General features: G+C 40.9%; 1 protein-coding gene and 1 long non-coding RNA gene across 2 annotated transcripts; one reads left to right on the top strand and one right to left on the bottom strand.

Moving 5' to 3' along the window:
• Nucleotides 1-85,312: 85,312 nt before the first annotated feature.
• PARM1 (prostate androgen-regulated mucin-like protein 1) lies at nt 85,313-185,724 on the top strand. The gene is made up of 4 exons (XM_036853070.1): nt 85,313-85,587; nt 152,081-152,785; nt 172,722-172,800; nt 185,406-185,724. The coding sequence occupies exons 1-4, from the start codon at nt 85,545-85,547 to the stop codon at nt 185,488-185,490; spliced, it is 912 nt and encodes a 303-aa protein (XP_036708965.1). The 5' UTR covers nt 85,313-85,544; the 3' UTR covers nt 185,491-185,724.
• Nucleotides 185,725-189,935: 4,211 nt separating this feature from the next.
• On the bottom strand, nt 189,936-192,992 carry LOC118895669. The gene is made up of 3 exons (XR_005019995.1): nt 192,751-192,992; nt 192,545-192,643; nt 189,936-190,035 (listed from the first exon to the last, which is right to left on the bottom strand). It is a non-coding gene; the product is annotated as an uncharacterized LOC118895669 (long non-coding RNA).
• Nucleotides 192,993-266,449: the final 73,457 nt, after the last annotated feature.

The following is a 266,449-nucleotide window of genomic DNA, read 5'->3' as shown; positions in this document are numbered from 1 at the left end:
ATACCTTCTTCTTCAGTCCTTCAGGTATCCATTTTTTATACATATGCCTCAATCTGTTTGACTTGCTATCTTTTTTCAATGGCAGCTTTATATTGATAGAAGTTTAGTAAATCTCAAATATAATCATCTATGTGATATCTATCAGTTTCAGCTCTCTGTTATGACCTTTTCCTGTGACCATATTCATACATAGTTGATAAAGATACTTCTGATTTTTTAAAAAATCTGGGCTTTCATGCAGGCCCTAGTTGTGGACTAAGTAGGCAAGCACTTAAGTGGCATAAATTTAATGTTGTAATACGGCCAGGCCCTAGACATGCCTCCCTAACACACCTGGCACAGTGGCTTCATCCCTTCCTACATGGTCATAGTTTCCCATCAGTGTCGACACTCCTCCATGTGGGACCACAGAGTACTATACTATGTACAATTGGTTCTGGAGTTTTTTTAGTCTGTTCAAATTGGACTTTGTCACTGAATGCCTGGATCACAAATTACTCATCTGTCTGAGCCTCAGTTTTCTCATCTATAAAATGTGATGGTAATGATTGGCACAGTTTTTAGGATTCACAATGATATATATCTCTAAGGCAAAAATCTGGCATATTAGAAATTATTCAGTGTATTATGGTTATTATATTATTTTACAATCTATTTATAGGTTACATAAGGGAAAAGAGTAAGGACTAGCTTCCTTGATTAACCCTCTCTTACTAATATTCCCAGTGGAGGGAAGGAAAGAGCACAGAGCAAATCTCTGATGGGAGGGCTTTCCCGGTGGCACATTGGTTAAGAATCCGCCTACCAATGCAGGCGACACGGGTTTGAGCCCTGGTCCGGGAAGATCCCACATGCCGCGGAGCAACTAAGCCCATGCGGCACAACTACTGAGTCTGCGCTCTAGAGCCTGCAAGCCACAACTACTGAGCCCTCGTGCCACAACTACTGAAGCCCACGCGCCTAGAGCCTGTGCTCCACAGCAAGAGAAGCCACCACAATGAGAAGCCTGCGCACCACAACGAAGAGTAGCCCCCACTCGCCGCAACTAGAGAAAGCCCGCGCGCAGCAATGAAGACCTAACGCAGCCAAAAATCAATAAATAAAATAATAAATTTATTTTTTAAAAAATCTCTTATGGGAAAGTAACAGTGAGCCTAAAATACCATGAATTTGGGCACTGTCTGTGCCTCTGGCAATCCCTTAGATCCCTCTGACCTTCTTTCATCTGGTGGCTTCAAACTTATCCCAGGATTTGGTGCAACTGTAGCAATCATTGGAACAGAACATCAGAAAGAAGCAGAGTTGTTGGAAGAGGAGGTGGCAACACCTCTGAGGGAATCTCAGGTCCTGAGGGCAGACCTTAGGAAGCATAGTAGAAAGCATTAGGGGTGAAAAAAGGAAGGGGGATAGAGAAATAGAAGTAATGTTATTACTGGAAAACTTGCAAACAACTTGCCAGAGAGAGAATATTCTCCTAACCCATAAAATGGCAAAACTGTCACCCACGCAAATTTTTTCTGCTCTTGTCCCTGTATTCTAGTTCATCAAACGTACTGAATACCTACCTTGCACCGTGCATTGTATTAGGAGGTGCTGGTATTACCCAAATGAACACATCTGAGATGAGAACATTTTGCCTGTAGCATCTTTCACCTCACTGTGGACACACTTATTGCAGACAAAGTGAGTGTTCCTGTCCCCTCCCCACTCTCCCATAAGTCCCCCTCACAGGTAGGGGAGGAATTTTTTCAGTTAAATTTACATGAGTTCCTCAATCCACTGCCAGAATAATAGTAACAATGAACACTTATTGATGCTTATTGTGTAGCAGGCACCGTTCTCAGCACTTACGTACACTAACTGTTTAAATGCTCACCAAATATAATGTGAATTATGTATCATTGTTATTCTCATTTCACAATGAGGACATTGAAACACGGAAGGAAGTTAAATAAGTTGCCCAAAGTCACGTAGTTGATATATGGCGGAGCTATGCTGTGTATGCTCAAGTTCTGAATCCTGGGCACACTCTTCAAATCCAATGACCTAGTAGTAAATCGTTGCCATTGACTTTGTGCAGCTCAAATAGTCATAGCGAGTGTAGTCAATCCTCTGGCCACCTGCTGGAAGTCTCATTTGGAAACAACAGTGCATCTAATGAGTTTTTCACTTGACTTCCTGAAAAATTGCTTCTCTTCAAAATATAGAGGAAGAGATGAGGGGATTGCTGCATTGGACTGTAATTCTAACTCACAAGGTGAGATTGGCTGTAAAGTTAAAAACAAAATAAAACATAGGAGATAAATGACTATGCAACCCTAGAATTAGTTCTGGCCACGTAGGGGGAAGACTGGAATCAGCTACGCGGCATCAGCTGAAAGAAGGCTTCACAGAGAAAAACAGACATGCTAAGAGGGCTTGAGAAGCTGAAAAGTGTGAATTCTCAACAGAGTTTAAAACTCTCAAAAAAAACGTGATTCCTATTATGTAATTATTAACAATTTCAGTTAAAAACTATCTAAAATCTGAAGAGGGAGTCACATATTCATGTGCAGACAAGAGTGACTATCACAGACCTGTGAAAAAAGCCTCTGAAGAGGTTGAGATGTCCGAAAATGACTTGGGACCACAGAGCTCTAATTATGTTCATAATGAAAATATCAAAATGGGACATGGCCAATTGCTCTGTGCCAATGGTGCAACAAACATGAATCACACACACACACACACACACGTTTTTTTCACTTTTATTGTGATTTAATTTTTTTCTCCCAAGCAGAACAAAAGAGAAAAAAAGAGCATCTGAGGAGGTATCAAAACCCAAGATGAGTGCAGAATTTCCTTGTTTGTTAAGGCTGACCAGTATTTCATTGTATATACACACCACATCCTCTTTATCCATTCATTTGTCTATGGATATTTAGGTTGTTCCCATATCTTGGCTATTGTGAATAGTTACACAGTAGGAGTGCTAATATCTCTTCAAGATCCTGATTTCAATTCTTTGGCATACATACCTAGAAGCGGGATTGCTGGATCATATGGTAGTTCCATTTTTAACTTTTTGCAGAAACTTTGTACTGTTTCCCATAGTGGCAGCACCATTTTACATTCCCATCTCCGGTGTGCAGGGGTTCTAATTTCTCCTCATCCTCACTAACAACTGTTGTCTTTGTTTTATAATAACCATCTAGCAAGTGAATTCTGCAATATGTGACAACATGGATGAATCTTGAGGACATTATAATAAATGAAATAAGCCAGTCCCAGAAAGAAAAATATTGCATGATTCCATTTATATGAGATATCTAAAATAGTCAGATTCATAGACTCAAAGAGTGGAGAAGTGGTTTCCAGGGGCTGGGCAGACAGAGAAAAGAGAAATTACTAATCAACTGGCATAAAGTTTCAGTTAAGCAAGATGAATAAGCTCTAAAGATCTGTTGTCCATTGCACTCATAGTCAACAATAATGTCATGGACACTAACAATTTTGTTAGGAGGGTAGATCTCACGTGTTTTATTCTTACCACAATAAAACAAAATGTAAAAATAAAAAACCCAAGAAGAATGTAGACATCTTACGAGAGTTTGCAAATCCTTTGATGAATTCAAGTGTTTTGATTCATGTGAGTTATATTCCAAGACACTGGGGAGGAGGTGGAGTTACTAGTAATCTATGTGAAATCAATCCCAAAAGACTGAAGATAAGGAAATATATTTTTAGTGTTCCCCAAAGGGAAGAACGTATAGCTCCTAAATGATAAGTTGCTAAACTTAACCAGACTGGTAAGGGTTCTTGCCTCTGTTTCACAAAATAACAGTTCTTTCTGGGTTGTTTAGCCTTAAGCAGAGAGCACAGAGGCAAGGAGCGGGGGAAGGAAGGTGGCTTGCATGATAGATTTCTTCAAATATTTGAAGGGTTGTCACATGGAAAATTAATTATATTCAAACCGCTCAGTCCCAGTGGTTGCAACAAGGACCTAAGGGTTAGAGGCAGATGCATTTGGATTCAATATCTGTCTAAAATTTTAATGAGAGAATAGATTCCCTGGGGAAATAATACATTCCCTGGCACTGGAAATGCACATGCTATGTACTGTAAAGGCAATTCCAATAATTTCATCTCATTCCTAACCTGGAGATGCTGAGATTCCAAGGCTAGATGACTTTAAACAGCCTTTTTCAACCATAAAATGCTAATACAACACTGCAAGTTTTCTTCCTTCAATACTGTTTTAAAGTAACCAGAAGATCACTGAGAAACAATTTCTGCTCAAATCTGCCATGAAACTAGACATTTAAAAAATAATTTTGAAAACTAATGAACATACAAATGGCTAGGAATTCTCCATATTCTAAACTATCTTCAAATTGCAACTTAATTCAAAATTTAATTTACAACCAGTACTTTTAGTTTATGTTCCATAATATTTATGTGCTCACCGGCTCCCATAGAAATGAAAAATAAGTAATAAAATGTACTTATTATAAATCATGGTCTATTGGTCTCACAAATGATACAGTTTAACCATTTCTGCATTTTTAGCCTATCAACAAGATTATGTCAATTATCAAATCATTTAAATGTGAGTTGCATAAGGTTAAATTTTGACACAGCTCAAATCACAAACTTTAAGCTATCTAGATTATATTTTTTAATGTATTCCTGAGAGCACAAAATGGAGATTTAACTTAGGGGTATGGACATAAATTGCATTTAAACAGAGTAAATATTCCCATGAACAAAGAAATTCCCATGAACAAAGTTAAAAAGAAGGATTCTTTTTAACTACAGTTGATGCCCCAAAAGATGAAGGCTGAGACTTGCAATGTAGTCTAGACTGAAAAGCTGTTATTGAGACTTCCAGCTGTGATGACAAATGACGTTTGTAAATCTTAATGACTTCTAACTGCTGTATCCCTTTCTTTGGGCAAACTGTCAAAATGGTAAATTCAACAGAAAAAATCCCTAGAGTGAGTAAATAACCTTAACCTTCTCCCTATAAATGTTCATAGTTTGAGATTTTAGTTTTTCATGATGTTCTTTTCGTTTGTACTTTCTTCATCCTTAAAAAGCCTTGGAAGCATCCATTCTTATGGCTATCTCTTATTGTCTTTGTTTTATAAATAAGGCAAAAAGAAGTTTTATAACACAAGTCTCAGCATTAGAACTAGAATCAAGGATTTTTACAACTGAATCCAATACATAATCTAGCACACTATATCCTTCTGCCACCCTAGTGCGGACAACTTCATTAATAAAACCCATTTCAGGTCATTCCAGACCTGCAAATTGTCATTGCCTGTCATCCCACAGGTAAGATCGAAATTATGTCCCTCCTTTAGAAATTTACTTAGCAGAAGAGGGTGTGGTAAAGAAATTAAAACATTTATTATACAAACCTTCCCTCAACCCTCTCAATTTTTATATTTCCACCATCTCTCTCCGTTTAAGGATATATTTACACTGCAGTTATTTTCAACTATCTCCTTTATTATCATCTGAAATACTTTTCCCCATGAATCAAAATGATAGCTCTGCAAACAATCAATGTCTCTCATTGCTTTACAAAGAAAATGTTTCCAAAAGCACTTCTACCCGAAGAGATGCAAGCCGCCTGCACCATCTTAATGGCCACTTATGCAATGCCCTGCTCAGAAAGAAGGAAATAAAATAGCTAAAGACGGAAAATACTATCTTTTCCCTGCCACTTCACCACCTGCTTTCCTGCTTCATTTCCAATGCTACTGCATTAACTCAGACCCTTATTATCTGGTACCTGGAATGATCTGATTTCCCCAACTCCAATATTATTTCTCTGCTTCAGTTCCCTCATATGTAAAGTGGAGAATAATAATGAGTCCTCTTTCACTGGATGGTTGTGGAAAATAAATGAGTGGATACATAGAAAATGTTCAGACTAGTATCTGGCACATAGTAAGCACTGAATAAACGTTAAGTAAAATTTTACCCTTTGCACTGCAAGACTGGTAATTCCACAATGAAAATCGGAATATATCCAGAATCTACCCTTTCTTGTCTCTTCCACTGCTACCATCTTAGTGCAAACCACCATCAGTTCTTGCTTAGATTATTATAAGAGCCTCCTTACCGGCCTTTCTGCTTCTGCTCTGGACTCTCTGTGCTTAGCTCAGTAGCTGAAAAATCCTTTTGATTTGTTTTTTTTTTTTTTTTTACATCTTTATTAGAGTATAATTGCTTTACAATGGTGTGTCAGTTTCTGCTTTATAACAAAGTGAATCAGTTATACATATACATATGTCCCCATATCTCTTCCCTCTTGCATCTCCCTCCCTCCCACCCTCCCTATCCCACCCCTCTAGGTGGTCACAAAGCACCGAGCTGAACTCCCTGTGCTATGCGGCTGCTTCCCACTAGCTATCTATTTTACATTTGGTAGTGTATATATGTCCATGCCACTCTCTCACTTTGTCCCAGCTTACACTTCCCCCTCCCCGTGTCCTCAAGTCCATTCTCTAGTACGTCTGCATCTTTATTCCCATCTTGCCCATAGGTTCTTCTGACCATTTTTTTCTTTCTTTTTTTTTTAAATTCCATATACATGTGTTAGCATATGGTATTTGTTTTTCTCTTTCTGACTTACTTCACTCTGTATGACAGTCTCTAGGTCCACCAACCTCACTACAAATAACTCAGTTTCGTTCCTTTTTATGGCTGAGTAATATTCCATTGTATATATGTGCCACATCTTCTTTATCCATGCATCTGTTGATGGACACTTAGGTTGCTTCCATGTCCTGGCTATTGTAAATAGAGCTGCAATGAACATTTTGGTACATGACTCTTTTTGAATTATGGTTTTCTCAGGGTATATGCCCAGTAGTGGGATTACTGGGTCATATGGTGGTTCTATTCTTAGTTTTTTAAGGAACCTCCATACTGCTCTCCATAGTGGATGTATCAATTTACATTCCCACCAACAGTGCAAGAGGGTTCCCTTTTCTCCACACCCTCTCCAGCATTTATTGTTTGTAGATTTTTTGATGATGGTCATTCTGACCGGTGTGAGATGATATCTCATTTTAGTTTTGATTTGCATTTCTCTAATGATTAATGATGTTGAGCATTCTTTCATGTGTTTGTTGGCAATCTGTATATCTTCTTTGGAGAAATGTCTATTCAGGTCTTCTGCCCATATTTGGATTGGGTTGTTTTTTTGATATTGAGCTGCATGAATTGCTTGTATGTTTTGGAGATTAATCCTTTGTCAGTGGCTTCATTTGCAAATATTTTTTCCCATTCTGAGGGTTGTCTTTTCATCTTGTTTATGGTTTCCTTTGCTGTGCAAAAGCTTTTAAGTTTCATTAGGTCCCATTTGTTTATTTTTGTTTTTATTTCCATTTCTCTAGGAGGTGGGTCAGAAAGGATCTTGCTGTGATTTATGTCATAGAGTGTTCTGCCTATGTTTTCCTCTAAGAGTTTGATGGTGTCTGGCCTTACATTTAGGTCTTTAATCCATTATGAGTTTATTTTTGTGTATGGTCTTAGGGAGTGTTCTAATTTCATTCTTTTACATGTAGCTGTTCAGATTTCCCAGCACCACTTATTGAAGAGGCTGTCTTTTCTCCACTGTATATTCTTGCCTCCTTTATCAAAGATAAGGTGACCATATGTGCATCGGTTTATCTCTGGGCTTTCTATCCTGTTCCACTGATCTATATTTCTGTTTCTGTGCCAGTACCATACTGTCTTGATTACTGTAGCTTTGTAGTATAGTCTGAAGTCAGGGAGCCTGATTCCTCCAGCTCCATTTTTCTTTCTCAAGATTGCTTTGGCTATTCGGGGTCTTTTGTGTTTCCATACAAATTGTGAAATTTTTGGTTCTAGTTGTGTGAAAAATTCCATTGGTAGTTTGATAGGGATTGCACTGAACCTGTAGATTGCTTTGGGTAGTATAGTCATTTTCACAATGTTGATTCCTCCAATCCAAGAACATGGTATATCTCTCCATCTATTTGTATCATCTTTAATTTCTTTCATCAGTTTCTTATAATTTTCTGCATACAGGTCTTTTGTCTCCTTAGGTAGGTTTATTCCTAGATATTTTATTCTTTTTGTTGCAATGGTAAATGGGAGTGTTTTCTTAATTTCACTTTCAAATTTTTCATCATTACTGTATGGGAATGCAAGAGATTTCTGTGCATTAATTTTGTATCCTGCTACTTTACCAAATTCATTGATTAGCTCTGGTAGTTTCCTGGTAGCATCTTTAGGATTCTCTATGTATAGTATCATGTCATCTGCAAACAGTGACAGCTTTACTTCTTATTTTCTGATTTAAATTCCTTTTTATTCTCTGATTGCCATGGCTAAAATTTCCAAAACTGTGTTGAATAATAGTGGTGAGAGTGGGCACTCTTCTCTTGTTCCTGATCTTAGAGGAAATGGTTTCAGTTTTTCACCATTAAGAATGATGTTGGTTGTGGGTTTGTCATATATGGCCTTTATTATGTTGACGTAGGTTCCCTCTATGCCCACTTTCTTGAGAGTTTTTATCATAAATGGGTGTTGAATTTTGTCTAAAGCTTTTTCTGCATCTATTGAGATGATCATATGGATTTTCTCCTTCAATTTGTTAATATGGTGTATCACATTGATTGATTAGTGTATATTGAAAAATCCTTGCATTCCTGGGATAAATCCCACTTGACCATATTGTATGATCCTTTTAATGTGCTGTTGGATTTTGTTTGCTAGTATTTTGTTGAGGATTTTTGCATCTATGTTCATCAGTGATACTGGCCTGTAGTTTTCTTTCTTTGTGACATCTTTGTCTGGTTTTGGTATCAGGGTGATGGTGGCCTCGTAGAATGAGTTTGGGAGTGTTCCTCCCTCTGCTATATTTTGGAAGAGTTTGAGAAGGATAGGTGTTAGCTCTTCTCTAAATGTTTGATAGAATTCTCCTGTGAAGCCAGCTGGTCCTTGGCTTTTGTTTGTTGGAAGATTTTTAATCACAGTTTCAACTTCAGTGCTTGTGATTGGTCTGTTCATATTTTCTATTTCTTCCTGGTTCAGTCTCAGCAGGTTGTGCATTTCTAAGAATTTGTCCATTTCTTCCAGGTTGTCCATTTTATTGACATATAGCTGCTTGTAGTAATCTCTCATGATCCTTTCTTTTTCCGCAGTGTCAGTTGTTACTTCTCCTTTTTCATTTCTAATTCTATTGATTTGAGTCTTCTCCCTTTTTTTCTTGATAAGTCTGGCTAATGGTTTATCAATTTTGTTTATCTTCTCAAAGAACCAGCTTTTAGTTCTATTGATCTTTGCTATCGTTTCCTTCATTTCTTTTTCATTTATTTCTGATCTGATCTTTATGATTTCTTTCCTTCTGCTAACTTCAGGCGGTTTTTTGTTCTTCTTTCTCTAATTGCTTTAGGTGTAAGGTTAGGTTGTATATTTGAGATGTTTCTTGTTTCTTGAGGTAGGGTTATACTGCTATAAACTTCCCTCTTAGAACTGCTTTTGCTGCTTCCCGTTGGTTTTGGGTCATTGTGTTTTCGTTGTCACTTGTTTCTAGGTATTTTTTGATTTTCTCTTTGATCTCTTCAGTGATCCCTTGGTTGTTTAGTAGTGTATTGTTTAGCCTCCATGTGTTTGTATTTTTTACAGATTTTTTTCCTGTAATTGATATCTAGTTTCATAGTGTTGTGGTCGGAAAAGATACTTGATACGATTTCAATTATCTTAAATTTACCAAGGCTTGATTTGTGACCCAAGATATGATCTATCCTGGAGAACGTTCCATGAGCAGTTGAGAAGAATGTGTATTCTGTTGTTTTTGGGTGGAATGTCCTATAAATATCAATTAAGTCCATCTTGTTTAATGTATCATTTAAAGCTTGTGTTTCCTTATTTATTTTCATTTTGGATGATCTGTCCATTGGTGAAAGTGGGGTGTTAAAGTCCCCTACTATGATTGTGTTACTGTCGATTTCCCCTTTTATGGCTGTTAGTATTTGCCTTATGTATTGAGGTGCTCCTATGTTGGGTGCATAAATATTTACGATTGTTATATCTTCTTCTTGGATTGATCCCTTGATCATTATGTAGTGTCCTTCTTTGTATCTTGTAATAGTCTTTGTTTTAAAGTCTATTTTGTCTGATATGAGAATTGCTACTCCAGCTTTCTTTTGATTTCCACTTGCATGGAATAACTTTTTCCATCCCCTCACTTTCAGTCTATATGTGTCCCTAGGTCTGAAGTGGGTCTCTTGTAGACAGCATATATACGGGTCTTGTTTTTGTATCCATTCAGCCAGTCTCTGTCTTTGGTTGGAGCATTTAATCCATTTACATTTAAGGTAATTATCGATATGTATGTTCCTATTACCCTTTTCTTAATTGTTTTGGGTTTATTATTGTAGGTCTTTTCGTTCGCTTGTGTTTCTTGCCTAGAGAAGTTCCTTTAGCATTTGTTGTAAAGCTGGTTTGGTCGTGCTGAATTCTCTTAGATTTGCTTGTCTGTAGAGCTTTTAATTTCTCTGTCAAATCTGAATGAGATCCTTGCTGGGTAGAGTAATCTTGGTTGTAAGTTTTTCTCTTTCATCACTTTTAATATGTCCTGCCACTCCCTTCTGGCTTGCAGAGTTTCTGCTGAAAGATCAGCTGTTAACCTTATGGGGATTCCCTTATGTTTTACTTGTTGTTTTTCCCTTGCTGCTTTTAATATTTGTTCTTTGTATTTAATTTTTGATAGTTTGATTAATATGTTTATTGGTGTGTTTCTCCTTGGATTTATCCTGCATGGGACTCTCTGTGCTTCCTGGACTTGATTAACCATTTCCTTTCCCATATTAGAGAAGTTTTCAACTATAATCTCTTCAAATATTTTCTCAGTCCCTTTCTTTTTCTCTTCTTCTTCTGGGACCCCTATAATTCGAATGTTGGTGCGTTTAATGTTGTCCCAGAGGTCTCTTAGACTGTCCTCAATTCTTTTCATTCTTTCTTCTTTATTCTGCTTTGCAGTAGTTATTTCCACTATTTTATCTTCCAGGTCACTTATCCGTTCTTCTGCCTCAGTTATTCTGCTACTGATCCCTTCTAGAGAATTTTTAATTTCATTTATTGTGTTGTTCATCATTGTTTGTTTGCTCTTTAGTTCTTCTAGGTCCTTGTTAAACGTTTCTTGTATTTTCTCCATTCTATTTCCAGGATTTTGAATCATCTTTACTATCATTATTCTAAATTCTTTTTCAAGTAGACTGCCTATTTCCTCTTCATTTGTTAGGTCTGGTGGGTTTTTGCCTTGCTCCTTCATCTGCTGTGTGTTTCTCTGTCTTCTCATTTTGCTTAACTTACTGTGTTTGGGGTCTCCTTTTCGCAGGCTGCAAGTTTGTAGTTTCCATTGTTTTTGGTGTCTGTCCCCAGTGGCTAAGGTTGGTTCAGTGGGTTGTGTAGGCTTCCTGGTGGAGGGGACTAGTGCCTGTGTTCTGGTGGATGAGGCTGGATCTTGTCTTTCTGGTGGGCAGGTCCACGTCTGGTGGTGTGTTTTGGGGTGTCTGTGGCCTTATTATGATTTTAGGCAGCCTCTGTGTTAATGGATGGGGTTGTGTTCCTGTCTTGCTAGTTGTTTGGCATAGGGTGTCCTGCACTGTAGCTTGCTGGTCGTTGAGTGGAGCTGGGTCTTGGTGTTGAGATGGAGATCTCTGGGAGATTTTTGCCGTTTGATATTATGTGAAGCTGGGAGGTCTCTTGCAGACCAGTGTCCTGGACTTGGCTCTCCCACCTCAGCGGCACAGCCCTGACACGTGGCTGGAGCACCAAGATCATGTCCTCCACACGGCTCACAATAAAAGGGAGGAAAAAAAGAAAGAAAGAAGATAAAATAAAATAAAGTAAAATAAAATAAAATAAAGTTATTAAAATAAAAAATAAAAAATAATTATTAAGAAAAAAATTTTTAAGTAATAAAAAAAAAAAAACAGACGGACAGAATCCTAGGACAAATGGTAAAAGTAACGCTATGCAGACAAAATCACACACAGATGCATACACATACACACTCACAAAAAGAGAAAAAGGGAAAAATATATATATATCATTGCTCCCAAAGTCCACCTCCTCAATTTGGGATGATTTGTTGTCTATTCAGGTATTCCACAGATGCAGGGTACAACAAGTTGATTGTGGAGATTTAATCCTCTGCTCCTGAGGCTGCTGGGAGAGATTTCCCTTTCTCTGCTTTGTTCGCACAGCTCCCGGGGTTCAGCTTTGGATTTGGCCCCGCCTCTGCGTGTAGGTCGCCTGAGGGCGTCTGTTCTTCGCTTACACAGGACGGGGTTAAAGGAGCAGCTGCTTCGGGGGCTCTGGCTCACTCAGGCCGCGGGGAGGGAGGGGTACGGAGGAGGCGGGGCGAGCCTGCGGCGTCAGAGGCCGGCGTGACGTTGCAGCAGCCTGAGGCGCGCAGTGCGTTCTCCCGGGGAAGTTGTCCCCGGATCACGGGACCCTGGCAGTGGCGGGCTGCACAGGCTCCCGGGAGGGGCGGTGTGGAGAGTGACCTGTGCTCGCACACAGGCTTCTTGGTGGCGGCAGCAGCAGCCTTAGCGTCTCATGCCCGTCTCTGGGGTCCGCGCTGATAGCCGCGGCTCATGCCCGTCTCTGGGGTCCGAGCTGATAACCGCGGCTCGCTTCCATCTCTGGAGCTCCTTTAAGCGGCGCTCTGAATCCCCTCTCCTCGCGCACCAGGAAACAAAGAGGCAAGAAAAAGTCTCTTGCCTCTTCAGCAGCTGCAGACCTTTTCCCGGACTCCCTCCCGGCTAGCCGTGGCGCACTAGCCCCTTCAGAATGTGTTCACGCCACCAACCCCAGTCCTCTCCCTGCGATCCAACCTCCGAAGCCCGAGCCTCAGCTCCCAGCCCCCGCCCGCCCCGCCGGGTGAGCAGACAAGCCTCTCGGGCTGGTGAGTGCTGCTCGGCGCCGATCCTCTGTGCAGGAATCTCTCCGCTTTGCCCTCCGCACCCCTGTTGCTGCGCTCTCCTCCGTGGCTCTGAAGCTTCCCCCCTCCGCCACCTGCAGTCTCCACCCGCGAAGGGGCTTCCTAGTGTGTGGAAACCTTTCCTCCTTCACGGCTCCCTCCCACTGGTGCAGGTCCTGTCCCTATTCTTTTGTCTCTGTTTTTTCTTTTTTCTTTTGCCCTACCCAGGTACATGGGGAGTTTCTTGCCTTTTGGGAGGTCTGAGGTCTTCTGCCAGCGTTCAGTGGGTGTTCTGTAGGAGTTGTTCCACATGTAGATGTATTTCTGATGTATTTGTGGTGAGGAAGGTGATCTCCACGTCTCACTCTTCCACAATCTTAAAGCTCCTCCCGATCCTTTTGATTTTTAAAATGATGTGTTGGATCTATTACTCCTCTTCTTCTCTCTCTATCTCTTTCTCTTTCTCTCCCTAATGGCTGTTCATCTCAGTACAAATATAAACCAAAATCCTTAAAGGGTCTGTAGGGCCCTGCACAGCCCATAGCCCCCTTTCCATTACTTCCCTGACTCCATCCGCTCCTCCTACTTGACTTAACTCCAGCCCTTAGGCTTCTTCAAGATTCTGCATACTGGCCAGGCCCGCTCCCACCTTAGGGCCTTTGGACCAGAGCTTCTTCCTGCCTGTGACATCTCCCTTCTCCCCTCATGCTGCATCATTCACCCTTGGCTCCTTCAAATCTCTGATCACCCTCTTTCAAACTGTACTCTTCCCCTCCCAGGGCCGTTGATCCACCTTAACCTGCACTGTTTTCACATGGCACATATACCTATTAAAATACTATATAATTGATAATATATATTGTTTCCCACCAGTAGAAAAAAAACCCCACAGGGGCAGATATTGTTATCTGTTAGTACATTGATGTGGCCCTAATGCCTGGAAGCATGTCTGGCATGAAATACCTTATTCTCTAAAACACTGAATGAATAAATGTGTTGCCACCCTGCAGAATACCCTTCAATACTTCCCCATGGCCGGAGGTCAGACTCCTCGGCCAGCATATAAAAGCTCTGACCATCTGGCCTCTTCCAGTTCCTTCAACCCTGCTCTCTGACCGATGCCTCCCCACACTGCAGTCCCAATGAACTATTTGAACTATATACAGTTTCCTGGCCATAAGCTGAACATCTTCTGCTGACCCGAATGCCTGTGCTCTCTTGTTTACCTGGAAAATACTTCTCACTTTTCAGCATATCACCTTGACTGTGAAGCTCTTCTTGACCTTCCGGTTCCTGGTAGAATATATTCGCCTCTCTTTTGTGACCCTAGTGTAACCTGAAGAGAGTTCTAACTCAGCAAGAAAGTCACCACAATGGCCTCCTTTGTTTCCACACCTGTCCTCCTTGACCACATCATAGGCCACATGAGGGCAGAGACCTTATTCAGACACCCAGCATCTTACACAGTGCAAACCGGGTCATAGAGGTCACAGATAATCAATATATATTGTTGTATATTCGTAGGAATGAGTGAAAGATGTCAAGTGCATTCTGCTAGTTCCGATTCTGTCTAACAGCAGTGGCTAGGTTAGAAAGTGAAACTCCTCCAGGTCCAAGATTCTGCCTGTGTCATTCAAAAGAACTCAAGACACGCGCTAAGAGAGAGAGAGGTGAAGCAGAGACTACTGAATGTGGAGAAAGGGCAGAAGTCAGACCAGCGGCACACAGAGGTCTGGGCCTCCGTCTTCACACCTATTGGAGGCATGGCCGTCAAGGGAGAGTCCTATCCAGACCACCTGGATCTCCGGATCTTTGCTGAATTACATTAACTCCAAGGGAGACTCTCTCGAGGTGTGGAGGGCAGGGGAAGGACAACCACATACGGAAGGATGACTCAAGGAGCTTCCAATAGTGGAAGCTGGATAAAATGTTGAGGCAGGAATAAGTAGAGAAACCAGAGAGAAAAAGGAGAAGAAGAAGGAGAAAAGGAAGAAGGGAAGGAAAAGAAAGGAAAGGAAAGGAAAGGAAAGGAACTGCTCCTTTTTTCTCTACCAAAATTGCCCTTGCAATGTCCGGCTTGTCATTAGCCCAAATTTCAGCCCACATCCTTTCCATGGGGACAGTCCCTGAGTACTAGTCCCATAAAGCTCTTTTCTATCACTGCCCTTTAAGCATGGCTTTCAAGTATCTTCCCCTTTTTCCGTTGATCATAAACCCTCTTCTTGATCCAGGCATTTTTCCTTGTTTTGTTATCTGTTCTTTGGGCCAGGGTCACATAACATGCTGACTAAAGTTAATTACCTCATTAATTCCTCCACTTTCCTGATGAGTATTATTTTATCACCTTCTGTTCAAAAATGAGTTGAATTCATTACTAGGATTTTGTGCGTGAAGGTCAGTTAAACTTCAAATTGTAGGCCAAGAGACAAGGAATTTAAAAAAAGCCCACAGTGCTACTGCTGAAAATTGTCTCCCAAATGTACCAACTGTGCCCTCAGGTTGTCTTGCTGGGAATATCATGACACATCCTGGGCCTCAGCTCTGTTTCCCCCACTTCAACCTTTCCAGCAAGATACACATCTGTAGCATAAAGAGGCCAGAGAGTCTCCTGCCCTTTCTTCCCAAGGTGCCTCTTTCACACTCACATTCCTTCAATTAATTCACTCAATAACCAGGGGAAAAGCACCCCCTCTGTGTCAGGTACCTTGCAAGCCTCCGGGCACATCAGATTAAATAAGACTAGTCTCTGCTCTCAGAATGTGCAGTGCAATTAAAGAACAGAAAACCTGGGCTTCCCTGGTGGCGCAGTGGTTGAGAATCTGCCTGCCAATGCAGGGGACACGGGTTCGAGCCCTGGTCTGGGAAGATCCCACATGCCGCGGAGCAACTAGGCCTGTGAGCCACAACTACTGAGCCTGCGCATCTGGAGCCTGTGCTCCCCAACAAGAGAGGCCACGATAGTGAGAGGCCCGCGCACCGCGATGAAGAGTGGCCCCCGCTTGCCGCAACTGGAGAAAGCCCTTGCACAGAAACGAAGACCCAACACAGCCATAAATAAATAAATAAATAAATAAATAAATAAAAATTTAAAAAAAAAAAAAAAAGAACAGAAAACCAAATCAAAGGTTGTTGCAAAGTATGATAAATAGAATAATAATAACAATAATAGTAATAATAATTGCTGAACTTTATTGAATTTGTACTATGTGCCAGCCGCACATTACTTTTCATGTATTAACTCCTGTATTTAACTCATTCATGTATTTAGTCAAACAACCCTATGAAGGCAGATAATTTTATTATTCTCTATTTTGCAGGTGAGAAAAATGAAACACAGAGAGATTAAGTGATTTGTCCAGCTGGCTGATAAAGGGCCAAGCCCTGACTGGACCGCAGATACGTACTCTGAAGCATTTAAATCAGACCACGTGACCCAAGACCCCATACCTACCTGTAATCTCTGTTCCTGACTTGTCATCACTGTTCCTGTGGAGACACTCCCATGTGCTAGCATCTGCATACTTGATGTGCTAACCAAGGACATACATATGCCAAGGAAATACAGGGAAAAGGTGATCAGAATAATACTGTAATTGTCTGGGTTCTCCAGAGAAACAGAACCAGTAGTATTTATTATAAGGAATTGGCTCACATGATTACGTAATTGTTCAAATTCCAAATTAGGTTAAGATGTTGAACCAGCCTTCTACACTGGCAGCTGGCTCATTCAGTGACACACTAAGAGAGCAAGCTTCTGTTTTACAGAGATTTTCTGAGTTTGCCCTGGTATTCTTCAGTGTTACTTCACTTCCCATCAGTCAATACACAAGTTAAGAAAATAGATAAAAGAAAATTATGCTCTTAGCTGTCTTCTAAGCCAGTAATTCTCAAACTTCATTGTGTATATGAACCTCCTGTGAAAAAAAAAAAAATTTTTTTTAACGCATATCCCCAGGCCCTAATCTCAGAGCTTCTGCTTCAGTAAATCTCAGTTGAGGCCCAGGAGTCAAGGATATGACAAAACAACCAGGTGATTCTAATATGAGTGTTTGATTTTCAGATCGTATTAGGAGAAAAAAAATCTCAGTTCACTCTCACATCTTCTCCTTTCCTAGGCAGGAACTGCAAATTATGATCTGATTATGGTTTACAGCATAATCATCGCATTACGTTTCCTCCAGACCCAGGAATGGTGTCCCCTGGTAAACTAATTGGCTCTCACTGGAGTCACAACCACTAGGGGGACAATGTAATGAAGCTTCTCCAGCCACCTGCTTTGTAGTTTGTCTCTTGATTCTGTTTTTCTCCTGAACTCTTTTTCTCACCTTACTTTATCTCCCTTCTCCCTATTTCTTCTTATGAAGCAAACTGGAACTATAAACTATTAAGGAGAGAGTGTAGGGATTTCCTTTCATTATTAACTGCCTTTAATTCCTATTGATACATTTCTGAACCCCCATTGCCCAGAACTGCCTGTTAGGTTTTCGTTATCAAAGGACATTTGGACTCATGAGGCAATAGCTAACTTGGCCAACTGACTGAGAGGCTTTCACCTCATAGGGAAGCTTAGCCTGAAGTAGACAAAGGAGACGGCCAAATGAGGTCAGAGTTTCATAAAGCAGTGTAAAACCCTCCTAAGGAATCTGACTAGGCTTTGGCTAAAAAACAAGTAAAATTCTGATTTGTCCATTAAAGATAATTGGTTCACATTTGCCCTGTAAGCTAGAGAAGCTATGACTCTGAATATCTGCAGTTCTCAAAGTGTGCTTCCCATGACTACTGATGAAGAGATGGTTCTCTTTTCGATTATCCTCAGGACCTTATGCTCACCATCATTTGTCTCTTTTTGAAATTTTAAGACCAAGACCCATCAGTTATCAGTTTGTACACATGTTCATCTTATTTCCACTTATTCCTTCAAAATATCTCCTCCTCTTCATTTCCCTTTCTTTATTCCTACCATTTTTTCCATGCTCATCCCCATCTCAACGCAGACATGTGCACACACACGCACACACACACATACACACAGTGGCCCTAACAAAATCCTCTTGGGCCTCGGCCCTTTGAGATGAAGCCTTGCAACTCTGCAGCAGGCAGCAGTGCTCAGAGGGCAAGCGTCACCTGACACAGGAGTGTGGGAAGCTGCCAGAGGTAGGAGAAATAGACCCAGTGCTAGACTTGTCAAAATGGCTTCCTGCTGTCAGATAACCAGAAGGTGCTAATAGGAATACAGGGAGATGGAAAGGGAAGAGCTGACACGTATTTGGAGAAACATAAGTGTTGAAACCAGGGATTCTCTAGAGATGGGAATAGGCTCCAGCTCTGTTGCCCAAGACAACTGTGATGTCTAGGGCAAGAGTAGAAATGGAGGCCTGTATAGCACATGGCTAAATACTGTAAAATATACCCCAAGCTAAAAGCCAATAGGGTATCTTTATCCTCCCTTCTTAATAAATATGCATTCATAACAACAAAATAAAAATGTGTGTGAAGCTATGCTTTGTATCTGACTGAGGATGACTGAATCAAATTGTTATTGCACAAGTCTAGGTGTTCTGTTCATAGTGTTCCAGTCTGGTGGCCTTGTGATGGGAATTTGAGTAATAAAATAAAGACATATATAATTTATAAGTTATTAATATCTATTCTTTAAGATTATTTTTCCTTGTTGGCCTTCATTGCAGCAAAACCACTAATAATGTTGTTACTATAAAAAGTATCCACATAATTTAATGGAAAACTATATGGAGCTTCCTCAAGAAATTAAAAAGCTCTACCACATGATCCAGCAATTTCACCTTTGGGTATATACCCAAAGGAAATGAAAACAGAATTTTGAAGAAATATATGCCCTCCCATGTTTATTGAAGCATTATTCACAACAGCCCAGATATGGAAACAGCCTAATTGTCCATCAACAGATGAATGGACCTTCTGAAATATATACAATGGAATATTATTCAGCCATGAGAAAGGAGGACATCCTGCCATTTGCAACAAAATGGATGGACGTTGAAAACATTATGCTAAGTAAGATAAGTCAGAGAAAGTCCAGTACTGTATGATATTTTATATGTGGAATCTGAAAAAGAAAAACTCATAAAAACAGAGAGTAGAATGGTGGTTACCAGGGGATGGAGGTGGGAGAACTGGACACATGTTGTTTAATGAACTGTATAGTGAATATAGACAACGATATTGTACTATAATCATCAAACTTGCTAAGAAACTAGAACTTTTATTACAACCAATAAAAAGAAATGATAATTATGTAACATGATAGAGGTGCTAATTATCATTACAGTGGCAATCATATTAAAATATATAAATGTACCAAATTAACATATTGTATACATTATATTTAAAGAATGGTATATGTCAAATATATTTTAATTTAAAAAAAGGTTATCCACACAGTTTGGGTTCTATTGACAGTGATGATCTAAAGGCTTAAAAAGTAAAACATAATTGTAAAAAGGCCAGGGATTGGACTTCTACTGACTTGACTTTAGTCCCATGTTTACCCTGAAGCTATCACAGTAGCCCAAGGGATGGAATGTTCTGGTTGGTCAGTTCTGTTTCATTTCAACAATCATAGAACCAATGAGAATGTCTGCGCTCCCTTTACCCTTTGCCCTTCCCCCTTCAATCTCACACACACAAACTACATAGACTCAAGGAAGAATTACCATAGAAGATAATCATAGTTAAAAACATGCAGCATTGCTTTTGCTCTTTTTCTTCCAATTTACACTTAATGGAAGCATCAGAAGGGGAAATTTTTGGAAATGAGGTGTCTTTGAAGTATTCTTTTTAAAATTATATCTGTGGCAACATTCTGAAATGGGACATGTAATCATAGTAAATAGCCAAAGAAAATCTTGCTTTCTATTTATATATAGTTCAAAAAGTGCAAAACTAAAAATGTATGACTTTAGGTTATATACATATGTGGTAAAATCTATAAAGAAAAGCAAGAAGATGGAAAAGAACACAAAAATCCAGCCAGTGGGTACTTTTAGGGAGAGCATGGGCAGGGATAGGATCAGAAAAGGCACAGAAGAAGTGCTGTTAATATTCCATTTCTCAAGCTGGGGTCAAGTATACGGGTGTTCACTTTATTATTATTCTTTATTTCTCATATATGTTATAAATATTATCTTATGTGTAGTTAACATTTAGTTTTAATTTTAAAAAAAGAAAATCTAACCTAAGTTTAATTTGAGACTTTTTTAAGTAGCAGTTACAGGGATTGTGGTTTGTCCAGAATAATTATATCATTTGTAGGAGGTATCTGAGAGGCCTTTCTTTACCTTTTGCCTTCTATGTAGCTGCTAGAACCTGCCCTGATTCCGTGAATAAAGCTGGAATTGAGTTAGACTGTGATGCCATCACCTCCTGCCCAGCAGTCGTATCACCGTCCATGGCAGTATGACTGCTATGAAATACGAAAGGCCCCCACTAAACCAGGCACAGCTCCAGGGTCTGTGGAACTGTGCAGTTTCTTTGAACTTAGGAACAAGAAAGCTCAGAGTGCATTCTCTTCTGCAGGCTTCTTGCCAATGTCCCTAAGTGTAAAACAGTCCACAATCCCAGATGTTTCATCAGAGATGAGACTATGCACTATGCACTGAATGTTTGGGTCCCCCCCCCCCAATTTATATGTTGAAACCCTAACCTGCACTGTGAGAGTATTTGGAGATGGAGCCTTTGGGGGTAATTAAGGTTAGATGAAATAGATCATGAGGGTAACCACTAGTGATGGGTGGTTACCCATACACAACTATACTCCAATAAAATTTCTTTAGTGAGATGGTATTTCTACTCTCACTCCCTCCTAACTCACTCCCAACCTCAAATAAAAATCAGGTAATTTTGACATATTGGTAAAACCAGTAGGCAGACATCTAAATATTATATGAAATAAGGTGCACAGAAATCCCACTTATAGATTAACTTCGAGAAAATGGTTATATTCACAATATAGATTGTCTAATCCATGAACATGGTTTTTCTCCACATTTTATTTCCTAAGGATTTTCTAGGGATGTTTTAAAATAGCTATGTTAAACTGTTACAGTGCCTACTGTTATATTAAAGAGAAATACACTAGTGTAAATGAAATGCTTTTTGGGAAAGATACAAACAAAAATTGGTCTGTGTAAATTGTAAGGGGGAATTGTGCCTGTCTGTGGCTTAGAGGTCATAGAGGTGGTGAAATATAGTCTTCTCTCACCCCCAGAGTGGGAAAATAAAATTTATTTTGGTCTTAAAAGAAACCAAAGACTGATGTCTCTCCTTCCTTGTCTGGCCCTGAACACAAATGACCATGATTTGAACCAGACATGTGTAATATACAAATACAGAAGTCCCTTTCGTCTCCACCACAGAGAGAAGTCTCTGAGTATGCCATAGTCTTAATCATACATGTAATCATATTCCATGGGTCATGTACATTTCAGGTATCCTTTATCACTTTGTTCTGTTTAATTCTTGCATGTATTTTTCAAGTCACAATTATATATTCATATCAGTTTATGCATTTGTGTCTCCCTCCTCCACTAGCCTATTAGCTCATAAAAAAGGGGACTCAAATCGTTTCATTCATCATACTATACCCAGGACCTGCACCCTGCCCAGAGCATATATTCAATAAATGTGGGTTGAATGAATGAATGAGTTTTTTGATTGATTATCTATGTCTAAGAACCAATTTATTGTCGACCAGATAAAGAATTTTCTTCATTTGCAGACCTTATAAATTGACTTACCTTGTTTCTGCATATCCACATTACTAAATCAGACCCTTTGTTTTTTTAAGGTAGAGATTTTTAATGGTGAAACTGTACCAGGAAACACTAGATACCACAGCTTCAGTCGAAATTAATTCTTCTCCTCTCATACCATTTTTTCATAAACAAGATCTAACCAGAAAGTAAAACTTTATACACAGAATGGGTATTCAGTAATTCTTGTTAAACAAGTCAATTAAATTATTATTAAAGTTTAGACACAAAGTCAAAATTGTTGCAAAGGAGTAACAGCAGAGCATAAAGAGAAAGCACTTTGGACTTCTGGTAACTAACTGTATACCGAGGAAACTGCTATGATTTTAGGAAATGTAGATAAGATAGGATGCATGGGTTGTGTTCCGCCTTGTGAGACATTAATACAAATATAAAATTTTCGTCACATTTTCATAACACACACACATACACATATGTGTACACACCTACAAAAGCTCTCCCATTAAAGTTCACATGGTTGTTGCATGTGCATACCAGGGGACAAGATTTTTAGAGATCTTAATCGGTACAACTTGTATTCAACAGCCTGGGAATGCCAGGTTACAAGGGCCTGGTGAGAGGAACTGCAGAGTTCCCCTGGGAACCCCTAAATTCCCACACCCTCTGAGTTATGGAGGTCACCATAGCAACATCTGTGTACATCACTGCTTCAGTGTGGATGGGCCACAGCTGTTAAGCCCTACTGGAGATCCATCACACCCTGTCTGGCTGCATATTAAGTCACTGTCTTATTCCAAGATTTCTGAGATTCTCTGAGCCCTTGAGCTCATCCCAAGAGAAATAATTAAAGTCACACTGACTTGAGTAGCATATGGGTTAGCAGTATGCAATTAGCTATTTAATGGTTCTAGGATGACAGTCATTTCAGAAGACAGCTGACTGCACCTGAGAGGTGTGGCCCTTCCGAGTGGTTCAGAGAAAAATGCACTCAGCAATGATGTCCCAGACTAAGTTATCTCAGCCAAGGGGGCTGGCCAAAGACCCATGGTGCCAGGTCCCTAACCACAGTTTTTGTTAGGGGTGATAAGCCTTTTCTGATTGCTACGACTTCCATTAAGAAATGCAGACCATTCCGCAGGTGCTGAGGTAAATGCATCTGGGATTGTTGAATGTGTTGAACAGGTTGAAAAACCAGCCACTGCTTCCAGTACTATGTTTAGTGTGTACTGCACAATTATGCCACAACTAAGGGGCCTCTGTTCACATTATGTACACATATTTACATTTGAGAGCATGTAGGCCAATGTAGAGATCCAGCCAATCAAGACCCCTCTACACAAACCCACACCGGAAACCATGGTCATGCACACACTTGGAAGAGCTTGTGTTACCGAGTCCGAGCTCGTACTACTCACTGCACAACAGGCCAATAAATTGAGAGATGAGTTGTTGGGGCAAGAAATGTCGACTTTACTCAGAAAGCCAGCAGACCGAGAAGATGGTGAACTAGTGTCCGAAAGAACCATCTTGCCCAGGTTTGTATGCTAGTTTCTTTTATAGAACAAAGAAGGGGAGGTGGGGAGGTAAAGTAAAAAGGGATATAAATTGTTGCAAATGTTTCCGGGTTCTAGCCAGACTCCGGAGGGGATGTGTTAATTTCTTCTTTCCTGCCGCAGTTCACATGTGGGCCTGGTCAGGATGTTTCCTGTGAGCTAAACAAAGGTATTTTAGTTTAACACTCAGCCATGGGAGGCAGGTTTCCCAGAGATGGGCCATTATGTATACTTTAAGCTACAGGCAATATCCCTTTAGTATTAACTTGTAACGAAAGCAATAGAATACAAAGGTTAAAGTAAAAGAAGCAGATCCAATATGGAGTCAGATTTGTTCTTCCCTATTACACTTGCATGTACACATTCATCAGCACACATATATGTGTCCAGCTGTGACCTATCATGAGCTCACGTTGGGTATTCCTTGAAGTCACCTCTCTTGTCCCTCTTGCCCACTACACTCAGACCCCTCATTCCCTACCCAACACCATCCCAACCTGACCTGTAGAGAAGAGGAAGTATGCAAACTGCTGGTGTCTACCAGTGTCCAAAACACATGAGCCATCCAGAGAGTGGGAAAGTGTGCATGAAGCCAGGACTGCAGGATGCTGGGGTTCTAGAGGGCACATATCAACAAGGTCCAAAAAATTAAAGAAATGAACAGAGACCAGATATTCTAGAGTGTAGCATCAGAAAGGAAATTCTAAAAAATGCTGCTCTAAGCATTTAATTACAAAGTATCCTTATGAAGAAAGAATGGGAAGGCTTGGTAAGAAAGCCATGTGACTCTGACAGCATGTCAGTGAGCCTGGATTTAAAGAGAGAAGAAGTGTGATGGGTGCTCAGGATGGGGGAGAATATGAAACAAGAGCAAGAGCTTGTACCAACAGTGTCAGGAATGCAGGCTGAGGCTGGTAAAGATCAGGAAAGGGAACAAGGAAAGGATGACCCACTGAGGAGTATAAAGGTAAGTTACTTGCCTAAGATCTCATCGACACAGGTAGTAAGTGGCAGAGCCAGGATTTGAACCCAGGTCCATGATACACTTCCTCGATACTGCTGTTCACATGCAGGCAGCTGGCAAGTTCTCCTGATGGTGTGATCTCTGCTCTCGCTCAGACTCTCAACCAGATAATTGCAATTTCTCCCAACCCATCTCTGCTCATCTTACTCTATTGGAATTCACTCCCCAGGATTCTCCTAGATTAAAGCCATCTTCCTAAAATCTGACCATGTCATTCTTCCTCCAAAACACTTCCAGGGCTTTCCTTTCACTCCTGAAATGGCATGCATGGCTCTCCTTGATTTGACCCCTACAGCCTCTGGAGCCCCATCTCATTACCCCTCTCCACAACAGAAGGGAAACACTAATACTGAACATGTAAAAGTTCTTCAAACTCTTTCATGTTTTCTGGCCTTTGTTCACATTGTTGCTGCTGCCAGGAATATCCTGTCTCCCACCTCCCATGACAATGTCCTTCAGACCTTAGCAAATGCTCCACCTCCCACCCCAGGACCCTTCTCCGACTTCCCAGACTCGGCAAGCCCTGCTCTGAGTGCCCGTGGTACCTTGTACTCTCACCACACTTATACTGTATGGAACCTTCCTCTGCTATTTATGAGACTGTCCCCACCCCTAGATTTTGAGCTTCTTATAGCAGGGGACATGCCTGACACATTTTTTTTCTCCCCAACATCTATACACTGCCTGCTCCAGGTATATCTACTGAACTCTAAATTACATCAAGTATAAATTCTTCAGATGGCTTATAGGGCTTTCTGTTATTTGGCCGTCAAATCCATGCAAGCCTTCTTGCTCTTCCCAGAACACACAAAGCACATTCACACCACAGGGCTTCTGTTATCTCTGTTCCCTCTGCCTGGAATACCCTTTCCCCAGAGAGCTGCAGTACTAACTCCCTCTACCCCTTCAAGTTTTTCCTAAACTATCTCCTTCTCAGTGAGTCCTGCATTGACCTCTCTGTTTAAAACAGCAACTATCCACAGCACCCCCATGTCTTCCTCCATCACCTGCTTTATTATTCTCCATAGCATTATCACAATCTGACATTCTATGCATTCAATCTTTTATTCCATTTATTTTCCACCTTTGCTCAAAATATGTCAATGAAGACAGAGACTTTATTTTGTTCACTGATAAGAACAGTGCTTAGCACAAAGTAGGGGTACAATAAATACTCGTTGCCTGGATGAATGAATACATGAGTGAATGAACAACCCCACTCCCCAAGAATTCAAGTTAGGAAAATCTGTCACATAGCAGAGGGTGGCCCTGACCAAGGCCTGCCTGCAGATGGAGACCCCAGTGAGAGGTATGCAGAACTGCCAGGAGGGAGGGGTGAGACTGGCCTCTTGATCCAGCATCAACGTAAGACCCCAAGGCTTTGTGGGAGAAACTGATTCCAGCACAGTGTGTGGCTGGATCTAGATACCTCTCCAGATCAGGCTCTCTAGCTTTCCCGACAAGGTACTGTAACATAAGGAACCCTAGCCAACTACGTGAGTGTGGACAGAGCCCTATAGAACAAGTATGGGCAAGACCACAGGCTGAACATGCCCTGGGTCAACAAGAGCTCGGCCACAGGATGGATGCCTGCACAAGGGACCATTCAGGACCTGTATTCAACAAAATAGGCACCATGGGGTTGGAACAAAAACAAGGCTTGGCAATTTTCCCTTTCTGCTTGGCCTATGAGAATAGCACTGGCCTTTTTTAAACTCAATAAGCCCTCAGGATTCTGGAACAATTTTAAGGGGTGGTAGGCTATGGGGATGGAGAGTCAAAGGATCAAAAGTGAGCTTCCTGATGCCTGGGTGCTCCGGTGATTAATTTGGAAAGCAAAAAAGAGATTTGACTCATTATTTCTACGAAGCTGGTGGAACAGACCATACTGGCTAAAGTACTGAGGATTTAATGCAATAATGACGAATATTACCTGTCCTTTAGACTCTGATTATTCATTATCAAGCACCTGGCAGCCTCCAGCACACTTAAGTGCTCAAAAAATGGGTACTAGTGCCATTACTGGAGAAGTAGTAAGGCACCCAAAAAACTGGTTATATTTGAAAGTCCATGCCGCTGAAAATTAGGTCAGTACAATTTTCTCAGTTACTCCTCAGTGGCAAATTTAAAAGTTGGACATCTTCCATCTAGGCACCGAAGCTATGACACTAGCATTATATAGGGGAAAGGTTACATCAGCTTCAAGGAAATTAATATTCGTCACTTAATTGCTTTGCCTTGCAAAATAATATAGGCTTTTATCCCAGGGACTTTTTAGCTACCTTTCTCCCATTTTGATTTCAATTCCCTCCCCTGTAAAAAAGAAGTAATGCCGACCTCACAAGCGTTTTATGAGGATCAAATGAGATCATGTTTGTCAGCAACATATAACTGTAAGGCTTTGTCATTATTGTCATTGTCACCCATTCCCTTCTGAGCACACACTCACTTTGTGCTTTGAAAAGATACGCTTTCCACAGTCCATGAAAAATGTGCTTAGGAGCCTGTAAGGGGAGAGCTTAAGCCAGACATATATGCTCCCCTTCTGACTCCTTGGACCCTCTGCCATGTGCAAAATGGAAATGATTTATGTGAATGTTCCATTCATAAGACTCTGGAAAAGATTTAATATGAAAGACGCTGTGTGATGGCATTAGGACATTTTACTTATTCTACTTATTCTTGGAATTCCTGGGAGGCATTACTAAATCTAAGTTGATTGTACAAGGCAAATGACCACACTGACAATGTAACCACCAATATTTCCACAGTATGCTACTCAGATGTATAGTAACAACATTTGCTATGTATGTAATTCAATAGGATGAATATGAAGTCTTTGATGGATAATCAAATAATCTTGGGCTCTCTGAGGCTGGAATTTTTGTGATAGATTCGTATGGGGTTTTTTGTTAGTGTGTTTGCTTTTTGTTTTTTATGAATTCTTCAAGGGTTTCCTTCCTGCTCTTGCCTTCCAGGTAGAGTTGCCAGATTTGACAAACAAAAAATATAGGACACACATGGTTAAATTTGAACTTCAGATAAATAGTAAACAATTTTTAAGCTTTTTTGAAGTGTTGATCACTGGTTTTTGTTTTAATCCAAAGCAAATAATTCTCTAAAGTCATTTTGGTGAAAGAGGAATGACATATTTTAAAGCAGCAAGAAAACTAGATTTTCTACTTAGATTTTTTTCTTAATATAGCCTGCAACTAGAAGAAACTGAATGTTTTTAAACATAGGAGTCAGGTAATCAGAACTTCACTTTAGGACAAGAGTCCTAGCACGTAGTATGTACAACAGACGTGGGTCAGCAAAACCATTCAAGATCTCGTTGTTCAGGGAAGGAGAGAGGACTGAAACTCAGAGACGGAAATACAAATAGAAAAGGAGGAAACTGCGTGGGAGACACTGGGGTGACGCGTCTTCACAGCGAGGTATTAATTAAATGGGGAGGAAAAGAGAAAATTAAATGCCAAACATAATTCTAGAGTTCTAAGTATAGAAGAATAGGTCTCACTCAAGGAAAATAGGGAAATCAAGAGAAAAGGCTGATTTTGAGGACAAAGATTGTAAAATATCTTTAGGACTTGTAGAATTGTACATGTTCTATTAATTAGAACATTAGAGCTAAGGCATATCTAGAGCTAAGGCATCTAAGTCTATATGGGAATATAGAATGCACTAAAGTAACCTTCCAATAAAATCAGAAAACAAGTGCATGCTCACATGCACACACACACACACACACACACAGCCTCAAACATAACAAAAAAATTATATAATCTTCCTGGTGTGACAAGTTCTGATTGTAATTTTACCCATTCAATTACTCTTTCTTCTAAGAAAAGAAAAGCAGTCATTAGTATTATGTAATTTGCTTAATCTAACCACTACCTATCAAGTACTGACAGGTCAGTACTGGTTCACTTACTGGTGATACAGACATGGAGCTCGACGAGGCTCCTGACACCACGGAAAAGGGCAGGTACACAGGTAGATCGGTAGATAATACGGTAGATGGTTCAGGGGGAGGTGAGCGCTAAGAATGAAAATAGAGCAGGATAAGTATTAGAGAGTGACTGGGTTTCTGGGTTTCTATCTCAGGGGAGATCAAAGAAGGTCCCTCTGGTGAGGTAACATTTGAACAAAGACCTGGATAAAGTGAAGAAATGAAATCTGGTGGAAAAGTAGCCCAGACAGAAGTTGCAGCAGCAGCAAAGTCCCTGAGGCCAACAGGTAGAGAGTTTTATGTGTTACACGTCTCCTTCCCTGCCCAGCCATGCCATGGCCTTGCGCAGTTTCTCCCCTCACCGACCTCAGGCTCTGGTGTGTGTAGTGCTTTGGGCCCAATGGTATGGGAGTGGATGTCATAAAATCACATCCATCCAAAAGTTTTGAGTGTCCTTGTGTGGTTTTGCTTGGTCTCCAGTGTCCCTGCCATCTGTCATCTGAAGCACATGCAGCGGTGGCCACTGCTTCCAGGATGAAAGACCAGTGGGGCACACCTGACCCTGACCCCAGCCTGAAGCAGAACTGTCTCAACACTGCACACAGCCATGAGCAAGAGAAAAGTTTTCATTTTAAGCCACTAAGATCTGGGGAGGTGAGGGATTACACAGCATAATTGCAGCAGAAATGTGACTGATGCCATGCAACAGAAAGGAACTTGAATGTTGGTGGAATAAGTAAAAGCAAGAATCGCTAGAGCAGAATAGGTGGCAGGGAGAATACCTGGACACACGGTGAGAAAAATGTTAAATTATAGAAGCCCCTTGGGGCCCTCCCTGTCCCTCCAGGACCTCTTGTTGATACTAACATTCCCTGTTTTCAAAAAAAAAAATGTTTTTAACTTTGAGAAGAGGCCACTCAAAGTGATTCAAGTTTGAAATGTCTTCTAAGTGTGATAGATAGGATTTTAAGGTTTATGTTTTTAAAACATCCTTCTGGAAGCTGTGTGAAGAATAGAATTAAAGGTGACAAGGGTGGAGAGGGTGACCCTCCAAAAATCTCGAAAGAGATTTTTCGAGTAGTCTAGGCAAGAGACAGTGGTGGTTAGACCCTGAGTGCAGCAGTGCAGAGGGGAGATGGGATTCTACTTGCCATGTCTTTGAAGGATGAGCTGGCCGGACTTGCCGTGTTTTGGAGGTGGCGTTGCCTGTCCAGAGACATGGAGGGGGATTCCCTAGAGTTTGGGCTTGAGTAACTCCCTAGAATATACCCAGCACCTGCCATGTGCTCTATGGGAGGCAAGAAGCATAAGACACACTTTCCATCTACTGAAACCTTACAAAACAACACATAGATTTTGAATTAAAATAGTCTTTGCTTAAGAACAAAAGAAAATTTGAATCATAATAAATATTGAAGATTTCAAGGAACATGTTGCATAAGAAATAGCACTGCTTATATATACAGTGCCTACACAGATTGTATGCCTGTATTCATACCCCGCACACACACAGGAATTTAACCATGATTTATAATTAGCTGAAGGGGTACAGACACTCTGAGTCCTGTATGAATTGCCAGTGACATTCTAATTTGAATTAGGACGTGTAGTAGCAGGAGCTAACAGGAAAGGACAGGTGGGAAAGAGTTTACAGGCAATTTGCTGATGTATTCAGGCGAGCAGGAAGTTAAGCACGGCTTTAAGGTTTGAAGTAAGGCTGCCGGGGAAAAGATGCACTCTAAGGAAAAGAGAGAGAGAGAGAAGCCAGTTGGTGGAGGGAGGTAAAGCTGGGCTTTATAAGTGTCATGTTCAAGGTGACAGCAGTGAGCTGGAAATGAGCAGCAGTGCCTGAGAGAAAAGACTGGAATAATAATAGTAATCACCCACTAACACTTTCGGAGCACTTACTTGTTGCTTGGCACTGTCTAAGCACTTTACATGTATTATCTTATTTGACCCACATAAAACCCTTAAAAGCCAGATTCCAGTGAGGAAACTGGCTGGGAGAGTCACTCAGCTTCCCAGGTAGCAGAGCCAGGCTGTGGAGCCAGCCAATCTGGTTCCACAGCAGAGCCTGTGCTGTGGAGGCCAGAGGGAGGGGACAGGTGTAGAGAGCTTTATGAATTAAATATATCCCCGGCATCTCCTTGAGTCACACTCAGACTGGTTTTCAGTAGCACTGCTGCAGGATATCTGCTTCAGGTTTGTCTTTCCTCCCCATCCAGGTTTTTAAACTCCTGGAGAAACCCCATGGTCTTGTTCCTTCCCTTCACTGATTAGTGCAGTGTTGGATATCTTCATTCTTTCATTCATGCAACAAATTTTCATTGGGCATCAGTGATGGACAGGCACTGTGCTAGGAGAGGGGGCAGATCCAAAGGACCACCAGGATCTTTACCCTTGAAGAGACACCCCCTAGTAGAAAAGAGAGAGATGTGAGCTTGTCATTATAGTGCAGCGTGATGACAACTGTAATCCAGGTGAAGTGCTGTGGCCTCCATTAGGTACTCAGAAAAGCAAGAGATGCTTTTGTTCTCTTTGACCAGATACTAGAAGAGTCATTAATTTCTGAGGACTGTCATCATGAATTACCACAGATGGGTGGCTTAAAACCACACGAATTCATTCTCTCACATTCAGGAGGCCAGAAGTCTGAAATCAAGGTGTCAGCAGGGCCTCCAAAGGCTCTAAGCAGATCCTTCCTTGCTTCTTCCAGCTTCTGGTAGCTTCTGAATTCCCTTGGCTTGTGGTAGCATCAATCCAATCTCTGCCTCCATCTTCACATGGCCTTCTCTGTGTGTCCTCCAAGGAGAGGACGTTTTATAAGGACATCAGTCACTGGATTTAGGGTCCACTCAAAATCCTGGATGGTTTCTTCTTCAGGTCTTAACTAATTACATTTGTAAAGACCCTATTTCCAAACAAGTTCACATCCCAGAAAAGACAGTCTCTTTGATAAGTGGTGCTGGGAAAACTGGAAAGCTACATGTAAAAGAATGAAATTAGAACACTCCCTAACACCATACACAAAAATAAACTCAAAATGAATTAGAGACCTGAATGGAAGACCAGACACTATAAAACTCTTAGAGGAAAACCTAGGAAGAACACTATTTGACATAAATCACAGCAAGATATTTTTTGATCCACCTCTTAGAGTAACGGAAATAAAAACAAAAATAAACAAATGGGACCTAGCGAAACTTAAAAGCTTTTGCAAAGCAAACTACAAACAAGACGAAAAGACAACCCTCAGAATGGGAGAAAATATTTGCAAACAAATCAATGGACAAAGGATTAATCTCCAAAATATAAAAACAGCTCATGCAGCTCAATATTAAAAAAACAAACAACCCAATCCAAAAATGGGCAGAAGACCTAAATAGACATTTCTCCATAGAAGACATACAGATGGCCAAGAAGCACATGAAAAGCTGCACGGCATCACTAATTATTAGAGAAATGCAAATCAAAACTACAACGAGGTATCACCTCACAACAGTTAGAATGGGCATCATCAGAAAATCTACAAACAACAAATGCTGGAGAGGGTGTGGAGAAAAGGGAACCCTCTTGCACTGTCAGTGGGAATGTAAACTGATACAGCCACTATGGAGAACACTATGGAGGTTCCTTAAAAAACTAAAAATAGAGCTACCATATGACCCAGCAATCCCACTACTGGGCATATTCCCAGAGAAAATCGTAATTCAAAAAGACACATGCACCCCAATGTTCATTGCAGCACTATTTACAATAGCCAGGTCATGGAAGCAACCTAAATGCCCATCGACAGACGAATGGATAAAGAAGATGTGGTACATATATACAATGGAATATTACTCAGCCATAAAAAGGAACAAAATTGGGTCATTTGGTGAGTCGTGGATGGATCTAGAGACTGTCATACAGAGTGAAGTAAGTCAGAAAGAGCAAAACAAATATCGTATATTAACGCATATATGTGGAACCTAGAAAAATGGTACAGATGAACCGGTTTGCAGGGCAGAGACAGAGACACAGATGTAGAGAACAAACGTATGGACACCAAGGGGGGAAAGTGGCGGGGGTGGGGGTGGTGGTGTGATGAATTGGGAGATTGGAATTGACATGTATACACTGATGTGTATAAAATGGATAACTAATAAGAACCTGCTGTATAAAAAAATAAATAAAATTTAAAAAAAAGGTCACATCCCAAAGTTCCAAGGTTTATATTCAGAGAAAAATGACTATTCTTTCCAGCCAAAAAAACTCTAGCTACGACCCCATTTGAGCTAACCTGGGCAAAAGGGGAAAATCAGGGCTCACACAAGCAGAAAAGGCAGGAGTATGAAGCAGGGGTCCCAAACTGCAAGCTTGTTTCTCCCTCTTTGTTACAGATTTTTTCTGGTACCTCTATGCCAGCTTCATTCTTTACACCTCTTTGTAAGGCTGGAGACCTATGGACCGCTGACAGCACCCCCTCTCATATCCTTATATCTTCATGGTCAGAAAAGAAAGAGAGGCATGTTGCCCAGCTCCAGAACTGAAAATCCCAGGGCACAACCAGTTATGTTGGTTTTTCCCAGAAACAGAGATCTGTGCTGTATGAATTATGAAAAAAAGAAAAAAATATGTTCTCCTCGGATGGCCAAAAAGGAACATAAAAGGCTGAGGCCATCACCAATCTAAATCTAATTGTAAAAATGACTGCCATTCTTCTGATAAAATAGCAATTGAATGCTTTTTAAAGCACTAATTAAAAGCAAAAGGAACGATTAATTTCACTCATGGGAAAATATAAGAGCGTTATCCACCTTGAAGAGAAGGGTGGAGTAGAACCTTTCTTTGGTCACTAAAGATTATCACAAGGATCCCTATTTTAACTTTCTGTGAATAATACAGGAGTTGGCAAAGTTTTACTGTAACGGGCCAGATAGCAGATATTTTAGGCTTTCCACCAAGAGGCAAAATTGAGTAGATTATGTAGGTACTTATATAATCCTTGAAAATATAATTGTTGGAGATCATAAAAAAACCTTTCTCAGCTCACATATCGTACAAAAACAGGTGGCAATCCGAATTTGTTCTTCAACCTGCAGCTTGCTAACCCCTTGTGTAGGTTTTCAGGCAGAAAACCTTCAACGTCTACCATTTCAGTTCAATATTGGTTTTCTTTAAACTCATAATCAAATACCCATAGAGGGTGTTAGGATGATAGCACTCAGCTAGTTTGATTTTTCCATTTACCCATAAGGAAATGCCCAGAACTACAAAACAACCTGCTCACGCCTTCAACTCCAGTCTGTAGTAGAACCCGAATGAGAACCCAGCTCTTTAACCTCCTAATCTGGGACCTTTTCCTCTAAACCAAGGTGCCTCTTACAGACTCATTCTTCTCAAATAGCCAACAACAAAGGACTCAAGTTTAAATACTCAAGCATCTCTTCCTAAGCTAGGCCTAATCACATATTTGGTCCCAATTCGAAGATTCATGGGAATGACATGGCCAACTTGAGCAAAGAAGCGGGACAGCTATGGGGAGAGGGTTGTCCCATTTGAGAAGGGCACTTTGTCAAGTCCCCAAGGGATCAGGTGCTACAGCCCAGGCCACCAACATCCCAACACGTCCATAAATGGCAACAGCAAAAACCATGAATGATGACAATTATTAACATTGTTGAATATTTACTCTAAACCAAATACTTTTGTTAGATTTTAGAAGCATTCCTTCATTGTTTTAAGATTCCAAACAGGGAGATAAAATCACCTTTGGAGGTGATTTTATCAGGAGACAGACACAGTCTGAACATGGTAATAATGCACATTACATGACCCAATTCGTTTGTCATTATTGAGGCCGGTTTTTAAAGCTCATGACTTATGGCTCTTCCGTGCCACTATAAATTAAAACAGGGTGGGTGTCCAATATAGCTCACAGGAATGACATTCCACCCATGAAGCACAAATTCTCCAAGGCCGAAAGCAGCCAGAGTTACATGTTACAACCTTATGTATGATAACTCCGTGTGTTCCTTGGCAGGCCACACACTTAGTTCTCAACACAGATACCTGCCCCCCCCACCCCCTCCAGTGGGTAATTCACGCTCTTCTGCTGTGAATTTTCACAGCATTGCATCAGGAACCCACACCTGGTACCAGAGAGGCTAATAGTGAGACCACCATGGAAAAGGAAAGCACAGCTAAACAAATTTTGAAAATTGGAGTCTGTTTACTGCCAGAAAGCAGGAGAACAGAAAAAGTTATTTTTAAACAATGAATGCAGAAAAGGACAGTTTAAAGTATCTAAAGAAACAAACAAAAGTATTCTAGTGATAATAAAGTAAGCATACAAGGTCCTAAAACTGCCTCTCCAGCCTTACCCTTCAGTCAATCCAAACTATTTTCTATTCTCCTTAGGCCCCTTGCATCCCCAGACTTTGTTTCTCTCTCCAAGCTCGTCTCACCACCTAGAACTCCCTTGCCCTATCTAATCTCTCAATCAGTGGTTCTCAGGTTTTTCTATACAGACACAACTAAGGGCCTCAACCCCCTCCTCGTGGATGACGATGGCCCCCAATAACTGTGTGAAGCAATGGAGGCATGTCTCCAAATCACCTTTTGCCATTTGAAAACATTCCTCAGATGAAAGGAAGGGGCATGCAAACTCCCAACTGAGAATCATTAGTCTATGTCATTGGTTCTCAGCTTTGGCTGCCCAGTAGTAAAACCTAGAAAGTTAAAAAAAATCTGATGCTCAGGCCCAAACCCAGATCAATTGAATCGGAATCTCTGGATGTAGCACCAGAGTACTGCTAGGTTTTAAAAGCTCCACAGGTGATTCTATCAGTTTTGAGAACCACTGGTCTAAATTCTAAATTCTACCATAGCCCCCAAGACCTCAGCTTTCTTAAATCCTCAAGTGGAACATCAATAAATACTGCTCTACAATATCTTCCCTGAAGCCCTGGGGTCAGATGTGTTTCACAATTCACAACTGTTTTTGGATACCCTGTGTATGTGTGTGTGCATGTGTGCGTGTGCAGCAGTGTATTAAAATACGCAATGCCCTCAGGTGAGTCTAGGGCAGCACCCCATAATCAAACACATTAACATTCTGCAGTGAAACAAATAAACATCCATAAAGAGACTATAAATAGACAATCTTCGCTGAGGTCAGATTTTGTTCCCAAACGAGTTAAGAAACATTTTTCCATTTGCAGAGCTTTGACATTTTGGAATCACAGGTAATAAATTGTAGACCTGGGTTAATCAAGTAGCTCCCTTTCCCAAAGTGCATACATTAATCACAAAGAAGAGCAGGACTCCGATCCCTCCCTTGACAAGCTTGCCATCTAACTGGGGGAATGGGGTAAGAGGCAGAAAAACTACCAATTCTAGTCAGGCCAGCTTTTCTCAAAGCATGCTTAGCACAGTGGCTCTCAATCCTGCCTGCACACAGAAGTCACCCAGGAGTTTGTGATTAATGTCACGGCCACACTTCAGAAAAAATTAAATCGAAATTGGGGGTATATACCTATTTTAAGTGTGAGTAGTAAGTTTAAAAATAATCACGAAGAAAAAGATACATTAGAAGAAAGTAGCTTGGTTTTCTGTTGCTGAATGTAAGTAAAAGTGATTTTGAAACGTGCTCTTTGGGGTTTGGACAGTTGGGAAAAGACCCAGGGTGCAGGAGGAGGCCGTGGAGAGACGCAGAGCAGTGATGAGTCTTGGAGTCTTGATTCAAAAGGAGTAATTTGACTTTGCTAAGAAAAGGAAAAAAAAGACTTGATGTTCTCTTCTTTCAAGCAGAGCTTCTCAGGCTGGAGAAGATGACAGGGAGATGGAGAGTTTGGAAGACGCTTCTCAGCTTATTCTCACCCTCTGTCTCCAGCCCCCATCCCAACTCCAGGTGAAAACAACTTCTCCAAATCTTCTGCTCTCGTGTGATTCATTATACAGTAGTCTGTGACATATCATCAATTTTCTGAGCTGTAATTTAAGTCTTTTGTTATAAATTAGGTTTTTACATGTTTGTGCCTATCTTCCTAACCAGATTGTAAGCTAGAAAACAGAGGTTATTTCTTATAATTTCTTACATTTTCTCACAATAGCTATTACTATGCCTTACATAATTTAGGTTTTCAATCATTTGATTTTATTTTGCACCCAAACCTTGGGCCTACCCTGAGGCTGACAGAACTGGAAACAATATAAATCAAAGTGAGAAATATATGAATGATGTTTTTTCCTGGTCTAAAATTACGAATGTTCACCCTTGACCTAAAAAAGTCCTATAAATCACTAAGAAAAGAGAGAATAACAGGTAGATGGATGAGTTTTTTAATCCTTACTCTGAGTCTACATGACCTATGTTATTCAGTGGTTGCAAAAGTAACTGCCTTACTCAAGCAAGAGAGGGGAAACTTTAAGTTATTAACAGAAAACCTTAAGTAGACTAACTGCTAACAAAAAGGGGAATGATCACTGTCAGCTCAGCAAACAAATCTGAGAAACAGAAGTCTAGCTTCATATCAATAAAATGACACTTCAAGAGAGATGGCATAAGCAGTCTGAGCCTCCATTCTTTTTTCTAAATCACATGGAAGCACCTGGCACAGTGAGACACATGTTGGGTGTGATCTGTGATGTCTAGGTACATGCACAGAAAAAATCTAGGTCATGGCACAGCCTTAGCAACAGTGGGTATCTCTGGAGGAAAGCCTAGGATGGGTGTCAAGGAATTGGTCAGGGCTCAATCACAGAAGCAGACCACTAGAAAAAAAAAAAAAAAGAAAGAAAAAACATACATAAAACTATATATGAATATTCTTCATATATAATATTATGTATGTATATTCTCCATATATATATATAATTATGTGCATATATTCTCCATATATGTAATTATATACACATGCACACATGGATTGGTCACGAATGTTTAACTTGGCTGTCGGAATGGAAGATGGACGTAAGATGGGGAAAAGCAAGAACAAGCTGGAATCCACGAGCACAAGCTGGACAGACTGAAACCCTTTACCGCTGACCTTTGTGCAAAGGTGTCCTACAGAGCTCGGAGCCTTTTGTCACTCATTTAAACACACACACCTATATGTGTTTGTATACCTAGCCCAAAAGTCTGAAGAGCCGTTGGAGGGTTGGAGGATGGGGGAGCGGTTACAGACCCGGTGCTACTCCCACCAAGGATGTGTGTCCGCAGATCAGCAACACTGTATATGAGCTGAAAACAGCCGGGGCTTTCTTCTGCCCTCCGTGCCTCACACAGGAATCTCTGCTGGGGCTGCCCTCAACGCAGCATGAAGGAAAGCAAATTGTGGAAAATGCATTTCAGCCTAGTCAAGCTGACAGGTTAGAAAGCCACCAAAGGTCTTCAATGTACTTGGTTTTAAAAAAAAAAAATTTTTTTTTTGGCAAGGGGCAGGGAGAGAGGGAAGGAGAAGGTACTTTATTAAAAATAATTATTTTTATTTTTAAAAGAAATCAAATCTAAGCCATTAAACTATGTCATATGAAACAGAAATCATTTTTTTCTTCCTGATATATTGAGCTATAAATTATATACAGCACTATATAAGTTTAAGGTGTTCAGCATAATGATTTGACTTGCATTCATCATGAAACGATTACCACAAGTTCAGGGAACATCTACCATCTTATACAGATACAAAATAAAGGAAAAAAATTGTTTTCTTTTGATGAAAACGCTAAGGATTTACTCTCTTAACTACTCTCATGTATAACATAGAGCAGTGTTAGTTATATTTATCATGTTGTGGCTTACAGCCCTAGTATTTATTTATTCTATAACTGGAAGTTGGTACCTTTTGACCACAATTTAAGGCTGTCATGACACTGATAATATTCAAGCCAACGATTTAGGTAAGCAATCAAAAAAGCAGAAAAGATATAAAGGTTGGATATTTGAAAATATCTGAAGGATCAAGTAATTTCCTCCGCTGAGGGACTGGTATAAAAATGACACATCCTTTATAGTTTTTCCACGCTCTTACATACTCAGAGGTGGGGTTCTGTGATCTTCCACAGATGCAGAAGTTCTAAAGTTCAATGTCTGACATAACATATCTTTTCCCTTATTCACCACAAAGACTTTTGTCTCCAGCAAATTGCTCATCACATTTTTACATGATTCCTTTCCAATTACTTCTGTCCTTTTAAGTCATGAACCGCCTGAAATAAATGCGAGTGAAAAATGGTACTCATCAAAAAGAATAGACCCTATGTCTCCACCAACCATTTTTTACAAAGAATCAGCCTTTTGTAGAACTTGAAATAAAATATTGGCACTTCTGGAAAGCCTCCCTAAGTTCTGACCTTGATAATATGTGTTGTGGTTGCTGTTATTTTTCTGCAGCCCAAATAAGTATGAAGACTGCATCAAGGTGGGGCAGTCAGAAATAACAGGTCCAATTTCTCCAAAGAAGACATACAGATGGCCAAGAAGCACATGAAAAGCTGCTCAACCTCACTAATTATTAGAGAAATGGAAATCAAAACTACAATGAGGTATCACCTCACACCAGTTAGAATGGGCATCATCAGAAAATGTACAAACAACAAATGCTGGAGAGGGTGTGGAGAAAAGGGAACCCTCTTGTACTGTTGGTGGGAATGTAAATTGATAGAGTCACTATGGAGAACAGTACGGAGGTTCCTTAAAAAACTAAAAATAGAACTACCATATGACCCAGCAATTCCACTTCTGGGCATATACCCAGAGAAAACCATAATTCAAAAAGACACATGCACCCCAATGTTCATTGCAGCACTATTTACAATAGCTAGGACATGGAAGCAACCTAAATGCCCATCAACAGACGAATGGATAAAGAAGATGTGGTACATATATACAATGGAATATTACTCAGCCATAAAAAGGAATGAAATTGGGTCATTTGTAGAGACATGGATGGATCTAGAGACCGTCAAACAGAGTGAAATAAGTCAGAAAGAGAAAAACAAATATCGTATATTAACGCATATATGTGGAATCTAGAAAAATGGCACAGATGAACTGGTTTGCAGGGCAGTAATAGAGACACAGATGTAGAGAACAAACGTATGGACACCAAGGGGGGAAGCAGAGGGGGGTGGGGGTGCGGTGGGGGTGTGCTGAATTGGGAGATTGGGATTGACACGTATACACTGATGTGTATAAAATGGATAACTAATAAGAACCTGTTATATAAAAAAATAAATAAAAAATAAAATTAAGCCTTCTAAAAAAAAAAAAAGAAATAACAGGTCCAATTATGAGAGGAAGTTACATGCTTAGCAGTCAGAAGTATCTGATACATTTTTATGGCACTGGCATGTTGGCCTGAAGAACTTTGAAAATCAGGTTTTCCAAGCCATGGATCAACATAAGTGTTGGCTTTTAGCCAAAGTCTCAAATGTTGGTCTAGTCCTTTACATTTAAGCCAGTCCACCCAATGGCCAATAGCCAATGAAATCAGGCTGCAAGCCCTTCATTTACAGAGCCTGAACCTTGTAACAAGCAGCAAAGGGCTAAGCACATCTTATACACTGTTTAATTTCACCTTCACAGCAAACTAATGAGGTAGTTAGTATCTCTATCCTACTAATGAAGAGAAGGCTTGAATAACTTGTCCAAGACCTGCCTGATTCCAAAGCACAAGGATAACTACATATTATAGCATTCTACCCTCATCTAGCTCTGTTCATGATTACAACTCAGGACCTTTCTTGACTTAATCATTCAACAGCCCATATTTACAGAGCACCAACCTGTAGCAGATGTGGGTCTAAACGATTTATGGCATTGTAATCACTTAATCCTCACAGTCGCCCCATGAGAAGACTACCATTATCAGCATTATATACAAAAGGAAGTTCCTTTAGTGAGAAAAAGAGAAAGGATATGAACCCTATTGTGCCAATAGGAGGAAGAATTTGAATTCTGGGGTTGGTTCCAATTCCAATATTGCCACCTTCTGTATCCTTATTTCAGGTTAAAATAAGACACCTCAAGCCCACGTACTTACCCGATGAGCTTCAAGCTTCTTTATTTCTAACCATGCTCTCATGACATTGAATTGCTTCACGCTTTTGGTTTTCTCCAGTTTGGGGGTCTGATCTTACCTTTGACCTTATCAAATTTTCCTGGTTTTCCTTGCTTGACCCATCACACACTTTAAGAACTTTGACAGGCATCCTCCAGTTGTAAAGACATTCCTGATGATTTGGGACAATATACTCCACTTTAGAACCCAAGGACCCCAAGCCTGGTCTGGTCCCTGCTGCCTCATAAGGGGGATTAGGACATAGGCCAGGCCAAGCCTCTCTCTCCTAATCTCCCCCAAGTGCCCTCATGCTGCCTCCTTGGCATCCCAGGCCCCCACTGGGAAATGTCACCAAGGCTTGTTCCCTCTTATCAGTACTTGCTAGTCAATTTCCTCTGACTCTCAGTCCAAATAGACTCATTTTGGTTTGAAGAGTCACGCTCCCTGAAAAGAGAAAGCTAGCCAGAATACTAATCTGGTTTGCTGAATTCTGAGGTGTTAAAGGGCTAATGTAGTTTCTTAAATGTATTTAACTATAAGGCACTTTAAAACTTTCAATGTATTTACAAAACACCAAAAGGAGTTTGTAAGATATAATGTACACTTAGATTAAAAAGACTGGCAAAAAACAGTCAAAGATTTCATTTTTTCCCTCAGGAAATGAGTAAAATTAGTTCATTTGCATTTCTTTATACTTTGGAACAGCATAAGAAAACAACAATAAAATATAGTGAGTGATATTGATTCTCTTAACAAAAAAGACAGCAGCACATGTCAGGTTAAAACATCATTACTTTTACATTTTGTCATCTTTTTAAATGAAAATAGTATTTTGTGTTGGTTATTGCTTAATATTAAGAGCGCTGTTGCTACATCAGAGTGTGTTTCAGACCTAGTCTTAAGTCTGTCCATTTACTTTGTTTCCTTACAACATCCTGTGAAGGTGTATGGTTGCTAAGATAAGAACATAAAACTGATGCTTCCCAGTATTCAGGTAGTCTTACATTTGGCCACCGAAAAAGTCTCTATTTCATCTTGAAAAGCACGCTTCTTGTTTTTTAAGAAAGCGGAGGCTACAATGGTTCACTTTCTTTGGAAGAGTTGACTTGTTTATTTAAATAAGTTTGAACGCTCTTTATTTAAAGCTTCTCTCTTCCAGACACAGACACATAGAAATACATTTGTAGAGTACGAGTGTTTAACAAAAAATAAACAAGATAATATCACAAAAGTGTCATTGTAAGTTTACCACGTCAGACAACACAGACGGCAGTAGTACGCTGACAGCCTACGGGTTACCCTGAAGATCATTTGTAATAAGTCGTTAGTGTGTATCATTGGGCAGGCCAGCCTCTGGGGTTCCTACATGTAGCTTCTTAGGAATTTTGACTACATTTTTCTTAAGCAGATTATCTCAAAACAATAAGTGCAGTTGAGAAAATGTATTTTATTTATCTCTCACATATATATTGTAAAGACATTTTAGGAAAAACACATTTCCAGAACCTTTTCCCCCATATAGTAGAGCAATTAATAACACCTCAAAGACTGTCAGAATTCTTAAGTGGTATGAACAGTCTGGGAAATTGGAGATTAAAATATTATCCCTCAGTTGTAAAATATATACTTCTGGGACAGTGCCTTAACCCACATGCCTGAAAGTTTCCCGGCCGGAATACCAACAACCAAAACACATCATGGACCACTCAGCTTTTTGTGTTAGTTCAACCAAAACAGTTTCCATGCCTGGGGCTTGTCTCTCAGGAGGCTGAAGTGAAGCCATGATTGGCCAACTGGTAAAAGGGAAGGATTCTGAGGTTGAGTCAGATAGTCCAGAATTCAAAAACCTGCCACCTTTCACAAGGTATGTTCCCTCTTTACTCCTGATCATCTGTAGAGCGTGCATAATAATAACATCCTTGAATATTTTTGATAAATAAGTTGAGTACCTACCACATACCATACACTGTTCTCGGTAATAAAGATACAGCTGAGTAAGAGGTAGCCTAGGTCTCTCAGGGAGCTTACAACCTAGTGAAGAGACGATAGACAACTAGCAAGGAAATAAATGAAGTTGAAAAGGTAATTGCAGTTCGTGCTCAGTACTATGAGGATAATAAATCCAGTTATGGACTGGACCTGTGCTATCAGGTACAGTAACCACATGTGGCTAGTTCAGTTGAAATTGATTAAAATTAAATAAAACTAAAAATTCAGTTTCTTGATCACAGCAACCACATTTCAAGTCCTCCAAAGTCCCATGAAGCTAGTGGCTACCATATTGGACAGCTCAGATATAGAATTTCAACATCATCACAGAAAACTCTACTGAATAGCACTGTTACCTAGAGTGATAAGGAGAAGTTGGGGCAAGGGACTACTTGAGCTGCTATTAATATATATAAACAACCATGCTAGAGATGTGGAAGGACCTAGAGACTGGCATACAGAGTGAAGTAAGTCAGAAAGAGAAAAACAAATATCGTATAGCAGCACATATATGTGAAATCTAGAAAAATGGTACAGAAGAACCAGTTTGCAAGGCAGAAATAGAGACACAGATGTAGAGAACAAATGTATGGACACAAAGGGGGGAAAGCGGGGGTGGGGGATGAATTGGGAGATTGGGATTGACATATATACACAATACGTATAAAATAGATAACTAATAAGAACCTGCTGTATAAAAAATAAATAAATAAAATTCAAAAAATATATATATATATATAAACAACCATGCGATGAGAAAAACAAACTGCAACAGGGACTCTATAAAGTAGAACTAATATTATGTTAACATATTTTATGAGTTTGTATCTTTGTCTTCTCTCACTTTATTCCTCAATTTATAAAGCCTAGGAATAGACTCATTGAAATATAGTTTGTTCTTGACTTCTAAATCATGGACTTCTAATATCTGAAATTCTAGGCTAACAATTTAGGCTCAGCACATTGAAGTAAAAGATCATTTTTTTTCAGCATAGTTTCCTTGATCAAAAAAAGAAGGGAAGATTTTCCCTGAAGTTTTGATGAGTGATAAACTTCAGAAAGTAGCCCAGTGTATTAAGCAGAAGGAAGAGTGGGAACACTTTCTTAAAGGTTAAATTTTTATTTGAAGTTAGAACACTGCAGAAAGGTCTAACTTTGAAAAGCAAATTCTCTGTCCTTGATTTTCTGTAACTCCGGCTCTAAATACTCCATCCACCACATCTTAAAGATCTTTATGACAATAGAACATGACCTTGCGTTATACACAAAAGGGTACGTTGAAAGCGAATATTTCTGCACTGAGTCCTATCTCCCAGTGAATGTTATTTTGAGAATGTTTTACTTAGACAATAGCACCAATACATAAAAACAGCCAATGAGTATTTATTGAATTCCGTCCTAAAACATGACTGACAGAAGAGGAAGAACTGCTTAATAACTAAAAAAAATGTAATATTCACTTAACCATAGTCCGCTATGCACATTCGTATTTAAAGTCAGATAAGGTAATAGTCAGATGAATAAGTCAGTTTGTCTTTGTACATGTGTTTAAGAAGCACACACACACAGGTTAATATATGCCAGTCAGATTTCATTTCTATTTCTCTGAAAATGACTAAGTAGCAATGTTCGTTATGACCCAGCCAGGAATTTAGCCGAATTAATGGGGTAAAAGATCCATAAGGGGATATATTTCCAACTAGAGCTGGAGGATTAGTTAAGTTCCTGTTTGTCAATCTAAGAGCAATGGCGTTAATACTTGTATGAGTGAAAATCATAAACAACTCCTGTAAGAGCCATCAAAGTTTTGTTGACCAATTGGTTAAATGAGAAAAGAGGTTAACCATCTCATTAAGAGAACTGAAAAGCGTTGATTGAGCCAGCAGGGAGCTCTGAAAACGATTTTCCTCTTCTTGGAGCTGCCACCTGGTGCCCTGAGAATAGACAAAAGTGGCACATTAACCATGTATGTGGAAATTGTGTCCAAATATATTAAGCAAACATCCGTGAAATGTAAAGCCCCATGAGAGGGACACCTAGGTGGTTTGGGCTCACCACACAGCTGCTCTCAGGACCCAAGGGCAGCTGCTCCTAGCTCCATCCTGTGAGATCCCTTTAGCCTTCTCTTTCTGGGCAAATCACCCAATGAAGCAAGCAAAGCAGTCTATTTATACCTGTTCAGTGTACAAAGAAAAAATCTCAAAGCTACGTCTTAAAAATGCTTTAAGAAATGGACTGTGTCCAATTATAAAATAGAACCCTGGTTATGGCACATAGTGCACAGAGATTTAAATTGTATCTTCTTCCACAGCCCCACCACCAACTCTTAGAAGCAAAATATAAGCCTTAGAACAAATTAATGAGTCTATAGGGTCATGCAAGAAATATCATGCTTTTTGTCTCGGCCACAAGACCCGTTAGCAAACTTGGAGTGGCAGCTGCGTGCTCAAGCTTCCTGGATTATTACTTATCCCAAGAACAGTGAAACAATTGTTCATGACCTTTTGCACCAGTATTCTATAGGAACATGTTTACTGGACAAAGTTTCAGGAGAGATATCTTAAAGGACTTGTTACTTTGAAAAAAGTTGGATACTCTACTATGCATGTAACCATACTTATATAATATTTATGATGTTGGGGGTTTTTTGCCTTCTGCTTCCAAAGTATTACATGTTCATGCCTTTGAAAGGAGGAAATATACAGAAAACCAAAACCAGGATCATGGAGCTTTACTTGTTTTCTAATTGGTTTTGTTCACTTCGTAAGACATCATAAACATTTTCCCATGTCATTAAATGTTCCTCTAAAGTATGAGCACACCATGGAATGCAACATTCTAATTTTAACAATCCTTGTTTTTGAATATTTGGGTTAGTTCCAAATTTGCCATTATAAATTACACTTTGAGGAACATGCTTATACATAAATCTGTCTGCATGTCTTTATTTGAGATATATTCTTTAAAGTGGTGGTCAAAACACTGTAAGTATTTTTAAAGACTTAGATAAGTGTGGTCAAATTCAGACAGCCCCTCTGATTTATGTACAAGAGCAAGTGAAAATAAATAATCCTGTGGAGTATTTCCTGGCAATAGCTGACCACAAAATGGCCACGCCTTTGCTTTGATAGCATTCTTCACTGCAAGGGCAGTTGGTTGATCCTTCTTGACCACCAGATGTCAGTCTAAAACAGAGCAAACTAAACTAGCCTAAGGAGGGGAAAGGGGAATCCACTCTTAGGCTTAAATACTTGGTACCATGCTAAAGAGACTGGGCTTTATCAAATAAACAAACAAAAACAATGAATATCATTCATTAGATCAAGCAAAAAGACATTGGAGAACCAGGTGTCTTTCAATGGACCTCAGGTTTAGGACCTCTAATCTGCTTTGCTTTGTATTTCCCTAAAACCCTCTTCACATGCTGGCCTCACAGCTGAATCTTTCCAGAAGTATTAGTTTCCTTGGAAGCAGTAAAATGTTTCATGTCAATGCATGAACTTATTCACTAGCTCACAATGAGACACATCTCCTGGGGTAAAATGAAATGCTTTAATGAGATGTTTTTGAGGTTTTTTATTTAGTAGCTAAACAGGGAGTATCGCCAAGCACGGTAGAGTGGCCACTATGAGATGGCCCTCCATGTGGACTCTGGACATCCATTTCAGTGGACGCTTCCTGATTTCCTTTTCCTGTCTCTGAGAAAAGGACGTGCCACACTAATGCATTTGGAGTTTCCAAAGATACCGTAGAGCTGTTCTCAAGCGCTATAACTGACACTGCGATGACACCGCCTGCACCAGCCAAATGCAGTAGGAAATTCTAGTTTGATGGGCGAGTGCAACTACATGAGCAAAAGATACATAAAAAGGAAAACAAATGCAAGGGTACCTCACAGTGTGCCAACACTATGAAAGTGAACCGAGGCTTTAGTCTAAATTATGTGAAGGAAATTAAAAGGATTTTTTATTGAGATCGGTGCTTTTACATAAAAAATATGCACGAAGATGGGATTTCCCTGGCGGTCCAGTGGTTAGGACTGGGCACTTTCACTGCCGTGGCCCTAGTTCAATCCCTGGTGGGGAAGTAAGATCCCGCAAGCCACGCAGTGCGGCCAAAAAAAAAGAAAAACAAAGAATAGATGGCCCACTATTTGAGGATAAGAACACTAACATCTGTTGAATAATAATAATAAACCCTTCATACAAGCAAAAGAGATGTTTAAAAAAAAAGCAAAGATAAAGGAAAAGTCCAGAATCTGTATTCAAATAACTAAATTGTACAAAATGAGATGTGCATTAAGCCCAAGTATTTTAGATGACACTTAGGTAATGCAGCTAGCAGGAAAAAAATAAATGCACCTTCTCTTAGCCTACGTTCATAGAAATGCAGTGAATGTGCTGTTAAAGGAAACGTCTACCTCACTAACCAGAATACACATGGAGTGTTTTGCTCAGGTCAGAGGGTAGATAACAAACTGGACTCCATCTTCAGGCGAGAGAATAGAATCAGAGTCTCAAAACCATGTCCTTTCAACAAAGAATGAAAGTTTCCCTGAAGAGAAGTCTTAGGTGACAGTGTGATAGCTCTCTCAAATACTGAATGTCTGTCATTTTTAAAAGGCAGTGGAATTTATCTCATCCTCTCAAGTTCACAGAACTAAAATCAATGAGTGAAAGTCACAGGGAGATTGATTTGGAGACACAGCCAGAGCTTACAGCTCTACAGTCTGGGCACTGCAAATGCATGTTGATTGAGAGGATGACGTGTGGCCATCGTCTCACTCAGTGCACCTTTATCTTCACACAATGATGCCAACAGGGCAGCAAGCCCTGCGTCCACCATATGAACTGCCCAGAAGGGACATCCTGATAACAGTGCCTCAAGTGGGTGCCTCTAGCCGCTGTACTATCCCGAGCCTCACTGCTTCTAGCCTGGACTATAGTAACAGCATCCTTATAAAATGTGTCCATAAAGTCTTCACATCTCTCCCTTCAAAAGATGGAACCTGATTCCCCTGCCTTCCAATGTAGACGGGACTCAGTGACAGTCTCATTTCAAAAACAGAGGAGGTGACGATGTGTGACCAGGTCATTAAGTCATCATTACTCTTTAGTAATGATATCTTCTAGATGCCTGGCTCTAGAGGAGGTCAGTCGCCATGTCATGGAAACCCTCAAGCTGACGCTATGGATTGGTCTAAGAGACATGGAACCGACGCCTCTGGTAAGCAGTTGGCAAGGACCTGAAACCTCCCGACAGAGACCACACGAGTCTTCTTAAAATAGATCCTCCAGCCCCAGTCAACATCTTGACTGCAACCTCATGAGAGACTCTGAACTAGACCCACCCCGCTAAGCTGCTCAGGAGTTTCTGACCCACAAAAACCATAAGATAATAAATGTTTGCTGTTTTAAGTTACAGCAAGTTTTGGTGGTAATTTGCTGTGAGCAATAAGTGTCTAACACAAGATCTATCTCCCTCTCACACCTCAAGCTCACCCTTTTTTCTAGGTCAAACCACAATCTCCACCAAGGTAGCAGTAAGCCCATCCCCCAATTGGTCTCATCATATATTTATCCCCTCTATCCAGTCCATTAATGCCTAAGTGATCATTTTAAAGTAGAACTCTGATCCGACTAATTCCGTATTTACACTGAAAGTGGCCCCCCATTCCTTGTAATATACAGTTTACAATGTCTAACAAGGGCCCTTAAGACCCGGCTCTTACCTTCTCCAGCTGCTCAGTTATCACTCTCCAACCACACGTGATACCAGGCGTGTCCTACTTCCTGGCTATATTAGCTTACTAGGGCTGCTATAACAAAGTACCACAGACAGCATGATTTAAACAGCAGGAATTTATTTGCTCACAGTTCTGGAGGCTAGAAGTCCAAGATTAAGGTGTTGACAAGGTTGGTTTGTCCTGAGGCCTCTCTCCTTGGCTGACAGACGGCCATCTTCTCCCTGTGTCCTCACACAGTCTTCTTGGTGCCTTCATGTCACTGGCGTCTCTCTGTTTGTCCAAATTTTCTCTTCTTATAAAGACTCCCGTGACTGGATTAGGACTTACCCTAAGGGCCTCATTTTAACTCAGTTCCTCTTTAAATACCTTATCTCCAAATACAGTCACATTCTGAGGTACTGGAGGTTAGGGCTTCAACATATGAATTTGGGGGGACACAATTCAACTCATAACAATGACTTTCACTCTGTCTCCTCTGTCGGAAATGGCTTTGCTATGGGGGGCAGTGAATACGGATACGAGTACTCATTGAGGGAAGAGGATGTGTAGGGCAAATTAGGAGAGGAAACACCGACAGTAGGAGACATGGAGATTAATAGACCTCAGGTAAATACTGCCTACCTCACAAATTTGCTAAAAAGAATTTATTCAAGCATGGATAGTTTCTACCTTCAATTGCAGAAAAGGGTTTGATATCACAATCTCAAGGGCAAATGAAACAATAGAACATAAAACATGCAGGGAAGCAGCTTCTCCTACCAGGACGGGATTACAGCACAGAGGTCAGAATGTTAGGCCATAAGCCTGAGAAATGAAACACGAAATACCACACAAAATATATAAATACATACTTTCATGGTCAGTGTCAAATTCAAATTGGCTTTGATGAAGTAAGTCTGCTGAAATGACTTAAGAAGACAGAAAGGAGAATTTTGCACACTTCCAAAGAGAAAATCAAAATGTAAGTAGATGTTAACTATTAACAAACAGACAAACAAATAAATGTAATTTAGTGTTTCAGGGGTATTTCTCACCTCTTTTAATCAATTGATAGTCTGGAAAGAAAACTAATTCAAATATGCCTGCCTGCTCAGGCATAAACAAAAACAAGTCCTTATATTTATTAACCCTGAATCACAAACACTACTCAACTAATGAAAATAAATGCATGTCATTATTCTCACTAATAGCAAATGCATGTTGCTGCCCAAAAGTTACTCATCAGCGCTCTTATTTTCATCAATGTTTGCTAATATCTAAGCATTGATCACAGCAATTATACTACACCTGACACTGGAATAAATCTTAACAGCCTACAAGGTGCTTTCACATACATTATGTCTGTAAAAGCTCACAATAGATGGGAAAAACCCTGTGGCTTAAATGCACACATTAGCACAAGATAAGAGCTCAAAAATATTCATATAAAACTGGGAGTCAGAAAGTTTAAATAACTTGCCCAAAGTCACACGGATGTTTATCAGTGGAACCAATACTTGAGCCTCACGTTTTAAATTTTAAACTCGGTGTGATTTTCTACTCCTCTAAACAGGAGTTCATTCATACATTCCTACAACTGCATGCCAGGCTTTGTAGGTGCTGTGGACACACAGATGCACAAGGGTCAGTCCCTGTCCTCCATCTCATTAGAATCTAGAAGGGAAAGGCAGACATGTAAATAAGAAAATGTAACCAAGTGTCAAGAAGCTTTGACATAAGGATACCGGAGGAGCACAAAAGAGAGTAGACATTTCTCCCTGAAGAATGGTGAAGGGGTGAGGAATGTCTTCATAAAAGGAGAGTTTCAGATGAGTAGATAACCATCAAATGATGACAGAGGATATATTACCAAACACATATATATGTGTGAAACAGATTGACTATTCACTGAACACTGCAAGTAATTTGATACACCTAGAGCATAGGGTATGCAGAGATGGGAGGGACAGCAAGATATAAGGCCTGAGAAGGAGGCAAGGACTTGGTTATGTGGAGCCTTCACAGCAAAGCAAAAATTGTAGTCTGTGTCCTGTTGACAGGCATTATTTCAAGCATGGGCATAATTTGTATTGATAGGTACTGTAACCGTGATTTAGAGGTTGGAGGATGGATAACTGGGCTGTAAGACAGGAGGAAGGTACATCAGTTAGGCCTATTTCTCTAGAGAAGGCAAAAGATAATGATCTAAACAAAGGGAGCAGTGGAAAAAAAGGAAGGAAATTCAGCTGTAAGAACTCCTTAAAATGTGGTGATCATTCAGTGGCGAGAATAAAAAGAAAAATAGCTAGGATGATACAGGACCCATTTTCACCAAGGTAGAAAAGTAAGGAGGAAAAGCAGATGATAAATTTAACTTTGAACAAGTTGAGTTTAAGATGCCTGTGGAATGCTAGTAATCAATTTCTGGTAGGCAGTTTAACATAATAAGAAGAACTTAAGGGAGAGATGGGTAAAGATTTGAGTCACGCTGAAAATGTGGGAGTAGATGAGATTGCCCAGAGACGATGTAGAGAACCAGCAGAAAAGGAGGCTAAGAACAAAACTCCAGGGAGATGCAACATGCAAAATACATGTAAAGATAGCGGCACTATTTACATAGCCAAGGCATGGAAGCAACCTAAGTGTCCATCAACAGATGAATGGATACAGAAGATGTGGTATGTATCTATATCTATATCTATTGATATATATACAAATAGATATAGATATAGAATAGATATATATAGTGGAATATTAGCCATAAAAAGAATGAAATAATGCCATTTGCAGCAACACAGATGGACCTAGAGATTATCATGCCAAGTGAAGTAAGTTAGACAGAGAAAGACAAACTGTTATATGTTATCACTTACATGTGGAATCTAAGATATGATATAAATGAACTTATTTACAAAACAGGAACAGACTCACAGGCATAGAAAACAGACTTGTGGTTACCAAACGGGAAGGGGGTGAGGGAGATAAACTGGGAGTATGGTATTAACAGATACACACTACCATATACAAAATAGATGAACAACAGGATTTACTGTAGAGCACAGGGAACTATATTCAATATCTTGTAATAAACTATAATGGAAATGAATGTTTTAAAAAAGAATATAGATATATGCATACATATGTATAACCGAATTATTTTGCTGTACACCTGAAAGTAGTACAATATTGTAAATCAGCTATACTTCAATTTAGAAATATTGTCACAGGGTGCCAGGCATGACCCAAAGGATGACCTTGGAGAAGGGGGTTCTGAGCTGCGCTAGTTCTAAACTACTTGCAAACTGACTTTGGAAAGATCTTATAACATTTTATTAAAAAATTATAATTATTCAAAAAATAAAAATAAAACCATACTTCAATTAAAAAAACTGAACAAAATACATGTAAGGAAGAGAAGTAAAGGGCAGAAAGAAAAAAAATCAGAGAGGAGGAGAGTCAAGAGAGACACATCTCAGAAGCCATGGGATTAGAAAATGTCTATGTCAAATGCCTGAAATAAGATGGGACCTTTAAAAAGTAGGTTGGACTCGGCACTTAGGAGGTCACTAGAAATTACCACAGCAATCTTAGTAGATGTTCAGGGTGCTGACTTTAATAAGTTTAAGAGTGATTAAAAGGAGAAGAGATGAAGACAAGTAAAGGCTATTCCTCCAAGAAGTTTATCATGAAAATAAGAAGACAGAGAAGAGTGGTAGCTGGAGAAGAATGTGTGTGTGCAGGAAATGATGGATTTATTTACTTTTCAGTGGAAGAGACTTGAACATGTTTATAGCTAAAAAAGAAGATAATAGCGAGGGAAAGGGTGAAAATTGGACAACAGAGGGAGTAATCGAAGCAGCAGAGTCTGGGGGAGGCTAGAGGAAATAAGATAAAGAGCCTGTATTAAGGAATCAACTTTGAACAAGCCAAAGGGGACTAGGGAACTCGAAGGAAAGTCGAGACCAGTAGAGTAAGCAGAAAGAAAACTGAGGCTATTCACAATAATAACCACAGTTTTCCTAGGGACAGAGAGTGGGTGGCAGGAGAGTAAATGAAGAAAACCATAGTAGTTTGGAATTTCAATGACGAACAGAAGAGGGAGCTGATCAGACATGTGCACAAGTATTTCTAAATAATCCTAGAGACTCCTTTGGTTGGAGGCCATGAATTAGCAGTGGTTCCAGTTTAGAGGATGAGAGGTTTCCTCCAGGAGCTCCCGCCAGGCCTGGATGTTGTTAACAGAGAAGGCAGGTGATGGGATCATCCAAGGTTGGAGATTAGCAAAGCAGATGCCACAGACACATATATGCTGAGGCTATTAGAGGGTTGGTAAGAAAATGGCTAAAGCTGCTGTGGTGGACAATACAGGGGGGTTCACTCAACACCCATTCCCAGCCTTCTTCTCCCTTGTCTTCCTCTCCTAGTGAGACTGGAAAGCTAAATACTTTATTTCCCAGTTTTTATTTCAGCTGAAGTTGACCTCATGATCCAGTTCTGACCTCATAATCCGGTTCTGCCTCATGATAAAAACCAAAGGCAGCTCTTGCTTTCTTGATAAAAAGGACCAGATGTGGACAGTGTGGCCCTTTTTCACTTCCTTCCACTTCCTGCCCTGAACGTGGAGCAGTCCTAGAGGTACAGCAGCTATCTGTTAAGTGTGAGGCAACACACACGAGAATCAAAGCCAACAAGCTAAGGGTGGTGGGGAGGAAAGAAGGAAAGTGCCTGGACCCATGATGACATTACAGGTTGTTATAGGTTGAATTGTGTCCCACAAAATTCACCTTATTGAAGTCCTAATTCCCAGTACCTCACAAAGTGACTTTATTTAAAGATAGGGATTTTACAGAGGTAAGTCAAAACGAGATCAGTAGGGTGAGTCTTAATCCAAAATGCCTGGTGTTCTCATCAAAAGAGAAACAGCATATGAAGATGAAAGGCGAAACCAGGAGATGCTTCTACAAGTCAAAGAATGCCAAAGATTGCCAGCAAACCACCAGAAGATAGGAGAGAGACATGGAACAGATTCTTCCTCACGAACCTCAGGAAAAACCCACCCTGCTGTCACCTTGATCTTGGATTTCTGGCCTCATGAAGTGTTAGTCAATAAATTTCTATTAAGTCACTCAGTTTGTGGTACTTTGTTATGGCAGCCCTAGAAAATGAATACAGAGTGCCTAAAATCCCTGTGGTAACCTTCTACCTCTAAATTCTCTATTGCGTGAGAAAAGTAAGCACCTACTTATTTAAACTAAACCACTGGTTGAATTTTCTATTTCCTATAGTGGAATGCAATCTTAACTAAGAAATGTAGAAGGGGAGAGACCACAAAGAAAGACCAGCTGTTGAGTAGACGTGAACGACACCAAGGAAGGTGATAAAATCTGAAGATAGGAGCTTCAGGAGAGGGAAAGATTTTGCTCAAAGGATGAAAAGCAATGGTTTAGAAGGAGTTATGATAGTCTGATAATTGGTAGAATTCTAACACCATCTCCAAGCTCCATGGTAGATGAAATATGGGAAATAGAATCCATCCAGCACAAGAAAGCTACAAATGAAATATAAGTTTGAACTTGAATGATACATATACCTTAACATGTTGTCACCTGAATTAGCCAAATAATTAATGCCAAATAAAATTTAAGAGCTTAAATTATCTGAGAAAGTGAGTTTCAAATTTGGAAGTGGTTTTATAGGTGTTTAGTTCAATCTCATACCAGTGAAAGGGTCCTCGTCCTTGAATTTCATCTCAAGTTGAAGGTGTATCCGTGGCCTCAGAGTTTTCCTTGATTATGTGCCTGTATGTGAGGAAATAGAGAGAAAGAATATTTAATGACACATTGTTCCAAATATGTTGATTCAGCAGATTATTTTTAAATACACCCCATTTAAACTCTTTTTTTCCTTCAGATTCCAGTACAAAGGGGCCTTTTTCCAAAGAAAGAACGCTTGTAACTATAAATATACACTGACAAATTGCATACAGAAAGCCTCAGAAAATATGTTAGAATATCAGAGTGCTAGCATTCCACAATTTGCAAAAGACAGTAATAAATATGTTAACTGCACTCAATTTTTCAAAATCATTTCACTCAATTTTTTGAACTACTACCATCGTCCCTCAGGAGAAAAATAAAGAAAAAAATTACACCTCCAAAGTGAGGCATATTTCCTTGATGTACTTTTTCTCTGGTCTTCCAGAAATCTACCAGACCCAGAGCTGTAAAAAGAATAACATTCTCTTTGCATGGGGGAAAGCTATAGACTTATAACTAAATCAGTCTGAGCAAAGTACATTACTATTTTTTCTCCCCTCTCCCTCTTCTATTAAAAACAAGGGGGGAAAAAAACTTAAAAGCAAAATGATCTGAAAAGTACTTACTGATGGGAGGAGAGGCCTGTCTGGATTTAGCAATTTGTCAGGCTGACATTTACTGCCTGATGCATACCAGCTCACGAAATTTTGTGGAGAGCTAGACTGTGTGCGACAGACCCCCCTGGCTATTAGTTGGAGAGCTTGTAAACACAGGTATGCATTTGGATTGGGTTTGTGAAGAATGAAAAATAAGTACTGATTAAGTGATGCAAATTATATGGTGGAGAAGCATAGCATACCCGAGGCTGTAAATGTTCCATGTTTAATAAATGAGAAATGCTCACTGTAAAGGACTCCCAGGAATAACTAAGTTTGCGAAGCCCCCCTGACTCCCCTTGAAGTATAGAGAGTTACTGTGAGAAGGCAAATAGCTCTCTGTACACAGACAGTAATCAGCCTCTACAAAAAGTACGTTTTATTTTTCTGGGGTCGAAAAAATTAAATTATCCTAGAGGTGATATTTTTCAGAAATACGTGGCTCTTAAACGAAATAAAGCTGCTGAGATATACAAAGCCACACAACTTTCTTTACTTTTTCATACTTGCCCTTGGCTTACCAGTCCCAATTTTCATTGCAAATAGAACTGCTTGATGGTACTATTTCAACTTAATTCTTGGGGTTTACTACTCAGGCTCTTTGGGTTCATTTCTCTTCAATTCAGGGTTTACTCCCTCCCTTACTCCCAGCTGGCGTCTGGATTTAGGGAAATTGCTGTAGCATCCCTGCACTAGCTGATGGGTGGGTGGGACACATTGAGTCTGTGTGCTGGCCTCTGTTCTATTTAAAAAAAAACAAAACAAACTGATTCTGACACTTGTTAAAATGGTAAGGAAGATTTTATTCGACTGTTGAAGTAGGGGCTTGCAATAGGGAAGAGAAATTGGAGTCTACTGCCAATACAGCCAGGACAAGTGGAGATTTATAGCCAAGGAGCAGAATGAAGGGGTCAGTGGATAGAAAATTACTCAGAGAAGATATCAAGAGGAGGGGAATTCTTGCTAAACTGACCTAACAAGATTCTTGCTAAGGGTGGGCCAAGGACTTACACATAAAGGTAGGGGATGAGGAACTTGATCAGATGTCATAGGTGGGAGATGACTTAGCAGGACTCTTTGCTAAGACTCGGCCGGGCAAGCCAAAGACAGGACAGGACCAAGGTCAAGGTCAACTTGGCGGGCTTGGAGAAGCCTGACTAAATTGTGAGTTGTGTTGAAACTGAGGTTTGTTATTCTTGGCACAGTTTTCTGCTTGAAGGTCTTATAAGAAGAGGTTAAAGATAGGAAAGCAGATTAGTAAAGCTACCTGCATAAAGATCATTGTGAAGCTATGAAACTGAATGAAATTTGTCCTCAAAGAGAGAATAAAAGAAAAACTTTGTGGGACACTTTTATTTAAGGAGTAAATGGCAAAAGACAAGTTAGAAAGAGAATAAAAAGCAGCAGTGAGGTAAAGATCACAGTAGCTATAGAAACCAGTGGAGAAAAAAAAAAAAAAAAAAAAAGAAACCAGTGGAGAAGATAGTTCGGAGAGAGAAGACCACATTGTAACTGTCCTTATAGTTCATTTCCTATCTTCTTAGGGACAGAGAAGATGAAATCAGGTCATTCGCTGAAATTGAGAGATAGCGTTGCTATGGACATCTAGGGGGGAAAAGTTTAAAAAAGGAAAATAGAGGAATGAAAAAATTGCTAGACTGTAGGGAGGATAGAGCAGAAATTAGAGCATGAAGCTACAGGACATCAAATGAGAATGCTTCTTGTTGACTCCCCTAAAGATCACCAGGAAAAGGTCTTTATCAAGCAAAGCTAAGTTTATTATTAGACTTAATAAGAGAGAAGAGCACCCTGATAGAGCATTAGTAGCATCTTGGAAGAGGGATGTCAAGTCAGAGAAGGATGCTTGTAGGATTATAACCTGACTGAATGATTTTTAGGCAGATCTTGCCAACCACGAAGCTGGTTGGGCTTATGCAGAGTTATGACGTCATAACTTTAGAGTAATGTGCACAGGGAGGCAAGGGTCTTGAAGGGAATCTTGATGATCAACTTGTCAGTCACGTTTCTCAGGAGAAATAGTTTCCTGGAGCAAGAAGTTAAGTTATTTTGTGCTTGCTCTCAGTATTATTTAACATAGGGACAGGAGAGTCTACCCAGTTATAATTTAGCACAGAGACAGGACATCGTTTTAGTTTCAGCTCTCATTTCCTAATTTTCTCTGGAGATAGCAAGCAAGGAGACAGAGTAAAAGGGGAAATGCGGGATTATCCAGACCTGAGAACTGACAAGTTGTGTAAGGTCCTGGTGAGGGCGGTGACATAGTCAAGCCTGTTAAAGAGAACATAGTCGAAATAGCAGATCACAGAGTAAGAAGGCAGGTCAAGACAGAAGAGGGTCCAAAGACTAGAAGAGGGAAAGGAGCAGAGGTTGAAATACACAGTGGGTGCAATGAGACTGAGGATTTGAGAAGGTTAAATGATAAGAGGGTGAACTGAGAAAGAATAACCACCTAGTTTAAATATGAGGGGTGAAAAAATCACGCTTTTACTAATTACAAGTAATAGGTTTCCCTAATTATACTAATATTTATATAGTAACCTGGAATAAATGGTTCTCTTGTCCTTCTCCCCAGGGTTCTGACTGGTACATACATTCTCATACTTTAAAACCAGTTCAAATCTCTGTGAAGCTTTTCTCCTCTCCCAAGTGTCTCCTCTGGACCATCACACCGCGTTCTGCCTAGGTCTCCGCAGTGATTCCTCTCACAGTATGTTGTTTACACAAGTCAGGGAAGGGAAAACTATCCTGCTTTTTAAAACCAAAACTGCCTGCAGCCACTTCTGCCTCTAAGTCAGTGGCAGATTTTAGCTATAGAGAGTCTTCTATTGAATAAAATATGTACACAGTCCATTGTGGCTGTGACCTCCAGAGTATGATTTGGAATGGTCCAGTGAAACTAAGAGAGAATGAAACTGCTTTGCGTTTAAAATGAGCAGGAATTTGGGGAGGTTGGAGGCAAACAAGGGAAAAATGCAAGGAGACTAGAGAGAGAGCTAAGGAACAAACCACCTCCATAAATAGGTGGCTGGTGGAGCGAAGTTGTCGGGTCCCGGTAGTGAATGTGGCCTAAGAGATTCTAAAAAGGGAGTAGGGTAGCATTCACATTCAATTATCTTCCGTTTGGTCCTCTGTCACTCCATCACCCCAAACCTTTAATAAAGTGCATTGCATGCAAGAACGCCTTATGTTTTGCAGGAAATTAAGGGAAAATGGCTGAACTCCACATCTGGGTCTGTTCATGGCATAGAAAATAGAATAGCCATGGAAGGCAGGACACAAGGAAAATCAAGTCATTGGAGTCTTCAGGAAATTAGAGTGAGGTGACCGTGAGAATATAAGCCCATGGAATCTAAAACAACAACAAAACTTTGCCAGAGGTGATGGGTTTCCTCTGGGATGTGCAGTAAGTGTTTGAATTTTTTCCTAAATATCCAAGGAAAGGGGACCCCAGTTGTCATTTGAGATGCATGCATGATTATATATACATTCTGCTTTTGACACAGAGTAAGCGGTCAATAAGGATTTGTTAAGTACATGGATAAAAATTCATGGATAAAAAACCAATTCTATGTTATTAGGGCAAGAAGATCAGATACTGTCTTGCTGGTGTGAGAAAGCATCAAAAAGTAGGAGAGCATATCTTAAATTACATCTTCAAAGACCGATGACAGGAAAGTGGCTCATATTTACATGTCATGTACTACCCTTAAAAAATATGAATAATAAAGCTGGGAGAGTAACATGCAGTTACTAAGAGAAGGTAAAACGTAAGGGGAAATGAAATCCTTACGAAAGACTATAGGAGTGAGCAAAGATTATCAGAAAGAAATAATGACCAGGTTGACAAGCTTAACCTCAAAAGTACAGTGTGTTATTTATTCTTATGTCAGTAAGGCAGACAACAGCACCACCTATACAAGAGCAAACCAGAGGCACACACACAAAATTGTGCTGGTCTATAACATTCCGCCAGTCAGTGATAGTGTCCAAGCCCAGTTTCCTACTCTAACGCTGACAGTGAGAAAAACCAAGAGTGCAAAGGAAAGACCACTTTTAAAAACTGGAAGATCCTCTGCCAACCTTCCTGTAAGTGTTAAGCCCTGTTTGTATTTCATTTCACTACCTGTCTCTCTGGGGAAAGAACCACACCTGGCACACACCTGCTGTTGTTTTTAACATTAACCTTTTGGACAATTTCACATAACGCTGGAGGCATTCTAGGAAATTAAGAATCACTATAACAGCAGTAAATTGTGATTTAAAAGTAATGTAATAGTGACTTGCATTTCAGACACCTAATCATTTTTTCCATATCATCGTGATAGAGTCTAAAGCAATAAACTGTGCTTCAAAAAATTAGATTTACAGCCACATTTATAATATTAAAGCATTTTTCAGACTAAAGCAGAAAAATGAAGATTAAGGCAAGAGGTTTTTTTTTTTTTTCTTTATTTATAGAATCAAGGCAAGGAGAATAAATTCAAGATGATAGAAATTGTTGTGGATGGAGTTGAGGCGTGAGGATTGTTTCAAGCCATCAAATCACTCCGCATAAATATGTAACTCTAGCGCCAGCTTTCTTTACATAGTAGAGAGAAACAGACTAGATTTCAAAGTCAAAAGCTGTCAATTGTCTTGTTGTGCTGTTAGGAGTTGACCTAGCATACATAATACAGTATATAAAAGCTTGCCGTACAGACTATTTTATGGAATAATCTGGTACTGAAATAATTATTAGAATATTTAATGGCAAAGTACAAAATCTTTATTCTTCTCTCCTGGAAAAATCCACAGTGCTCTCCCTTCTCATTTTTGAAAAAGGATTTCTAATACTTGATACCAGATGACTTTTGCCAAGTGCTTTTAGAATCTGGATAAGGTTGTTCTGAGACACAAAGCACTGAACACTTTTCTTTTTCCCTTTCTTTTCTTATTGTAAAAAATAAGGACTCCATTCAGCCCATCATGTCATTTTACAAAGCCAACCAAATCACTTATTTTATTCCCCTTCCTATTTTCCAGAAGATTTCTAGGCAATTTTTCATAAACCACTTTTCCTTCACTTTAAGAAAAGAATCTTCCTTCACTATCCCTCACGGTTACCTTTCATGTCTGAGACTGACTTTATAATTTTACTATCCTTATGCCCATCATTATAGATATCCTAAAACAAAGCTAAGTCATTGACCAGAAGACTGCTGAAATCAGGACAAACAAGGCTATTTATTCACAGTTTATAATGGCAAGGAAGTCAGCCACCGTCACTTGCATTTAGCAGAGACTCAAAGATGGACAAGGAAGTGAGAAAGCTTGATAGTGGGGGTCAGGGGAAAAGCTTCAAGTATGATCTGATTGGAGGTTGTTGGCATTGAGAAGCTGAAGAAGGGAAAACTAAAAGCAGGGCGTCACCGAGCCCCATAGAGAATTTCAGCCATCACGAACTTCAGTTATCAAGGGATAATATTACAAAAGCCTTATCTGTATTTTACACCACAGGGGAAATTCTATGGACATTGCCATAATTGCTGCTCACATTTTTCAGTCATCACAACAAATAAAATACATGTCCACCATGAAAATGAAATAAAATAAAACAAAAGCAGGGCATCAAATGTAATTGGTTTGGGGAGCATATCTGGCTTTTTCTGGTTGGTCTTGAGCTGGAAGCAAAGGCAAAAAATATGGAAGCTGACAGCGACTGACCACGTCCTGCCCACTGTGGTACACTTGCTGCAGAGGCTGTAGTTTGACTTCCTGCAGTGGTTGCTGCAGGGAGGTTGTGGGTCAGAGTTCTATTGTCATATATGATATGGTCTGGCCGCTGTTGTATATGCAGTCTCTCATCTCCCCTTTTGGTCCGTATCTTACCTGTCAGAAGGTAACCAGTTTATGGAAGGCTAAAGATCCAACTTCCATTTCTCAGAGATTGTTTAGCCATCTTCACAATCAACTGCAGAGCAAGATTGTCTTGACTTTTTTATTATATAATCACGGTGATCATATGATGAGAAAGTGGCTATTGGAGGCAGAATGCAATGGACCGACATAACGAGCATTGTGATAGCAACAAGAATAATTAACAGTTCCTGTAAAATGCTTGAACCAGGAATTCCAATCACTCAACCCAGGCCAAGAACCAATTTCATACACCATGAGAATCAACCTTAGAGAAACCAGTATCTTTTTCATTATGGTGATGTATAACCTGTTCAACCATGTTCTGTCACTGATACGAGTAGAGCAAGAATTAGCAATGGCAAAGACGCCACCATGACTAGTGAACAAGAAATCTAGAGCAATGCAACTGTTCATCACTATTCATGTGAATTTGTTGAGACTAATCTGTATTCCATCTAAAACAGAGGTGGTAGCATTAATTCCTCTGCCAAAGCTAGTGATAAGTTTCTTACAGTCTTTTCCAGTTGTATGATTCCCACAGGTGGGAATCATACTGCTCTGATGGTTTGCATAAACAATGAGTCAGTAATTCCCCCAGGTAGAATACCTGAATAATCAAGGGTGGCATCGTTTTAGAGTTTGTGTCTGAATCAGAATTTCCAGCCTTGAGGATTTATAGAATTAAAGTCTCTTTGTACAGACAAGTCTCAGAGTACTACTCCTAAGGTTTATGAGGTGTTGGTGTGAGGCAAACAGGACCAGGCACTCTGGACACAAAGGAAGCGGTATCTGGTAGAGGTATACGGAAAGCCAGGGAAAAAGGAGTAGTTCATGGCAGAAGGTCAGAACCAAGACTTTACATTAGTTGTGTCACATATTTGTATCTGTTAGTCTCTTACAGGTAGCAAGTATTTGGTCCACCACCCTTCATAGGTTATTAAGTTCAAATTTAGAATCACCTTGGTTATCATCAGTAGATTGTGACTTTGCTGTGCCCCTCTCTTCTAGAAAAAAAGAAAAAATTATTACAGGTTGATTTGTTTAAGGTCATTTGTCCACCCTTTGCCTCTCCTTCTTATGACAAGTAACAGTATTAGATAACGCAAAAAGGAAGCCCAAAGAGAATGGAAAAGGATGAAAAGGAATGGTTTGATTCTACCAAGGATGCCAAACAAGTGGAAACCAATAACAAAACCTGAGTATTAAACTGTGAATAAACAGCCAAGGAATGCAACACAAAGAGAGCATAGTTCAGACCAGGTGCTGACTTTCCATGTCAGCATGAATCTGACAAGCCATGAGCAGCAAACACGAGGGGCCTCTGTGGGTACCACACCAGGTTGAAGGCTGGGGTTCACAGCATTGAGCAGTGCACACTGCATCTTGGTGGGATCTCAAAGAAAACACGAGTAAACAAAGACCACCCAAGTGAGAACCAACATAGGCTATTTGTTCGAAGTTTGCTATAGCAAGGGAGTCAACACCATCACTTGTGTTTGGGAGAGACTGAAAGATGGGCAAGGGAATATGAAAGTTTTATAGTGGGAAAAAAAGGGATGGCTTCAGGTATGATATGTTTGGAAGTTGCTGGATGGGGAAATCGGAAGGAGGCTACCTAGAAGCGAGGCATCTTGTATGGTTGGTTTGGGGAGTGTGTTGGCTTTCTTCGGTTGGTCTTGTGTTGGAAACAAGAGAAAAAAATAGGGAAGTTGACAGTAATTGACCACGTCTTGACCATTCTGGACTGGTTGCTACAGAGGTTGTGGGTCAGAGTTCTGTTGTCATATGTGTTCTGGCCATTGGTCATTGGTACATTCGTTCTCTTGGAACCAAAGTATCCATTTTCCTTTCATAAAAAAATTTATTGTTACACAGTGTCTTTGTCTGTTCAAGCTGTTATAACAGAATACTATAGACTGGTGGTTTATAAACAGCAGAAATCTCTCAGAGTTCTGGAGGCTGGGAAGTTCAAATTAAAGTACCAGCAGACTTGATATCTGGTGAGGGCTTGTGTCCTGGTTCATAGATGGCCATCTTCTCGCTGTGTCCTCACAGGGAAGAAGAGGGGTCCCTCTTATAAGAGCACAAATCCCAAGCATGAGGGCTCCACCCTCATGGCCTAATCACTTCCCAAAGGCTCCACCTCCAAATACCATAACATTAGGCATTAGGATTGAACATATGACATGGGGGGAACACAAACTTGCAGTCTATAACACACAGATATAACATTTAAGGAGAGAGGACATTTTGTTAAGAGCATTAGTTAAAGTGAGAATAAGACAGGATTTTTTAAAGAAAGATCTTCATCTTTGACATGCTCTTTTCTAGTTATTCCAGTGAAAACCAGGCTGGTTGGCCTTTAAGACTATAAGTAATCATGTTCATCTAATATGATATTCATTAAGTTAAGCTCTTGATTTTTAAACCTCTTGTTATGCTTGCCAAAACTTGGGGTAACCAAAGCAAAAATAATTCAAAAATATATAATAAAACCTGATTAATTGATTTCTTCAATTCAGAATGTGTTATACTTCAGATAAGAAAAATACTGAAGTTATTTACTAACAAAGAAGTATTTTGCTAAATAAATTATTATGTATACCTAAAAGTCAAAAATATCTCCTTTTCTTTTCTTTTTTTATATTTGTCCAGTTTTATTGAAATACATAAGTTAAAGGTATACAAAACAATGATTTGATATATGTATATACTGCCAAATGATCACCACAATAAGTTCAGTTAACATCTCTCACCTCACATAGTTACATTTTTCTTTCTTGTGATGAGAACTTTTAGGATCTCCTCTCTTAGCAATTTTCAAATATGCCTACGGTATTATTAACCATAGTCATCATGCTGTACACTACATCCTCTGAACTTACTTATCGTATAACTGGAAGATTTTACCTTTTGACTACCTTTACCCATATTCCCAACCCTTACCCCACATCTGGCAATCACCAATCTGTTCTCTGTTTCTATTAGTTTGAGGTTTTTAGATACCATGTATAGGAGAGACCATATATTATTTGTCTTTCTCTGTCTTACTTATTTCACCTATAATAATGTCCTTAAGGTCCATCCATGCTGTCACAACTGGCAGGATTTCCTTCTTTCTCATGGCTGAATAATATTCGATTATATATTAAATAAATAATATCTAATATATCCATTATTTATATATACCACATTTTTTGAACACTTAGGTTGTTTCCATATCGTGGCTATTATAAATAATGCTGCAGTAAATACAGGGATGTAGATATTTCTTCAATATAGTACTTTTTAAAAAATTAATTAATTTATTTATTTATTTATTTTTGGCTGCGTTGGGTCTTTGTTGCTGCGTGTGGGTTTTTCTCTAGCTGTGGCTAGCGGGGGCTACTCTTCATTGCAGTGTGCAGGCTTCTCATTGCGGTGGCTTCTCTCATTGCAGAGCACGGGATCTAGGCTTGTGGCCTTCAGTAGTTGTGGCATGCAGGTTCAGTAGTCGTGGCTCGTGGGCTCTAGAGCGCAGGCTCAGTAGTTGGGGCGCACAGGCTTAGTTACTCCGCGGCATGTGGGATCTTCTAGGACCAGGGCTCGAACCCATGTCCCTTGCATTGGCAGGCGGATTCTTAACCACTGCGCCACCAGGGAAACCCCAATATAGTACTTTTGTTTTCTTTGGATATATAGCCAGAAGGAGAATTGCTGGAACATGTGGTAGTTCTGTCTTCAATATTTTGAGGAATCTCCACACTATTTTTCACAGTGACTTCCCCAATTTACATTCCCACCAACACTGCACAAGGGTTTCCTTTTCTCCACATCCTACCCAGCATTTATCTTTTGTCATTTTGATGATAGTCATCTTAACAGGTTTGAAATGATATCTCATTGTGATTTTGATTTGCATTTCCCCAATGATGAGTGATGTTGAACACATTTTCATGTACATGTTGGTCATTTATCTTCTGTGGAAAAATGTCTATTCAGGTCTTCTGACCATTTTTTAATTGGATTATTTGATTTTTTTGCTAATGAGTTGTATGAGTTCTTTTTATATTTTGGTTATTAACCTCTAATCAGATATGTGGTTTGCAAACATATTCTCCTATTTCATAGGTTCCCTTTTCATATTGTTGTTTGCTTCTTTTGCTGTGCAGAAGCCTTTTAGTTTGATGTAGTCCCATTTGTTTATCTTTTATTTTGTTGCTTGTGCTTTAGGTGTTATAATCAAAACAATCATTGCCAAAACAAATGTCAAGGAGCTTTGCCCCGAAGTTTTCTTCTACACTACTCAATTTTAATTTGAGGAGTGTAAGATAGGGGTTTAGTTCTATATTTTTACATATGAATATCCAACTTTCCCATCACCATTTAATGCAGAGACTGTCTCCCTTAGTATTCTTGGCTCCTTTGTCAAATATTAGTTGAGTGTATATGCATGGGTTTATTTCTGGGCTCTCAATTCTGTTCCATTGGTCTATGTGTCTGTTTTTATGCCAATACCATACTGTTTTGATTACTATAGCTTTGTGATATAGTTTGAAATCAGGATATGTAATGCCTCCACTTTATTCTTCTTTCTCAAGATGTTGGCTTTTGGGGTCCTTTGTGGTTCCAAACAAATTTTAGGATAGTTTTTTCCTAGTTCTGTAAAAACTGCCATTGGAATCTTGACAGGGATTGCATTAAATCTATAGTTGGCTTTGAGGAGTATAGACATTTTAATAACATTAATTTTTCCAATCCATGAACATGGGTTATTGTTCCATTTACTTGTATCTTCCTCAGATTCTTTCATCAATGTCATAGTTTTCAGTATAGAGGTCTTTCACCTCCCTGGTTAAATTTATTACTAAGTATTTTTGTCTATGATACTATTGTAAATGGGATTGTTTTCTTTATTTCTTTTTCAGATAATTTGTTGTCAGTGTATAGAAATGCTACTGATTTTTAAAAATTTTTTTATTTAATTTTATTTATTTTTTTATACAGCAGGTTCTTATTAGTCATCAATTTTATACACACCAGTGTATACATGTCAATCCCAATTGCCCAATTCATCACACCACCATCCTCACCCCCCTGCGGCTTTCCCCCCTTGGTGTCCATACGTTTGTTCTCTACATCTGTGTCTCAACTTCTGCCCTGCAAACCGGTTCATCTGTACTATTTTTCTAGGTTCCGCATACATGCGTTAATATATGATATTTGTTTCTCTCTTTCTGACTTACTTCACTCTGTATGACAGTCTCTAGATCCATCCACGTCTCTACAGATGACCCAATTTCATTCCTTTTTATGGCTGAGTAATATTCTATCGTATATATATGTACCAAAACTTCTTTATCCATTTGTCTGTCGATGGGCATTTAGGTTGCTTCCATGACCTGGCTATTGTAAACAGTACTGCAATGAACATTGGGGTGCATGTGTCTTTTAGATTTATGGTTTTCTCTGGGTATATGCCCAGTAGTGGGATTGCTGGATCATATGGTAATTCTAATTTTAGTTTTTTAAGGAACCTCCATACTGTTCTCCATAGTGGCTGTATCAATTTAAATTCCCACAAACAGTGCAAGAGGTTCCCCTTTTCTCCACACCCTCACCAGCATTTGCTGTTTGTAGATTTTCTGATGATGCCCCTTCTAACTGGTGTGAAGTGACACCTCATTGTAGTTTTGATTTGCATTTCTCTAATAATTAGTGATGTTGAGCAGCTTTTCATGTGCTTCTTGGCCATCTGTATGTTTTCTTTGGAAAAATGTCTATTTAGGTCTTCTGCCCATTTTTGGATTGGGTCGTTTGTTTCTTTAATAATGAGCTGCATGAGCTGTTTATATATTTTGGAGATTAATCCTTTGTCCATTGATTCGTTTGCAAATATTTTCTCCCATTCTGAGGGTTGTTTTTCGTCTTGTTTATGGTTTCCTTTGCTGTGCAAAAGCTTTGAAGTTTCATTAGGTCCCATTTGTTTATTTCTGTTTGTATTTCCATTACTCTAGGAGGTGGATCAAAAAAGATCTTGCTGTGATTTATGTCAAAGAGTGTTCTTCCTATGTTTTCCTCTAAGAGTTTTATAGCGTTTGGTCTTACATTTAGGTCTTGAATCCATTTTGAATTTATTTTTGTGTATGGTGTTAGGGAGTGTTCTAATTTCATTCTTTCACATGTAGCTGTCCAGTTTTCCCAGCACCACTTATTGAAGAGACTGTCTTTTCTCCATTGTATATGCTTGCCTCTTTTGTCATAGATTAGTTGACCATAGGTGCGTGGGTTTATCTCTGGGCTTTCTATCTTGTTCCATTGATCTATGTTTCTGTTTTTGTGCCAGTACCATATTGTCTTGATTACTGTAGCTTTGTAGTATAGTCTGAAGTCAGGGAGTCAGATTCCTCCCACTCCGTTTTTTTCCCTCAAGACTACTTTGGCTATTCGGGGTCTTTTGTGTCTCCATACAAATTTAAGATTTTTTGTTCTAGTTCCGTAAAAAATGCCATTGGTAATTTGATAGGGATTGCATTGAATCTGTAGATTGCTTTGGGTAGTATAGTCATTTTCAAAATATTGATTCCTCCAATCCAAGAACATGGTATATCTCTCCATCTGTTGGTATCATCTTTAATTTCTTTCATCAGTGTCTTATAGTTTTCTGCATACAGGTCTTTTGTCTCCCTAGGTAGGTTTATTCCTAGGTATTTTATTCTTTTTGTTGCAATGGTAAATGGGAGTGTTTCCATAATTTCTCTTTCAGAGAAAAACTTAGCCTGTAGTTTTCTTTCTTCGTGACACCTTTGTCTGGTGTTGGTATCAGGGTGATGGTGTAGAATGAGTTTGGGAGTGTTCCTCCCTCCACTATATTTTGGAAGAGTTTGAGAAGGATAGGTGTTAGCTCTTCTCTAAATGTTTGATAGAATTCACCTGTCAAGCCATCTGGTCCTGGGCTTTTGTTTGTTGGAAGGTTTTTAATGACAGTTTCAATTTCAGTGCTTGTGATTCGTCTGTTTATATTTTCTATTTCTTCCTGGTTCAGTCTCAGAAGGTTGTGCTTTTCTAAGAATTTGTCCATTTCTTCCAGGTTTTCCATTTTATTGGCATATAATTGCTTTTAGTAATCTCTCATGATCCTTTGTATTTCTGCAGTGTCAGTTGTTACTTCTCCTTTTTCATTTCTAATTCTATTGATTTGAGTCTTCCCCCTTTTTTTCTTGATGAGTCTGGGTAATGGTTTATCAATTTTGTTTATCTTCTCAAAGAACCAGTTTATTGATCTTTGCTATTGTTTCCTTCATTTCTTTTTCATTTATTTCTGATCTGATCTTTATGATTTCTTTCCTTCTGCTGACTTTGGGGCTTTTTTGTTCTTCTTTCTCTAATTGCTTTAGGTGTAAGGTTAGGTTGTTTATTTGAGATGTTTCTTGTTTTTTGATGTAGGATTGTATTGCTATAAACTTCCCTCTCAGAACTTCTTTTGCTGCATCCCATAGGTTTTGGGTCATCGTGTTTTCATTGTCATTTGTTTCTAGGTATTTTTTGATTTCCTCTTTGATTTCTTCAGTGATCTCTTGGTTATTTAGTAGTGTATTGTTTAGCCTCCATGTGTTTGTATTTTTTACAGATTTTTCCTGTAATTGATATCTAGTCTCATAGCATTGTGGTCGGAAAAGATACCTGATACAATTTCAATTTTCATAAATTTACCAAGGCTTGATTTGTGACCCAAGATATGGTCTATCCTGGAGAATGTTCCATGAGCACTTGAGAAGAAAGTCTATTCTGTTGTTTTTGGATGGAATGTCCTCTGAATATCAATTAAGTCCATCTTGTTTAATTTATCATTTAAAGCTTGTGTTTCCTTATTTATTTTCATTTTGGATATAACTGTCTTTTAGAAGGAAGAAAATGAGGAGAAGGAAAAGTGAAGGGGAAAATTAATAAAGTGGGGTCAACATGACCTGACCAATTTTGGTTCTGATTTGGAGGTGCATTTACGTGAAAAAATAATAGGATGAAATATTTAAAACAGATACTGCCATGGAATCAGAGATGCATCATTTCCCACACCAATAAAGGACAGCTACTAAAAGTCTGTTCATAATTAGCTGGCTTATTCCTAGTCTGATACAACAACAGGACAGCTTACAAAAGAAAGACGTAGCCAATCAGGTCATACTAACTATCCTCATTAGCTTCACACTTCAGATAGTACTGAAACCAATGTTCAACCTCAAAGAGCCATCATGTCAAACCACTCTGAAAATGTTAATACTTTGTTTGTCTACTAAAGAATACTATAAATAAAATAATATTTTAGCCATTATCTTCTTTTGGTTACCAAATGCCATATGTTTTTCTTAGTCAAGGGGCTTTCACACATGATGTTGTCTTTGCTTTTTTTTTTTCCATTTCTTTAAGTTTGTATCTATACGAGATGATGGATGTTCACTACACTTACTGTGATGCTCATTTCATTATGTACGTAAGTCAAATCATTATGCTGTAAACCTTTAACTTATACAGTGCTATATGTCAATTATATCTCAATAAAACTGGAAGGAAAAATAAAAAATAAAATAAAATAAAATGTCCCAGTCTGGAAGGGACACAAATCACTTCTGGTCACACTCCGTTCAAAAGGACTGATTATTTGCCACCTCTGAAAGCAAGGAGGAGGTGCCCAGATACCTCCTCCAATTGACAATACCACACAAGAAAAAGAGAGTTCAAATTTTTAGTGGATAGCTAACATATAACCAACCGCAAACATATAATTAGCTAATGCAGATAATTCAAGCTAAAAAAAACCCTCCCTACCAAAGACATAGAAGCCCAAATTCTCTGGTCTGCACCAGACCAGAGAATTTACTAGTTAATTACACAACCAGCTTCATTTCCAATGTGAAATCATGGCCCTCATAAGACCTTCCTCATACTGATGTTTTGAATTATTAAGAGTAAAATCCACAAAGCTCTCTTTAGTTTCCTCAAAGCTATTGTAGCTTTATTGTGTTATTGTTATGGCTTTATTTAATATGTTGACATATAGTAAAAATGACTTACGTGTTTCAATGTTGCCTTTGCTGTCAAAGTTCTCTTCTAATGGTCAAGCCTACCCTTATTTAATTATCAGTATATAACCTAAGGTAGGATGACTGTATGCCCAGAAATAGCTTTGAAATAATATTTTAAAGGATAAATAATTTAAAATATGATGTCACTGGGCTTTAAACTATAACTGGGCATATATATTTTTATTAGCATCAAGGAGAAGAAATAAAACAAGGATCTCTGACTGACTTAATGAACTCTTGCCACAGCTAAGGACAAGAATTACTAATTAATCTCTCTGGATGTTTTATAAGCACAGAAATATTACTTAAATAATAGCAACTGTATACCCAATGTCAAGTGGAATAAACAAAAAAAAATTGCAAGTTATAGTCAAAACAAATTTATTGAAGATCATAGTCTTACTTGGATGTAATATTGGAAAATGGATGCCTATTTTACTGCAAATGCGAATAGAATCATACTTTTACAGTATAATAGTCTTGTGATGTCACACTGAGTTAATAAGAAGAATGTGCCATGCTTACCATCAAAAGTAGGTGATGCTGATTCTATGATGATGGCTACTATATGACTAATTCTTCTTTCCTGAGTAATCAACATGCTCTCATCCAACAGCTGCTGATGCAGTGTAGAAGCAGTTGTTCACTGCACAACTGGTGCAGTGACCACTGGTGACCTATCACACTCTGAATGCCTCAGGGAGTAGACTTATCATGTTTTTCAGCCAAAGGCAATTGGGTTGACCCTATAATTTATGTGGCCTTATTTTCCTTCCAGACAAGTAACTTGTTACTTATGTAAGGATTATGTGATACGAGAGTCAATTTTAGTAGAAAAGTTACACTGCTATAAGTTTGCTTTCTATCATGAGCTCTGTTTAGGATAGCAATAATATCAAAATTGGTTAAATAATGAGATTAGGTTTACAACACTACTGACATTCCAGTGATTACCCAAAGGGTCTATTTTCAGTGGCTTGAAAGGACTCAGAGCCATCCAAATAATTTCTGTCCCCAAAGACTGTAGAGCCATCTTCATTAGCCTTCTCAGTTTTAGTTTGTTTACTTCTCAGACAGTAGCATCTGTTTTCCTGTGGGACTTCCCAGCCCAAAGGTTAGCATTTGACTCATTCACATAAGATTTTTAATCTTGTGTAGAGTCTTAACAACTAAAAATGGATAGAGATTATTCTTCTTGAACCTCCTGGGGGTTGGGTAGAGAAAGAGTTCTTTAGATCCTGTTACTCGGGGGGGGGGTCGCTGATTCTTGAAGCCTGATGTTGACATTTTCCTTTTATTTTGAACTAGCTATATCCTTCAAATAAACTCATTTTTTGCTTAAGTTAGCTAGAATCAATGTCTGTGGCTTGAAACCCAAGAACCTGGAAATAAAAAGACTGAACTGTATGATCAAATAATCACCCAAAGACAATAGATTTCCAGGATTCGACTGGGTGTCATTTTTACAGCTTTAAGAGTTGAAGGGTTCTGGGACTTCCCTGGTGGCGCAGTGGTTAAGAATCCACCTGCCAATGCAAAGTACACAGGTTCAATCCCTGGTCTGGGAAGATCCCACATGCCGCGGAGCAACTAATCCCGTGTGCCACAACTGCTGAGCCTGTGCTCTAGAGCCAGCACCACAACTACTGAGCCCACATGCTGCAACTACTGAAGCCCGCGCACCTAGAGCCCATGCTCCGCAACAAAGAGTAGCCCCCGCTCACCGCAACTAGAGAAAGCCCGCGCATAGCAATGAAGACCCAACACAGCCAAAAATAAATAAATAAATATATTTAAAAAAAAAAAAAAAGAGTTGAAGGGTTCTACCAAACAGACACATATGAAAGAAGGTCTGTCAAGTTCAAAGGATTTACAAACTATGTTAAGAGCCAAAGAAATACCAAATTCAGTCAAGCCACACAGATAGGAATAATGATTTCCATAAGCAGGGCAGGGAAGTGACTACGTGGACTAGGAGAGAAAACTCTTTACATTGTGAAGTCCTTCTAATAATTGGCATTGCAAACAAGAATCCACTCCTCACCTCAGCTAATAACCTGAGCCATTACATATGTGAGAAGTTATCCCTAAAGTGTCTTAGGATTTGATAAATGTTTATGTAGTAGGTAAACCTACCTTAAACCCAGGAAGATTAAGAATTGAGTTTTAAATATTTCAGAGAATTATATCTAAAATAAACCCATGATAATAATAATTGTGGTTTAGGAATCTCTACATATTTTGTATTTTGTGTACTTCTACTATTTTAAAGAACATAACCTATTAGTATAATTCATTTCATAATTCATTTTAAAATGCATAAATATATAATTTAGATTGGTGATTTTAAGTAGAAAATGTCTTAGTTTATGTATTGTCAGAATTATTTAAAGGAACTTAAGAGTCACTGGTATTTGCATATTTAATTTATTAGATTTAAAAGAATATTCAAGAATTCAGAGTGGTTTTGTTCATTAAGCCTGACAACAGAAACACCTAAAAAGAAGTAAAAATATTACATTTATAATTGCCATTTAAAATGTCTTAAGATGTTTAACTTGCTCTGTATAGGAGGCTAAGTATTATCCAAACTTTAAAAATGATATATAAAATTTAATTAATAAATAGAATAAAATTTGTAAGCTGAATATAAAAGTTTCAGCATTTGTAATTTCAATAAATACAATAATATTTTCATACTCAAAACAATCCCCCCCAAAAGCACATTGACAGAATCCATAAGGATGGATGGTAAAGGGAGAGGCATTAGTTTCTAAGCCAGTTTTGTTAGCCATGTTAACAGTAAGTGTTACATACAATGAAAATGTATTATTTACATCCTACATAATACAAATGTATTATTTGATCAAGTTTTTTTTCTCAGCCTTAGAGTTAAACTTCTCCTGTGCTTTCCAAATACGTGATTTTTCCTGTCATCTTATAATGCAGCTAGAGCTTAAATTTATTCTCCTGAGACAACTGGTCTATGATTTCCTCATGAATTACCTATGTGCATGAAGACAGGAGAAATTACATTCAATTAAAGGGTAGAATGAAAAGAGTAGCAAACTAGAAGTTGTTTGAACTGGGTCGAAGTTTCTCTCTGAACAAAATTAACTACAGTTTGGGACATATCATTTAACTTCTCTGTGGTATAGTTTCCTCATCTGTGAAATGAAATGTGAATAATACCTCCAAGGTTTTTGCCCAATCTCAATATAATTATTAATTATATTAATTAATTATATCAAAATTATTATAACTATTTTATTATTCAAAAAGAATTTAGAATAAAGATATGAAATATCACAAATTATGATTAATCTTGGATGGAAGACCTAAATAGACATTTCACCAAAGAAGACATATGGATGGCCAAAAGGCACATGAAAAGATGATCAACATCACTAATTATTAGAGAAATGAAAATCAAAACTACAATGAGGTAACACCTCACATCAGTCAGAATGGCCATCATCAAAAAAATCTATAAACAATAAATGCTGGAGAAGGTGTGGAGAAAAGGGAACCCTCTTGCACTGTTGGTGGGAATTTAAATTGATACAGCCACTATGGAGAACAGTATGTAGGTTCATTAAAAACTAGAAATAGAACTACCATATGACCCAGCAATCCCACTACTGGGCATATACCCTGAGAAAACCATAATTCAAAAGGACACATGTACCCCAACGTTCATTGCAGCACTATTTACAATAGCCAGGACATGGAAACAACCTAAATGTCCAACAATAGATGAATGGATAAAGAAGATGTGGTACATATATACAATGGAATATTACTCAGCTATAAAAAGGAATGAAATTGGGTCATTTGTAGAGATGTGGATGGACCTGGAGTCTGCCATACAGAGTGAAGTAAGCCAGAAAGAGAAAAACAAATATCATATATTAGCACATATATGTGGAATCTAGAAAAATGGTACAGATGAACCTATTTGTAGGGCAGGAATAGAGACATAGACATAGGAAATGGACATGTGGACACAGCGGGGGAAGGGGAGGGTGGGAAGAATTGGGAGATTAGGTTTAACATAAATACACTACCATGCATAAAATAGATAGCTAGTGGGAACCTGCTGTGTAGCACAGGGAGCTCAGTTCGGTGCTCTGTGACACCTAGATGGGTGGGATGGGGGTGGGGTGGGAGGGAGGTCCAAGAGGGAGGGGGTATATGTATACATACAGCTAATTCACTTCATTGTACAGCAGAAACTAACACAACATTGTAAAGCAATTTTACTCCAATAAATAAATAAGTAAATAAATATGTAAAATAAAAAATAAATTATGATTAACCTTTTAAAAAAATTTTAAAAGGAAAAATCATGACTCATCAAATGAATACGTATCAAAGATTTTGACTCCTTAGTAAAATGAGGGAACCAGTAAGATGTTACAACTGAGTCAAAGAATTCAAAATATCATACCTTTTAAGCGAAGAAAAAATGATGAGATGAATTTATAAATGGATGCAAAATTGGCAAAACTGGTCAAAATCCACAAAGTGATACTCAGTTTCACTCCACTGGACAAAATTTGCATTTCTATGGCCTAAAATTATTTATATTATTTGAGTTTTCTATAGGCTTTTACAGTTCTACAAAGCTGTAAAATAGTCAAGACAAACAAAATTGTACATCCTGGGGTTCCTCCAATTAAAGTTTATTCAGTAATCTCTTTTATCCATTGCAAAATAGTCCTCAGTTCAAACATAAACTGAGTTGTCAAGACAACATTGTGGAGGATTAGAAATGGTAGAAGATAGCAGTGAGGGTTAGTTCTTTACATCTTTATTCATTGTCTTATACAATCTGTAACTTCATTAAATAGAATAATATTTTCATATTCAAAACAATCCACCCCCCAAAAATCAGAATCCATAAGGATGGATTCTATATTCAAGTAGAAAAATATATATGAGAAAGTTCTCAAAATTCTTTATTTCTTCAGATTCCCACAGCCCAGTAAATGGGACACCAGGTTGGTCCAGCAGAAATCTGGAAGTTGCACTTGATTCCAGCCTCTTCCTTAACCCCACATCATGATATTAGTTAGTAGCCCTGTTACTTTTATCTCCAAAATGTATCTTACCTCTGTTTTTGTCTTTCCATCTTGACTGTCACTACTCTATTCCAACCACCATCAGCTTTTATCATAACTACTACTATCACCTTTCAAACACATGGCAGGAAAATATTTTAAACTATTAATCTTTTATTATTATTATTGCTGTATTTCTTTCTTCTCCTATCATTCAAACAAATAGTCAATCCAGTTTTCACTGTCAGCTTGGTAGGAAGGGAAGGACTGTGGCAGAGAAAAATCAGAAGTAGCTTTGTAATCTTCCAGGCCTTAGTTTCCAAAGGCCTAATCCCTAAAGCTGGGTGAAGATTAGGGTATACACAAAGCATCCAGGCTGCAATTGTGAAAGGAAAATGATTTCCCTAAAACAAGAATGAAATTCCCAGGACTTTAGGGGATAGGTTGCATAGTGAGAACAAAGAGGTCTGAGGGTCTAAATACAGAGGGGACTTTCTAGGCAAAGCCACTGGAGAAGTGGAAAGACTTCAGTAATGAAATGACTAACTTTGTGGGAATCTGGGCAGCCTTGCAAAAATTCCTACACCCCACCCTGGCAGAGAGCCCCTGGATATGAAAAGCCATGTTGAAGAGAATGACTGATTCTCAGTTGTAACCTGGGATTGAAAATAGATGGACGATTCAAGAACCAGATGTTTTCACCCCACTCCAAACTTTACCATTGCATAAGATTCTGGAACTATGGAAAAAAAAAAATGCAGGAAGTTGGGGTTAAGTCAGAATGACTAGGGTCAAAATTTTTCACCAGCCTAATGAGATGGGAGGCTTAAAATAGAAACTGAGTTATAGAAAGTAAAGGGAAGAAAAAGAGGGAAAAAAGACTAAGAAAATACAAGGAACTTTTACATCTGTAAATATGTAGTTCTAGTTATTCTTAAAAACCACCTCCTGGGGCTTCCCTGGTGGCGCAGTGGTTGAGAATCTGCCTGCCAATGCAGGGGACACGGGTTCGAGCCTTGGTCTGGGAAGATCCCACATGCCGTGGAGCAACTAGGCCCGTGAGCCACAATTACTGAGCCTGCGCGTCTGGAGCCTGTGCTCTGCAACGAGAGAGGCCGCGATAGTGAGAGGCCCGTGCACCGCGATGAAGAGTGACCCCCACTTGCCACAACTAGAGAAAGCCCTCGCACAGAAACGAAGACCCAACACAACCAAAAAATAAATAAATAAATAAAAATAAGCCTACACCTTTAAAAAAATAAAAAATAAAAAAATAAAGGAGGCCAGTCAACCTTTAAAAAAGAAAAAAACCACCTCCTGATGCAAAATAACTTTAAAATGCTGGGTAAACTACTATAAAATTTGTAAATATATAACTGGGTTCACAACAAAGCAAAGAAAATCCCCTGTCACTCTTCCCCACAGAGACAGAGAATGAAGCTGTAATTAGAGTGGTCAGCAGTTCTGAAGGTGTAGCTGCCCCAGGTTTAATGACCACATAGGGAACAAGAGATAAGGGCTTGACTTGCATAAATAGCAGTAATGGGATTAGGTTTTTTTTTGCATAAAGAAAGGGTCCTTGAAGGATGACTACAACCTAAATAAAAAGGTAAGCTAGAAAAAACACATATGTCTGATGGTAAAAGGAGACACAAGATGTGATTTGTCCATCAGGGCCTCAGCTCAGCTCCACAAGAAAAAGGAAAAAAAAAAAAAAAAAAGAAGAAGAAGAATCTCCCTCATAAGTCAGAACTATAGCCCTAACCTCACATGAATATGGAGTTTGAATATACATGACTCAGTTCAGGAAAGCCCAGGTTAATAAGCTGAAATTGATATAGGTTTGAACCAATCCAGGATATCTAGCAGAATCAAATGCAAATCTTCTCTAGAGCAGGGGTTGGCAAACTATGGCCAGGAGGCCAAATTTGTTTTTGTACTGCCTGTGAGCTCAGAATGTTTGAAAAGAATCAAAAGAAGAGTATTTCATGACAAAAATTACATGAAATTCAAATTTCAGTGTCTATAACTAAAGTTTTATTGAAACACAGCTACATGCTACTCTTATTTTTCATATCGCCTACAACTACTTTCACACTACAGCAGCAGTGTGGTGTTGACTAGCTGTGACAGAGGCTGCATGTGGTACTCTCATGGCCTCACACTGTTGCTCAGTGCACTACAAATCACAGTGATGCGGTCATAGCTTGATAGCATTTTGAGTGTCACACATATCACCATACCACCACATTTTTTTTATTGCGTACCCATCATGTCAAAAGAAACAAAGAAGAAAAATGAAAAGAAATGTAGACTCCAAGTATCACACTTTTAAGGCACAATGGAACGTGGATATTTTATCTAAACTGCAAAGAATTATGCTATTGCTATGCTAAGAGAATACAATATAGGTCAATATTACCAAACTAAATAATTGTCACACTCTTGCCAATGCACAATATTCCCAAAACAGTCAGAAAAATTAGAAAATTTAAAACAAATATCTCACTAGATCAGAATTTTTCCACAAAAATTAAAAATCAAAATGAAGCTACAATCAACATAACTTTCTAAGTGGCTCATTTGTTAACTAAACAAGAAAAATGGTTTACCATTGTGAGTTAATTAAATTGTATTCGTTTGCAGTGGCCAAATATAAAGTTTCCAGAGAAAATAAACTTGTTTGGATTATTAGGCTCTCTGTGAGAACAGTTGTTCAAAGAGTTGAGAACATTAGAAGCAACATCAATAGTCAACTTAAAAACAACAACAACAAAAATGATTTCTAATGGTTTTCCTTGCTTCTTAATGAATCAATAGATGTTACCAATACTGTTCTGTTGTAGTTATTTGAGGATTCAATACCAAGTTTGAAATGACTGAAAAAAATCACCCTATGAATATTCTGAGTAAAACTAGAGTCAAGAATATTTTTTTAATTAATTAATTTATTTTTGGCTGCATTGGGTCTTCATTGCTGCGTGCAGGCTTTCTCTAGGTGCAGCAAGCAGGGGCTACTCTTTGTTGCAGTGCACAGGCTTCTCATTGCGGTGGCTTCTCTTGTTGCAGAGCATGGGCTCTAGGCTCGCAGGCTTCAGTAGTTGTGGCACGCGGGCTCAGTAGTTGTGGCTTGTGGGCGCTAGAGTGCAGGCTCAGTAGTTGTGGCGTACGGGCTTAGTTGCTCCGCGGCATGTGGGATCTTCCCGGACAAGGGTTTGAACCCATGTCCCCTGCATTGGTAGGCGGATTCTTAATCACTGTGCCACCAGGGAAGTCCAAGAACATTTTCAAGGAACCTACAAAAACACCAATTCAGTACAACCTGAAATGGAATCTACTAAGATGTGTTACAATTGATGGCGGTAAAAATATGTGTAGAGCATAAAAAAGGCCTTATTGGACAAATTCACAAATATTGTGGAAAAGTAAGGTATTTAAAGCCCAGGTTATTCATTGTATTTTTCATTACAAATATTTGTGGAAATTATCCAAATTTATCATGTATTATTAAACCTTTAGTATCAATGGTGAACCTCACTTGCTTTCATGGGCTTAACCATTTTCATTTACATGAATTTTTTTCAGAAATAGAAGCTGAATATCCTGACTTGCTCTACCACACATCAGTTCAATAACGTAGCGGTGGTATGTTTTTATTATGATTATTTTTAGCCCAGAGCTGATAATTAAATTTTTCTGAATGGGAAGAGCTAGCCTCAGTCACTATTACTGAACACTGAGTGACTTTGGAAATTAGCTTTTGCTACCCTCTGCATTAGCCAATTGCTTTAGGTTGCAGGTGGCAGAAACCCAGTTTGAACTAGCTGGACCAAAAGGGGAAATTCATGAAAATGCTCACAGAGTCGGGGGGGAAAGGGCAAGGATGTGGTTGAACCTTAGAGACAAGTGTGACTAGGGAGTAGAATGCCACTGGGCATCTTTTCTCCCATTTCTACTTCTCTCCAAGAATCAAGTTTCTGTATCCTAATTCAGACCAGTTCCTTCCACATGCTGGAGTGGTCCACCAGAGTACCAGAACCCCATAACTTCATCTCAGAGAGCAACTATTAGTGGTATTTTCTGGTCCCAAGTTTGAAAATCCTGGGGAAGTGCACTGAGTAGGACAAACACAGCCTGATGTCCACCCTATACCAATCACTGTGGAAAAAGAGGCAGGCTCCACAGGAAGATGCAACCACCATTGGAACCACTTGCTTGGAGAAGGGAAAAGAGAATTTCTCTGAAGAAAGGGCTGCTCTGGACAGATAAAACAGTTGATGTGCTCAGCAACCTTCTAAGATGTTTTTGCTAAACCGGAAGTTCTCAAAGTGTGGTCCACAGACTCCTAGGGGTCCCCAAGATCCTTTCAGGTCTGCAAAGTCAAGACTATTTTCATAATAATACTAAGATGCTATTTACCTTTTTTATTTTTTGGTCCTTTTTTTAAAATTTTTGCATTGATGATGCAAAAGCGATTGTGGGAAAATGTCTGGTGCCTCAGCATAAATGAAGCAGTGGCTCCAAATTATATTTGTAGTCATTGTATTCTTCAACACCATGCATGTCTAGTTTAAAGGGGAAAAAAGCATGTTTCACTTAAGAACTCCCTTAAAGAAGAGTAAAAATTATTAACTTTGTTAAATCTTGATTTTGCATATGTATATTTTTTCATATTTTATGTAAATAAATGGGAAGTATGCACAAAGTATGTTTGCTGCATGCCAAAGGGAGGTGATTGTCTCAAGGAAATGCACTTATGTGATTACTTGAGTCACAAACTTTACCACTTTTTTTGTGGAACACAATTTTTATTTAAAAGAACAACTAAAAGACAAACTATGGTTATTCAGACTTGGATATTTGTCAGGCATTTTTTCTGTGATGTTAGATGTCACTTCAAGGAAAGCAACAAAGCTTTCAAGTGAAAATTAGAATTTTGCCAAACTTGTATCTTCTACCACTAACTTGATAGCTTCCCAATATTTAAAGACTTTTTTGATGATATAAGTGGAGATATTAACAAGTATAGTTTTTGATGTTGTATAATGAAATGTGTTAAAATTCGGAAGATCTGCATAACTCAGTGAACCAATATTTTCTATATGATCAACGCATTATGTTACAAAATCACACATGGATAAAAGACACATCCAAAGTGCAAAATAGACCAATGGATTTTAATGTAACAGACTATGAAAATTTTATTGAGATGCTTTCAGATTCCACCTTGCTACTAACTTTTAAGAAACTACTGTTTATTGAGTTTTGTTGCGATATAAAAGAACAAAAACCACAATTACCTGAAAGGGCCCTTAAACAAATAGTTTTCAGAGTTCTAAGTCTAGAAGTGCAAAGGGGTCCTGAGACAAAAATGTTCGATAAATGCTGCTCTAAACTATGTAAAAGTAGACTTCTAGGGACAAGCAATATTGTCAATGCCTCTGAGTGGTACGGAATCGCTGATACTACACTGACAATTGGGAAGATTTTACTATTAATACTCATTTTGTAATCATCATCATAACCATTCTTACCAAATATAACAAGTAAACATTTATTAAGGCTCTGCTCTGTCTAGGGTCTGTTCTAAATGTTTTCCATGCCTTAATTAATTAATTAATAATGTAAGGATTATAAATCCTGACAGTAATCCTCTGAAGTAAGGTGTCATTATTATCATGGTCTTCACTTCATACAGGGGAAAACTGAGATTTAGAGAAGTTAATGAGGGTTAGAGGCAACGCAATCAGCAAGTCTTAGGCTTCCAATTAACTCCACTGTCAGTTAAGAAAGTCCCACCAGCACTGCTCTGTACTTTTACAGAAGATATCCACGAGACAAGGCAAGAGACTGGACCCAGGGCTCTATAGCCATACTGCCCGTTATGATAGCTGCTAGCCATGTTTTGTTACTGAGTACTCAAAATGTGCCTAGTCTGAATTGAGATGTTGTATAAATGTAGAATAAACATTGGATTTTGAAGACTTACAATGAGAAAAAGAATGTAAGATATCCTATTAATATTTTGCTATTCATTACATGCTGAAATGATAAATATTTTAGGTACATCAAGTTAACTAAATCATAGCATTAAAATTAAATTCACTTGCTTCTTTCTCCTTTTTCAAAATATGACTTTTAGAAATTTTAAAATTACATATATGACTTGTATTTTACTTCTCTTGGACAATGCAAATCTACAGTATCAACTCAATCAAGTTTAAAAATAGGTTTCATTATGTGCATCACCTCCAAGAGGCCAGTTTCTTCCTTCCTGAAATATTTTAAGGGTTTCCTCCTTAATTAAAATACAAATTAGTGACATGTGGTTTAGTGTCCTCAAAGAGCTCCAAACAAGTTTATTTAAATCAGGGAAACGATCATGTTTCATCATGCGCTTTTAAAACGGCCTTTGTTCAAACAAATATTTCTTGGCAAAGTTCCAAATTTCCTCTTTTCCTCATATTGCATCACTGCCTTTAATCTTTTTTACCATTAATATTTTTAAAAAGAAATTGGAGTTAAGAGAGAAGCAAAGTTATGTAATTAAGTATATAGCAAAAGCCACGGAGATATTTTTGCAGTGCAACTTGGGAAGAGAAATGAAGCCAAGACAAAATATATCAGGGTCTTGAGACTGCTGCACTCCTGCCTTTGGGGATGAGGGACTGGGGGAGGAGTTGTCAGAGACAGTTTAGAGCTTTCCCCTGCAGCTCAGATGTAGCAGGAGTGGAACTGCCCAGGGGAAAGTCCAAATTTCATAACCTTATATATGAAGAAATAGCTACAGCAGGCATTAATGTTTTCTCCTTGTACTTTAGATCCCCAAATGAGTTTTAAATGTACCTCAAAGTTTCTCCTCTAATAATAGCTAACATTTACTGGCACCTAAAACATGCCAAGCCTTTCACATATGTAATCCATTTAATCTTCCCAATGAAGTCAGGAAGAAACTAAGACATAGAGATACCAAGTAATAAGTCAGTTAGTAGATGGAAGAGGGGGAATTCGAGCCCAGCCTATGGGGACCATGGAATAGACATCAGAACTCAGCCTCTAACCACTGCACAGACTGCCTTACTTACCCAGCTCTTTCAACCGAGTTATTCTGTCTCTCCTAGGCCATGATGGATCCAAGAGTCCTTAGCTAACACTTCCATATTACCTAAAATGTATTACCCGACTTTATCTATAAATTACGATAAATTCAGGATGTCGAAAGCTAAGTCAACCAAGGGCAATTTTTTAAAAAAATTGAACGTCTACAACCCTAGAAATTCATTTAATCAGTGATCAAAAAAAGAGTGGGAGTCAGTAAAAGGCAGGTTTATCTTAGATTTTATCCCAGTGGAGCATTATGAAAGAACCAAGAAATCTCTGAAGAAACTGGCTTTTGCTATAAGGCATGACTAAAAGGTTACATGCAAATTCCATCCCTGACCCCAATGAGGAGTGCAAGTCCCCCTGCCATAATATCTTAGCATCTTTTGGTTTCCTTCATACTCAAACTTTTGTTAAGTATCTCTCAGTCTCTTTATTTGCAAAATTGGGATAAACTTACAGAGTGTAAAGTTTACAGATTACACAAAATGCTTGAAACAATCCCTAACAGAACATAGAGCAGAAGCTCAATACATACATGTTAGTGGGTATTATTATTTATAGCATTTCACATAGTAAAGTATTGCATATATTTTGAACTCTTTTTTATTCAATTTATTTTAACAAACAACTATAAAACAGTTCACCCGTTTCTCCCATCCCCCACCACTTTAACATAATAAATTATTGCATATATTTTTGGGATCATTCAATGTTTGACTCCTCACTACTAGAATATAAGCTTCCTGATGGCAGGGACAATTAACTACTGTGGCATACATCATAACCATGAAGAATGTGCTTCCTTGTTTTCTTGAAGTTAAGCATGGCCACTGACTTCCTTTAACCAGTAAAATATGAGCAGAATCGTCACTTCTGGACTTCCCTGGTGGCACAGTGGTTAAGAATCCGCCTGCCAATGCAGGGGACATGGGTTCAAGCCCTGGTCCAGGAAGAATCCCACATGCTGCGGAGCAACTAAGCCCATGCGCCACAACTACTGAGCCTGCGCTCTAGAGCCCGCGAGCCACAACTACTGAGCCTGAGTGCCACAACTACTGAAGCCCGCGTGCCTAGAGCCCATGCTCCTCAACAAGAGAAGCCACTGCAACGAGAAGCCTGTGCCCTGCAAAGAAGAGTAGCCCCTACTCGACACAACTAGAGAAAGCCCGCGTGTAGTAACAAAGGCCCAACGCAGCCAAAAATAAAATCAATTAATTAATTAATTAATTTTAAAAAGAAAAGAATCGTCACTTCCAGGTGGAAGACATAAATGCTGCGCGTAACTCTCCTCCTCTTTCTTTCCTGAGTATAGAAGCAGTTTCTGATATGGAGTATAACACTGAATCCTGATATAGAAGATATCTACTCTGGGGAGTAGCCTGGATCCAAAGCAGATGATGATAAGCGAGAAGTAAACCTTTATTGCTTAAGCCTCTGAGACTTTGGGGTGGTTATATATTACAGCAGCATAACCCACCTACCTTGACTATTACAACCTGTCTCATTCCCACAGCCTAGTATGAGGTCTGGCACCTAGTAAGTGATCAAATATGTTTTCACTAAATTAATAAATCAAAAGTTTTAATTGTTAATAAAAATGAATGATTTTAGTTAAAGAAATTATTTTCAACTCTATTCTGTATACAGCGAAAAGCTTTGGAGATTTTAACTGATTCATACGTGGGAATCACAATCCTTTGGGTACAAAACTATCATCTTAGATATCAAAGCCTGTCACACATGCTTTACACTACTAAGGAACTCCATTAACGTCTGTTGAATTTCAAGTGAACAATTTTTTTCTGTGAAGTGTTTTTGAAAATCTTTATTTCTGTCATAGGGTCACTTACTTAAATGGCCCTATCTAAAGGCACCAGTGCCTTACAGAACGTGCTTGCAAAATTCCATCTGTGGACTCCATGGCAGTCACCACACAGATGCAGTAATTTTTCATCATCACATAGACTACCCTAGAAACCAGAAGGACCTGAAGGTCAAAAGTATTAAGAGAGTTTGTTTAATAAAATAAATTTGCAGTTTCTTTGGCCAGGGAGGAGGAAAGGGGGTTGGGCATTTGGTTGTAATATCTTTGACTTCTCATTTCAACAAGAATCAATAAATTTACCAAGACAAAAGAGAAAACATGAGCTCAGTTTAATCTGGTTGTGGAAGCGTGACAAGCTCTACAAGTGGTGATGGTGGGGTCAGGAAGAGGAACTGACATCATCACAGATAAAGTCATGAGGCCCGAGGGAGTGAGAAAATACAACTTGAGGCTCTGTCTGGTATATGAGAAAGAAGTCACAGAAAAAGAAAGCTGTTCTATAGAATGGATAAACAACAAGGTCCTACTGTATAGCACAGGGAACTATATTCAATATCCTGTAATAAACCATAATGGAAAAGAATATGAAAATATATAGATAGATATACACACATATATACATATATATATAACTGAATCACTTTGCTGTACAGCAGAAATTAACACAACATTGTAAATCAACTATACTTCAGTAAAATAAATTTAAAAAAAAAAGAAAGAAAGAAAGAAAGAAAGCTGTTCTCCAGCACTGCTAGGTCCTGAGCAAATCAGTTCTTTAGGAAGGCTCCTTAATCCAAGCTCTAGTGACTAGGGGACCACCAGGCTCATAATAACATAGATGTTGGAAGATGATCTAGCATCTTGTCTGATAGAGGTGTAGAAAATAAGCAAGTCTAAGGTGATGGAGAGGATTAAGTGAAAGATCAGCTTCGATCTGTGTGAACACACTGAAACCTTGGGCTTTGAAGAGAGAGTATAGTACAGGGATGACCCCAGGTCCCTAGGCAGGCATCTTATCTGTACCATTAGCTAGTTGTTGACCTTGGGCAAGTACTTAAATCTCTCCGTGCTTTCATTTTCTCCCCTGAAAATGAAGCTATCATAGTGCCCACTTCAGAGAATTGTTCTGAGAACTTGACTTGGTTAATACCTGTACAGCACAGTTGTCTAGCACACAGCAATTCTCAGGAAATGTCAGCCTTTGTTATTATGTCCTGGTACACACTCTTCAGTTACGGGATCCAGCCCTTACCAGCTATGTGACCTTGAGCACATTACCTAACTTCTCTGTGCCTTAGTTTTTTTATCTTTAAAATGAAATAATAATTCTTATGTGGTAGGGTTGTTAGAAGCATCATGATACAACACCCAGTAGGGTGTCTGGCTCATAATTATCGCATGATCACTGTTACCTGACATTAGTACTGTTTCTTCTCCTACGAAGCTGAGTAGGAAGGCAGACATCCTGGCTCAGGCACCAGGAAATGCAGTGGGGTTGAATGTGTGTGAGGGTTTAATGTACACGCAGGAACGTTTGGAGAAATGAAAGAAAAGGAAAAGGTTCTCATACTTGGAAAGAAGTGTACGCTCTCTTACAATAGTGGGGTCTTGGCTCTTCGAGGTGACACCTAAGATGGCACACGGTCACGTGTTTAAAGGTTGTAACTCCTGTAAGAAAAGCTGAGATAAATTCCTGAGGGCAGAAATCTGCTCCCACTTCTCTGCCTCCCCTTAGTTCCCAGCACAGTGCCAGCCGCCCCAAACATTTGCTGAACCGGGTCAAAACTCGGGTCTCGCGCCCTGACTGTCCAGCAGAGGCCGCCCTGGGCCGGGACTCCCGGGACACGAGGGCTGGGAGAGGAAAGGCCAGGGGTGGCCTAGTCATCTCCGCGGGACCCGGGTGGGAGGGGTTTGGCGGCGGCGGAGGCGGCCCGGGCGGCTGGGATGGAGCAGAAGCGCGCCGGACGCCGGAGTACAAGCAGCTGACGGAGACGCGCGGCGCTCGCCTAGCTTCCCCTACCGCCGCCCGAGCCGCCCGCTCGCCCGGCTCCCACCGCAGCCAGCGGACAGAGGAGGAGCTGCCCGCGCTCTGGGCGCTCAGTCAGTCCCGGCAAACTCTCCCGCTGCCCGCGCCGGGTTCGGCACCAAGCCCCAGGGTACCATGGTCTACAAGACTCTCTTCGCTCTCTGCGTCTTCACGGCAGGTATTTTGGGGCGCCGATGTGGCGGAGGGCTGGCCCGGCGACCAGCGCTGGGGGCGGGGGCTGAACCGGGGAGACCGGAAAATAAGTCGCCGCGCGCGGGTGGCCGGAGAGGTGCGAGCCTCCAGCGTTTCGCAAAGCTGCGTGCGCACTTGGATTTAGAGCGATGTGCGTTTTCGGAGGTCCTGGGCCGAGCCGGACCGAGGGGATGGCAGGGTTCTTCCGGCCGCAGCCCGCGCCCGCACAAACTCCGGGCTTTGTGAAACAGGTGGCTGCACGATGCGTTTGAAACCCGGGTTGGCGACACGGACTGAGACTAGAGGCTTCTCGGGTCTCCGAGCACGCCCTGGCAGAGTTGGGCACCAGACAGACCGGTTGACGCGGTTGGACTCGGGGAGGGATAAGAAGGGGATCGCATATGGGAAAGCTTTAAGCCGTGGCCGCGCACCCGGCGGGGCTGGTTTGCGTTCCCCGAGATTCGGTGGTCTCTGGTCTCCGGCGACCCTTCCTAGTTACGCGTGGGGGGTGATGCGGCCTTAACAGCCTCACGGCAGCTGCTCCGACCCGGCTCGAGCTCGTGATCACCCCTGGGGATTTGCAATTCTACCCTGTGGCCCGGAAACTCCCCCAAAATATGTGCCCTGGCAGAAACTGTTAACTTGGCGAGAACTAGCATCCTCCCCATTCCGCCCACTCCCCCTACACACACTCGCCCTCGGGACGGCTTCCCCACGCGCGCATCGCTGGCCTCAGGACCACGGATGGCCGCGGACTACAAGCAGGGCCTGGGGAGAGAGGAGCCGGAGGACTGAGCTCGGCTTGGTGGGCGCAGAGGAGAGACTCAGAACAGCGCTTGAAGTCTGAGAGTGGGGTATCCAGTTTTTCCAGGAAATGTAGGCAGACAAGGGACAACTGACTACGGATGAGGCACTGGTGGAAAAAGCAGCCCGAGTGCGGGGACACCGGCGTGTTTCGATAAGAATGTTCCAAAGCCACATACACAACCATTTACTCACGCTTGTACTCCGTGTGTGTATTTCTTTTCCTCCTGAATTGCTTGGGTTCCTGTAATCGTGGACACAGGTCGTTACAATCCCTTGAAAAGAAGCTAGGGGTTTCCAGGCAGCTCACAAAGGATAATGCAGTTTTGAGGAAAAGTTTCCCAACTTGAGGCTAGAGCGAGTCTTTTTCCTCTACTTGCTGAACGCCTGAGAAAGCTCCCTTTTCTCTCTGGTGTCTGCAAGGTTTGGAGGCGCGTCCGCAGAGGGTTCCCGGTCCCCTGCCGCTTTTGGTTGCTCCAGCCAGGCTGGGAGCGCCTGTATCCTCAAGTGTGACAGACGACTCGCTAGCCCCGGGATTGCCAAGAGACGTTTACGAAATGACAGGAAAGGTGCCTTTCTTTCTCCTCTCTAGAAATCCTTTCATGAGGCTTGAGGCTCAGAAAACCTTCAGTGAGCCAGTAGAGCTGGTAGGTAGGTTTGTTGGCTAATTTTATTTAGTGGCTTGTCTTTAATTTTTATTTTTTTAACAACTCTGGCAGTTGGCAACGCCGGGATTAACCCTAATAAGGCAGTGTATTGCGGGGTTTTTTTCTCCCTAAGGAGCTCAAGATTATATATATATATATATATGTATATATATATATATATATTTTTTTTTTTCTTGGCCAGTTTTAGAGTTTAGCCTTGCTATTGCTGCGGCAAGAATCTTGACCTTGTTCACGGCCCAGACTGAGGAGGCTGGTAGCTGGGGACCCGCTGAGCGGCCTCACTCATCCCTGCACACATGTGTCAAGGTCAGAACCAAGAAGATCACAGCCTCCCAGTTCTGGGGTTCCCCTGACCCCGGAAGACATAATTATGTTTCTGAGTACATCTCCCTAACAGAGTGATGAAGCGTCCTTTCCTCTGAGTTTGTGCCTCAGAAGGAATCTCTTCGCGGGTCAGTGTGTTGTTAGAGATACTTGCAATAAGTTATCGGGAAGATAATATAAAAATAGGCATAAATACCGTACAAGGTTGTTTACATCCCAAAGTAAGGTGTTTTGAGAAACTAAAATATAACTTTTCTAGAAAAAGTTGTAAAGGAGAGAGGGACAACGGTTCTTGAAATGAAAGTGGCATGCGTGTTTCAGTGGACCATCCTGGGGCTCCCTTGGCAAAGCTCTAGTTAGTTTCATCAGGCAGTTGCTTTTTTCCCTCCCCCCTTTATCTTTAGAGGATTCAGGAAATTTTCCATAAAACTCTTGAGGTGATACTTTCTTGAGCCAGGAATGGGGCTTAACAGGGGACTTTTTTAGCTTAATAAATCTACTCAATACATATACATAGTGTTTTCTCCAGCCTGTATAATGGACACTTGTAAATACCTGTGCATTGTCAACAACACAGCAAAAGTAGATCTCTACACTTATTCACTTGTATTTTAAAAAGAAGGAAGAGAGAAACCTTGGGCTGTCTTCAGTTCTCTCAGAGTTGATTGCGGTAGAATACTAGCATGGCTATTTTACAAACTGTTCCCAAACACCTCTAAGGCCAGTACTCTAGGCATACAGGAGTACTGCCTCTAAATTACAAGCCAGAACCTCCAAGGGCAGGCAGCAGAACCAAGAAGGGAGGGAGGGTGGCAGGCCACAGGAAGCTTCCATCTTCATCCCTCTCTCTCTCCTCTCTAGATTCAATTCTTTCATTCCCACCACTGTCGATGCTGTTCTCCAGTGCTCTATGGCTCAATGTATTAAAAAATTTCCTCACTGAGATATCTGAGGTATACTGGAACTTCCCAAAGTCCTTTTCCAAACATTCAAGGAGTTCAAGGGGAAACAAGCATAGGTAAGAGAGGCAAAAAATCCCTTGACCCGGTTTTTCCTGCCTTAGGTTCTGCCCTGTCTGCCCCACCCCAGGGAGAGTACTGCATTCTGCCCCATTACCCAAGCTGACTTATTGGCCCCATGGTGATCAAGACCAGCAGAGCTAGATTCCAATCTGCCACCCAGCTAGAGAGCCTATTTGTGTCCCAGGCCTGTCAGCTAGCTCTTCTCCAAGTGACTAACATCTCGAATGTCCTTATCCTCAAAGGAAGACCCCACCCTACACATTTATGGCTCTGTTCTCAGTATAGGTCTTGATATATGGCAGGGCTTTATCATAAGCATATTAAAGCCATATCATAAATCTTATCATAAACATGTTAAAAATAAACCAAAAAATGCAGACACATTTATGGGAACAGCAAGGTTGCCTATCGTTGGTTGGGAGTGGAGGTGAAGGGTGGCTTGCATGCCTTTAGCCTGGTTACCTCCTATTCCCCTGAAGTCTGTGTCACAAAGTGACACCTCCTTCGCTGTGAAACCTGCCTGAGAAGGTGGAAGTTCTCCATAATTATGGGATAGATTTACTGAGACAGTGTTGCGAAGTGGTGAAGCACGGCTGCAGATTCTGCAGCTAGATTGCCTCAGTACAAAGTGAAGTTTTACTACTTAACTAATTGTATAATTTAGGGCACGTAATCTAACCACTCAAGTTTTCTTATCGACAAAATTGGGGAAATAAAACTTCATCAGACTGTTGAAAGTGGTAAATAACTGAATATATCTATAATGCCTGGGACGTAGTAAGCGCTCAATAAGTATTAGCGATTGTTGTTGCTATTATTCTTATTAATAAAGTTGACTGTGTTCGGCACCAATTAGGTCATCCTCTCCAAAGTTTATGTGTTTGTGCTTGGACTATGTAAATTGAAGATTTAAACTAATATTCCAGCACAATGCCAGGTGTTCTGGCAAACATTCATGTGCAAATTAAGAAAAGATTCAACTGAGCCTACTAAATGCCTAATTTGAAAAGGTTAATAATGTGCCAGCTCAAATTTAGCACAACAGTCCAAAAAACACTCAGTAACAAACAGAAGTAAAGTCTCATGGAAGATGTTATTTCTTCCACAAAGTCTTTTGCAGACCGGTGTGTTTCAAAAGCCCAACTCAGCTAAACCTTAAGGTCAGGTTCCCAGAGCCACAAATTTTGGATAATTCAGATCAAACAACTTAGGAAAAGGCATTTCATGGCGTATGAATGATCCAGAATGGCTCTCTCCAGAATCCAAAAACATCAATAATGGCCAGATCTCTAATCTAACTTGATCATTTGGGCCTGGTCTAGTGGTGCTTTCATTGTGCTTGTGCTTTTATAAGAAAAATATTGGCCAAATATTTACACTGTTTGAGCAGATTTTCTTAAACTACAATTTTTGGGGGGACAGGGGTGGGGCTGGGGGGTACAGCATCCACTGGAAACAACGAAGAGGGACATTTAAAAAATATTTTCAAAGTGGATTGACTGTTTTAACACCCAAATGAAAGGAATCCTGCTGTAACATTTACGATGGTTTTCTCCCTTTTAGAAGTTATCTGTTACTGAAATGGGATACGTTAGTTTAGGAATCAAATATAGTCACCCCTAAGTATCCAGAACCTGGCCCCCATACCAAAATCCTCAGATGCTCAAGTTTCTTATATAAAATGGTATAGTATTTGCATATAACCTACACACATCCTCCTGTATACTCTAAATCATCTCCAGGTTGCTTATAATACCTAACGCAATGTAAATGCTGTGGAAATAGTTGCCAGCATGCGGCAAGTTCAAGTTTTGCTTTTTGGATTCTGGAATTTTTTTCCCAATATTTTCGGCCCAAGGTTGATTGAATCCACAGATGCAGATCCCACAGATACAGAGAGATGAATGTCTTTGCTTTGCTAGCAAGGTATTGAATAAAACAGTTGCCTAGAAAAAATTAATGTTTCATTTAGAAGACAGCAGTGGTTATGAAAAGAGGTAGACAAATAGTGGGTACCTGCCTTATGCAACGATTGCTTTTTAGTTGGAAGTGCAGGGCTGATAGGTTATCATCCAGTTAATGTGCAAGTAGAGTTACTATAAAATAAGACAGATTTGTGTATGTAGTTCATGGCATTACATTTCGTAGTCACAGCTTAAATTATTAAAATGACGGGGATTGATGTAATATCAGATTTTCTGATGTGTGGGTCTTTAAACAGTCTTCATGATCCTTTATAGCAGCGTAGCCCATTTCTTTTACCTGTTTTAATATCGTTTATAAACCTTGAGACTTATGCTATTTTATAAGTAATAGAAACCATTACAACAAAATAGGCGATTATATAATTGTTTTCATCTGTGTTTTTAATTGGTGCAAGGTGGCATAATGTCAATTGAAAATAAGCTGTTTTAATTTTCCTTTGGCTAGTGTTGCCAGATTTAGCAATTAAAAATACAGGTTGCCCAGCCCAATTTGGATTTCAAATAAATAGTGAATTCTAAGTCTATCCCACATAGTACTTGGGACACACTTAAGCTAAATAATTCTTCGTTGTTTATCTTGAATTCAAAGGTAACTGATCATCCTGTATTTCTTCTAGCAACCCTACCTTTGGCCTTCCATGTGTGGTTCATCAGTGCAATGGGTTTGACATAGGATTGGCTTTATTTTGAACCCTGCCCCACCCGGCTTTAGCCACCCCACTCCATTTCATTCATTCATCACAATCTGTTCATGGGAAGACGACTCGGAGATTTCAAAGCAGCTCTGTCTCTCTGAAAGCAACTTACAACGTTAGGATTCAGAGGCAGCTCTCCAATGGAACATTTTGAATTGGATTGCATATCCATTTACTGTGCACTGTTATGTTTTTCTGAACAATCGGTGGGATTTCCGTAGCCTCCCTGAGGCTACATTACTCTACCCTTTTGTGACCTTTCCTTTAAAAAAAAAAAAACAAAAAACAGTATACTATTTGAAATGGTAACAGTGTTCTTGCATAGGAGCTGGAACTAAGGGCCTTCCAGAATCCAGCTGGCAGCTGATTAAAAAAGAAAGTTAATAGAACAGCTTTGGATTTCAATGCTGTCTTCTGTGCCAGGATCTTAACACATCTCACAATTATTATATAAGGTTTGCATAATTCCTACAGGATAGGTCTGTAGGTATCACTTGAAATCTGTGGCTATATGGAGCCTGAGGCAGCATATTAGACAGAATTTCAAGGCAGATTGGGGGAAAAAAATCCTTTCAGCAATTAGACTGTGGTGGAAATTTGCACCTTTATACTTAAGGACAAATCTGTGACTAGGTAACTGTTAAGTGGAAAAAAAAATTGTGGAAAGTTACCAGGTGTGATATTTAGAAAACACGTCTCTTCAATACAAAATAAGATGAATGACAGAATACAGCTTTGATGATAATATCTTCCACTTACAGTCCAAATTCTGACACCTGATTTTCTTTTCCATCAAGGAGGAAATAAGGGCACAGAAACTTTAGGGCAGGTGTTGCACCTGAGAAGAACTGGAGGAGAGAAGGTTTTGTTTGATTGATTTTTCATTTTTTTGGCCATGGTTGTAAACTTAAAGCTATCATTCAAGCTTCTCACTGGATAGAACATATTATACTTCCCTGTATGGGGTTATTAAAATATATGTTACCTTTAAAATTACGATATTCTTGGCAGCTTGTGTAGTCCAGAAGCATAACCTCATTCCTGAGAGAGTTTTTTCACCCACTGTTTTATCCACGATGGGTTGTTTACTGGGGTTGTCTGCCCCTTATAAAATCTTTTCGTTTTCCATTGGAAAAGCTTTTGTGATCCACAGATAGACGGCAGGCAGATACCATTATACTGGCGTTGAACAGTTATTTCATTGTTAAACCCTCCACACTATATGATTCTTGCTTTGTACTGTAATTCAGATTCTTTAGGAAGAGCAGTAACAATTATTGTAAGGATAAAAGGATGTCCTCTTTATTCACCATGCAAAAGCTATATGTGTTTAGGGAAATGTTTAAGACTCTGGTCATCCTATTGCGCTAAGGTAATGTGTCACATTAGGAGAGGACTCAGTACATCTCACAGTTACATGAGGGAGTCTCAAAGCCCATTTGTCCATGAGAAGGTCCTAAAGAAATCTGGTGGACTTGAACACCTCTTTGTTGGTTTAGGAAAAGAGGCAAGTTATTGGTGGATCACACACTCGGCTGGTCATGGAAATTCTTGCTGTTGATGGGTCAGCTGCGTGAGAGGTAACATCAAGCTGAATACGGCCATCACCCAACCAAAGGGAACTCAGCATGTTTGGTCTTAAAAATGACAGCATTGTCAGGGATGGCATTCCAGAGGAGAGAGCCGTGGAATTGTCCGTTTTGAAGAACTGTTCAGACATGTCTGAGCATGAGAAAGAATTATCAGTTTTTGAGGATAAATGATCATTCACCGTTTACCTTCTAGGAAATGTAGGAGGGGAAGGAAGTGTGATATCACATTCCATGTGGAAACTGGATAAGAAATGGACAGAGGGCAGGGGCCATGGCTGTTTCAGAATTTCTGCGTAGGACACGTGGAAGAGTCTAGGAGTGGTCTGTTGCATGAGATGGAGAGAATGTCAGGTGGCTGAACGAGGGGGAAGTGATTGTTGAAATTATTGGGGGCTGCTAAAGACCAAACCACCTCCTTGATGCTGCTACTGGGAATGGAAGATTCATCAAGTTTCATTTTTAGGTGAAGGAGATAAGAGATTCCTCCTCAAATTTATATGCACATCAAGCCTCTTTTAGTACACCTTTCTAGTTTTGTGAAAGGCTGCAAATTGAGCCTTTCAGAGGAAACGATGTGACAGCCCTTAATGGCAGGTAATTCAGGTACCCTCAGCGTTGTGAAAGGGGCAGAAGAATAAGCAAATGCCCTGAAATATCAAGAGGAATTCAGCTGCGTGGTTTGGTTGCATGAAGGAGGGCTGAGTGACCTGGGGTTGCCCGCTTCCAGGCTGGCCTCCTAGACTGCTCTTCACGAAGAGTCCTATTTTGAGCAGATTCCCCGTTCAATGCTTATTTGAAGAGAAACACAACCCTGGTATTTACCCGATGAGGATAGGATTTGTGTTACTTTCTCTGAGAGGCTACGTGGTATGGTGGAAGAGGCTTTGGAGGAAGACAGGCTGGTGTGATGTCAACTCTGGGGTCTCGGTCTCCTCCTTGGAGAGTTATGATAATACACATCAAGTGCCACGTGAGTAAACATTCAACAAAAGTTTATTAATGCATAGAAGATTTATTTTATTTTACTTCATTTGCACATCCGGCTCACACTCCTAGAATATAAGATGCATGAGAATTTTAGCTGTTTTGTCCCAGCTGTGTCCCCAGCATGGAGAACAGAGCAAGACATGTAATGAGTGCCTAGCAAATATTTGTTAAATTAATTTTTTCATAAATTTATTTACTTATTTACTTATTTACTTATTTGGTTGTGTCGGGTCTTAGTTGCGGCCTGCGGGATCTTCATTGTGGCATGTGGGATCTCAGTTCCCCAGCCAGGGATCAAACCCATGTCCACTTCATTGGAAGGCAGATCCTTAGCCACTGGACAACCAGGGAAGTCCCTGTTAAATTAATTTTTAATGGAGAATCTTCATGTGTTGTCTAAGGCTCTGGAGATACAGCAATGAACAAAATAGAGGTCTGCCCTCAGGGAACTCATGTTCTTTGAGGGTGATTAACTTTGACTTGGTCAGAAGAAAATCAGTAGCTGACCATCTCACAGTCATCTCAAACGCAACACATCCAAATATGAACTCTTGGATTTTCTCCCAGAATAGTCCCCAGCAGAAGCTTTCCCCATCCCAATTAATGGCAACTCCAACTTTCCAGTTGCTTAGGCTGAAATCGTGAGTCATCTTTGAGTTTTTCTCTCAACACCCCTCATCCAATGCTTCAAGAAAATCTGTTCACCCTACCTTTAAAATACATAAAATCAGACACTTTCTGCCACCTCCATTGCTGTCTGTGGTGTGAGCCCCCATCCTCTTTCTCCCGGAATCCTGCAGGGGCCTCCTCTCGGGCCTCTCAGCTTTTACGCTTTCCCTCCTAAGGTCTGGTCTCTAGAGAGCAGCTGTCCATCCAGTGGAAATGTATCAGATGGTGACATTGCTCTCTTCACAGCTCTGCAATGGCTTTCTGCTGTGCTCAGAGTGAAATCTCAGCCCAAGTCCTTAAAGCAGCCATCCAGACCCACTTGAGCTGCTCCCCCTTCATCTTGGACCAGGGCTCCTACCTCCCCTCTGCTCCCCTGGCACCAGCCACACTGGTTTCCTTATTGCACGCCATGACTGGTTCCTCTCTCTGGAACATATTTTCTCTAAATATACATGTGGTTATTTCCCTCACCTTCCTAAAACCTTTGCTCATATGTCACCTTCTCAGTGAGACTTACCTTACCAACATTTTTTTTTTTTTTTGTCAGTTACTCTTTTATTTCCCCCACCCTTTGAAATTGTCAAGCATACTTTGAGGAGGCGTTTGATTACTGACTTCAGGCTCTTTGGCTGTAGCGTCCAGTCTGCACTTCTCCTTCTGATCTCTTTCTTTCCTGGCTGCTCTATGATTATTTCTGCATCATTAGATTTCCTTTCCTGTGTTCCCAAAGGATGAACATATTTACAGTCAGTCCTGGAAACCTGATCTTTATCCTGAATTTCTGCTCAAAAGCCACCAGAGGTTAATCATGTGGACAATCTTATTTTATTAAGAAAATGTGTAATACATACTAAAAATAGCAAGCCTTGCTTTGGTCAGTTTCATCAATGCTTCTTAATCTGGACCTCATAGAACATGCATTTTTTGCTCTTTGATTTCTTTTATTCTTCTTGACCAACATTTTTAAATTGCAGTCTGTTCTGCCTGCCAACACCATATTCCCATTGCCCCTCATCTGCCTCTTGCCTCTACTTTTTCCTTTAATGTCTGTCTTCCTTCATCCCTAGTCCCCCCATCCTGGGATTTTTGTCTCTCTTGTTTGTTGTAGTATCCCCAGTGCTGTGTGGCACTAAGGTGGGTACTCAAAATATTTGTTGAACTGAAGGATTAAAATACATTTTTGAGGGCTGGCACAATGAAGACTTAATTTAAATTTCACCTTAGATCCCCCCAAAAGGAGACATTGGCAAACTTGCTTACTATCAAGTGCTTGTGTCTAGTGTTTCCAAATAGCTGTTTTTAAAAAAGAGTCAGTCTTTTCGTTTTCATTGAGGGTTACAAAAGCTAAACTTGAAAATCAGCTTTTTTAAAGCTATGCACATATAAAACACTTCTTTTAAAAATGTAAGCCTTTTATTTTTTACCATGGCTATCACTTGAAAATAGCTGAAACTTCTTAAACTCTCTGGCCAATTAAGAAAATGTCACCTTTGAGCTCAGCTAGAGAAGATAAAGATACTTCTACTATTTGAACATTTTTGAGAATTTTCTGAATAGCTAAAAAGAGCCTGGTGATGAAAGTGATTTAAGTCAAAGGGAGGCATGACTGGCAATGTCCCAGTAACGTCTGAGGAAGTTAAGTCAATTCAAATGCTGAGTGTTGAGGGTGTAAGTTAGTCACAAATAAGCTGAAGGACAGAATAGGAGATTTCCTGGCCTTACAGACTCTTTCTGCCTTCATTGGTGATTCTGAAATATGAATTGTGTTTTAGTCCAAGCGATAAATGGAAGTGATGGGAAGTCCTGACTAAAATCAGACCTGTATCCTGCATGCACTTGTTCCCCACCCTGCAGGGCTGACACCCCTCGGCGTGGCTGGTGTTAAAGTCACCCAGGCTGGCATATCCCCCAGCTTCAGCACCCAACAAAGACTCATGTTACTTTCTGGCTTAAATAAAAACTTCTACTCATTTAGCAGCTGCCAAAAAGAACATGATCTTAAAAAAGAACAACATACTGGTCTTGAAGCCTAATGGATAATAGTAAAATTTAAGATGATATCAACTTGAAGAGCAACCTATAGACCAACCAAAGAAGGGAAAAGATGATTCTTTATATGAAAAGCATGCTCCTTGCTTGTTCAGTGAAGTCACTTGTCCATTCTTGAGGTGGGAAGACGCTCCACCATCCTGAAGAGCAGGACGGACCGTGAACAGAGGAGGGGCAAGGAGGGGAGGCCGGCCCTTGTGCTGCAGGACCGACCGGGAACTGTGTCTGGGGTCGTGAGTGCCACTGGAAGGAAAAGGAACAGACATTGACAAGAGGAGGCTTGTGACACCCAAAATCTCAAAGCCAAGTGTGGCTGCTGAAAGAGCAAAAATTACTGCATCACCGAGGATAGAGTTATCAGGCAGAGGGGAGATGGGGGTTTTGACATTCAGAAATTTACAGCCAAGTCTTTGTTTAAAAAAAGTTGAATGGGGCTTCCCTGGTGGCACAGTGGTTGAGAATCTGCCTGCCAATGCAGGGGACACGGGTTCGAGCCCTGGTCTGGGAAGATCCCACATGCCGCGGAGCAACTGGGCCCGTGAGCCACAATTACTGACCCTGCGCGTCTGGAGCCTGTGCTCCGCAACAAGAGAGGCCGCGATAGTGAGAGGCCCGCGCAGCGCGATGAAGAGTGGCCTCCGCTCGCCGCAACTAGAGAAAGCCCTCGCACAGAAACGAAGACCCAACACAGCCATAAATACAAATAAATAAATAAAAAATAAACCCAAAAGTTTAAAAACAAAAAAAAAAGTTGAATGTCCGTAAGTGACAGTTGTCTCTCGTTTTATAACAGTTTTTCAAAGTTGCACTCAAGCACTGATTTGTTTTTCATTTTTTATTATGGAAACTGTAAACATACACAGAAATTGACAAGAATGTATCCATCCCCTGTCCAGACCCGATTAAGTCTTATTTGTTTGTCTTGGTTAAGAACTTTTTTTTTTTATTAGTTATCCATGTTATACATATTAGTGTATATATGTCAATCCCAAAAGATCTTTTTAAAAATATTAATAAATTGGGAGCAAAGTAAATGTGTAATTATAAGGTACTAGTCAGATCATAATGAACAGTTCCATGTTCATTCAACTGGGCAATATTCAGCAATTGCTTAAAAGAATGAGGTGGCTCATTTACGTACTGACAGGTAGAAATGGTGACAGTATATTGAACTACTATATTGCAACTTTATATTTCACAACATATCGAAAGAGCAAGCGAAGGACTAAAATGGACCTCATGATCAAATAGTTAAAACGTCACGTGTGTGCCTATGGAGAAAAGAGTTTAGAAGTTTGCACCGGTTATTTCCGTCCAATGAGTTTTGGGTCAGTCTCACTTTTTATGCTCATTTGTTCGGCCTGAAGTTTATTTTAATGTTTGTATTGCCTTCACAATTTAAAAAGTAAAGTTGTAATCAGTATTTTAATCCCTCTCTATCAGCAGTCAATGTGGCTCTAGTAAGTGCTAGGTAGCTACTACTGTCCTCAAAATGTTGATTCAAAAATCCTTCCAACAGAGTCCTCAAAAATAAGATCTTAGAAAAACAAATAACTTCAGAAAGGTTTACAGGATATCACTGACTTAATGGGCAAGGAAGGTTCTGGGAAGGAATTGACAAAGTAATATTATATTTTCTAAAGCCAGAGTGCTGCATAAATCATTAATCAGGACAGCCATCTTGGAAAGTATTTTAAGAGGCTCTGAGCTAACTGATCAGTGTTTAAGGTACTTTGTTAGTTGTTAATACCTTCAGTGTTGGTCACTTATGGAAGCAATTTTAAATTAAAACATCACTCTAAGTTTTTCTAAAATGAAATTTGTCAACTTTGATGTCAAATAAGAAAAATAGCCCTCAGAAGAATATACGGTTTATTTTCCTTTTGGCAACATTAAATCTGTTATATCATCTTTTCAATAAAATAATCAATAAAATGTGGTTTAGGTAAATGCTGGGAGATCCATTATTAATACTCCATGGCATTATCAGAGTACAATACTAGAGAGAGGGGGCTGGAGCAGACAGGGCTAGAAGAGGCTTTGGTGTGATCTGGGCCAACCCCCTCATTTTGTAGAAAAATCTAGGCTTGTTGGGAACAGGGGAAATTCACATGTTTAATTTTTAGCTGTCGTAGTTATCACGCTTTATACTATGTTCATTTCATCTGCAACTTCATCTAATCCTCCCAACCACCCCGAGAGATAGGCAGTCTATTCCCATTTTGTAGTTCAGGTTGTTAAGCCTCAGAAATTGAGTAATAAGATGCAGATCTCACAGTCGGTGAGTGACAGAGCTAGGCTTTGAACCCAGGTCTGCTGTCTTTTGCCTTGAACTGCCAAATCAGTTGATAAATCCTCTTGTGTAAATTTAGTCTCTAGAATCTTTCCCAACTCTGATCCTCTTTGCCATCCCCACAGCTACAGCCTTGGTTGAGAACCTTATGATTTCATCCTGAACTGTTACAGTAACTCCAAATGGTCACTTGTCACGCTTTCTCTTCTCACAGTCTCTAGCAGCTCTTGTGGGACTCATTCAAGCCAGGCCAAATGGCTTGCTTCCCTCCAAAGAAGGAGAAGCAGACTCGGATCTGCCTCAGAGTCATCCAGGTGTTCAGATGGTGGTTGCTAAATTTTATTTCCAGTACAAGGAATAAAGGCTCCAGGAGAAATGGCTAACTCCAGGTCGGGGTTAGGAAATGTATAAGATGAGCCTGGAGGATCTTGTTATACCAGACAGCAGGGATGTTATCAAAGACTACGAGCCTCCTGTCAAAAGGACTCAGAACCACTTAATGAGGCTCCCACTGGCCAAAGATAGAACAGCTGGAGCATCCATAAGGATAATTTCAATGGACTGAATCACATTGTTTAAGCTCATGAGTTCATAATGGTACCAAAAGCAAATCAATGATTACACAAGACTTCACTGATCTCCATTAGAGGATGCTAATTAACCAACACATTATTTTGAAAAATAATAGATAAAAGAATTGTTTCAATTGATTGATTGATCTTAAGCATTTATTTTATGAGGTGTACACTGGGTGACCAAATGTTAGATGATGGGATAACTGACTCTCTCCATACAAGTATTCCAGCTAACGAAGACAGCACAGTGGAAATAGAAGATCACCATATTGCCATGCGCTGGCGTGTAGATGAGCATGGAGCCTGAGGGAGTGGCCTAGAGGACAGATAACCTTGAGATAGTGGAAAGTGGCCTAGAAGCTGGGACATCACCTGGATGAGGAGTTGCACAGTGCGAGGCATGGTGAATGCACTGAACACCGAAAGGCCCCCGGGGTAGCACAGAAAGGAGAGGAGATCCAGTTATCCCGCTTCACGCCAGCACACATCAGCACGGGAGATCTGGAAAGGAATGAGAGTCAACTTCCAGACAAGCTTGCTACCTTTGGGGGACCACCCTTACCTGCACGTCTTTATGAAATAAAATTTCACTCTGGCTAAGTGAATCCAGCGAAGATTGTCTTTAAAGGATTCACAGGTAGAGGAATTTAAAAGGTAGTGTAGGGCTTCCCTGGTGACGCAGTGGTTGAGAATCTGCCTGCCAATGCAGGGGACACGGGTTCGAGCCCTGGTCTGGGAAGATCCCACATGCCGCGGAGCAACTAGGCCCGTGAGCCACAACTACTGAGCCTGCGCGTCTGGAGCCTGTGCTCCGCAACAAGAGAAGCCACGATAGTGAGAGGCCCGCGCACCGCGATGAAGAGTGGCCCCCGCTTGCCGCAACTAGAGAAAGCCCTCGCACAGAAACGAAGACCCAACACAGCCAAAATAAATAAATTAATTTAAAAAAAAAAAAAAGGTAGTGTACCTTCCTGGATAGAAAGGGAAACCTTCTCCTGGCTTCTCAGTTACCCAGCAGAGGTTGCCGGTTAGTAAGTGTCTGTCCCCAAACATTACTCGCCCCAGTTTGCTGCGAACTCCTTGCTTCCTTGAACTATGCCAACCTTCCAAGCTTGGGACAAATATAGGTTAGCTATTATCTTCTTAGGGTTGCCATAACAAATGACCACAAACTTGGATGGCTTAAAACAACAGAAATTGATTCTCTCACCGTTTTGGAAACTAGAAGTTTAAAATCAAGGTTTCAGCAGGACCACGCTCCCTTCAAAGCCTCAAGGGGAGGATCCTTCTTTGCTTCTACCAGTTTCTGGTAGCCCCGGGTGTTCGTTGGCTTGTGAAAGTATTAACTCTGATCTCTGCCTCTTCACGTGGCCTTTTTCCCTCTGAGTCTGTTTCAATTCCCTTCTCATAAGGATATTAGTCATTTAGTCTTGATTGGATTAGGGCCCACCCTTACTCGGTATGCCCTCATCTTAACTTGATTACATCTGCCAAGACCGGATTCCCAACTAAGGTCACATTCACAGGTACTAAGTACCCCCTAGTTAGGGGTTCAACATGTCTTTTTGCAGGAACACACTTCAACCCATACCCGCTATATTATTTTCACATCTAAGCCATGTTCATGAAAGACCCTCCTCCACTGATAAAAGGAGCAGTTAATAACCTAATCAATTATGAGTTACTTTTATTCAAGATAGCAGCTGCTGTCACCTCGTATTTTTTATCTACTTGTTTACTTATCTATTTATTTATTTCTCTTGATGGTAGAAGGTTGGTTGAGACTGTTTAAATCAGATATTTCTCAACCAGAGTGCTCTGGGCATTTGGAGGGGATATAACACGTGGAGAGCATCCCTTGGCCTTGAATGCTGAATCACAGTAGTACCTTACAGGAATTGTGACAAGCAAAATAAGAGAAAAATAGAGAAAAAAAAAGAAGGGAAGAAAGGAAGGAGGGAGGAAATGCCTTCACATATTTCTAAACTTATCAGGCTCACTGAAAGCCAAAGGTCTACATTAATGAGATTTTTAATGGCCCTCCTTAGAGACCCACACAGAATGGGTTGTCCTAAGCAATAGCAGTTCTCCTTACTCAGAACTTACTCAGCCAGTCTGCCAACTGTGAGAGGCCTCTAGATGCTTCAGGAACATTCTGATTTGGACATGACTAGTAGCATGTGTACTATTTGGAGGGCACTGTGTCACTTTTTCTCTGCCATGCTTAATACTCTATTGTGTGCAACCTTGGGGATGAGGTAGACTCAGGAAGAGAAAAGAAACAGCAGAAAGTGCCAGGAGATGAAAATAGTTTCTGGTCTTCGGTGGTGGAGCTTATTGCTTATAGATACCATACCTTTCCCCTCTGTGCAGAGACGGTATGATCCACTCCCTAAAAAGTCTCTTTTCCTCAGTTCTGAGTCATGTATTATTGGATGTGGGACACAGGAGGTCACAGGAATCTTTCGTGGAAAAACGTAGAAATTGTGACATTGTAGAACAGTGGATTTCTGTCTGCCAACATGAAAAGTGCGTGGCGGTGTGTGTCTGTGTGTGTATTTGTAGGTAGGATGTGTGTTTCCCTCCTTTCTTACCTGCTTCCTTCCTTACTAAAATATTTAGAAGAATTTTAAAAGGAGGAGACCAAGTAGCCTAGTCTTTTTCAGGGAAAATTGATATTCAGTGGATTCATACTTTTTCTGTAATATGTAAAATTCAACACTTCCTCCCCATAAAATAGCATGTTATCCTACACATGGAACAGCCATAATCATATGCATCCATGTCTTCTGATTAGTAACTAGGATATTAATTAGCACTTATAGGAAATTTAATTACTTAGATAGTTTTGCTTATACAGGCAAGAGAAATATTCTAAGAAAACTGAGAGGTCTACTGAAGCCTTTATTGATTTGGGTTATTCTTAAAAGAATAAAAAAAAAACTTCTAAAGCTCTGACACTATAAACACAGCTCCTTGATGAGAGCTGAGTTCACGCTGAGATAAAAAGTTACAAAGCAAGAGAACAGCCTCATTATATTTTTAAAATCCCAGGGAGAGCCATTGTTTCACCAAAGCAATGTGGTAAGACAGCCTGGGACCCAATGTCAGTGCCCAAGAGACTAGGAGTAAAGAGCTTTAGAAGCTTTGAATTTTTTTCTAAAACAATTAAGATTAAAGGAGTTAATCAGGAAATCTGAGGTTATATAATGGTGAGCAGGTCAGCCAGCTCATGTATCTGGTTTGGGGCACATGCTTGGAATGACCAGACTTTTCCATGGAAGATTGGACTTTAGGATAATTCTTCCAGAATGAAAGAAGTGACAAGAAACATGAAAGTTTGAAAAGTGATCCCCACCGTTACTGACATCTGAGAGCATCCTGGCCTCTCCAGAGACATTTGACTGAGGAAAGCAGATGAGCCAGCTGGGGCTCGAACCCCAAAGGGACCTGACAGGAAGAAGAAGGAAAGTGGGTCACGTCTGGTGAAACATCTTGTTTCCCTTGACAAGTCAAGCTGGCTGATTTGGAGACCACCAACTGTATGGTAGCTGGCCTGGCCACCTCGAAACCTGCTCTCTGAGGGTAGTATGTCTGCTGCTTGAGAATCCATGACACATGAGGCAGAAACCAGGAGTAGACCTGGAATATACCTTGTGAAGTGCTAAGGCTCAATACCCACAATAAATTCTTCTCAAAATCACTGGGAAGAGATCATTCACTATTTAATCAAGAACTACCCAGGAATACTACTCAGCCATAAAAAAAGAATGAAATAATGCCATTTTCAGCAACATGGATGCAACTGGAGATGATCATACTAAGTGAAGTAAGTCAGAAAGAGAAAGACAAATACCATGTGATATCACTTATATGTGGAATCTAAAATATGACACAAGTGAACCTATCTGTGAAACAGAAACAGATTCACAGACATAGAGAACAGACCGGTGGTTGCCAAGGGGGAGGGGATTGGGGGGGATGGAGTCAGAGGCTGGGTTTAGCAGATGTAAGCCATTATATATGGATGAACAACAAGGTCCTACTGTACAGCTCAGGGAACTATATTCAGTATCCTATGATAAATCATAATGGAAAAGAATATAGAAAAAAAGAAAATATATATTTAGATGTATAACTGAATCACTTTGCTGTACAGCAGTAATTAACACAACATTGTAAATCAACTATACTTCAATTAAAAAAAAAAAAAAGCAAGAACTACCCAGGAAAAACGCAAAGCCTTCTGAGATGTTGTATGAAGGGACAGGAATTCTAGGGAAAAGACTCAATTTCCCTTTGACTTAATCAGGGTTGGCTTTCTAGGAAGGCACATAAAACTTGAATTAGAGAGACGGGCTCATTGGCATGTGCCAGTTGTACTTTGTCAGGTCTTCGCTAGCCAAAGTGACATCATTTATCTTCTGTACAGCTGTGCCAAGCCGTACTGATGAAACTTTACCGCTGGATGTGAAAAGGCACCTATGTTCTTTGCTGAGCACTTAACTGCCGGGTGTTTAACAACCCAAATATGACCTTGTTTGACTCAAAATGTCCAACAAAAGAAATGCTGCAGTGTTGTTGCAATTACAATGCGCAATGTGTCGATCGGACCTTGCTGTAAATGCAAGGGTTCTACCTGTCCATTTTATTTTCATTTGTGAGGCTGGTCGTCTGTCCCAACATTGTGTTCTGAAGACACAGCCAACCCCGCTGCACCCGCAAAAGAGCCATTTCCACCGGTTGTGCTGACAGTGAATAAAAAATAGGCACCAAATCCCAATCTGCAATGGGAATGTTGGCCCTCATTACCCAGATTCCTAAATGTGCAAGTTATATTGTTCACGCATTTTCTTGATTTTATTTTTATAAAAAATGCACTTTTCTTAGCATCAGACTTAAGCAACACTTGATTTTTATTTTTGATGAGGAATCTGGCAGAACACAGGCAATTAGCCAGAAGCTGTGTAAATTCAGGAAACCTGATTAGCAGTTAGATCCGAATTCATCTAAGAATTTAGGTTTAAGCCCTAGTGGATAAAGTATCCTTCTAAAAGCATTAGCAGTTTGGCTTTCAATGGGACATTGGATTAATGCAGTCTGTACTTCCTTGCTACACGGCATCATTTCAAGGTATAAATTCAGTTTACGGTATGGAAAATGGATAAGATATGCATAAGCTGGTCTTGATTTAACAGGGATGATGAAGTAAATATTCTGGTACATGAAATAGTCCGAATAACTGAGCTTTCTCTGTCCTCTTATGTGGGTTGCTGATTTTTTAAATTGGAAAAAAAACAGCATATTTAAAACCATATCTAACATTTATGGTAAGGTCACTGATAAGTTGCATGCCTCCATTTGTCATCTCTTAAATAAGAGGATTAAATGAGATGAGCTTTAGCATCTACTCTTTATGATCTAAAACAGATTCTTAACCTGAGACCTACCAAATTTAGACGATCCATAAATGAGCTCCAGGAAATTCACAAAACATCGTATCCAACGTTGCATGAATGAACTTATGTGCCTTTTTTTTCTTGGGAGACGTTCCATAGATTGTATCCAGTACTTGAACTCTGGCTCTCCAATAAATTTAAGAGCGTCTAATATTCATTGGGTGATTCATTTAACCCTTAAAGGATTTACTCTTTCTTTGACAGTTCATAAGGTACCTAGGGGTGGTGTGGGGCTTGAGGGCGCCCTTACACTGCAGTAGTGCTGGCTTATGTTTATTTGGGCTGAGGCTTTCAAAGTACAGATTATTATTACATGCATTCACCTCGCCTTGGGTCACCCACAAAGGTGGAGATTGTCTTTTCAAATTAAGGCTATAGAAGTGGGGAGGGGAAGAGCAAAGAGGCTCAGAGATGTGTCACTGAGGTGGTCAGTGAGAACCTGGGGAGTCAGCCATGGGTGTTTTGACTTCCTGGACTGGTTTTCTTTCCATTACAGTGTGTTATATAGAATGTCATAAAAGCTACATATTCCTGCACGCAGCTCAGTATTTTGGAAGCCACTTGTGTTACTTAAGGTCTCAAAACTCTAGGCCCCCCCGAAAATGATCCAAAGTTAATTGGACTAGTGGCAGGTATGAATTTCAATCTAAAAATGGAAAATACTGCCCTGAGTATACAGTTCGTTAGACTCCTGCTCCTTAAATTCTAATAAAAACATTCACATAGCATCTTATGGTTTCCACAGAGCTTTCCGGCGCACACTGACACTCAGTACTCACAAGCTTTTGGCAGCCAGCCAGCACCCCCATTATATAGATGAGAAAAACCGAGACTCATAGACGTGAGGTGACACAACCCAAAGCCACAGAGAAAAGGGCAGAGTCAGAACTCCAGGCTGATCTCACGACGCCAACTTTGCACCTGTTCGTGGCAGCACAGCTGTCTCTACAGTGTTCTCAGGGCATTGGGGGTAGGCGAGGGGTGCACAGACTGGGAAATATGTTGTCAGGTCAGACCACTTTCACAGACTTGTGCATTGGCGAGAAAGCTGTCTGCAAAATAAATTCTGTGGTAACATAAACAGTGCGTTCCCTGGAGGGTAGATTTGAAGAATTTTCTACAAGTTCAGAATCTTTCCCCATGCCAAGCAAAGGACGAATATATCTCTGACCAGCAAGAAAATACCAAGACTGAACTCCTCCCCAGTTCTAAATGCAGCCTACACCTTTTTTACAAGAACTTTTTTTGTGGACTTCTTTTTTTTTTTTCCAGAAGCATACATAGCGTACTTCAAAGTTGGGGAACTACGAGGAAGATTTAGGACAAAAAAGGCTATTATTTCTTCCTATGTCTTACTGGCTTTTTGCAAATTCCGTAGGAACTGAAACCCAATAATTATTCTATTACCTTTTGCCAACGTTAAACCTTGTTCTTAAGTAGTTATATGACATTAAGTGGCTGGAAGAGATATTTTTGTGATCAGGCTGTGCTGAAAGGGCATGATAATGCACTGGGAGATACATGATTTATTTGTTTTGATTTTAACTTCTGAAAGATTTACATCTGGGCATAGATATATAAGACAATAGAGAGTGTTTTGCCAGTACAAAGGTAAGAATGGCTCAGCCTCAGCTAGTTTGATTCTGTCACCACAGTGGTAGAGGAGCAGCTCAAAATAGTTCTCATTACAGATCTGCAAAGACCTTGGTTTGGGGCCCAAGATCCTGCTTTTGAATTCCAGCTCTGCCATTTAGCAGACAAGCAGGGGGGAAGGGAAATTAACATGAAACCTAGTAAGATGCCCGCCATCGTGTTTAGGCACGTTATAGGCATTTTCTTTTCCGACTCTACAACAGCCCTGGAAGGTTGGTGCTATTGGTTTCTACTTCTGAATGAGAAAACAGAGGCTTGAGGAGGTCCAGTAATTCCTCCAAAGCCACAGAGCTGATGGATTCCAAATTTGAACCCAGATCTCTCGGCCATTAAACCCGTGCTCTTTCAATGATTCAGCACCTCTTTTCTGGACTTCCATGTCTCCATCTGTAAAATGTGATCATTAAAGATATCTTTTAGGGTTGTTGGATTTTAAGAGATTAATTTACCCAGAGCAATCCTGATGTACAGAAGGTCTTCGATAAATAGTATTTCTCTTCCCACACTTTGTTCTGGTAATAATTCTGACTTTGTTTGGTCAATTAATTAGGGTTTTTTTTCTTTTCTTTTCTTTTCCTTTTGTTTTTTTACTTTAGGTTTTGACCTACCTCAGCTCTTTTTAAAATGCAGAAGCAAAAAGATGACTCTAAATAGAGGTACCTGTATGATTTTAGAGGACAGGAAAGGCAGGAATAACTTTTTTTTCCTTCCATCTTCTGTCTGGGGTGAACTACAGAGCAGGGAGTGGGCTGGTGCCGTCTGGTCCCAGAGAGAATGTGTGAGGTGACCAGGTGTCTTTTTAACTGTGCATCAAGACCCTTGCGAGTAATTTTAACATCGCTTTATAAAGCTGCTGCGGTCCTGTTGCTTTGGGGAAGGGTTGAAACAAGACAGCGGCCAAGCTGCACCCTGTTGGCCTGCAGTATTTCTGAATGGCCTCTGTCACTATAAGCAGGTAACCCAGTGCACTGCCGAGGCCTGGTGCGTGGTAGAAAATGTGGGCAAAACTTCACCAGAGTTGGTAGGAAGTGTCAGATTTCCTGGCTTGTAGATGACAGCCTGCTTGCAGAAAGACTCAGGAAGAATTACATGTCTGCAGAATGATTATGTATGTATGTATGTATTTAACTTTGCTCCCTGCCTGAAGGCCCTCTGCTTGCAGATAATGAATGCATCTAAACCGCAAATTCCAGGGAAAGTGGAAAGCATCTAGATAAGCTGGAGTGGTTGGAAAAAGTGGTGACCTACTCTTAGAAGGAGATTTTGACATTTTCATTTAGCAAACATTGACTCAGCATCTTTTTTAAACTGTAAGTACTGGGCACACACTTCACCTTGAATGCACTGTCTAGTGGGAGACCAGACTTGCAAACAGATACTATAATGCAGCCTGGTGGGCTCCAAGTTTGAGGTGTGAATGGAGTGTAATGGAAACCTAAAGCAGACAGGGTAACTATTTTGCCAGATGGAGAAGTAATATTTAGATATTTTAAGAAGATAAATAGGAAGTTCCCAAACAAAGGAAAGGAGGAAAAGGAGGGCATCCTAGACAAAGCACGTACAAAGACCCAATGTCCACAATAGGGGGATTGTGAGGAATCCATGAGGCTTGGCCATGACACAACAAGACCAGAGACCAAACTTGGAGCCAGGGTGAAACACTGGGGGTCTGGATTACAGCAGTCAAAGGGCTCAAGGCCTAGCTCTGCGACTGCTCAGATGTGGCTCTGAACGATGCACATGGTCACTCTGAATCTTGTTTTCCTCATTTATGAAATGCAGAAAACAATGGTACCTATCAGAAGGTTGTTGTGAGGATTAAATCAAAATAGCCTAATTGCTACAATTCCAGCAATAGTAGCGCTCAATAAATGTCAACTCTTAGCAGTGGTATTCGTCATAGCAATCATTAATTTTACAATAAAATCAATAACTGAAAACATGAATGGTGTTCCTATTAGACTTCTCAAGTGTCTTTTATAAGGAAAAACAGGGTTGTCCAATAAAACTTTCTGTGATAACGGAAATGTTCTCTTTCTGCACCAGCCGGTTGACTAGCCGTTAGCTGTATCCGGCTATTGAGCATTTGAAATGTGACCAGTGCAACTGAGAAACTGCACTTTTATCTTATTTAATTTTATTAAATTTAAATGACTACACGTGCCTAATGGCTACTGTATTAGACAGTGGAGGTGTAGAGTCGTGGAATCACAAAATGTTTAGAATACAAGGGACCTTAGAGATTGATGTAAACTTCCCTCATTCTCCCCTCCCCCCATGCACTACCATTTTACAATTGTGGAAATGGAGGCTCAGAGAGGGAAACTGACTTTCCTAGGGTCACATGGATATGATAGACTTAGCACTAGAACCCAGCGGGTCTTTTGGCTTCCTGGCCTGGGCTCTTATTATCCTGAAGTTTGGTTGGATTATCCTCTCTACTTTAGAAAGCATCTTGCCTAAGCTTCATGGTTTCTGTTGTCACTGTGAGCCACCTCTCTTTTCCCTACCATGTACGTTTCTGGTCCTTTTTTTCTAATATAAATGCTGCACCCAGTAAGTCCCCAATAATCCATAACTCACGGACAGATATTTTAGTCCCTGATTTTGACAAATGCTAATGGAAAGCATTATGTATTGGCAACAGCTCATTGAGTACAAAATGCCCAGACACTGTTTTCATAGCTAGTACTCTTTTGTTGTCATTATACTGGAGTATTTTTGTTGTTGTTTTTGTTACTTTGGCTGGTGGTGAAACCAAAGTGTCAACAAAAATACAGACCTTCTTTTACTATTTACAAAATATGAGCCCAAATTCTTTTTTTATTATTATTTTTTTATTTTTATGGCTGTGTTGGGTCTTCGTTTCTGTGTGAGGGCTTCCTCTAGTTGTGGCAAGCGGGGGCCACTATTCATCGCAGTGCGCGGGCTTCTCACTATCGCGGCCTCTCTTATTGCGGAGCACAGGCTCCAGACGCGCAGGCTCAGTAGTTGTGGCTCACGGGCCTAGTTGCTCCGCGGCATGTGGGATCTTCCCAGACCAGGGCTCGAACCCGTGTCCCCTGCATTGGCAGGCAGACTCTCAACCACTGCGCCACCAGGGAAGCCCTGAGCGCAAATTCTTTATCCTTGGACTCTGAGGTGATTGAACGACTCACTTAGCTGAGTCATTCGTTAAGGAGGGATGAGCAGGTGCAGACGCAAGTCTTTGCAACAGCCCGTGTAGTTAGTTATCCTTGAACTCAGAGGCCGATCTGCTGGGAGACTGTTCTGGTACCCGGTCTACAAACATAGCTCTTTCCTTCCTCTGCAAAGAGAAACGTTAGCCCTTCTCTGTAGCAGACCCTGGTTAGGAATGGCACATGGTGTCGCGGAGCTGACCTGCGCGTTTGCCGCCTCGTTCTCCTCCTTCCTGAGCAGTGGGTGGGGCGTGGGAGGGGCAGGGGGCATAGCTGAGGGAGGCATGGGCAGGTCAGCCAGCATTTATTTATTCTCAGTTGTCACCGTGCTCTTCTGTGAAGTAAGCAAGGTACTTAACTCTTGCCCTCCTGAGCACTTGCCTTCGTGCCCTGCATGGACAATGGTGTTCACCATCTTGAACACGGTCTTAACCTGGCCTGGTGTGATTGCTGAGGTCATACGCATCTCTGTGCTCCAGACACACTGTCATCTGCAATTCCTAGAACATTCCTGCAGGCTCTCCTTTCAGCCTGAACTGTGCTTTTCAGTCAGCTTAGCTCATTCTTACTCCATCCCTTAGGTCTCCTGCAAAAGCTAGTCCTCAGATGAGCATTGCCTGACACCCCACTCTCAGAAAAGCAAATCAGCTCCTCCCCACACCCTGCAAATCTCTCTCTCTCTCTCTCACACACACACACACACACACACACACACACACAAAGTAGGTCTCATTGCATCCTTCCTTGATGTTTTCTTTATGATTCTTGTCATAGCTTGAAATGACACATCATGGTTACGATTTTTTGTTTAGTATGTATCTTCTTAGACTATAGATTCCATGAAGGTAGGGATTGTGTCTGTCACTCCTAGGCTCTAGTCCAGTCCTAGATACGATGTAGAAGCTTAGAAAATATCTGTTGAATTAAAACAGAAATAAATGAAAGAACATTGTAAAGCAACCATACTCCAATAAAAATTAATTTAAAAAAATAAATAAATGAAAGAAAAATTGCATTACGGGTGGGCACTAGCTGATTTAGCCACTAAACACAAAGAATAATTGTCTATGTTAGTCTCTCCTTTTCTGGAAGGTTTAGGGGTAGTCTTGCCTCAAAACTAGTTGGCACATAGCCGAGAGTGAGTGACAACGAAGGCAAAGGAATGAGTGAATTTGCGGTCGCCTTGTAAATGTGACTTTGAAGAAAGGCAATAGTGCACGTTTAGGCAAAATAAGCTCCTACTCACTCACTCATCCCATCCCACAGATACCAGGGCCAAGACAATTTGCTCAATTCTCCAGTTCATCTTGCATGAGGGGACATTGTGTTGAAGTCATTTCTTGTCCGATAGAGAGTAGGTAGAAAAGTTTTTTTTAAAAACTTTCTTTTATGTAAAAGAAAAAAAGCTATTTGTGACTGAAAAAATTTTTTCTTATTTACTGTCACCAGGTGCCTTCTGTGCGGATGGGTCTTCAGTAGGGCCTTTGCTGAACAAGATGATGGGTGTAAAGATGCATGAGATGGGAGCTGGAGGGATCTGGGTGTAGATGGGTTGGAGCTGGGGGGGCTTCCAGGCAAGTAGAGGCCACATGGGCTGAACTTTCTGTGCAAAAAGGGGAAACATTGATATTAGTGGGGGTTTTCATTAACTTGTGCTGTGTTATATGCCATACTACTTTCTCCTTACCTTCTCCCATCTTCCACCATGAAAAATCTTCAGTAAAATTCCTCACTGATACCTTGGATCGTGGATTTCCCTTTGGATAGCTGTGGAATGCGAAGAGTCTTGCTTTAAGGTTAACCAGCAAAAGGGGCCACATTTGCAATACTCTGAACAAGCAAAACAATCACAAAAACCTGATCATGTGATGAAAAGGACACTTCTGTGATATTCTTTCCAAAAACTCATAGCCCCAGTCTAATGAGAAAAACATCAGACCAACACAAATTGGGAAATACTCTCCTTGACACCTGATCAATATTCCTCAGGACTGTCAGGGTGATGAAAACAGAGACTGAGAAACTGTCACAGACCAGATGAGACTAGGGAGACAGGAAAACTGAATGCAATGTGGTACCTGGATTGGATCCTGGAACAGAAAGAGGACATGAATGGAAAAATGGATGAAATCCAAATAAAGTCTAATTAATATTGGTTTTAATTAAATTTAAAAGTTCAATTGATAGTAATGTATCAATGACAATTTCTTAGTAGGATATTAACAGTGGGGAAACTGGGTGAAGGGTAAATGGCAATTCTCTGTAACATTTCTGCAACTTTTCTGTGAAGCTAAAATTACTCCAAAATGAACAGTTTATTTAAAGGTAAAGCCTCATAACTAAAATAGCCACTGTTTTCTGTAAATCTAAAATTATTCCAAAATAAGCAGTTTATTTAAAGATAAAGCCTCAAAACTAAAATAGTCAGTATTGGCTCTTTGTTAAACTAGTAGGGGAAGGAAGTAAAATAAATGACTAAAGTTTTAAGAAGAAGTTTACTTAAAGTAATCACAAAAAGGAAAACTCCCTGCTAAGCAGACAGTGACATTTGCTGTCACTGTCACCGTCACCAAAGGTCGAGGTTTCAGCCCCTAATGCAGTACAGTCATCACTGGTAAAGAAAAAAAAATATTCTGACACTTGTTAAAATGGTGAGGAAGACTTTATTTGAGACTATTGAAATAGGAGTCAAGGCTATCGCAGTAGAGGAGACAGATGGAGCTCACCTCTGAACACGACAATTTCAAGTGGGGATCCCCCAAGGAGCAGGGTGAGAGGGGTCAGTGGATGGAAAATCACTAAGAGGAGATATCAAGGGGTGGGTGATTCTGGCTAAACCGACTTAGCAGGAATCTTGCTCGAAGCAGGCCAAGGACTTTTACATCAAAGGTGAGGGACGAGGAACTTGGTCAGGTATCAGAGGTGATCAGAAATCAAAGGTGGGGGGATTCTCACTAAACTGACTTAGGAGCATTCTTGCTCAGACTGGGCTAGGCAGGCCAAAGACAGGATGGGGAGGGGCGTGAGGGGGCCCCAAGGTCGAGGTCTAGACAAGAGGGCGCAGAGGAACTTGACTGAAGTGGAGAAAGGCTTTGTCATCATCAGTCATGCCAATACCATCTGATTCCCATTTGAGTGGCGCCTGTACTACCAGCGTTCACCCTGCTTGACTCCTATCCAGATGATTTGGTTGCAGCCATAGTCTTGGCATGGTGCAGCCCGGGAGCAGATTCTACCTGTGATCTCACATTCAGCATTTGGATCCTGGCCGCTGGCATTACCGGGTTAATGCTATATGAGCCAATTTCCTCCCAAATTGATCGGCTTGTGTGTCTGAAGACAGCAAACTTTGAGGATTTGACATCTAATTTTACGGATGGTTTGGTACCTAGAATCCACTAGGCAGTTCTTTCCCAGAGCAGAAGTCATTTTTCCAGTCAAAAGATCCTTATGCAGATGTAAGAACTTGACTTATAGTGCAAACGCAAATCCCATACATCTGCCAGTTGAGGTCAAGGGATGAACTACAGGAGGGCTTTCTTTCCCTCTGGGCTGGTCCAGCACATTCATTCACATTAACACATCCAGGTCCGCAGGGCTTTGCAAAAATCGATAAGCTCAGTCCCCCTTTGCATTACTCTTGCTGTAAAATGTCATGGTGGTTTGTCATTTGGGCAAGTTTTGAAGCACTGTGTTTCCATGTAAAGCCAAGTGACAAAATGAGGGCAGCCAGGCAATATCAAGCAGAACCAGTTTTGGTTTTTGGCCTGTATTCTGACCTAAAATTATCTTCACATAGCCTCATTTCTCCACCTGGCTTTGGCTGCGGGGCAGCTTAGAGCTCGGTCTGCAGAGAGATAGACTGTGTCATGGGGAGAGCTTGTGGGGAGGGCTGATGGAGGCTGACATGGGCACATGGGCTGAGCTGGTGAAAACTTAAGTTTAAAGTTGTTTGGTTTTTTTTTTTTGGTTTCAGTTCCAAAATAAATTTCATAAGCTAACACATTCTGACTCTCCTAACTCTTAAATTCTGAAAGGAGATGAAAGAAGTTCATAAAATCCAAGCAAATCCATGTCTACCTGTAAGGTCCTCTTGTTCTGCTGTTATTGAACTTGTGGTTTTTTCCTTAGAGGATGTTTTAATATATGGAGAAGGTGAAACAGTGGCTAGAATATTGGCCAAAATGTAACCATTATTAAGCAACACACTGACAGGTTGTCAGGTTTTACTCCAACTTTGGTGGTTACTTAAGTATCACACCAGCACAGTGGATAAAACAGGAAAGTAGGATCCTCATGTCTTGGAAGAGGCTGGCAAGGAAATATAAGAGTTTCATTATTTCTGAAGTCTTTGCAGGGTTTTTTTTCACCCTCCTTTCATTTTCCTTCTTGCAAAGCTCTTTAATTTTAATGCCATCTCTTAGCCAGCTTTCAAAATAAAATTAATATATGTCTATGACTTCATTGCTTTTCAGCAGTTTATAATATTTAAGGACAAGCCAACTATAATTTATTTATAGAATTTGATCCCATTTCTGTTTCTCTATTTTGTCTCCTAGAAAGCAGAGGAAAATAGCTCTAAATAGATCGGAAAAAATTAGACATTGAACTTTACTTTCCCCCAAATACTACATATAAAATTAGAGCATTTGTCTCAAGAAAAATTAAGGAAAAAAACATGGCATCGTTTGGAAATCAGATTACTAAAATATCAGGTCTGGATAATTTAGTTTGTACAGGTCAGGAAATAAGAAAGTCGATTTATTCTGGTTTTATGCCTCATCCTTTGTGTGGGTACTGTATTCTGTAATTATACTTCTGTGTTTCCTGAATTCTATACCACCTCAACTTCAAATGAGTTTTGAAATTCTTACATGGCGTACCCTGATTATTTGTCAGTGTATATGGAAGAAGAAAAGGAGGGGGAAATAATACTGGCACTTAAATTAACTGAAACTAATTAATTGTGGAACCAGCCTCCACCCCCTGCCACGGTCCTGCTGACTACAGAGAGAAAAGGTACTTTAGGGTCAGTTGTCTGCTGTGTTTTCTTTTGCCAATTTTGCATCCAATTTTTTTCCCAGAACAAAAGAAAGAACTTTTCCTTTTGATCACATACTTCTGTCTCCTCATTACTCAAAGGTAGCAAAGTACGTGGTGTAATTTCATTGGAGAGAATTAAACCAAGCTTAAGTTTGGGAAGGTTAAAATCGTATCCTAGAAATACAGGCAATTCTGTAGGATTTTTGGTTTCTGCTCATTCCAAGAGTCGTGGTGTTTTCCTATGTTTAAGAAAGGCTGTGAGGAATCGAGAATGTCTCCAACTGCATGATTAGTGTCTTGAGGTTTGACACTGTGCCATTCCAGTGTCACTGCCCCGCACCAGAGCATTTAACCTGAAACTGGGGATGAGCTTGAACGTTGGTAATTTTGTAACATCACTGTAATGTACAGCTCAGGAGTGAAAACCACAGTTGTAAAAAATATTTCTTTGTAAAAGGAAAGAAAGAAAGAAAGGAAAAAAAGGAGGGAAGGGAGGGAGGGAGGAGAGAGAGAAAGATAGAAAAAGAAAGAAAGAAAGAAAGAGAGAGAGAGAGGAAGGAAGGAAGGAAGAGAAAGGGAGAAAGAAAGAAAGAAAGGCTGTGAAAGGCAATAATAGACTAGGATGAGCTGGTCTGCAAAACTGTTCATGTTCAAAGCTAGAAATAACCTCCCAGACAGAGACCCGGACTCGACTGTGTACGCATATGCAGGAAACTGTGTTTTGCCTGCCCATCTCTCCTTGCAGGTGGATGTTGTCAAGGTCGCCATGGCGTGTGTACATAGGGCTTCTCCTGACGACAAGGACGAGGGTGAGGAGGAGCTGCTGACATTCCCCTGCTGCTCTGTCTCACTTTCAGGAGGGCCCAGAGAAACCAAGCTCACGGGCCCTGGTGGTCGTGTGGGAGGGTCCATGGCGCCTTCCTGGCTGTGTTAGGTCACTTAAAGAGCGTTTGCAGGCATTCAGAGGGAAAGCACAAACCGTAACTCTTGCTTAACATCCATACAAGAAGGAACTCAGAGGCAGGGCGTACAGCCCGGCGCCCAGGAGGCTGTATCGTCCAGGTTGCTGGCAAGCAGACACCAGTGACCACATCTTCTCCAGCACCAACACCCCTGTGTCGCCTTCCAGACCCACACAGTGGTCCTCCAGAGCCAGAAGAGGACAGAGAGGGCAGGCGGCCTCCCGTTTCATCACAAGAGCTAAAGTGCCCATCTTGCTGGTGCAAACAGTGTCTCAAGAGCAGTGATACATTTTCTCAAGCAGCTTGTTTGAAGGCACAGTTCTGAGAGTGTTGCCTTTCTTCACAAGGCAGGGAAAGCAAAGAAGATAAAGGCCAAAAGCCTGGGCGGTGGGGCAGTGGAACCAAGCACCTCCTGAGAAGGCCATACCTTCGTTCCTTCCCCGGCTCCTTCTCTTTGGGGCGCTTCCCAACACCTTGCTACCAGGCTGGCAGCAAGAGTGGCCAGGGAGCCTTGGGGTTTGGTTTCCCACTGTTTTTGAGACCACAGTGCACTGCACCCTCATCTTGAGAAAATCTGTGGGCCGAGCTGGCAGGGCGCCTTACAGGGGCCAAGTGAGTCCGGATGCAACCTTTTTTATTGTCCAAGTCTTTGGAGTACTCAGAATCCAGTATCAGTAAGAATCAAAATCGTGGGAGGGAGGAAGACACAAGAGGGAAGAGATATGGGAACATATGTATATGTATAACTGATTCACTCTGTTATAAAGCAGAAACTAATACACCATTGTAAAGCAATTATACTCCAATAAAGATGTAAAAAAAAAAAAAAAAGAATCAAAATCAAGGCAGTTCACACCAGCCCAGGGACTAGTTTCACCTGTTATCCAGATGTTGGAACACTCTGAGTTAAAGGAAACTTGTCCCCATACGAGAAATCAGAGGCTGTGCCTCCCTAAGCTGAACTTCGAAGTGACAGTGTGTGAACAGGAGGTACACGGTATCCGGGGTTCCTGGGGAGCCAGCCAGGTGAGACATTCCACGTCATTCTCTTCCAAGCCTAATTCGTGCCTTGATGCCAGCCTGGCCAGAGATGACATTGCAGAGGGAGCTGTCCTCTTGTGTGGCCTTGTCCCTCTTCTCAAGTCTGAGGGGGTTCTGGGTCACCTGGGGCTGGAGAGTTCACACGTCAGCCCCTGGAGCATTTAGTGACAAGCAGGGTAAGCTTTCGTCATTTACTCGTGGGCACAGGAGTTGTGGAGGAATCTTAGCACGCTAGCTTTGGGGTGAAGGGAAGGGCTAGGCCTCGGGAAAATAAAATGGTTCTCACCCCTCTCCTGTATTCCAGTAAGACCTAATAAAACATCAACTCTAACTGCCAGAAGTAGCTCTTTCATTGCCAGGCCTGCGGATTATCTACTTCATAGGTTTTCCTGAGCGCATTGTAAATCCAGAGGCGATGTCCTCCCCACTGGCAAATGTCTACTCCGATTGCTCTCAACCTATCTGCATGTGTACAAGGGAGCAGTTTATTAATTTTTATATTATCTTATGCAAAACCTAATCAGGAGACAAATGTTCTGCCGAGGAATTCAGTTTAGTTTTCCAGAGCCAGAGATCCATACCTTGGAGCAAAGGCCACAGAGTCACGGGAGCCATCTTGAAGGAGTTCTGGGTCTAGTTCAAGTCCTGCCTCTCTCCTTATTAGCTCAGTGACTTTGCATAAGTCACTTAACCTCTGAGCTTTCGGTTTTTTGTCCGTGAATGCAACTACAGAGTGTAGTGAAGGAAAAAGAAAAAACCCTAAGGACTGAGCTCTGAGCATCTGGGGGCAAGTGGCTTAGTACATCTCAACCATTCTAAGACACCCACTTGTTTTTCTTTACATTTACCACCTCTGAAACTGGGATGCATCTCACAGTCGACGGCCTATCTTAGTTTATCGGCAGCATTTCACCTCTCTTAATGGTGCATGAAATAATGCACCATTGGCGGCTGAGAATGACTACCTTTGAGCTCGTGTTCCTGAGCTGGGCTTGCTCGTCTGACAATGTAGCAGCTGGGCAAGGTGAGCTCTGAGGCTCCGAGTGCTGCTTTCCTGAATTGTCCTTTCCGGGGCCTTTCTCCACCAGTGAGGTTAATGAGGACCTGGCTTAACTTTTTAATGACCTTCTCCCACCTTCTCCCAGCCGGGTCTAGTCTACTCTTTGCAGGAGAAAGTCCTGAAGGTTTCTGAGACGTCCAAGGTGTAGGGACACGTTCTTCCTGCAGCGCCGATTAGCAGGATGGTACCAGTCCCCACCAGGACCACAAGACAGCCACGAGCATAAGGATTTGATATCAGGGATGCTTCTTCATTCACATACAGCTCCTCGAGGTGACTGGCAGCGGGGGTCTGGCTGGGGCTGTGCACAGGTGAGCCGGGGCACTGATAACATGCGTGTCCCTGGCTCTGAGCGGGACATGGGGTGAAAACCCTGAAGATCCCGAATCACGCCTGGAGGAGCGGCGCTGTCTGCACCAGCTCCCTGAGCATCTCCAGAGATGGAGGGAGGATGAGCTGGAGTCAGGGCTGCATGGCCCTGGAACCTCCCCATCATATGCAAGATCTCATTCCACCATTAGGGAGCCCTGCTCTTTTGCCCTAAACATTAGATTTGTTTTGTTTTGTTTTTTACAATGCAAAAAGTGATTATTTTCAAAGCCTGTGACAACACTTCCTTTCAACCACATTTGCTTACTTGGTTTTGAAACCGCTCTGTGTGTTTCTTTCAGAACGCTCCATTTAGTACGTTTAGTTTCAAGTTGTGTGTGTGTCTGTTTCATAACAACAAGATAACTTCAAAGAGAAACACAAATCTAAGTTAAAACCTTTCTGAAATCTCTGCCTTTGTAAACATGAATCAGCTGAATCTGAACGTTCTCAACATGTTCGTAGCACAGTTTTCTCGTTGCATCGTGTGAGTTCTGATATTCTGCTGTAAATAGGTTCTAGAATCAAGAGTTCCATTTAGGGGACTTGTCTTTTACTTTCACATCCTTGTGAAAACTCTTCTGGTAAATACACAAAGTGGTACTCCGTGATTTCTTATTCTGATGGGCAGAGACCCTAAGAAAGTAACAGATCGATCTGAGCCTATTAACAGCTGACTCTCTGTGTTCTCTGGATTATTTTATTTCCAGTGGGAAGTCCCTAATGATGTCATGTTGATGTTTCCAGGCAGCGAGATGAAATGAAATTTACAGTTTTGGCATAGGAGGGTTGAGGGCGTCTGGAAGCTGGTCCAGTACAGAGGGGAAGGCATGGGTTTTGTTTCAGGCAGGTGGCAGTTGAAAACATCGTCTCTGCCCCTTTTCTGCTATGTGAATTTTATTTATCTGAGCCTCATTTTCCTCATTTGTAAATGAGGAGACAATAATACCCCACAGTGTTATTCTGAAGATTAAACAAAATAATATATGAATGTACCTTCTACAATCCCCATTACGCAGTAGTATTTAAACTTACCTCTTCCTCCCACTTCCCCATTGCTTTTAGAAGCCTTGTTTATGGTTTTGCTGGTTTGAATTTTGATTTTTGTTTTTGTTGTTCAGTCAGCGAAGTGTAAAACCTGGGCGTTTTCAGGATGGTACACGTTGTATGCAGTGTAAACTTGAAAGAGAAAAATTAGCAAAACCTGCCATTTAGATGATGCTGGAAAAATATATGTGAAAGAGAGTAACTTTTTTTCCAATAACTCTGAACAGATTTTAAAGAGTTTAAAAGAATAAATGACCTCAGCATATAAAATACTTCTATTTCCCCCTAAAGATCTCAGCATCTTGAAAACCACCAAGGCACTTCCCCAGTGTTAAATCATCATCCCAGGGTAGAGCTGGGGACGTGATCTCTTCTGGACCACTGGAGAGTCAGGTCTCCTCATCTGCATCTGAGTCCTGGAAGGGAGTAGAAGTTGAAGACCAAATCCTGCCCTGAAGGTCTGGGTAACCTCAGATTCTCCCCCTGGACCCTCTTACAGTGGCACAAGCCTCTAGCTGGCCATTAAGTTAAATATACATTTTTCAGGTGTAAAAAACCTATACTGTCCATACTTTGTAGATTCTAGCTGTCTCTTCCTTCCTGACACAAGTTCCTGAGGTGTTGGCCAAGGGCACTCAGGCCACCTCCCTCAGATTTCAGGACACTGGGACCCACAGCTCCCTCCCGACATAGCACACATACGACGCTGGGAGGATGGGCTACTGGAAATTGTTGAATCACACCAAGAGGACTTGTCCAGATTTTTAGACTTCCATATTTATTTAAGAGGAAGTTGTTATTTTTTCTAAGTTTTCTTGTCTGAATTTTCTAATTTTCTACCATATATATATATATATATCAACTGTAATAATGCAAAGCTGTAAAAAAAAGAAAAAGAAAAAGAAAACTGTACGCAAGTCATTGTGGGAGGGTTCATTACACAGAGTTTGGTGTACAATTTGCTTGCCTCTCCTAATCAGATTAATCTAATTAATACAATGAATGGAGTCAAAAGTGACTCGATACCAGTATTTACAAATGTCCTTGGTCTTTTGTGTGTGTGTGTGCATTTTTAAATGGCATTTATTTTAGCAACAACAACATTCTTACAAAAGGATAATTTTAATAAAGATACCTTTATTATTATTATTATTTACTATTATTATTTTATTATTATCTTTATTATCTTTAAAGATAATAAAGATATATCTAATAAAGATAGCTCTCACATATACAGATTTATGATTCATCTTTGGTGCTCTAGGAGCCTGTAGAAGAGATAACATCATACAGAGAAATGTAGTTAAGTTGAAGCTTGAAAGAGATCACTGGAAAAGCATCTGACTCTCGCTTTAACTTTTCCTAAGTTGACCATAAATAAGCTCTCTGCAGTAGCTGCCCCTAGGATGGGGGACCACAGAAGACCGTCACACGTGATGAACTGGTTTCCAGAGGAGTTCTTTCAATCTGGCTCTGCCCATTCAAGGTCATGAGACATGGAGACATGTAAGTCTTTCATTGGCCATACCTGCCTGCCGGAATATTTGCGTTCCTCATTCTGGTTTATTAGCATAGAATGCGGAAGTGGTCGCAACCACAGTAGAGAAAGGTGAATGTGGAGACAAACATTATTGTGACCGCTTACAATTTGAGGGGACGACTTTCAGGGGCAACATTGGACACTGAAGCCGCCCTGCCTGCCACCCCACTCTACTGTGTCAATCAGACTATGCCCAGCCCTGCCCTGCTCTGAAAGCCGAAGCTACCATTGCATGTTCCTCAAGAGACAGTTTGCACATTTCTCCTCCCTCCCCGCCACCCCCGGCTTTAAATGTCAGTGCAGTCTCTGAACACTAAGACAGGTAGATCATGGCATCCAATTTTTGAAAGATTGCAGCCTCTATTAGATGCGTTAAATTCTGATGTGTCATTGTTTTAAAAACCATCTTTAGCCTAGCTTTAGCGATAAACGAGCTCTTCTTAGACATAACCAGACAGCATAGTTAATGAGCGTTTTGGATTTCCCGGTCATGTTAGGTTGTGATTTTGGTTTTGTTTCTGGAAAACAAAACAAAACAAAACAAAAAACATGGGACATAAACCTCCAACCAGCAGTAGTTTAGTGATCTCCGTGTCCTTGATCCACTTTATGAACTTTGGGATAGTTGAAAGACAGTAGTGTGTCTGTGAATAAGGGAAGGGATATTCCTTACTAGGTTTTGACATTTCCCAGACATTTTACAGGCACCTACATACCAGAGAAGTTTATAAAGCACTGGTATTGCATTACCTTTGACTCCATTCATTGTATTAATTAGATTAATATGATTAGAGAAAGCAAGCAAATTGTACACCAACCTCTATGTAATGGACCCTCCCACAATGGCTTGGATATAGTTTTCTTTTTTTTTTTTAACGAGCTTTGCATTATTACAGTTGTGATATATATGTACTGTAGAAAATTAGAAAATTCCAGCAAGCAAACTTAAAAAAAAAAATAACAACTTTCTCTTCCAGCCATCCAAAGATCACCGCTGGTCACCCTTAGTGCATGAGTGTATTTTTCAAATAAAGTTGCTGATACCTCGGAATAAAGCTTGAAACACGGCCGCTGTTGGTGAATGTGGACCTACTCCAGAGGCAATGGCCCTCCATTTCTGGGACAACTTTCAGAAACACTTCCTTCAGGAACATTTTCTGAGAAGTTCAGTCAAGCTTGAAGAGAAGAAAAATTCTAAAGCAATTTCCCCAATGATATGCCTGAATTAAGTTGCCATTATTCGAAGACACATAGAGTTTTCACTCTAACTCTTTTCATGCAGGCAACCATTATCACCCCTGGGTCCATCAGCTCACTATTCAGCGGATTCTGGTCTCTGACCCTGTAAAACATGCTTGTTAGCCTAATGAATCTTCCCCTACTTTTCCATTAACACTTTAACAGAAAAAAAATCCGATTTTCACCACCCTCTCACCCTCAACATCACACACACACACAGAATTGTTCCAGGCATCAGATACTATCACGTATGTGCAAGGATAGCTCAGAATCTTACACTCAGTCAGAGGGAAAACTAGAGGAATTGAGTACATTCAGGACCAGGAAAGGCTCATTAAGAACGCTGACCTGCACCACCCCTCACACGCTATGAGATTCGTAGTAGGGTGTGGCTTTCCTTCCCGAATATGGTCTGGGGATGATGTTTTACAGAAAACTAATATCTCTATCTTTTTATGGAGGGAGTTTTTGAAATCTTAACTCATGACTATTTTTTGAGGGAAACCTTCCTGAAATGTATACTTTCCTGACTCAGAAAGCAAAGCAGACTGTTCATTATCCTGGCATCTCTGGGTTACTCAAGGTCATTGTTACAGAACTTCCGTGATGCAGTGATGCCATGGGATGCTGGCGTGGTCCAGCCATGAGACACCAGTAGGAATTTATCACCCTGTCCTGAAGCCTGGATGCGCTGGGCGCCATGCCTGGCCCTGATCTGTGTCACCCTGTGAATGTCTCCAGCCCCCTGTGCAGCCTCTGCAGCCCATAGCCCCTTACCTTCGGCTTCCTGCCCTCCTCCCCTCCTGTTCCTTCTTCCTTCCACTACTTTTCCTGTCTTCATTTTTTCTTAGGTTTGGTGTCTAGAGAGTTTGCCTTTTTAACCAGAACCAGTGCCTGGAAATTTGTGGAAACGGTGAACTGTTAGTTCCCTTTGGTTACCCTTTCCCCTTAACCGTTCGCCTTTCAGCCCAGCAAGCCTTCAAGACCTATCTCGTTGTCTTTTTTCTTGATGTCACTGATGTCTTCCTGGCTGGTTTTTGTTCATCTTTCTCCTTAGAGGCTGTCTGGACCATTAAGAGTTAACCAGTTAGTGTGACTTATTTTTATCACTTTGCCAGTTGGAGAGAGCATTCTGCAGTCACCTGGGATTGGTAAAAGGACCCGTGAGCCTCTCCGAGTGCCATGCCTCTTACACTGTGGTTGAAAGAGTGCTCGGAAAATGTAAAACCTCCTTATCTTATACGCCAAAGCCGTACTTTGTGAAACAATAACTTAATGACTTGTAGCAGGGCTTAACAACCTTTGGCAGGCTTTGGAACATATAGAAAATGATAACATTTGCACAGCACATTAGGGTAAACAGAGGAGAGTGCCCAGGGCCAGTTGCCCAGATGCTCTGCAGGTTAAGGGGTTCAGTGTCTACATACACACCTGTAACCTGTTCTTGGTACCACATTGGGAAGCCTGATATAAAGAATTGTCCTGTTACCAAAGAAGCAGAGCTCACTTGTAAGAATGGAAAGAACTAGTAATTGTGCATTATACGTGTAACAAATTTCTCTACTATCTGGGAACATTATTTTGAGTACTAACAGGATTGCCTCAGGTTTAGAGATTAACAAACAGAAAGTATGAGTGTAAGAATAGCTAACGTTTCTTGACTTTTCACTAATCTAGAACATGCTGTGTTAAGTGCTTTGTGTGGATATCAGGGAAGAAGACCAGCCTCGTGAGAGTGGAATTATATCCTGCCCTCAGCCTATTTTTGTTTAACCTGTGAATTACAAATGGTTTTTTACATTTTTAAAAGGTTGTTAAAGACAGAAGTACACAAAGGAAAATACACAGTAGAGATGATCTGTGGCCCCAAAGCCTAAAATATTTACTATCTGGTCCTTACAGAAAGTTTGCCGACTTCTGTCAGAGAGGATGGCAAGGGATAACAAGCCTCCAAAAAAGATCCAAAGGACATGAGTCAGCAAGCAAGAAGACTGGCTCGCCAAAACTCCAAGTGGCTGGGAGTCGACAATGAGACTCAGTGAATAAGAGCAAGACAGTTTTTATTTACACAGCAAATAGCAGGAGCATCGCACGACTGGGCCCATTCCTCTGCCACTGAATCCCACATGGCACAGTGGGCCCAGATGGCGCCAATGCAGGCAATTGTGCTGCAGCTGAGGAATCCAGGACCTAGGGCTCACCTTTTATAGCAAGCAGTGAACAAGCCAAGGAGCCAGTAGTCAGATGGTAGTCACTCTGTGTCACTTTGACCTACTTAATTGGCCAGGTGACTAGCTACAGAAATGGCTCAGTGTCAGATGGCCATGATGGCTTGTAGCTTGGCACACTCAGCAAAGGAATGCACAGGTGTTTGGGCCCTTGGCAGGCTGCTTTCCCAACAATGGATTGTCCCTTTCATCCTCACCGCAATCCTGTGAAGGAGACACAACTCTTATCCCATTTTACAGATGAAGAAACTGAGGCTCAGAGGACAGAAAGTAACAAATTAACTTGCCCAAGGTCAAAAGTAACTTGCCCAGGTTCAAAAGTGACTTGCCCCAGGTTGCATAGCTCATAGGTGGTAAGCAATGACTGAACCCTGATCTGATTTAACCCTGATCTGATTTAACCCAATGATTTAACCCCGATCTGTCTGAATGCAGAGCCCAAATGACATAAAATTGCCTCATTTTATTCGGCAGAAAGCCAAGAACCACGAGGACTAGACTGAAATTACATACCTGATAAAATAATTCATTGTTTTGCCTTCTTCCCTTAATAACAATAATGCTGAAAGTTGGCATTTTTACAATGCATGAGACCTGCAATGCACAACCCATTTGAAGATTTACATATGTTTAGATGCCAGCAAAAGTCTGCCAGAAACTTTCCTGGTAGAAAATGGATTTGGCTAGGTTTTACCTTTCCCAGTTGTTTTGAAAGGTTTCCTTTGCACTATGAAAGACAAAACACAGATTTAATTACCCCTTCTCTCCCTAATGTTCGAACTGCTTAATTACACTAAAAGCATTAATTGCAGGTATTACAAACAGCGACTCACAATAAAATATTCCCTCATAATTTCACCAGGCCCGTCAATTAACCAAAGTGCCAGATACCTTCCTAACCCTTTGCATTATCCTCCCTACATTTCCACAAGCAAGTAACTGATTTGTATGTACAACACAGAAGCAGGTGCAAAGACGTGCTGTGCATGTGTGCCTGAGTGTGGAAAAGGCACACGAACAGCAGAGGAGGCTGCTGGAAATGGGAATGTGAGCATATGCATGTGAAGTTCAATGACAGTGACAACACTGGGTCTGACAATGAGTGTAAACGAAGGGGGCAGAGCTCTAGTACGTGACTTTGGGATTGTAGGTAACTGAAACCTCTGAAATTGTTCAAGCAAAGGGGGAGAACTTAATGAAAGAAATTGGTCTTCCTTATACCCAAAGGCAGACAATTCAGACAAGTCTCAGGCCAGACCAGTAAACCTCTTGATAAGGAAGCCAGCTGGCTCTGCTCTTCGGAGTCCCGAGGTCATTCATCCTACTCTGCTGCTCCAAGGCAGGAGAATGTCACGCTAACCAGCTGCGCTCTGAAGTCAGACTCCTCGATTCACATCCCAGTTCTGCCACTTCCATTCATCCCTCTTCGCCTCAGTTTCCTCAACTGCAAACACCTGAGTTTAGTTAAGTTCTGTAAGAATTAAATAAGATAGTACCTGACACATACTAAATGCTCAGTGTCATTTGTGTTTCTCTTTCATGTTTGCTACATTATTTTTCATCTGCAAAGTGGCTTCCCCTTCTTCTTTATGCACATGGGAAGATGCCCTCCCAATTTAAACAGTAGTTCTGGCAGACTACCTAATGTGTCAGTGTCAAATAGAATTTCCTGGAGGATGGAATCTGATTGGTCTAACTTGAGTCAAGTTGCAACCCCATTGGGTCAGCTGTGATTGGAAAACAGGACCACGGTGTTTGGGTGAGACTGCAGGGACCACTCCTTTGTTAGGTGGGGGCATTCATTCTTAGAAGAGAAGAGACATAGCATTTTCATAACACTTTCACATCCACTATAAATACTGATAGTTATCAATGAAAGACAGTGAATGTTCTAGTAGTCTATCTAAAAACAGTAATTATATTAAGGAAAGGTGTGTAAATCAAACCTTATCTTAAATAGTACATAAGAATATCATGCACTAAAATTATTTGTAAAGACTTTTGTTTTAATTTGAAATAATAGCTACAAGAATATTCATTTTGTATATTAAAAATTAAAATATTTGAGGTGTTATCTAACCAGGTTACATCAAGGCCAGGAGATGAAATGGTAAAGTTTTAAAGTTTGCCATTCAATTAGCTTGATCACCTTTTGAAGACACTGAACTTGACAGATTTTGTGTTGTTTGTGGTTTTCTCTTATGACTGATCAATAAGGACAGACTGTTCCGTTTTGAAAGGAATAAAGTCAAATACAAAGAAGCAAGCCAGCACCTACTTCCTCCTGGGATATTAAATCATCTTTGTCCTCCTTTCAATTACTTGAGACATAAACAGAATGTCAGCATCCCGACTCTTGTATGAGCTGTGTTTATTTTATTAATTCAGAAGAGAATTCATTTCTTTTCAATTCAGCATTTACTGTGTGTCATACAAGGCCCAGCGCTAGGGTGCGTGCATGAAGCCAAGAGGAGTAGGATGTGGTCTGTTCCCTTGGGGATGTCACTGTGGGAGAGACGGCCGTGTGTACAGTGGACACACTCACACCACCTTGAGAGAGATGCTTGTGTGTACAGTGGGCATGTTCACACTGCTGTGGAAGAGACAACCGTTATTCAGTTAGCTCTGTAGCGTGGAACCTTGCACATCCCGGGTGCTCAGTGATTTCTTTTTGAACGAATGAACTAGTCAGTGCATCAAGGCAGGATGATAAAAGTGCTATTGAACAAGTACAAAATGTTACGAAAGTATAAAAGAGAAAGGGTGGTTCACTAATCACATAAATACTTCTTGTGTGCCCACTGTGTGCCAGGCACTATTCTGAGCATAAGCACATTGCTGTTACTTCTGGATAGAAACTTTGAGAAAATGACATGAAGGAGTTGGCATGTGTGCTGAACCTTGAAGTTCACATTCATGGGTTTCAACAGGCATCAATGGGCCTGAGAGAATTCCAAGAGAAGCTACAAGTCCAGTTAAACTGGAGTTGACAGCATTGGGTGGGGGGGAGGCACAATGGCCAAGATTACAAAGGTACTATAAGCCAAAATCACTGAGGAAAGGGCCTTCAGTGCTGGAGGATTAGTTTGGGCTTAGTTTTGTAGACAGTGAAGAGCTGCTGAAACTTGAAAAGGAAATTCACATAAGCAAGCTGTCCTTGAAGGGGATTTACCTGGAAATGCTGTTTTGGATGGATTGGTGATGCTAGAGGCGGGGGCATCAGGGATGAGTGAAAATGGGGATGTATAGAAAACAAATGAATAAGAGACACAGACATACAGGAGACATCATAAATGTAAAACTGTTGGAACTAGAAAACAGGTCAAGTAAAAATATTAAGAGACCAAGATGTCAAAGATGACCCCTGAGCTTAGCAGATTGGAGGCACCATTAATGACGATGGAAACCACAGTGGAAGGATCGGATTAGCAGGGAAGGGTGGATATACTAGGCTTGAGGGGAGAGCAGAGTATCCACATGAAAATGTGTAGCACATCCACTGGTAGGGTTTTTAATACAAGCATGTTAAGGTCTGGAAGTCACTGCAATAGGTCCTTGAGGGAGTGACTTTCACCTATAAGATAGTCATTTCATTGATATCTTCATCTACAAAACCAGTTTTTCCTGTTGGAAGGAGGAAGAATTTTGCAACTGCAGTATAAATAGGGATTAGTGAGCACCTCCGGAATACTGTTGGCCTCAGCACAATACAGATCTAGCCAGAGATGAAACTTAGCTATGCAGGAACAGTACCAGAAACAGCAAATGGACCTCAGGCTCTGTCTGTGATGCAAGAGACAGGAACTTAGGACCATCCAGGGAAAGTCTTGGAAAGTCACAGGTCACTACCAGCTGAGTTAGGCAGACACTGAAAATCACAGCAGAGAGTGTGAGCTTAGGATCAGAAGGTGGGGAGTTGGCCTAAATAACGGGGGTCAACCAAGCATAGTAAGAATAATCAGACTAATTTTGCCAGATGGCAGTTTTTCACCTCTGTTCACCTTTAAAATATTTGGCCCATAAATTCCAGTTTAAAACCCTCCGGTGTTGTAAAGTTGCCACTAAGTATTTGACAAAGATAATAGCTGAAGCCATCAGACTGGGTGACGTTGTGAAGGAGAGCTCCTGTATTTACAGAGTGAAAAGAGGACTAAATATGGAGAAGACAGAAATAAGAGAAGGACCACAAGGATGCACTATTATAAAAGCAAAGGGAAGATACTTCACAGCCAATCCTTCCAAGAGACTATGTAAAGAGAAATATATATTTTCAACACGTGCACAGCACTGTTCATGGTGCAAAAGAAGTCAGGTGATATGGGTTCTGCCCTCCAGGAGCACTTTTTTCATGAGCACAAGGGATATATGAAAATTGGGGCTGGGAGGGTAAACTGTGTTATAGGTTACTAAAGGGTATGAAACAGATTTCTACTTCTGAACATGATGAAGGAACAGAGACCAGATTTTTTGGGCTGGCCAAAAAGTTCATTTGTATTTTCCTTATGCTTGCTCTAGTAGTGCTTAGTTGTCTTTAACTTCATCCAAACAATCTTGTTAGATTGTATTGTGACAACTGTCATATCAGCGTGGATTTTTTTTAAAAAAATTATCAAAATTGGTGAATTTTTGTGTAGTCATTTTAATATTGAAGTTGGATGAAAAAAAGCAACATTTTCAGCATATTATGCTTTATTATTTCAAGAAAGGTAAAACGCAACTGAAATGCAAAAAAAAGATTTGTGCAATATATGAAGAAGGTGCTGTGACTGATTGAACATGTCAAAAGTGGTTTGCAAAGTTTCACGCTGGAGATTTCTTGCTGGACGATGCTCCACGGTCAGGTAGACCAGTTGAAGTTGATAGCAATCAAATCGAGACGTTAATTGAGAACAGTCAACATTATACCACGTGGGAGAGAGCTGACATACTCAAAATATCCAAATCAAGCATTGAAAATCATTTGCACCAGCTTGGTTATGTGAATCGCTTTGATGTTTGGGTTCCACATAAATTAAGCAGGGAAAAAAAACTTTCTTAACCGTATTTCGCATGAAATTCTCTACTTAAGCATAACAAAAACATTCCTTTTTTTAAACAACTTGTGACGGGTGATGAAAAGTGGATACTGTACAATAATGTGAAATGGAAGACATCGTGGGGCAAGGGAAATGAACCAACACCAACCACACCAAAGGCCGGTCTTCATCCAAAGAAGGTGATGTGTATATGGTGGGATTGGAAGGGAGTCCTCTATTATGAGCTCCTTCCGGAAAACCAAATGATTAATTCCAACAAGTACTGCTCCCAATTAGACCAACTGAAAGGAGCACTCGATGAAAAGCGTCTGGAATTAGTCAAAAAAACGCATAATCTTCCATCGGAATAACTCAAGACCGCATGTTTCCTTGATGACCAAGCAAAAACTGTTATAGTTTGGCTGGGAAGTTCTGATTCATCCACTGTATTCACCAGACATTGCACTTTAGGATTTCCATTTATTTCAGTCTTTACAAAAATCTCTTAATGGAAAAAATTTCAATTCCCTGGAAGACTGTAAAAGGCACCTGGAGCAGTTCTCTGCTCAAAAAGATAAAAAGTTTTGGGAAGGTGGAATTATGAAGTTGCCTGAAAAATGGCAGAAGGTAGTGGAACAAAAGGGTGAATACATTGTTCAGTAAAGTTCTTGGTGAAAATGAAAAATGTGTCTTTTATTTTTACTTTTAAAAACGAAAGAACTTTTTGGCCAGCCCAATAAAAAGACAAAATGTCTGTCATCTAAACAAAACTTATCAGGCATATAAAGAAGCAATAAAATACTACTCATAATGAGGAGAAAAATTAATCAATAGATCCAGACCTAGAAATGATACAGGTGATAGAATTAATGGAAAATAACATTAAAATAATTATAATAAATATACTCGATATGTTCAAGAAGATAGAGGAAAAATGAGCATTTTAAGGAGAGATGTGGAAGATTTTTTAAAAGAGCCAAATCAAACCTATAGAAATAGATTGCAATGTCTAGTATGAAAAATACACTGAATGGGACTAACAGAACCTAGACACAGCACAAGAAAAATTAGTAAATTTGAAGACAAAGCAATAGAAATTTTCCAAAATGACAGAGTGAGAAAAAAGATTTTAAAAATAAATGAACAAAGCAGTAATGAGTTGTGGGACAAGTTCAGGTGGCCTAATATACATGTCCTTGAAGGAAATGAGGAGTACAGAAAAAATACTTGAAAACCTAATGGCTGAAATTTCGCCAAATTTGATTAAAACTATACACTTAGAAAACCAAGAGGTTTAACAAACCCCACACAAAAGAAAAATGAAGAAAACTGTATCAAGCCACATCTTAATGAAATGTTTAAGATTAATGAAAAGGAGAATGAATTTAAAGCAGCCAGAAAAAAAGACACAATTAATAAAAAAACAAAGATAAAAATTACAGCAGACTTATCATTGGAAACAACACAAATGAGAAGAAAGTGAAGCAACAGCTTTAAAATACTGAAAGAAAAAAACGGTCAATCTAGAATTCTGTACCCAGCAAAAATAACTTTCAAAAACAAAGCCAAAGTAAAGATTTCTTCAGACACAAAAGCTTAGAGAATGTGCTGTCAAGAGACAAGCAATGTAAGAAATGTTAAAGGAACTCCTTCAGGCAGAAGGAAAATAATGCCAGATGGAAACTGGATCTAAACAAAGGAATGAAGAGCTCCAGGAATTGTCTTTTTGAAACAAAAATGATAGCAGTATGTTGTGCCCTGTATAATATATACCCCCCCCCCCAAAATGTAGTAGTAGTAAGCTTCTATAGTAGTTCCTAATGATCCCCACTTTCTGGTGTAATCTCCCTTCCCTGTGTATGAGATGGACCTAGAGACTGGCTTCTAATGAATGCAATGCAACAAGAGTGTTAGGACATCACTTCCAAGGAGACTGTAAAAGACTGTGACTTCCCTCTTGCTCACACTCTTCCTCTGTTTCTTCTTGCTCCCTCAGATAGTGTAGTCTACCATGCTGTGTGCTACACTATAGAGAGGCCCATGTGGTAAAGAACTGAGGCTGGCCTCTGGCCAACAGTCGTGAAGACGTTGAGGTCTTCAGTCCAAAAGCTCACCAGAATCATGCCAACCAGCAAATGCATGAATGTAGAAGCAGAGCCTTCCCCACTTGAGCCTTGTTTTGACTGAAGCTCTGGACACTTTGTTTGTAGCATTGTGAGGTGACACATTGCACCTGACTAAGCTGCTCCCTAATTTCTGACCCCCAGAAACTGTGAAATAATACATGTTGTTTTAAGCTACTCGGTTTGGGGGGTGGTTTGTTATGCAACGATGTGTAGCTGATACATCAGGAGAGAGGAAGTGGAATATATATGGGGATAAAAATAAAATACTTTTCCCCTTATTTTTTTTACATGTCTTTAGAAGATAATTGAGTGTTTAAGGCAAGAATATCAACAATGGATTTTGATTTTATAACAGATAAAAAAATGAACTGTATGGCAATTTTATATTTTTAGTGGACTGGGGACAAGGCAGGGTATGAAGAAGAGTGGGCTTACAGAAGGGTATGCGGAAACTTTAGGGGGTGATGGATATGTTCATTATCTTAATTTGCAGTGATGGTTTCAGAGGAGTATAAGTATGTCAAATCTCAGTTTTGTACACTCTAAATATAAATTGTTTATTGTACATTAATTATACATTATTTATATACTCAAAAAAGATATAAATAAAAGTATAAAGAACAGACAGTAGAAGTTTAGAGAAGAGAAACATCAATGTGAGTTGTAATTATTACAAGAGACTTTGCAGAGGACAGAGGACCTAGCAATAATCAGGCTTTGGTAAAATGGTACAAGAAAGATGGGGAGGGGCTGAGGCAGAGGGTAGAGTACCAGCAGGGCCAGGAAGCAGGAATTAGTAATGTGTGTGGAGAAGAAGTAAATGCCCAACATTAAGCAGAGTATGACTTTTGAAGAAAACAATCTACCTCTATCTTTCCAGGGTAATTTCTTCCAGAAAACCTCCATAAGGCAAATTCCTATAAAGTCTAAAACATAATTACTGTTAATTTCAAGAGATGTTAATACTTCCTGAGCCCTGAAATTAAGCCACTTATAGTAAAACAACACCAAATCCCCTTAAGATGAACATTCTCACTGCAGTAGATGACACTAGTTGTCAGGGCATGGCCTTCCAAGGCAATTTCCCTTCATTAATTACCCTGTGATAAGGCTGAATGCCTTTATCCAGTTCCTTTATAACTATTCTATACCATACCCTTAAACCTTTACTGTGCTTTTTTAGCCCACAAAAGACAAAATAAGTCAATAAAAGTAATGTAAATGGTGCATAAGATTGTCACTGCTATAGACTTGCAAACCAAAAATACTGGAAATACTCCACCACTGGAAAGATGACTTCATAGGGGCTCTTGTTTCCTGGCTCTCAGCTACTTGAGAGGTGCACATCATCCAAAGCAGTTCTCATAAACGTAAATAAATGCATCATCATAAGCCAGAGCAGATATTACATGAAATCCCTTGCAAATTTAGATTCTCATAAGCCAAAATGGCATACCCTGGAGTATCACTATAATGGGAAATAAGCTTAGAAAAGAATAAATAAGACCAGGATAAGTAAGAGTTTTAAGCATTAGATTAAGGATTTTGGACTTATCTGGGAGGCTTATAAAATCTGGAAAAGGGAATGACATGGTGAAAGATGTCTTGAAGATTAATCTAGGGGGGCTTCCCTGGTGGCGCAGTGGTTGAGAATCTGCCTGCCAATGCAGGGGACACGGGTTCGAGCCCTGGTCTGGGAAGATCCCACATGCCGCGGAGCAACTAGGCCCGTGAGCCACAATTACTGAGCCTGCGCGTCTGGAGCCTGTGCTCCGCAACAAGAGAGGCCGCGACAGTGAGAGGCCCGCGCACCGTGATGAAGAGTGGCCCCCACTCGCCGCAACTAGAGAAAGCCCTCGCACAGAAACGAAGACCCAACACAGCCATAAATAAATAACTAAATCAATCAATCAATAAACCCAAAGTTTAAAAAAAAAAAAAAAAGATTAATCTAGAAGTCATGTACAGAGTAGAATTAGCTAAGGGAAGAATAAGGTGGGAAGGCTATTTTAGATGCCATTTTGGAGTAGACTGGGTAAAGTTTGATGAGATTGTGAATAAAGGAAATGACAATACCAAACACATTAATAATAATGATAATTAATATTTGTTGAGTGCTTCATGTGTTCCTGGCACCGTTCTAAATGCTTACATGTATTAACTTTGCATTTAATGTTTATTTACTATGGAATATACACTATTATTATCCCTATTTTACATTTGAGGCCCCAAGAAGTTAAATAACTTACCCATGGTCACAAAGCTAATGGGGAACAGAGTCAGGGTTTGAACAGAGCCATCGGGCCCCAGATTTCTGTGTATGCTCTGCAGATCTCAAGCACTGACTCTGTGCAGGCCACATGATGGTACTGAGAGTGAGATTAAAGGAACCCAGTCCAAGACACATCCCAAGTCCCTCCCTCCTCTTCGTCCCCATGGCCACTACCCGAGTCCAGGACAGTGGCTCCTCTTCTCTGAAACAGCCTCTGGCTTCTTTCCCTGGCTCCACACTTGCCAGCCTCCAATCAATGCTGTACCCTCACCCGGGTGACCTCCCAAAAGCCCAGAGCTGATCCCATCACGCTTCTGTTCAAAATCACTGGGATAAAGTCCAGAACTACTACGTGCCTTCTGAGACCCAACATAATCTGGTCCCGGATCATTTTGCATTCTAGGTTCCAGACATAAGACTTCATACTCTCTCATTCTGGGATCTTGTAGGTGATGCTCTTTCCCTTTCAAATGTTTCCCATCCTTTCCACCTTCCTCCCTGTTCTTCATGGACTAACTTCTACTCATCCCTCACATCCAATCTGAGTGGTCACTTCGCTCAGAAGTGCTCTAACGCCCTGAACCACATGTGCCTTAAGCCCTCTCTGACGTGCTTGGACATTGCCCTGTACCATCACTCATTGGCTCACTCCACTGAATATTAAGTTCCGTGAGGTCAGTGACCTTGTTCGTTCTTTTCTCCCCAACACTTAGCATGGTATCAAATACATAGTGGACTCCAGATAATTTTTTTAATTGAAGGATAAACAAGGAATGAGTTTGATAGGGTGTTAAAAATCAAACCTTTTTTTTTTTGGAAAAGACAATTTATTTTTTATTGAGGTAACATAGATTTATATCATTATATAAGTTTCATGTGTACAACATCATATTGCTACTTCTGTATACCGCACACATGGTCACCACCAAAAACTTAGTTTCCATCTCTCTCCACACAGTTGATCCCCTTTACCCATTTCACCCAGCCCTCCACCCCCATCCTTTTGCCTCTGGTAACCACTACTCTGTACCCACTGTATCTATGTCAAACTTTCTTTTAATACATTAAACATAACTAGTGCCATTGGAAGCATCAAGGGAGCATTTAAGAGAATTATTTTGGAGTTGCTCAGTTTAGATTGGGACCTGTTGAATTTGGTGATAAAATGTTATCCAAGAAGAAACGACCTGTGTGCAGCTGGAATGATGGAATCGGGGCTCATTTTGTGAGGCTGGAAGATTCAGACTTGCTAATTTTACCACTTTTTTAAAGAGAATTTTGCTTTCCTCACTTTGCTCAGTAGCATTTAGCTAGACTGATTGTGGCTTTATTCTGGTGAAACCAGAAATCAAAATTAATACCTGGTATATTCCTTTCTAGGTTGTGTATACAGTCATACATAGAAAGGAGAATTACTTTTCTCTGTACTGTTCAGAAAGTTTGCTGGTATCTTTTTTATTCTGCTGTTGCTTGCTTAGGTTGTGAGTGAAAGGGTAGATTTCAGAGACAGAAGCCAAAGCTGAAATGCTCTGGATTTAATTACACAGCAAATAGAAATGATATTCCTGATCCTATGAAGAATAAGTTTGGCTTTTCTATATATTATTTGAGAAGGACTTAATAAAAAGTAGATTTTCTGGATGAAGACTTGTGAATGCATTTGCAGCCCCATAATCTTACCAAGGCGAAGTGCTTCTGCTTCAACCTTCAGAGACCTGACTAACAGTTGATAAGTGCTTTTAGGGTGAGATGTGAATCTGTTTGCTAAAAGCAGCCTCTGAGCTAGAGAGAGGTGTCCCCATAGTCTGGCTGGCAGATAACCCCTGCCGAAGGACATGAGGGCATCTGTCCTATGGACTAAGGAACGGCCCACCCATTTTCTTTTGGTTAGATATGTGAGGAGTTTGTATGTTTGGCTGGGCAGAAAAACATCTTCCTTTCTGATGGATCATTTAGAAGGGTGTGGTAGTGGTGCGGGGGTCTGTGTGTGTGTGTCTGTGTGTGTTAACGTGTAGCTTAATGTTTCACCACAGTGCAAACAAAGTGCTTCCCTTAGTAGCCTCCATGTCTACAGGAATAAGATCCTCCTTACAAAAGGACCCGAAGGATTACTGGAAAGACATACCCAGGCCCAAACACCAGGTTTGCTTTGTGTGGCTTTGGATGAATGGATAAAGAAAATGTTGCCATTTACAACAATCTGGATGAACCTCGAGGACATTATGCTGAGTGAAATAAGCCAGACATAAAAAGAAAAAAATTACATGATCTCACTTATATGTGGAATCTAAAAAAGTAGAAGTAGAGAGTAGAATGGTGGTTACCGGGGTGGGGAGGTGGGGGAAATGGGGAGATATTGATCAACGGGTACAAAGTTCTATAGGATCCATTCTATAGGACAAATAAGTCTAGACAGCTCATGTACAGCATGATGACTATAGTTAATAATACTGTATTGACAGTGGAGGATTACTGGACTGAATGTCAATATTATGACATAGTATGAGTGTGTTTCATGTTTGGTAATTGCAATCATTGTTGCTTTTGTTGTGGTCATCCATGTACAATGCTTGGTGTCAGTCTATTTATGTCTTGTAAAAATAAAATACAGTGTGTGTGTGTGTGAATAAAAAAAAAAAATTTAAAAAAAAAAAAATAATACTGTATTGAATCTCGGAAATTTGCTAAGAGAGATTTGCTAAAATCTAAGAGAGTAGATTTCAGGTGTCCTCATCACACGCAAAATATGGTAACTATGTGAGGAGATAACCTGTTAATTAGCTTGACTGTAGTAATCATGTCATTGTGTATATGTCTATCAAATCATCATGTTGTACACCTTAAATATATGCAATTTTTATTTTAAAAATAAAAAGAACTTGGGTAAGGGGAAGAGTGATGACAGAAATAAACCCAGAGGAGCTGGCTGGATGGGGAAAGAAAAACCGGTTGATAGACTTACTGACTTTGAGGGCAAAACCCAAAAGGCATTTGGAGTCAGAGGACTGGAACACAGGAGGGAATGCCAGGCTGGTTATTTAGACCTGGGAATTACTTTTGAAATAAAGCCATGAGGTAGAGCTGCCTCTGCCTCAAATTCAGCATGTGTACATTTAGAGGGTCCCTGTCTAATCCCAACATGGCCAGAGGGAACCTAGGAATAGATGCAAGATGTGGTTCATGAGGTATAGGATGGGCAGCTTTACTTTTTGAGTAATTATTTTCTAAGCAGCCACACTTATAAATTTATTCTAAATAAGTAGACCCAAAGCAAAATCATTCTTCAAGCTGAGCTACCAGCAGAGCCAATTTTTATCCAGCTCTGCAATTCACCCAACTCAGCTCGCGTCGCCAGAGTCTGTCCTTCCAGATTAATGTGTTTAATAGCATCTGTCAGCAGTGGCTGTGGAGTAGTATGTTAATGGGTCCCGAAGATTTTCATCAGAAGATGCTGTACGCCAATAACAACGCCAGTGGCAGCTCCGCAGTTGGCATTGCTGACACTTTTCCTAGCAAAGGAGGCTGCCCTGTAGGCATTTAAGAGATACTGAGGGTCCAGCAACTGGAGGTTGGTTAACAAGTGGAACCCTGAAGATGCTGTTTATGTGGCTGTATGTAGAGTAGTGATTTATGTTATTTTAAGCTGAGATGCAAATTCTGTGAGTAAGGAGAGCGAGCTGCTGCCTTCTGGAGTCGTGAATGTCTCAGGGAACAAGAGCATAAGAGGGTCCGGATTTTTAGGCAACAGAATGCTTTACACAGGTGACAAATTAGGTGGTAATTAATCACATTAAATGAGGATTCACCATGGAATTCCTTCAGACAGCCAGATCCCCTCGTCACTTAACATACTTGATTAAAATTCATTACCCACAACATCTCTTACATAAAGCATGGTTCCTCCTATTGATTTCAATGGGTTCTGTTCATTATGAGGAACACTTCTGCAGAGAAAATTCACTCCTACAAAGTTAATAGGTTACCCTTATCACACGTAAACCGGAAACAAGATTTGTCTGCCCTTAGCTTGCGCTCTTCATATCTTCGTGTGAGCTCTTCGCTTGCACGTGTACCTGGAACTTCCTAATGACTGATTCCTGTTCTCCTGGCCCCTTCTCTTTATTCGGGAACAAATGGGCACCTGGTTCCCAATCTCCAGGGATGGTCCATCTATCTTTGACCGCATAGCAGGACTTGGACCACATTCCGGGAGACAGTAAAACACAAGGTCCCTGCTGGAGTCTCTGGTGATGAGTCGGGTCTTGCTGTGCAAGATTCCATCCACAGCTGTCATCTTCCACCCAGCCCTAGTTCTGAAAATGACCCCTGTCAGCGGAGAGGCCAAGCACAGCATTGAGGGTCCCTTATGGGGAAGTGGGTTAACAATCAGGGAAACTGGGTCTTAAAGAGAAGCAGCTCGTCCAAGGAACGATGGCCTCGACACCCACAAAACCAGGTAGACTTCAGGGCTGCAGATTCTACCTCTGCACTTCCAGCCTAGAACTTGACTCAAGTGAGTAACAACTTCATTCTCATTTCCATGTCTTAGGGGACAATGATCTTCAGATTCCAGGAATTTTGCCCTGACACATGAGTTTGTAAACTTACAATTTTAGTGTAGTTTTTGTTGTTTAGGAGTTAGCTTAAAAAGCAGAAAGGGGATTAAAGGGAAGAAATGATAATTAATGAGTATCTTACTTTAGAGTCTTACTTAATAGCCTACTAATCCCTTTCACCTAATTGTTTATTCCCTTCTGTCTTTAGTCCATTGGGGCTGCTGTAACAAAATTCCACAAACTGGGTGGCTTATAAACAACAGAAATTTACTTTTCACAGTTCTGGAGGCTGGAAGTCCAAAAATCAAGGCACCAGCATGGTCACGTTCCAGAGCAGGCCCTCTTCCTGTTTCCTAGCCGACAACCTCTCTCTGTGTCTTCACATGGTAGAAGAGGCTAGGAGTTCTGTGGGGTCTCTTTCATAAGGCCACTAATCCCATTCATGGGGGCTCCACACTTATGAGCTAAGCACCTCCCAAAGGCCTCACCTCCTAATACCAACACACTGGGCATTAGGATTTCAACATATGAAGTTAGGCGGGGGACATAAACATTCAGACCACAGCACCGGCCTTTCAGCATACTTGACAAAACAGACAATCTGCGTGGAGAAGAGGTGGTAGAGGAGGAACATGACAGTGCCAATATCAGAAGTCTTTATCTGGAAAGGTCAGGTGCAAAAGGCCCTAAGCATCAACATACACGAGGGGAAAACAGAGTCAAATTGCAGCTGTCCACGGAAAGTCTATATGAAATATAAACCAAATTTCTCTCTCTTCCAGTCTGCCTTCCTCCATAATCACTTAGATACCTGGGTGCCTTGGTCAGAGCAGGCACTCAATACATATTTGTTGAACTGGATCTAGACAAACAAAAGTCTAATCAAATATTTTGAAAGTAAACTGCTAAGTGATGCTTAAAGTTTAAAAACGAGAGTAGGATGCCATTCTAGTGAGTGTGTCTCATGGCTGACACCTCATGGCTCTGACCAAGGCAGGCCAGCTTGTCTAGCAGTACCAAGGCCCTGGTCCCTGATTGTGGTTGAGGGCTCTTTGCTCTCCTCCCTCAACCTGCTGCAGCCACCTAGCCCCACGCATGTTCTTAACAAGACTGGTGGTGAAAACTGCCCCACGACGTTTCTGAACATTTTTTTAATAAGGTGGAGAAATACAAATCCTATTTAGCTGTGTGTGTGTGTGTGTGTGTGTGTTTTCCTTTCCGATGCATTCTGTGGGTGTGGGAGGAGGCTCAGCTTTCGTAGGCATCAGCCTAGAGAATGTACCGCCAGGAACACTGACAGGTCCAGCTGCCTACGGCTTTGTCGAAGGACGTGGGGAGCGCTCCATCCCGGAGGCTCACAGCTGACGCCAGGAGGAGGAATAGTTCCTCTTTAATGATGCCTGAAAAGTGCCTTTTGCAAATCATTAGCAAATTAAAGAAGGTGAAGGCTTTTGGGCCCAGGTTCCAATCAGACAGAGATCCACATAATAGCCTAGTATTTATTGAGCTCTTACTTTGTGCCAGGCATTGTGATAGCATTCTACATGGTCTGTCATCTATACTGCAAGTAATGGAAAACCTGAACAATACCTTAATCCCCAAAGGCATTTGTTGTTGCTTTAATAGGAAGTCTGAAGTCAGGTATTCTAGTCCTGGCTTGGCAAGATCAACAGTATCATCAAGGAGAAAGGTTCTTTCTCTCTTTCACTTCCATCATCCCTAGTGGGTTGACTTTCATCCTTAGCTTCACGAGATGGCTGCCACTGTGCCAGACATCACATCTACATTAAAGGTAGGAAGGAGGAGGGACAAGTAGGCACTAAGAGAATTTCTCTTCCTTATATATTCTTTTTATATGGAAGCAAAATTTTTCCAGAAACCCCTTAGCCTATATCCCATCAACCTCATTTTGCAGAACTGGGGCACATAGACACCTCTAAGTGCAAAGGAGGCTAGAAAAAGAGCATTTAGCTTTTATAGCTTCTGTAGGTAGACTGGCAAGAGGGCATTGGGAATGGTTATTGGGTTAGTCAAGCAACAGTGTCTGCCTTAAATGGATTATTTATTTAATCCTCTCAATAAATCTATGAATGGAAGTACTGTTGTTATCCTAAGTTGGCCAACTAGGAGATAGTAATTAAGAGACTTGCCCAAGGTCATGCAGCAGATAAGTGGTCTGGCTAATAGCTTTAACTATAATAGGCAGCTGTCTAGCAAGATGGTTAAGAGGACAGGTTATTGAGATAGACTACCTTCTAGAGTTTGAATCCAAGTTGTACTACTTTCTAGTTATATATCCTGGGAAGTTATTTAACCTCGTTCTGCCTCAGTTTGCTCACTTGTCAAATGGGGATAATAATAATAATTATCCTAGGTTTATTGTAAAGATTAAGTGACCTAATACTTGAAAAGTATTACAGGTTTTGGCTTTTAATAAGCATTGGAAAAGTGTTAACTAAGAAGCTATGAAGCAAGCAGCTTTGTTTATAATAACCCCAAAGTGGAAATAGCCTACCTGTGCCCCATTGGTAACATGGGTTAATAAACTGTGGTATATTCATGCAATTGAATGCTATCCAGCAATGAGAAATGATGAGTTATTAAAATACACAACAACATAAGAAAGTCTCACAGTGAGTGAGTCTCATAATCCAGACATGAAAGAGCACACACCATATGACTCCATTGATTTGAAGTTCAAAAACAGGCAAAGCTAATCTGTAGTGATGAAAGTCAGAATGAGTTTCCTTCAGAGGATTATGTCTGTGAGAAGGTACGAGGGAACTTTCCGGGGTGCTGGAAAAGTTCTTTATCTTTTTTTTTAATTTTTTTGTACAGCAGGTTCTTATTAGTCATCCATTTTACACACATCAGTGTATACATGTCAATCCCAAAAGTTCTATATCTTTTTTTTTTTTTTAATTTTTATTTATTTATTTTTGGCTGTGTTGGGTCTTTGTTTCTGTGCGAGGGCTTTCTGTAGTTGTGGCGAGCGGGGGCCACTCTTCATCGCTGTGCGCAGGCCTCTCACTGTCACGGCCTCTCTTGTTGCGGAGCACAGGCTCCAGACGCGCAGGCTCAGTAGTTGTGGCTCACGGGCCTAGTTGCTCCGCGGCATGTGGGATCTTCCCAGACCAGGGCTTGAACCCGTGTCCCCTGAATTGGCAGGCAGATTCTCAACCACTGCGCCACCAGGGAAGCCCAAAAGTTCTATATCTTGATCTGAGTCGTGGTTATGCAGGTACATACACATGTAAAATTTCATTGATTCATTGATTTGTGCACTTAAGATGTATGCATTTTATTGTATGTAAGTTATACTTCTATCTTAAAAGGACATAAAAATTTTAAAGAGAAACTAGGAAGCGTAACCATAACCATTCATGCTGACTGACATCTTTGCAGAAAACCCTCAGAAGAAAATGTTGGCAGGAAGAGAAAGGAGGCCCACCAATATCATGGGTCATTCGTCTTCTCTCAGAAAGCCCCCGCGGCCCTCTCCTGCAGCACAGGAAATTTCCTCTGAGTCATATTCCCAGTCTTGGAGATGTGTTTGCCCTGGAGCCATCCCTGCCCTCTTGCCTGACTCCTAGGTGATCAGTGGTGGACTTTGGTGGTGAGGCAAACAGGAACACAACATCTCTCTGCATTTCATGGGCGTTATCCTGTTAGTAGTCACATTGCCTACAGATTCACCAGTCAGAATGCCAGGATGCATCAGCCTGGGAATGCCCCCAAGAACTGTCCTGCCAAAGGCAGACTTCCATGGAGCTGACCACCTAAAGAGCTCCGGCTCTTCGTGCAACAAGAAGGCATGGATGGTGCACCCACTGAGCTGGAGACAAAGTGAGGCAAGAAATGGACAAGGGCATTTAGGCTGACAAGGCAGTGGGGCTGAGAAGGCACCAGGGCTGCCTCAGCCCTTTGGGCAATTCTAAGCTTCAAAAAGATCCTCTGAAGGAAACGGTTCAGAGTCAAAGCAGACCGATACTATGGACTTTCTTAAGTTCTGGTACTTTCCAGGGCTGCAGGGTATAAGAGATGACTTGATTGTGATTTGGGCCTGTGGGAGGTGGAGTGGAAGGAAGGGGTGTGACCTTTGACCAGGCAAAAGACTGCTGCATTTTATGACACCCGAACACAAAGCCTTTTTTTTCCTTTTCAACCACATGAGAAATTTTTTTGAAATTTCAGTAACCAATTGAGCAAACAGGAGAGGAGTGAGCTGGATCGGGCCTGCGGCCCTCAAGCACACCGTGAGTGTGGCGTGTGGCGGAGGAGAGAATCACAGCCTCAGCTCTGGGTCACCAGAGGAGGGGCTGCCTTTGTGTAAAGTCTGTCACCACGAGAATCACCCAAGGTGTTCTCTGCACTCCTTCCGTCCCCTCTGCTTAGGAATGCCTGAGAATCCTGCCAGAAAACTGAGGCCTGGGGGAGGGGAGCCTGCCCACCAAGTCTGCCTGGGAAACGGGTCCGGATCAGTCTCCGTCCTGGGTTCGGGTGGTCCCAGGCCCGGCTTTGGCCTGTGCTGCCCCAGCACTTCCCTGGTCCCCTTAGTCTCCAGTCACCAGAGGGATCCCCCTCTTCTTAAGGCTGCAGGGCCCTGGATGGAGCACAGGCTGTGAATCTGTAACAGTTACACATCCTCCGTGTGGGCTTTTGTGTGCACTCTTGCCCTGGACCACACACACGTTGGGACTGGGCCCACTGCAAAACCTAACACTGGTTCAGAAGATCCCCTGCAACCTGAAGGAGGCGTTAGGTCGTCTTCTTCTCCCACCTCACTACCCGTGGCCCACGCCCATATCCACCATAACCTCAAAGCGGCCGAAGAGAAGGTACTCACCCTGCCTACGTCCTCTTTCTCTCCTCTGCCCCACCCAGAGAAGCCCCAATGTGGTTCCTCCAGAATTTCGGGTATCTGCTGGCATCCTTGCTCAGCAAAGCCTCCTCCTGAGGCCGACCACCACAATCAGCCTCCAACTTAAAGATAATGAGTTTGGGGGGGGCATCTGACTGACAAAGACAGATGCTGCTTCTGGCGAAAAGAAAAAAAAAATGGTGTATTTCCTTTCCCCAGGAAGCACAACATTCTTCACAAACGTTATTTTCTCATTAGCACTTAACAGCCTCCACAGGGAGCCTGATGATATCATGAGTCCTGATTTCACCCATAGAGAAATTGAGCCATACACCAGTTCTGCCCGTTCTGATTCGATGGCTGGAAAACAGAAGGTCTTTTCCTCTTTTTGGACTAGAATTAGATCTCATTTCCATCAACAAAACACTCAGGAGGATATGGCTCTTCTGCTTTGAACAAGTGTCTTCTTCAACACAGTTTGACGGCTTTGGGGCATGCACATTCTGTCTAGACCTGTGAGGGCTTTCAAATGCCATATGGTTGGACCAGACTCTGATTAGTAATGGGTTTGCAGATGTTAGATGAACCTTCTGGTGTGCCCTTAGCAGCCCAATCAAACGCAACATGGGGAATTTTGGTTAAGTGTGAGGGTCCCAAACAGTGGCTTCACTCAACCTAAACAACATTAAGACCTAGCTTTTATGTTCAAGTATACATATCATTTTAAGATTATTTGGTACTCTCTCCCTCTCTTAAATACTTGATGAAGTTTAGCCCATTCAGTGCAGGGATGGTAAGGCCCGCCTGTGTTTAGGCCAATTGATTGATGGCCAGCATTTCAAGAGCTGGTGACTCTGGTCTATATCATGCACAGAGAGAAGAAATCCCTGCAGTTTCCAAAGTGGAAACAAGCGAGCAAAAATAGCAAAAGTATGTTTAGAGACCGATCCAAAATATCCTATTAGCTGGTAGTTTTTATGGAATGTACAGACATATCAAAGGGAAGATGCATTTCTGCCATCACGACCCAGCATATAAGCCAGAGAATATTTCTGTTTTTCAAAGGGTAGAAAGTCCATGTTTTTACTGAATGAATATTTATGGAGCACTTTCTCTATGCCAGGCACTAAGACACAAACAATAAGCTGCAGTCCCTGTTATTAGGGCTCCCAGCCTGATAGGAGACAAGCATGGGGAGAAATGGCTCAGGATAATGTGTGCTACGATTAGTGCTGTGGCCACACAGAGAAGAAGGGCTCTTTCAAGTTGGTGAATCTTCGCAGAGGAGGTAAGGCTCCAGAGTTCTCAGAACTGGGCTGGGGAGAGGAGACCCAGGGTGGGAAAAGCAGCAGATGCAAAGGCAGGGAGGGAGACAGCAGATAGTTCAGAAATGTACGCTGATTCAGATTGCTAGAATGCAAGGCTCATGAAGGGTAGGGTTGGGAAATCATAAAAGGTGTTATGTGCTGAACCAAGGAGTTCAGAATTTATCCTGAGGCCATTGTTGAGCCTGCAGCAGGATAAAAGGGAATAAAAGCGTTCACATGGTTGGGTAATTTTTTTAAAGCCCACTCTATTGGCCCACACTAGAGAATGTATTATGGGAGACAGAGGAAAACGGGTGCTTGATTGCCTTACAAACATGGGGCCCAGACTTCAAAAACACCCTTGCATTTCCCAGTACAATACAGTGGGATGGTTATAAGGTTAGCCTGGAGCCAGACAGTTTCAGGTTCAAGCTTCAGCTGTGCCATGTACTAGCTGTGTGACCTTAGGGAGGTTACTTAACTTTTCTGATCCTCTGTTTTGTCATCTGTGAAACCAAGATAACAATGGATATTACTATTGAATGAGGTGATGCATAGAAAGTGGTCAGCACAGCGCCCTTCTATATAGAGTCCTCAGCTCATTCTCTCATTCATATATAGGTATGTATTTGAATTCCTACTATGGATCAGACAATGAGGATGTGTGGTGAGCAAATCCACTACAGTCCCCGCTCCGTGTGAATCTTAGAGTCTAAAGGGGGAGGCATGCATTAAACAAAGCTTCCCATAAGCGATTACATAGCCACGTGCCAATTTCAGTGCTATGAAGTTAAGATACAAGGTGCTCTGAGCACCTGAAGGGTTGAGGCTGGAGGAGGGGGGTGGATTTAGCAAAAGAACCAGCAAAGGCCCTTACGCTAACATTGGATGGATGAATAGGAGTAACTCAGGCAGGCATAAGAGGGAGAGCTGTTTAGGCAGAAGGACTTGAGTACAATAAAAAGCTGGTTTGTTCTGGGATCTGGTGGGGAGCAAGGCTGAAGGGGCAACACTGGGCTTGGATCACAAAGAGCCTTCTAGGCCTCAGTGGGGATGTGAAGGTTTATCCTCTGTGCAGGCTTCCTTTCCTCCCCTCCACCCTCAAAGGGGAGTGACACGGTCCAGTTGGCCTTGACGGTTAGCAGTTCCTTAGCGTGCAGACCTTCAGCAGCTGTCGGGCCTCTGCGAGGCAGGCCTGGCATGATCCCCCGAGACCGCAGGCCAAGGCACCACTCGGGCTGACTTGGCCGCCCAGGAGAGCGCTTGACTGTGTTTTGATCGAATTTCACCAAATTTGCCAAAGCTTTGTCACATGTTTTCTCAGGCACTTGACAAGCCAAGGGCAGGAGAGGACATGCTGTGGGGGGGGTTGTGGGGAGAGAACAGGTGAGCGACACAGGTAATCAGGCCATCTGGGACTCTGGCACTGGCCCAGTTTGCTGCTCACAAAACCCAGGAAGAAGTGACAGTTCAGGGCACTCGTCCACCGGCTGCCAACGTTGCAGACCTACCTTCCTGACACCCAGTTGGGCAGGAGGCAAGAGCACATGCACAGAACGCAGACTCTCCACCCTGGAATATCCTGTAACTCCCCTCAGCACTGGGAGAACTTGCCTACCTGCCCCAGCCATCAGCCCCCAAGTCTCTCTTCCTAGCAAGGCAAGAAACCCGGGCTCAAGCCAGACCTGGGTTTTTTTCACATATCAAAGAATAACACACATGGAAACAAATAGTTTTCTATCCACCTAAGAATCTGCTTTCCTTCTGAGCAACAATCTGTCAGCTGTTCTTGCAACATAAAAGCTTTCATTTGACCAGACTTCAGGAAAGACATCCGTTTGTAAATTTACAAGGAGGAATTTCAGGTTAAGTTGGCCCTTATACCCCTAGATCTGTCATTTGGGCCAAGTCTGAGAGATTTCCTTCTTTGAGTCACTCCATTTCAGGCACGTGAGCCTGTCCCTGCCTGGGCAGGGACACCATGTCTAGTAAACTCACCTCTAATTTAGAGGTTAATGGGTTCAATTTCTTTATTCTATTTACTCTGCCATTTTCTCAAGGAAATATTAGAACTAATTCTTTTCTTCAGAAAGTAGCTCTACTTTGGGTGGGAAGGTGTATGGGGCACTACATTATTTTGGGGGGGGGGTGTTGGTTTTGTTTATTTTTACTTTTAATGACTTTTTTGAAGTATAGTTGATTTACAATATTGTGTTAGTTTCAGGTGTACAGCTAAGTGATTCAGGTATACATATACCTATTCTTTTTCAGATGCATTTCCCTTATAGGTTATTACAAAATGTTGAGTATAGTTCCCTGTGCTATACAGTAGGTCCTTGTTGGTACATTATCTTTTTTTTCTTTTAATTATTATTATTATTTTTTTTTTTTGGCTGTGTTGGGTCTTCGTTTCTGTGCGAGGGCTTTCTCTAGTTGCGGCAAGCGGGGGCCACTCTTCATTGCGGTGCGTGGGCCTCTCACTATTGCGGCCTCTCTTGTTGAGGAGCACAGGCTCCAGACACGCAGGCTCAGTAGTTGTGGCTCACGGGCCCAGTTGCTCCGCGGCATGTGGGATCTTCCCAGACCAGGGCTCGAACCCGTGTCCCCTGCATTAGCAGGCAGATTCTCAACCACTGTGCCACCAGGGAAGCCCTGTTGGTACATTATTTTAACTTCTTTAGCTGTGCAGTCTCACGTGGGCTCCTCCTTGCTTATTCTATAATGGTGGTTGCTAAAGTACGTTCTACCGGCCTTTTTGAGTCTGGGCACAGTGTGCCGGTGGGGAATTCTCATTCTGACCCTGTCTCTACATGATTCTTTCCAGGCAACACTGCCCAACTTCTTCTCTTAGATGTGTAAGGTCAATTACATCACTTCCCCTCCCTGTGTCTGTTCCCTCATTTATCAAATGAGGGGCTGTAATCATGCATCACTTAGACCCTCCCTAGCTCTAAAAAATTTTTTGAAATCCTGGGATACATCCTTAGCTGTTTGACTTAATCAATTTGGTAGTCCTGTGGAAACACGGGTCCTACCTATGATAAAGCAGAAATGATATTTCCTCAGGCTATCTCAGTGATTCTCAATGTTGAAGCCAATGGGATGGCATTTGGAGATGGAGCTTTTGGGAAGTAATTAGGGTTAGATGAGGGCGGGGCCCACATCATGAGATTAGTGTTCTTATTAGAAGAGACACCAGAGGGCTTTCTTCACCACCCCCTCCCCCAAGCACATACCAAGGAAAGGCCATGTGAGGTCACAGCTAGAAGGTTGCCACTTACAAGCCAGGAACAGAGAGCTCTCACAAGAACCTGAATTGGCCCACACCTTGATCGGACTTCTCAGCCTTCAAACTGTGAGAAGCAAATTTCTATTGTTAAAGCCACCTAGTCTATGGTATTTTGTTCTGGCAGCCTGAGCCAACTAGGACAGCAAGCATTCTCTAGGATAGTCATGGTGCCTGAGCCTTGGATATCTTCATGATGAAAGTTATGGCGCCTGAGCCTTGGATATCTTCATGAAGACCAACCCTCGTGTACTCAGAGCAATATGGAATGTATCATCAAACAGGCAAAGCAGAGGCTTTTAATGCCTTGTTCAAGTGAAGATGACCAGCATTGTCCCACAATTTCTATGCATTGCTGTGTGTTAGGAGTCGGAATTATCTGAACTAGACTGCAAAGTACTTTAAATAAGTACTTAATAGGTAGCCACGGGAACGACCAACTCAGTCCTCTTTGGAAACAGGAAGGGTAGGAGTTATAAAAGTATACAAGTCAGAATTAAACAAGAAAATGGATGTCTCCAGACACAAAACTAATTCTTGCAGCATGTCATTTTCAGCACTATAATGATTTCCATAGTACAGCTTTTAGCTCCACTGGAAATGACAATGCAGGTGTCACCCTGAATATCATACACTTTAATGGCATCTTGTGTATTCTTATCCTTTCAGAACCAGCTCAAATGTCATCTCTTCCGTGACTTTTCTCAATGTCATTTGAAAATGACTTTGTATATTTTTGCATTCCATAGTCCCCATACAATATTTATTCATCTTTCCTTGGGGCTCCCATTGCAACTTGCTTGTAATTCCATAAGGTGTTTATCACATCATATTACAGAAAGTTGTGAGTCCTTTCTGTCCTGTTAGATAATGAACTCTTTGAGGGCAAGGCCATGGACATAGAAGTTACTCAATAAAAGCTTGAATGAATGAATGAAGTCTTGGTCCTTTGCATATGACTCATTCTTCATTCATCCCAGAATTCCAAAGACTCTGACTCAGCTGCCAGACTAAGGCTCTCTCTACCTCCATCTGCCCACCTATTATATGATACTATAAACAGTAGTTAAACATTGCCTTCTTTTTTTTTTTTTTTTTTTTGGCCTCAGAATCTTTAATGAGTCATGGAGCTACCAGGATGCAAAGCCAGTATGCTCTAAGGTCACATATGAAGATTTGATGTTTTCATAATATTTGTCCCAACTGTTGTTTTGTCCATATTTCAGAGACCTCTTGACCTGTATTCATCCTGAAATTGTTGACACTTCACAGCTGCCAAAAGTCAACCACAGAAACATGTACTATTATGTGGCCTAATTTGGGAGGTCTGCCCCCAGTTTACTAGGAGAGTAACTTTCCTGTAGTTTACTGTCTTGACCAACAACTTTAAATAAAATTAAACCAATCAGCTTGGCAGGGGTCAGGTGAAAGCCCATCAGAAATGAACACGCAACATCGCTAAAATGATAAGCCACTGGAAAATACAGTCAGTACACAGAGAACTTTTCAGGATCCCATGGATGGATGGAAACTGTCGCTTTATACACAGATATCATGAATTAGCTAACAAAAGTCCCTCTGTCGTGATGCTTACTGATTAAAATGTAACTTCCTCTCGGAAAAAAAAAAATTAAACCAATCATTTTGATAACAATCCACGTGTTAAATTCAGTTAAATATTGAGAAAACTGTTTTCAGGTTAAATTCTATAGCACAATTTTCCATCAGCTACTGAGTCTGTCATGCAGCTGAATGAAGAAGTGAGCAGATCTTATCCCATATGCTTACATACCTCTGCATTCCTCTTTTCTCCCTTCCTCTGTGCTAAAATCTGGCCCATTTTTTTTTCCCTTATGAATCTTGATCATGTTTGGCTGTTACCTATATGCTACCCCCAAGGAAATCTCCTCAGAGTTTGGAGAGTTAAATAGTTGAAGACCTAACAATCCATCAGGCATCAGTGTATGTTGTGGTGGAAGGACAGAAATTGACATTTTAAGCAAGTTTCCTGCCTTCAAATAACACCAGGTAGGCAACCAGCCCCCAGGCAGCTATGATAGATGTGGCCATACTAAGTGATGTGTAGAAGGGAGTAGAGAAATACCGGGGTATTGTTTTAAATAAAGTTCTTAAGTTAATTCATTTTTCCACCCTCCCTCTTTACCTCCCTCCTTATCTCCCTTACTCTCTCCTTTCCTCTCTCCTTCCTTCCTCCCTCCCTCCCTCCCTCTCTTCCTTCCTTCCATCCCCCCTTCCTTCCTCCTTTCCTCAAGTACTTATTGAGCAATTATGATGACCTAGGCACTCTTCTAGGCTTGGAGGAAACAGCAATGAATAAGACCAGGTCCCTGTACCCTCATGGAGCTTACATTCTGGTAGAAGAGAGGTAAAATAGGCAAAGAAATAATATGCAGTTTCAAGAAGAAACTACTTTATTTTATTTATTTTATGAAAAATAAAAATGAGCAAAGGGTGTGACAGTTCCTCAAAAAATTAAACATAAAATTACCATATGAACCACCAGTTCCACTTTTGAGTATATAGACCCCAAACAATTGAAAACATGGTCTCAGACAGACATTTGTGCCCTCATATTCAGAGCAGCATAATTCACAATAGCCAAAAGGTGGAAGAAACCCAAGTGGCCATCAGTGGATGAATGGATAAACAAAATGTGGTGTATATATACAATGGAATATTATTTCGCCTTAGAAAGGAAGGAAATTCTGGCATGTGCTCTAACATGGATGAAACTTGACAGTATTTTGCTAATAAGTGAAATAAGTCAGAAACAAAAGGACAAATATTGTATGATTCTATTTATATGAGGTACCTAAGGCAGTCAAATTCGTAGAGATAGAAAGTAGAATAGTGGTTTCCAGGAGTTGGGGAAAGGGAAGAATAGAGAGTTATTGTTTAATGGGTACAGGATTTCAGTTTGGGAAGATGAAAAAGTTCTGGAGATGGATGGTGGTGATGGTTGAACAATAGTGAAAATGTACTTAGGGCCAATGAACTGTACACTTAAAAATGGTTAAAATGTTGTGTATATTTTAACAATAAAAAATCTTTTAAAAAATAAGCAAGGGGAAGGAGTAGGAATGACTTTCATTAGGACTGTCTGGGGAAGGCTCCTCTGAGGAGGAGCTGACATTTGAGTAGAGATCAACTAGAATGATGAGGAGAACATGGGATGATGACACAGGGCAGTAGTTTTGGATTTTGTTCTAAGCACAACCTTGGGAAGGTTTTGGTCAGTTAATCTGATTTGCCACTTTAAAATATTATACTGGCTTCCATGTGAAAAGTAGACTGAAAGGAAGAAATCTGGAAGCTAGAAGACCAATTAAGAGACTGTGGCAGTTGTCTAGACAAGTGACTGGTGGCTCAGGTGATGTTGAGATAATAAGGGAGGTGATGAGCAGAGACTGGATTGGGTATCTTTTTAAGGTAGAGTCATCATGATTTGCTGATGGATTGGATGGAGGAGGGGCAGTGAGGGAAAGAGATGCATTAAAGATGGTATCTGGGTTTTTAACTGAGTAACTGATAGGTCTTGCCATCCACTGAGATGGAAATGACTAGAGGAAAAGCTAGTTGGGGAATGGTAAGGGGTGTGGAGAGGCAATCAAGAGATGTGTTACATAAAAAGTGAAATCATAAACTCAGGGTCTAGCAGAGTGCTAGTACATAGAAGCCATTTATTAAATACTTGAATGAATAAATGGATGAATAAATGAATGAATGAATGAATGAAACTGAATGGGTAAATGGAGGCAGGGAGGAATGAAGAAAGGAAACTAACTCTAAATTTTACAAAATATGAAAGAGAATATTTGGCGAAATGACATGATGGTAAAGACACCAGGCTAGAATTTGGGAGAACTAGGTGCGAGTCTAAGACAATATTTCCAAACTTCAGATTCCTTCTTCCTCTCAGCTTTTAGTCTGGGACTTCCCCCTTTACTCCTCCACAGGAAATGTGCTCACAGCTTTATTCACCCCAGTGGACAAGCCCGTAACCCTTGCATCCCTGTGCGAGGTTGCGGAGCTCACAACCCTAACAGGGAGCAACCAATCAGTGAGCGCCTACGGCAGGGAACAGCCAATCAATGAGCTCCTCTGACAGGGACGAGCCAATCAGTGAGTGGTTGGCTTTGCACTCACCAACCATGCCTTCCCCACACGCATCGCACAGGCTGGGCATCCCCGCAAGCGTTGTGCAGCAGCTCCCTCGACTGTCCAGAGCAATTCTCATAAAATCAGTTTCGCAAAGTGTCTCGGTTTTTAAGGGCATGGCTTTCAGCAAGCAGAAGACAAGGTTAGTTCTTGCTGCGTATTGGCTGGACTTGTGTTGACTGATCCACTAATTGCTCCTGCTGAGCCTTCAGGCTGGTTCCTCCTGATAGTCACCAAGGGAGGAGAGAGCAACAGTGGGAAGAAAATATTTTTAAAGTCACCTTCACAATTACAGAGGCACAGTGTAAAATGAGAAAGACGTGAAAATACTGTAAAACGGCCTCGCCGCGCAGGTTTTCACACACTAACCACCTTTGTACTGGCTCTTCTACAGGACTGAGGCTACAGAGCGCGTCTACGTCAGACCTCTCGCCTGTTTCTCTTCCGGCAAAGAGCAGCCCACCAACGGCCTTCTGGACCAGCTCTCCGCAAAGCCCTCCCGCCTCCCCTACCGGTGGAACGCCCAGCACCTCGGTTCTTCCAGATACAGCATCGGCCCGGACATCTCCATCCGCCAAGAACGACTCCGCAGAGCCCAGAGAAGAGGAACCCACCAGCCCAGCCTCCAACTGGGAGGGCACAGACACAGACGCCTCGCCAACAAGCGGTGGGGTCCACTTAACACCCACGCTCGAGGAACACACTTCAGACACTCCCGAGGCCAGGGTGCCAGCTACAGGGTCGCAGCCCCCCGTTGAGTCTTCCGCACTCACCTCCCCTCAAGCGCCAGCCTCATCACCTTCACCCCCATCAACCTCACCACCAGAGGAAGTTTCCTCTGCCTCTGTGAGCACCAACCGTAACTCCACTGAGGCCAGCACCAAGCCCACAGGAGCTCTAACCACATCAGAGCCCCCAGCGGAGGACCACAGCTCTGGCCACAGAGCCACTTCACATGCCCCAGCCGAGCCAGTGCCCACCGAGACCACGGCCCAAGCAACTGTGCCCCCCAGAGTGACCTGTATGCTGACAGGCACGGAGACCACCACCGCCTCCCCCGGGGTGATCATGCAGGAAGTGGAGCATGAGCTAAGTTCAGGTGAGTCTCTGGCTAGAGCACGTGGCCTTGATGACACTGCGGTGCTAAGAATGCCGTTCAGTTAACCAAACACAATGGATTAAGTTTGAATTTTGGAGCGCAACACCTAGCTGAATTATAATTCCTAAGAATTTCCACAAGTGCAAACTTTACTTTTAGTCTCTTAATAATTTCCCCATGATAGTTCATTAATTGTGGCCCATCTTTATAATTTGTCTTCACGTATGTCTTCATGTATGTAAACCAATGAGACTGGTTAAGCAAAGGCTTTGGGTTGAGCTTCCTGGGTTTCAGTTCTGGCTCCTGATCTTGGGCAGATTACTTCATCAGGGTGCCCTTATTTTTCCTCATCTGTAAAATAGGGATAAAGAAAGCTGTATCATACATGGCTCTTGTGGAGATTAAATGAAATGACATATAAAGTGCTTAGAATAGTTCCTGGCAGAGAGTAAGTACTCAGGAAATGTCAGTTGTTATTATGATTTTGCTCGATGTATTAATGCAGTGTTTACCTCACGGAAACAGTCAAAGAAAGTAGGGGGGGCTGGAGAGAATGTGCTTATTCTTTAGAGTCACTGATATATTTCATGGGAAAGACAGTAAATTTTATGGAATGTCATGTTTGTTTTTATTCTCCCAGAAACCCTGTAAAGTTAGTATTATTTTTATCTTGATTTTGCAGTCTTGGAAATTATGATAGAGATTTAGGGTCTTTTCTGAGGTCACATGCATCTGACATTGAAGTGAAGTCTGGAAACTTTAGGGCATTGGGCAGGAAAAGGCCTTAGAAGGAACATTTGGCCTCTTGATTAAGAAACAGTGAGGTGAGAGCAGCTAGCAGGTGAAGGGGAAAATGGAGCTTTAGCCCCTCGCCTGAGTCATCTCGCCAGGGGCCATGGACTCAGAGGGCAGTATTTGGGACTGAGCCACACAGGACCAGCTGGGGGTCAAAGAAATGGCTGTGACTGAGGAGAAATTAACATCTTCTAACAAATAATTGATAAACAACCATTATGAATGGAAACTCTGGTAAACAGTGGAGGTGGGGAGAAACAGAGCTCAGATTAACAAGACATAACTCCTCATGGAGGAGCTCACAGTTTACTAAGGGATAAGGTCCCAAAGAATTGCAAATTCTTATTTCAAAGGCCCAGTGTATATCAGTGAGAGTCCCAACAAGAGAGAGGGATACAATCAAACTGGGATAAAGGAATGAATTACAAAGGTACAGCTGGTGTATAAGAAAACCACAGGGGATCATAATTGCAGAGCTGTCATGAGTCAGGCCTAGGAGGAGAGAATAGTAACCAGAACCCAGAAGGAGGGTCTTGTAGAATAGACCACCTTGGGAGGAGTAGGGAGGGACACAGCTAACTCAAGGTTAACCTCCGGGAGTGAAGGGAATCTATACTCTGCCCTCCCTCTCCCCCCCTACTCTGATATGCAGCCGGAAGCCAAGGACAAGGAAGCCCTTTGTGGTGCGTACAGTTCAGCCTCCTGAAGGGCAAGTCAGAGAGCAAAGTGGAGAAAGGTGGAGAGTGGATCTGGAGAGGCAAAAGGAGGGAATCCGGCCCTCGCAGTCCAAACATAGCTTTCTCTGTGTAGCCCCGTCCCCATTAGCGCCCTGTTTGTACCTCCGGCCAGCACTTAGCATGCTGTGTTTAGATGTGTACTTTCTGTCTTTACTTTCTGCCACATCCCCACTTTCTGTCTGATACTTTCCATGCTGCCAGCATGCAGGGAATATCTCAAGAATGGACTCGGTACCTGGAGCAGAGTGGGTGTTGACTCAGTGTCCTCAGGTCTGTCCCTAACAAAGGTGCCATCCAAGAACAGGCTTGAGGCAGTGGCCCCATCTCTTAACTTTCCTAGTTCAGACCTCACCACCACCTGCACTACTTCTTCAGTTTTCTAACTGGTTTCCCTTCCTCCACACTCTGGATCATTATACTGAGCAGAAATTCTGAGCTTGGCATGCAAGAGACTCCCTAATGTGGCATAACCTACTACTTTTTCCAAGTCCCTCAGTTTCATGGGCTGGATTATACAAGACAGCCCTGTTCCACTGTTCCGGCTTGTGTTTTAGACCATGTGTCTTGATTTCCTCAACTCAAAGCCAGCAGGGCTAAGAGACACAAAATTAGGGACAGAGCTGGGTCATGAACCAGAACTTTATAGTTCTAGGGAATATGGCCCCCAGTAAGAACTCCAGGGTAAATGAATGAAGGAAAGATTGAATGACTTGAGAGGAAGGTGTGACAGGTCAGAGGGAGGTCACTGAGCATGGCCAGTGTACATTTCATAGACCCAAGGGGATTCATCCCTTCTGATCTATTAAATTGAAGAATATTTACTGTGCATCCACCAGGACCCGGTGCTTGATGCAAAAAAGTATTAATAAACGTAAGACCTGTCCTCTGAGATTTTACAGTTCAAGTAAAAAGAAAGGACACAAGTAACTCTTAACACCACTCAGTTTCTGATCTGAGAATGAACCAAGGTGGGTGGGAGGATCTTTGAGCAGATGTGATACAATCTATTCATTTCAAGGGTGAAGAAATTGCGTCCCAGAAGTTTAGAGTGACTCACCCAAGGTTACACCGCCCAGTGGTAAAGCTGGGCCCAGAGCCCAAATCCTTTAAACCACCACTGGGTCTTCTTTAAGCACCAGGATTGCCGCACGGCTCCTCCATCAGCCCAGCAGACTAGGCAGCACCCTGTGACACTGTGCCCACAGGTGACTATCTGCAGATGTTTTTGTTTAGAGACTCTTGTGCTGCCTTAATAGTGGCAGTAATCATACTACACTTTTGTTGAGCATATTGTCTTATTCTGTATGAGTTCACATAGCATATTTCTGTAATCCAAGGACTTATCCATTCAACAAATATCCAGACATAGTCACCAATAAATAATTCAAAAACAAGGTAAATGTTATAGGAGTTAGATTTGACTGGCGGGATTAGGGAAGGTTTCATGATAGAGGGAGCACATGAGCTGAGTTGTAGGAGATGAAGGGAATTGCGGCCCGAGGAGAAGACAGGGCAGGGGAGATTCAGGCACCTGTGTGCTGCACATACCTGGGTTCAGAATCCAGCCAGCAGTTGCAAGCACAGAAATTGCTCTGGTCGGGGTATCTGGTACCCTCCACATTGCCAGCTCTGAGGGTTAATGCTCAGTCCTGGCATACCCGACCTAGCAGCAGCATTTGACACAGATGGTCACTGCCCTCATTTTGAAGCACTGTTTCCACTTCTCCTCCAGGACACCTCTGTCTTGGTTCGTCACACTGCTCCTTCTCAGTGTCTGTAGCCTTACTTCACCCCCTCCCCTTCCTACACTGGAGCACCCCGGGGCCAACATTTCTTCCTCTCCCCCAGCTCTCCACACGCACGCTCTCCTCTTCTCCCCACACCCACTCCTGAGATGACCTCATCACGTCTCGTGACTTAAAATGCCATCCACGTGCTGATAGCCCGGAGATGTAAAATTCTATCCCTGTTTTGTTTCATTGAACTAAAGACATGTCGACACCCAGCTGTCAGCTAACTCATGGTCTCCACTTGGGTGGCTCTTAGGCATTTCAGATGTCATACAGATCAGATGAATTACTGATTTCCTCACCCCTCCGTCCAGTCCTCCCTCAGAAACTGTGGGATAATCCTAGACTTCTTTCATCTCTCATATATGCTGCATCTGGTCCCTCAGGACCCAATTTCCTCTCACCCCTCGGTCCTCTCTCACATGTGGAACTTTAATACCCCTGTAACTGATCTCACTACTCACCACACCCTTGCCGGAGAGACCCTTTTCAAAACCCAGGACAGATCCTGTCCCTCCTCAGCTCTAACACTCCATTTGCTTGCCCTTCTGAATCAGAGTAAAAGCTGAAGTCTGTGTCGTGCCTGCGGTGCTCAGCACACTCGGAACCCGCCCTGCCTCAGTGCTCTCACCTGCTTCCGCTTTCACCAGCAAACACACTGCAATCTTACCGCTTCTTGAACAGACGGAAGACCCTCTTGCCCCAGGGCCTTTGCACTTACCATTCCCTCTGCCTGAAACATTTTCCTGCTGGGTCTTCAGTGGCTCGCTCCTTTTCATCAGGAAGGACTTTGTTCAGCTGTCATCTCCTCAGGAGCCTTTCCTCATACCCCTGTCTGAAACAGTAATCACATCACCATGGATCCCTTTATCCTGCTTTACTTTCCTTTTAATCACTTAACACTTTCTTTTTTTTTTTTTTTAATTTTTTTTTTTAACATCTCTATTGGAGTACTTACCACTTTCTGACATTATCTCATTTATTTGGTGAGTAGGTGTCTGCTTTCTGCCACTAGACTGTCAGCTCCATGAAAGCAAGGACGTTGCTCACAAATAGGAAGATGTAGGTTACATCCCCAACCCCTGAGACAGAGCCTGACACATGGTAGACTTGAAATAACACTTGTTGGATAAATGTATGAAAGAGGCAGTCAGCCAGTACCAGGGAAGCTATTTAATCTCTCTGAGCCTTGGTCTTCTCACCAATAAAATGGGGTAAGGGTAGTCTCCAAATGATGGGATTATTAAAAAGTTTAGTTGAGATAAGAAACTAAATACCCCTGTAACTGATCTCACCACTCACCACACCCTCACCGGAGAGACCCGGCGAGGGTCTATGTACAGCATAGCGGCTGTTGAGCAATGACTCTGTTGATGTCTATGCTTGTTATTTTACTATTATTTACCACTATCATCAGCATCATCATTATTGGTATTATTTGGCTATTGTGATTGCTATTATCACTGTTACTGTGTTTATCATAATGAAGACTGTCCATCATCTTCAACGAACTCTTATTGAGCTTTCACTGTGAGTCAGGCATCTGGCTAGACAGTGGGGATTTGGCCATGAATGAGACAGTCGCCACCCTTGTGGAGATTACAATGTCACGTGTACACAGCATGGCAAGTAGCCTGTGGATCCCAGGATGGATCCCAGGATGTGTGGAGGAGAACATTGCAGAAGAAGCCAGAAGGAAGATTTCAGGACAAGTGTTAAAGGACCCTGGGTAGCAGGATGAGACAACTTACTTTACTTGACAAGCCATTGATAGTCACCAAAGGCTTTTGATCAGAGGCAGAAAATGTTCAGAATTATACCTAAGAATATTCAACTGGCAGGAATACATGTACGTAAACTGCAGGGAGTTCAGGACTGGTAACACGTAGACCGGTTTATACCTGGTTTCCGGTTGGCCATTGTCACTGACAGACCATGTCATTTAGCTACTCTGACTTTAAGCGCTCTTCACTATAATCTGAACACAAGAGAGACAATCTTCCAGGGGGTTTGTTGTTGTTGTTGGCTTATCATACCACAAAAATTGTTTATTAGAATTATCCAAGGCAGAAGGAATGAGATTCACATTCATATGAGGCTTACTGAGAATATACGTGTTCTAAGAACTGGGCTTGTGACTTACACAGGTAACCCTCCATCTAATCTTCAGAACATTCCAGCGAGGTGAGCTGGATGGGATCTCTGCTGCAGGTGACAAAACAGGCACCTGTTTAGTGACTTAAGTCCTCACTTGAGTGACCAGGCCAGGATTCAAATTCAGTTCTCCTGAGTGACCCTAAGTCAGGTCTTCCTTCCACTGTACCCATCCTAGCGGAATTCGTAGAAATGAAAAGTTGGGAAGGACCTACGGCCTCCAGACCTGCTGTGGACATGAGCCGCATGGGATGTTGTCAAATGCCCAGGGCTGCCAGCTGGGCCTGAGGGGTGGGGCTTCCCGATGGGAGGAGAAGCAGGTGGTAGCCGCAGCCCTCCGAAAGCAGCTGTGCAGAAGAAACGAGTTTTCATTTTCGTTTTTCAGTTTTTGTTTTGCTTTTAAAGGAAAAGAGAGAGAGATGTGATGTGTTAAATATGGATCGGCTGGGTTATTAAATCAGAGCTCTTCAGGGGTGGAAGCTATGACTACAGTATGTTTGTGACATCCTGAACTGAACTGAACGGTGCCGTGTGAATGCTTAAGGGATGAACTGATACCGTACCCCAAATTATACTCGAATCGTCCCCAATTCCTACATATGCAAACTTTAAAATGATAGTCACTCGGCTTGTTGCAGACTGGGTATTCTCTTTTGTCTGTAAAATCCAAGTGGCCCCTGGTCTTATGCTGTCCTATGCTTTCCATTACAAAGAGAAGGACTCATAATTGTGAAAACGGGTGAAGGCCTTTGAACTTTAATTTGCTAGTCTGACTCCAGATTTATTCAGTATGAACTGTGCTAATAAATACCCTGAAAAAAAGGACACCAGGCAGGCACAGATATCTAATCCTCTCTGCATCCATACCTGCAAGGGACTTTCAGCTGTCAAAACACCTTCTTATTCCAGACCAACTCTTAGGATAAATATAGGTTTGAAAAATGAATTAACTCCTAGAAAAGGGGGAAGAATCATTTTTAAAGTATTCATAGAAAGATTTTAGGAGTAAAAAAAATATATATGTATTGTAAGTAATACAATAGTAAGTTAATGACCATTATATTTCGATGATCTATTCAAAATATATTAAAGGGGGAAATGAGGATTTAACAAAAAAACGTAAAAGAACATTAAACATTTATTGATCAGATTCTTCCAGATTGCCCAAAATATATCAGAAAGCAATAATCCTAAAAAATATTGTATCTATCTTAGACTCAGTTTTACAAATATTAAGTCATGACATGCCCAGGCCTGGCCTCTAACAGTGAATGGTGCCAACATCTTTTAGCCCAACCCTCCTTCCCTCTCTGTGTTCTTTCCATCACCGAGAACTGTTGGTTTGAACTCTTAGTAGGTCCCAAATTCACCCACTTCTCTTCGCTCTCATTCTCATGTCAAAGCTCCCATGATCCCACCACATCTCTCTTTTCCCATCATGCTGGCTTCTGTCTTTGGTCCACATGAACTGCAAGGCTGACAAGGGTATGTATTATAAATCCTCACTCACATTTTTTCTTTTGTGCCCAATTTCTTTAAACTTAAGCTAAACCTCTAAGCTTGCTCACACCAAGTAAACCCCCATAAGGAGCTCCAACTGTCAGATAATATTTCAGGTAAAAAAAAGATATTCTAAATTCTTGTCTCTACTACTTTTATTTCTCCTTGGGTTTACTTTTACTGCCTAAATCTTAATCTGGTTTTAAAATATTTCCAAAATATCCTTTGAAAAATACATGGCAAGGTAATAAAATCAGCTAGTTACCACTGGTATTGTCATCTAGTAGCAATGCAACGCCATCACATACTTTGTCTCTCCTTTCATTGCATTTAGAGAGTTTGTCTCCATGGAACACTTTCCTTTTTTTCTGCTTCAAATATTTTCACTAGTCACATATGACTAAAGTGATTTTGGAAATACTTCACTGAGAAAGTGGAATTTAGCTTGTAAGCACAGCTGCTGATATCATAAATGCATCTATGGCTTATTGGCTCACTGGGAAAACTGGTTGGAATATTCCCGATTCCATATCCAGACTGAACTTAACTGTAATCTTCTGACTCAGAAGAGCATGTCTTTTTCGTTCAAAATAATAACAGGAAAGTGAGACCAGGTCAGCACTAACCCACTGTGTTCCTCAGAAAAGGTTCTAGAACTCCCCCCCCTGAAGTGGGTTGAGTCAGGAGTATTGCACGAGGAGAACACATAATGGATACTAAGTTGATATTGTCCTCGGTATGCCTTGTTCTCCGGTCCTGGGAAAGAAAAATATCGGCCAGTAAGAGACAGAGTTTTATTTAACAGTATCTTGCTTTTATCATCAGACCCACAGGCCTTCAGGAATAGAACACGGGCTCAAAATTTAAGGTGAACTTAGGTTAAAGTCATAAAATCTCAGTAAGTCCATGGAAGTGGGCCATCAAAAACACTTTGCCATGTTTCTGTTTGGTGAAATCATGGGGTCATTTCAAAGCCAGGCTCTAGGAGGATAAGAATGTTACTTGTAGTACGAACTTTGGCATCATGACTGCCTGGTTCACAGCTCACCAATGCCATTTACTAGATGGATGACCTGGCAAGTTTATTCATCACTGAGTGTCACATTTTCCTCATCTGTAAAATGAGGGTAATAATAGTACTATAATTGCCTTATAAGATTCCTTTTAGAATTAAATGAGACAAGTATATAAAGAGTCCCTTACATAGTTAGCACTAAATAAATGTTGGCTGCTCTTATTACTACAGTTGGGTCCCTAATTCTCAGTGTGGTTACCAACAAGAGTTTGACTCTTCTAGACTTTGGTTTTTTTTAACTTGAAAAAATAAAATGTTTGTGACAACACTTCAAGACTCCCAAAAGGATTATTACTGTAAATATTAGGTAATCAAGATCCATTTTAGCACCTGCCTATAACACAATACAGAAAAGGATAATCTAAACAGTGTGAAAGAGAAAAGTAACTATGTTCACATTGGAAATAGTAGCACTTTCATGAAACTTGGAAAATCCAAAGATAAGCGTTAAAGAGTGCATACAACTAGAGATTTCTAGCTGGGAGAAGATAAATCATGGAGGAGGGAGGATACAAAAGCTGAGCTTGTAGGATTTTGTCCAGGCTCCACTTGCACCTGACAGTGGAAGATTAAGAGCTGGAGGTTGCCTTCTTCCCCTAACTGGCATCAAAGTTTGGAAATTATTTTCTTTCCAAAGTTTTTAACTCTAAAACCTTGGGATCCTCAGTCTGGGAGAAATTAAAGCTTGGTAAAATACAGTCTCCAAAAGCAGGTTCCTACCTTGCCTAGGTGATTAATTACATGGAGGCAAAGCTAAATTAACTAATGGTTCCGCAGAGATCCCCGAGTCCTTGGGCTGCAGTAATTATAGTGTCACTGCCCTTTGTCAAGATGTTGAGACAGGTGACCTGAAACTGACTCTCTGCTCCCCAGCCGAGAGTCATTTTTCCATGACAAAAAAATGATAAACCTGCACACTGCAAGTTTATCATTGCAAACAGAGTTAGGACTCTGTCTTGGGCCCTAAGAAGTTCCTCCCTTCCTTCTTGCCATGTCCTTGGAACCAAGAAAATGCCAGCATGGAAGGCCTTACTTGCCAAGGCTGATGAACCTCAAAGGGGTCTGAGCCTTCACCTGCAGACTAGATGAGTCTCAAAAAGGGCACATACCAATTTTTCTGGTTTATTTTCCCCTTCAGTATTGTTTTATCTGTGGCCATGTCTCATTTTCATCACTGGAATACTGAAGAGATCGAGGAAACACTAAAGAGAACAACCAAAAAACCTTCTTTTTCTGTCTTCATGGAGGTAAATGGCACCTGCGATACAAGATTCTCCCCTCTCTGTGGGGAATTTGCAGAGGGATGACTTCAGAGTTGAGATCCCCAACTTGGCCCCTTAAGTTGAAAGTCAGAGGCTACAAAAGGCTGACTTCTCAATCGACACATACGTCCGCCTTCCCACTGCCACACAGCTAGTTGTCCCCAACTGGAAACCCCCCAGGTTTTCAGGGTTTCCAGTATCTTTTTGATACTCTCAAGGCTATTTGCATTAAAGATACTCTGATAACAGAGAGATGTCAGGATTTCTTTCCCTCTTTCTGATTTGACTCCTGAATAGAAATATCTTTGTCCTTCAGTCAAAGGATTTGATGACCTAACATGATACTGCTCACCCACTCACACTATAGATCAGAATTTTCACAAGAGGAGAAGGAGACTTCTCCTCATCCAGGACAAACCGTAGAGGGGATTCTCTGATCTTTTTTTTTAAATTATTCCCCAGAAATCTCTCCAACACTGTCCCTCCATCCCTCAAGAGGTCTAGGATAGGTCTGACTCAGAGCTGAGATCCCCACTCATGTCAGGGTGTGGTTCTCTCAGCCCAGAACAGGTTATAATTCAGCCCAGGCTGAATTACATTTATTATATAAGGTAATTTTGAAAGCGTTATGATAGGCTTCTAAAGCCAGGCACTGTGAATCTGCCCCGCAGGAAAGAATGAGAAGCAGAAACTGACACGAAGCATGTTTAGGGACAATCATCAGGGCTTAGTTAGCGTCATGGTCTTAGAAATACAGTCTCTGTTCATGTCTGCACTGCTACCCCGGGGGTTGGGTAAGTCAGGACAGCTGTCCCTTCTGCGCCACATTTCCCCTGTTTTGGCCTCCACCAAGAAGCAGTATTCAGGAAGCTGCCACATTCCCTAAAGTAGTGACAGGTGTTGACACTGGCCCTGATGACCCCGACTCTCTGCCCTCCATTCTTCCTGGCCTCCTCCAGGGGATCTGAGGGCTGTGGTCTACCCCCAATCCAGCATCTCACCCCGAGTTTCTTTGTGAAAATTTGGTTCGTGGGAGCAGTGTTCCCAAAGGTATGATTTAAGTCCCTACACAGGTAGTATGCAAGAGGATGAACCTTTTTTATTCTAATAAAAACTATGCTTTTGTTTCAATATGAATTTGAAAAAAAAACTAAAATAGCACATCAAACTCATCATTTCATAGCTATCATTGCTTAGGGTGTGGCTACATGTAGTCAGTATCTAAAGAAAAATAATTTAATTTAAAGACAGATATTAAGAAAATAATAGCATCAGTTGATGTGGACATGGCAAAAATCATGAGAGTGGTATAGAGATGTTTGAATTTTGAAAACATTGTCGTGACGTAGAGGATGGGGTCTTGTCTTTGTTTATTGCCTCAGCTATCAGTGCCTTCAGGCTTTTACTTGGGATAAGACCAAGAGGTAGAAAATTTAAAAGAAGGCAAACCAAGAATTCAAAGGTATCTAGTCCCAGCTCTGCCACTGATGAAGTCTGATCTCAACCAAATCTCTTAATTTCTATGTTATCATCTGTAAAGTGAAGGGGTTAGAGGCAATGAACCTTCTTAATTTCCCTTCAACAGTAAAATTACATTATTCCATTGGTCATGATCAGGCTGGAAGCAAAACTTGAGCTTGAGATCCGCAATCATTTCGAATACTAGGGTTGGCTCAGATCTTTTCTGGATTCAAGTTTCTTCCTGGCTTCAGAGTTTTTATGGATAAGAGACGCCCAGAGACTGAGACCTTTGTAATGCACTTCATGATGGACAAAGCATTTTAAATACACTGTTTAATTTGTAAAAGCACTCTGAGAGGAACCAAGTGATTCATCAAAGTTGGGCACATAGTAAACAATAAACATCAGTTGTGTGAGTGATTGAACGAATTCTCACTTTACAGGTAGAGATAGGGACACAAATGAGGCCATAGAGGCGGGAAGGAGTAAAGTGACTTGCCCAAGACTATTCAGCTAGTGCGTGTATAAAGCCAGTCTTCGCACCAGGTCTTCTGGTCACAGAAAGTAGAGGAGCATAAGTTTGGGGAATCCAGCCTCAAAGGTTGAATCCCATTTCTGCATACTAACCAGTTGAATAGATTTTTGTTAACTGCTTTTGCTAAACTCCTACGTGGAGATACCTACCCCGCTCTGCCTAGCTCAGTGCCTGGCACAGGGAACTGCAGTAAAGGATGGCTGCTGAGACTTTTATGACCACGATTGTTTTTCTTAATGCTTTTATTACTGTTCTTGGCACAATACTAGAGATGTCCCCTGAGAACTGTTGTTAAGCCAAGACTGAATTCAGTCTTTAAGGAGAGTCTGTTAATAGCGTACAGATGTAGGAGTCACCCCTGTTTCGGGAAGAATCCTTACTCCCTGTGGGCTCCTTTTGGTCTGGAGAGCACTGAATGAGAGGAACGCTCCCTGACGTGATGTTGATGGGAAGCTGATGTGTGGCCATCAGCTTGTCAGGATGCTGTAGGGAAGGGATGAGGAGCGCTGTTTGCTATTCTTAGAAACCCAGCCTAGTTTACATTACAGGTGTCAAACGAGAGCTGGGGTTGGGCGACCTAAACAGGTAGTTATAAAAAATTCCAGGTGGGAAAGAGGCTTCATTTGTGTTGGGAAAGATTGTAATTGTAAGTGAAGTAAGGAAATTTTAAAACCATGGTAACCAGGAACTGTGCCGACTTGTGTGCCCTGTTTGGCATTGATTACAAACCTGTGCTCCCTGCATCCTTAAAGTACAGCTGATGTGCCTGCAGGAGAGAGAAATGAACAAAAAAGAAACACACACTTGCTTGGATGAATACAAATCTTTTATTATCTCAAAAGAGATTTGTGTTTCTAGTATACCTTTTTACCTATATGCTACCCAAGTAGGTAGAATGCTTTTAGATAAAAGTAAAGCCAGTCCCCAAACCAGGGCTTCTGATTACAGGAAGTGGAAAAGTATAGATATTAGGGATCCTGCCCAAAGTTTGAATCCCAAGTCTGCCCACTGACCAATTCTGCAAACTAACTAGCTTTTAAGAAATAGTATAAACATGAAGTAAAAGATTCCAATTGTGGTCATATTTGACTAGTTTTAATAAAGTTTACCTCTGCCACTGTGTAAAGAAATGATTAAGCAGTACTTTAATGATTTAAAGATTTGAGGGGATGGGGCAGCAGAGAGAAGGACTAACACGGAGACAAACTTAGATTGTGCTAATTAAAAACAGTTCTGTATCATATTTGCATGCAAGCTGTATGCCTTATAAAGGAGTTTTAATTTTGCATCATAACTACTTATAAAGTTCAATTTAACAAATAGCTACACTTTCAGAAAAATCAGTTATTTTTTTTTCTTTTTAATGTCCTTTATTTTTTAATTTCTTTTAACACCTTTATTGGAGTATAATTGCTTTACAATTGTGTGTTAGTTTTTCCAGTATAACAAAGTGAATCAGCTATACATATACATATATCCCCATATCCCCTCCCTCTTGCTTCTCCCTCCCACCCTCCCTATCCCACCCCTCTAGGTGGTCACAAATCACCGAGGTGATCTCCCTGTGCTATGCGGCTGCTTCCCACTAGCTATCTATTTTACATTTGGTAGTGTATATATGTCCATGTCACTCTCTCACTTCATCCCAGCTTACCCTTCCCGCCAACCCGTGTCCTCAAGTCCATTCTCTACATCTGTGTCTTTATTATTCCTGCCCTGTCCCTAGGTTCTTCATAACCATTTTTTTTTTTTAGATTCCATATACATCTGTTAGGATATGGTATTTGTTTTTCTCTTTCTGACTTACTTCACTCTGTATGACAGTCTCTAGGTCCATCCAGGTCTCTACAAATGGCCCAATTTCATTCTTTTTTATGGCTGAGTAATATTCCATTGTATATATGTACCTCCATCTAGCTGGTTCTTGCCTAAAAATTTCGTTGTTCTCTGTCCAAGTTCAGCCCATCCTTTAGAGAACAGCTTCATTCCCACCTCTTCCCTACTCTGGCTTTCATAGACACACATCCTCCCGCAAGTTAGAGGCAGAAATACAGAGTTTGGTACCACCCACCTCCCACCTTAAGTACCCACCTGTCTGTCCATTCAATGCTACACTCCCCTGTGTGGTCCCCAGGCCTGACTCTTGTCTCCACCACTGGGGAGTGAAACCTCAGAGCCCTGCCTGTTGCTTCTCTCCACCTGCACCATCCTAGCTCAAGAGGAGCCCGGGGAGCTCAGTCAGGAGAGGCTTGTGAGATTGATTTGAGGTCAGAGGGAGATAAGCTTAGTTTCCTCTGGTGTGGGATAGAGTGGGAGGAAAAACAGGAGTAAAATCAAAGCAGCAGTCAAGGCCAGAAGTCAAAGTGACCTTCAATAATGGTAAAATTAGGATCCACTTAGGTGACAGTATTCAAAAACGGAGACTTTCATTTTCACTTTTTCTCCCCCATATCACAGCCTACATGCACACGCATGCGTGCACACGCCAACAGACACACGCCCCAAAGCAAATCGCAGCCCCCATGTATCCCGTGGTATTGCATATGCTGCGAGATAAGCTTTAGGCGACACTCCCAGCAGTGTTTTGGACCACAACACACGCTAGAAACCAATGACATGGCCCTTCTTAGGTGGCTGTACTGACTGTTGTCTGCGCCTAACTAGTCCTCTTCCCAGTTAACCAGAATCATTGAGCTTTGACCCACCTTCACCAGCACCCATATGAGGACCCAGAACCCCACACGGCCCCAAGTTGGGCCCTGATTCCTGGACAGTCAGCTGAAGGCAGACGGGATGAGCCAGAGTGGCGGGTTTTATCTGCGAGTGGGCGCGGATCTAACACTGGAGTCCAGGCGGCCGGAGAGCCCAGCAGGTAATAGCATGGACTCTGGAGCCAGCCCTTGTGCCCCGGTCCCTCTAATTACCAACCATGGGCTCTGGGCCCTTAGTTTCTCTGTGTCTCAGTTTCCTCATCTGTAAAATGGAGATAACAAGAGGACCTACCTAACAGAGCTCTCGTGAGGATTACTTGAATTGAAATAGGTGAAGTTCATAGAACAGTCCCTGGCACAGAGCAAGTAAAGCGTCGGTTGCTATCATTTATTATTCTTGTTGTTGTTTATTACATTGTTGTTTGGAGGAAGGAGTTGTGATGTGAGACTATTGCTGTAAAGAGGGAAGAGCCTTTCCTTAGTGTAATAAAGAGGGATTTGGGGCACATACAGATGTCAACCCTCTAGCCCCTTTCCTCACCAGTCACCCACTTCCGTCCTCTGGCACATGCGCAGACACATGCTTTTAAAGAGGAAGAATTCCTCTGAGACAGAATGTTCCTTTCCTCTTGGTGACCTTGACTGAAGGAGCCACCACGCTCTCTGAAGTGGCCACCTGCTCCTATTGTCCGTTTCTTACCTATTCTCTAGACGGGAAAGAAGAAAGAAAAGAGCAAGAAAAACAGTCCAGAGGTTTGTTAAAGACTTCTCAAAATAGATGAGACGCACACACGCATACCCAGGAACTTGGTCAAAGCATTTACACGTGCATTCTAAACAAGCCTGACTGATGAATTCCCAAGGAGACGGAGTTCAGAAGTCATCCACAGCAGCAAGACACTCACTTTTTTGTTTGTTTTTTTTTTAATTTTTATTTATTTATTTATTTATTTATGGCTGTGTTGGGTCTTCGTTTCTGTGCGAGGCTTTCTCTAGTTGCGGCGAGCGGGGGCCACTCTTCATCGCGCTGCGCGGGCCTCTCACTGTCGCGGCCTCTCTTGTTGCGGAGCACAGGCTCCAGACGCGCAGGCTCAGTAATTGTGGCTCACGGGCCCAGTTGCTCAGCGGCATGTGGGATCTTCCCAGACCAGGGCTCGAACCCGTGTCCCCTGCATTGGCAGGCAGATTCTCAACCACTGCGCCACCAGGGAAGCCCAACTCACCTTCTTTTGTCATCCTGAGAACACCCCACCATCACCTCCCCTGTACCCGGCTCTCTCAGAGCGATAACATTTTTAAAGAGCCTAGGAAAGCTCTTTCTTTCGGAGGTCGTTTGGGTTCATCCTATCACATCCTAATATTCTCATTTTTGGATATGATTGGCAAGTATCCTGCCAAAGGGGTCAGATGAAACGTTTCTTTCATGTTTAAAATGGGGGGAAATCCCTCAATGAGAAGAGTCCCCAGGGGAACATTTGAGGTTTGGGAACATTGCTAAGCCCAGGAAGACAGGAGGGCACCTTTAGGACAAGTGACGGGGAGGTAGTCTGCACAGGAGCAGAGTCCCTTCTGAGTGTGGAGGACGTCCTGTGTCTGCGAAGGACTAGCCTGAGCGTAGTAAAGAGAGGCAGGTGTTGGGGGCGGGGGAGAGAGCCTGCAAGTGATGTCATAGTTTATTCCAGGACTGCAGGGGCACAGAACAAAGCAGGGCAAGTGATGCCCTCCAGGGAAACCCTATCCCTCGGGTAGTCTGACCAGGTCCAACCAGAAGCGTGGGCTTCTGGGATTTTGTTCTGGTTACTTCGAGGATATTTTCTGACTTTATTCAGACAGAGAGTCCTAAAATAACTCTCCTCCAGCTCAGTCGTCCATGGGGACTCGCAAGCACACGCTGGGGCGGTTGGACCAGAGCTGTAGAGTCATAGGAGTAGATGCTGAGGTAAGACCTGGAGCAGTGGTTCCACGATGGACAGGTGGAGAGACTGCTGCTTGGGGACCTTCTTAGCACAGTGACTGGTCTCAAAAACTGCCGGTTACCTTTTTTATTTTTTTTGCGAATATTACATTTAATCATTCAACATTTAAAAAAATAATTTAAATACCCACTATGGGCTAGAGACTGTGCCCAGTGTGGAAAGTTCAGGGAGAAGGGGGGTAAGATGCAAGATGAATATGATTAGAATCTGTCTGGGGAGGCTCATAAATACAACACAGAGTGCTTAAGAGAAGCAGACACAAAGAGCTGAGAACACACAACAACACTACAACTTGCTTGGGGGTGTCAGGAAAGCTTCCCAGAAGGGTTGATATTTAGTTGTCATAAAGAAAGTGTAGGAGCTGGCCAAGCTGAGAAAAGGGCCAGGGATGTCACCAGTATATTAATGATTAAACATACAAAACCTAGGAAATAGTCCTGGGTTCAAATGACAGCTTAATCATTTACCAGCTTATAAAACCTGAATCAAGTTCTTAAATCTCTCTGAGCCTTAACTTGCTCATCCATCAAATGGGAATCATTCTCTTCATCTCATAAAGAGAATTCAATGAGACGGGAGCTGTAAAGTTCTTGGCCCAGCACCAGACCGAAGTAACCACCCACAAGTGTAGAACAGATCATTCTTTAGCCTGTTCTGTTTTTTTGTTCTGAGTTGTTATGAAAGTGGGGAAATGGCCCCCTGAGAAACCCCATCAGAGAGACCCAGACTTCAAGGAGGCTTTGGCTCATGGCTCTTCAACAGCCCTCTGGTCAGGCAGAACGTGTTGGCACAGTGGAATATTCTGGCATCTCGGCTTAGAAAAAAATACATAAATTTCCTCCGGTTCTCTCTTAATTTCTTCTGGTTCCAGGGCTTTACAGCATGAATCACACCCAGTCTGAAACTCACACGTGCCAACAGGGAAGATGAGGAAGACAGAAATGCCAGCCAGCTCCCCATCCCCCATCCCCAGGGCACTGCCCACCCAGCGTACACACCTTCCTCATAGGGCAGAGCTTCCGGCCCTAGCCACACCTTCCTCATCTTTCCTCTCCCCGCCCTGCCTCCAAAGAAGAAGGAGTACGAGGAGAAAGGGAATTCCAGTTTACTTTAAACAGAACTCAGGGGGAAATGGCATTTGTTTTCACAAGGAGGAAATCAGGCCTTTATGGTTCCCGCAGCATAAAGTCGTGCTACCCTGGCTACTGTCAGCTCAGCAACTCCCTCAGATGCTGGAACCGCGATGCCCTGAGGCGTGGAACTTCCCAGCATGAACTTCCCGGCTGCTTCCGTGGAGGTGAAAGCGAGCTTAGGACACAAGCCCTCCCAGACTGGGGGCCTGATGAAGGCCTTCTAGTTCCAGAAGACCCTTGCCCGCATGGTGACACCCTCTGAGAAGAGCTGGTGGGTGGCAGAATAGTTAATGAGGTGGCCCGAATATTTAAGTACCATCTATTTTACCTCACACGTTTTGGCCTCCTTTTGGGCAATATGAACCCTCAGAAACGTCCCTTCGCTCAGCTGCCCTCAAGGGCCCATGGAGGGAAATCACCCGCTAATTCCAGCTCTTGTTGCACGGCTGTCCCTTGCGAACAAGAAGGGTGGCCTTGAAGAGCCCTGTTTGAAGACTGGTCTACACCGAGGGCCAGCCAGCCACCAGTCCCATGGAGAGGAAGCCGGTCATTCTACTACTTGCTGTTTCAAAAGAAAAAAGCACTTGAGTTGGGGAACTGCCTGTTTTATCTTCGGTAGAGGTGGTATTTAAATATATCCAGTAAATCGCAGAGTTGGAGGAGATCCAACTGCCTAGAGTTAGGGAAGAAACTTTGAAGGACAAACCTGTGATTTCCTAAATTAAATGTATCCTGGGGCAAGAAATAAGGGTCTTATAGAGAAATCAACTACATTCTTTCTCTCCTCCCATTTTTTTGAAAGGAGGAAATTAAAGGTCAGTTTTCAAAGCTCCTAATTGCAATCAGTGTATCTTTTTGAATCTTGAAATACGCCCATCACCTTACCTTGCAGTAATAATCCTTATTTCACAAGTTCTTAAAAGAGCTGTTAAGAGGCTTCAGTGAACTTTGAATTGTTCTAATTTCAGCGCAGTTTGGAGGCTGAGAAGCTAAGTGCAGAGTAGAGGTTATCCATAAGGGGACTGACCCCAAACTTTCTCTACTTGATCCAGCCTGCATATTTGAGTGTTCAGTGCCATAATTCTACCTTGACAATAGTAAAAAGGGAAAGAGAACTGTACTGATAATTATACCAATCTGGCCCTAAAGGATTCTAGGAGCAAAGAGATGGGCGTGTGAGTGTCTAGAAGTGTGGAAGCTCTAAAATGGTACATTATGGTCGGTCTGTGTAGACACATCAAGCTCTGGTCTTAGTCTCAATGTTAGCAATACCTCCTTGGCCTTTTAGAAATTATAACCAGCGGGGGCATGAATGTCTCCTGTAGCCTTCTTTCACCCAAACCTTTGCAGGAGTTACTAAAGAGTTAATGAGTAGACTCATTCGCTTCTTAGCTCTGCTCTAATTCCTTTGGTGAAAGGGCTAATGAGAAGAACAATATACAAAAGCCATTCATAAGAGAGGGGGAAAAAATAGAAGGAGAAGTGGCAGAATCATCCACAAATAGTAAATCTCCAGAAATGTGGGACAGATCTATCACCTTTGCGATGTAGTTCATGAAAGATGGGCACTGGTCCAGGAAGGTATATCTGGATAGGACTTTAGCTTGGTGCACAGGGCACCTCATTTAATTTTCTTAAAATTATGTGGGCCAGTAGAATAGCTCTTCTTTCTCTGTCACAGCAGGTGAGTGGTGTATGGGTCCACAGGGTTAAGTGATTAGCCCATAGTCAGACAGCTAATGATAGAACCACACTTGAATCCACATATTCAGACTCCAGATCTGATGCTCTTTCCAGTGCGTTTAAGAGTGCCATTCATTTGTTGAAGTAGAAAATAATTTCTCGGTGGCCTGAACGAGTAAATGGGGTCCCTAGTACCAACTTTAATGCCAAAAAGTCACTTTAACTATGAGGAGACAAAAGCCCAATTGATTCTTGGTATTTCTGAGGTGAAATAAAACTGAAATATATACATTATTAGCCACCAACTCACACAAAAACAGCATTGTGCCCCAAAGTAGTAATCTCTGGAAGCAGTATGGTTATTCTTACAAGGCTGTGTGCTCAAAGGGTTTTTTGTTTTTTGCTTTTTTAACTGCCCATTAATAGTTGCCTTTGGAAACAGATTTTAAACTACACCATAAAACATTCATGTTACTTTATAATTGTACCTGGTTATTTCTACAAACAAAACATAGCGTTACCTACCAGACTTGACCTCATTTTATACACCAAACTTGACTTTATCCTCTACAAAATCAGAGTCACCTTTCAGGGCTGAAAACTGGACACATGACCCAAAGAGGTGTTTTTTTAAAATGCTTTGATTTGATGGCATCATTAAAATTAGTGCATCTCCTACCAAGATGACCCTTTTGAAGTGGACACAACTGACACAGCGCTGTGGTTCTGCTTTATTAAAAAATCAACAGCATTATTTTGTCATGACCCTTGACTAAGCATCCTAGGTCTTCCAATATTTTGCAAATGCTAGAAAGACAAGCTAAAGCATATGAAAGAAGAAAATAGTACTTCAGGAGATTTTAAATCCACTACCCCTGCAGACGGCAGCAGCAGCAGCAACAGATTGGTGGCATTCTTAAAAAAATTATCAAATATTACTGTGAACTGTTTTCTGAACTCAAGGCCAGCCAAAAGGTCTTAATAAATAATGGCCATTTACCGAACTTAGCCTAGTCTGAGAAGCATTTTGATAACAGAATTAAGCTCCTGGGTTTTGCGTTGCAGAATGATCTGGAATGAACACCCTTCCTTCATCTTCTTTCTGTGCCTTTTCTCCTTCCCAGGGAGCATTGCCGCCATTACAGTGACAGTCATTGCTGTGGTGTTGCTGGTGTTTGGAGTTGCAGCCTATCTAAAGATCAGGTAAGACAGCACCTTCCTCTTCTTTATAAAGAATGGAATTCCTTTTTATCAGGCTCTGGGCTGTGAGCTGTTTTGCTGAGTTCTTGTTTCTTGATAAGTATCTCAGCTCTCAGAAATCTTGGCAGGGAAGTGAAAATGGCCAGCGTACTGCACCCTGGACAGGAATAGATGGGGCAGTATCTGAAAGTTGGCAAAGCAGAAGAAATCATCCGGACTATACAACGTGATGATGTAATGGAAGGAGAATGAACCTGGAGTGAAGGGACTGGGGCCTTGGCCTTCCGCCCTTAACTCACATCATCACCCTGAGAAAGCCACTTGCCTCCTGAGCCTCAGCTTGTCTCACTTGTGAAATGGGCGAGATAGGCAGGCTCAATGGTTCCAAAACACTGATGTTCTGAACACTGATGTGGCAGTGTGTACCCAGCCTGGAAGGAGGTTCTCACCGCTTCTAAAGCAAAATGTTGAAAATACAAGGGAAGTGTAGTGTTTTCTACAAAATTGGGTTTTTTTCCCCCCGAGACTATATCCTTATAGTTTGGGTTTTAAAATATCCTTTCTCTTATGAAAAGAATGTGATCACAGATGGTAGTTGAGTTTTTACTTTCTTTAGCCAAAGAGAAAGTTACAGTACTCGTTGAGTCCTCCACTTTTGTCGTCTACCGTCTGTACAATCAAAACTCTCAAAAACCACGTTACTCACGCTGTGTCCTTCCAGCTGTAAAATGCCAAAAGGCAAGTGGCTGTCTGGTTCCCCAGTCTGCCCAGTGCCTATAACAGGGACAGAGGGACGCATGCCACCGTGATGAGCACACCTGGTCCCTGACCCCCCAACGCGTTCTCCTCCCAACAGCCAGGCCCATCTTTGCGGAAGCCCCTTCGCCCTGTCACTCCCTCCCTCAAACGCCCCCAGTGGCTTTCCCCCTGCCCTTAGAATTACACTGACCCTTCAGCTTGGCGTGAGCTCCTTCATGGACCCACCCTGCCACGTCTTCTTGCTCATCACACATTTCTCTCCCTGTTAACCACTGAGCTGCAGTCACACTGGCTTTCCATCCAGTTCTTAGAACACACCAGGTACTTTGTCTCTCCAGGCCCTTGGTTCTTGTTGGTCCCTCTCCCTGAAATGTTTTTCTTCGAGTTCTTCTTCATACGTGGCTTTCAAGTCACATTCTCCAGGAGACTTCCCTTCCAGTTTGGTGCCTTTGTTATTTATTCTCCTAGTGCCTCAATTAGTTTCATCCTGGCTGTTTTCACTGTATGTGATTTTATTTGTTTTTTTAATATGTTTGTTTGCTTGTCTATTGTCTCTTTTCCCCACAAAAATGTAAGCTGCCTGAGGACCCAGCGTTATCTGTGAGCTCAGGGCTGGCATAAAGAAGATGCTCGATAAATTGAATAAATGCACAACTGAACGTAAGAACACACAACCACACAGGCACGGTTGTGCACACATGCACACTCTTGACTTTTTCTCATCACAGCTGTGCTTCTCCCTCAAGAGGCGTGTCCTGGTTCCCCACGTGGAGCTCACGTATTTAGTTTCTCATCTCTACACACACATCCCCTCTGCTGCCCTCTCTCATCTCCTCCGGTCACCCCAGCCCAGACCCGTGCCCACTGGGGAACCCTCCCCTCCCCCTTCCCTTTTATCTCCCTCCATCTTTTGTTCTGCAAATGAACAAAATCAATCTAATGACTGGTGTCAAGTATGAGAGTGCCTTGTAATATCACCCCTATCTAAGGTACAAAGAACAGGAAAGCCAGGTTTCAAAGAGAAATCGGAATTAAAGTGCCAGCATTATCTGTGTCTAAAAGCCTTTATGAAAGGATCCAGAGGTCTTCAAATTAAAAAAGCAATCTTTCTCTTCATTAAGTCTATATTTCCTTGAGCATCAAACAGTTTTATGAATTATAGCTTACTGAATGCTACCCTTTTCCATCTGGCTTAATTACTAGTTTATCACGGTAGATACACTATATTTTAATTATTAGTTAAATTGGCTTTTATGAACTAGTCTGGGTACCTCATTTCCCACTTTGTAACAGAGTTTCTCTTTGTGTTTGGGAGATTCTGGGTGGGGCTCAAAGAAAGGAACTTACAGAGAAAATTGAGAGACATTGTGGAATCACCAGTGGTGAGTTCCGAAGGGCTATGTCACCAAAAATGCCTCCATAGAGTATGGAACAAAATAGAAACACTTGCCTCTCACCACAGACTTGCCAGAAATGATGTTACAATAACCTCAGGACTCTTCTTCTTGACTCCAGGCAAGAATTCAATTTCACCACCTGAAGCCCACCACTGATGACAGACAGGCAGACTAGAACAGTGACTAAGAATTCAGACTCCAGGAGCAGGGAGATCTCAGTTCCAATCCTAGCCCTACCACTTTCTAGCAGGTTCTTCCATCACCTGGGCATGTAACAGAGCTTCACTATCCCTCACTTCCCTCCTCTGTAAGATGAGGACCGTAACTGTAACTACTTGGTAGCATCGTTGGAAGGATTAATGGATGCTGCTTCCCAAGTACATAGCACTGCCATCATCATCGTCATCGTCAAAGGGGTCAGCTAGGAGGAACACCAGTAGGACAGCTGCTCAATAGATAGTAACTGAGCGTTAGCCAGGTGCCAGGAACTCTTCTAAGCAATGGGGTCACATCAGTCATGAGACACAGTTCTGCCATCTCAGAACTTACTGGGTTTGGAAAATTTTGCTAGCATGCCATTAAAATTGGTTCTAATGAGTGCTGATTAAAATTGTATAACATTTTACTTAAAAAATTTAAAGTGTAGGGACTTCCCTGGTGGCACAGTGGTTAAGAATCCGCCTGCCAGTGCAGGGGACACAGGTTCGAGCCCTGGTCCGGGAAGATCCCACATGCTGCGAAGCAAGTAAGCCCGTGCGCCACAACTACTGAGCCTGCGCTCTAGAGCCTGTGAGCCACAACTACTGAGCCCGAGTGCCACAACTACTGAAGCCCGCGCACCTAGAGCCCGCGCTCTGCAACAAGAGAAGCCACCCAATGAGAAGCCCACGAACCGCAACGAAGAGTAGCCCCCACTCGCCGCAACTAGAGAAAAGCCCGCGCGCAGTAACAAAGACCCAAGGCAGCCAAAAATAAAAATTAATTAATTAAAAAAAAAAAAATTTAAAGTGTATTTTTTCTCCAAGCATTCTCGACACTAGATAAATTCAGTGAATGATTAAATTGAACTAGTCGTTGTTTCTCTCTCCTGTAATGTAGTTCCTCCCTCTTAATATAGAAAGGCCCCCATGGTATAAATATAAGATTGTTAATCTTTGGCACTACAAACTTAAGGATGGATAAAGTGATCAAACCCCTGTTCAGAAACCCCCTAAGTAAAACCTCTTTCTGCTGCTCTGTTAATTATTTTGGAAAAATGATAACATAAGGAGGTCAATAGCTCTCATGAATCTTAAGGCTGTGCTAAAACCCCTTCAGGTGTTATTTTGCCAAATTCTTGGAAAGCCCCACTAATCATTCATCAAAAATACACTTGGCTCAATTGACAAATGTGTGTGCATGGGTGTGTGTGTGTGTGTGTGTGTGTGTGTACCTAAGGTTGAGTTTTGCCTTGGCTGGAAATTTCCTCCATTCCTATTGTCCCACATTTCTGAGAACAATAACATGACAGAGGTATGTTATCTGTGGTTTTTTTAGCTCACTTGGCTGGAGCAGCAAGTGACTGAAATCACAGCCCATGAGGGAACCATTAGCTTCTGGCCTGCAACCACGGACTATCACCCCAGGCCCAGCCGATGTCCCGGCAAAGGCAAAAGAAGATCCGCTTGAAAGGGCAGCCTCACCACCAGAAAAAGGGCACTCCTTGCGAGCTCTGCTACACAGTGGCTCAGGAGTTTCACTACTTTCCCAAATTCTAGCTCCCTCTGAAGGCGTCTGTAAACCAATCAGCCATCCGTTTTCACACTCCTACTCTTCAGGGATCCGTGACCCCTAGTTTTGTCACGGTATCTCCTGCCCGGAGGACCTCATCTCTCTGTAACCTAAGCCACTTTTGGATGCAGTTTATAAAAATGAACTGCCCAGAAACTTCCAAGGCTCTTTTCTACTATCCACCCCCGTATTGTAGCCAGCAACAATGTGGGGTGGAGGGAGGAACGTGGACTTTGCAATCAGGTTCGATACTGACCCTTCTACTTACTATTTAGGTGGCCTTGGGCAAATTATAATCTCCCTGATCCTTCATTTCTTCACCTGCAAAAACAGAGCTGATAACACCTATCTTTCAAGGTTTTCTTGAGGATGAAGTGGAGTAATGAATGTAGATGACCTGGAAAGACCGTATAACATGGTGGTTAAGAATATGGACTCTAGGGCTTCCCTGGTGGTGCAGTGGTTGAGAATCTGCCTGCTAATGCAGGGGACACGGGTTCGAGCCCTGGTCTGGGAGGATCCCACGTGCTGCGGAGCAACTGGGCCCATGAGCCACAACTACTGAGCCTGCGCATCTGGAGCCTGTGCTCCGCAACAAGAGAGGCCGCGACAGTGAGAGGCCCGCGCACCGCGATGAAGAGTGGCCCCCGCTCGCCGCAACTGGAGAAAGCCCTTGCATAGAGGCGAAGACCCAACACAGCCAAAAAAATAAATAAATAAATAAATAAGTCAGGAGCGCTTTAAAAAAAAAAAACCTAACCCATGAAGGATTTTAAGTCCTTATTAAAAAAAAAAAAAAAAAAGAATATGGACTCTAGGGCAAGTTCATTAATCACTCTGCGCTCAGTTTCCTTGTTTGTAAAATAGGACTAGAATACTAATACCTAACTCAGGCTTGTTATGAGGATTAAACTATGATACAGATAAACACGCAGTTCCGGGGTTGAAGTGAGGGCCGTGGAAGGGCCAACTGCTGTCCTCGTTGTAATTGTCACCATGCGCTTCCTACTTAGGTGCTCAGTAAATTGTAGCCACCAGCAGCCCCGTTCCGTAGGCATCAGGGATTTAAAGGAGAGAGGAGGGGTGGAGGAGGATGAAGATGGCGCGGAAGCTCAGTTTTCTAATTACGTGTTGACGCACAGACTTCCATGTTCCATCTTGGCAATTTCAATTGTGCTTTTTCTGAACGTCTGTGAAGTGGCATCCGCATTATACATTCATTAATAGGAGCTATCCGTGAGAAATCTTTATTCCAGGGCAGCTTTAAAAGAAAGCAAAAGCCCTGCCTGCCTCTAGCAGAAGGTTGTCTTTAATTAGTGATGATTGAAGAATGAGGTAAGTCAGTTCTGTTTTGTTTAAGTTGGCTCAAAAGTGTTCAGCCACGAGATAATCTCCTGGGCAGGAGACCGTATCTGCTATCGCCAGCAACGTGGATACTGCTATAATTAGGTGTGCTGGTAACCCAGACAGACAACACGGCTGTTCCCTTCACAAAAATAAATGTGATCTTGATGTGTAGACACAACAGGGCCTGGCTCTTAAGACATCTTTGTAGAAGTCACCTGTTTTGCTTTAAGTCTTTCTAGTGATGACATTTTCTGCAACTGGATTCTTCCTGGTTGTTGTTAGGTTGAAAAACTAGGCCCATAAAGAGCCAGCCATGAAGTCTAAGATCTTCTAGAGTTTGTTAGCTACAGGTTGACCTCTTCGGGTCAGCTTCTGGCTTTCTGTAGGTCTAGTTGACTTGATTCTCTACCTCAGTGGTTCTCAAGACTTCAGTGTGCATAAGAACCAATGGGCGAGGGCTTCCCTGGTGGTGTAGTGGCTAAGAATCCACCTGCCAATGCAGGGGACACGGGTTCGAGCCCTGGTCTGGGAAGATCCTACATGCCGCAGAGCAACTAAGCCTGTGCGCCACAACTACTGAGCCTGTGCTCTAGAGCCTGTGCTCCGCAACAATAGAAGCCACCGCACAATGAGAAGCCCACGCACCACACCAAAGAGTAGCCCCCGCTCACCACAACTAGAGAGAGCCACGCACAGCAACAAAGAACCAAAGCAGCCAAAAATAAATAAATAAAATAAATTTATTAAAAAAAAAAAAAAAAAGAACCAGTGGACGAGCTTGTTAAAAACACAGTTTCCTGGGTCTCAGCCCCGTAGGTTCTGGCTCAGTGTGTCAGGGTGGGGCCCATGCACTGGCAGCGCTCACTGGCTCACGGGTAATGCCAGTGCTGTTGGTCCAAGGACCAGACTTTGAGTAACCCTACTCTACCCTTTCCTCCCAACACTCCAAACACACTTGGCTCTAAAGTTTTCCAGGTATGATGCTCTGCTGTTTTGTGCCTTTGTTTTTCTTGAACATGCTGATCCCTGGCCAGAGGTGTTTGGTTCACTTCTTTTTTTTTTTTATTTTATTTATTTATTTATTTATTTATTTATTTATTTTTGGCAATGTTGGGTCTTCGTTTCTGTGTGAGGGCTTTCTCCAGTTGCGGCAAGCGGGGGCCACTCTTCATCGCGGTGCACGGGCCTCTCACTATCGCGGCCTCTCTTGTTGCGGAGCACAGGCTCCAGATGCGCAGGCTCAGTAGTTGTGGCTTACGGGCCTAGTTGCTCCGCGGCATGTGGGATCTTCCCAGACCAGGGCTCGAACCCGTGTCCCCTGCATTGGCAGGCAGATTCTCAACCACTGCGCCACCAGGGAAGCCCCACCTCTTTTTTATCTGGCTAATTCCAAGTTGTCTAGCTCAAAAGAGATCTTCTCTGGGAAGCTCCCACCCTCACCCTCTCCACAGTGAGTTTCATGCTGCCCATGCCTCCTTCGTACCGTTCACTTCTCTGTACTGGAATCATTGCGTCCACCGCCGGTCTCCTCCGCTAGAAGGACAGAGAGCCCCTGGCAATACCTGACATAAAAGAGTTGCTTTATAGATACTTGCTGGCTGAGTGAATGATTCTGGGTAAGAAAGTTTGGGGTGCGGCAGCAGTGTTGGTTTATTCCAGATCAGGAGAAACTAGGTTTAGAGAAGGGGAAAGGATGGAAATCTGTTAAACCATAGACTTCCCCTAGTTATCTCGTGACTCTGAACTTGTTGACAAATAGGCAGGTGTTCCGATGTGCAGGCCTTTTCTGTGATGAGTGTCTGCCAGTATGATACTGGCAGATGATTTTAAAATATAAAATAAATTTTACCTGCCCCTTCAAAGTAAAGGTGATTATTTAAAGATACTGAATTATGATACTCTGTTGCCGCTAACTTGCAGTGATTAACTGTGGGCAAATAAATTCACCACTAATGGTCACAGATTTCTTAGCTTCAAATTGGTAGTTCACAATGTTAATTTCTTACTTTTGACTAATGGACCATGGTTATGTCAGATGTTAACGTCAAGGAAAGTTGGGTGAAGGGCTCATGGGAATTCTTTGTACTATCTTTGCAATTTTTCTATAAATCTAAAACCATCCCAATATAGGAAGTTTTTTTTAATTATAGTTCAGTAGCTACCACACAGATGTGTTGTTTGCTTCTGCCCCAGAGCCTTTGCACATGCTGTTCTGTCTGTAGGGTCTGCCTCAGGCATCCCCATGGCTCATCCACATCTCCTTTATGTGTCTGCTCAAATGACATCTTCGTGAGACTTTCCTGATCACCATATTCAAACTTACAATCCCCACTTCCCATATAGAACCCCTCATTCCCCTTCCTTGCTTTATTTTCCTCTATTGTACTTATTACCATCTGCCATATTATTTTTCATGTCTTATTTATTGTGTCTTCCCCCGTTAGAATGTAAGCCCCCTTAGGACAGGGATTTCTGTCTCTTACTTCACTGAAGTATTCCCCAAATCCCAAAATAAGGACTGATTGGTGATAACTTTTCAATGAATAAATGAAAGAAGCCAGGCAGGGAAATGACAATCAAAAAAAGAAAGCCACCAACGAAAACAAAGGAGACAGTGACAGCTGTACCAAACTAGCTTTGCTAATAGATGATTAAGAGTCTAAGGCCTAATGGCTAATGACCAGGGATCTGCAAGTTCAGTTGTGTTTTCCCAGCACTAAGCCATACCTTATTCATCTTTATAACTCTCCTTCTTAGCACATAATAAGCACCAGTGATTGAATGGCAAGACTCACTTTACTAGAGATGAGAGGACTTTGGAAAGAGCAGTAATAAACAAAGTTGGAGACCTGCTGGAGAACTGGGGTTGACCCTTATAAAGGAGAAGGTGTTTTCTGAAATATGTTTGTCTCAACATAGAAAAAAGTTAAACACCTCATTCATTTTCAGAGAGCATTGAGTTCCATTAAGTAGCAATGCTATAGCTATCTTAAAATAGGTACCTTTTCACAGTTGTGGACAAGGCCTCAAACCACAAATGTCACCACCACATTTACCAGTTGTCACCAACAAAGCATCACCAATTGTGACTGCGGGGAGTGGGGAGTGTTGCTTTGTTAGAGCAAAACCACTGGAGAAGGAAGCAATGAGGCAAGGGCTTCACAGAAATCATTCCCTATTTTGTCCCCTCAGGTTCTGCTTTTAGCTAACTAAATCATCCGACGCAGTAGAACAATAGTGACAAGAAGCACAGTGTCATTGATTTACAAGGACTGAGCCTATACTGAGTGCTTCAAAGCCGTGTCATCACACGGGAGAAACTTAGTTGTAGTTCTCTTTCCTCTTCCTATCTTTAAGGTTAAAATGGTGGCTTTGGCCCTTTCTGTTCTTTAATAAGGTATTTTCACTTTGCCATAGTTATATTGCACAGTGAATTGCCACAGGCCATACTAATCCCCGAAGGTATTGACAAAGCAAACTCTGTGTATTTACTCCGTGTACTGTTTATCTGCCACTGGATGTAAGCAGTTATCATCAAGTATTTATAAAAAAAATACCATTGCATTAAGAGCAACATATCAGACATTCAGAAATTTAGAAGCAAAGTAAGACGTAGTCTGCCCCCGGAAGGTTTACTGTCTAAGGAAGCCAACGCACAGCAAATGGAAAACTTAGCTATGCTGGCTGGCTGGGTGCCGGTCTTTATGAAGAAATGGAGTAAATGAAACTGCCTTGACATGACGAGGATGTCATTCATACAGAGTGCTCTTCAGATTGCAATTAGATGCAGCAGCCTTGCAGACCAGAGCCAGCAGGCCTTAGTTTTAGTACCACCTCTCCCAGTACGTCACAGTGACAGTCTCCCAGATCCCTTGGGCCGAGCCCCACCTTCTTAATCTTGAGAGTGGGAGGGTTTTTTTGTTTTATTTATTTATTTATTTATTTATTTATTTATTTTTGGCTGCATTGGATCTTCGTTGCTGTGTGCGGGCTTTTCTCTAGTTGCGGTGAGCGGGGGCTACTCTTTGTTGCGGAACACAGGCTCTAGGTGCGTAGGCTTCAGTAGTTGTGGCATGTGGGCTCAGTAGTTGTGACACGTGGGCTCAGTAGTTGTGGCACATGGGCTTAGTTGCTCCGCGGCATGTGGGATCTTCCCGGGCCAGGGCTCGAACCTGTGTCCCTTGCATTGGCAGGAAGATTCTTAACCACTGTGCCACCAGGGAAGCCCCGAGAGTGGGAGTTTTTTCACCACTTTAGACCTGACAAATGCCAATCTGAAAAATTCCCCCATTTCCATCTAAAACATGCCATGATTTAAGAGGTTCTGACCAAGAGAGATAGTTTAAAGTGATCATTAAGGATTCTCTTCTTATCTCACACACACACACTCACACACAAGATGTGTTTGTCTTCCTCTTTCCACAGTATTACAGGATTTATCCAAACCTGGCTTGAATCCCAGCACACCCAATTCTTCTTGTTTAGGCTCATTATTACATTAAAACATGCCCTATGGGTTCAGTACACTCCCAAACATGGTTTATCTCTATTTCTTGCTTTGCTTCCCTCATTTATCAGTATTTTGCTCAACTCACAGTTCATTCAAATGAGAAGACAAAGAAAAATGAAAGCTCCATCTTCTTCCTTTATTTTACTAGTGTGTGTGTAGTAGACATCTCTTATAATACAGCAGATTCAGGTATAGCTCTGATCAAATAGTCTTGCCTACATTAACCACAAGCAGTAAGACCTGATGCCCAGAAGATTTTTAATCCTCTAACCCCACTCTAGCATGATAATAATTTTTTTTAGGTTATAATATAAGAAGCTGGTTTTATAACTATGCCTGGGGCATAGTTTCAGGAGTTCCTGGAGAAAGTGAGGGAGGCGCACTTTTCACTCAGTATCCTTTTTTATTTGCAGATCTGCCATGCACTTGTGTAAGTTTCATTATAATAAAAATTAAAAAGCAATATTGGGCAACACTTATTGTGCATTTACTATGTGCCAGGTCTTTTATATGCATTACCTCATTTAATCCACCCACCAATCCCAACGCAATTTTTTTTAAGTTTCTCCATTTTATAGATGAAGAAACAGGGAGTTAAAAATATATTCAAGGACATATATCTGTAGGCTCAACTGACATTTTATGAGAATCAAATTATATGATAGATATAAAAATGCTGTGAGAAAGCATACAAAGGTGAGACAGAGTATCCTATCAATAAAAGAAGGTGCTTATTGGGTCCCTTTTGGCCAGACTTGTCACAGTAAGTCATGCTGAAACTTAGGCCCAGCTGCAGTCTTGTAATCCCTAGGTTTCTACTTGTTTAGTCTATAACTTCCATTTCTCAACCCTCCTATTAAAGAATTTGATTGGAATTGGAGGTTTTAGGTGTGGGGGAAGTGTTGGCGATGGATGGATGAGACCTCATTTACCAGCACTGCCCTCCCCTATTCCTGCCGATCAGTAGATCAGTGGTGTGTTATTTGTGACCTCTTTCCTTCTTACACCCACAGAAATGAGTGTGGGTCTTCAGGGAAAACAAACTATATTTTGGAAGTTTCCAGGTGTATAGACTGGGTCAACTGAGCCAGCCTTCGGGACAGAAATCAGAATTTTGAAAGCTAAGAGTCTGAAGCCAGCACATCAAGCATCTCTTTTCAACTACCTGACAGATGTAAATAAGCTTAGAAGAGTGACAGCACTTATTTTAGCAACAGATAGACCTATATAGCAAATGCTTTCTGTGCCTCTCGGGGTGTATTTTCATTTTAATTCTCATATCTAGCTGAGAAAAAAGTTAGGGGGAGCGGGTATGTTCGTCTGTACTATAGATAGCCTACCTGATTTCCAGTGGCGAGGTGTCAACATTCACAAGCTAGCCTGAACCTCAGAGGCACCAGATGCTCATTTTGTGGTGTTCTCCAAATCCCGTCATTGGTTTTATTCTTAAAATGCCATAATCCTTTCCAGGAAGCTCCCACCTTGTGAACAGATTGGATAGTCAGGATGTATTTTTTCCTATCACTGTTTCTGCCACAAACATTTATCGAGGACTTACTCCTCCAGGTGCTGGAGATAGAGGCAAGAACAAACAAAACAGGCAAATAATCCATATGTATAGTCTAATTCGAGGAGAGAGGCAGTCACAAAATAAATACGTAAATTGTATCGCATGTTAGAAGGCAATGAGTACTATGAGAAAAACTAAGCAGGGAGTGCTTGGGGCGGGGAGTTGCAAGTTTAAATAGAGCTCCTAAGGAAGGCCTCCCTGAGAAGGTGACATTTGGGCAGATGTAAGGAAACGCGGGAATGAGCTATGTGGAGATCCGGAGGACAGTTGCTGCAAGCTGAGGGAACAGTAAGTGCAAAGACCCTGAGGCAAGAGCGTGTCAGGCATGAGAGGAAAAAGCAAAGAGGCCAGTGCGGTTGGAACCGAGCAAAAGGCACTGGCATAGTAGCTGATTTGCTCAGAAAAGTTAACAGGAGCCAGACCCTGCAGGACTTTGCAAACCATCGTAGTGACTTTGGCTTCGACTCTGTGTGGAATGACGGGCCACTTAAAGGCTTCAAACGGAAGAGTGATAAGCATCTGATTTCAGTTTCTTTTCGAAATAATATTAATTGTGGAACAGGTTGCCAGAATGACCCAGCAAAGCCGGATCAACCCATATTGCCCTTGAGCTAAGGTGCTAAACAGGCTCCAGGGAGCTGAGCTCAGAGAGCTGGGTTCAGATCCCGGAGGTGAGGGTTCGACTCATAGCTCAGCTGGGTGACTTTGGGCATGTCAGTTAACATCTCTGAGCCCCATTTTCCTCGTCAGAGAAATAAGGATGAACAATACCTGGCCCATGGTTTTGTTCTGAGGATCAAGTGAACACGGAACTTTGTAGATTATAAAACATTATATAAAGGTCAGGAGGGGTGGTCAGAGCAACAGCGGTTCTGGTTGTGTCGTTATCGTTTCAGGGAAAATGAAGTCCAGGACCTAAGCCAAAATGCCAGGAATGCAACCTTCCCTTTCCCATTACTTCTTATTAAATAGCCGTGGAAAAGGGGCCTCTTCCTCCTCCAGCACTAGAGGTCAAGGAGAGAGACAAGGTCCCAGCTGATCTCAACAGAAGGCGACAGTTGGGCTCCCAGTGGATCAGTCATAACTTACAAGGTGTTTGCGGACTGGGGCCTCCCGGCTTGGTGCGTCTGCTGCGGAGGGGCTGTCCTAGTGAAGAATTGTGTCTTCTCTCCCCGGTTCAGGCCCCAGGGCACGGGGCTGTCCGCAGATGGGCAACTTCTCCAAGTAACCACACCCCTCTTCTCCTTCCCACCAGGCATTCCTCCTACGGAAGGCTCTTGGATGACCACGACTACGGGTCCTGGGGAAACTACAACAATCCTCTGTACGACGACTCCTAACAAAGGAAGGTGGCCTGGGATGAGGAATAACTGTCTTTATTTATCAGTGCTTATCCAGTAGAATTAATAACAAGTACCTGATGCGCATTGAGCGACAATCCTAAGCCCTGTTTTGTTGGTTTGGTTGTTTTGTTTTCCTCCCTCTCCTCTGGCTGCTACAACTTCCCCTTTCTGGTACCAAAAAAAAAAAAGAAAGAAAGAAGATTATTTAAAAGTGAGTGGAGTCTGACATGGGCCAACCCTAAGCCGTCCAGGCCGGACGCCACGGTGGAGGTGTCTGTACCCAGCGCAGGTCCCACCGCGAGAAGAAACAGGAAGAGGGATCAAGTTGTGTCGTCAAGGGTTACTTTTAGGGGAACTTTCAGTGTGTGGTATTTCTTAAACTTTTCTTTAGGAGATTACATTAAGTCTCAATGAGGGGAAAGGCAATGAGTGCCGGGAGGAGTTCGCCCTGCAGGTAAGGAAGCAGGGGTTTCTCAGATTCCTTTCTAATCTCAATTTATCTGGTTGTGTCTGACAGGACACCTGCTCGGCTCTGCTAGCTGGATGCCAGTTTCTTAGCTGCCTAATTAAGGAAAGAGGAACCTAGAAGGTGCCCTGGGGGAGGCCAGCTGGCCGAGGGGCAGCGTAGCAGGCTGCTGTCAGATCTCAACCTGCCTGCTGCCTTGCCTCCCCTCCAGGACACCTGTCTCTGCTGAGGATGCCCGTTCTAGTCAACCGCAGCTGAGACCCCAGCCCACAAGCTTTCAGCGGTTCCGCAGGAGCAGACTGTGAGATGAGTTTAGCTGTAGAAAAGAAAGGGAGAGGCGTGCGAAGTGAGTGTGCAATGGGGGCGTGGAGGAGGGTGGGAGGGAAGGGGCGTGTAACATACACCGCGTACCTCATTAGGGAAGGTAAGATCAGCCCTCAGTAACTGTCAGAGACATCCACTGCCTGGAGGGGCCTGTAGACTCCTTGCTTTCTACCCTCAAAGCAACTGGTTCACTGCCTTACTGTCTGTTGGATAAAGGCCGTAAACCGCTTTTTCTTGTTGTTGTTCTTGTTGCTGTTAATTTTTTAAAGGCACTAGTTTGTCTGCAGTTGCTCAGCGAGGCTTTTCCATACAGACACCGTGATGAATCCATTTATTTTCCCCAAACATTTACCTTACTAATGCTGCTGTTTGATCAATGGACACCCCTGGGTACATAGTTTTAAAATCCTGCATCACGAATTCTGAGAACGAGCTGATCCCCTTTGTGGGTATGCATTTCCAGGGGCGCTTCTCAGCAGCTGGTCATTTTGCTTCCCCTCCCCCATCCAGGGAACGTTTGAAAATGCCTGGTGATATTTTCTGAGTGTCACATTCTGGGGGTGCTACCACTGGGTAGAGGCCTTGGAGGCACTAAACATCCCACGATGTACAGAATAGCCTACACCAACTAAGAGTTATCTGGCCCCAAAGGTCAATAGTGCCGAGTGTGAGAAACCCTAATTTATTGTGATACTCCTTGAGACAAAACAAGACGCCCCAGGTTAGTGATAGTTTTTACTTCTACCTAAATGAAATGATTCGTTCAATTTTTATCTTAAAAGTATTTAGTTTGCTGGTGGATGGGTTGTTCTTGCTATGCATGGTTGCCTTTTTATTTCTGTGTGTTTTCTAGATAGCTTTATTTCATGGCTCTAGCCCTGCCCTCCTGAAACACCTGTGTATTAGCAGCCGGCATTTTATGCCCTGATTTCATAGAGTAGAAAATATACATTGGGTTCTGTTTCAGAATGTGTCATAGTGTCCTATGCTATCATAAAGAACTTGAAACTGCATCATATTTTATTTCTAAACTTGGACCTGCTGCCATGACTCTGTTTAGTTTCCAGAAACTTGACCCTCAACTCCTCCTGTCACTCACTGTGGCCCAGCAAAAGTACTGACATGAAAACGGCCGCTGCCGTGCTGGGCTAAACTTCTCTGGCGGCAGAGACATTAGGACCGGTGACACTTTCCATGACCTGCCAATCCCCCGCTCTGAAAGAAATTATTCCTAAACTCCTGAGGTACCAAAGGAGAATGAGCAACCCCCAGAGGTATTTTACAACAGGAGTGGGGAATAAGAAGTAGGCTTCTAGGAATTCTCATATCTCTGATTATTAAAAAATAAAAAAAAAAAAAGTGGACACTCTCAGAAAAATGGCCAGGAATGACCAAGGGTACCCCTTCTGACCATGCTTGGCCTGAATAATTATCCCTCTTTCCTACCCTCACCCCCTTTAATAGGCTTTCGGTTCAGCAAAGGACAATTCAATAACGACAGGACATTCTATATATTTTTTTTCCTCCCTCGGCCACAAATGTGTTGACAAAACGTCCATGAAGCACCTTTGGAGAGGTGGTCTTCTGGATGTTGCTTCAGTCATAAATACTGGGTGAGAGGGACCAGCCTCTTCCCAGGGAATCCTGACTCAGCTAGCATCTTTCCCTACCAAGGCTGCTGTTGGGCAAGAACACTTGATGAGTTGGTTGCTCTTATTAACTTCCAGATCCTTAGGGTAAAGAGAGGGATCTGGACCTACAGCAGATGCATTCAGCAAGGTGACAGCTTCCCATAAACACTCTAACACTCCTTGTTATGTTAGTGTAAAATACCGATAGGTTGAACCTTATTTTGCCAAGCGCATTTTTCTGTTTTTGAGTTGGCCAAAAATGTTAACAACTGCATTCAACAAATATTGCTTAACACACTCACACTCACACACACACACACACCCCTGAAATATATGCCAATAACTGACGTCCTTTACCTCAGGGAGCAAGTCTGTTCAGGCCTACTTAAGGGAAATGGCTCCGGTGGATCTAAAACAACCATATACTATCCAGGGACCGGACTAGTCATAATGCATTAGAGAGAATGTCAGAGCAGGAGAGAGGCCAGCAGCCTCTTCTAGGTCACAGATTGCAAATGATGACAGAGTGGGGTTCAAGTGTGTTTTCTTTTACTGTGGCCCCAGTGAAGTCTCCTGCCCTCCCTGGACGTCTGTGTCTTCATTTCTTAGTCGGGCGTGATGCTGTCCTATGGACCTCACCCCATGCTACCTCACAAATGTGTTGTGAGGATTAATGAAATCATGTCTACAGTGTTTTCAATTTCTGGAGAAAAATATTTATAGACATTTTAAGTATTACATAAATGTATAAATGATCTCAGTTTCTTGTTTGACTGATGTGTTGTTTTTACTTAAAGCTATGAAACGACAGCTGTATAGTAACTACATACAGACAGCTGTTACAACTCCAAGCTAACCCCCAATGCCGCTGCCTGACTCCTGGGACCATGAAGGATGGTTTCCATCCCTGAATGAAAGGATGGCCCAGGACGTAGGTCTCACAGGCTATTGAGTTAGGGTAACACATATGGATACCTGAGCGCTGACAGCAGTAGACCTGGCCTTTACCATCCCAAAGTCTTCTGAGTTCTTTGTGGAGTTGATTTTGGTTTACTGTCATCTGTTTGCCCTTTATCTTGCTTGCAAGGGTGCATGGTTCAATCCCTCGCATCTGGGAAATGAATTTTGCAGCTGGGCCAGATGCTAATTTGCACGTTGATTCACCTTCTTTGCCTTTTATCTCTTTTTGGCAAATGAATGTACCATTTCAACTTTGATTTTAAAGTGCTGGTTGATATTGGTAATAGTGCTAACCAAGAGACCAATGCCAGATTGCTTTTTTGGGGTGAGTTAGCCGACATCATTTCAAGATGGAAAAACTTGCAACTTCTTTGATATTTGATCTCATTGTATCTACATTTGTTGTAAGACGTATTGCATACTAATGATAACTATATCAATTAAAGTTCTTAAAAGCTTGCATCTGACAGTGTTGATTCACATTTTGATATGTTTTGTTATTCAAGCCATTCGGTTCCTATGCTCAGTACTGCTCAGATTAAGTAGTCCTGGCTTGTTCTTAGAGAAAATTTATCCCACGTCAATAAATAATACTTTCTGCAGAGTGGGAAGTTCTCTCTGATCTTGAAACAGAATTGAAGGATGTCAGAAATGAAGAAACTTTCCAAGCAATGATTTTACTCTTAACCATATAACATGCCTTATAAAATAGTTATAAAAATAAACACTTTGATTCAATAAACAGGTAGTGATCCATGATAAGTCATATTAAGGCAGTAGCAGTACATTTGATACTTGCTTTGTTCTCCTTCAAAAAAATTCGGCATACCCATCCATCTGACAGTTAAATAGCAAGCAATTTCAATCATCCAGAATATAATTTCCACCCCCAGAAGCCAACCAAAGACTTCTGATTCTGAAGAAGGCAGCAATAACAAAGCCCATGTATCTTGCAACATAGGAGAGCAGTGGATCCACCTGCAAACTAGAGCAAGTTGATTTGATGATGGATTTAAAATAGAGGTCAGATTTAATATGTTTAGGTACCTGGCTTCCAGTGGCACAGCATGGAGGATTGCTGGGGAGGACTCAAGATGAACAAAGAGAACCAGACGTGAAACAGACCCTTCCCCATTGATCATTCAGTCATTTCTCGAAGACCTGCCATGGGCACGAAAGCAAGTAACAACTCCATTATTCCAAGCTTGCCTGAACAGGATTGGTTGGAAAGCACATTAAGTGTGTATAGAAAGAAAAAGCCTAATAATAATGTATAGTGTTTACATATTATGAATTATTGGTTCCAGATCAATTTTTTCCCTGTATCATAGCTTTTCCAAGTCAGGTCATAATCTGTTTCAATCACTGAATAACCTATCTTCAATCTTTTACTCTCCTAATATTCAATAGTATGCACCAATAGCTAGTAGCTATATTTTGATTTTTGTCAGAAAGGACTGAGTCATGAACACTGAAAAACTCTGATCAAATTGGGAAAACACCTGTAAGAGGTATGACCACTTATCTTAAATGGTGTAGTCTTTGGCAAGTGTAGAATGGACTACATTTTCTTCACTAAAATAGCATTAATCCGTTCCAGTCAACAAATGTATTGTGTTTCTATTTAAGCAGGACACTGAATATTTACTCTACAAAAAAAAAGAAGCAATGTATATTCACTAGGAATTTTAGGTGCCTGTGCGCAATTGTCTAATGTAACCCTTGCATCAGCTTTAGGGGTCATTGCACTCTCGCCATCTTACAGATGGGGAAACTGAGGTTCCAGGATATTAAATTCATTCACTCATGGACTGAATCCTTCTGTGTGCTCCATAGCGAATGCGACGCCCCCTGCTATCCAAGCATTTACAGTTTAGTAAGTGGCAGAGGTGGGATTCAAACCAGGTCTGTCTGTCAGCAGAGCCATTTCCACCCACGGGACTGGTATGTGATGTAAATACAACCCAGGTCTTAAGACTCTCAGATCCCTTGCGAAGTCCCCCTCAGCTATTTTGGGCCATCTGGAGGGTGCCCGGTATGCAGCCCAGAGCAAGCCCAGTCAGCTCCTGCGCACATACCCCCTGCCAGGCACTGTCACCTTTCTGCTGACTCCTGCTGCCCTGCTGGGCTGTGTTCTCCGCCAAGGGGGGACTGCCTCCCCTCCCCCCACTTCTGCAAGAGCACAGGCCCCCGCTGTCACCCAGCAGTTTAGTGAAAACCTCTCTCTTATTGTCCCCTTGCAGCCTCCCTGTTCTCCCCAGGAGTCGGATGTGAGTCTACAGCAGCCTGGACTAGGGACGCTGCCTTTGGTGTCACTGCCCCCTCTTGTCCGAAGGCTCCATCGTTGCACTAACTTGTCTTTCCTTGGTGTCATCATAATAATGCTTATTCTCACATAGACTAACTGTGACAAAGATACTGTTCTAAGCATTTTACATGGATTAACATCCCTGTGAGGGAGATATTGTTAATATCCCCATCGGTACAGATGAGAAGACTAAGGGCCAAAAGGTTTAGAAGCTTGCCCCAGCTGTTAAGTGGTGGGGCAGAATTCAAATGTCACCAGTGGACCTCCAGAGTCCATTCTCTTGACCACTTCCACAGAGCCCTCACTCTGTGCCAGAGGTTCCTGGCACATACACTGGGCCAGCCATCCCAGTGAACCCAGTGGGACAACTCGAGGCCAAGGCTGGGTACCCACTGCAGAAGCCAGATCGCTACCTATAGGAAGGTTTCTAGAGTAGCCAGGGGCCCACTCTTAGGGCACCCGGCTGACCAGACTCTAAGCTGCCTCTGTGTAGATTCTGGCACTGCCAGCCAAGGTCACCCACCTGACAACCACTGTAATCAACAACAGGGGACTCCAGGGACCAGACCCTTCCCAGGCCCCAGACCACACAGCAGCTACGGTGAGATGGTCCAGACCGCCCTCTTATTCTCCCACTGACCATGTCTCCCTTGGCACTTGGACAGAAGCCACCGCAGCAAACACTGCTGGGCAGAGTGTTGAAAAGTTCCAGTCAGTCAGAAGCCAGATGTTGTCGGGTGGTGTGAGACACAAATGCCCACAGCTCAGCCCCTGTGCCAGGACATTCAGCCCTGTAACTAGGGTTCATCAGGGGGAAAAAAACAAAAAAACAAAAAACACTTTTCCTTGAATTTCTGGGAGGTATATTAAAATCTTAATATGAAGTTAAGGATTTCAGATAGAAATGAGGGTCTTACACAGGCTTTGCAAGAGCAAGAAGAGGAAAGGTGAGGGAAGCCGTGCCAGGTAACTGCTGACATTCTTGGGTCTCCGGGAGGCTGCAGTGTCTCAGGCTGCAGCAGTGAGGCAGGTGGTTCTCAGGAGCTCACGGGAGAGCCGCAGCTGACCACACACCTGCTGGCGACAGTGTCTGGAGAATGGCCTTGCCTTTTCCATATTGTACCTGAGAACCTCTTACGGACGAGTTCTAGCCAGAACCTTTCAGGAAAGGGAATTGCAAGAAGCGTGGTTCCTGCCCCCTCCTCTGTATTGCGGACTACAGGGTGGTAACGATGCTGAGCTGAACACAGACGGTACAGTCCATTCGTCTTTCCCCAGATTAGAACTTCCCCCAGAAGACATAACATCATGTTATCCCTAATGTGATACAACTGTCCCTTACACAACTGAGGATGCCCTCACCTGCTCCTGAAAAAGAAAGACACCGCCTCCCATCTGTCGCTTTATCTCCGAGAATATTCACTCCTGGTTCAGATGCAATATTCCTTTGCTTTCCTGTGACTTAAATGCCAAATCATAGGGTTAGCTGCTTTATATTGGCTAGAGGGGGCATGAGAAAGGAGAGAAAAGGAACTGATTAATATATATATATATATATATATATATACCTATATCCCTATCAAAGCAAGGAGGAGACTATGCATAGTTAGGAAAAACTTCCTTTCTGCAGCTAGTCGCGTGACACGTTGCTGCCCGTAGCTTTCTCCTCCCGCTCGCAGGCTCCTTTTATCCTCAGCCGCCATCTCCTCTGGTCGTGGTTCTTTACGTGGCAACGCAAATGTTCTGTCAAAATGTGAGTACAACTTGGGGACTGGAGGAAAGAAAGGGAGCTACTGAACTGGACACTGTTTTTATAAAGCTATTGCTTTGTCTTGCTTCTAATCATTAACTCATTACTTTTATATGCATTGCTGTTACTTCTGTTTTCTTTAAAGATACAGTAAATGAAGTTTTATGAACCCACGAAATGCATATATTTTTATTTTGACCTAAATTTTAAATGAACACGGAAGAGAGAGAACAGCTGACATTGCATATAATGTACCAAATCCTCTCCCCTCCCTACTTTCATTGCCCTTCCCTCTCTCCTCCCACTAGCCCTCCAGCCCACTCATCCACTCCCAACAAATAGAAAAAAAAAGGCGGGGGGAGAAGATAGACAAAGGGATCAAAACCCCTCTCAGCATGTTGCTTGCTGCAGGCAGGGCCATGGCCATCCCTGCCCCCAACCACCCACCCATGGCTCCCAGCTCCCTGCCTCTGCTTGGGGTCTTGTGAGGAGAAGGATGCAGGCTTCCGAAAGCTGGAGCATGATAAAAAGACCTGCTGGGATGAGCAGGGTTTCCTTTCATTGATTCACTTTCACCGTGGAAGTTCCAACAGCCACACTACCCTCCGCATCCCTCCGATCGACCTCCCACCGATGAGGAAACTCCAGGCTGCAGATGGGTTTGCTGAGCCACAAAAACAAGCTCTGGAGCTGATAAGTGATCAGTGAAATACGGGATAAGTAACCCCCAACGGTGACTAAATCTCAGGTCCTGAGGCCCAGAGGCTATTTGAGCGGTTGTGCTGTCTCCTCCTGAACATCCATTTCTGAAAAGCAGTCAAGCTCACCGAGCAGCCCTCCTCATGGGGGCACAGTTTTAAGACTTTCGTTGCCTTTCAAGGGTTCCCAGCATCACCTGGCTGTTGGCCTCTTCTCCAGAATGGAGAAACTGAGGCTCAGAAAGGTTAAGTGACCCTCCCATGGTCACAGAGCTAGTAAGAGGCAGTCTCGATTTCAATCCGGTCCTTCTTACTCCAAAGCCCATCTTCTATTTAGTATGATAACGCTTCTCAAACTGTAATGTGCATGCAAATCACAGGGGATCTTGTTAAAATGCAGGTTTTGAGTCATAGTTTGGGGGTGGGGCATACATTCTGCATTTGTAATAAGCTCCCAGGGGGCGCTGATGCTAAGGTTTCCAGGCTGCCCCCTGACTGTAAGCCGCAAGGCAATATAAAATGAAGCCTTTTACTCGTAATCCCAGGTAAACCCCATGGGCCTGACCAGAAGCAGTTCTCAACAGAGGTGATACACCACCTCTTAACGGCAGGGAAGCAATGTGCGGAAGCAGAGATTAGTGTTGATTTTCAGTCGTTGGTATGACAGTGGAGTTACTGGCATTTCGTATCTGAGAGTGAAGGATGCTACAAATCCGACAACGTGTGAAATAATCCAGGTTGATTTTCTAAGGACAGTCCTGCGCGGCACAGAATTGTCCCGCCTGGAATTCTTACGGCTTCCTCATCAGGGAACTCTGAACAGTAGCGTGGGGCCGTGTGCACTGCTGCGGGCACCACCTCTTTGGCTGCCTTACTTCCATTACTTGTTCTCAGTCATTAGAAACCTCAGCTCTGCCCTCCAGCTGTTCTGCTGCAAACTGTCATCGCTGACAGCTGCTCTCCAGGATATCACTGCACACGCGTGAGTGCACGTTGATGTCTTTCTTCCTGGTACTCCAACGCGTTAACAGAAAAGATGATCTAAGATGGGCCTAATCTGAGAGAAGTATGTTCACATATTTCTAGGTACCCCCAAAGAGCACAGAGATGTTGCTATCACACAAGCTTGGACATGTTAGGAAAGCAAGTAGGCCAGCTGATAAATTCGCATCATTTTGCATTCCATGAGAATTTCAAAAGGTATTGATTGAGAAGATGGGAGAGGAGCTGACACCTAAGCTTCTGCTATGTGTCAGGAACTGGACAGATGTTTTACAAATATTATTTCATTGCATCTGTAGCATTGAGTCATCATTACAAACTCAAACTCTGAGCTGGAGTGTCTGGGTTTGAATCTCAATTCAACTAATTACCAGTTGTATTACCTTGAAAAAAATATTTACCCTCTCAGTGCCTCAGTTTCTTCATCTGTGAAATGGGGATCAGAAGGGTATCTGCCTCTTTAGGCTGCTATGAAAGTTAAATGAATTAATAGCTGCAGAATGCAGACAAAAGCTATGCTTGCTAAATAAAATAACCATGCAAGATAAATTATTTTTCCGTATTTTACGGATGAGGAAACTGAGGCTTATCCAAGTTCACATACCTACCATCTGACAGAATCTATCTGATCAATCATAGTAAAAACTAATATTCACTGAGAACTGATTATGTACCAGACACTATTTTAAGTAATTTAGTAGCATCAAGTCAATTAATCCTTACAACCACCCTGAAAGATAAGTATTATTATCCCCATTTTGCCATATGAATAAACAGACTTGCCACAGGGTACGTATTTGTTTAGTGGTGAATCCAGGAATTGAGCTGGGGGGTTAGCTCTGAAGCCTGAGAGCTACAGTTCCAAATGGCATGCTTTATCCATTTCCTCACCTACCCCCGTTGGTCTTCTACTGTGTACCCAGCACGGAGCTAGGCATATTTTGGATAAAAAGAAGTAAAAGTCACAAAGGTCACTTTCAAATTAATAATGTAATGCCATATCTTTATCTTCTTATAGGATAGATTATTGGTAAAAGCAGCCTCCAAAAATAAACCTGCAGTTAGGTCTCAGTTCTGCCAATTACTAACTTTGATGACCCTGGACACACTGCTTAATCTCCCTGAGCCTCAGATTCCTCACCTAAAAAAACGTAGACGATAATACTTACTTGGCAATGGTGCCTATAAAGACTAAGTAAGATCCTTTATGCATATTGTCTGCAAACTGAGCACTGCTCAATGGCTGTTAACCCTCATTTCTTCTTTTCCTTTCTCCGTGCCTCAGAAGGTATGACAAACTGGAATTAGAAATGCAAATATTATTGACACATGATTTACAATAAAGTTTCTGGATGACAGCTAGAAGAGTCCCAGAGTTGACTCTTGAACTGGACTTTCACTCCATAAAATCCATTCCATATAATTAAAATATAAAATAATCATGGGAAAAAAACCTCGCTTTGGATACACACTTTGACAAACATATTTAATATGTAAAAACAAACACAGAATATAAATCTATATTTTAAAATATCTTGAGGGTGAGGGTGGGCATAGGCTGTTTGGTTCCTGAAAATTGGACTGAAGATGTTGTCTTTTCCTGGTAATTTTCTTAGTAATCAGAATCAGCAGTTTTCACTGCTCTAGGGACCCTGGAAATGTTCAATATTTGGTTCTCTTGGGGAAAAATTTTCCACTGATGAGTGAATGAGTGTGAATGGTCAATTCTAAGGGAGGAGTTTCAAAGGTGACTTCTCTTACCGTGATCATCCTGCTCCTTTTTCAAAAGCATGAAGCACCTATCTTAACAGTACCCTTCATCTTTGAAGACATCAGCTCACTTCTCCAGAGAAGCCATCCCTGTCTTTATATCAGCCCATTCAGTTTCCCCTGAAATCTGAAATTTGCCAGCCAGATATCTGTCTGAATGACTAACCCATCCTTTACTCCACTTACCACCTTTTCCTGATGGTTTCCCAAGCTCTGTTCATAAGATTTTTTTAAAGTGACAACCAATGCCTTATTGATAAGCTAAGAATTTACAGCTTAGTTCAGAGCATACATGCTCTTTAGCCAATCATGAATTCATATAATCAAAAGTTTTCTTCACCTTTCAAATCAACACACCACATTGTGTTGTCACTGATTATTTGCATTGACTTAAGTCTATTCGAAAAGCACATCAGCTCCAGCTATTAGGTATTCATAAATACAAAGTTTGTTCATTATGGTTAAAGTGTTATGTATGATAAGCCTGTAAAGATCCGAACTTCTCAAGTTAAGCCATCCTAAGTTATGGGGTATCTGTTTCCAAATATTACATTAATCACATATGATGTCTTTGCTCAAAATGGGGATTCAGGTCTGTTAACTAATCCTACTAACAGCGCTTCTCTTGGAGCTAGAAAAAAGATTCCAGGTCTCAACTGAATTATTTTTGGCAGTCGGTAATCCCATGTCCCAGAGACGAAGTTCTTTGCATAATCAAGTTTTTAAATGACAGTACGGTTTGGAGGGTTATTAAAGTATTTCTGACTTTTGAAAAGGCTTCTAAATATCCTAAGATTGTTTGATCTTTCCTAATGAAGTTAGATAAAAGCTGAAGTTTTTGTCAGTCTGAAGGGGTTCCCAATACAGAGCCATAGATGCTGAGCGACATGTCTGCACATTTAGCCCTAAAATATGTAGCCCTGAATCCAGAGAAAATAGCCTAGCCTTGGAAGAGTTGAAGTCACAAGCTTGAAAAGCTTAAACAAAGAGAAGCCATGAGGTATGTTTACAGCCCTTTAATAAATAACTTATTTATATTGAGCATATTCCCAACCCAATTTCATGAATTGGCCCTTCTAGGAATTTGCGAAGTTTGAGGACAAAGTAGTGTCTTATTTGATGGTAAACAAGACCAGCATACCTCAAAATCTTCTGCTGTATGCCATGTGAAAGAAGTAGGAAAGTGACAAAGAAATGACCATTGACCCAGATGACATATAAAGACCAGGTCCAATAGTAGTCATGCCTACAAACATTTTACAAATGAACATGTAAGAATATTTTCAACCTTGCTAGTAATTTTTAAAATTCGAAATAAAACTAGTGCACCATATTGTGTCATAAATTTAGATAACCACAATAAAAAAATCCTCAACTTTAAAAACCAAGGTATCCAATACCAGAAATTCTGTGATGAAACTATCATTTCATGTATTTCTAGTGGGATATAGTTTGGCACAATCCTTCTGTCACAGGTCAGAAATCCAAGAATCATACTCCCAGATAGAGATTTGTGTGCAGGAGGCTTACTGGGGAGTGATTGGGGATGGGGAGAAGATGAATTGGAATTGCCATACCATTGCAACAAAGGTCTCAGTCAATCCCACAGGAAGCTCTGGGGCTGAGGTGATCCTCCAAGTTTGTCTCAAATTGGGGTATTAATTACAGGCTCTCCTCTGCATAACTTTGCACAAGGCAGCTCTCTCCATCCTATAGAAAGTCCCAGAAAGGGAACTCTCTGAGAGCTACCTGCCACCAACACTCTTACCAGCTGGGGGAATGAATGAAACAAGCTGGAGGGGGATCTGGGTGGCACACCGTGGCATCCTGTGTAGACAACTCCTTGCCCCCCTTGGATCCACTTGCTTCATATAATAAATTCTGGAAGAAAATCTTCCAGTATTCTGTTTGGCTTCTTTTCCTAGGAGAACCTTACAAGAGGAAGGTTAGTAAGAAAAACTGCCGTCCCTGCCATTCAACAGGCAGTGAGAGACACTCATTCTTCTTGTCCTCCACCACCTATTCTAGAATCTCCCTGCCCTCAACTAGCACCTCTGCTGGTCTAGGTGGCTAGGTTACAGAGATGACACGGACACTTATCTCTGGATAAAAGTGGCCATGACCAACAGGCATATGAAAATATGCTCAACATCACTAATTATTAGAGAAATGCAAATCAAAACTACAATGAGGTACCACCTCACACCAGTCAGAATGGCCACCGGTAAAAAATCGACAAATAACAAATGCTGGAGAGGGTGTGGAGAAAAGGGAGTCTTCCTACACTGTTGGTGGGAATGTAAATTGGTACAGCTACAGTACTATGAAAAACAATATGGAGGTTCCTCAAAATACTAAAACTAGAGTTGCCATATGATCCAAAAAATACCACTCTTCAGCATATATCTGTACAAAACTACAATTCAAAGAGATACATGCACCCCTATGTTCATAGCAGCACTATTCACAATAGCCAAGACATGGAAACAACCTAAATGTCCATCAAAAGATGAATGGATAAAGAAGATGTGGTACATATATACAATGGAGTACTACTCAGCCATAAAAAAGAATGAAATAATGCCATTTGCAGCAACATGGATGGACCTAGAGATTATCAATACTAATTGAAGTCAGAAAGAGAAAGACAAAATACCATATGATATCACTTATATGTGGAATCTAAAATACAACACAAATGAACTTATCTACAAAACAGAAACAGACTCACAGACATAGAGAACAGATTTATGGTTGCTGAGGAGGGACGGGGAGGAGGGATGGATTGAGAGTTTGGGATTAGCAGATTCAAACTATTATATATAGGGTGAATAAACAACAAAGTCTTACTGTATAGCACAGGGAACTACATTCAATATCCTGTGATAAACCATAATGGAAAAGACTATGAAAAAGAATGTATATATATGTATAACTGAATCACTTTGCTATATAGCAGAAATTAACACAACATTGTAATTCAACTATACTTCAATAAAATACATTTTTTAAAAAGAGAGTGGCCATGGGCCACTGGTCACCATGACCTTCCCAGGCTGTGTTTGCTGCTACATTTACCATCAAAACTGGGCAAACAGTTACCAAGAGCATCCCAAGTGGATTGCCTGAGTGTCAGATATATTCTTCCTGCCACTAGCTGCCGTACCTCTGCCTGATGGTCAGGGTCAATTACTCCTACTCCTGCCAGTATGGTGACTACTCTCTTTGCCTGCTGGTATCTTGGAGAAAGATCTTTAAAGTAACTGAGCAGGAGCTTAATCCTGTTAATGACCTTAATAAGATCTTGCTGTGTTCCTTGATGGACCCATTACCCCTTTAAGAACCAAGACAATGAAATGTTAGAATCCAAAGTTGCGGAGAAGGGAAGCACAAACCCCCCAAAGGGACCACTGGGGCTGATGTTAGCAAAGTCACTACTACTTTCACCTTTTGCTTCCAGGATCCATACCTTCCACATCTTGCAAACACAGCACCATATAATATGTAATGACTTGAGGCATCTGCTCCATCTTAGAGGATAGCGTCCCATATGCAGAGTGTTCTCTCCAAGATGGCACCTCAGCTGGATCTCCAACAGACTGTGCCCGTGTGCTGTCGGTCCAGCAGCCTGTGGAGGGGTGGGGTATGTGATAGGACTGTAGACACCATGGTCACGTACCCACCATTCACCTCCTTTGCTGCATAGTGTTGGTCTCTTGAGCCAATGCAATTTTATGTGGGACCCCACGTTTATGGATCAAGCACTTCGAAAGCCTCGGTCAGTGGTGCTGAATGAGGCCCTGCCAGCAGAAAAGGTAAACCCATGTTTGGAATAGGTGCCAAACCCAGTGTGAAAGGGCCCCTGAGCCTGGACCTACTGCAGATCCCTTGTCTGCTCTGAGACCCTCACAGAGCTGGCCATCTTCCATGTCACCCCGTAAATGGATTGAATCAACATTCCCAGTGTGCTGCACCCAGATATCAGAGACACCTATCAGGCATTGTCTTCTTTCCTGGTGGTGGGAAGTGCAAGAGGCATTGATCTGCCCACAACTAGAGAGAATGTTCCAGAGTGCTTCAGACCATTAGACTAAAATTTATATTGATGCTGTGGGCCCCTGAATCTCCTTAGGGTTTATTTCCAACCCTCCGGAACAAATTGTATTCATTTGTGTTCACTTTCTATTGTTGTAAATAATTACCATAAATTTAACAGCTTAAAACAACACCCAGTTCTATAGGTCGGAAGACGAGGCAGACCCAGTTGGATTCTCTGCTTGGGGGCCAAAGTCATGGTGTCAGCTACATGGCATCCCAGATCACCACTGTTAACACATTGAACAATTCCACTGCCACCACACACAACAGGCTCTCTGTGTTCTGCCTACTATCAGTAGGTTTTACTTGCTGCCCAATCTTTTGCATAATACACTGAACTTAATGCACTAAGTAGCCACTATTTGTATTTACGACTTTCACTCTACTTTTTAAAATTAGAACCTGTGGCCTACTTCACGGCCAACTATTCCAGGTGAATAAAACAGTAGGTGTTTTCATGTTTCAATGGCGTCTCTTTTACTAGCTATAAACATGACTAGTCCTCCTTCAGAACTAATCTCAATGTATATTTTCCTATCTACATCATGACTTACAAAGTTATTACTAACTAAAGGAACAAAATCCTCCCTACATCATGGGTTTTCAGGAATAAAGAGAACAAAAACTTGTCAATCAATTTTCCCTCACTTGTGCCTTAATGTGACAAATGTCAGGAGCTTTTTAAAACTCTGAAATCAGTGGTTTTATAGAGCTGCAAAGCAAGATATTTATTATTATTGTGCACTTGTGATAGTAATTGCCCCTTCACATTACATTTTATTGATATTGTGCAATACACAACAGAACCATGTCATAAAGGAATTTTACTAATAACCCTCAAACATAATGCTTATTAACTTTGTGACTAGTTTTACAAATTCCTGTGATTTGTACAATAAATGCTCATTTTTGTCATGAGTAGTACTACTTTAAATATTCTTCTTCCTTTTTGGTCTCTTCTTTGCCTTTAGCAACAAAATTTGTTGATATTATACTAGAAAGCATCATTGTGTGCTTATCCTTGGAAAATGTATTAGTTTGCTTTGGAGGTCATTTGTGGAAGAAACTGCTATACGATGGCAATTTTCCCCTTCCTCCTTAGTATCAGAACCTCACATTTTAGATGGACGCTATGCTGCTCAGATGGAGGACTACCTGCCCACTTCCCTTGCAGCTAGGATGGTCAGGTGACTAAGTTCCAGTCAGTGAAATATAAATAGGTGTGTTTGTGTAGGACTTTTGGGAAGTCTCCTTGAAAGAGAACAGGTGTGCCTATCCTTACTTCTTTTTGCTGGCTAGAGTAGGATTGTGATGTCTGGAGCTACAGCAGCTATCTTTGACCATGAAGTAACAATAAGAACAGGAGCTAGGCACTCAGATGGTAGAATAAAGAGAAAAGAGCCTGGGGCTCTGATGACACCATGTGCTTGCTATACCAACCCTAGACTGCTTGCCCTCTGACTTCTTTGAGAAAAAGAAATTAATATCTCTCCACTCAAGCTACTGTTATTTTGGGGTTAATTTCTTAAATCCAGTTGAAATTATTCCTAGTGGATATATTATAATACTTTGTTTTAAAAAGATGCAAAGGCTACTATGTCTTCATGTCTCTATTTGATGTTTTTCAATATATAATACACTAAGTACTAGAGGAAATTGTCAGTCCAGTAGCCCTCCAATTTCAGATAATTATTGTTATGCTTTCTAACAATACCTTTTTGTGTGTGTGAAAATTCATTGTTCCCATGGATTTTCTTGTCCCGATTGATAGAAGTTCACAGTGTATGTTCATGATATTCACTTTCTCTGTTGAGAAGTTCTGTTCATATGTTCCGAGTTACAGCATTGATGTGGCTATTGTTATCATTATATTTATACTTTGATAAGTCCTTTTAAGCCTTTGCACTATTTTGGTTAAATCAAGATATCACGCAACAGCCAAAATCAAAAATAACAAACATGAACGATAACACCAAATAAAATGCAATTGTAAAGAGGGGTTGGGGAAAAACATTCAACTTGCCAGGTTTTCTATGCATAATAGTTTGTAATGGTCTCCCATCCAGTTTAGGTGTGAGGTGGATAGAGAGCTTGTGAGTGTGACAAGCGTAAAGTAAGAAGTTCTTGGTGTGAGAGCACAAAGGTATGCACATGTGTGTAATATAAGCTCACCTCTGTAAACTGCCTAAGATGATGACAAAGAATGACATTAATTAGAACGTTGATCAGAAGTTGATGACTAAGATAATATCTACATACTTTTCAATCTGTAATATTAAGTAAAAACCATTTAAGTGTTCACAGGAATTGAATGTTAGAGTACAGTTCAAAGAAAACAGTTGTTCATACAGACTGAAGTAAGTCAGAAAGAGAAAAACAAATACCGTATGCTAACACATATATATGGAATCTAAGAAAAAAAAAAAAAAAAGTCATGAAGAACCTAGGGGTAAGACGGGAATAAAGACACAGACCTACTAGAGAATGGACTTGAGGATATGGGGAGGGGGAAGGGTAAGCTGGGACAAAGTGAGAGAGTGGCATAGACATCTATACACTACCAAATTTAAAACAGATAGCTAGTGGGAAGCAGCCGCATAGCACAGGGAGATCAGCTCGGTGCTTTGTGACCACCTAGAGGGGTGGGATAGGGAAGGTGGGAGGGAGGGAGACACAAGAGGGAAGAGATATGGGAACATATGTATATGTATAAAAGAAAACAGTTGTGAACAGATAGAGGAGGATGGAATCTCCATTCTGACCAAGACTATGGCACCTGGGACCACAGGTCAGGCTCCTACAACCACAGACCCTCCTCCCGTCAAACTGTCAAAACCACCCTCAAATCAAGTGACATTATGGACACTTTTCACTTAAGAATACGTGAGGAGCATCTGCTGTATCCACTTGTTATAAGCCCCTCATAGGTCTATCTCATTATCTCCGTGGGTCTCCATGCTTCCAGCCTAGATTAAGAAAAGGTCACATGCCTCTATATCCCCTACCTGGGCAAAGAGAGGTGTGGGAAGGAGGGGATGCCTAAATGTTTAAAGAACTTGCTTCTGCCATTTATTTTTGGTTCTTATGTGGTCTGGGGCAAGATCTGTCTGTGTGTGAAGTAGTGCTTGCAAACTTTTTGAAATTCACACCCAGCACAAACACAGTAATGAAGATGAACCAAATGTTAGCAGAGACAGCTGACTCACATGACCTTTTGACACAAGCAATGCTTTTAGAATATTTTGGTTTGCTAGGAATATAACAGGATCTCACTGAAGCCTATAATTAATCTTACATTGCAAATATGTGAAATAGATATGCACAAAATGTTTATTGCTTTTTCCTGTAAAGGTGTCACACTTTCTGAAGACTTCTTGATAAACTGCTGGGCCAACCAGTGGTCTGGGGAGCCCATTCAGACCTCCCGGCCCTACGAAGCAGAAACGTCACAGTGAGAAAGTTTATAGCAGAAGAACCAAGAAGCCCTGAAAATACTACTTTGGTGTGAAAGATTGATAAGAAGGGACTCTGACAGCCAGTACATAGCACTCAAACAAACTAGTTCTAAAGCGCAGGTACCTTCTGAATTCATCAGAAAAAACTGAAAACCGCAGCAGCCTGTGTGCAGGTCCTTGGCAACATGAGCGTAGTAGCTGGGCTGTAAACAACAGCTGCCTAAGAGATGGGATTGTATTTTAAAAGGAAAAAATCATGTTGTGCTTTATATGGATTTATATGTGTGGCCTCTGCTCTAATTGTAACTCCAAGAAGGTTTACTATGAGCATTGAGAGAAAAATGTCTCTGCCAAGCATAGTTTTATGACTGCCCCTGGAAGAAGGGCGTACTATGGGGGCTTTAGTTATTCCATCCTGGGAAGTACAGGGTTAGGATTCCCTCCATCCAGCCCCTTCCTAGTCATTACCGGCTGGTAGGTGTAAGTCAACAGTTTTGGGCACAGGCAGAGGCACCAGGGGAGTGAATTGAAGACCACAAACAGAGCTGTTGTGTCTGGCTACTCACAGGTAGTGCCCTGCACAGCTGCAAGGGTGCCATCCCAGGGTCAACAACATCAATGGCACGCCCTGGGGTTGTGCAATGCGGTGGCTCTGGCCCCAAAGGACCCTCTGCCTTAAGAACCTTCTCTTCCGGGCTTCCCTGGTGGCGCAGTGGTTGAGAATCTGCCTGCCCATGCAGGGCACACGGGTTCGAGCCCTGGTCTGGGGGGATCCCACATGCCGCGGAGCAACTGGGCCCGTGAGCCACAATTGCTGAGCCTGCGCATCTGGAGCCTGTGCTCCGCAACAAGAGAGGCCGCGATAGTGAGAGGCCCGCGCACCGTGATGAGGAGTGGCCCCCGCACCGTGATGAAGAGTGGCCCCCGCTTGCCACAACTGGAGAAAGCCCTCGCGCAGAAACGAAGACCCAACACAAAAAAAAAAAAAAAAAAAAATTAATAAAATAAAAAAAAAAAAAAAAAAAAGAACCTTCTCTTCCAATCTCCCCAGTGCCCAATTCCCACTACCCCAGAGCCTTATCAAAAACAGATGGAAAACACTTCACAAAATATAAAAAACTACGCAAATCTAAGGGACCTGGGAGAGTATGGTACTCTTTCCAGTAGCCCCGTGTTAACATATCAATATGTTACCTAGAGAAACCTATTTGTTAATATATTAATCCATTCAAATAAGTTGATTAAATGATGTAATATACTTAAAAACACTTAGAATACTTTAAGGAACTCTACGAATGTAAGGTATTTGAATGATGATAGTGAGTGCCTGGTAAAGAGGTACTCTAATAAACAGAGCTTCAAAAGAATAAGATGAAGACAGGCAAAGTAAGGGGGTTTTTTGGGGTTTTTTTTTGTTTTTTCTTTTCACACACACATACTGTATTTTATCTTTACAAGAGATAAATAAACTGACGCCAAGCATTGTAAATGTATGACCACAACAAAAGCAACAATGATTGCAATTACCAAACACGAAACACACTCACACTATGTCATAATATTGACATTCAGTCCAGTAATCCTCCACTGTAACAGATTCTTTACTTTGCAGTGAAAATTGATTTGTATATTTTTTGCCTCTGAGTCCTTGTGGGATTTTTTTTTCTTATTCAAACAGAAAGTCACAAAAATTATAATCATCCTCATCAGTTCACTCAGTCCCATGTAATTAATTTTTTTTCATCTTGATCTTTTGTTAGCACTTTTATGAATTCATCAGTTTTCCATTAGAGTTCTGAAAATGCTTCTTCATTCAGTTCAGCAGTACGGTCAGTTACCAGAAACCTGTACTTGTCAGAGTCTTTTCCATGAATTCCTTGAAGATGAAACCCTTTTATAGGAACATTTTTGCATAAGCATCAGAGTACACCCAGAACTGTCTGTAAATGACAAAAGACTTAAAAATGACCACCGTTAAAGATTTGATGAAAGTTCATAATAATGCAATTGACAAGGTAAAGTAAGGTTTAATGGTGGAAAGGGTCCTGGTGAGTCAAAGGAATGTCATCAAAGCAGGGGGAGTGACCAGAGATAGCAGAAGGTCACTGAGACCCCAGTGCAAAGGGGGTTGGGGGCCCCAGAAGATAAATGGTGATGCTAAAAATAAACTTCATTTCCTTAACCATTTACTCATTCTATCATTTCCTTAACCATTTACTCATTCTATTTGGCTTTCTGTCTCTCTTTTACCATATCCATGCTTGTCAGACTTTAAGTTGTTAAAATAAGAATGAAACTTCTCAGTTCACTCAACCAGGGCTGTTAAAAGGTTAATTAAATGTTCAGCTCTCCTTAAGTTTCCTCTGCTGGGAATAAACACCCTGCCTACTTTCTTTAATGTGCTTAATGCTTAATGAAATCTTAGAGGAATGACAACTGGTTTGCTGCCCCTGATTTCTGCCCTCTCCTCCCTAAGAACTGGCCATGTGTTCCTCCAGAGTACCTCACTCATAAAGTTTCCTTATCATTTTTGTTCCCCCTCCCTCCAAACACACCAGATTTTAAATCCCTTGAGACAGTGCCAGCATCTTATTCCTCTTTCCAGTGTCCATTGCTTAACAAGGAAGATGATTAATGCTCTCAACTACATTGAACTAAGCAGCCTCACAGGTGTGCTATTAGCCTCGAGAAAGGGAAGAAAATTATATTAAGAAAATTTTAAGGACCTAACCTTAAGTACTTAAGAGCCTTAACAATTATTTCTCTTCAACAAATTAGAGGTGGTATTTATTATTTTAGTCTTTACATACCAGTGTTCTGGGCCCACTGGAGATATAAAAGAACAGGTTTGAAAGAGTTCAGGTTTCTCATGCCACAGTCCCAAGAGGCTCAGAGAAGAGATGGCAAGATAGACAATGAAACTTAAAAATCTAGTGGTGGAGACAAATAACAAACAAATGAATAAAATATACAGACCCTAGATATGGTCATTACTAGTGTATATTTGAAATTTAAACCCAAATTATACTCAATAAAAATCTCCCTTTCCCATCTGTAAGGAAACTAATATAGGTTACATTAAAAATCCTTTCCCACCTGTAAGGAAACTAATACAGGTTACATTAAAAAATCCTTCTCCTTTCCCACCTGTAAGGAAACTAATACAGGTTACATTAAAAATCCTTCTCCTTTCCCACCTGTAAGGAAACTAATACAGGTTACATTAAAAATCTTTCTCCTATGTGACATTGCATTTCAAGTGCAAAGTAGAAGGTCTGACCCAATTAGAATATTACTTTATGTATCTCCATAAACTTAAGATCATGGTTAAGGAGTATTTTGATCATTTCTTGAAAAAAAAAAAAAGTAATTTACATCAAAGCCAACAGGAGTTAGCTGTAAAATGGGAAACACTGGTATGGTGGTTTTTCCAGGTCAACTTGGTAAAGCTGAAACTATATTTCCCAGAATTCTGGGTATTATACAGAGTTAGAGTTGGTCAAAATTGGGATTTGCATGAGATTTGGAAGATGGAACTAGAGCATCAGCCATTATCTCTCAGGCCATCGAGTTTAGACACGAGTGACAGACAGTGGCAGGTGACAGTGGGATCCACAGTATTGCCACTTTCCTCCGCTCAAGGTCAAGCTCTTCCACCTGACTGCTCGCCTCTGTTTAACAGAGATCCCAGGTTCCTCAAAAGATGCGTGGCTGTGGATCCAGAGAGAAGAGTTCCCTACAGCCCTCCCATCAGCTCCCCTTTCAGTCTCACTTTGGCACCTGGATATGCCTGGCTCTCAGACTGACTGACTGGTGTCTCCCGTGATCCTCCAACTCACCCTGCACACCTTCACTTCCCCAGCCTCCCACAATTTATAGCGTCCGCTTCTTGTAATTATTCCTTACCCATAGCTCAGAGAAGTCAGCTTCCTGGTTGAACCCTGATGTTACAACTGGTTAGAAAGGATTGTTTCAGTTCTATTCACCTTTGCTGAGCATCTATCTGGACCAGCTGTCTTCATGTATACCAATCTCATTCTATCCTCATGACATCTATGTGAGATGGGCATCGTAACTCCCTCTCACAGATAGGAGAACAATAGCTGGAAGGGATTAACTGGCTCATCTAAGAGAACTCAGCTTGGAAAGAAAGAAGAGTGGAGCAAAACATTTCTCCTTGACTGCCAGCCCTGCCCCCACACCTCACACGCACGAACACAACCAGCAAAGATGCTACACTTTCACCTTTTCAAGGCCAGTTGGAGAAAGAAGTGAATGACATCATGTCTAAGGAAATTAAAGTAATCTAATCATTAATGAGAAACGGGGGGGCTAAGGCTAAATTAGAGGCGGATGGCGGGAGAGAATTAAGCGTGCTGGCAATACTCCACCAATTCTCAAAACAACATTCTGACTGAGGCGTCACTGCTATTCTCCTTTTACAGATTAGGAAACAAAGAAACTACAAAGCCTCAAAGCAACTAGATCAAGCTAAAGCCAGTCTTCAAACACTAGTTCTTCCATGGCAGAATATTTAGTCAGAATTCTGAAGAAGCCACGTGACTTTCCCACACAAATAAAAAGAGAAAGGGAGAGGGGAAGATGATGAGAGAGACCCAAAGGGAGAAAAAAGAGAGAGAAGAAGAAAGAAAGGGAGAGAGATAAGGAGATGAGGGAAGGAGGAAGGGAGGGAAGGAAGGAAGGAAGGAAGGAAGGAAGGAAGGAAGGAAGGAAGGAAGGAAGGAAGGAAGGAAAGGAGAATGATAGAAGAAAATGAGAAGTAAAAAGGCAGAATTGGGAGGGAAGGGGGAAAGTTTGGCAAATGACCTCCATTTATTCCAACCACATCTCTTGGTCACCTGCTCTGGGTCTAGAAGTGCACAGACTCTGGGTATATGATATGAATGTCACCCCCCCTCCCCCATGGAACTTATATTCCAGTAAGCAAACCAGACATGAACCTGCAAATTTAACAACTGCTATATTGTCTGCAATTTACTTTGTATTACTTATACTGTGTGATATATAGATGGACATTTTAATTTATATTCTGGGGGTGGTTGGTTAATATCCAAACAACTCTAATCAGAAATACACATTCCAGGGGTGGTATTTGAAAGACTCTAATCAAAATCCACCCTCCGAGGACAGCTACCATAAAACTACAGTTACCTTAATATTTGATCAACAGCAGAAAATGTTACTTGGTATAACAGATATTGGAGATAATTTTTCTTTGGTGAAATAAATGATCTTCCAGTTTTAGGAAATGGCTAAGAATATTGTACAGACTCTACCACCATTACATTAAAAAATCTAGGGATCTAGCAAATCTAGTAGCCTTATATCTTTTGAAATGATGCCCTAGGCCTTGGTATTTCTTCTGGTTCCATATCCTACCTTTTAGGCAGTATTTGATACTGAGTAGAAATTTAGCCGAGTCCTGCTGCTAGAATATTTTCACATTTGCCTCAAATGAACCTTTTAATTAAGAGCTTGTCTGGGTGCATGAAAAGACAGAGTGCTAAGATTTCATTGAGCTTACAGAACAGGCTGTGTGATGTGTTTTGTGCCTGCCCGATGATATTTGTTGTGCAGAATCCATTTGAGGACTTGCCTTCAGTGTACTATCCCTGCTGCTTGTGAGTTCTGGAGAAGATATAATAATTATAAATGACCAAGTTAGCCCAACAGCTATTAATTAATTACAACAGCAATTAATTTCAAATGTTATAAATGCCTTAAGGGAGAAATACAGGGTAGCATGGAAGCATATGACATCTATTCCTGATCTAATCTAATAAATCAGAATTAGGGGTTACATGAGGGTGGAGGGAAATTAATCCATTATAGGTAAAAGACCAAAGATCAAAGAAGGTTGGAATATTTAAGGCTGAAAGAAGGCCACCTGTAATGAGTGAGCTGTGTCAAAAAGAAGTGACATTGGATAAGGCAAGAAGGAGCCAAATGCAGGGGCCTTCAGGTAAAGATTTAACGAGATGGAACTAAAACAGGCAAAATGAATGAATGAATGAGACATTCCAAAGCAGAGACCAGAAGAAAGAATACTAGATCCAAACACACAAATCTTTTCTGTTTGACAACAATCAAAGACCAAACCAAAAAGGAGGTGCTAGGTGAAGAAGCGTGATCTTGGACAGCTTGGTAAGCCTTCAGCCTTAGCAAGGAAGAATAGCTGTTCTGATTAAAGCCCCTGCCCTAGTGTTACCCCAGAACTGGGTTTGCCTCTTGGTGGGTGTCAGGCCAATAGACACAATGAAGCCGAAGGTCAGAAGAAGGAAGGATTTATTATTTGCAGCAAGTAAGAAGAACACTAGGGATCTTTCCAGAAGCAGTGTCTCCCCAAACAGCAAAACTGGGGACGTTTTAAGCTAAGGGAACATGCATATTCATGAAGGGGCTTGAGCAGAGGAGAATTCAGCATAGAATTAGGACAAAGGTCAACAGAGTCCAAGCTTTAGTTGACTGAAGTCAGGAGGGTCAATATCATCATTCCATTATTATATGTATGTGCTCCTCCTCGAGGAGGAATTAGGACTCTGCTTTATCACTGCGCTGCTGTTTGACTGCCTTTTCTCTGTTCCTGCATTCCTTTGCTCCCCAAGGACATTAATGACTGAGACCTGTTCAAGGGAAGACGTTGTAGCCAGGCTTAGATCCCAAAATGGCCTAGGCCAAAACGGCTTCTCTTATGTCAAGAAAGCCATGTCTGGTTCTCTTTTTCTGGGGACCCCCTAACCTATCTGACTACACTAGATGAGTTCTTCTGGCATTTCATATTTGTTCTTGGACGTTAAGTTTGTCTTGTAGGTACTGATGTGCTGAAAGAGATCTCAGAGGTAGAGATTAGTGGGATTATTTCTGGCACTGGGTTTGTCAATGGTGTTTTTGTACCAGTGCCCAATTAGCCCACAACTCTACAGTAAACAACAAACCTCATTCATTTGCATAATTGTTTCCTTTGCTGTTTCCTTTATAAAAAATAATGAGCCATTATGCACATAATTAAAGCAAACTTAACAAATGAGTGCCAGGCTGACAAGAATCACATGAGAAGGTCAAGAGAAATTAGCATCAAAGCCTGTCTGCTAAGCATAAAACCTATCTAATCTGCACCGTCTCCTGGGAGCTGTCGGACTCCTTGGGAGCCTCTGCTTTTAGATTTTCACTGAGGTCAGGCTTCCTGGAGAAAACATGATTTAATTTCATCCAGCCCTTCTTCTTCTGCTTCTCTCCTTCTCCTCCTGTCCTTCTCAATGACAAGTGTCTGTCTTGCTTGTTAGTAGGGCCCTTTGCAACAAATCCTTTGTCTCCTTTCCCCCTTTCTCTGAATCAGACATTTTCCCAGTGAAACTTACTAAAAAAAAAAAAAAAAAAAAAAAAACTAATAGAAATAAGCAAAGTTCTTTAATCCTAAAGAACTAAAAAGTCCAGTGATAAGCTTTATGGAGACCAGTATTTCCATCTTTAAAATAGCAGTAGTATTGGATCACAGAGTGGCCAGAGCAAGGCGGAGACTGGTAAGTCCCTTTCTTGCAGCTACATGTGGGTCTCCTGGCCATGTGACCCCTAAGAAGTTTCTTTCTTCTGGTTCCAGTGGATTGTTTCATCTTACACAGATCTTAGTCAGTTTCCAATCCCTCAGGCTGAATATCCCAGTTCCTAGAAGGTACTATCCGTCATTCCTTGATGTGCCAGATTCCCAGATGATTGGAAGGTCATTGATGAGTGATGCAGTGAACATTCCAGGTCTCCCTGGTCTGGATTCTCTTTCCCTTGGGGCTTTATTTTTCACCGTGTGGTCTAAGGGGCAGCTGCATCACCTGGGAGCTTTTTAGAAAGGCAAAATCTCAGTCCCCATGTAAGATCTTCTCTAGACCTACTAAGTCAGAATGGATATTTTAACAAGACCTCCAGGTCATTGTTTCCACACTAAAGTTTGAGAAGCAATGATCTAGGGCAATCAGTGGAACTCATTCAGTTTAGTTTCTTCTAGGGTTTTTGACCACCTCCTATTCACTCTGTTGGTGAAAGAGGAACTCTGGTCCTAAGGCTATGGGGATGGCCAACACCCAACACTGGACAGGTGAATCACAGCAGTTTGTTAGTCACATATACTCAGAGCTCAGATGCAGGAAGACATCACATGCCTCACAGACCACATGGGGATTGTACTCAGTGACAGAGTGAATAACCAGGGGCTCTGGGAGATAAGCTTTTAGTATCAAGAGAGTGATGCACCCTCTCTTTCCCACTGAAAGATGCAATTGGCTTGTTTGAACAATTCTGTGGGCTGGCCAGGAACTGAAACCTGCTACTTGGGGATAAATGGGAACTGTACTTGGTCTATTTGTTATGAAAGAGGGTTGTTTGGCTTGGGAAGCTTACTGAGGAGTAGAGTTGGAAGGGAACTTGTGGTTAGGATATTTGAGGGCCCCCCTTGCATTCTTCTTTCACCAGATGTCAAAGTAGCACATAATATTTGGACCGTAATTTTGTACTACATGGGGATGTCATCTTATAAAAGCACCTACCAATTCCACCATATCAGACTATATGCATATAAACCACCAAGCATAGTGCCTGGACTATGGGAAATGCTCAATAAGTATGACTCACTCCACGTTTCCTCTCTGCTTTTAGCTTGAGCCCTATAATAACTGTAGCCTCTAATGATTCAGACTCTACCAACATTACATGAATACCTACCATACACCAGGCACTATTAATTGCACTCACATACATGATCTTCTAATATGCACCCCAACACTATGAGTCAGTTGTTCTAATCCTTGTTTTATAGACCAGGAAAATTAAAGAGAACTTTACCCCATCAAAAATGGACTGTGTTTATCATATCTCATCATGGCATTTATCAACGCAATCTGTGATCTATTATAATAATACAATGAGAAACTAGCAATGCAATAGAAACTTCATAAATATACAGATGCCAGTCACAATTTGTGAGAAACCTGCCGTAGAAAAAAATTGAATTTATTTGGCTAACTCAGTGATATGAACAGCAGGGAAGATGGGCAGGTATAAAATGTTTTAGACTTGCTTTGCTAGTCTGATGCAGATGAAGTCCGACGGTAACTAGAAGGTTACTTGAGAAACAGATAATTGAAAGAGACAGTCTAGGAGATACCATAACTACCAATTTTTCTAGGTTATCTAAGTTCTATCTGATTAATTTAAATCATCAGGAGCAGTGCACCTGGACTGTATCTTTTTAGTCCCCAAAAGAGATGCCCTCACTCATGGTTAGAGGTATTGTAGGATAGTTGTTAGGAGTGCAGGCTCTGAGTCCAGACTTCCTAGGCTCAAATCCCAGCTCCTCTGCTTTCAGGCTGTGGGATCTGGTGCCAGTCACTTAACTTTTCTGTATCTCATTTTCCATCTGCAAAACATAGATAATAACAGCTTCTATTCATAGAGTTGTTCTGAAGATGAAATGAGTTAATATACCTAAAGCACTTAGAACAGTGCCTGGTACAAGCACTATCGAAGTGGAGGGTATTATTATTACGAATCAGTGTTCTGTCCTTGACTCACATAGAGGGTCAATAAAATAAAGTGATCATGTGAGACTTACCCAAATAAATGGAACAAAATAGACAGCCCAGGAACAGTCCTCAGTATACAAAAGAATTTAGTTTATGGTAAAGAAGATGATTTCAATCAGTAAGAAAGATAGGGTTATTCAATAAATGGTGTTGGGAGAACTGGATAACTTCGTGTCCCAGTACCTTGCCCTCCATCTGTACTCCATCATATTCTGCTACTGGTGATACTTTGAGTAATCATGATGGCACCACATACTATGGATTACCAATGTTCCATTCCCCCACAGCAAGGAAAAAGTTTATTCATATATTCATCAAATATGTCAGACTCTCAATTCCAGAAACCCATTTTAAAAGCTCATTACAGGGGCTTCCCTGGTGGCGCAGTGGTTGAGAATCTGCCTGCCAATGCAGGCGACACGGGTTCGAGCCCTGGTCTGGAAAGATCCCACATGCCGTGGAGCAACTAGGCCCGTGAGGCACAACTACTGGGCCTGCGCGTCTGGAGCCTGTGCTCCGCAACAAGTGAGGCTGCGATAGTGAGAGGTCCACGCATCGTGATGAAGAGTGGCCCCCTGCTTGCCACAACTAGAGAAAGCCCTCGCACAGAAACGAAGACCCAACACAGCCAAAAATAAAATATATAAATAAATAAAAGATTACTATATATAAAACAAAAAAGCTCATTACAGGGACCCCTCCTGGTACCAATTATGTAATCCATTTAGGGTGCCGGCAGGATACAGATGGCACTTTCAAACACGGTAATGGAGAAGGGTTTAGTTAAGACACTATTGACGAAAGTGTGGTAGTAATGCACAAGAATGGTGAAGAACCACAGGGCTAGCAACAAGAGGTTGACTATCATACCTAGGTCTAAAGAAATGGAGCAGTTAGCAGAGTGCAGTAAGACCTGTAGTTATTGGACAGTCACCTGAGAGGAACTGTGGCCTTGATAGGGGAACTCAGCCACTACCAACCTAAAGCCTGGCAGGGAGGGAGATATGGGAAAAAAAATTTTACCTCTATCTCCTCTGGCACCCTCTGCACTTCAGAAAGGAAAGGAGCCTGGTTGGTCCAGTTGATAGATCTCAACCTCCTAGAACAGAAAGTAAAGTGAATAGAAGAGAAACATGAACCTCAAGAATAAACAGGGAATAAGAGAATATGCCAGCATACCCAGTAATGAAGCAAATATTTCATTCTAAATAACTGGGGGGAAGGAGCATTGATTATCTTCCTAGTTTGCTGAAGTTTCCTAATAACCAGAGGACATCAGCCTTAAATAGGCCTAAATCTTTGTCTTATACTGATAGGAAGAGTTCTATTTATAGTAAATGCTTTAATGGTGCCAAAATTTAAAAAGAAGGCCACATAACCTACATCCCCTAAATTTGCTCATATTATTATTAATCTTCAAGTTAGCTTAGAGTCTATAATCCCCATCCAGATGACTTCAATCTTTGATTGGATTTTGACATATGTAAATAATAACAAATTATCAGAAAGAGAAATTTTTTAAAAAATCCCATCTACAATTGCATCAAAAAGAGTAAAATACTTAGGAATAAATTAACCAAGGAGGTGAAAGTTCTGTACACTGAAAACTATGAGATGCTGATGAAAGAAACTGAAAAAGACACAAATAAATGGAAAGATAGCCTGTGCTCATGGGTTGAAAGAACAAATATTGTTAAAATGTCCATTCTACCAAAGCAATCTACAGATTCAATGCACTCTCTATCAAAATTTTAATTGTGTTTTTCATAGAAATAGAACAAACAATTCTAAAATTCATATGGAACCACAAAAGACCCCCAACAGTCAAAACAACCTTGAGAAAAAAGAAGAAAGCTGGAGACATCACACGTCCTGATTTCAAACTATATTACAAAACTATAGTAATCAAACCAGTATGGTATTGGAATAAAAACAGACACATAGATCAGTGGAACATAATAGAGAGCCCATAAATAAACCCATGGATATATAGTCAATTAATTTATGACAAAAGAACCTAGAATATACAATGAGAAAAAGATACTCTTTTCAATAAATGATATTGGGGAAACTGGATAGCCACATGCAAAAGAATGAAACTGGACTACAGTCTTACACCATACACAAAAATCAACTCAAAATGGACTAAGGGCTTAAATTTAAGATCCGAAACTATAAAACTCCTAGAAGAAAACGTAGGGGACCAGCTCCTTGACATTGGTCTTTTCAATGACTTTTTTGGACACCCAAAGCAAAAGCAACAAAAGCAAAAATAAACAGGAGGGACTACATCAAACTAAAAAGTTTCTGCACAGGAAAAGAAAACAAAAATCAACAAAATAAAAAGGCAGCGTATGAAATGGGAAAAAATATTTGCAAATCACATATCTGGTAAGGGGCTAAAATCCAAAATATATAAAGAACTCTTACAACTCAATAGCAAAACTCAAACAATCTGATTAAAAAATGGGCAATGGGGGCTTTCCAGGTGGCACAGTGGTTAAGAATCCACCTGCCAATACAGGGGACTCAGGTTCAAGCCCTGGTCTGGGAAGATCCCACATGCCGTGGAACAACTAAGCCCATGCACCACAACTACTGAGCCTGCATGTCACAACTACTGAAGCCCATGTGTCTAGAGCCTGTGCTCTGCAACAAGAGAAGCCACCTCAATGAGAAGCCCGTGCACCACAAAAAAGAGTAGCCCCACTTGCCGCAACTAGAGAAATCTGTGCGCAGCAATGAAGACCCAATGCAGCCAAAAATAAATAAATAAAATAAATAAATAAAATAAATAAATTTATTTTTTAATAAAAAAGGGCAACGGAACTGAATAGACATTTTTCCAAAGAAGACATACAGGTACATGAAAAGGGGTTCAACATCAGTAATCATCAGGGAAATGTAAATAAAAACAACAGTGAGATATTACCTGACACCCATTAGAATGACTATCATCAAAATGACAAAAGACAACAAGTAGTAAGGACTTGCCAGCCCCCATGATCACGTGAGCCAATTCCTTAAAATAACTCTCTATCTCTCTCTTTTCCTCTCCTTCCCTCCCTCTCTTTCCCTCTCCATATATACATGTGTATTGGCCACCTCACAGGACATGCAACCAAGAATTCTCAAAAAGGGAAGAGAGAGGGATGGAAAAAAGAGGGATGGAAGCCCAACTTGGGAAATGAGAGAGAAGGGTGAAACCTCCCCTTCCCTGCCTTCCTGCCTGAAGGAAACTACCAGCCAGGGAAGTGGAAACACTTTATCTTTAAATCGAGTTCAGAGTTTAGATCATTACTTGGAACTGGATGTCTTAATTTCTGAATTGAAACTGAGGTTGTGATTGTACAATTATTTTTTATTGTTCGTATGTAAAAGTAAACCAGGGCAGGGAAACACTTCCTCCACTGAATATATTTTAAACAGACAAATAAAAAATAAATATGCTTTTTGAATATATCCCAAGAGTCCTGCTCTTCAAGGTACCAATTACACAAGTATTTCTTTCTATGATTAAAACATAGCCAATATTTAATTTTAATATCAATTTAATGAATATTTCCATATTTCTTATAAATCCAAACTGCATACATTATCTGTTGTACTATCTAATAATGTCTTTTATATGGAGACTTACATGATAAATTCTTCAAAGATCCCCCTAAAAGTTAGATTTTTCAGGAAAAAGAATATATTTTTTAATTTATAATAAAAATTATATTACCTTTATTCCAATTAATATTTATTGCCAATCTACCACATGCTAGACATGTGCTAATGATAGCAAAGTGGATACTGCTTCTGCCCTCTGGAGCCACTGGCTGGTAGGGGAGACAGTAATTGCATAAATAAATATGAAATTACAAATTTTGATAAGGATTATAAAGAAAAGCATTGTGGGAGGATATAACAGAGGATGATAATTTAGATCAATAAATTTAGGAACTGTCCCTCTGAGAAAGTGACATTTAAGCCTAGCCCTGGAGGAGGAGTGGGAGTTAATTAGCTCTGCAGAGAACAGAAGCTCATCCTGGCAGAGAGAGGAGCACGCCCCCCGCTGGAGGTGGGAAGCTTTGTGTGTGTTGAAGAAAACGTGACTGGAGTGTAAAGAGGAAAAGAGAGGGCTCTGGTGAAGGAGTCTGGGAAGCAGTCAGGTTGGGAAGGGCTTTGGGGGACACTCTAAGAATTTTAGATTATATCATAAGTTTAGTGGGGAACCATGAAACGATCTGAAGAAAGAAAAAGACAGTTTGATTTACGTTTTTTAAATGCTCACTTTGGCTGCAGTTTAAGGAATGGATCAAGGTGGTTGAGAATGAAAGAGGGAAGATGCTCCAGATAGCTACCAAGCTATTACAATGGTCCAGGGAGATCATGGTGGCTGGTGGGATGGGGAAGACTGGTGGGTGTGAGCTTTATTTTGCCAGGTCAGGTGATGGATTGGATGTGGAGAGTGGGCAGAGGGGAGGAGGTGTTGGGGATGACTTCTATGGTATAAAGTTTTCCACTTTCCCTTCTTTGCCCTCATTCCTGATCCACTTCCCAACCCATCACCCCTCCAACCTACCATCCATTTATCACTTGAGTTCAACAAAGATGGCATGAGGCAAAAGGACAGCCTCTGTCCACCACCCTAGAGTTTGGACATCCACACTGAGAGAGTGGAAAACTAAAGAGAAAATCACAGACCTGGCACTAAAACCACTAATAAGGAGCATAGCCATTTGGCCTGCGACTGATTGGCAAGCCACAATTACAGGCCCTAATGACAGCCCTTATCAATGTATATTCTTTTTGACAATTGCGCTTACAACAAGAATTCATCATCCAAATATTAACATAATATTAAATTTTAAATAATACTTAGAAATTTAAATGGTAATGATTCTATTTTATCACCCAAACGTGAAGTAATAATGAAGGCATTTGTCTTAGAAACACAGTGGTCTCTTGCTTTAACTATTTCTAAAGTTATTCCACCCATTTTATCACTGCTGTCTGGTCGAAACTCAGATGATGCCCTAGTGCCAGAAATTGAACAGATCCATAAATCAGACAGACAAGTACAGCAGAATGTCTTGGTAATGGGCTCTGAAGCATGCCAGAGAAACCGGTATTATAGCTGGAATAAACTTTAAATTACTGTTTTAAAAGAGAAAATAAAGGAAAAGAATGACTCCTGGGTTTCTGGCATGAGCATCCAGGTAGATGGAGTTAGCATTGATTAAGACAGCATGGTCAAAAGGGGGCGGATGAAAGAGGATAAGCAAGCTTCAAACATGTAGCATTTAAAATGCCTGTGAGGTACCTGGGTGGGGCATCAATTTGTCCGTTGTATATGTGGATCTGAAGTTTAGAAGAAAGATCCAAGCTAGAGATAGTAAACGACCTTAAATTGTTGGATTATAAATTATATGTAAAACTTTGTTAGCAGATAAGATTACCCAATAAAATAAGTGTAAACTGAACTGAAATAAAAGTCCAGGCCTGAATCCTAAGAATATCTACATTTAGAGGCAGAGGAGAGAGAGAGAGAGAGAGAGAGAGAGAAAATGCGAAAGACAATGAGGAGTGGTGGCCTAAGAGGGAGAGGAAGAGTAGGACCAGGGTGCCATGAAATCCAAGAAAAAAACAATTTGCTCCCTATTTGCTTTTAGGAAATAGATCTGGTTCTCAGCGGTGGGAGCTAACTCACCCCACATTTGGCATATTCTGGGTACTAATACTTCTCCACTCTCTGCTATCCTATAAATCTTCACGTTTCACTAACTTTGCCTGCTCATTCCCCAGCTGGGTTGCAGACAACACAAGTTTTGTTGGGCATTTGCTCAAGAAAACAAAGAAAATAAGACCTCAGGGGCTACCAGTTGGTCTAAGACAGAGCTCATAGCTTCAAATCACTTCCCCACCCAGACCCCAAATTTAACTTTGAAACTTCCTTGAGTGAGGAGTTGGTGCAGGAGAGGAACTAAAAGAGAGATGTTGGAAGGCAAAGAATAAAAGACAAAGAGAAGGAGAGAGAGAGAGAATTACTTTAGAGAGATGTCTTTTACCAGACTCTCATTATTAAAATCTTTAGCCAGGCCTTTCAAATCTTTACATGCTGAATGGCTATTTTGGAAAAGAATGATCTCAATTTGGCCTAAGGTCAGTCAAATAATTTAGAAGGCCTCTACTTGCCTCAGGGAAATTTATAAAAAAAGGGGAAATTATCAGTTCGGGATTCCCCCTGCTTTAAAAAGAGAACTGGATCATTCAAATCATTTCCAAACAGGCCTTAAAATTTTTTCAAAGACAAGCAAAATTATTGTGACTTGAATGTTTAAGTGACACTCATTGTGGTTAGTGTTTGGTGATAGGTTGTATTTTTTCTTTTTGACATCAAAGATGATATCTATTGTTTATTTAATTCTAAATTTTAAATCGGGAATTCAACTCCAGATTATTTAAACAACAACAAAAAAAGTGCTTAATAACAGACCTTAGAATTAGATCTGTATTTGAGGCTAGCTACTACAACTTACTAATTATACAACCTTGAGCTAGTTACCCAGCCTCTCTAAGCTTGAAAGTCTGCATCTGTAAAATAAGTACCTCCCAGAGCTGTTTTAAGGATTAAATGAGATACAATATATGACACGCCCAGCTACTTAATTGATGTTCCTAATCGCTGAATAAAATGATCCTCCATGCAGAAGTTATACATTCCCTTGGAGACCTTCCTTTGGACTGGACAAGGAAGTAGGGCTTACATTATTGTCATTGCCGATATCAAATAGTGGTCTGATATTAATCACTGGAGGTTATATTGGAAACATACTAATTATTCAGGAAAGTAAATCCTTCAGATTTCTGGGTAGGAGCATAAGGTATTAGATGATGTTGATAGTCACTCTGAAAACCAAAAGAGAATGCCTTCACCTAACCAGCTTTGCATTATTAGACACTACATTCCTGGAGAACAATTCCACTTTCTCCTTTTTTCCATTTTCTTTTTGTCAGTAACAGATCTTTGAAAGGTGACAGAGTCAGTCCTGAGCAGCATAAAAGAGTGGGTGTGGGCATAATTACAAGAATTTGATAATAGCAAACACATGGCCATACACACAAAATAGGAAAAGGAAAAAATGATAATTTAGTTTAAGTCCCAGAAGGTTTACAAACAAAATCTGAACATTTTATTATTTAGTTTTAAAGATGAGTAAATGAAGACTCAGAAAGATTAAGCAACCTCTCTGAGACATTTAATTATAAACAATAGAGTTGAAATTTGTATCCAAGTCTTTCCCATCTTGACACAATAGGGAGACGGAATTACTATCCCCCGATTCTTCACCACCCTATATCCACTTCCCTATATCCACACCCTTTGCATATAACTTCCTACTTCCTCCCACTATGTAGATGAAGTATATCCTCCCACCCCTTCACTTGTTGTGGCCAATAGACTGAGGGGAAAGTAATGATGCGTCACGGTCCTCAGAGTCCCTGCATGCTTTCTACTTGCTTTGTTGGACCTCTGCCACCACCATGAAAAGTACACGTCCAGGTATTTCCCAAGAGGAGGAGAGTCACATGGAGTAGAGCCACCTCAGCCAAGCCTAGCCACCCACCAAACCCAGAGCTAATCTGCAGAAATAAAAGCTATAATATTAAGTGATTGTCATTGTTAGCCACTTAGTTTTGGGTTACTTTGTTTTACAGCAATAGCTAACCGATGCACATGCTATCAACAGATTGAGCTTGACATTATTCATATTACTCTCATTAAAAAGACTTGCTTCTGCAGTCATGAGGGTGGTAACACAGAAGATCAGCTTGCCATCTTTGAGAAAGTTCTTAAACGTATTGCTGGGAGGTCAAAAAGGCTCATTGGAATATTTGATATCTTATATATGAGCTGGAGAAAATCTATTCCTGATTTTCCCTAACTGAACTTTCGCCTTAGTTTCCCCAGCTTCAATCTTAGCTTTCTGTTACCCACTGTGACCTCCTCCATCAGCATTTCCTGAGTCCAGTCAGCCCAGCCACAAATGGCTTTACTGAATGCTCCATCTTTTATTTTCTCTTACTCTGAGCCACTTATGACTTTCAGTTGCAATTTTCTAAAGCAGACTAGGTCTTCATTATTTATGGGAGCCTGTTATTTATGAAGCAGTCTCTTGAACATAGATGTCACCTCCAAAGTATTAAATAATAATTGTGGTGGCTTTCCTCCGGTAGCAACCTGAGGTAGATGCAAAGCTATTCATTCCAAGTGAAGGCTATGTCATTAATCAGTAAGTCCCCAAGTAACTGTCTCTTTCTACATTTACTCTTCTCTATCATCTCTTGATTAGTCTATTTTTTTCAGTTTTTCAATAAAACTGCAATGAAAAATTAGGATGATGATCTCTGGGGAGAATAAAAGCACTGGTGCTCCTCCTAAGAAAAGCTATCACAAGATGATATATAATTAGTCATCAGGTGTACGATTGGTTTTTTTTCTTAATTTAACTTGCTATGCAATGTGTCCACGTGTGTAGATAAATGCATTCATTTGTTTTGCTACTCCTAATATGTTGTAAACTTCTTAAAGATAAGGACTCTGACTTCTCCTTCTCTGCGGCTCTAGTGTCCATCAGTGCCATGAGCATAATAGGCACTCAATAAACTCTTGGTAAATGAGTGAATAAACCCTCATTCTGCATTGCTCAAGGTTCAATAGAAACAATTTTCTTCAGTTGTGCTTTCCAAGTAAAATAACCTGCAGAAGCACCCAGCACAGCAGGGGACTCATGGGGCTACCTTGTTTGTTAAATATGTTTTTCACGCTTGGGGAACTACAACACTCTCAAAGAGGTAGGTGCTAACAGTTGCTTTAAAATGATTAACCCTCAAGCAAAAGTAACAGAAAACATCCCTCCCTGTGTGCCCCTATTAGTTGCAAAATAAGCAGCACTCCAATGATGCAGAAGCTTCTCCTTTTACCATCTTTTCCTCTCCCTCCTTTGCCCTACCCCCACCTCCAGGCACACACAAAAACCAAGAGTTGTTTTGATAATATTTGCATTATGTAATTTTCTCACTCAGTTTGGTTCCTTGGGTGATCCTCAGAAAATAGAGGAAGAAAACCAATGTGAGTCTTTCTGGTTCACTGTTACCTACATCTGTGTTCCTGAGTCCACCCTAAAGGGGTGACTCCCTAAGCCCTGTTCAGGTACCTTTGCTGGAATGGCTTCAGTCATCTGCTGCTGTCTCTCTTTCAGGCTGTCCTCACTCTGTTCCATTTCTCATTTTGTACCAGAGTGATCTTTCCAAAACACATGTATTCCCCTATATGAGAACCAAAATAGCTTCCATTGCCAAGAGCAACAGTTATTAACTTTTTATGGAGGAATGCTCTCGTCCCACCCAAATATCCATGTGCATAAATCCATTAAACTTCACATATAATTTTAGATGCTCCTTGGATCCCAGGGTTAAGACTTTGTAGCCCAGGGAGAAGTTTCTACTCTTACACCTAGCATCCAAGATCCTCTGGAAGTTTCCCAAACTATGTTTCCTAGCTATCTCATCTCCCCAAATTCTCCTAACTAAATTCCAAGTAGATTTGTCACCCACAATGCTTTTCTCATTTACTTTTCCATGCCTGAGAAAACTGAAGTCAGAAACCCTGGATTCTAACTAGCTAAAGGAGTTTATGAAGTCATTTGTACTTTCTGAAGCTCAGTTTCCATGTGTACAAATTGACAGAGCTGGTTTAGATCAGTGTTTCCCAAAATATGACATGTGAGCCACTGATTTTAGGTGGCACACAATCCATTATTTTTTATTTTAAGAATAAAATTGTGTGTTTGCAGAGAACAGACTGGTGGCTGCCAGAGGCAGAGGGGTGGGTGAAATGAGTCAAAAGATACAAACTTGTAGTTATAAAATAAGTAAGTCATGGGGATGTGATTTACAGCACGGTGACTATAGTTATCAATACTGTATTGTATATTTGAAAGTTGCTGAGAGACTAGATGTTAAAAGTTCTCATCAAAGGGAAAAAAATTGTAACTATGTGTAGTGACGGATGTTAACTAGACATATTGTCTGATCATTTTACGATATACACACATAACAAATTATTATGTTGTACACTTGAACCTGATATTATATGTCAATTACATATCAAAAAATTTTTAAATAACTTTAAAAAAGAATCATGTGTTTATTTTAATGCAATTTGGGGAATATGTATATTTATAAATTCTATATTTTTTAGTTTGTAATATAAGCTTAATGGCACATCTAAACTATAATTTACAGATATTCTTACATAGGACAAAGATGAGTGTTAAAAATAAGTCAGTCTGAAATCTATTTAAATATATATTCAGCATATAATAGGTGATCTAAAGATACTGCAAAAATTAGCAAGAAAAAATGCAGTTCTGAAACCTGAGGAGTACTGGACCACTGGATCTCCAAGGCTCTTCCTATCCCTCAGCCACGATAGTTCCTTAGACTCTCTCTTCAAGGAGAACTTGGCTCCCAGAGCTGAACTTAAGCTACTCTATTCAAAAAAAATAAGGAAGGAAATCAAAGAGCTACCACTTTATTCTCAACAAGAGGAAAAGGTGAAATTTTTTAAAAAGCATTCTCCATTTTTAGATGGAGACAACGAGAAAGAATTTGATATGAGCTGCCCAAAATCCACCAGGAAAGTATTGCTGGGAACAGAACTCAGATCTTGCTCCCTTGAGACTGGCATTGACAGTTTTGTTGGAGTCAACTGATGGCATAGTTATGACTCAAGACATAAATGAGCATAAATTTTTTTCTTAATGACTAACACATACACACTCAAATCCAGATAGAAACTGCAGCTGCTCCCTCCAACTACTCTTAAGTTTGATGAACAGATGGCAGGCTTCCTCTGGGAATGGAAAGATTTAGGGCTGTCTCATAGATAGAAATTGCATAAAGTTAGAACACCAGGAGGAGTGGGTGTTGTAACTACAAATATATTTAAGAGTTCCTGCAAAAATGTCTGGGTCCTGTGTGCTGCACATCATTCTTGGCTATGGTGGGTTTGTATTTAAAATATTGATGACTCAGAGGCCAAGTATCATTCAACCAGTAGATATAGATATAGATACAGATATAGATATGTGATGACTATTGCACCCAAAGGGATTAAAATTTCTAAAGGATGAGTTTTTTCTCCATAATTTACCATATGATATCACTTACATGTGGAATCTAAAATATGACACAAATGAACATATCCACAAAACAAAAACAGACTCACAGATACAGAGAACAGATTTGTGTTTGCCAAGGGGGACAGGGGGTGGGGGAAGGAAGCATTAGGAGTTTGAGATTAGCAGATGCAAACTATTATATATAAGATGGATAAACAACAAAGTCCTACTGTACAGCACAGGGAACTATATTCAATATCCTGTGATAAACCATAATGGAAAAGAATATATATATATTTAACTGAGTCACTTTGCTGTACAGCAGAAATTAACACAACATTGTAAATCAACTATACTTCAATCTTTTTTAAAAAAGAAAATACTCTGGTTTCTCTTCAGATTGAATAAATCTTTTGCCTTTTCTCCATCATAATTTAAAAATAACCATCCTAACATCTCCATCTTTACAAAAGACTAGGTCCTAGGAATTAGGAGCTGCTTCCTTCCTTGAGAATTGTTTTGTTGCATGTTGTTATTCCATAAAGTAAAATCAAACCTAAGGGGGAAAGAGGGAGTTGTTATTTAATTGTGTATAGAGTTTCAGTTTTGTAAGATGAAGAAGTTCTGGAGATCTGTTGCACAACAATGTGAATAAACTTAACACCACTGAACTGTACACTTAAAGATTGTTAACATGGTTTTAAAAAAATCAAGCCCAAACTAGGAAGTGCTAGAAGTTAAATATGAAGAGCCTCCAATAATCTGGGATTGAAATAAACCCAGAAAAAGCAAAGAAAAGGAAATAAAGATAGCACGCCATATATATTCAAAGATGCATCTAGCCAATGCCCTTTGGCAATAAGCCCATTAAGAGGAACATAAGGTAACTCAGAATGAACTATGAAGTGATAGAAATTGTCAGGAGAAACAAAGGGACCCCTTACAGGGGACGTAAAAACATCAAATACCAAGAAAGTCACTTATATGAGGGGATGGATCTGATAGTAAAATATGGACCAGACCATAGTAGGCTTAGTGGAGGGACAATGAACCAGCAGGAGGTACCCATGAGGTAATTTAACCACTGGTTAGATCACAGCAAACAGAGGCTCACCGGGAGACCCCTTCTAGCCCTTACTGTCTCCTTCCTCTTCAATGCTTCATCATTGTTAGTTCTCACTTCTAAGTAAAAAACCAAGGCCACTTTTTAACCAGTTAACTGAGAGTAGGGAGCCTTAGATTCTGGCCTGTGATTAACCAACAGTTCCCCTTGAAAACTCTTTCTCTCCATCTCCTTATCTCTAAGGCAAGAGCTGGACACCTGGAGTCTATAGGTACTGCATCAGTAAGTACTGATTGGCAAGATGAAGAATATTAGCGAAGTTTGTTATGCTATTTGGCTCTCTGCCTCATTTCCTCTACCTGAATAACATGCTATCTGACACTTCATAGAGAAGAGATCTTAAAATTATACCTGGGGGGAGGTGAGCCTATTCAGTGTTACCTGGGTTTTAGGCATTCAGGAAAAATGAAGTTTGGTAAATAATATATCTTAGACCTTACAGATAATATGATGAAGAGGGAGCAATAGAAAAAATATGTAGATATATTTTTACAAAGAACTCTTAAAAGTCAACAATAAGAACACAACCCAATAAAAAAATGGGTCAAAGACCTTAACAGACACCTCACCAAAGAAGATAAGATTGCAAATAAGATATGAAAAGGTGCTCCACATCATATGTCATCAGGGAAATGCAAATTAAAACAACAATGAGATACCACAATCCAACTACTGGACTGGCCAAAATCTGGAACACTGACAACACCAAATGCTGGCAAGGGTGTGGCAACAGAAGTTTCATTCATTGATGGTGGGCATGCAAAATGGCACAGACACTTAGAGGACACTTGGCAGTTTCTTACAAAAAGAAACATGCTTTTACCACACAATCCAGCAATCATACTCCTTGGCATTTACCAGAAGGAGTTGAAAACATATGTTCAAACAAAAACCTGCACACACATGTTATAGTAGCTTTATTCATAACTGACAAAACTTGGAAGCAAACAAGATGTCCTTCAGTAGGTGAATGGATAAACTGTGGTACATCCAGACCGTGAAATATTATTCAGCACTAAAAAGAGATGAACTATTAAGCCACAGAAAGACATGGAGGAACCTTAAATGCATATTACTGAGTGAAAGAAGCCAGTCTGAAAAGGCTGTATACTGTATGATTCCAACTATATGACATTCTGGAAAAGCAAAACTATGGAGACAGTAATAAGATCAATGATTGCCAAGCGCTGGGGGTGAGGGGAGAAATAAACAGGCGAAGCACAGAGGATTTTTAGGGCTATGAAAATACCATGTATGATACCATAATGATGGACACATGTCATTATACATTTGCCCAAACCCATAGAATGTACAACATCAAGAGTAAAGCATAATATGAACTATGGACTTTGGGTGATAATGATGTATCAAATGTAGGGTCATCAATTGTAATAAATGTACCCATCTGGTGGGAGATGTGGACAATGGGGGAGGTGATGCATGTGTAGGGACAGCGTTTATATGGGAAATCTCAGTATCTTCTGCTCAATGTTGCTGTGAACCTAAAACTGCTCTAAAACAATGTCTTAATAAAATTTTTAAAAAAGAATATCCAAATAAGGTTACTGAAAGCAAATAAACATATCTGTATGGTGAATAAAAAAAATAAATTTATTGTAAATGGAAGAGGATAGGAGCCACAATATGGTTCTAAATTAGAGGGAATAAAGTCATTTAACAAAAGTGCCATAGAAAGTAGAATTATCTCAACTTACAAACAATCCAAGGCAAAAAGATGGCAAGCAGAACAAGATAAGAAAAACTGATATTTTTAGGAAACTGAGGGAATAAAGCAAATTCTTTTTAAAAACATTCAAGAAATAACATTACAGAGCTTATAAAGCCTGGCTCTCTACATATTAGACATCTTGAACCAGGAAATCAATACAACACTAACAAATTATGATCATTATTCAGTTCTCTTCTTTTTAATTGTTTTAAGTTATTTTATTCTATCCTCTAACTTAGTAATTTTTAATATTTTAGTTGCATTTGGCTTGTAACAAAATGTACAGCAATTATTTCCTCTTCTGTTATTAGCTTGTTTCAGGGCTTCCTCTTAGAAGTTTTCCCATTCTTGACCTCCTCGTTTTGATATTTCTTGGCTAGTGAGGAGACAGTCGTGTAAGTTTTTCAAGAAGGGTATGCTGGTGAAATCGTTCTGGAGTCCCTGGATAACATAAGATGTCATTCCCTGACCTTCACATACAAAAGATATCCTGACTGTATGTTTCTTCTTGGATCACAAAGTGTCCTCCCCAGACTCTGTAGCTGCCTTCATTGTCTCTTAGCTTTTGGTGTCTCCAAAAATCATCTGAAAAAGGCATCATTTTTGTTCCCTTTGTTCATATCATCTTTTCCCTACCTTGCTGCTTGAGCAACTTTTTCCCCTTGTCCTTGTAATCCATGAAAATTGAGAGAATGTGGCAATTTATATATAGTCATCCCCGCTTATCCTCCGGGGATGCATTCCAAGACCCCCACTGGATGCCTGAAATCGTGAATAGTACTAAACCATATATATATATACACACACACACACACACACACACACACACATATATATGTATATACTATGTTTTTTCCTATACATACATATGTATGATAAAAATTATCTAGTAAATTAGGCACAGCAAGAGATTAACAACCACTAATAATAAAATAGAATGATTACAATATACTGTAATAAAAGTTATATGAATGTGTGCTCTCTCCCTCTCAAAATATCTTACATATTGTACAAATCTAATGCCTTTTCCATCTTCACTAAGCACTTATCACGCACTGTGGCAGTATCTTTTGCAGTTTGAGGTGTGATAGTAAAACTAACACGAGTTTCTTTTTCCTTCTTTACAAGTTCTCAGAAGATTCGTTCTTACCATAGATCTTAGCAAACTCGGTATACAATCTTTTTTCTTTCCTTATTAACTCGAGAACTTTTACCTTTTCACTTAAAGGGAGCTCTATACGGCTTCTCTTTGGCAGATCCAAATTGCCAGCGTCACTACTCTTGCGCTTTGGGGCCATTGTTAAGTAAAATAAGGATAACTTGAACACAAACACTGTGATACCACGACAGTCAAGCTGATGATCAAGAGGTGGCTAAGTGATGGATGGGCAGGATACACGGGACAGAGGGATAATTCTTGTCCCGCGTGGGACACAGCTGCATAGTGGGAGATCTCATGACGCTACTCAGAACAATGCACAATTTAAAACTTAGGAATTGTTTATTTCTGGAATTTTCCACTTACTATTTCCAGACACAGTTGACTGCAGGTAACTTAAGCCACTGAAAGTGAAGCTGCAAGTAAGGGGGCGTCTAGTGTCCTGGTAAATGTTTAAAAACAAGCTCTCCAAAGAAAGCGTGTGTATATACCTCTGTGTGTTTACTGTAAATTTTAATGATAGATAGGATGCATAGCACACAAGTGGTAAATAATAAAATTTATAATTCTCTTTAAATCCCATATAGCTAATTGGTTCTTATTGAATGACTTCTTTGATATTTACTGAACACTTGTTATATAGACATCCTATGGCTGCAATCAGAAAATTAGTGTAGTTCCAACATGAATGTTGGTTGATAGTTTCTTTTATGTTAATAAGAAGTGAAACCACAGAAACTTATGTCAGAACTTCACTTATCTGTCAGTGACCTGGGTGAATTCTTTTCTCAGTAGATAATTTTTGAATACCAGAAGAATGTTTCTTCAATTTTTTTTGTGCTATTCACGATATGATGACTATAGACACAGCACACTTTTAAGTTTAATCTTCATTATTAATGCTTTCTCCATCTCCTTTCTGCAGTCTAGACAATCAACAAAACAAGAAACCAAGCCCTGATTTTTAGCTTTTATTGATTCCAATGGTATAAATATTCCCACCATGGCTGATTTCAAATTACCACTGTGACATCACTGAGCCCAGAGCAGGGAAAGATGCATGGCAGCACACCATTATACAGCATTTCCTCTGTACAGTTACCACAGGCGTAAATAACCTCGAGAGCACTGATAACAGTAACATGTAGTTAAATAATTACGGAATGATATTTTGAGTATTTATTACCTTTGTTTTGTTTTTTAATGGTTCTTTTATTTATTTTTAAAATTAAAGTATAGTTGATTTACAATATCATATTAGGTGTACAGCACAGTGATTCAGATATATATATATATATATATACTTTTTTCAGATTCTTTTCCCTTATAGGTTATTGCAAAATATTGGGTATAGTTCCCTGTGCTATACAGTAGGTCCTTGTTGGTTATTTATTTTATATATAGTCGTGTGTATATGTTAATCCCAACGTCCTAATTTATCCCTCCTTCCCCCCTTTCCCCTTTGGGTTTGTTTTCTATGTCTGTGAGTCTCTTTCTGTTTCGGAAATAAATTCATTGGTATCTTTTATTTTTTAGATTCCATATATAGCGATACCATATGATACTTGTCTTTCTCTGTCTGGCTTACTTCACTTAGTATGATAAAATCTAGGTTCATCCAAGTTGCTGCAAATAGCATTATTTCATTCTTTTTTTATGGCTGAGTAACATTCCATTGTATATATACCACACCCCAATGTTCATAGCAGCACTACTTACAACAGCCAAGACATGGAAGCAACCTAAATGTCTACCTTTGTTTTGTTTTTGTTTTTTTTTAATTTTATTTATGTATTTATTTATTTTTGGCTGTGTTGGGTCTTCGTTTCTGTGCGAGGGCTTTCTCTAGTTGCGGCAAGCGGGGGCCACTCTTCATCGCGGTGCGCGGGCCTCTCACCATCGCGGCCTCTCTTGTTGCGGAGCACAGGCTCCAGACGCGCAGGCTCAGTAGTTGTGGCTCACGGGCCTAGTTGCTCCGCGGCATGTGGGATCTTCCCAGACCAGGGCTCGAACCTGTGTCCCCTGCATTGGCAGGCAGACTCCCAACAACTGCACCACCAGGGAAGCCCTACCTTTGTTTTTAATACAATTTACTTAATTGTAAGTTTATAATTTTTCACTTTTAATAATGGCTGTGTTTAATGACCAGCTCATAGAATTTCTGAAAATTTAAAATTTAAAAGTCAGCTTTCACAAGCTGGTATGAGCTTTCTCCAGCACACCATTGGATGTGGCCCTTTGTTGGGATCTTAGAACTAATTTAGCCTGGAATGTGAGGAACCAGATCAATCTGCATCTCTCTTCTCTATCTCTCTCATTCTTTCTCAAGTTCCATATAGTTTTTCTTTGATCACAGATTTTGTCCTCATTGTTTTTATTTCTGCCCTCCATGGAACACCTATGATTCTAAAGATAAATCACTGATTCTCTATTTCCATGCCAATAATGTTCACTTTCATAATGTTGGGTTTTTTTCTTTGAATTTACATTTTTTCCCATGAACCTGGGAAAATCTCTCATGTTTGAGCCAGGTTTCTGCAGTATAAATTGCGCTTTCACTGCCATTGTATTCATTTCTCCGTTAACTTCCAGTGTCCCATTATTATATTTTTGGTTTAGGCAATTCTGGAAGCACTTTTATTTTTAAATCATCATGGAGAAAAGATAAGAGTGGTCTGTTGTCTCAAATTTCAGAAATTACCCTGTATATCTATATTGAGGAAAAAAAAAATAAAACAGAAAGAAACAGGATAGAAGAAAGGAGAAAAATCCAGTAAGTTCAATATAAGTTTCTTACATATGAAATAAATTACATAGTCATCGTGAAGTAACTGTTACTGTTACACTAGCCAAGTTCCACATCTTTTTTCAATTCTCTAAAATTTGTCTCACCAACTTTAATATTTATAAAAACAGTAATGTCTAAATTTCAGACTGATGAATACAAACTCTTTAACGAAATAATTTGACAAGGGCATCCATTTTGCTTTTCTTTGAATGACAGGAAAACACAATAGAGGACTTTGTCACTTATGATAAAGAAAGGAGACTAATCAAATTTAAGTAGTAGAGAACATTTCCTCTAGCTAATTAGTCAACTAACAAAGGCTCTTTATAGTTTATTAATTCATAAGCTCAGTGTCCATATAAAACAGGGCAGGGAATTTGTAGCAGAGCATCTAAATAAACATAGCATTTTTAGTTTCAAAAGATTTGCCTTTTAGTATTCCTTAAAGCTGACTCTCTTTTTGAAAGAAGACATTATTTCAGATTTCATATTTTCCCTTTGTAAAAAGGGGCTTATATTGTTTTTCCATGAACACATTTTCTTCCTATCTCAGTCTTTTCTCTCCTTATGATTTCCTATTTCTATTTCATGGAGTCTGAGTCTTCTTGAATGATATTGAGAATTCCCAATTTTTTTTAAACTTCTTCTGGTTCCCTATTCATAAATATCCTTATATATCCTTAGGTATATAATGTCTTCATTCTTGAAACTATATACCTTCTCTGAGAATTCAGAATATTTCCCTTCCCTCGTCTTCCCATAGATTCTATATTATTGTTCTTGTTTTTTCTCTGTCGTTATTCATCATCAAATAAGGAAAAAGTCCTCAGTGTTTGCCTGTCCTCCTGAGTGCTGGTTCTTAGATCAACATCTGGAAAGCAACATGATAAGCAAAGCCCTCTTTCTCATTTCTTGTGTTGACCAGGTCTTCATCATATGCAGCTTTACTACACTGAATTAAAATGACCTGCTAACCTCATTACTTGATTCTTTGATACTCTAAATTACTGGAGTATGCTGAAAATAGCAATACCCAGGATATAACGCTGCCTAGTCTCTTCCCCTAGTTCCCTAGTCTTATTCAAGGGGCCCAAACCTCTCAAGATTCAATGCCCTATCTCAGTCCCAGAATGCCTTCTGCTTTGTTCTTTTTTAAAAGTTTCAGCTTCTGAATGGATCCAGAAGAAGCATTGTGAATTTGGGAAGGTATAACACATTGGCTCTTTCAAAAGTAAAATCCATGGAGTAGGGGAATGAATGGCCAGTTATCTTTTCAAATAAACTGGAGATTTTGTCCGGAGACCAGAGGGTGGAGAGGTAAAATATCTTCTCCCTTTCTTCCAGATAGATGAGGTAATACTGTTTCATGAGATAAAGTGTGGATAGGCCACCTATGCTTTTCTGAATAGTTCCATTAATATTTATTTATCTATCTGGATATATTCAATCAAACTTTAACTGGGCATGGTTTTCATATTATCACTAGAGTCTAGTCAATTAACATACAAGCCTAAAGTATATCAATGGATGGAAAGAAAGAAAGAAAGAGAGAAAGGGAGGAAGAAAGAAAGAAAGAAAGAGGAAGGAAGAAAGAAAGAAAGGAAGGAAGAAGGAAAGAAAGAAAGAAAGAAAGAAAGAAAGAAAGAAAGAAAGAAAGAAGAATAAAGAAAGGAAGAAAGAAAGAAAAGAAGAGCGAAGAAAGAAAGAAAAAGAAAGAGCTAGAAAAAAGAACGAAAACCCCGCCGCAAGAAAGAAATCATGAAAGCACGCAAGTACAGGACTGCAGTTACGGGTAAGATCCAGGGGGTTGGAGCATTTCGGTGATAAAGATGGCATTTACTATCCTCAGGGGCAACCCCTCAACCCGGGACTGGAATCAAAGACTAAATGTCCCAGATTTTTATCTCTATGTGGGACAATTCTGAGATGTGCTATACATGGCTCCTCAAAGTGTCCCCTGGAGGATTGAGATCTAGATGCCCACAGCTCATTAACATACTTCTTATTGCTTTTCCCTTACTCCCTCACTTGGGCTTACTGCCTCTCAAATAAACTACTTGCACCCAAGTCCTTATCTCAGTGTTGCTTTTGTGTGAAATCAAACCAAGACACAGATGCTACAAAAATATTACACATTAATCTTTGGTTTGGTTTGGGATAAGAATTTCAGCCTGAAATTTCAGCCCAGAACAATAATCAGACGTTATCAGTCTGCAGATGGCAATGCCATCTCATACAGTAAACTCTCTTATTATTTTTTATTCCTATTCTTTCTTCCCCTTTCATCCTTGGTTGACCTCTGCTCTTTGAGCATGAGTCAATTAGAATCGTTCACCTACCCATAACCTCCTCTGATTCTCTCATTTCTCCCTCAGCCAGTCTACAGAAAGGCAGTTCTTCCCAGGATGACTTTTGAGGCCACCAGCAGATGGAACAAGCCAATGGGAGACTCTCATCTGGAAGTCTGTGCTGTTTGTTCTTACTCACTCCCTACATATCAACATCGAGACAATGCAATCCATCCACAAGGACTTAACAATGAACTACTGAGTTACTACCAAATTTTTAACAGGTACTTGATTTAATCCCAAAATCCCCATGAGGATCTTTAGAAGAGCTATATATAAGTGACAAAAACCTTAGGTAAATTTACACATAGCTGAATGCTATCTACAGAGACAGTGCAAGCCTTCCTGGTGATTTTCACATTTGAATATTTTTAGGGTCACTCTAAACTTTTTAGTTGCTTTGCTTTTCTGTTTCAGTCATATAGATTCCTTACTCTGCAAAGAAAAGGAACAAGGCTACTGTTTAACTTTTTGTTTTAAATTGGCAGATATTATATTAGGAAAAGGTAAAGGAGTCATGGAGGTTCCACACACATCTGGAGAAAGCTGCTTCAGTCTGTCAACACTGCCCGGGGGCCAAGCCTTGTTGTTGGTGCTATTTGGTCTATAAAGAAGCAGATGGCCCATAAGAAGCTGTTTCCTCTGTTTCATTTGCTTTCAACAAAAGCACTAAAGCTCTGCCTTTGGACTGGGGTTCCCATGACTAAGCTATCTAATCCATTTGCCTTTGAGATTCAGGTTCAGATGAGGGTCACCCCAAAGTCAAACAAACCCTTCCCAGGATGTCCATGAGGTGATTGTCTTTGTGGGCATTCAACCTCAGAGACATGCTGCACAGTGCCAAGGAAAATTTTACTCAACTTTATCCTAAGCTTACAAGCCTCAGTGAACATGAGGGTGGGACTGTAGTCAGCTCCTTCTGGAGCTTAATTATGCTGAGTCACTTGGAGAGTTATAGGTGACCCGTGCTGGGGTGAAATGGACTTGCTTTCCTACATCGCCATTCATCATGCTATGACCAAATGACCCAGGCACATTTTCCAGGCTGCCTTGAATTTCTTCCTCATCCTTCACCTCCAGGTTTACTGCCAAATAATACAATAGCCTCAGACCCAGGAGTTCCCCCTCACGGAACCCTAGACACAAGTATGTAGTAGCATCATTAGAACCACAGGGCTAAGTGTAACTTTCCCCAAATTTTCCTCAGAAATGAGGCTGGGATAAGATATGATTAGGTGTCCCATTTGGGAATCCAGTAAATGATGATAACAAATGCTTACTGAGCATTCACCTGAACCAGATACTGTTCTACGTGGCCTACATTCTGTAGCATATTGGTTTTTTGAAAGATGGCTACCACTATGTACCCCATCACCTATACTCTTCTTACAGAGTAATGCTGACACTCCTCCTATTCAGTGGTAGGATCTGTGACCTTTCCTCTTGAACCAGAATGGACCTTTATGGCTACTTCATTCAAAGGCATATGGAAGAAGTGACACCATGTGAGTTCTGAGGCTAATTCATTAAAGGTGATACACCTTCCATGTAGGTCTATTGGAACACTTGCCCTTGGAACCCAGTCTCCATGCTGCAAGGAAACCCAAGCCACATGGAGGCTCCAGACGGAAGTGTTCCAACCAACAGCCCCAGCTGAGGTCAAGGTGACTCCAGCCCCAGCTGCCATCTGACTGCAACTGCAAAACAGACCCTCAGTGATGCAGCTGAGCCCAATCAACTGCTAGAACCATGTGCAACAAAATAAAAGGAGTGTTCTTGTTCTAACACACTAAACTTGGAGTTATTATACAGTAATAGCTAATTGGAATATATTTATAAACTTACTTAATCTTCATAAAAACCAATGAAATAAGTATTATTATTCTTACTTTACAGATGAGGAAAAACTAGGCATTGAATGGTTAGGTCAGGGGCACAAGGTAAGTGGCAAAGCTTGGTTTCAAACCCAAGGAGTCTGGTTTATTCGAGTTTATGCTCTTAATCTCTATGCCGTTTCTTTTAAGCCCCTCTTCCCCATAAAAAGACACTGAGAGCAAGGAAAAGTGAAAAATCGGTGCTGGAAGGGGTGGAAGAGGGACTGTTTTTTCAAGCAGATGGCATCCATCAATTCAAAATTCCTTTAGCCATGAGCTCCCATCCCTACCTGGGAGACTGGGCAAATATAAACTTCTTTGGGAAACTAGCGCCAATTCCTTTCTACGCCTGCAATGCCAGGAGCTGGGGCTGAAGGCACCCCCAGAGAAGCCATTCATTTCACTCCATTCTCCTCTGCATCATCTTCTTTACCTGGAGGATTTACCTAGCCTACCTGACCCTAGAATGAACCTCTGGAGAACACCGATTTCTCTAGGGTGCTTTACCAAACCAACAAGCTTTGTTGTTAAATCTGAAGCCTGAAGACAGAAACTGTGTAAATATTCAGCAGCAATTCCACAGCAGCCGCCTCGGGGGCCCGGAAGTGGCGCACTTGGACTTCTGGGAGGGTGAGGATAGAATAATTTGAAGCAGACTCTCAGAGGGGAGTTGGGTGAACCCTTCATACTTACCATTCAATGTGGACAGTGCCAGGGAATTTGTAATAATCTCCTGAAACATCACACCCAGCTGCCCCAACCAACAAGCAGCTGAGACCTCCTATGTTGTGACTTTGTACTCCAGGAAGAATGGACTTAACTTTTATGAGCACAGGCCTCTGGGAGTGAGGGACCCTAGAGAGAGGGACAAGTTACATAAAAATCATGTCTAAGTGTTTATGGGCAAAATTCAAAGCCAGCCCATACCACAGGGACGGCATCTGAAATCAGAGCAGGCGGGGATACAAGCAGCCTAGCTTTCTGAAGGAGGATAATTATTTCTGAAGTTACAGAAGTTACAGAAATGATTCTCCGAACTGTTCATTTTTTAATACCTTTCAGATTACCCCTTCAGCTTCACAACGGATTTCACAGCACTGGCAGGAAAATCTATCAGCCTCTCTCAGACAGGCAACTTCAAATTAAAACTGCTGATGTGAAAATTAAAATCCAAATGAATCAGTATTTTCATTCTGGTTCTTTCTAGTCCTTTCTAGTGCCTGAGATCTACCCAACTTAGCCAGAAGAGTCCCTCATGCCCTGCACAAGGCTCTCTCCCATGCTCCCAACGTCCCCACCCTTTCATTCCCAAACTTTCTTGGGTTCACACCAAATGGGTACCTCACTTTACATTAAGAAACAGTTTCTTAAAAATTGTCTATCAGATTTTTGTAAGCTATATTATATCCCCCCTTTACTTGTTTTATGTTTCCAAAGTCTTTGTCTTTTTACCTAAATAGTTCTTCAAATAACTGTGCTCCCCCAACCCCATACTTTAATTGCAATATTCTCTAGACCACTTCTTCCTCCCTCCACTACTGTTTCTTCAAGTCATCCACAGATGGTTAGAACAGATAAAAACACTGAAGGAACAAAGGTTGGGGTATGGCTTTGTGACCTATCATCTCTTAATTGACAGTTCTGAAATTCTGGAAGTTTTTCTGACCTCTGAGTATACCTCCAAATGTTCACAGGACACAGATCATGCAGCTCACTGTGAGTTGAACTAAAATTTAAGTCAAGAATTAAAACACATTCTTCACCTACAAGCATCTTGCCTTCCTAATGAACCTATCTTTAGAGTTTAAGGCAGGAGCCAAATCTCAACTATTTCAGGTCATTAAAACCCGCAGCACATTTGGAGAGTGGACAGGTGCTAAATCATGTCTTCTGGCCACACACCACTTTCAGTAATGATGATTGGCACCTGCAAATCCCCTTTGTGACATGGGGATGAGATCTGCAATTGTATTGCCCTGTTTAATAGCTGAGGTGTTGGTCCCTGAGGAGACTGCCTCACATGAAGATGGTCTCTTCTCATCATACCATCAGGAAGCGTTTTCTGAAGTTTGGAGGCTCTCTCTGAAGTCCTCCCCACTCTTACCACAAAACAAGGAAGCTGGGGCACTTTGTACTCTCTGCTCTCTTTACAGTTACTTTTCCTAAGGCTCTCAAAGCATAAAAGGAGGGTTGTCAAAATTGAACTATTACTTTAAAAATATGTTTTTTAACCTTGAAAGTGGAAATGGCTGATAATTCCACAAGACTGGAAGAGAAATCATCAGTGAGAAAAGCATTGATGTGGTCCTTCCCTACTCCTCAGCAATAAAAAAAACTGATACACACAACACTCTAGATGAATCCCCAGAGTATTATGCTGAGTGGGAAAAAGTCAATCACAAAAGATTACATACTGTATGTTTCCAGTTATATAACATTCTTGAAATGACAAAATTATACAAATGGAGAAGAGGTTAGAGTGAGTGCCAACAGTTAATGAGTGGGTTGGCGGGGGGGCGGTGGGAGGAGAAAGTGGGTGTAGCTGTAAAATAGCAGCATGAGGGATTCTTGTGATAGAACTATTCTACATCTTGACTGCATCAAGGTCAATATCCTGGTTGCAACATTGCACTATAGTACTATTGTAGTACTATTATACTACTATTGTAGCACTATTATAGTATTATTGTACTATAGCTTTGCAAGATGTTACCACTGGGGGAAACTGGGTGAAGGATACAAGGGATCTCTACTATTTCTTATGACTGCATGCGAATATACAACAATCTCAAAATAAAAGCTTCATTTAAGAGGGAAAAAAAAGAAATCATTGGATTGAGACTGACAAAACCAGGCTCTAGCTCAAGGTCTGCCAATAAAAAGCATGAGCCAAGTAATTCAACCTCTTTCATTTTGTTTCACCAACTATGAAATGGGGTTGGACAAGATCATCTCCAAAGTCCCTGTGAGTTAAACAGCTGAGTGATTCCAGAGCTGCTCCCGGTCTACATAGCTATTGAAACAGCAGGGGCCATGTGAAGAATCAGGCTACCATAGCAGAGGGGAATTTACATAAATAGTCTCTGTAAATACCATTAAAAAAAACAGAAACGAGAAGCAAGAAGAACTACAATCCTGCAGCCTGTGAATCAAAAACCACATTCACAGAAAGATAGACGAGATGAAAAGGCAGAGGGCTATGTACCAAATGAAGGAAAAAGATAAAACCCCAGAAAAAAACCTAAAACCCCAGAAAAACAACTAGGTAACCTTCCAGAAAAAGAATTCAGAATAATGATAGTGACTATGATCCAGGACCTCGAAAAAGAATGGAGGCAAAGATCGAGAAGATGCAAGAAATGTGTAACAAAGACCTAGAAGAATTAAAGAACAAACAAACAGACATGAACAATACAATAACTGAAATGAAAACTACACTAGAAGGAATCAATAGCAGAATAACTGAGGCAGAAGAACGGATAAGTGACCTGGAAGACAGAATGGTGGAATTCACTACTGTGGAACAGAATAAAGAAAAAAGAATGAAAAGAAATGAAGACAGCCTAAGAGACCTCTGGGACAACATTAAACACAACAACATTCGCATTATAGGGGTCCCAGAAGAAGAGAGAGAGAAAGGACCCGAGAAAATATTTAAAGAGATTATAGTCGAAAACTTCCCTAACATGGGAAAGGAAATAGCCACCCAAGTCCAGGAAGCACAGTGAGTCCCATACAGGATAAACACAAGGAGAAACATGCCAAGACACATAGTGATCAAATTGGCAAAAATTAAAGACAAAGAAAAATTATTGAAAACAGCAAGGGAAAAATGACAAATAATATACAAGGGAACTCCCATAAGGTTAACAGCTGATTTCTCAGCAGAAACTCTACAAGCCAGAAGGGAGTGGCATGATATACTTAAAGTGATGAAAGGGAAGCACCTACAACCAAGATTACTCTACCCGGCAAGGATCTCATTCAGATTCGATGGAGAAATCAAAAGCTTTACAGACAAGCAAAAGCTAAGAGAATTCAGCACCACCAAACCAGCTCTACAACAAATGCTAAAGGAACTTCTCTAAGTGGGAAACACAAGAGAAGAAAAGGACCTACAAAAACAAACCCAAAACAATTAAGAAAATGGTCATAGGAACATACATATCGATAATTACCTTAAACGTGAATGGATTAAATGCTCCAACCAAAAGACACAGGCTTGCTGAATGGATACAAAAACAAGACCCATATATATGCTGTCTACAAGAGACCCACTTCAGACCTAGGAACACATACAGACTGAAAGTGAGGGGATGGAAAAAGATATTCCATGCAAATGGAAATCAAAAGAAAGCTGGAGTAGCAATACTCATATCAGATAAAATAGACTCTAAAATAAAGAATGTTACAAGAGACAAGGAAGGCCACTACATAATGATCAAGGGATCAATCCAAGAAGAAGATACAACAATTATAAATATATAGGCACCCAACATAGGAGCACCTCAATACATAAGGTAACTGCTAACAACTGTAAAAGAGGAAATTCACAGTAACACAATAATAGTGGGGGACTTTAACACCTCACTTACACCAATGGACAGATCATCCAAAATGAAAATAAATAAGGAAACAGAAGCTTTAAATGACACAATAGACCACATAGATTTAATCGATATTTATAGGACATTCCATCCAAAAACAGCAGATTACACTTTCTTCTCAAGTGCGCACGGAACGTTCTCCAGGATAGATCACCTCTTGGGTCACAAATCAAGCCTCAGTAAATTTAAGAAAATTGAAATCATACAAGCATCTTTTCTGACCACAACGCTATGAGATTAGAAATGAATTACAGGGGAAAAAAAGTGAAAAACACAACCACATGGAGGCTAAACAGTACATTACTAAATAACCAAGAGATCACTGAGGAAATAAAAAAATACTTAGAGACAAATGACAATGAACACACGACGATCCAAAACCTATAGGATGCAGCAAAAGCAGTTCTAAGAGGGAAGATTATAGCTATACAAGCCTACCTCAAGAAACAAAAAAAATCACAAATAAACGATCTAACCTTACACCTAAAGGAACTAGAGAAAGAAGAACAAACAAAACCCAAAATTGGCAGAAGGAAAGAAATCACAAAGATCAGAGCAGAGGTAAATGAAATACAAACAAAGAAAACAATAGCAAAGATCAATAAAAGTAAAAGCTGGTTCTTTGAGAAGATAAACAAAATTGATAAACCATTAGCCAGACTCATCAAGAAAAAGAGGGAGAGGACTCAAATCAATAAAATTAGAAATGAAAAAGGAGAAGTTACAACAGACACCGCAGAAATACAAAGCATCATAAGAGACTACTACAAGCAACTCTATGCCAATAGAATGGACAACCTGGAAGAAATGGACAAATTCTTAGAAAGGTATAACCTTCCAAGACTGAACCAGGAAGTAATAGAAAATATGAACAGAACAATCACAAGTAATGAAATTGAAACTGTGATTAAAAATCTTCCAACAAACAAAAGTCCAGGACCAGATGGCTTCACAGGTGAATTCTATCAAACATTTAGAGAAGAGCTAACACCCATCCTTCTCAAACTCTTCCAAAAAATTGCAGAGGAAGGAACACTCCCAAACTAATGCTATGAGGCTACCATCACCCTGATACCAAAACCAGAGAAAGATACTACAAAAAAAGAAAATTACAGACCAATATCACTGATGAATATAGATGCAAAAATCCTCAACAAAATACTAGCAAACAGAATCCAACAGCACATTAAAATGATCATACACAATGATCAAGTGGGATTTATCCCAGGGATGCAAGGATTCTTCAATATACACAAATCAATCAATGTGATACACCATATTAACAACTTGAAGAAGAAAAACCATATGATCATCTCAATAGATGCAGAAAAAGCTTTTGACAAAATTTAACACACATTTATGATAAAAACTCTACAGAAAGTGGGCATAGAGGGAACCTACCTCAACATAATAAAGGCCATATACAACAAACCCACAGCAAACATCATTCTCAATGGTGAGAAACTGAAAGCATTTCCTCTAAGATGAGGAACAAGACAAGGATGTCCACTCTCACCACTATTTTTCAACATAGTTTTGGAAGTCATAGCCACGGCAATCAGAGAAGAAAAAGAAATAAAGGAATACAAAATGGAAAAGAAGAAGTAAAACTGTCACTGTTTGCAGATGACATGATATTATACATAGAGAATCCTAAAGATGCCACCAGAAAACTACTAGAGCTAATCAATGAATTTGGTAAAGTTGCAGGATACAAAATTAATGCACAGAAATCTCTTGCATTCCTATATACTAATGATGAAAAATCTGAAAGAGAAATTAAGGAAACACTTCCATTTACCATTGCAACAAAAAGAATAAAATACCTAAGAATAAACCTACCAAGGGAGACAAAAGACCTGTATGCAGAAAACTATAAGACACTGATGAAAGAAATTAAAGATGATACCAACAGGTGGAGAGATATACCATGTTCTTGGATTGGAAGAATCAATATTGTGAAAATGACTGTACTACCCAAAGCAATCTACAGATTCAATGCAATCCCTATCAAATTACCAACGGCATTTTTTATGGAACTAGAACAAAAAATCTTAAAATTTGTATGGAGACACAAAAGACCTCGAATAGCCAAAGCAGTCTCGAGGGAGAAAAACAGAGCTGGAGGAATCAGACTCCCTGACTTCAGACTATACTACAAAGCTACAGTAATCAAGACAATATGGTACTGACACAAAAACAGAAACAGAGATCAATGGAACAAGATAGAAAGCTCAGAGATAAACCCACGCACCTATGGTCAACTAATCTACTACAAAGGAGGCAAGGATATACAATGGAGAAAAGACAGTTTCTTCAATAAATGGTGCTGGGAAAACTGGACAGCTACATGTAAAAGAATGAAATTAGAACACTCCCTAACACCATACACAAAAATAAACTCAAAGTGGATTTAAGACCTAAATGTAAGACCGAACACTATAAAACTCTTAGAGGAAAGCATAGGAAGAACACTCTGACATAAATCACAGCAAGATCTTTTTTGAACCACCTCCTAGAGTAATGGAAATAAAAACAAAAATAAACAAATGGGACCTAATGAAACTTCAAAGCTTTTGCACAGCAAAGGAAACCATAAACAAGACAAAAAGACAACCCTCAGAATGGGAGAGAATATTTGCAAATGAATCAACGGACAAAGGATTAATCTCCAAAATATATAAACAGCTCATGCAGCTCAATATTAAACAATCAAACAACCCAATCCAAAAAAGGGCAGAAGACCTAAATAGACATTTCTCCAAAGAAGACATACAGATGGCCAAGAAGCACATGAAAAGCTGCTCAACATCACTAATTATTAGAGAAATGCAAATCAAAACTACAATGAGGTATCACCTCACACCAGTTAGAATGGGCATCATCAGAAAATCTACAAACAACAAATGTTGGAGAGGGTGTGGAGAAAAGGGAACCCTCTTGCACTGTTGGTGGGAATGTAAACTGATACAGCCACTGTGGAGAACAGTATGAAGGTTCCTTAAAAAACTAAAAATAGAATTACCATATGATCCAGCAATCCCACTACTGGGCATATACCCAGAGAAAACCATAATTCTAAAAGACACATGCACCCCAATGTTCATTGCAGTACTATTTACAATAGCCAGGTCATGGAAGCAACCTAAATGCCCATCAACAGACAAATGGATAAAGAAGTTGTGGTACATATACACAACGGAATATTACTCAGCCATAAAAAGGAACGAAATTGGGTCATTTGTTGAGACGTGGATGGATCTAGAGACTGTCATACAGAGTGAAGTAAGTCAGAAAGAGAAAAACAAATATCGTATATTAACGCCTGTATGTTGAACCTAGAAAAATGGTACAGATGAACCGGTTTGCAGGGCAGAAGTTGAGACACAGATGTAGAGAACAAACGTATGGACACTAAGGGGGGAAAGCTGTGGGAGGGTGGGGATGGTGGTGTGATGAATTGGGCGATTGGGATTGACATGTATACACTGATGTGTATAAAATTGATGACTAATAAGAAAAAAAACCAAAAAACACAAACCTAGCATCTATTAAACATGCTATGAGATGAACAAAGAAATAATTTGAAAGACAAAAAATTTAAGGCAAATAGTATGCTCATCATTAAAGTCATGACGGGTTAAAGAAATACTCTACACAATAGTGTGATTAAGCAGCATATTTTGTTCACTATAAATCAAGAAAGCTAACCAGCATTTCTGCTATCTTCTTGACATAGTACACATACAACACCCACTCATTTTCCGGTCTCTTTTCACTGTTAAACTATTCTTGTTCCTAATGTTCTGCTCTCTGGGGAAACTGCAACACACAAAACAGGAAGTTCTTTAATACAACTTACAATTTTAGAAGGGAAAAACCCAAGCAACTGATTAAGAAATGAATATTTTATTCAAATTGTTGTTTGATTTTCATGTCACCAAATAACTGGCATGCTTTTAAACATCAAACTAAATTGAGTAGTTTATTTGGCATCAAATGTATAATCAGATATAAAATTTGTATATTTAACAAATATCAACAAGCTGGGTAATCTATTGTATCAAATTAGCAGCCTTTACTCTTTCCTGAGAAGAAAGGATGTCTTTTTCAATGTACATTTTTTCTAGGAGCAGTAAATATTATTAAAGAAAGCCACATGGAAGAAACAGTTACAAAACAGTATGTAGTCACCACCATCTGTAGGATTTGAGAAGTCCATGGAGTGTTCAGGTTCATCAATCATGACGGAACTAGATTCCATGTTAGATTTTGATAGCCAAATAACTCAATTTATCATTACACATACTAAAACTATGTGCAATGTAATTTATCCTCTTTTGATTGCTTACTGGCCACCATAAAACTCTGCACTGTCTCTGATAAACATGACCTCATTTGCTACTGAACAATGCTGAGATACAAACAAGCTTGATGTGATCTTGTGAAAACAAAGGGCACCACTTTAAAATTTGAAGAACCCCCGCTATTGGTTTAATGATTCCCTTTCTCTCTTCAATACAAATTCCCAGGCAGAAAATGGCCTCCTTGGCTTTCAGCTACTGTCATTTTTCCATCTAGGTTGAAGGGGTGTCTTCCCTAATGATTTTGTTTTCTACACTAAAATCTCTTCCTAGTCATTAATATCTCAAGATTCAGAAGCTTCTATATTCTTTTATATTCAGAAGCTCCACACACTAGTTTTGTAATATCATTTCTATGTTCCTGTTCAACTTTTGCCACATTTAATACTTCCTTCACTTGCTCTATATCAAAAAGCTTGTCCACAAACATTAATACAGTTCCGGTTATATGTAAGGCATATTATTTTCATTGCATTTATTGTCTGAGTATGAAGGAATAGGCTTAAATATTTCAAAAATCGATGTTATCTGTTCCTGTAAGATTTATTCCAAAAAGAATACCAATGCTTTTTCATCATGAGAAATTTGCAAAAATAATGATAGGTCATGGTTTTTTTCTAGACTAGCCTTGAAATATCATACTTTACATAATTTCAAGCACAAACAATCATGATAGAATCATAAGCACAGCATTTTAATGAAACACATTATTTTTCACCAGATATATCTAGCTTCCTGATATCACTTTAAGATAGGAAAGTAATTTTTTAAAAAAACAAAGCATATGATTCACTTAATTGTGTTTGCTTTTGAAATTACAGGGACTTTGCAAAGTTCATTGGAGCATAGATAGGGGCAGTGGTTCAGTCAGAAGCACTCAGAAAACTCTATCTGGCTCTGGGGCTTTAAGCAGATGTGGAGGATCACAAAGCTTTCTTCTTTTTACCAAACAAAACAAATACTTTTTATTAAATCTCTTTTTTTTTAATTGATTAAATCTCAAGATTATAAAGGACTTTTTAAAAAAGAAAGATCTGGCCTTCATCCAATGTTTGACACACTCCCACGTCCCACTACCAAATATTCATTGGTCCTCCATTTAAACAAGAGATATAACTCAGTGCTTCTCAAATCAGAATCATCTAACTTGCTTCTAATAATTCAGATCCTGAGCAACTTAGTTATGCACACATTTGTCACGGGATTTTTGGTAAACACGAACACTTAGTTATAGGTGAAAGTTATGGGTTTCATCTCCACAACCCCCTGAAAGCAAGTTTCAGACTGAATCCTGACACACACATTTCTCAGCAAACATGTGACAATCACACCACCCATTTGGCAAAACCTAATGGAGTTCCAGCTCTCAATTCCTTCCTCTAAGAGCTCCGACCAAATATTTCATGGACAGTTCACTGGAGGCAAAGGAAGCAGGATTCAGCCAACTATCTAGTCAGAGTCAGGAGACCAGGAAGTCTCCAAATTAGTAGCTGAAACAGGCCATTGAGGAATCAAGCTCTGGGTGCCATTTCTGACGATGCAGACTGCTGGGCCTGCTATAGTTTTACGGCCCATGTATGCAAGGTTGTGAGGGTCTCTACGATACTGCCAGAAAATCCACATATAATGAAAACTAATAATTCATCAAGAAATACCCAGTTCTGATATTCATTAGTCAAATAACAGAATTTCTCATATTCACTGGAGGTGAATATAACTTAATTCCTCTGGTTTGTGGACCTTTGATTAAATGTTAGCTAATGACACTGGAGTATATATTTCTGATTAAGACAACTAACCACAACAAGGGTCTAGATTAAAACTAAATCATACATACATGTTCATATCACACAGTCTATGCTGAAATATTTTAAAGAAAATATGCTGAAATATTTTAAAGAAAATTATCCAAGACCTACTGACTCAGAACATCTGGGTCTGAAAATCTGCATTTTTATACAAGATCCTCATAAGATGCATATGTGTGCTAGAATTTTGTGAACCACTGTCACAGATGTTCTGATGACTCGGCGGGGCACAGACTTGTGTTAGAATCCTGGCTCTTCCACTTTATAGCTATTTAAAGCTATTATACTTTATTTAAACACTGTGATTCCGTTTCCTCATCTATACAATGGTCAGAATAATACCTGCCTTACAGGATTAGTGTAAGAGTGAATTTACACTAACTCTTCCCTGGGACTTCCCTGGTGGCGCAGTGGTTAAGAATCCAGCTGCCAATACAGGGGACGTGGGTTCAAGCCCTGGTCTGGGAAGATCCCACATGCCGCGGAGCAACAAAGCCTGTGCACCACAACTACTGAGCCTGCACTCTAGACCCACGGGCCACAACTACTGAGCCTGCATGCCACAACTACTGAAGCCCGTGTGCCTAGAGCCCACACTCCACAACAAGAGAAGCCACCACAGGGAGAAGCCCGTGCACCAGAATGAAGAGCAGCCCCCGCTCGCCACAACTAGAGAAAGCCCATGCGCAGCAACAAAGACCCAATGCAGCCCAAAAAAAAGAAAATTAAATAAATTAATTAATTTAAAATAAATAAATAAAATAAAAAATTAGGTTTTAAAAGTAAAATTCTTAGCACAATGATCTGCATATATTATGACTTAAATTTATATGAAATATCTTGAGTTTTCTCTTCTCCAGGGAACACAAATCCTGGCTAATACTATGATTTTTCTATACCTCTTTAAACTGGAGTGTTCACCACTGAATGAACTCTCCCAATTGTGATCTGAGTAAGGAATTAGAGAATAGAATTATTACCATCTTTGTTCCAGAAAGAACTTCAACAAACATTTTTGGAGATCATTTCACATGGTCGATTTGATCTTACTCAGTTAAAATACAGAAGTATTCCTTATACATGCTGTTGCAAAGTCAAGCTTATATGTTCTGTATTTTTGGGGGGGAAACAGATGCAAGACTATATATCCTGTTGAATTTCATCTTGTTGGATGCAACATATCAAGATATTTTTGAATTCTTATTCTGTCATGCAACCTATTTGGTCTCCTCCACCTTCATATCATCTCTAAATGTGATTAGTATACCCTTAGATTTTTCAAGTCTTTGATTTTACAAAATGTTGAACACACAAGAATGTTCCAACCAAGTTGGAGTCATCACATTTTTGTGTTGTCATACCAATAACTGGTCTCTTCCATTGTCGTTACATTCAACTAGTGGTTTCCCATTTTTTCTACAAGACCATCATGAGCAAGAATGTGTCAAATTCCTTCATACAGGCCAAAGGACACCATGTCTATCATAGTAACTTAGTCTGTCTGATAATTTTTATAAAGAAAAAATAAATAAAATTGGTACAACATGATTTACTTTTACTGAAATGATACTGGGATCTAGGAACCTCCACTTTTTGCTTCTAAATAAGAAGTAGGTTTTAACTCATGTATCAATAACAATTAATTGGCTGTGACTGCCTAGAGCATAATTTTGACAATGATTCTAGGTCTGGTCCAAACACAGCAGTCAGGGATGCCATGATCTGATTATTTTGCAATATCTTCCATGGATATACAAAGTAAGAAAGAGGTAGCACACTTGTAGCAGATTTATATGTCATCCTTGGCCTAGATTTTGAAAATCTAGCCCTTAATTTACTAGACTCTAGAAACTTATTTGTCCTGCCATTTATCAAGTCCATATTTTTCCTCCTGTGGACAGAATGATATGTACTAACTTCCCAGTTTGCCAGTGGCTCTTATTTTTCATATGTCTCAGTAATATGATTTGTGAGTTTTCTTAGTACCATAGGATGTAATTCATCTGGGTGAAGAGATTTTAACTTATTCACAGCAAGAAAAGTGTTCTATTATAATGTTTTCAACTATATTGAGCTTCTATTTGTCTTTACTAATTTTTCGATAGTTTTCCATTAAATGATTGGTCTCAATGGCAGATTTTATCTTCCAAAGATAGCCACAATACTCCCATCCCTCATGGTTTCTTATAATGTCCTCTTGACAGTCCACGAACCTGGACAGATCTTGTAACTCCCTCAACCTGATGGCGTATGATAAAAGTGATATTATGTGACTTCCAAGCTAGGTTGTAAAAATAACACACACTCCCACTTTGTTCTCTCTTGGGATATTCACTCTTGGAATTCACCTGCCATGCTGTGAGGAAACCCAAACTATCCTATGAAGAGATACATGGAGAGGCCATATGAAGGCGTTTCAGCCAACAGCCCTGTTGAGGTCTTAGCCAACAGCCTTCATCAACTACCAGGAATGTGAATGAAGAAGACTTCAAATGATTCCAGCCCAAAGCAGTAGAGTCACCTTCAGCCTTCAAATCTCACTAGTCGAGGCCCAGATATCACGGAACAGAGAAAGGTTGTCTCTGCTGTGCCCGTTTGAATCTCTGAATCCCAGAATCCAGGATTGTAATAAAATAGCTGTATTATGCCAGTACATTTTGGGATGGTGTGTTGCACAGCAATAGTAACTGGAACAATCTCCTTGACAGAATAGACAAATGCAAAATAGAAGCTCGTTCTTCAAATGTCACTGTTTCTCAGTTACCATCTGCATTGGAAACACCTGATATGCTTGTTAAAATTCAGATTTCTAGACACACACACACACGAGCACACATGCACGTGCACACACACACACACACACAAAATGGTCCTGGAACAACTATGCCAAACCCAAAGGAATGGTGAAATCACTGCCCTGGAGAAGGCCGGTGGTGTATGTGGGTTGAGTGCTCTGGACAATAGGGCAACCTGAGCTTGAATTGAGAAATCTCATATCCCGACCACTCCAGAAACAACTGGCACTGTTTCAAAAGTCCTAGCTCCAACATTCAAATGTTTTATTATTCAACAGGACTGCAAAAATAGATCAGTGTCAGATAAAAATTTAAAAATATCATTTCAACTTGAAATGGAAGATGAATCAAAGGAGAAAGTTATTGTCCAAGACCACAATAACACCACCTTTTTTTATTATTATGACCCCAGATCCTGGACCTGGTCCTGGCCTCTCATTGCTTATTTGGAAGGGAACTGTCCAGCACCACCGCTTCCTGAATGAAAGCCATTAAACCCAGTGAAAGGAAATCGTGGATCAGCCTGCAACCTGTGTTCTAGGACTGAACCCCTCCCTTCAAGAGAAACCAAGGCCCTTACTCATCTAAACTCCATCGTGAGCACAGGCTGACGTGCATGAATTCATGCTAATGTCGTAGAAAACAAGTCATGCAGAATGGGGCCAGTCTACTCAAAGTGTTTGCCAACAAGCACTTCCATCATCCCTGAAACAGAGGGGAATTCAAAAGTTTGTCATCTCAGAAAAGCAGAATTTGTACTCTCAACTTATCTTCTTGCCTAGCGAGCACTAGGTTCAAAGAAGAACCTAAACTGTAAAATATATTCAAATATGAAACTTTGTGATGATTGCCACTAAGAGGTAAGGTTTGCTTTGTAAAATAAGAATGTTAGGGGGATTTCCCTGGTGGTCCAGTTGTTAAGACTCCGCGCTTCCACTGCAAGGGGCACGGTGAATGTTAGGTGATGATCTCTTCAACATGACAAATTGTGTGGGTAAAAATTTGACTGCTGGGCTTCCCTGGTGGCGCAGTGGTTGAGAGTCTGCCTGCTAATGCAGGGGACGCGGGTTCGAGCCCTGGTCTGGGAAGATCCCACATGCCACGGAGCAACTGCGCCCGTGAGCCACAACTACTGAGCCTGCGCATCTGGAGCCTGTGCTCCGCAACAAGAGAGGCCGCGACAGTGAGAGGCCCGCGCACCGCGATGAAGAGTGGCCCCCGCTTGCCGCAACTAGAGAAAGCCCTAACACAGAAAAGAAGACGCAACATAGCAATCAATCAATAAATCAATAAATAAATCTTTAAAAAAAAATTGACTGCTTCCTTATAAGTAGCTATTTATTGGGGGAAGGGGATGAGTTGTATTCATGATTATTTTCTTTTCCTGAAATTTAATCACTAAAAAGTAGGGTTTTTTCATAACCATTATTTATTGAATATCCACTATCCACTATCCACTTTGCTAGGCGCTTTTTTTGCAGCTCCCTTTCTCTTTCATTTTTTTTTTTAATTGAAGTATAGTTGATTTACAGTATTGTGCTAGGTTCAGGTGTATAGCAAAGTGATTTAGTTATACGTATAAATATGTATATATCTATATCCTTTTTTTTCAATTCTTTTCCATGAAAACTAGCTTTGAGAGAATAAGAATCTTGCCATTGATGTCATAGAGTCATGCTCACAAAAGATAAGGACTGAATGAATGATCATGAAATGGTGGTCATGCTTCAGATGTTTTAGAATTAGCATATTTTCAGATCATGTTTATAGCTTTTAATAAAGTCTATTTTTATTCCATTTTCAGTTTAATATTTTTAATAAGGAATGCAAAGGAAACAGGATGCCAGTGCGGTCATTCAGATAACAAGATATTGGGCTAGATGCTTAAAATGCAACAAGATACAGGTAAAAATGCTCCATATGGCCCATTCCTAAAACATTTGGTCTGCTGCATTTATTATCGTATTTTTACTTGTACTAAGCAGTTCTGAAACCTACATTTCCTAAACAATAAATTGTAAAGACCAATCCAAATTTTGCATTTTCTGGCAAAACGTATCCCTGCTCCTTTTTTTTTTTTTTTAACATCTTTATTGGAGTATAATTGCTTTACAATGGTGTGTTAGTTTCTGCTTTATAACAAAGTGAATCAGTTATACATATACATATGTTCCCATAACTCTTCCCTCTTGCGTCTCCCTCCCTCCCACCCTCCCTATCCCACCCCTCTAGGTGGTCTTTTTTGTTCTGCAGGCATTTTTGTCCTACAGCCCATGCATGGTTCATATTTGCTCATATAAAGGATGATATATTTCGTAGTTTGACTCCTGTCTTCTATAGAGGCTGTTATTTAGATTTATTCATTTGGACTCTGAGTATGTAAGTTAGGATGATCAAATGGTAACTGTGGCAACAGAAAGCCGGGTTCACATCTTAGCAGGGTCATGTCATTCTTTCCCACAGTGCAGAACTCACATTCTAAGACTAATCTAGTATCTAAAAATAAATCTCAGGACAGCTCACGTTGCCATTTATGGGAAAATATGACTGAGTCAGTTAACTAATCTTCCTGTTGCAGAAAAGGAATCCCTCGTTAGTAAACTAAAGGATCCTGGTTTTAGGGAAATGAAATGACAAGGGGAGAGGGAGAACATTCTTCTCTTCCAGAGTAATTTTTGAAGCTTAGAACTACCCCGTAACCAACAGGAATACAAAACCAGATCCAGCGAAAAGACCTACAGTAAAGGCAATAATAACTTTAATGAAATAACTATTTCACAGTACTTATGATATATTCACATACATGGTGGCAAAGTAGTCACTAAAGAATTCCTCCAACTGGGATTTTCTCACAAATGGACCCGTACTGTTTAAGTACTTGGTTTCGTTACTGGCTCAATCCCAGGAATGTCCATGGCCTCAATCATGCTGTAGAGGGGCTGGTTCATGAGCTGATTGCACACATGGCCATGGTCTTATCTGCCCTTGGTCAGCCCTAGTCATGTGTGAGAGACAAGTTTGATACTTCTTCTTAAGCCCACTTTAAAGTTTATAATGAGGGGCTTTGTTTTCATTTGCTCCTGGGGCTTCATATTAGGCAAACAGAGTGATAGAAACTGACAGAATAAAAAATTTAACTTACTTGCAAAAATACTACTATTGAGTATCCAGTATGGTGCTTAAACTAGCTGGACACAGCTAAACTTTTTAAATCAGCTTTCCTAGTTTATATTCTTATTTCTCAATCTTAATTATACTTTTATTTTTCTTAGCTCAGCTCCTTACATATCCCCAATTTCCATCACTAGTCTTCCCACATTCTTATTCTGAAACCGAATTAAAATTATTTCTATTATACAACAGTGTTATCAACTGCAGTCTAATGTTATACACTAGATCCTCAGATTTTATTCAGCTTATAAATAAAAAGTTTTATTTATAAGGTGAATTTATTTATTTACTGAAAGTTTGTGCCCTTTTACTAAGCTCTCCCCAGACCACCCCCCAGATCCTGGCAGCCACTTTTAATGCTCTCTGTTTCCATGAGTTCAATTATCAAATGATCACCTTGTACACTTTATCTTATGATTTTGTTTGTGAATTATACCTCAATGAAGCTGGAGAAAAAGAAATTTTTTCTCTTTCAGCTTCATTGGACATTAAGGAAGGATGTTTCCTCTGTCTATTTCAGTTCCTGGACCTTCCTTTCAAGCTTAGGTCGTTCATCTCTACGTAATAATATTTACCCAGTTTCCTATTTAAAGGGACCTCCACCCTGCCAAGTACAGAGTTTATTTCTATTCTCTCTGATTACATTTACAGTGTTTAAAGAGTTCAAGTAGTTCTAGCATAGGTACAGACATAACCTAAGACTGACTCACAACAAAGATAGATGAAATAAGTTTATCATTTAACAATATAATGTTTATATATTGTAAATAAATGTGAGTGTGTTTAAGGCACTTCTTAGAGAAGAGATTGCCATAGTCAGAGCACTTCTCTTGAGAATAACCCTGACTGGATGGGCCAGGAGTAAACAAGACAGAGGACAGGAGACTCTTTCGTGCAATTCTGGAAGAAGGGGTTGATGGTGAAAGAGAAGATAAAGCTATTACAGAGTAACTGGGAAAGGCAATATGTGATGGCTAGAGAGAAGAGCCTGAAGATAAAGACAGCGAGCTAGTTTAAGTACATGACCGTGCATGGGGAACTTATCTTCCTGAAAATAGTTTGTACCGTGAGATGTTTTCACAGCACAGAAAGTAGTTCTGTGGCCTAGCTAGCCAACCAAATGGGAACGATCACAAGGAGCAGGGATGATGAGGAACTATGCATTCTCCAAATCTCTATCTCCAGGAAAGAAACTTTGAGAGGTAGCAACCACAGCAGAAAAACTACAAGCAGTGCAACAAGTCACCTATCTATTTGAGACATAAGCAGGGCACATTTAGTCTAGATTACACTGTATCTTTTTTTGGAGGAATGCCAGTATTTAAAGTTGCTAAATTTGAGCCAAGAGTTGTGGCTCTAGCCCTGGGGCAAAGCTTGGAGGCTCATGCCTTCTTCATTTAGCAGAGCACCCACGACTGAGGTGTGGGACATAAGAACATGGGTGGTTTCTCAGAGGGTCAGATCAGAAACCAATGCAGCCTGACCTTGAGATGGCTTGAGTGTAAGCACAGCAGCTCTGCCCTCCATGGCACTGTCCACAAAGACTGGGAAGCACCCTGAGAACTTCCAGTGCCTTTTATTTACCCAAAGTATAGAGTCAACTCCTTTCACTTTGCCAGGATCTAGTTTAAGGCAGTGAATAAAAGACTTAGGCTATTAGTCAGAGAGATTTATAACACAGTGCTTTTTATTCTCTACTCAAAATAATATTAAATAACTATCAAATATCTCCAGTTCTAGCTTTTCAGCTTTCTGCTGGTGAAATTTCTTTCCTTGATTTATTCCCAAAGGCTTAAAAGTGAAGACCACTCCACCAAATCAGGAATGTTGGACAAAGAGAGGTCTGCCCTTCAGCAAGCTCTGTGGACATAACCTGGTTTCTTCTTCCCTGTAGGCTAGATGACATGTCTCCCTCTTTTATACCAAACAGAAATGACAGTGATGAGATCCAGTTCTAAGTCTTCTTTTCTCATGTGGCGCTCTGAGAGGTGGGACTTCCTCTATTCTCCAATGTCTAGAAATATCAGAGTAGCAAGTGACATGACAGAGCAAGATAGAAAGACTTTGAAGATTTCATGCCTTCTTTCCTCCCCCTTATGGTTAATTATATAAATCATCACTTAGGAATGCAGCAGCCGAAGGCTTGGGACACTATAATATTCCATGAGAGTTTATCAAGTCCGTACACTTTTCAGATGAAAAAAGGATTGTCACAAATGAGTAAGAGACTTGGATTCCTAAAGTAGAATTGTTCCGGGTCTCCTGGCATTCCAATTATGGATATATTAATTATGACTCAACTATTTACTTGAATGGATTATGTTTGTCCAGCAATACAACAGACATGGTAGTGCTCTCGAACATTCCATGTGCTTTCTCTTCCTACACATCCCAGCCGCCGTGGTTAGGTTGGGACCATGTGCCTTGTTCTGGCTAATGCCTGTGAACAGATAGGAAGTGTGTCACTCTCCATTTGAGGTCCTTAAAAGTAGGTGGGTTTTCCATGCTCTCTCCCCTTGCACCAGCAACCCTGCAGAGAGCTGGGATTCCTGCGCTGCTCTTGGGCAGTGCAGTGCCCTGGAGTGCCAGGCACTTGGCATTGGACTTTCTGGGAGCAAGAAACAAACCTTTGTAATACTTAGCCACTGATAGTTCAGGGTTCATTCGTACCTGATACATAGTTTACTCTAGCTTGACAAATTCAAAGGGAAATACGCTTTATGAGTTTACTAGCTATTGTCCAAAGTAGTGCTTTTGCATGTTTGTGGGTGACAAAGCTATTGAAACTTCAAATCCAAGTATTCTCAGTGAACAAATCTTTGTTTAGATTAGTGGCTAAAAATTCTGATTCTGGGCCTGGGTTAAAAATCCAGGTTCCATCACATACTAGCTATATGACTTTGCGCAGCTTACTTAACTCCACAAGCCTCAATTTCTATATCTACAATATGCAGTTAATAATATTACTCAGTTCAAAAGCTGTTGTGAGGATTAAATGAGTTAAATTATATAAAGCAAAATGGACACAATCAATATTATTATTATTACTATTTTAGAGAGTTTCATCATAAAATTTTGGTCATGAGGCTCTTAATAAAATTGAATTAAAGTGATATCAGGATTGTGGGGTGAAGAGCAGATGATGACGATGCTGTAGCCAAAATAATGGTTGTCAGACTGAAAACGGTGGAGGTTCTGGAGCTGGTAGGGGTGGCTGTGATTGTGAGGTGGTGGGCTATGGGTCTATAGAGGAGTCAACGGGTTTTGAAATCAAAGTCTGCCAGCATAAATCTTGCTGGGAAACTGACTCATAGTGCAAGGCCAGGTATGCTCATCTCCATTTTCCTACCTTTATTTCAAATACAGATGCTCTTTGAAAGACTGTGATAAACAGCACCCAGCAAATCCCTTCCCTTAAACCTTTACTTTTTATTTTTATTTATTTTTTAACATCTTTATTGGAGTATAATTGCTTTACAATGGTGTGTTAGTTTCTGCTGTATAACAAAGTGAATCAGCTATACATATACATAGATCCCCATATCTCCTCCCTCTTGTGTCTCCCTCCCATCCTCCCTATCCCACGCCTCTAGGTGGTCATAAAGCACCGAACTGATCTCCCTGTGCTATGCAGCTGCTTCCCACTAGCTATCTATTCTACATTTGGTAGTATATATAAGTCCATGCCATTCTCTCACTTCGTCCCAGCCTACCCTTCCCCCTCCCCATGTCCTCAAGTCCATTATCTACATCTGCATCTTTATTCCTGTCCTGCCCCTAGGTTCTTCAGAACCATTTTTTTTTTTTTTAGGTTCCATATATATGTGTTAGCATACGATATTTGTTTTTCCTCTTTCTGACTTACTTTATTCTGTATGACAGTCTCTAGGTCCATCCACCTCGCTACAAATAACTCAATTTCGTTTCTTTTTATGGCTGAGTAATATTCCATTGCATATATGTGCCACATCTTCTTTATCCATTCATCTGTCAATGGACACTTAGGTTGCTTCCATATCCTGGTTTGTAAATAGAGCTGCAACGAACATTGTGGTACATGACTCTTTTTGAATTATGGTTTTCTCAGGGTATATGCCCAGTAGTGGGATTGCTGGGTCATATGGTACTTCTATTTTTAGTTTTTGAAGGAACCTCCATAGTGTTCTCCATAGTGGCTGTATCAATTTGCATTCCCACCAACAGTGCAAGAGGGTTCCCTTTTCTCCACACCCTCTCCAGCATTTGTTGTTTGTAGATTTTTTGATGATGGCCATTCTAACTGGTGTGAGGTGATACCTCACTGTGGTTTTGATTTGCATTTCTCTAATAATTAGTGATGTTGAGCATCTTTTCATGTGCTGCTTGGCCATCTGTATGTCTTCTTTGGAGAAATGTCTATTTAGGTCTTCTGCCCATTTTTGGATTGGGTTGTTTGTTTCTTTAATATTGAGCTGCATGAGCTATTTATATATTTTGGAGATTAATCCTTTGTCCATTGATTCATTTGCAAATATTCTCTCCCATTCTGAGGGTTGTCTTTTCGTCTTGTTTATGGTTTCCTTTGCTGTGCAAAAGCTTTGAAGTTTCATTAGGTCCCATTTGTTTATTTTTGTTTTTATTTCCATTACTCTAGGAGGTGGATCAAAAAAGATCTTGCTGTGATTTATGTCAAAGAGTGTTCTTCCTATGTTTTCCTCTAAGAGTTTTATAGTGTCCGGTCTTACATTTGGGTCTCAAATCCATTTTGAGTTTATTTTTGTGTATGGTGTTAGGGAGTATTCTAATTTCATTCTTTTACATGTAGCTGTCCAGTTTTCCCAGCACCACTTATTGAAGAGACTGTCTTTTCTCCATTGTATATCTTTGCCTCCTTTGTCATAGATTAGTTGACCATAGGTGCGTGGGTTAATCTCTGGGCTTTCTATCTTGTTCCATTGATCTCTGTTTCTGTTTTTGTGTCAGTACCATATTGTCTTGATTACTGTAGCTTTGTAGTATAGTCTGAAGTCAGGGAGTCTGATTCCTCCAGCTCCGTTTGTTTCCCTCAAGACTCCTTTGACTATTTGGGGTCTTTTGTGTCTCCATACAAATTTTAAGATGATTTGTTCTAGTTCCATAAAAAATGCCATTGGTAATTTGATAGGGATTGCATTGAATCTGTAGATTGCTTTGGGTAGTAGAGTCATTTTCACAATATTGATTCTTCCAATCCAAGAACATGGTATATCTCTCCACCTGTTGGTATCATCTTTAATTTCTTTCATCAGTGTCTTATAGTTTTCTGCATACAGGTCTTTTGTCTCCCTAGGTAGGTTTATTCCTAGGTATTTTATTCTTTTTGTTGCAATGGTAAATGGGAGTGTTTCCACAATTTCTCTTCCAGATTTTTCATCATTAGTGTATAGGAATGCAAGAGATTTCTGTGCATTAATTTTGTATCCTGCAACTTTACCAGATTCATTGATTAGCTCTAGTAGTTTTCTGGTGGCATTTTTAGGATTCTCTATGTATAGTATCATGTCATCTGCAAACAGTGACTGTTTTACTTCTTCTTTTCCAATTTGTATTCCTTTTATTTCTTTTTCTTCTCTGATTGCCGTGGCTACGACTTCCAAAACTATGTTGAGTAATAGTGGTGAGAGTGGACATCTGTATTTAATTTCTGATAGTTTGATTAATATGTGTCTCAGGGTGTTTCTCCTTGGATTTATCCTGTATGGGACTCTCTGCACTTCCTGGACTTGATTGACTATTTCCTTTCCCATATTAGGGAAGTTTTCAACTATAATCTCTTCAAATATTTTCTCAGTCCCTTTCTTTTTCTCTTCTTCTTCTGGGACCCCTGTAATGCGAATGTTGGTGTGTTTAATGTTGTCCCAGAGGTCTCTGAGACTGTCTTCAATTCTTTTTTATTTATTCTTCTCTGCAGTAGTTATTTCCAGTCTTTTATCTTCCAGGTCACTTATCCATTCCTCTGCCTCAGTTATTGTGGTATTGATTCCTTCTAGGGAATCTTTAATTTCATTTATTGTGTTGCTCATCATTGTTTGTTTGCTCTTTAGTTCTTCTAGGCCCTTGTTAAACATTTCTTGTATTTTCTCCATTCTATTTCCAAGATTTTGGATCATCTCTACTATCATTACTCTGAATTCTTTTTCAGGTAGACTGCCTATTTACTCTTCATTTGTTTGGTCTGGTGGGTATTTACCTTGCTCCTTCATCTGCTGTGTGTTTCTCTGTCTTCTCATTTTGCTTAACTTACTGTGTTTGGGGTCTCCTTTTCACAGGCTGCTGGTTCGTAGTTCCCATTGTTTTTGGTGTCTGCCCCCAGTGGCTAAGGTTGGTTCACTGAGTTGTGTAGGCTTCCTGGTGGAGGAGACTGGTGCCTGTGTTCTGGTGGATGAGGCTGGATCTTGTCTTTCTGGTGGGCAGGACCGCGTCCCGTGGTGTGTTTTGGGGTGTCTGTGACCTTATTATGATTTTAGGCAGCCTCTCTGTTGATGGGTGGGGTTGCATTCCTGTCTTGCTAGTTGTTTGGCATGGGGTTTCCAGCACTGTAGCTTGCTGGTCATTGAGTGGAACTGGGTCTTAGCATTGAGATGGAGATCTCTGGGAGACTTTTTGCCATTTGATATTACGTGGAGCCAGGAGGTCTCTGGTGGACCAATGTCCTGAACTTGGCTCTCCCACCTCAGAGGCACAGGCTTGACTCCCGGCTGGAGCACAAAGACCCTGTCAGCCACACGGCCTTTCTCAGAGGACTTGTTGGGAAGATTTCCAAGATGCTGCTATTCCCTTAGATTAGGGTGCAAAGAGCTTGACTTGGAGGGGTGAGAGCTGAGGTGAGGGCAGGCCATGGGAGAGACAGGGACCAACAACCTTGAAGAACTTTTCTCTGTGATGTGGATCAACAGCACTGTTAAACTCCCCATCGGAGCTACTAGTGTTGGAGGGTCTCCTGCAGAGGCGGGGGGTGGCTTAGGCTCACCGTGGGGACAAGGACACTTGCAGCAGAAGTTCTGGGAAGTACTCCTTGGCATGCATGAGCCCTCCCAGAGTCGGCCATCAGTCCCACCCCCTTAAACCTTTAAAAAAAAAAAAAGATGGTATATGCTGGCTTCGGAGCTGTAGACAGCATCAGTCAGCACAATGAAATGTGCCCATTTTCCAGCCTACAGCAGAAGCCACAGTTGTCTCTGTTCCCTGCATCCCAGGCTATACAAGAGGGACCAAATGATGCTGTGGAGTCTTAACTAAATCAAAGTGAAGGACAAGTATGATGGATTTATCACTGTCACTGACCTAACATTGACTGATGGAAGAATTCCCTATCAGTCTCTAAGGCAGATTTCTACTAAGACTGTAGCGTCACTTGGGATATAGAAACAAAACACCCCTCACAAGTGTCAAGTACAAGTTAAAGAACAAATCAAAACCATCAGCTATTATTTTTAAAACATAAAAGAAAACAATTTAAGGGCCAAGTATGTAGGAAACATATTTCATGTGGGAGGGAAGGAGGGTAAAGATTGCTTATGGAAAGAAGCATCATACCTTAGAGAAGGCAACCATCTGGAAATTCCATTTGAGTATCTGAAGCAGAACTATGGAGCTGAAAAAGAAAAAGAGTAATCAGACTGTGTGATGAAGGAATCAAGTAAATGTTTTCCTGACAACAAAACATCAGAACAAGTTAATTTCCTCTTTCCCCTTAAGAAATATTTCAGGAAACAGGATTTCCGTTCTTTTCTCCTTTCCAGTTTTTCAATACAATTAGGAAACAGGCAAGGGGAGGAACCACATTCTTTCAGTGAAGGTGACTAGAAAGACCCAAATGTCAAGTGGAAGAACAACTGAGAACTATCCTGGTTACTGTGTGTTAATAACCTCCTTCTCGTTTTCAGAAGACTGTACATTTTAATGAAGACAAATTTTTAAAGCCTGTCTCTTCTTGTTCTTTACAGAAGGTCATAAAGTCATTGATTCTTTGATGGAAGACAGTACAGGTAATTGATGCTAATCTCCTCATTTTACAAATAAGGTCCCTGAAGCAAAAGCAATCATAGATTTTTAGTGACAGAACCGGAACTAGAACACAGCTTTCTTGACTTCTATTTAAGGCATAGTTTCTTTTTTCCTTAGGGCATCTCTGAAAGCAAACAGTTGCTGTAGGTCCTTCATATCTGATCATAAACTCAGATGGGACATCTCAGATTTCTAAATTCAGATGTAACCTTCACAATTTCTGCTGGTAAATGTAATGGTAGCAATGGCCTCCAAGAGATATGCAGGCATGGAAGGCACAGTTATGTACATGCAGGTATTTATCTTACTTTTGGTTGCCAAGAGCCATTCTTCGTGTGATGAATTTATTCAACAGATGTTTGTTGAGAGCCAACTATGTGCAAGTCTCATTGTGCTGGTTATTTGAAAGAATCTAATCAAAAATAATGAGAAACATTTTGAGTTTTATTCCTAGCAGTAAGATGCCCATCCTCCTGTAAAAGGAGCTGACCCTTAAAGGAGCTAAAAAATAAAGATAAAAATAAAAAGGAGGGGGAGAGGAAGGAAAGATGAAGGAGGGGAGTGGAGGGGAGAGAAAAGGAAAATCCACATTCAGGTGAGCACTGTTCTTTGTACAACATCACATTTGAGAACTCCAATCAGTCATAATGCTACAGATGGTAGATGGCCACACGACACTGTGATGTACGCAAGACTAAACTAATGCAAGATTTGAAACTAAACATTCACTATTGGATTGCCTCAGGGCGACTGATTAGGACTGATAGGCATTGCCTCAACCAAGGAGTAATAACAGAATCCTATGTATGTCACACCTTTACCAGGGTTCGTGTGACAAGAACACAATGTAAATAAATGCTAATTTTAAAATTGGCCGAAGATCTAATAGTCATAAGAGAACAAAACTGAAAATAGCCCCAAGGCAGTCTTTTCTTTTCCTCAATACTGTGCACATCTGCATTCTAAAATGGCAATTAAGCAACTGTCCTCTTCTAGTCAAATCTCTGCCATGACAAAAGAGATGGACTTGAAATGCAGTGGAAAAATACCTGCTTTGGGTGGGTTTCTAATCAGATTTCCTAGATGCTGCCAGGAAATTGTATTGTGCATAATGCTGTTCTAGAAGAGGGGGCATGCTGGTCCCCTGCCCGAGGGCCTGCCAGGCTGTCAGCCAGCTGGTAGCCCACAGAGCTGAGGACACCTGGAGTCCCCGCCATGCTTTGGTCCCACTAATTCTGTAACTGCTGCCTGAGGCAGGAGGCAGGATGAAATACATAAACAGCAAGAGAATTAATAACAGCACTTGAATCCAACTGAGATGGATAGCAAGTTGTGGAGGATGCAGTCAGGTATGAAAAAAGGAATCTATCAAATCATCTGATACCTAAAAACCTTTCTTAGAAAGTAGTACGAGATGAAATCCTGTACTTTAGAAATAACATTCCCTTATATTCAAAATTCCACTGGAATCAATTCCCAGAAAAATCCACCAGGGCTTTCTTCGTTCCAGGGTTGATTTGATCAACAAAGACTTCCTCATTAGCTACTATGACCACGGTGCTATATGAAGTGTGTGTGTTGTGGCTGGGAGTGGATTAATCCTCAAGGGCACAAAACATGTAAGGAGGAAAGAGGAAGGAAATGAGGCATAATACTAATGAAGGTACTGGGAACAAGAATCTGGGTGCAAACGACTTAGTATTTAGAAGATGGTTCCGGGAAGGGCTGGGAGGAGTGCAGCAGCAAGATGGGGAAGGAAAGCCAGTAGAGTGTGCGACTGAGCAGGTGACCACTGTGAGTAACAGGTTCAATGCTACTGGAGACCTTCTGAGAGACTGTGTGGGACATGTTTGAAGAGTATCCCACCGCAGGGTGAGCAAATGCAGTATTTGTCCATTCCTATCCCCCGCTTTTTGAGGGTAGCTCCTGGGATGTTAATTTCCCAACACTCTGACCTACGCTGCACATGGACCAGAGATGCACCCAGGTGAGAGGACACCATCAGGCAGAGAGATGCAGGAAGCCATCAGTGCATAAGAGAGGTGACCTCTGGGCGAGGTGAAGGGGTGTGGGCAGAGTGCTGACATCATCCACTCCAGAGTGATGCAGGAGATCCATGATATTGGTGCTTAGGAGAGGGTCATATTGTCATGGGCAAAAGAAATCAAGGCAAGCTTTCATCTGGTTCTTTAAGGATGAAAATGTCTGAGACAGATTAGAAGTAGTGAACCTCTTTTGTCTTCATGGTTCCCTTTCTAATACTGGCATTTTTCACCAACATACTTGAAGGTCTTAAAATGTTAACACCATTTTCTATTTAAAGCAAGTTTTACTAAATTAAAAAGTTCTTCTACAATTATCCCCTTATTCCTCATTCACCCCTCAGCATGGTATGCCTCCAAGAGACTTGTTTACTATCTTGACCATGTTCTCAGGAAGCAAAGTTCTTGAACATTCTGCTAAATCTGTCCTCTTTCTTTGATATTGACTTAGGAATGTACTGTGCTTCAGCAGAATATTTCATGCTGTGGAAATCACACGTATACTTAGTTGTAATGAAAATTAATTTTGTACATTGATAAAAACTTGGTGACAGAATGCATGGCACTGCTTAAGTTTGAAGGATGACCCCGTAATTTATTCTTTAAATTAGCTAGACATATGAAATGGAGGGGAGGGTTCCAGATGAGAGGAATGGCATCTTAGGGGTAGGTATGACAAGACATGCTTGGTAAATGCTAACTAAACCGGTCTGACAAGAGGGTAGGGTCCACACTGAGGAGGAGTGAGTGTTAAGGCTACAAAAGGAGGTCACAGAGCCAGATTCTGGAGGGTTCTGAGCATCAGGTGAGGCGTAAGGGGACACTGAAGGCATTGCATAAGGAGATGAGATGGCAAAAGCTGTTTGAAGATGAAGGATAATGAAGCAGACGTGAAACAAATTGGAAAGTCAAAAGGCTGAAGGCAAGGAGACCAATAATGAGGTCATTTACTAATTCAGGCTTAAATTTTAAAGGCTTATAAATACGTCACAATTTATAATCAAGTGTATATAGTTGCACAGGTATAACAGAAAGGGACCCAGCTGAGAGGAGTGAAGGAAAGAGCAACTGTTTCTAAATTGTCCACACAGAGGGGGTGCCTTTTTATAATTCCAGCAAAGAAACCGTATGTGCCAGCAAGAAACTTGTTTTCAATTAAAACCCAAACACACACACACAAACATACACACACAGAGAAGTGTTTGCACCAGGTAGGTAGCAGTGGAATGGGAAAAAGATAAATAGGAGAAACACTTAAATTGGCACTGATAACAACTGTTCCATAGCAATACAGTAAAGACATATAAATTAGAATACTAAAATATTAGATGACACTATCTCAATCATGGTTTAATAAACTTCATTTAATACAAAAAAACTCCATTTAATTTAAAAAAAGTCATCTAGGTTTTAAAATATTCTTAATAATACTGAATCTATAAAATTTCTATCATCTCTAACTTGCAGGGCTTGTAAACATAAGAAAACATAGCTGACCATAAAACCAAGTGGAAAAAAAAAAAAGTGGAGAGAAACTTTATTCCTTCTTTGGTAATTCAGAAACCCTCAGAAGCTTCCAGAGGCTCGGGTGATTGGTGGGGTAATCAACAATTGCCATATAGTACTATGAAAAAAGAATTGGGCATTTTATTCTCTCAGGTTATTTTAATGCTCTCATTTTGTAATTTATCCTTTCTTTTACAAATGTAGAAACACATTCAAACACACATACACACACACAAGCCAAACCTGTAAATACACCCCTTAGAGCTCTTTATGACATTGTTTTCAGATGTGACCTTTGCAAACAGCTTACTCAAACAAAGTTAGATCAGAAGGAAATTTGAAGGATGTTCCATCTTTTATTCTTTTAAATTAGCTAGGAACTAACTCTTCAATATTTATGACCACTCACTGAAAATACATGATTCTTCTACTGGGAAAATAAGGTTGCCTTGAGCAGAGTTGCAGGAAATCTGATTTGAAAATCCAAGTTAATAATCTCCACAAGTCTAATAGGGCAATGTTGTAAATGAAACAGAAGTTAATAGGTACAGCAAAAGAATGACCTCTGTGGATTCCAATTAGAAGAAGCATATCAAGGAGGAGAAATGGGGGCTCAGGCCATAGATTGATATGGGTGGTAGTTATAACGCATGTCATGAATAAAAAGCAAAATTAAAAACTGAATAGAAGCAAAGCATCCTTCTCTTGCTTATTCTCTAAGACCTTAATTACCTGAAGTATGGATGTTGTCGAAGGTTTAAATAATTCTTGAAAGAAACTCAAAGTGTTAAGAGCGGCTAGAACATGAGTGTTCAAGATCTATGGATTCAAATATCAGCTCTGTCACTTACTGGTTCAGTGACTCGGCCAAGTTACTTACTGTCTTTGCATCTCCAAGTCTATTATCTGAAAGATGGGTGGGTCTAATAATAGCTGACCTGTAGGATATGTGAAAATGCTGAACACAGACTTGCTTGCATAGTAGGTGCTCGACTGTTCCATCTCTCCTCTCCTGCCCCTTCCTTCTTGGAGATGAGAAGAATCTTGGAGAGTCCCAGTGAGTTCTGAAATGTGAACGCATTGGACATTCCTCCAGGAGTAAAGGGTAAATTTTGCCTGTCTAACTGCTGTCTGTTGGTATAGCTCCCTCATTACCAACAACAGGAATTTGGTGGCCCCGGGAAGCAGTGTGGCATGGGGCACAATGTGGAAGACTGTGGGCTCTCAGGCCATCCTACTGGGTTTGAATCCTGTCTCTGCCACCCACCGCTGCCTGACCTTGGAAATGTTGCTTAATCCTTCTCTGCTTAAGTTTCCTTAGCTGCAGAATGGAGGTTAATAAAAACATTTTCTCTTAAGGTTGTGAGAATGAAATGACCTAATCCAGGAAGGAATTTAAAACAGCGCTTTATACACAGCAACCATTCAATTGAAGGTAAGGCCATTATACTAAGATTTCAGCCCCAGGAAACAGAGAAATTCAGATTGGTTTTTCACAATGGAGGAGTCCACTTCCACTATGAAGGGATTTCCATGAAGATTCCTTCAGAAATTACAGCTCATTGACAGGAAAAGGCCCTCAGTGGCAGCAGTGTGATCAGCACAGATGCAATTCATCCATGAAAGTGGATTAATTTAAGAGCTCACTATGTGCCAGACGTCGTAACGGTATCGCAGATCCAGACTCCTCATTATTTGGAGAATTCCCACCCAGAGACTCCTGTAGCGTGTTTGATCTTATTTATATATTCACGATAGATGTTTTCTTTACTGTGGACTTAACGTAAAATGAGCTCCTTCCTCTAATAAAGGTGCCGGCTTTACATGAAGTAGGTAAATCATAACGAAGGAATAATCACACTTCTCTGAGTGTGTTTCCCTGTTGGAATCAATCCTGAATGGCTATTAATAGGGCTCTTTAAGAGCTGAATTTCAGGGAACGCTAACGTTTGATTTAATCAGCCAGAGCTCCTCCAGATTAGTATAAGATGCCAAAAGTGTCACCTTTGCATTTCCATCACATTCTCTCCAGGGAAGATGGGGGAGGCTCCACAAACGTGGAGGTTGATGAGATGACAGAGCATGTACTCTTTAAAGCCAATGAGAACCCCCAAAATTAGCCAAGGAAGGCCATTTTCATCAGACTAATAGAAAGAAAGGGGCTCAGGGCTCCCTCTGAAGACTGGTGTGGCCAGGCTGGGCCCTCAGCGAAGGGCCACGTGCCTGCTGCCCTCACTCCTCACCTTTCAGTCCTGGCAGACACTGAACAGCCTGTCTCTCTCCTACCTGCGCTTCAGGCGTGTTTCTGTTCTCTTTATCAACCCCCTCAACCTCCCATAAGGTAGGAAGGGAATATGTATTATCACTATTTGTGCCAGTTATAAAGCTATT

The sequence above is a fragment of the Balaenoptera musculus genome, chromosome 5 (assembly GCF_009873245.2).
Source record: "Balaenoptera musculus isolate JJ_BM4_2016_0621 chromosome 5, mBalMus1.pri.v3, whole genome shotgun sequence".
NCBI classification, from domain to species: Eukaryota; Metazoa; Chordata; class Mammalia; order Artiodactyla; family Balaenopteridae; genus Balaenoptera; species Balaenoptera musculus.
This window is presented reverse-complemented; position numbering and strand designations above follow the sequence as displayed.

Bases quoted from the DNA above. Each gene is read 5' to 3' on its own strand.
- PARM1 (XM_036853070.1), top strand. From the start codon at position 85,545: ATGGTCTACAAGACTCTCTTCGCTCTCTGCGTCTTCACGGCAG. The intron at 152,786-172,721 runs GTGAGTCTCTGG...TCTCCTTCCCAG, and splicing joins GGAGCATGAGCTAAGTTCAG to GGAGCATTGCCGCCATTACA. The intron at 172,801-185,405 runs GTAAGACAGCAC...CCTTCCCACCAG, and splicing joins GCAGCCTATCTAAAGATCAG to GCATTCCTCCTACGGAAGGC.